This window comes from Salvia hispanica, chromosome 1 (assembly GCF_023119035.1).
Source record: "Salvia hispanica cultivar TCC Black 2014 chromosome 1, UniMelb_Shisp_WGS_1.0, whole genome shotgun sequence".
Lineage (NCBI taxonomy): Eukaryota > Viridiplantae > Streptophyta > Magnoliopsida > Lamiales > Lamiaceae > Salvia > Salvia hispanica.
In genome coordinates this window covers 5,647,098-5,929,824 of record NC_062965.1, presented here as the reverse complement: position 1 = coordinate 5,929,824, position 282,727 = coordinate 5,647,098, and the positions used below count along the sequence as shown (strand labels likewise).

Sequence of the window (282,727 nt, the reverse complement as noted above, 5' to 3'; positions counted from 1 at the left end):
AATATTTCGTGGACGGCGGGAGTAATATTTTTCGAGGTAGCTTGGTTAAAAGAATTGAAGTTCGACAATATTTCGGTTGCTGAACACAAGATTGGAATTATTAAAAGGAAATTGATTTACTATTAAAAATAATTTATGTAAGTACTAGTAATATTCGATTGGATTACAAATAATTTATGTAAGCGTTTCACTGACAATCGCAAGACAATTTAATCCTAAATAAATTTTTATCTGAACCTAAACTCAATTTGAGTCCCCAACTTGCCTAAACACAATTTCAGAATCCGCTCCGCTTGACGCCTTATTCTTCTTCGATTTTCCATTGTAGACGGAGATTGGCTCAATTCAGAGTTGCCGCAACTCTTCACGCTCTATCACGCCCTCCTGTAGTTTTCACGGGAGCATCCAGATGCATTTGTAAGGTAATTGCTCTGGGTTTGCGAAAATTTGATTGCAATAATTCTGATAGGAAAATGCCTATTGCTGGAGATCTTAGGGTTTACGCACTTTTGAGTTCATACTGATTAAATCCTCTAAGTCTTCGCACGACGTCGGATTTTCTCTTCGTTTTGTGTCAGAGCAGTTTCTCTAATTTTCTAATGAAGATTTCCTCTAGTTTCGTCTAACTTATTCTTCTTCTTTTCAATTGACTTACGCTTAACATGAGATAATATGAAATTGCTTCAAGTTTGCTTTTGGCATTCTTTGGTTATTCTTTTATGGAATGCAGAAACGAAACAGGATTTTATCATTTTGTTGTTGAATGTTGGAAAATTTCGGAGAGAATTGAAATTGAATTGATCAAATATTATGTTTTTTTTATTCTGATAAAGATACACTTGTAGAGGTTTATTTTCAGCATTTTGGTTAGACTGTTTAGGGCCATTATTATGTTATTGCTTGTTGGATTTTTTCAGGCAATTGATGTTTACTGACCATTCTGTTCTTTCTGGTTACAATATATTAATCTCTATTATTATCTAGATATTATTTGAGAGATAATTGTAATCAGAGAAGGTTCATGGATTTTCATTTTTATGCGTGGTGTTTTTTAGAGATGATTGTCTTCTTTTAGCGAAGATATGTTGGATTTTAGGCAATATGAATGGACGTTTTGAAGGTTTATCACGTTCTTTGTTGGTGGTGCTGCATTTATTTTCATTTTGAGGATAGTAGAACTTCAATTAGATTGATAATTTTTCCTATTTGATTTTTTGCGTGATGTGTGTTCCGATCTAGTTCAGTTCACGAGTTCACTTATTGGATATACAGTCTATGGTTTGTTTATATTAGTCCTTCAAGTGGTTACTGGTGTAGAGTATGTTTTATCAGTAAGCAGTGGCTTAACAGTTGCTTTGTGTTTGATTTGAGCTACAGAATGTTATCAGTTTTATGCTCTTTTCAAGCTGAGGCCTGAACTTGAAAGTTGAAACACACTAGACATGAGTAATGTGACCCAAGGTTAGTGAGTCTATGCATTAATCTGGTAGCATATAGCTATTTTTGAACTGAAATACAATGATATCTACTTTTAGCTGTAATTTGAAAATAGGTAGCATCGATACGGGGCATAGTGAGTGTAAGAAACGCAAGGCAGTTGACGGGATGGAAGGTGTTCTTGCTTTACTTAGTAAAATGCACGAGGATACAATTGCTACACTACAACATTTGTCTACTCGAATCGGATATGAGGTTGATTTAAGCAAAACGAGAAGGGAGTTGTTCAATCTCTTGGGTAATATACCTGATCTTTCACTCGATGACAAATTTGATGTTTGTGAGACTCTTGGAGAAAAACCAGAGCTCCTTGATCTGTTTATGGGGCTGCCTGATACTGTGAAACCTGCGTATGTTAAGCATGTTCTCAAGGAGAAGCGTCAGAATAAGCAAGCTCTGTAAGCAAGTTTTGATTGCAGCATGCAGGAACACTTTTGGTTATATGTATTTTGTTGGTGGTAGTTTTTTTGTGGTTACCGGAACTATGAGAACTTATGATTTTCTGTAAAGAATTAAGGTTGTGATCTTTATGTTAGTATTTGATTAAAATCTAGATGATTTGATTTATATATTGTTATTCTTGATTGAAAATTGTGGAGGAATAGAATTGAGACTGCATGTGGACTATATTTTTTAGAGTGAATTACATTTTTGGTACCTAAATTTTAGATTTGTATCAAACTTGGTTACTGTGGTACTCAAATTTTAAAAATAATCACTGGACTGAGATTAAATATTGCTAGAGCGATTTTTGCATTTTTTAGACATTTTTTAGTTTAAACTCTCTTCAAGCTCCTAAAGGGTATTCTGGTCTATTTGTGATGTGAGAGAGTACAACTTTAGGGAGGTGATATCACATTCTAAGGTATCCAAATTGGAATTAGCCGAGGAAAAATTCAACTTGCATCAAATATTGCCTAAAGGTTCTAAATGATTGAATGTACAAATTTGCTCTCTACCCATTTGAGGGCGATTTAGTTCGAAAAAATGAGAAAAAGTCAGTAGGACCTTCCGAAAGTGATATATTGAAAATATATTGAAAACCTTTTTTTTATTTTTTCAGGTTTTTTCTATAAATACTACATTTTACACATTTTCACATCACACACATTTTACACCCAAATTTTCACTTTCTATATTTTTATTAAATTATGCATTTTTTTTAGTTATTATAGTCCGATGATTTTTATTCTAATTGAATTAAAATATACAAATAATTGATAAAATAATGTGATTTGTGGTTGTGGCTTGTCCACTATTGGACTGGACAAGTTTTTTGTGGCTATAGACAAGAATTTGTGGCTTGGACTTGGCCAAATTATTGTGGACACTCGTAATTCACTCTATTTTAAATGAGGAAGGAGTTCAAGAAATTAATACTTGCCACAAAATGTCAATTTGTTTCTCACATTACAAATTGACAAAAATACTCTTCTAAGGGCTTGATGGTAGTCTAGACCAAAAAAGTGTCCAAAAGGTGCCATCTAGCGATATGTTAAATCAAAGTCTAAAGACAAATGACAATATGTTTAAAGTGTGAGTACCGCATTTAATACAAATCCAAAGTTTAGGTGCAATAAAATGTTAGTAATTTAACAGTTTTTCACATGTTACTATTAATTTGTTGCAGTACACATACCTCAAATTAAAATTTATAGATCCGCCACGATACAACAACATTAGATGCATATCTATATGTATTTCCCACATCGATGGTTTCTATCATGCTCAATAAGTTCCATAATTGACATCACCTTCGTATTTCATTTCTCGCTGCCTATCTCAAAGATATGGAGAAATGAGTCATAAATATATCAATTTCATGCAAATAAAAAAATCGAATTATATCACCATTTTAAACTAAATAATCCTTATTATTGTTAGCCTTTTTTAGTAGTACTGGTATTAAATTTGGAAGTTTAAAGTTGCGTCGTGAACGTGACTTGGGTAGAGTTGAAAGGTCAGCAATTTATGGATATGATCAAATATTAATACATACAGTTTAGGTGATTACTACATAAATAGATGGTTGGCGATCAAGTTGTATGGTTTGAAAGGAACAGATGTGACCCGTTCTTGATTATTTCCTGCGGAAAGTGCATGGAAACATATATATTGATGTCGAAATGTTGTTTTATTCGTTCGTTTCTTTTGTTTTCAATCTTACATTTTTTGTTAGCGAGTGCACTACTGAAAACAAGCTATTTAATTTGCTTAGTTAGTAGTTATACCTTCGTCTACAAAAAAAATTATAGTAGTGAATGATACGGGTTCAAATACTTACTACAAAATGAGTCAAGTAGAGAGAGATAAGGAAAAAAGGTTATTGAAATATTATTAGCAGAACTAGAAAATGAGCCAAAATATTAGATGCAGAGAATTGCCATAAATAAATAAAGAGTGATTTCGGTAAGCTGCCTAAAATAGAAAAATAAGACTATTTTTTGTTAATAATAATATTATATAAATAAATATTTCTATAATAATATGAATGAATAATCTTTTATTATATGTGCCTGACATAATAGACCTATAAATGTCAACTTGTTTGCAATTACACCTTAACGTGGGGACTTCAACTACTTCTATGAAGCAACCTAATCAATCAATTTCCAACCTTCCCTTTCGCCGGAAGAATATATACTAGTAGTAATATTAATTTATAACTTAATCAAGGTTCATTTCACATAATCACCATTCCCTTTAATTTTATACAACAAAAATACAAATAGTAGTAGTACTACTTTAGAACTTAATCAAGGTTGATTTGGCATAATTAACAACAATGAATTCAATAAAACGCGGATCCTGTATTCATAATATTCCCATGGAATCTTTTTTTTTATCGTAATCACATAATTAATCAAAATAAATCTACATATGATGTTGTGCAATTAAATGACAAGATACTAAGTAACACTCAAACTTGTTAATCAAACCCATTATAAAACCATATATTTCACATTCCATCATCCAAAATTTAATAATACTTGGAATGTCATCATTGACTTGACTTATTCTCCTACAAATAAATACAAGTAGATGAAACTTCCTCCTACCTCTTATAATCATACTTATATATATTGCTATAGTTAACACACTACACATTAATTCCAAATACCTTTAACTAAAACATTCCATCAAAAAAAAAAGTTGTGAAAAATGGCTTTGGTCACAAAAATGAGTGATATTGAGAGAGAAGCAATTAATAAGATAGGGAAGCAGCAGATCAACCATTTCAGCCACCGCCACCCGCTGGAGGCGGCGGAGGTCCACGGCGACGACGACAAACTAGGCGCGTGCGCGGGGTGCGAGCACGACATCGTGGGGCCGGCGTACGTGTGCACGAAGGCGACGTGCAACTTCGTCCTCCACGACCTCTGCTCCGACCTCCCGCGGCGGCACCGCCACCGCTGCCACCCCGGCCACCCGCTCGCCCTCCTCCCCTCGCCGCCGTACAGCGACGGCGAGTTCACGTGCGACGCGTGCGGGGAGTCGGGGCACGGGTTCACGTACCACTGCGCGGCCTGCAAGTTCGACCTCCACGTGGAGTGCGCGGCGCTGCCGGAGGCCGTGAAGCGGAGCGATCATCAGCATGACTTTGTGCTGACGATGTGCGGGGAGAATTTGGACGGCGGGGATTTGGTGTGCTGCGGCTGCGATGATGATCGTGTGGCTAAGGGTGGATGGATGTATTGTTGCTTGGATTGTAAATTAGGTTTGCATTTGGCTTGTGCGGAGACTTGTTAATTACATGCTTAATTATGCTTTAATTAATTGTGGAGACGTGAAAAAGATGTCCCTTTTCTGCAACTATATTGAATGCACTTCAATTCACGAATTTAATGTTGAGAGCTTCTACCTTTTTCTTACTATTTGAAATAAAGTTGTTCTTCTGTGTAAAATTCGCATTTTGACTTGAAACTAGTTCAACCGAACAAGTATGATTAGTTATGACTTTAATTTACAGTAAAATTCCAAATTATTTCAGATCAGTTTAATCTTAGTGACTATGAGATAGTGTATTATGTCTACAATACAACGAATATAAATTAAGATGATAATCAAGAGAGACGATATTCAAGGTGGCTATGCATAAGAACACATGAAGTATTGGGAGTACAAATTTGTTCAATATAGAGGAGTGTTCATCTATCTAGGGAATGATTTATTCTTTCTCGGAATAAATCAATTGCATAATTTCTAGACTTGCCTATCAATCAATTACTAAAACTGTGATCCTCTTCCTTGGATAAATTAGTTCTTTGCTATAGTTTGACATAAATACTAGTAGTACTATAATACTCTCTTAATCCCTTAAAATTTACTATCCACTGATATTATTAAAATTTTAATACCCTCATTATACTATAATGATGTGGATTTTACTATCCACTAATATTATTTAACTATTTTCACAACTCATTATATTATAATAATACAAATTTCATTACCCACTAATATTATTTTAAATATTTTTTCTCTTATTTTATTAAATTCACATTAACTGTAAACTCCTTTATTTTTGGGAGGCGGAGGTATTTTTATGCTTTTACTATAGAAATTTGCACTAAAAAGTAGAGTTTGATGTGCAAAGCTTTTTTTTCTATTCTTTTGTAATACAATAAAATAGAATAGTGTAATTGTCATCATTTTTGCCATACATCCAATTTGTTGCATCCGAGATCTACTTTAGAAGAAGAACTAAATAAATAGTAGTAACATCAATATTCGCAAATGATAATAAAACAAGGAGAATGAGAATATTGCGAACACCTTTTCCACATGCTATACGTATTGATGATATTAAATTATTAATAAAGAATTCAGGGATACATCTAACAAATCTTTTTCTACTAACTACACTAAACTAAATCTTTTTCAACTAACTCCACTAGACTAAAAATAATATAGTTTCGTTGGGTTGCGTACCAATTCTGGAAATATTATATGCTTCTTTTTGCACATGTAGAAATTATTCTTAATTACAAGCTTCATCTCTGGAACTAAGGGCATCTCCAATGCCGGCTAGTCGATTCTCGTCGCTAGCCGGTCGGCTAGCCGAACCATTGGAATAGGCTAGCGGGAAATCGGTCAAATTTTCAGCGTGGGCTAGCCGATTGCGTGTCGCTGGCCGATGCGCTGGCCGCCATTGTGGCGTGCCGATCGGCCAGCGATTGGCCAGCGCTATTTTTTAATTTTTAAAAAATTATATTATGTATTTTTTTAATATTTTTTTTATGAATTTTTTTTTTAATTATGTAATTTTTAAATAGGCACACGGACGACGGGCTAGACCCAATACAAAATTAAGAATTGTCGGCTAGCGGCAAACTATAACAGATTCAAGGCATACTAATATTGTTTAATGTATTTTTTAATAAATTAGTGAGGAGTAGAGTGGGGCGGTGGCCCGTGTGTGGAATATTGACGTCTAATATTACGAATTTTTTTAAACATTTGTTTTCTTTCATGAACTTTGATCTTGACATATAGTTATATCACGAACTTAAATAGTTATTTAATTTTTCCCAGCATCGAAAAAATCCAACTATATTAAAATGAGATGAATAATCATATATGGCTTCTAGTGACTTTGTTATCACGTTATTATAATTTCCAGTAATAACCATATCTTATGTGATGTAATAACAAATGAAGTGTAGCCGGATTTTGTCGCTAGTGGAAAAAATTAAACAATTATTTTAAATACGTAATATTATATGTCAAGTTTAAAATTTGTGGAAAAAACAATTTTTTGGAAAGTTTCGTGATATTGGGCGCCAATATCCCTACTATTAAAGCTGGATTCGAGCTTAATTAATTAGCATGAATTTAAGAGAACTAAATCATTCGAGCTTCGTTATAACTAAATCAAAATCATTAGTTCATACTCTGTCTGTGTTGAAATATAATCAAATGAAAAACATGCAATGAAATGATGATATGATCAAGAAGTGAATAAAACCAGCTGAAAAGGAGCAATAAGACCATAATGTTATTGCCAGAATTCATAATTTTCTAAACAAAAGCAAAAATAGGCGATTTATTTAGATACACATACATAGGCATACATGTAGCCTTGAGTAACAACTTCAAGGCATCAAGAAACGGAGAGTTTGGCAAGCGTTAGCGCTAATACTCTCACACCGTTCGCGATATCCTGTTGCGCTGCGAACTCTTCAGGCTTATGGCTATATCCTGCCAACAAAAACCCAAAAATCAATCAATTTCTCCACATCACTTCTGCAGAAACTATGCGTTTGCTTGCAACTGCGTGCGTGCATGGAAATCGCGTTGTTGCATATGATAGAAACCGTACCTTTATAGCATGGAATGAAGATCATGCCCATTGGAGATATCCTGCCAACATTTACAAACAAGGTTTAAGGCACGTCGTGAGAAAGCATTTTCCAGTTCGATGATGAAGGAAACAAAGTGAACGAAGCATAGAGTTTGGTGCATCCACCTTAAGGGTGATCGCGTGTATGCCAAGAATGATTACCTGGCCATGAACAGGGAATCGTGATAGGCTCTGCTGATCATCTTCTTGTAAGGCATGTTCAGTTCTTGGCAGGCTGATTCTCAGTTGCTTTGGTGATCAGCTCTTCTGAGAGTGCGGGTGGATCTTGGTTGACGATCTTGAATTCTGAGAGCTCGCTTTTGAAATGCTCAGGGCGGACTGATGGATTTTCTCGATCACAAGATTTCTCCTCTGTTCATCTATGTCGCGAGTATCTGCAATGGTCACATTCAACAATTTGGTTGCAATGCAATGAAAGTGGTGACAGATTTGCAATTCGGGCCAAAGGTCATGATTTAGATGGCAAGTTAGCGCAAAATAAACATACCAATCTCCAAATGTGCTTTGCTCGGTATACTGTTTATTGCTCCGGGATGCAGCTCCAGAATACCTGATTTTACATCATTTTTTCAACCACAAAATTTAGTCCAAGCGATCTAAGTCTCAAACATGAAAGGATGGAGGATGTGCTGCTCACCAACGGTCCCAACATTATCGATTGATCCAGATTCTAAAACATGTTTCTCGACAGCAAGAGCTAATTCTGCAGCAGCTAGTCCTGCATCGTTTCTGTTCCAAAATGTTGCATAGACGAATTGGATTATGGTGTTGCAAATTACACAAAACTTCCCACAAGTATAATTGATCGATCTACTCATTTGGACTCTCAGTTTCCAGCTATTTGGTGCTCAAACTTGGAGAAAATAATATACCTCTTTGGCATCAGAACAGCTCCAGCATGCCCTCCATTGCCTTCAGAATCCACTTCGATGCTTGCTGGAGCAGCAATGCCGGTGACAACACCAATTGAGATTGCTGCAGATACGCAAATTAAAGCAAATTTATGGGAAGTTTCCCTAATTTCAATCATAAAGATAATCATTCTCGGATTAACCTTCTTCTTCCAAGATGGGACCTTGCTCAAATAAAAGCAGAATAGCTTCCCTTTTCCAGAAAAACGCTGGAAAGGTCCTCACTGTTCGTGTATCCAGCAAACTTGGCAGCATCAGAGAAGGATATGTTTTGACCGTCGACTGTCCTTTTAAGAAGTTGGGCCAATTTTTTTTTTTTTTTTTTTTTTTTTTTTTTTTTTTTTTTTTTTTTTTTTCAAAACAACCGGGGTATTTCGAACCCCGAGAAAACGCTGGAATGCTTCCGCAGAGGGTCTCCCCAAAGCGGCACACATCCAGAACAGCCTCATCCGATCACGGGGGAGTCCGGGAGAAGAGGAATCACGTTGAGGATTTTCGACCTCAGCCGCCAACTTGCAGGTTGCCGGCACCCAAGGTCATGTCTCAGACCGGGATTGTCGGTGCCGGGCGAGTGGCCCTCGTAGCCATTCCCCCCACTCCTGTGCCTGGAAAAGGTACAGACACACAGAAGGTGTGATCGGTGTCGGAAAACGGCAGTCACCTCAAGGGAAGACCTCAACTGGAGGTACGGACTCAGTCCGCATTCAAGCCGACCGATATTGGTCGGTGCATCACTCCAGTGAGGCCCCCTACCGGGACCATCCTCACGCCCCATCCTGCGGTTGACGCAGCAGACGGAGTGCGATTCTGGCCTCAGCAGAGACCGTTTTTTATTTACTTGTCTAATACTTGATACCTACATAAATGGCCAGCGAAAAAGAGTGAGACAAAGCAACATACCGCACTGAACTGGGAACTGGGAACTGGGAACTTGTGCGTGGTGAGTCAGTATTGCATTGTCACGTGTCTTTTAGAGTATCTCCAGTGCCGGCTAGCCGATCCGCGTCGCTAGCCGAATCATTGGAGCCGGTGACCGGGAAATCGGCCAAATTTTCGGCGTGGGCTAGCCGATTGCGTGTCGCTGGCCGATGCGCTGGCCGCCATTATGGCGTGCCGATCGGCCAGCGCTATTTTTTAATTTTTTAATTTTTTTATTTTTGAAAAATTATATAATGTATTTTTTTATGTTTTTTTTTATGAATTTTTTTTAATTATGTAATTTTTAAATAGGCACACAGCGAGACCCCCGTTCGGCTAGCGGCAAAGTATAATAGATTCAAGGCATACTAATATCTTTTAATGTATTTTTTAATAAATTAGTGAGGAGTAGAGTGGGGCGGTGGCTCGTGTGTGGAAGTCCTGATTTTTTTTTATTTTTAGTAAATGTACTTTTTTTATTTTTTAACAAATTTTTAGTAAATGTACTTTTTTTATTTAAATAAAATTAACAAATTTTTCCCGTATTTTAGTACGACGTGGCAGTGGAGAGTAGAGAGTGAGCTGACCCATGACTGACCTATTTGCATTGGAGATGCTCTAAGAGCATCCGCAATGGTGCTTAGGTCAGCCATAGGCCAGCCCATTCTTCCCCGCCACGTCAGCCAACACTAAAAAAACCACCCGCCACATCGATTTAGGCCACCAAACAATAATAAAAATAATTCAAAATATACTACATTTACTGAATTAAATTACGATTAAAATACGGAATTAAATTTACGACACATATACGGGAAAATTCATTAATTGCATTTAAAAAAGTTACATAGATAAAAAAAAAATTACATGCATAATAAAGAAAAAAAACTATCGCCGTGCAATCCTCCGTGCCCACAACTCTTCAATTATATCCTTTGGAGTTGAATATGAGCATCCACTTGGCGCATGTTGGCAAATTCCGAGTCGGCCTGGCTTCATCGTAGGTACCCCCGCCGTACACTGGGGTGGCCGTTCTGCAGGCTTGGACCGCTCATCGTCACCGACCCAACTAGTCGGGCCAGGACGCCCCGTCTTCGACGATCATGTTGTGCAAGATAATGCAGGCGTACATTATCTGCGGAAATGCATCCGACATCCCACAAACGCTTTTTGGGCCCTTTAATTGCCGCCCATCGAGACCGGAGCACACCAAATGCGCGCTCCACGGCCCTTGCGCGCCGACTGCTGTCCTGCGCAAAGTAGGCCTTCTTTTCATCACTTGTTTGTCGGATCGTCTTCACAAAGACCGGCCACCGAGGATATATCCCATCCGCCAAGAAATAGTAGCCCATCATGTCGGTTGTCGTTGGCCACAAAAGAGACGGCCGACCGACGCCCCTGGCAATTTCTCGTTGAAGAGGGGAGACGCAATCTCAGGACGTTGAGAATCGTTGTTCCAATCCTCTACACTCCAAAAATACGCATGCCGTGATCCATGTACTGGCATCGTGCCTAGCGGCCTCGAGGATTATCGTGGGGTTCTTTGACTTGTAGCTCTGGGCCGTGTAGGCCCCCTCTTCCAGAGTAATCGGAGACAGCTTCTTCCACTCCCAATGCATGCAGTCGATGCCGCTGCTAACATCCCCGGCGAACCCCATGCTTCTCCCGCGTGCATCCAGCATCACCGACACCTTTCCACCTGGAGCAAGCTTCAAGGTACCGGCCACCGAAATGCTAATCACGCCCCCTACAAAAACTCCTTTCGCACATTTCAAAGGCCGACGACTTACCGATGTGGAGGTACTTCATCCGGCTATGCCCGTCCAGCCGCTACTCCGTACGCCTAACCGCCTCGATTGCCGTCGTACACTTTTGGATAAGGGCGTGGACGAGCCTGCTACCGTATCGTGCCTGAAGCGGGGAAACACATATATTGGACGCTCCAATGCTCCTAACGATGCGCATAAACAACTCCTCGCGCATTCCGAAACGCCGCTTTAACATATTGGCCGAAAAACCGGCGGTACTGGCAGGTGGCAGTCCTCGTATAAATCGCTGATGCTAGCACGACGTGATCCTGATCGACCACCGCTTCTGCCATGGACACCTCGTGGAGTGGGCGAGGTATCGCCTCCTCATTGCTCCACCACATAACATACGCATGCAACTGCCCATCCCCATGTTCATGTAGGTCTCCTATAGCACTCGCTCATCCTCCGTTCAGCATCCTCAGGATCCACACCACTACCACTACCACTACCAATCAGCTAGCCGGTCGCTAGCCGACCATTGCGGATGCTCTAATAATATAACAAATACTAACTTTCAGTGCACTCTTGTAATCATTTTAGCCAAAATTCTAAATTACCCGAGTATGAGCAAATAATTAAATAGTTTCAATATAATCATTTAACAGAAATAAAATCAAGCTCAATAATTAAATTTTTAGGTTTTCTCCAATCATAATACGTAAAACATATCACAATAATAATTAGTATATAAAAATTAGTAAAAACTAATACTCCACTATTTTCTAAATAAATATTAAAATAATTACTATACATAAAAAAAAAAAAAAAAAACTTAGCATCTATAAATTATGTGATGCTAATAAAGAAATAATTATGATCTCTCAAATTTTCCAACATGAAATGGGTCTGGAGATTAGTAGCCCAATCATTTTCGATTATATAACCCCACGTCATAGATTCTAATCATTCTATTCTCACATGAAAATGTGAGATGATTATATATTTCATATTCAATTTTAAATTGAACCTGTGTTATTATATTTTATATGGTATCTAATTCAATTTTAATTTAATATTATTAGCTTAATTTCAAATTTAATTGGTTTGAATAATAGTCTTAGAGTTTCTAATTCGGAAATTAGAATTGGGCCTAATCAACCTAGTTGATATTGCAGTTCAACTTTACTCTTTCTTAATATGACAAATTGACCCACAAACTTTAATCGCTTAAATCTTTGGAGACAACGCTCTTTTTAGTCGCCCTTGATAGTTAGGTCTGCTCATTCGGCAGGTTCCGGTTCTAACTGGATCGGTTGACCGGTTAACCAGTTTTACTTTTTCATAAATCTTAGAACTAGAATCGGTATCGGTCGGTTCCAGTTTGAAACCGAACCAATATGTAGAATTTATTTGTAATTTTAAATTTCAATACTAAAAGAAATAATAATCCAACATCTAGAAATATAACAAATACTCTCTCCGTCCCATTAAATATGCAACATTTGCTTTTCGGCACATGATTTTATGTAGTCTTGTTTTGTGAGTTAATGAAGAGAGAGTAAAGTAAGAGAGAAGAAAAAGTAGAGAGAGTATTGTTTTCATTTTTAGAAACGTTTCATTATTAATAGGACAAACCAAAAAGGAAAACGTTTCATTTCTAATGGGATAGAGGCAATAATACCTAAAAATTCAAATATACTAAAAAAAATACAAACCGTTTTTGAGTGAGACCTATTAATAATTAAATAAGAGAATGGTGGATTGGGTGCTATTTTGAGTGAGAAATGAGAGAAAAAGTTTATGAAATTCATAAATAATATAATGAAAAATAAATTTAAGGAATGAGTCATGAATATCAACTTAATTAGTGAAATAGGAACAAATATCCTTTTATGAAAGAGGGGATATTTCAATTATATATAGCCCCATTTTCCTAATTTGCAATTAGGTCAATTTCATATCTAGTACTAATATATAACACTCCCTCCGTTTCTTAAAAATAGAAATTTTAGAAAATAGGAACGATACAAATTTTAATAGTATGAAATTGATAAAGTAAGAAAGAAGAATAGAAAATATTAGTAAGGTAAGATAGAGGAGTGGAATACTTTTAACTTTGAAAGTACATATAGGCAAGTGGTTTGGACTGAGGTGCAATATTATTTGAGTGAAGTGAGGTTTAATATTTAAATAGTTGAAAGAAGATACTAGGAAATGCAACAAGAAGAAGTTTTAATTTGATTTGATACATCAGTGATGGTAAAAAAATAAAAATAATTCGACGATAATTATTTGTTGAATCACTTACTATTATAAATTCAAACTGGAAATAAATAAGTGGCTCGTACTAGCTAGCACGCACACAACAAAAGCCTATTCTTGCACTTTGCAATGAATTGGCTATTGCAATGTTTTAGAAATAATGACAAGCAATTGAACAAATGTATAGGCCCTAGCACTGGCTTGTGTCAATTGCGGTGGCTCGTTTGCTCCAAATTCATCGCTGCATGTATTAACATCGGTTAGAGCTGCTGATCCTTTGATTCGTAGTGAACTGATGCTACCCATATCTTGCTTCGGTATCAACGACTTGCATTCATTCAATGTGTCCACAGCATCACCGAAGACCTCGATGCATGTGTCAATTATTCCTTTGTTGCCAGGATTGGACACCGACTTGGCCACGTCTATCGAGGCTTGTGTGGCCGATACTGCATTTTTATACTATTATTAATATCCATTCCCTATTCAGCAACTGATTCAATTATTTTGAACAATAAATAAATGTGTACTGTTGTAAATTAAGCATTATGTCGAATAGTGCAGAAATAGATATATATTTAATATACCATTAATTAGTTTGAAATTTGCCAATTTATTATGATATGCTTGGAATATTATTTCTACATCTGGAGTTAATGCTGGAGTTACCGTGTCATTATTCTTGTCCAATTTCTTCGATAAAACTTCCATTTCATGTCCCAAAAGAATATACACTTTAAATTCGGCATACATGTTTTAATGTAAAATTAGTAAAGTAAGAGAAATATAGAGAGAAAAAAATAAATAAAATAGTTAGTGGATAATGAGTCACACCTCATTAGAGAAAGAAGAGTTCAAAATTAGAAAATGTATATTCTTGTAGAATGGACTAAAAAGGAAAGAGTGCATGTTCTTGTGTAACGAATGAAATATTAAATTAGAGAAGTACAATAACTATGATTTGGCAAATCACAGTAACTTTTCCCCTATATATATATACCTTCTTTCTTAGTCGCGAAATGACACATCACATGAATTTTAGCATTATCTCTACATAATAATATATGTGCACATAGTTTGTTTAATCGAAATTACATTAATGATTATTCATTTAACTGTGATCGTAATTGCTTGTAATTCTAATACGTACTATATGTCTATATCAATATCATCACTTAAGGAAATATTGTGTTGGTTTTTTTTAATTTTACAGTGATGATGTATAATTAGAATAGACGTCTATCTTAATCTTCCACTGCCTGTATGGTGGTCATAAATTTTAAAACTTTTTATATATATACCTTCAAATAAAAAAACAAGATCCTTGTATATGAGAGCATCCCATCGCGGCATCCGTCCGTCCGTGCCAGCGGCAAGGACGAGCTCATCAGCCGCTATGAGTCGTTCGTCCGAGCTAGCGGAACGGCGCTGCTCTTAGCTAAGAGCACGTCCGTGCCGCTGAGCACCCTTACGTGACGTGTTCTGCTTGGCCAACGGCATAGCCGTTGGCATATTCAATTTTTTTTTTAAAATTAAAAATTAATTTGAAAAAACGTTTTTAAATAATAAAAAAAATATTTTCTCACTTCCCAAAAAATTATATCCGTTTTCTACCCACTTTTATTTTATTTTTCAATTTTTTCCCCCAAAATTCACATTTTCATCTATAAATACCCTCACTTCAACACAAAAGATCACATTCTCATCTATTCTATCATCTACATTCTCTCATCTTTTTTCTCATATTCTCTCATCTAAATTCTCACCACACTACACAATGTCCGGCTCCGGCGATCACCCCTCCGGCAATCGCGGTTGGCCGCTCCCTTTGTGCCTCCTCCACCCCCGAACAACACGTTGTGGGCCCTCTTGGGTCAACTCTATATGAACGATACGTCTAAGATGACTCCAGAGCAACTTGCAACACATGAGCAAATGATTCGGAGTCTCAAGAGAACATTGGGGATAAATGACTAGTCTTCCACGGGGGTATTTTTTAGTCTTTAATTATGTAATTTTTAATTTGTAGGATTTTAATTATGTATTTATTTTGTAGGATTTAATTTATGTATTTTTATTTTTTAGGATTTTAATTATGTAATTTTTATTTTTTTTAATGTATTTTTATAATATAGAAATGTTTTTAGTAATTGAAGTATTTAAATTGAATAATAGAATGGTGAGACTCTTGAGCTTGTCCTTAGCTAAGAGTACGGATGTGAGTATTGTGCTCTTAGCTAAGGACAAAGAGTAAAAGTGGGTTTGGGCCCACCTCCGTACTCTTATTTAAGAGCACGGATGGGGATACTACGAGGTCCAAGACTTGATTTGAGATATAGAATGCAATTCAACTCCATCTATATATAATGCAAATTCAAGATCATATACTGATCCACTATTCCCGCATTACAAACCAAAATAATGCAACTAAGTAAACTATAGTCAACTATAAAGAAATTAAATCCCAATTGCTGATAATAGAGATGTGGACTAATTCAAACTTCTCTCATTGACAAAAGAATCTCATAAGTTGGCAGCTAGTATTCCCATTTCTTTTACTCCAACTTGCTCAACATGTTTGCCAAATCAATTTCATACATATCCCACTCCAATCTCCATTGATCATCAACCCCCATTCCTCCATAGAAGAGAGAAAGAACAGTGATGGAGACAAAGCACTTCAGCCACCAACACCCCCTAGCATTCCACCAAGTCCACCAGGGCTCCCAAACCCACTGCTCCGGCTGCAAATCACCCGCCACCGGCAACGTCTACGCGTGCTGGCAATGCAGCTACTTCCTCCACGAGCACTGCTTCCACGCGGCCCGCTCCCTCCGCCACCCCTCTCACCCCCTCCACCCCCTCTCCCTCGTCCCTCTTCCCACCTATCCATCCGCCTCCTTCATTTGCAATTCTTGCAACCTCCCCGGTGACGGATTCTCCTACTGCTGCACCGCCTGTGATTTCGACATCCACGTCCACTGCGCCCTAAACCCTAACACTAACCCTAACCCTAACCCCAATTCTCACTATCATCACCCCCAAAATCCTTCTACCTATCCTCCTCCCAATCCCATCCAACCTACAACTTATCCTACCATGGCATACCCTCCGCCGCCACAGAACTACGCTCCTCCCACCGCACATCCGCCTCACCCGACCTATAGCACTGTCGTCAACGCCACCACCGCAAATCCTCCACTGACAGGCTATCCACAGCCAAATCCACCGGCACCCGCGGCTGCCAATCCTCCACCTACAGTCTATCCACAGCCAAATCCACCGGCACCCACGGCTGCCAATCCTCCACCTACAGGCTATCCACCGGCACCGGCCGCTGCGGTCAACCCCACGGCCAATCCGGCGAAACCTCCGGCAGCGGCCATGATAAAGCACTTCGGCCATCCGCACGTGCTGAAGCAGATGGAGATCGAGGAGAAGAAGGCGAAGGTGTGCTCGGCCTGCGAGTGCGAGCTGAGCGGCAGCGCGTACTGCTGCACTGAGGCCTACTGCACCTTCAACCTCCACAAGGACTGCTTCGACTCGCCGCGGGAGGTGAGGCACAAGTCCCATCTGGACCATCCGCTAACTCTCCTTTCCGCGCCGCCATACAGCGACGGGTTCACCTGCAACGCGTGCCTCAAGGACGGCAAGGGCTTCGCCTACAACTGCGCGGCCTGCTCGTACGACCTCCACATCGACTGCGTGCGCTGGCCGGACGCCGTGGCGCGGCCTGACCATAAGCATGAGCTCAAGCTCTACTACTCGTCGGCGGCGGGGTCCGGCCAGGAGGCGGCGGCGTTTGAGTGCGACGTGTGCAGGAATCCGGTGCATGAGATGGCGTGGCTGTACTTGTGCCGGGAGTGTGATTTCGGGACGCATCTGGAGTGCGTGGCATCAGGGATCAGCCAGCAGCAGGATGCGGCGAAGACGGAGGATGAATTGCTGAGGGAGATGGAGCTCAGGTTTGCTGTTTTGCAGATTTTGCTGGGAGCCCAATCACAAAGAGGGGCGCCATCAATTAACTAATTTCAATGGACTTGTTTTCTTCGTGTTATCGTCTTGTAATTTGATCATCACAATAACTTTGTATTCATAGCAAAACTATTGTCCAATACTAGGACTAAAATTCAATTGAAATTCGAAGTCTTTTTTAAAATAAATTTGTCTCATTTACCTAATAAAACAAAAACACTACTACTATGCTCACTCCGTCCCTTTGTAGTAGATGGGTTTCTTTTTGGGCACGAGATTTAAGAAAAGTTATTTTAAATGAGTTAAGTAAAAGGAGAAAAACTGTTTTTATGCGTTAAGTAAAAGGAGAATAAAGTGGAAAAGAAAAAGATAGAGAAATGAAGAAAGAGTAAAGTAATTTTTGCCAAAAAAGAAAATGACTCAGCTATAATGTGACAACTCAAAAAGGAATACGACTCAGCTATAAAGGGACGGAGGAGTACAATTTTAGCAATTGAACAATTCCACAAAGCTTTAAAAATCCTTATATTTTCAAATATCATATGTATCATATTCGAATACATATATTAGAATATTTCAATTGCTAAAGTATTTTTCTATCTACTAATATTTCTATCTGAACCCCATATGTTTCGGGACGCATATTGTGGCATCTACCTCTCCCAACATTTCATGCAGTACGTTCACATCGATTTTCTTCTTCACCATTAAAAGTAAAGCAAAATGTGGTTCTTTAATTAATCAGAATTTGATTGATGTACGCACATATCCACTCGACCCCAATTTGATGTACGCACTTATCTACTACTAAAATAAATTATTTTTTCAGAGTATACATGAACATGGCAACTGATCATGGATTTAGAGGCGGAGACCGCTACGTTTATATTTCTCGGGTAAACGCTCACTATTTGCGAACAATTAAGTAATTAATTTAAGGTCAACTATCTCCTCAAAAGTATAAGCAAATTGTTTGACTATAAACCCAGAGTTGTTATGAAAACGACAAGCCAGCAAGGCTGCACGATCTACTTAATTCTACCATTGACTTCTAATATTGTGCTCATTTAATTACAAATATTGAAAACGATGATGTGTTAATTAGTGCATATCATGACTAGTAATTTCTGCATGGTATCCTATTCACCTACTTTGAGGGATTTTTAATCGACATTACATTTTGGGATCAAGTTGCATAATTAAATGCATTTATCAAAGATTGACTTTTCATTTATATAATAAGTCAATGAATTAGAAAAACTCCCATGGTTAAACTTCACCAATCAAATAATTTGCCAACTCACAAAACAAAATTATAATCGCACCACTTGAACATTGGACACTACAAATACTACATGGTAAAGGACTAAAAGCACACAAAAAACAAAATGAAGAAATTCCACGGCCACAAACACGGTCTAAAACTAGCCACCGCCGAGGATTCCGGCGAGAAGACCTGCTCCGTCTGCGAGCAAGACCTCTCGGACGCCACGGCCTTCTCATGCACGAAGCGCGACTGCGACTTCATCCTCCACCAATCGTGCTCCGAACTACCAAAAAAGCTGAAGCACAAGTCCGACCCTAACCACTCCTTCTCCCTCCTCTCCGAGCCTCCGGAGCACAGCCTCTACTACAGCTGCGACGCCTGCGGCGACCTCATCCAAGCCTTCGGCTTCCAGTGCGACGAATGCGACCACAGAATGCACGTGAAATGCGCTCTCCTGCCCGACTCGGTCGAGTGCAAAGCGCACGAGCACGCTCTCAAACTTCACTACACCACCACCAAGGCTAACGTCGACGGCTGCACCTTCTTCTACTGCGACGCGTGCGACGAGGCCGTGACGGAGGGATACTGGACTTACTACTGCAAGGAGTGCGATTTTGTTACCGATTTGGATTGTGCCTTTTCTGCTGAAGCAAAGGAGAAAGAAGAAGAAAAAGAAGAAGAAGACAAAGAGGAAGAGGAATTGCCTATTGAATTGCAGCTAGCGAAGGCGAGAATTGACATGGAGAATCAGAGGGCTAGGCTGGAGTTTCAGATGCAAATGGCGCGGCAGAATGCGCAGTTCATGAACAGCCTCGCCAATTCATGGAGGAGAACCTTCTGATTCATCATGTTCATGGAGTATCTTGTTTGTGTGTTCGGGTTGTTGGTTCAATTTAGTCTTTGAATGTTTGTTTGTTTGTTTGTTTGTTTATATGCATCATTCTACTATGTATTGTATGGTCATCTCTCTATATGGTGATGATTTTCAATGAATGCCACTTTATAATCAATGCAATATAAGGTACTCCCTCAGTCACTTAAATTTTGTCATAGTTTGATCGGTACGAGTTTTAAGAAATGTAATGGAAAGTGGGTTGAAAAAGTTAGTAGGTAGTGGGTCCTACTTTTAATGTGTTAGTTTTATAATAAAATGTGATCGGAAATGAGTTAGTGGAATGTGCGGTTCATTATCAAAAAAGGAAAAAAATTAAATGTGACAAAATTTGTGGGACGAACAGAAATGGAAAAATGTGACAAATTTTTAGGGATGGGAGGAGTATTGGAGAATAGGGATAGAGGAAAATACCCGAAAAATCAAATATCGGATTAAAATCAAACGAAATTTAAAATTTGATTCTATTTAATTTTGGTTTGGTTCAGTTTAGTTTAAAATTTTGGCAATATTCGATTTTTCAGGTTCAGATGTTTAAAAACTGAAAAAACAAAATTTTATTTTTTATATTATATTATGTTATACCTAAAATAAACTCCATTTTTCGAATTTTGGATATATTAGTGCAATTTCAAATTTTCAGGTTTGGATTTGATAGTTTGGATTTCGGTTTCTTCAATTTTGTTTGGATATATTTGTGGAATTTGTAAGGTTTTACGGTTAAGATTGGTTTTTGTAGTTCAGATTTCTGGTGAGTTTGGTTAGGTTTTTCAGTTCCATAGGCAAAAAACCAAATCGATTAGTAGAGAAGCCAAAACACTTGCATGTCTAACCATTTCACCCAAAATAGATTCACCAAAAACTAACATTTGAGTGTTAAGGATGCCAAAACCCTAATCATTGGACTTGGCTATACAAAACAGCAGCCAACAATTACTAGATAGCACAATCTAAACTGCTATATGCACACTAGAGCAAGTGATCCTCTTCCACAGGTTGAAAGAGGCCAACTTCTCTTCTATTTACAGACTTCCATTCCAGACAAACCATGTCCAACTTCCTTTACTCTTTGTTGCTGGAGGAACGATCCTTCTTCGGCCCACCAAGAATACGCGATATCTGCAGACCTCTGCTGAAAGCTTGGTTGAACAGCATCCGAGTTTGGAACTCAGAAACAAAGGGGAACCACGCCAAGAATGCAACCGGAGTGAATAACAGCAACCCAATTACCATTTCATAACCCCGCGCAAGCGTCCGCACTGAACCCCAGATTCCAAGCCTAACCACCAATGGTTTCATAGCTTGTGCAATCTGTTTTGGTTCATTTCAATTCATTCAAAATAAGTCAGAGACTAACAAAATGCATAATGAGTTTTCTTTCCCCATCTCTTGTGAAAAAAGCAGGGATGGTGTGCTTTTTCAAAAAAAAAAAGTTAAATGAACTGATGAATAGAAGAAGGAAACTTTTTCTTACCAGAAGTAAACCCCATCCAGTTGGCATAAATGCAAGGATGCTAACTATAACATCTTGGAAAGTCATGTGAGGAAGAGCGATTAGCGTGATTAGTACAGAAACAAATGAAAGAAAGATGAAGCCCTTAATCATCCGAAACACGAGCTGAAAATCAGCACTGAATCGCCGCCTGCCTAATGAAACAACCTGAGAAAGTTTCATCGAGATTAATAGCGACAATTGTCATGCATACTCTATATTGTTGAAGAGACTACAAAAGATACAGAAATTGTGTTTAAAAGCCAAAAAGAAATAAGTGCACATTAATTTGGGGGACACCCTGAAATGGCAAAGCATGCACTTATTCTTGGTTGTTCTTTTTCATGTAATGAAATCTATGCCCGAAGAAAAATCAGCAAGAACTCAACTAGATTGAATGAAACAAACATCAACACACAACCGAGAAATTTCAAGTTAAAACTACAGAATATACTCTTACCTTTACAATTAGGAGGACTGCAAAAATGACCAACCAGGAAAGACCATATATCTGCACAAAAAGGACAACGTTGACATCGTTACACTAATTACATTTTAAGTAGAAAAACCTGCAATTTACTTTGAGAAACATAGCATACCAGAATGCTATCGTGTCTCTTGGTGAAGCTCAGATGATAAACAAGTGCATACTGATAAATGAAGAAACGTATCGACAGCAATATCTCAAATATTGTACCACGTGTTCCAGAGTGCCAGAGATGCTCTTGCTCTTTCTCCCACCAAGATTCCCAACTCTTTTCAGGAGGCACACCAATACCTCCACGATTATTCATCCATTTAATCCAATCCGCCCAGTCATCGACTATTTTTTGCCATTCAAAGCCAGAAGGATTGAAGAGAAATGGAGCAAAGAGCCATGTGCCCACCAAAATCCATACAGACACAGTAATCAACACGTATGCAACCACACCCCTGTATGCTCGTCCAAATATGTGATAAACAAGCAGTAAAATCATTAGTTCAATTCCCTTGACAAAGTGGCTCCGTGAATACAATCTGTAGTTTTCAGCAAACTTTGCATGGAACACGACAAATCCTCGACCTGTGGCCCTATATCGTGCACCTCCATGAAGCAAAGTCCTACCATAGTAATGAGTCTTTGTTCCTAGAGAAAATGTGAAAAATACAGGAGCAAGTTGCAGTTGCATCAGAATAAAATCAGTCAATGCATGACGGAAACCCTGCTCAAGCCCTATCTCCATCATCATAGGCAAAGCCATTAAGAGCCCAATTTGCACAAAGGACTGTGAAGCAAGAGCAACTTGAAGAGGTTTGTTGTCTCGTATTGCTGGATGGGTACTTAACTCCTGTTCAAGCCCACTTAAAACGAGATAAAGACGCCCGTATAGAAACACATAGACCGTGAGCACCGTCAGCTGCAAAAAAACAAAAAATGGGTCAGAACTTTAGATGCAACAATACAAAGGCTGTATTATTGAAAAAATTGTGTCAGGTGTGAAGAATACCAAAGTGCTAAAATAGAAGCCAACTGTCGTGAAATAGCATGACAGCATGCGAAAGAAGTCGAAGCGATGTCCTAGCCTGTAAATATCACGGCTCACAGTCTGCTCCCCATTTCCACAAGCTATCTTTGCTTCAAAAAGTGAGATTTGATTGAGCCCAACATCTCTTCCTTTACCCACTTGCATGTATTCATGATGAGTAACATTGCCTCCACGAAGTGTGGAATTGAAACCTTCAAGAGTAAAGAGATGTATAAGAATGTTGAAACCAAAATTCTCTAGAACTAAACACAAAGGGCTATTTCAAAAATATGTGCCTGCAAATATATCCTCGCTTAAGTTGATGATCTTAGAAGCTTTGCTGACACCCCCTCTTGTCAGGTGAAACAATCTATCAAATACATCCGGGTGGCCGTAATGGAAACGAACCCTGAAATATCAGATAACGTTATATAAGAAACTGCACAAGCATGCAAGTCTTTAGGATGGTCAGAGAAATGGGAGGACACAGGCTTAGATATGGAAAAGTACTCCCAGTCACAGCTCTGAATTGCTTTTTTTGCCAAATAAAGTACTACTAGTAAGCAACTATTATGTTCGAACAAGGAAAATTTTATATAAGAAAAAACTATTTCAAGAACTTACTTCAGTGGATCGGCCAACAATCGCTGGCCAATAGTCACAAAACTGTTCTCTTGATTTGACATGAACCAGGCAAGTGAAGATACACTACACAAATTGGAAAATGAAGGTCAAGAGCCTGATAAATATCAAATTTGGAATATAAATTAGAATAATGCTCCTTCAAGTCCTCAATGCACCATACCTGCCAGTGAATATGTGTTCTCTAAGTCCAAGAATTGTTGGTTTCCTGACACCATGCGTTTTGAGGAACTCTTGCAATAGGTTTCTCATTTTGAAGGCTTCTTCCATGTAGTTGTCCTGGAAATGAAATGTTTGATCACTGCCATCATGCTAAGATTTTTGAAACTCCATTTTCTCAACTGTTGATTTTACAATACCTGGTTCATGTCAATGGTTTGCAAGCCTTCACCACGGGTGAATATTATAGCATGGTTTTGATTTTCTGGTTTGCCTTCACCCAATATGGCATTTCCAGGAAGTTTTATCCTGTAAATAACCTGGTGAGGAAGCCTCAGTATTTGTCAGTATTATAGCATAGCTATAGTAAAAACGTTGCAATGCGTGTTCAAGGGGAAGCTGGTGGTGACAAATAATGTGACATTGAGGGATTTTGAGTGTTGATGGTGCTATGGAATTAGAAATTCAGTCCAAAAAAGAAGGGCCAACAAACACCGAAAGCTCCAAGCTTTAAACCAAACCAAGGGTAGATACATATGATTCTAGTCAAGCACAAACCAGAGTGAAACAGAGTAGCATTCCATTATTATTATGTTTGTAAGGTTGAAATATAAAGTAGAGCGTGGGGTCATGTGCTAAAAAGGAAAGTTCAGATTATTTGTGGACATGAAAACATAGTAATTGTTGCGTACTATTCATGGACGGAGGAAGTATCACATGCAGGGACTTTTACCTGGTCCAATTTCTGATCTGGCTCCGATGAGTCAACAGACTTTGGCATAGCTTTTACAAGAGATGAATAGTACACTTTCTCAACCTTTTTACCATGCTTATCTCCACCTGTTTCTTCAACCTCGTCGACATAAGCTACCCGTAGTGATGGATACCTGCTCATCACATTATAGAAAAGCTCTTACATATTGAACACATAACCAATTCAACAAGGAAAGAAAATTCATGGATCATACTTTGTCATGAGTTTTAAAATATCAGTTGCACGGCGATCACCAGATCTTTTCTGAGTTCCATACTGTTGGCAGGACACTACGTACGTGAACTTCAAGTCTGCCACAGCTTGGCATTGCGTTAGTAACGAATTTTCATTTTTTACTTGTTCCTCTGAATTCAGTTCGGCAGCCTTGTACCCTTTCATCAAATCTGTAGCAAGTATTAACAGATATAGTTAGTCTCTCTCTCTCAAGTTTAAGGGAACTCTAGAAAATTCATGAGCACCTTCCTCCTTTGCCATATCTAAGAAAGCCTGAAGCTCCAAAGCTTGCCGATAGTACATCATACCCCGGACTATAAGAAGGACAAAATTTCATGAGCATATACATTAAAAAGAGGATAGACCTGAAGGAAGCAACTCAGCCCCTCCCTTATCTCAAAAAAGGAAAGGAATGAAAAAATAGAAGGAACTACCAGTTTTGGTCAATGTTTGGCCTCTATATGATGCCCATAAACGAAGCTCTTCCTCCAGTTCTGGAGTTCCCTTGAGATCGTCTTCATTTTGGCATCCAACTCGTTGCAGAAAGTTTTCCCATTCATCTGCAGAATTTGAATTATAGTATATATTAATACGAGGAATTTCTAAAATTACACCAGAACATATGCATGACACTTTCAAGCATCCAGTGAAAAATGAACAAACCTGGGAAAATCTTTTGAAGATAAAAGAGTATTGACACGCCATCTTCATTTGGTTTTTCCAGCAAATCAACAGAGAAGATAACCTCTTCGTCATAATAAGGAGTTAAGATGCTGCACAATAAAAGGTGAAACACAAAAGCCTTACACATTTGTTAAATATTGAGTAAAAAAGGGAGTGTTCATCAGGAAGCTAAATTTAGAATATATCTGACTAATTTCCATTAGACATCCCTGAGAAATCATATTTACAATAACTGCAGCTTCAAGAATGAGGAGGAAGCTTAGACGTTCTAAGCTTAAAATGTCATGAAATTTACTCAAGTGCCATATCCTTCAAGAGAAGTATCAAAAGTTCAAAACCGAATCTGGAATCTACAGCAATGGATGTTTTCCTCCAGAATGTTGATGTCAGCCATGAGTCAAAAATAGGAAGAGAACAGAAATAACCAATTCTGGGGAACAGATATCATCTAAGGATATGAATCTCTATGGTTGACATATACTGCAAATGATGTCAAATTGCAGGAAGAAGGGATAACCAATTACTTAAGGGGCATAAATTCAGTAAACTTAAAAGTAAAGAATGTGGCTCATATGATAATTTATCGTCAGGAGAGCTTACGAAAAGGAGAGCATGTTCCGGACTTTGGGAGCGAGAGGCATGTCCATAAACAATGAGTTTGAGAAGAATGAAATGCGCCTCCTGGCTTCTATATTAGATGGAACATCCATAGCAGATTCCTTCACTGTGAGCAGGAGATGGAGCCGCCCAATCTGATGCATGAGCAGCTATTTCTGAGTACGTAGTAATAAGGTGATCTAACTGCTATATTTTATCTGTTTATGGACACATTTCATCTTGGTACTATGATCTTTATCTCATGTGCTTAGTAAATTTTAGCAGCAATGCTAAACCAAATATCAATAAGAAAAGTTCCCTTCTGTATACTTACCTTCTCTTTCCATGCCTCTGTTTCTTTTGTTATTGGAAAATTAACACTCCCAAAGTACTGACGTTGTTGATCAAGTGGGGTCATCCCCTGATCCATCCCATAGGAATTACCATGGCTAGAATCTAGCATACTATAAGAGACAAATGATAAGGTGGGAAAATAATCAGGCAAATTTCATCCATTTTTAACAAGTTTTTGTCTGTTAGCAATCATACCTAGGAACAGAATCTTCCATTATGTCTCTTGTTACAACCTCGAGCATATTAAGCAAGACAATAACCAGTTGATCTCTGTCCTCCTTTATATTTTTACTCTGCAGGGTAAGGCAGTTCTTTCTCAGATTCTCAACATCATTTCATTGAAATTGTAGTTTCAATAAATCATACAAACTTTACCAAAATTTGTATCAGCTCCACAAATTGTTTATAGAGGTTCGGAAGTGCACTCATGTTAAGTTCCTTCAAGAGATTACCCTGTTCTATGTGATAATCAACTTTGGTAAATATCTCATCTATAACCCTGAAGACATCAAACAAGGGAAATTATTGGACACTTAATCTTTATAGATAGAACATTTTTAATAGGTTGGATGGTAAAAAGTAAACTTACACTTTCTCATGTTCTCCGAGTACCAACAAGTTGATGATGTTTTTACAAGAAGCATAACATTCACGAATAGCACATCGCATGTATGGGTCGCTGTTCAATCTCTTATTTAGCTCCTTATCTCTCCCGTTGCTATCTTTTGCCATATCAAGAGCTATAGGAAGCTATACAGAAAATAGTGTATAATAACTTCTCTTTGCAATGAAATAATATGGGGTGAAAACCCAAAAGAATAAAGAAAGTGAGTAAAAGCAAAGAGAAAAATGCATTTAAAAGACTGCCAACCATCCAACCTTGCTAGCAAGTAAAAAAGGAGGCCACTGAATAAGGTCCAACTCACGGTCAGCACGATATGGAACGAGTAGTAGATTCATTTCCCTGTCAAGTAAGGAAATTAATTATAATTTATATTCTGAGCTGAGAGATATTTCACGTAAGGGAGTGATCAGTTACTGATTACTTGTTATTTATTAGATCCTCCTCCCTAAAACTTTCAATTATTTTGTTCCACATTTGAGAGAACTTTGCTGCCTCCTTATCCGTATTAGAATGGATCTGCAAAGGCCAGTAAATCCTAGTTGGAACTGTAGATCTCATCATCAAAGAAAAGCACGAAGGAAAGACTACAACTGTAAACCCTATCACAGTTCAAACCTCAGGGAATTTGCGGGAGAATGTGGCCCTTAGTCCCTTTGGCTTTTCATCTTTTTCTACCGGAATCAAGCAAGCATTAAAAGCACCAGGCAGCGACTCAAAGCGAGACCTAAGCATTCCCAATGTTCGAATCTGACAGAGAAGAAAGAGAAAAGAAAGCTAAAATGACATATTTTTTGGAATAACAGCAGCATTACACATAGAGATGGTTATATCTCAAAGAAAGTTCAAAAACTTCACTACATAATTGCATGTAAGGAACATAAGAGAAGCTAGATTAGTATATCGGAAAGTGGCTGAAGAACTCATAACTAACTGGTTGTGTTAGAGATCCTGCCACTCACTAGGACAGCCAAATTCGATAGAAAGAAAATATTTTCTAGGACATGCAACAGCCAAGAAATTTTCAATTTCAGTAGTCAAACCAAAATTTCATTTTTGATATGTACTTCCTACAAATATGGTTTACTGAGTTATTCCAGGATGAGTGTGGGACTGTACAACCAACAACTTTTAAGCGGAGAAAGATACATGTATAATCAGCACACAGTGGTTGATCACTGCAGTTTATGAGACTGATGTGGTTGAATAACTAAAAGCTACAGAACTCAATGATAATGAAGAAAACAAGAAACATAGAACCACAGAAGACGCTAATCTAATGCATGATCATGAAAAAGATAATCTTAGCGCACCTCTCCAAGACGACGAAATGCCCCATATATACCTCCAAATATGGTGGAAAAGATAGCATACCAAATCTGAGTGTCCATAAAGTATACCTGAAATTAATAGTGAGTTAGAGATTGTCGATAAAGGAGCACAGGAACATGCATAAAACAACAATCACAGGGGTGCAGATGGACCTACAATAATAATGGGAGCCCATAGAGCAATCACGACCCCAATGTTCTTTTTTGCTGCAAAACAAGGGAGCTATTAACTTATCTTTGAATTACAGCACATTATTTTCTTTCAGAATTACATATGAAGCCAGTATAGCTACCTTGAGGGAAGAACTCATGCCACTGATATTTGCCTATATGAATCTTCATGATTTCTTTAGTTGGACGTACGAGAGGCTTTATCTGCAAACAAGAAAACAATCAACTTGACAATTTTTGAAACACCAGTTTCACGGTCCAGCGGTCTGCGATTCATCATGATAGGACCCTTCTAGATAATGTAAATCAAGATTTTAATGACAATAAGTATGGACAAAGTTATGTTTGGGTTTAGCACAAGCAAGTATATCATGTTTCGTTTGCTTGACATTTATTTACTAGAGCTTGATACCAAACATAACAGAAAAACACCTCTACGTAAAAGCTAAATGCCAACTTTGCTGCCAAAAGGAGAACCCAGTAGATAGTGTACCTAGGACACAGAAAGTCACAAATATATTAATGAATTATGTTGAAAATTAATTCAGTCTGACAATGGAAGCAACACATACTTGGCCACAGAAAATGTGCTCTCTTGCATGCCCCTTCCAACATAGAGCCGAGGCTACAAAAAATAAAATGAAAACTAAATATATGACATAGATTACACCAATGAACGAAACTTTAATTTAACAGATAGAAACAACAATCCAGTTACAGGATTGTCTTATATCAGAACAAAATTATACCTGTGACCACCACATCATGAGCCTTACAATTCTGTAATCTGATCTTTCAAGATTCCTTCGGATCAAAGGAAATAAAAATAACAAAGCAGAGAGCATATTTGGAGATAAGTAGATAAAAACCGCAATCATGAACAAAGATGGGGAACCCGAACCACCTCCGCCAAACCATCCCTTAATGGTCTGTCCAAATCCAGAAGGATTTTTCCAACTGTATGCATATGTCACAGGTAATACAATCACCCATGCTGCTGCAGAAACAAACTTTAGTACATATCTCAGCTTTACATGCAGTGACATACTCATCCTTGCTTTCCAGCTCATAATGATATCAAGAACCGCTGCATAACAGAATTGCAATCAGTTAAGGTGGCTGTAAGTATCTAGCAGCTGGGAGATCATCACATATAAAACAAGATTGTACAGTATATTCGTCCAATAATGCAATATGTTATCTTAATGACCATAAAAATAATTGATATATTAAGAGCTCTCAGGAGGGGATGTACATAATAGAAAGGAAAATGATCAGATATTCCAAAAAAGTGTGTTGGCTTCTTTCACAATTAACAAAAGTTCAAAGCCAAGAGGGATAATTAGCATCAGAATGTTACCATAGTTTATCTTACCTTGTGCAAGTTTCAGAATTGCTGCTGTGATGAAAATGCTTAATACTTTCTTGAACACATCAGTTTCAAATACAGCACTTATATCACCAGATCCATTCCAGGCAATTATGATCATTGCCTTCAGTTGAAATACATTCAAAGGAAGACCAATGAGATTGCAGGAAGGTAACTATAAAATGGTAGAACGTAAATACACAAGCATTCAAAATTACCTGTAGGCATAAAATAAAGAAGCTCCACATCCTATCGTGACTCCTAAATAAGTGCCAAAACGAACGAATTTCAACAAAGTTGATTTTTCCTATCCATCGATCTGCTTTAACGGATTCTCTATCCTGGGTTTGTTGCAGATTACAATACAAACACACATAAATCATGAAGCGAACTCAAACATACTAAGAATGTTTATGAATATTAGCATGCTGAAACATATCCTGTAGCGAGATCAATAATTAGCACAATTAGATGTATCCTGGTAATTGAGCATGATATTATTAGCATAATTGGATGTATCTTGGTACTTGAACATTAATAAATTTGATTACATCCAACTACGAAGTCCTGAAATAATTTATAGTGGGGGAGGGGTGGATTGAAAAAAATAAAATACTACCAAAATATCTCCAATACTGACCAAAAACATAACATGATATTCAACATCATTTTTATGAGGGAGACTTTAACTATATCATTCTTATTAATTACTCCTTCCATTCCTTGTTAATTGAGTCACTTTTATTCTCTCTCTTATTTTACTTTCTCTCCACTTTAACTAGTTATTATCATTTTTTCAAAACGAGTGCAAAAAAGAAGTGACTCAATTAACAAGGAACAAAGGGAGTAATATGGCTTAATTCTATTGCCAAGGTAGAACATAATGATTATGTGCTGCCATAGAAGATGTAGACTTTGGATTTTGATCCAACACAATTTCTAAATTAAACTTGCAGAGTTTGTAATGTTCATCTCAAGCAAGAGTGAGAACCATATATCAGATGCAAGAAATACATTTCATCTTAAGAGGATACAGGCTTACACAAACATGACATCAACAAAAGACATGTCTCTGTGTGTTATCTACTAATTTATGGAAGTAATTACAGAGCCAACATTTCAACGATGTAGTGTCAAAGGAAACAAAAGATAAATTTGTGATTCAGTACATTATGTAACAAAGAAGTAGTGTCTACCTCGCTTCTGTCTGCATTGATATTTTCTATGGGAAGGCAGAAGAAATCAGCATCAGCACGCATTGGCCAACCTAGTCTGAAACAATTAACTGACCTACAATTCGATAACAAGATAAGTAAATGATGTGAAGCTGCTAAGAAAGTACTCCGTATAAAGTTTCTACCAGAAGTATTCGTTCAAATCATCATAATTTCGCCATTGAGAATGCTTAGATCTTCCTCCTCTAATACGCAAAGCTTCCTAAGAGGATGATTGGATAATTAGATCACCAGTGTCAATTATTGGAGAAAGGACCATCGATAAATCAAGAACATATTCTAGGAGTAGCACCTTGGCAATCACGTTGTAAATGGGAGTTACAACTTTCTTCAGAAAGGCCTCTTCATCACCACCATAGGCAGGTTTAATATGCTCACCCGTCGTTGGACTAACACTTCCAGCAAGTAAGCCATACAGTTCAAATGCCATCTATAGAAAATGTGAGAGCAAATGAAATTACATAGCATTCGGTAAGTAAAGAAAATGTAAACTTGCTGATGGGGGGTAAATTGTAGAAAACACATCCAACTAAACACTTGACATACTAAATAGTGCACATTCCAAAAGATCATCAGTAACATTTTTCATCTCAATCAAGATTCTAGAGCTAAAGCAGCATGTTTATTAAAAAAACAGTTTAGGAACAATATTAGGGACTTCAGCAGGCCATTGAACTCTATCGTGGATATGTATAACAGTTTAACTGTTTTAAACCTCTTTAGAGGGTGGCGCTAACTCAATATTTAATGGCTAGCGATTATATTTTAATAATTGACTCCAGTTTTCAAATCTCACATATTCATTTATTTGTTCAGGAAAATGAAACATGGTTTGATCAACAAGTTTTGGCATCAAATTTTTTGTTAAGGCCTCCCTCGCCCACCCTCCCTTCTGTAGTTACTGGTGGTTTTCAGTACATCTCCTTCCCTCCTCATTTCCTTCCAAGGTTATCCCTAGTTTATAGAAAAGGGACACTGCATCCATCTAATTATTACAAAAGCACCCACACTAGTAAAAAAATAAAAGGGCATAAACATCCTAAAATAGGACCACTAAACATGTCTTTAGGTAAAAATAAGAATCGCATATATACATACATGATGATATATGTAGCATAGACATTCAGGCATGAATCGCAAGTTTGCAGCTTCTCCCCAAATAAGAAGATATAGACCCATATATAGTAACTTCCGTTGCTGAACTTCTTGCTGGATAGTTGGCAACCTATTGGGTGAAAATATTAGAATCAATAAGGGTTATGTAAGAGGAGAGAAATTGAGAAGTGGAGTAATAAACTCAATATCCAAATCCTTCCCTTTGCAAATATGCACGAAGAATAGTGAAGGTGCTGGCCGAAGTAAGTTGACATTCAAAAATCGATAAACTAACTGAAAAACATATACTCACCATAGGCTACTCTTGCGACCGAGATACTTGCACCACTTCCTGTAGTTTTTGAAAAGCTTCCTCATAACTTCTGTAAGTGCCCTATCATCCAACTAAATGGAAACAACATAGAAATATCTCCAGAACATTCAGTACTGCTGCCACATAAAAAGAATGAACAAAATAAGTAGAAAACCAAATACCTTGGGCTGGTGATCAGGTTTGGGTTGCCTGATATGTACATTAGCAAGCAATAGAATCAGATGTTCCCTCTGGTTCGCCACACTATGCTTCTGCACTCAAACAAGTACAGCAACATCTTAAGAAAAGGATGACACATTTTCATGTGACCTGGGAAGTAGATGTCATTTCTATTGGTGCAGGCTTATGTATTAAGGTATATGATCATATTTTACTAACTTGGATTTTGATAATGCAATCATGATGCATTTTTAATTTGCTTGGTATATCTTCATATTGCATTTGATAGTTTATTATATGCATCTACATCAAAAATACAGAAGAGCACACTAGCACCTGAAAACCAAACATAGCCTGAAGCCAATCTAAAATGTCTTCATCAGCTTTTCTGTTGTATCCCTTTGGCCATGGAAGACCTCTTGTATTACGAAGTGCAGTAACAGAAGCTTGAATCTGACAAAAAGAAAGTGTCATAATATTTTGATAAGTGTGCATATTCTAAAGTTACAAATATATATATATAATAAAGATGGGAATATAATTGACCTCTGGGTATCTCATGATTGCTTGATGTGAACTTTCTGGGTCAAGAGGAAGGATATTGTAAGGCACATATATTTGGGTCTTTTCTTTGACCACAGTGTGCTTTTCCAAGATCTGAATAAATATGACCAGATAATCAGATCACAATGAATATTCCTAATCCAATATAACTACAATTGACATACGAATGATACATCTTTAGCATACTGAAACAATGACATAAGAAACAAACCCAAATTTATTTGAACTTACTCGTAGTACTGCTAAAGAGCTACAGAAAAGAGTCAAAATGCATTACCTCATCATCCACTTCTATAGCTTCTGTGAGATTTACTGCCTTCAAGACTTCAAACAGCACCGCAGCTGTTTGGTATGCTTTTGTAAGTCGAGCACTGTATGAAAGATTAAATAGTAAATAAACAGATAGATTTGGATAAGAGAATAAAAATAATGATCGAAGTGTAATCTACCGGTCTGCTTTATCAGCTTTTTGCAAAGCCTCAATATACTTCCTGTAGTAAAGCTGATAAAAATTCTTCATCTCCCGTGCATCACTTCCTTTTCTTGCTGTTAATGTTGTCTCATTTTCCTTCAACAAAATGTATGATATCAGAATTTTATTTGAATGAATTATTCTGCATTGGAGGAATTTTCTTGCAGACATAGTTGGAGTAATCTGAGGAAGTTTCAAGGTATATGGCAATATGTTTATAGAGTTAAATTGTAAATATAACACCACAAGCAATATGATATTTTGTCGCAAATATTAGAGCTCACATGCTTCACCCATATAATATAACACACTTTTCAGTTGATGACTCATAATTTTATGAAACATTCACCGATTTTGTGTACATTTCTAAACTGCAAGCCATAAACTTATATATCAGTGACTATAGATAAATGGTACAAGATCAATATTATTGCTTGATGACTCGTACACAAAAAAACAGGTCCTCATATAACAACCCAGGTAGAAAAATACACATATTACAAAAAACAAGAATTATTAATTGTATAGAAAATCTAATCTGGTAAAAGAAAGAATTCTAAAAAGCGCCCCAAATCATGAAATGAGACCAATAAACACCACGAGGATAAAATTATCGCGGCAAGCACTTAGCAACAAAGTACTAAACTATGTTCCACAAAGTCAAACGACTGGAAAGCATTCATATCCTGAGTTATATATGCCTACCTTTCGTTTTATCGGACTTCTTAAGGAAAAATAGATAACCACTTACTCGTTCAAGGCGTTGAAGAAGAGCAGTTTTGAACTGACGAACTCCACGACCGCTTGATGTTGGATCTAGACGGTGGGCTTTCTCAAACGCGTAGAAACGGCCTGAACCAGGATTGACATAAAAAATCATGAGAATAGAAGAGAGAGAGAGCATTTAAGTTCTGTGCAAAATCATAATGATCTCTTGTGAGAACAGGGAAATCCCATAATGAAGTTTTGCAAACTTAATCTTCTCAGAACATAGTGCAAAACGAAAAGAATGATGCTAAAAATCCCAAATATATTCTAAAACAAAGCAGCATATCCAAACTTCATCAGATGAGTCAATGTAATTTCAGTTATAGCATGCCATGGTAGGGTTGCAACAGAGAACTGAAAAGGAAGGTGGATTCATGAAATCTGGCCTGGTCTTTGTCGCATATTTGGAAAGGGGATGGCATTATAAGTTGCAACAAAACTAAATACACATATGAATGAAGACATAAAGATCATCAAAACTAAACACACATGAATAATATTCTTGTACCTTCACATTTCTAGTGAAGAAGTATACAAAGAACTAGACTGTTCTAGCACCAGAGTTCAGAAAGAATTAAATAAAGTTCTTAGAGAAAACCATTATCAGAAACACACAAGGGTATGGTTTCAAAGCATCACTCTCGGATGGCTCAAGAGCAATAAATGTTAGCAGAAAACCCAAGCAGACACTTTACTGAAAGAGGAAAAAAGCAATAATAACCAAAATTTCTGTCCCAAAAAATTGCAATAAGACTTACACAGGTAAGCAACACGAGGATTGATGGGCTCAACCTCATTGGCAACACGAAGAATTGGCGCAATCTCAACCAGAGATGAGGGCACCACCTCACTGTCCATTGACTCCCCCAGATTACCTGCAGTCTGCGTCCGCAGAATCCGCCTCTGCGGTGGCCCATCATTCCCCCTTCTTTGATAAGCCATTTTACCCTTAAACCTTTACAGCGGACAAGAACTCAGTTCAATGGCCCTGTCCAAAATTATAACGAAATCTGTTAAAGCGAAGGTTTAAGGGAACACCATACTTAATTCAATTTCAGTACTTAAATCCCCGGTCATGAGATAAAATGCTACAAACTCAGAACCCTTCATCTTTAACTAGAGAGATCAATACAAATTATCTGCAGCTTTGCATAATTAAGATGGATCTCAAAGAATCCCCTGTTTGGCTCAACTTGAAACAGAGGATGCATGAAAACAAACAATAGAGAGAGAAAAACCAAAATCATCAAAATTGCTAGAATCGAGAAACTCAATCACTTTCTTGGATATGCCTAAAACCCATGTCACTACTTCTCATCGATATGAAAACAGAAGTCGATTACAAACATCCACACGTTTCTTGCTGCCAAAAGAGGAAAAAAAGGATACTAACTACAAAATCATGCTTCCCCTCTTAGCTTAACAATCGGATCCCATAAATCATTCCGGTCAAGCAATTCTTACTTTAAAGTAAACTCAACCACTTGATCATGCAAAAACAAAAAAAAAATCATCATGCAATTTCAATTCCAATAAAGAAAAAGCAGAAACTTTACTAACCAAGACCATAGTCTTCTGTGATATTCTCCCGAATGAAAACACACATAAATGAAATTAAAAAGGCGAGACACCTAAAATCAAACAGTAGCAAGCCCAGTGTCTCTTCCGGAAAAGTAAAGCCAAGCTGAATTTACCATGAAAACAACAACGAGAGCGTGATTCTTGAAAGCAAGGTGAAGTTTATTGGAAACGAGAATTCTTTTTCTATGGATATCTAGAGAGAGTAAAGGGTCTCTACTGGAGTTTACCTATAAGGCTAGCAAAGATGGCATTTTTATCAAGTTTGTTTTTGTGGTTACGAAATGTAGTGAAGGCACAATTATTGTGTTGTTTGTAGAAGGATAATTAGCAGAGAAATTTGGCAAAAAGCATTAATTTTAAAGTACTAATCATCTTCTTTTAAGAATAATTATACATGTGGAGTATTAATTTTATTGTTATCTTGATAAATAAAGAAAGACTTGATTGATTGTGTAGAAGAGAAAGCATAGAAAATTATAGAACAAAACATTAGTTATAGAGAGAGAAGAATGAGCCACCTCACTGACTTTGAAGAAAGACAGGAACGCGGGTAAACAACAAAGCATAATTTAATATTGTCTGAGACAGGCAGTGAGTATTTGTAAGATTCTTACTTCTTAAATGAAGATGCAGTGATCCAGTATATTGATATTTTTCTGCAAAATTTGTGATGTGTCAATTTGATTTTAATTAAGGTAAATTCGGTTTCATGTAATAAAATAAAAAAATATGGTGTCACGAATTAATTATTTTGTCAACATTAAAATTCCATAGGCTATGGATAAAAAAAAGTTACTGAGAAATAAAACCACATAGTAAGTATTAAACTTTAGTTCATAGTTTTCTAAAACTATTTTATAGCATGTATCGAATTTTAAAGTTTGTACTTAGTACTATTATTTGGTTCAAATCATGCCTTTGTAACAGTAATTTCAGGCTTTGAAAATGGAAGTACATGGCCGAGAATTGACTATTGGTATTAACTACACATGATCGATATGAATCAACATTTAATTGGGCAAGTACTTTCATTTAATATTGGAGAGGGTCACAAGTCAATAAAAAATATTGGTAGGGGCAATTCGTCCTCGAGCAGTAGGGAATATACTAAATTAATTTAACACAGGAAAAAAGACCAACAATCTTGTTGTAGCAGATTGGAATAATCAAAGCATACATAACATGGCCCTTCTAAATCTCATTCTCTCTCTCTCTCTCATGAAATTATCAAAATATATAGTACTAGTACTTTACTACATGTTCCACTCCTCCATTATTAATAATTATGAACGGTATTAATTTTGATGAAATTCTATGAAGTATGAGTATAAAAGAAATAGAGAGAGTAATGCAATTGAAGTATTCTTAGTGGATGTATAAACTTATAAAAAATGGAAGGTGATTTATTTGTATGAACGACGGAGAATAGAAAACAAGATCATTGATTATAGATTCAACAATAGTTTAACATAGTTTTTTGAAATTTTCACATTCATCTCTCATTAACAACAATTAAAGCATCATTATCAATTAGTTAACTATATGATTTTTCAACTAAACTATTCTAAGTATGCAACAGTCTTGCGTAAAATTTTCATTTGTTGAAATCTAAGGCACTAATGCATATTTACAAAAGCTAAACCAGGGAGTAACATTTTTTCACTCTAATAAGTAGGTTGGGGATTTTAATTATTTAAAAGAAACTAAAAGAGGTAATGCGTCTGTGAATCATTTTGAATTTCTTCTGATAATAATTTTAAGAAATGGTTCAGAATTTAATATTTTAATTGCAATAACAGAAAAGTCATAGTATTTGATAATATGCGGGTGTCATAGTATTTGATAATATGCGGGCAGGGGATGTAATCAATTGCTAACTAATTACCAATCCCAAATTGAGACCAATTTTCAAACATTAGATTAGAAGATCCTGTGGTTAATATAATGCCAAGCGTAATATATTTTAAATTTAAATAATTATTAATTAAATTAAAAGGGTATTAATGTCAAATCCTATATGTAGTAATTATAACTAACTATTTTTTCTCTCTTCAAAATCATCTCAAATCTTTAAATTTATGTAACTCTCTCAATTTAAATTATTTTTTCGCAAAAAATATATCAAATTAAAGATAATTTAATAAGGATTCCAACGAGATCTCAATTGCATATGTTCCGACGACGTTCGGATGATGAAATTTGATATTTTTTATTTTAGTTTTCGTAAATGTTGATACCCAGATTTTTATCAACAAATACATCAAAAAATCTCAATAAAACCATATAAAAATCTCAATAAATATGTGTTGATATTTTCTTGTACTAATGTTGATATTCTTATATCATATTGTTGATATTTGTAATACACAATGTTGATATAAAAAAACACCCACGAAAATTATCATATGATAACATAATGACGATATTATCCTTTTGTTGATATTTTGTCTACTATTTATTGAGATTTGTGAGCTTTAATCTCATCCACTCATTTTAAAATCCAAGGTTGGAGATTTAGTCTTGATTTTGGATTAGGGTGCTATAAGCATTAGAATAAGACCCTATGCGGGTAGTATTTATAAATCTGTATCTCTAGAACAAAAGGTGGAGTGTTGATATAAAATATTAAAGATTAAATGCGATAATTTGATACTAATTTACCGTAACAATAGCATTAATCTAAGTGATCTAACGTTGATGAATTTCCCTTAACTTGCTTCCACCCCTTTCATATTTACTGAATTTTAAATAAATATGTCCCAGACAATAAAATTATTACTAATAGGATCAGGTTGATTTTCGTTTTCAATAAAGAGAGTGAGTGGAATACTTTATGCAAATGATTGATTGTGATAAGATGAATAATAGCGTCGAGCAACTTTATTTGCTCCTTGCAAAACAAAGCCGGGCCTTCGTGAAATGTGCACCTTTGCAGATGTAACATTACATAGTTATATGGTAATGTTTGAATATTTTTTATTGGTCAAGAATAAATTGTTTCAAAATTATTCGAGATTGGAATTATATCTGATATTAATATTATTATAGTGGACGATAACACTCATAAGCTAGAATCATACGATTAAGTATTGAGTCTTGTCTACCTAGTCGAACATCATTCAGACTCAATTTCATATAATTCATTAAATTGAACATCATATATAATTGAACCTAAACAGAATAAAGAGTGATATAAATTACTCCACACCACCATAAAAGTAATTTAAGAAGTTTAGTCCAACTGTAATCCAAGTTTAAAATTATTTAAGTAAAACTTGGGTCATCGGTCTTTCCTATAAAGCAATAAAGCAATTATCAAAAGACACTTTTGGATAAAATGAAATACTCTAAATCATGCTATGTTATGTGTATTAGGCTTTGAATAGTGAATTTTCGTTTCTCAATTATCTTTTTGCCTAACTATGTTTATGGTAATGGGATCCGAATCTGTTTAACAGCGGCTTCATCCAATTGCTCCGTATTTAAATTGTCCTCTCAAAGATTAACTTTGTAACTAAGCTAATTAAAAAATCTTAGTACTATAATTTTGCTAATTCATTAACCCCTTAGTTAAGTTTCCATATATTTTCCCAACTAAGTTCCAGATAAAAAGAAAGGGCTGAACTTACGCTAACCGGTTAGGTTGGATCAAATAATTACAACTTGAGTTTTTATAGTCAAATGAAAATATTATTCCAATATTTTAGTTGACCATAGTGTAACCTTAGTCTTTGAATCGTGCAATAGTGAGGTCAGTGCATTAATTAAGAAGTGAACGACAAAGGAAAAGGTGCACCGTCCACGCCTAAGTCTCATCTTTAATTTGGTAGAAGAGGTCCCCACTAATTTTGATAAGTTGTATAGTTACATCAATGTGAATTAATAATATAGTACTTTCTGGACTTTGATGTTGAGACCAAATGTTGTTAACAACTCTTTGCCGTGGCTATTGGCTAACGTGATGATGAAAAATCAGAATTTGATGTCAAGATTTAATACGTGATGAAAGAAAATTAACTCAATTAGGTGAATCAGTGTGATTATGCCTGATAATTGATTGATGGTATATTTACAAAAGACAAATCAAACGACTTTTTTAATTGTATAATAAGGTGATTTGTCAGTAATGACGTTTTTAATTAAATTTTACAGCTAGGCAGATTGTTACCAACCATAAATAGTCAGTGCTTTTGAGTGTGACAAAAGAATGCATCTTTTAATAGCAAATTTTTTAGGACTAGATCTGCCGAATAAATAAATAAAATTGAGAATCATTATTCATTTTCAGTTGTGCATATTCTCTTTCCATTTACAATCTTCACATTCATCGAAAGGAAAATGGAAAGATACTAAAGAAAATGAGCATACACTATTCATTTCCTTATCTGCACTTTGATAATTGTTTATGTAACATGTAGAGAAACTGAGCAGAATTCTAACTGTTGACACTACGAACAACATCCTGCTTTTATCGAACCCGACTTAAAAACAGCAATTGCCCAGCGGATTTATTAGCATTAATGCCAAAAACTCTCCTGCAAATCGAATGCAGACCAACCAGCAGCTAGTTCGACTGTTTAGGGGCGAAACATCTGATACAAATCATGAAGCCCGTGTACTAAATGGTAGACTGTGGCTATGGCAGTAACCTGGAGGGCGATTGGCCCGAGCTTTGCCGAATAATACATGGCTTGGTAGACGCTCTCATTGGCCAAACACATTGGTCCCACTTTCAGAGTAAGGAAAGCATAAGATAAAGGGACAGCGGTTAGGATGACAGCACTTACTCTGTTAGTGATGGAGACTGTAGAGCTCGTCTGAGGCTTATAGATGGGAAGATGGGGGGATAATGGTCGGAAGGTAGGCTTTATAGGTTCATAGACACTGTTGATTTTGGGATTTTTGGAATTGGCATGCCATTTGACTCCTTTCTCAATTGAGCTTTTCAACTCAGTCTTGAGAGCTTCCAATCCTTGTTTCTCATAATCAGACAGAGAACCGAATCCCAAGACTTCCTCAACACCATTCTTCCCTAGTTTCACCTGTGAATGTGAAGACATACACTGCCGTTACACCATCACTCAAATGACATGAATAGAGCTAAAGCATGAAGATATATATTGGATGTCTATCAATAAACATTAAGAATTTATTGCATATGGCTTCTATCAAGTTTATTTCCCTTTTCCTGTTGATCCTAAACTTGACAGCCTACTAATACAATTAAAGCTGTGAAGACAGAGACTACCGTTACACCATCACTCAAATGGCATGAATAGAGAGCTAAAGCATGAAGATATATATATCGGATGTCTATCAAAAAACATTATGAATTTATTGCATATGGCTTCTATCAAGTTTATTTCCCTTTTCTTGTTGATCCTAAAACGACAGCCTACTAATATGATCAAAGCTGCGAAGACAGAGACTACCGTTACACCATCGCTCAAATGACATGAATAGAGAGCTAAAGCATGAAGATATATACTGGATGTCTATCAAAAAACATTATGAATTTATTGCATATGGCTTCTATCAAGTTTATTTCCCATTTCTTGTTGATCCTAAAATGACAGCCTACTAATATGATCAAAGCTGTGATGATGATTCAATCTTATCATCAACAATCATTTACATCTCATGAATTGGATTACAAGCCAACAGTGCACATGCAGTGAGAAGAGTCGAAATCATATTTGTACAAAGTAATGTCACCTTGGAGGCGAAGAAAGGTAGCTCAGTCACAGTGGACTGCACGAATGCACATTCCACAACATTTGGGACCCCATTAAGACCTTTCAAGCAAGCGTCAGCAAATAAGGCCCCTGCATATCTGCATCATTAACACTGTTGTCAGACACTTCATACAATTTCTTACCATCATAAGCAGAGGCGGACCCAGGAATTTTAAACTGGGGGGGGGGTCCAAGTCATATAATACAAGAAAAATGAAAATAAAAAGAAAAAAGTATAAGGAAAATCAAGATTTAAAAAAATACACGTTCAGGAATCGAACCCAAGCCATGAAAAAATCAAATGATTCTATCATTGTATATGATTCCTACATTTTCCAACATAGGCAACCAATCGAACCCTCAAGATTCGTAATGCATATACTTAATCTTGAAATAGTTGGGGTTCCAGTGGCCCCCCATCCATGCATGTACGTCCGCGTCTGATCACAAGGTCGAGTTGCAAATTATAAATCCAAACTAAGAAAGCCCACACAAGGTAAGAATATCTTAGTAATAGCTACTAAAGCAATACTACTGACATCATTCATCACACAGTCATGCAGATATTGGGTTTGAAGAACTTTGCAACAGTCAAACAGCTGATAGTACAAGTAAATTATTCTCAGTCTCTATCACTTACGCCATTGAAAGTGTAGCCGATCCCTTCCCAGCCTTGGCTTCAACAACTTCAGTCCCACCATCTTGTGTTCTCTTAGTAAGAGCAGTAATTTCATCAGCTGACAGATTTGCTGAAGGTGTGGCCTATACAAAAACAGTGAGTTTTAGTAATAAACTACAATTGCAAGAATGAAATGGGAAAATAGAATTTTGAAAGTGCAGTACTTGTGAAAACAAGGGGAGAATAGTAATTCCAGCATGTCCACCAATAACAGGTACGTCGACATCTGCCAATAGGGTGTGTTTTAGACATTGGACAAATATAAATACAGATCAAATTACTAAGAAGAAGCATTTTACAGGACAAGAAATATAATGATACCAGCAACGTTGACATTGGCCTTGCCAGCATAGAATGTTCTGGCTCTAACAACATCAAGAGTTGTTACACCAAAGAGTCTCCTCTCATCATATACTCCCTTGGACTTGAAGACTTCGGCAGCAATTGGTACAGTCGAATTCACGGGGTTGCTGATCATATTGACCAGAGCCTGAAGTTTGAAAAAGAACACATAAGTTATTTTACAATCAAAACCCAATAATAGCATAGGACTCGCAAAACCACAATAACATATTAACAAATGACTATGCAAAGAGAGATAGGACATGTTACATTGGGGCAATATTTGGCAATTGCCTCAGAAAGAGATTTGACAATGCCCGCATTGATCTCGAAGAGGTCATCACGGGTCATGCCAGGCTTTCTCGGTACACCAGCTGGAATGATGACCAAATCTGAACCCTCCAAAGCTGCCCCTAGCTGATCCTCACCCGCATATCCTTTCACCTTTACATATAAAAAGCAATGACAGAAGATATGATCAACAAATCTACTAATGCAGTACAAAAGGAAGAAGAAATGTCAGAAATGAAGAACGCAAGATATCTATAATTCATACTAGTATGTAAGATATCGTCCTCATGATAATTGGAAAATGAACATTAATATATAAAAATTTAACACATAATTTTAAATTTTAATTTCTCCAGATGATATTCGAAAAATCAACTATCTACTTATTAAGGAAAAAATTAAAAGTATATAATCTACAGAAATTCAGTAGCTAGTACAATTGAGATTCAAATTAGCTGCAAATTAACAGACTAAACAACACAGAATCGACTATATATCTAAAATCCCCAAAAGAGAATTGCTTAAAACCTCAACAAATTGAAAACGAACAATTAAACGAAGAGAAATCGAAGGAGCAGAACCTCGGATCTGGTATTGATGTGGCTAACATCAGCGGCTACACCAGGCGTTCCGGCGATATCATAGAGCGAGAGGTGCGAAACCATCGGATTCAGCTTCATTAGAAGAGATAGCGGCTGACCGATCCCGCCGGCGGCGCCCAAAATCGCTACCTTCCGCTGCTGGCCCGGCGGCGAAGCGAAGGCACGGATCGACATGTACGACGCTGCGGCGCTCCTCCGCAGAGCCGATCTCAACAAGGCGGCCGTCATTGTTGATTTTGGAATTGACAGTCGGTTCTGTTATGATAGGGTGTAAATGTTTTGGTAGATATAAAACCTGAGTATATTATAGGTCTCATTCTATTATTTTAATTACTCCACTAATCTAATTTCACTTTTACTGTAAATAAAATAATTTCTTTAAATAATTCATTTAATTCACGATTAAGTCTTTTTAATCCGCATTCTTTCATGTAGAATTAGTAATTACTGGAGGAACGAGTGTTTAGGAAAATGGGATTTCTTTAACAGAGATATGGAGTGAGTCAAGAGTGACAAGACAAAATATCGATCAAAATTTATGTTTCAATAATGACTTTGGCTTTGAGAGAGAGATTATAAAAAAGTACTACAATAAATATAGTATTTGGGTGGTAAGTTTTTCGTGCTAAAAATGAATATTGTGTGACACTATATCCTAATCCTAAACATACCCAATTATAATAAGATAAAATTCTGATTGATAAAATGATAACACAAAGTTCGGATTTTGGAACGTGAAGAATGGATCCATAAAACAGATCCCTTTTGTAAGAACTAAGTGCACAAATTCATTAATTCTGGATTAATCATAAAATGCTTCACTTTTAATTAAAAGAATGAGAATTCGAGTCATAACAGAAAAAAATAGGGAATTATGACTGATCTTCTCTAAAAAAAATTACTAACAATCACACTCCCTCTGTATACAATTAAGTGTCTCAAAATTTCTTTTTCGTTTGTTCTCAGCTAGTGTCTAGTTTACTTTTTATTGCTTTTAGATTTAGTAATAAACCTCACATTGCACTAAGCCACTAACTCATCCCATCCACATTTTATAATAAAATAAATTTATAAAAATATAGCCACACTACACATATTTTTTCTTCAATTTTTCTTTACAATTCTTAAAACATGAATTAAGTCAACTTATGTCACTTAATTGTGGACAGAGAAGTAGTAGATTTTAAGGAAAATCCATTGGTTTCACCGATGATCACAGAGTGGTCTTCTATCTCGAAGCTCAGAGCGGCACTGGAAAGCTGCAGTTGAATTTTCCTCTCCTTCGGATCATGATTAATTGAAAAAAAAAACTTAATATATCTTCTCCGTTCCTTGTTAATTGAAGACTTATTTTTTATACGGAGATTAAGAATAATGTGTTAAACGGAAGATGAACAAAGTAAGAGAGATGAAAGAGATAATAAAGTAAGATAGATGGTTACTTTTTGTAAAAAATAGAAATGACTCAATTATCTTAGAATTTTATAAAATAGAAAAATGACTTAATTATCATGGAACGAATGAAGTAGTTAAATAGCTAAAAATAGCTTTAGTGTATCAAATTTGGTGTTACTTCGAAAGTAACTACTTCAGCTTCGACCACTCAAATTTTTAATATTCCTTTTTATTTTCATCATACGAATGACATCTTCTTCTGGAAATCTTAGTTCTTCTTAGTACGATAGTGGGAAATATCATTGCTATTACTGTATTACTTAAACAAGCATGAAACATATGCTTGCATATTAGCCCATAGGTGATAGGCCAAATTAGATACGTAATTATTGGAACAATTATAGTTATAATTCACTATTTATTCCGGATGCTAGCCAAATCTGAAAATTAGGATAATTATAGTTAAATAAAGTTTTATTATAATTGTTATTGTTATTGCACTAGAAAATGATTTCAGAACTCTATCATTGAGGATTTCTTTACTAGAACTAGTTTTCTGCGTTCATTCGTGCATTAGTGCAGAGTGAACCTTTTCGACATGGTCCATTAACACAGTTCAATTTTTTTTTAAAATTTGTAGTACAAAATATGTTCTATTGAAAAAGATCTTGACAAATGTATATAGTCAAACTGAACCTTTACTCAATAACTTAACAACAAATCCACCACTTGTTTCGTCCATTTTTGGCTATCTCACTTTCCTACAACTACAACTAGAATTCATTCGCATAATATACAAAATTTTAAATATTATAGTAGACTGGTAGTAATAATATTTTGGTAAAAATTACTCTAAAAATGTTTTTTTAATTTATATATAGATTCCAATTATAAACAGCTCCACTTAATTATTTACAATTATGTTTCATCTCTTCTTTGCCACGCACATTGATTATGTATAATTACTACCAAGGGAGTATGTATTTATTTCAAGTTTAATTAGAAATAAGTGTCAAATTACAAATATTGTATTTCGTTTTATTTTTAAATAATAGACACACCAACTGGTCAGTGTATTTGAACTTTGCAATATAACTATATAAATATTTAAAATTAATTCATGAATAGGCCAGATTAATTTTTATGCATGGTGGGTCATGCTCTCTTCCTCTACCATAGAACATATGAAGAGAGTGTTGAACCTTTGGAATCTTTTGAACCTTTTGAACCTTTTCGACTGACCTTCTCCTTTTACACTCAAAGCTTTGCAGAAATAAAATAAATCATCACATTTGAAATTTCCCACACCTTCAAAAAAATAAAAACTCTGACAATGAAATCTTACATTGTTAACAAAGTTGTTATCCTATATCCAATATACAGATAGAGGGTTGAGTTATTAATCAAAGAGGGGAAATCATTACTAATTATCTTTAAAATAAAGGGTCAGTAGCAATACTCCTAATACTATTATGTAATTTTTTAAAATATTAGTATTTTTTTCATAAACTCTAATGTTGGTATATACTCCCTCCATCCCCAAATAATAGTCCTTCTTTTCCATTTTAGCCATTTCCACAGAATTAGTTCACTTTCATTTTTTATAAGTTTTTCTACAAATTCATAATATTATAACAATTCAAAGTTCGTGGAAATATTATGACGCTAGCGCTAATAACCCAAAACAGAAAAACAGCAAAATCACTCTGTAACTCTCAAAAATGAACCTTTTGAAATGAAATAAATCATCCATTTGAAATTTCCCAACCTTCAACAAAACAAAAACTCTGAAAATGAAATGTTACACTGTTGACAAAGTTGTTAATCCTATATCCAATTTATAGATAGTCATAGAGGGTAGAGTTATTTAAGAAATACTAGTAGTAAATATGGAATTATTATTAATTATCTTTCAAATAAAAGGTTATTAGCAATAAGCCTAATATTATGCAATTTTATAAAACATTAATTTTTTTTCATAAACTCTAAAGTTGGTATATACTCCCTCCATCCCCAAATAATAATCTTTCTTTTCCATTTTTATCATTCCTACAAATTGAAACCACTTTAATTTTTTATAAGTGTTTCCTACCAATTCATAATTACATGAAATTAGGGCTAATAAACCTAAAATAGTAAAACAGCAAAATCTCTCTATAACTCTCAAAAATGAACCTTTTGAACCTTTTCTAAAAGACCAGCTATTCTGCATTCTCAATACATCGCCACTTCCTTAAATGTTGAATTCCTTACACATCTTATTTAAAATAAAATAAACAATACTCTTATCATATTGTAAATTTCCAAATCAACAACTTATAAATAGATAGAAACATCAAAATCTAAAACTCAAACACAATAAATATTCTTCCCTTCCTCCGCCCCCCCCTCTCTGTCTCTCTGTCTCTCTCTCTCTCTATAACACACACACAATGCCGCGAAACGCAGGAAACACCGCACCAGCGACGACGTCGTTCCGAATACTCTCCGGCTTCTTCGTCTCCCATCCCGGCCACTTCGCCGCCGCATTTCTCGCCGCACAATGCTACATCTCCGATCACCCCAGCCCGCACTTGAGCGAGCTCACCACCGCCGCGATCCTCATTCTCCAAGCCTTCCTCCAGCTCAAATACCAGTGGATTCACGATCCCAGCCAGTCCCCGTTCTCCACGCATCCAATCGCGATGCGCGTCGCCGTCGCCACCTCCGCCCTGCACTACCTCGCCTGCGCCGCTGCGCTCAGTTTCCCCCCTCTCCGCCGCCTCGCGCACCATCTGATCGTCTCCTCCGGCTACGCGGCGGTCGCATCTCTGTTGTCGGTTTTCCTCCCGGATTCCGCCGCCCTATGCGTCTACGTAGTTTTCGGATTGCTCTCGGCAGCTGAATTGCTGCTTTGGATGCGCCGGAAACTGATCGAGGAGGAGGAGGAGGAGGCAGGGGTTTGGATTCGGAGTTGGCGGATTCGCAGTTTCTTCAACAATTTGTATGGAGATTTTGGGGGTTTAGGGCAGAGGATAAGGAGATTGCCAATTTGAAATTAAGAATTGAACGCAAACGATTTTTGGCATTGGAGACAACTTGCTGCTGTATTCTTATTCTGAATAGAGTATAGACAATAGTGTACGTGCTGTTAGAGCATTCATTATAATTGGCGAGCGACCGGCTAGCCGATACCCGGCGCTAGACGGTTCGCTGGCCGAACCATTGCAACCGGCGAGTGTGGAATCGGCGAGAATTTTGGCGAGCGCAGGCCGATGTTCTTGCCGCCATTGTAGTCTGGCGATCGGCCAGCGCAATTTTTTATTTTTATTTTTTAAATTTTCAAAACACTATATATACGCGATTTTCACGTCATTTTCATTCGCACCACTTGTTTTGACAAGTTTTCTCTCTCTTATTAATTTCTGTACAAGAGCAACAACGCGAAATGAGTGATGCGAGTGGTAGTAGTGGTAGTAGTGATAAGGAGTATGAACGGCAAATGGACAAAGCACTGGAGGCCTATACGGAGGGTGAGATAGACCAGCTGCTACATAGGGCTATGCAGCCGGCGGTACCTCGACCTCCACCCGTTGTCCACCGCCGAGCAGTGATTCCTCGGGATCACGTAGCTGCACATCAACGGTTATATGACGACTACTTCGCTCCGGAGCCGCGGTTTAACGTCAACCTGTTCAGGCGGCGTTTTAGGATGCACATGGAGCTGTTTATGTGTTTAATTCCACATTTTGTGTTTAATTCCGTAAATTTAGTTGTTTTTTAAATAGTGTTGATGATGTGGTTAGCTTATGGCTAGCCTATTGCTTGTCCAGTTGCTTGTCCTGATGATGTGGCAGGAGGAATTTTAGTGCTGGATGATGTGGCAGGAGAAGAAATAGGGTAGTCTATGGCTGACCTATTTACCATTGTGGATGCTCTTACGCTGATATGCAATCTATAAATTTGTGAGACATTTCATTAAAATATTAAAATGATGGGACAAAATCCAATATTTGTTAGCAATTGACACTACAAAATTAAAAATACAACTATCACACATATTGGTGCTCAGGAAACACTAAATTGGTTTGATCATCCATGTTGTCTGCATATCCTCTTGAAAGTTGTAAGACACTACAAAGATTTAGGACAAAAACATGTAAGGTTTGATCAATACTTTCCAAATATGGTACGAGTATTTGACAATTTCTCCACTTGCTATAATTATGTAACAATTATATAAATTGATAGTTGATACACAAAAGAAAACAATCACTCACCACTAAAACTACTTACAACATCTTTGAGGCTAGGGCTGGCAAAACATACCGAAATACCGCACTTACCATACCGAAAAAATACCAAAAATATCGAATTTTCCGTATACCGCACTTTTCGGTACGGTATGATACCTTACCGGTAGATTAAGGTACGGTAAAGGTATGGATTTTGCATATACCGCGGTATACCGCATCATACCGCAATTACGGTATGTACTGCAAAATTACGGTATATACCGTAATTTTGCGGTATATACCGTTAATAAATATATTTTTTTAATATATATATTGTGAATCTAACTGGAATTGAAAACGACTAAAAAAAGAACACAAGAATTTAGGGAAAGAATTTCTTATTCAATTTCTGGAAGAATACAAAACGAGAGAGATGATTTTTGGTGAATGAGTATTCCACAAGCTAAGACTTACTCTATTAATCAGCTAGATACAAATGGACGGTAGTGATTAAAACATCTAACTAATTACCATCCAACGGCTCAGGATAGCCCAAAGCAGTCTTCATATCAAACCCTCTAACTTGCACATCTTGAGCTTGATTTAGCTCAACACAGCTGCTGTAATCAATCATCATAACAGACTCCACCTTGATTGATCAAACCTTACTCCGTCTTCAGCTTACAAACACTCACCAATTTCTTGCACAGCTCAAACTTGTCTTTAAGCAATGGCTTTGTCAGCATATCTGCTGGATTGTCATCTGTGTGCACCTTGAACACTTTCACTTCACCCATTTCTATCCCTTCTCTGATGAAGTGCAAACGAACATCCATATTTTTACTTCGTTCATGGTATACCTTGTGCTTTGCTAAACACAATGCGTTGTTGTTATCACAACCAATTGATATAGCTCCCTGCTCGAAACCAAAGTCAGCAGCTATACCTTTCAACCAATAACTTTCCTTCACTGCTGTAGTTAAAGCCATAAATTCAGCTTCTGTAGTTGATAGTGCAACTACACTTTGGAGACTTGACTTCCAGCTAATAGCTGCTCCAAACATTGTGAAGATGTATCCAGATTGTGATCTTCGATTGTCAATGTTTCCTGCAAAATCAGAATCACAAAAACCAACTATTACATCACCCATGTACTCATCATCACCCCTGAACAATATGCCAAAATCCCCAGCCCCTTTCAAGTATCTCATCAACCATTTGAGTGCACTCCAGTGCTCCCTTCCATGATTAGCCATGAATCTGCTGATCACACTAATTGACTGAGCTACATCTGGCCTTGTTGAGATCATAGCATACATTATGCTCCCAACTATATTCGCATAAGGAATCCTCTGCATTTCGGCAGCTTCAGCCTCTGACTTTGGCCTCTGCTCTATTGACAACTTGAAGTGTTGGGCTAACGGAGTTGCTGTCTCCTTAGCATTCTCCATCTTAAACCTCTTCAAAACTCTAGATACATAGTCATGTTGAGTCAGCCAGATCAGCTTCCTCTGCCTGTCTCTAACAATGATCATTCCTAGAATTCTTTTAGCTGGACCCAAGTCTTTCATATCAAAAGCAGCCTTTAAATCATCTTTAACTGATTGAAGTTCTTTCTTGCAGGCTCCAGCAAGTAACATATCATCTACATACAGTAGAAGATAAGCAACAGGCACCCCATTCTTCCTCTTAATATACACACATTCATCATACAAAGACTTCTCAAAACCACAACTAACCATGTGATTATCAAATTTCTTGTGCCACTGTCTGCTTGCCTGCTTTAATCCATAAATGCCCCTCTTGAGCAAACAAACTTTTCCTTCATTTTCCGGGCTGACAAAACCCTCAGGCTGAGCCATGTAAATTGTTTCCTCCAGCTCACCATGCAAGAAGGCGGTCTTAACATCAAGTTGTTCCATTTCCCAGTCCTTTTTAGCAACAACAACAAGTAATATTCGAATTGAAGTATGTTTCACAACTGGAGAAAATACCTCATTGAAATCCACACCTTGCTCCTGTGTGAAGCCTCTAGCAACTAGTCTAGCCTTGAATCTGATATGATCACCCTCTACTGCTGATTCAATCTTCTTCTTGAAGATCCATTTACAACTCACAATCTTTCTGCCTTCCACCCTTTCAACTAGTATCCAAGTTCCATTCTTAAGAAGAGATTCTATCTCCTCCACCATAGCTAGCATCCACTTATCTGCTTCCTTGGACTGTATTGCTTCTCTGTAGGAAGCTGGTTCACCATACTCCACCTCCTCAGCAACACAGAGAGCATAGAAAAGCATTTCTGAGTCAGAGTATCTTGAGGGTGGCTTCACATTTTTCCTCCTCACCCTATCTCTAGCAAGTTGATAATTTTCTAGACTTTCTGTACTAGCAGCTGGATGACTATAATCAGAATTATTCCCATGATCTTCACTGAATTCTTGATCCTTATTAGGATCTTCAACATCAGGTGGTGCACCCTCAGGCTCCACCTCAAAATCAGTAGTCAATCTTCCTTGATCATCTTTAGTATTTTTCTGCAAAAATGGCATTTCATTCTCCCAAAAACCACATCTCTGCTGATGATGATCTTGACATTCCCAGGCTCTACACACCATAGCCTGTATCCTTTTACTCCAGACTGATAACCGAGCATCACACATCTTTGTGCTCTAGCCTCTAATTTTCCTTGCCTGATGTGAGCAAAGGTTCTACAGCCAAATATCCTTAATCTGGAATAATCTCCAAGTGTTCCATGCCATCTGAAGTCAGGTATATCACCATCTATGCTTGAAGCTGGGCACATATTCAGCAATTTAACAGCTGTGGAAGCAGCTTCAGCCCAAAACTTCCTCTCCATACCAGCTGAGAGTAGCAGACACCTAACCCTTTCAATAATGGTTCTATTTGCCCTCTCTGCCACACCATTTTGTTGTGGATTCATGGGGACAGTTTTGTGCCTCTTAATGCCCTTACTCCTACAATATTCATCAAACTCCCTTGACAGATATTCCAACCCATTATCAGTGCGAAGACACTTCAACACCTTTTCCTTCTCTAGCTCAACCTCAGAACACCAATCTGAAAACTTCTTGAAAGCCTCTGATTTCTCTTTGAGTATATAAATCCACATTTTTCTAGAGTAGTCATCTATAATCGTCATATAGTATCTGCCTCCACCTATGGAGTTTACTTGAGCAGGACCCCAAAGGTCACTATGTGCATAGTCTAGTGGCTGGGTGGATAGATGTTTACCTTTAGGGAAGGACAACTTCTTTGAGATTCCAAGAACACACTCTTCACATTTGAGCTGCTCCTTATTCAATTCTGCCTGCATGATTCCCTTTTTCACAAGCTCTCTGACACTGCCCTCTGCAGGGTGGCCCAATCTCATGTGCCATAACTTCACATCCTCTATCACTGAGTTTGCTTCAGCATCAGGTACTTGCACTTCTGCCAGCAGATAATACAAACTTCCCCTCCTTTCAGCCACCATAACTTCCTTTCCACCCTTACTGACCACCATTCTTCCTTCAGTAGATGAGAATACACAGCCCTTTCTTTCAAGAAGCCCAAGGGAAATCAAGTTCCTCTTAACTTGAGGAATATATCTTACATCACTTAAAATTCTGATGCAGCCATCACTCATTCTCAGCTTCACAGAGCCAATGCCTTTCACATGGCATACTTGATTGTTGCCCAAAATTACTGTCCCAGAACTTTCACTCAGATCTTGAAACCACATCAAGTTAGAGCTCATGTGGAAACTGTAGCCTGAATCCATGATCCAGCTCCCACCAATTCCACTTTCCATCACATTCAGAATCTGATGCTCTTGACTCTCTTCTGGGCAATCTGTGGCGTTCACCATCTTCTCACCAGCCTGTGCCTGTTTTTTTTCCAAGCATAGCAGTCCTTTTTCAAGTGACCGGGCTTCTTGCACCAATGGCAAGAACGAGTCTCTTTTTGATCATGTTGAACACTCTTGGATGTCTCCTGATCTTTCTTGAATGGTTTCTTGAACTTATGTTTCTTCACATTGAGGCTCTTTGCAACAGATGAACTAGCCTCATTTCCCATCCTCCCTTTGTGGATTTCTTTAGCTCGAATTGCTGTCTGAACCTCCACAAAAGTGATGGCCTTGTCTCTCCCATACAAAATCGCATCTCGCAGTTGATCAAAAGATTTAGGAAGAGCATTTAATAACAAAATTGCCTTATCCTCATCTCCTTTAGCCACATCAATATTCTCAAGATCATCTATGGTTTTGCTAAAATCTTCCAGTTGTTCTAACACCCCTTTATTCTCCAAGAACTTATAGGAATACAACCTTCACTTCATATACAACCGATTAGCCAAAGATTTCGTGAGATAAAGATCCTCTAACCTGGCCAAGATTCCTCTAACCTTCACCTCCCGTAGAACTTTATCGGCGAGGCACAATACAATCGTGTTGTGAGCTTTGGCCTCGATCTCGGCTTGCTTCAACACAGCCTTCTCATCGAGAACCCCTTTTTCATTCTGATCTTTCTGTTTCGTTTCCAAAGCCGATGCGAGCCCCTGTTGCGTCAACATCGCTTTCATATTCATTCTCCAGAGTCCGAAATCGTTGTTGCCGGTGAATTTTTCAGCCTCAAGACGCTCTGCCATCTTCAAGAATCGCAATCAAATTCACCTTCAATTCTCAGCTCAAATTTGGGGAAAACTGCGACCGGCGTTCCCACAAACGGCGCCAATTGTGAATCTAACTGGAATTGAAAACGACTAAAAGAAGAACACAAGAATTTAGGGAAAGAATTTCTTATTCAATTTCTGGAAGAATACAAAACGAGAGAGATGATTTTTGGTGAATGAGTATTCCACAAGCTAAGACTTACTCTATTAATCAGCTAGATACAAATGGACGGTAGTGATTAAAACATCTAACTAGTTACCATCCAACGGCTCAGGATAGCCCAAAGCAGTCTCCATATCAAACCCTCTAACTTGCACATCTTGAGCTTGATTTAGCTCAACACAGCTGCTGTAATCAATCATCATAACATATATAATTTATAAAATTATAATATTTATATTTTTAAAACTAAAGAAAGATTAGAGGCATAATTCGTAAAGCAGTAGCAGCCATCATTAATTCATTATTCTGTCCTAATTCTAAATCTCAATTCTTCAATATTTTATATATCAAACAGGTATGATTTGCGGTATACCGCGGTATACCGCAACACGGTACGGCATACCGAAATATCGGTAAGGTAAAGGTTTTCAAATTTTGACATACCGTCGAAAAATTCGGTAAGGTATAGGTATGGCATTTAGTCATACCGCAATTTGCGGTATGGCATTCTCGGTGCGGTATACCGTACCATGCCAACCCTATTTGAGGCTCCGGCTAGTACTTCTAAAAACATTCATGCTAATTCTTCTCACTCCGTGTTTTGTTTCTTATCTCTAACAAGAAACGAAACAACGCAATCACTTTACCAATGAAAGGAACACTGCAGATCAAAAACTTGATAATAGTAATTGCTTATGTAGTAGTACCTGTCTAGAATCTATTTTGGTGGACTCTAACTCATCGTTTATAACTACTTGCTCAGGCTTCATTTCCTCGACTAATCCTATGTTTAAAACCTTACTCAGACCTCGACTAATTCTATGTTTAAAACCTTACTCAAACTAGTGTGATTGTCTCAACATTAATTAGGAGGCTTCTAACTAAGAGCATCTGCTTGCTATCTATCCCCTTTCGTGTCTACCGAAATAAAGAACCTACGACATTGCCGTCTTCACCGGTGTAACTCACAGCACATGCTCGCTACCCCCCTTTGCTACAACATTATTGTTAATTGTTACTCCCTCTGTTCCGCTTAAGATGACATGTGATAAGGCTAATTTCATGCATCGGTTATATGGTGAAAAACGTTACAATTTGCTGGGTCTAACATGTTTTCTAAGCCAGGTGTGTGATAAAATCGCTAGATCGAGGGAATGCTGAAGGGAGCAGTCTAGCGAAAGAATGAAGTGAGCAGAATTCAAAGGAAAAGAAGGCGTGACGGAGGGAGTCAGTAGCTGAGGGCAACAAAGTCTATCTATACCTCGCTGGGCCCCACTCCAATGCCTATAAATAGAAGAACATGCAACACACGGAAAGGACTGACTTTTTTTTCGCTCACTCTTAGCTCATACACACAACACACTTGGGAATGAGAGATCTGGGGTAGTTTGGGTCACGAAGGGTTCATTTCTTCAGAAGTTTCAGTTGCAACACCGTCCGCGTGTGGGCGAAGATACAATCTCTTTAAATTTCAGTTGTTTTTTGCACTTTTGCGGTCGAGCTTCACTTTTGGGAGTCGACTTGGATGTTGATGTTACTTGTTATCCTTTCGCTTCTGTTGGTTTGAGTTTATTTGTGACATTTCAAGTTGATTTACGTAGATCTTGCTGCTGAGAGTTTATTTTAACAAGTTTTATGTCGATCTCTGTTTTATTTTGATGTTGTGGTACTCGATCTGGGAATTTGGTGATAGATCTGTGGATTGTTGATTTATTGGAGGTTGTCGTTAAAATCTGAAGTATTGAAATGTTTCTGTTGGTTGGAGTTTGTGTCGGACGCTTGGATCCGGAGTGGATTTAGCGTCTGAGGTTGGATCCAAAGTGAGAAAGGGGAGTTGTTGAATGGATTTGAGTTTTCCGCTTGTTTCCTGTTTTACTTCGTCTAGCATCTGTAGATCTGTTTAGTTCTTCGTTGTTATGCATCAAATTGGTTTAGATTTAGTTTGCTCTGCTCTGATTTCGTTCATGTTGTTTTTCTTATGAGTTTTTACGCAATTTGGTTGAAGAAGATGATGTCGCGTTAGTTAGTACCGAGTTAGTTATTCTGCCAGCTTTTCGTCCGTACTCTGCTTTCTTTTCAGTCATGGTCCCCACAGTCAGTTTGTTTCCCAGGTCTAGGTAATTAGAGTAGTTTTTCTTTTAGATCTAGTGATTGTGCGGTTAATTTCCTTGCATAGTTTTCTTTGTTGCTTCGCCTAGGTCTAGTTGTTAGCGTAGCCGTTTTAAAATTCCCTATTCAAGCTTATTTTGTTTTCCTCAACCCAAGAAAAATGCGTGGCAGCAGCCAACACTAAAAACAAGCCCAAATCCTTGAACACGATTATTACGCATCCATCTCTGTGGGATCGATCCCTACTTCCCTATACTAGGTTTAGTAAAGTGGTTGAGGGTTTTTGAAAGAGTGCTCTGTGTGTCCGACGACCAGGATTTCCTACGACCAACGAGTTCCTAGACCGCGTGATCTAGTGGATTTGCTGGACCAAGGGAACCTGTTTATTTCCTTCTGTGCGCACCGTGAGAGCAACCATCGTACTTTCAACATGTTTTCCTTTTTAGTTTGTCCCAACTAAGATGACACATTTCCTTTTTTGGTAACTTTCTCTCTTCAATTAATACACTCAACCACTTTTTCCCACTCCTATTAAAATATCCATCTTTCTTCATCTCTCTACTCTAATACTTACATCCACTTTCTTTCTCCAATTAAACACTTTAATCAATAACTCCTAAAGTCCCGTGCCGGCTAAGCAATGTGTCAACTTAGCCGGAACGGAGGGAGTATTATTATCTTTTACTCCAATTTGTTAGAATTTGATTCACTTTTAATTGGTAAGCATCTTATATAAACTCTTATAAACATCACCTTAATATTAGATCGTATATTATGAGAAGATCACTTTTGGATGGAGAAATCTATGGCCTCGTAAGAGGATTAGTTCTTTGTTTTCCTAATGTCATTCAACTTTCCATTGTATGGAGTGTTCACCTAATTCTTTTACTTTGTCCGCCAATACTTGGCATAAGTTGACATGGGACAAGTTTTAAACATCTAAAGAAAAAGTGGAAAAAGTTAGTGAAATGTAAATCCTAATATGAAGTACTACTAGTTTTGAGATAAAATGCGAGTGAGTTGAGTTCGTAGATATAAGGTCAATTACCAAAAGTAGTACTGTAAAGTAACTATGACAAATATTAGCAAATAGAACGAAAAGAAAACTTGTGGCAAGTAATGATGGGCGGAATGAGTATTATTGTTATGGTTTTCTTTTGTGGTATATTCTCTACTGCGTTCTCTGTAGTCATTTTCGAGCAGCCGCTTTGGTGGTTTTCTCTATGTGAAAACCCGCCCCTCTCTGCTCAAAGTCATGACACCCATCTCGCAAGTTGCCCTCCAACGCGTTCCGCCCTCCATCCCTGCCGTCAAATGATGACCATCCACCTGCCGCGGATGCTCTTAGCATTGCTAGATCTGACGTACAATTTGGAATGAAATAGAGCATAGCTCTATAGTTTTCAAATCGGAAATGGAAGAGAGGAAAAGAATAAAAACAAAAATTTACCAAGACTGATAGGAAGAAACCAGTTAACTGCCCCATTCAACATCGGCTGTATATTCGTTAAATAGTAAAAAGATGTTCAAAAAGCATGAATAATTGCCATTATAGTGCATTCAACACTTGGGAATATAAGAGAAAAAAAATGTAATCAAACACGCCATGAGATTCAACTCGATGCCAACCTTCATTTTATCCCCAAAAAATGCTTTTTCTCAAGCAATGATTATTCTAAATATTTATTACCATGCCTTTCTTCTATGTTGAGGACAAATCAAGCTCAAGCAGCTTTCTTACAATGCTTTTCGAGCCATTCCATCGTAACACTCTTTGGCCTCTCCAGCGGCAGTCCAAGAGCTCGGTCCCATATTAGCTGAAGCGACAAGTAAAGGCACAAGGAAAGAGATTTCAGGAAAGAATCAACTATGATTATTAGGAAACTAGAAACAGAGGGGCTAAGCACGGTTGACAACCTGAGCGCAAATGCCAATAGCTCTTGAAACGCCAAAAAGAACAGTGTAGTATCTATAAACGTCAATGAGAAAATTGTCAATAACAGCACAGCCTGCAAATTAGTATTCCCTGGGGAGAATTGAATAATGAAATAAGCAGGTTAAACTAGCACTAGAAAAAATTGAAATGTACCTTGCTTCTGTTAAACCATAATAATTGAGCAATACTCCACTGTGGGCATCTACATTAGGCCATGGGTTCTTCACCTGCAAAAGTCAGATGCCAGAAATAACCTACATCAGGACATAGATATGCAAAAAGACAAAAGAACAACATACATTCGACATAACATACAAGTATACATTTTATTAGAGACAACATCCAGAAAATATTTTAAAATTGCCATATGCAGCTATGTCTTATGCATGAGTCATGACGAATTAAGCCCACTCCCCAACCCCAATATGCGTGTGTGCGTGTAGGGGGAAAAGTGAAAAAGAAAAGTAAGCGTTGTTAGTTTAGACAGTAACAGAGCTCACAGGCAAGAAGCCATAATTCACTCATACCTACTTTCCAACAGTGATAACTTCATTATTTGTTAAATCCTACACAATAAATTTGACATCTAACAATTTTTAAATAAAGAAAAATAAGTTTTAACACCTAAACAGTGAAGAAATCTCATGTAAACTTCTAAGCAGCTTTTACTTGTGAGCCAGAGTCCCATACCTTTCCAAGTTCCAATAGTATTGGGGGCACTACCTCATAAAGATTTGAAACCTGCAGCAGATATATCAGATTACAGTTAATACCAGAGTCTGAATGTTAATCCCATATATCAAGGTTAAAGTGGTTACTAGTTTAAACAGTGGATCCTCTGGCAAGTGCTTGAGAGCAAATTCTCTCTGGCATGTGTATCTTGGATCAGTCTTGCGCAAAACTCCATGTCCAAATCCAGGAACAACCTACAGTATAATACCACGTAAAGAATGAGAAGGTAAACACTGAAGAGGTCAAATCAAGATGGAAATCACAACAAAATAACCACGAGATCGAAAATGATTAAGAGGCTCTTGGATGTTAGAATGTAACGATAAATAACAAGAGCAAGAGGGGTTTTTTAAACTGCAGAGCAGGTGCTCAATTAATGGACAGAAAAAGAAAGAACATAAATTCTATATATTAACTGAAAAAGGCACAAGAGTACTAGAGTAAGGTCACAGCATTTGAACTTAAGCACCCGCAGTGACAACAGCTAGTAATTTGAAGAGTATCAATCTACTGAACATGATACTTATATGTTGGCCATGAAAGATGAAGCAAAATCAACACAAAATGGTTTCTTATAGTCATAGGGGAGGAGACAACAAATTACAATGCTACAGATAGAAACTACCTTGCCGCTGTTCAATGTTTTCCAGACATACTTTTTCAAATCTTCTTTGCTAACATTTTCCCCACATTCTCCTACCACCGATTTAATCCATAGCAAGACTTCCTGCACAAGACCACAAAGTGAAGCAGATAGTAAGGAATATCAAATATGGCTACCTTGGAGATGCTGTTGCTGGTTATTGACCACGGTACGTTTTTGTGTTATGTTATCATTTATAAAATAATTTTCATTTGCAATTAAACCGTGAATGATGATAACATGTGCTCCTCTCTTTTAGAACAAGGAGCAGGCTCTAAGTTGTTCAAGAAAAAGGAAGAACCCAAGAGTGAAAGTAGGGGTAACTAATCAGCTTTGGGGGCGAGACATAGGGTAATATTGTCAGTAAGTCCATAGGTTTAAAGCCAAATAGTTTTATATGAAAAAATCTGTGTCCGTGTAAAGATCAATTCCTTAATAAGCCATGAGTCTAAGTGATCAGAACAAATAGATTATGCATGTTGGCATTGAGACAAGGACATCGAATCCACACAATTTAGCACCTGATTAGCCAAGCCATGAAGTGGACCAGCTAGACCATTTAATGCAGCAGCAAATGAGAGATAAGGATCAGAAAGGGCACTAGCAACCTGTTCAAGTACAATGAGCAGCTATTAGAGCAATATAAGTACACTAATAGAGATTCTACATATGCCATAATGTCAGGAGAGTTAAGTAGTAAAAGCCCAAAAGGTATCTTAGTAGATGTCAATAAGTAGCATTTCTGTCAGCTAAGGCCCTTAGAAATGATACATAAAGCATAATGTCACTTACCAGATGACCAGTATGAGCACTGACATTCCCACCTTCATGGTCACTGCATGAAGTAAATGCAAATTACACAAAAGAACAATTTTTTATTTGATATGCTCATGTTACTTAGTATGTACACTTACACTGATACATTACAATGAGAAAAATAATAATACCTATGGATGGTCACATAAAGCCTCATAAGCTCTTGCATGGCAGGATCATCAAAACCCAGCATATGTGCGAAATTCCCTCCGTAATCTAAAGAGTCGTGCATTGGTATAACTTGCCCATTCTTGTACATCCTTCACCAAACAAATGTTACAAATATACTAAAACATGATATCGTTTTTTACAGAATGAATCATTGTAATAAATTGTTTTACAGAATGCATCACTGATGTAACTAGTTTGGAAGATTAAACGGAAGAACTCTAAGAAATATTCCATCCAACCAACCTGCGGTAGACATATGAAGCTACAATTGGAAGTTGAGCAATCAAACTAAGGGAGTCTTCAAATGTTGGTTCCCAGTACCTGTTGAGGACTAACTGTCAGAACAGGAAATAGTTTGATACTACTAGAAAGTAAAGCCTCCTCATGAACTCACTTAGACTTATGGATCCCTTTCTCATATGCCTTCTGGAATTCACTTTGGACCTTGAGCAAAGAAAACAAAGTGTTTTTCAGTTGGTATCTCCTTGCATAAGAAAACAATGAAAAACATTAATCTATTTCCCTATTTGGTACATTTGGACAAATCATAACAAACTTTACCATACAACTCAAAGCATAATGCACACTAAAAAACTATTGCTGAAGACAATGCATACCCACTAAGGTTAGCATCTGTGCACACAACAGGCATAGAAAAAACATTAGAAATTGTCCGATCACTTTGATTTTACATGTTATATAATTCAAAGCATCTGATGGAGAGACTAAATGCATAAGATTACCTCCCTTATATCCATTTCTACCGAATAATGTAACTACTATTTTTCTGTGTATCTTTCTTTTATTAAAATAAGTTGAAGGTCACCCTTTCAGATTCAAAAGTTTGAAGATAAAAATATTTCAGCTTGAAAAAGCTACTTATGAAAATAGTAGTATCACCAGGCACCAGTTACTAAATTTTTAATACGTATGTACTCCATTTCACAATATAAATATCACAACATCAGGATAAGTTTACATAAAACTTAGAGCATAAAAGTACACGCATTGATTGCATGGGAGATAACTATTAACATGACCAGATTAAAAACTAGGTTTCCTAATTCAATTCGATAAAAAATAGCAATTCATCGTTGCACATTTCCACCTGAAGAGCCATAACACCAGTCGCAAATTGAGTCATTGGATGAGCATCAATAGGTAGGGCATCAATAGTTTTATAAACATGATCTGCAATAAAAAAAGAATGAGTAAAAAAATGAGCTTGTAGACAAAGTTGTAACAAATGATGGTAACTTTCACATTGTATTAGATAACTGTGGTTTCAACTGCAAAAAAATATTATAGGAAAAGTAATTATGTTTATGGAGGGGATGCCATGGATTGGTAGAAAGTAGAAACAATATTTTTCTAAGAATAGCATCGAAAATTGTAGCATCTCCTAATATAAGTTATACACGTGAAAGAAGAAGTTGCAACTTGCAACAATTGGATACAGATGAACAAGTTGCTAACTGGATTGTCATTTGCTATAATAGGGTAACTAGCTAATAAGTTGATAACCAATTTGAGAGTTGGGATGACCTGGGACAGTAGCACGATTTCTTAGTTCCTTAGATAATGAATCGACTTGCTCTTTTGTCGGCACCTAACCCAGGCAGGGAAAGATAAGAGGATTAGATTTTTCAAAATAAATCAAAGCACAAATGAAGTAAATACTTACGAGTGCATATGAAAAGTAAACAAAGGAAAATTTTGATACAAAATATAAATATTAAGGTAAACTTGTTTATACTTGAATACTGGATGCAACTATATTTGATGATGGGAAGAGGTACATGGTGGGGTATAAGAAAAGGTTAGCAACCTACTTTTCCTGTTAAAAGCAGCCAAAGGAGACCTTCAGGTAAAGGTTCTCCTCCAGACTTGGCTGCAGGTAACAAATTCTGACATTCAGGAATAGACAAGCCCCTGAAGCGAATTCCCTAAAACAAGTTAAGTGCACGATAAGTTACATCTCAGTAGCAATTGATTGCATAAAACAGAATTTACAATTTTACAGTCTGCATGCAAGGTTACTGAGGAGTTGCCAGAAAATCAATAGATAAATGGGGTGTACCTCTTCTGGATCAAGTAATGAAGTCTCCCACAGTAGTCCTGTCATTCCTCTCATTCCACCAAGTACCTTTTGACAATGAACAAGCAAATCCAGCATTAATTAAAAAATCGATTTTCTAGAAGCATGAGCCGAATTTAAGGAAAGCCAAAAAACAAGAACGACATGTACCATATCAACAGTAATGTTTCCCAGCTGAACTTTACCATGTTCTGATCTAAGCTTCTTTAGGCGTTCCTGGGACAAAAGTAAAATAAGTGAGTATCCAAAGAATCAATATGGATATGACAGAGATGGGAGAACAAAATCATTTTTGGGTCAACGCTTCCATCAATTTATCTCGAGTAATGAACAAAGTCAGAAAATCCACATATCTTCTCCCCCCCCCCCCCTCTCCTGCTCAGCATGAATAAACCAACAAAACAAAGCATGAATACTACTCCTACTACTAGTTTCAGCCCATATAGCAAAATCAAAATTACCTGTTGTTCTGGAATCAATTCCTTCAGCTGGGAATGTAGGTCCTACAGAAAAGCCAAAGGTACATGACCACATATAAAAATTAGCTTAGGTTTTAGAAGAACGAACAAAGGCAATGCAAACAGAATAAATAAACTTATTACTGTTTACCAAAAAATGCAATGGCCTGTAGATTTATAAAAACCCAACTGTTTTCCCATGCTTGAATATGATTTATTTGTACTTATCCCTATCTGTTATCTAGTTTACATGATCCTCACAATAGGCAAACAAATATTCAAATTAAAAATCTACTGCAATGCATCAAAGCTGTTACTTCTAATCTTCAATCTTCAGATGATGACCACAGTAATGTATCAACATAATATACCAAACCATATCAAATCCAAACACTCATTGATCAAATGAAATCTATTAAATAATAAGAAGCAAAGATGCTTACAACCTCAGAGGATGTCTGGACTTGGAACCAGCGGACAGAATTGAGGAGACCTGGCTGTTGGACCTGGTTGATGCAAACACTTCAAGTTTAAAGAAAATCTAAAGGCACTCACAAACAAGAAAATCAGTCTACAAACATAACCGAACAGGAGATAAATCTTCTAGCACAGAATTCTGGTCATACTGATTTCCCTAACACCTTTATTGCATGTGAACTTACATGAAATCAATTTCAGTGGCGGTTTCTAAATCAATGTAATTAGGTGGGGAGGGGGCAAGCAAACAAATCGAGAACTACTACAATTACTCACAGCGCGCGACCGCAGCTTCGTCAACAGAGAAGCGCCCTTATGAAACACCATTGCTCCGGAATAACCAAATTACTGCAAAAAAACGATTCATTCAAAGCATATCAAGCGAATCAACTAGGATTACTGATAGGAATGTAGCCTAAAATACGAACACACTACATTTCCAGAGATTTTTCAACTTAGTTCAGCAGATCAACCAAACATCAAGAGCGAAAAAAGTAGAGAAAGTGCGTAATTGGCAGAAAAAACAGCGAAATAAATGGAATCAGCTTAGAATATTAACCTTAAGAGAGAGAGAATTTGGGGGCTCAGAGAAAAAGAGTAGATGTTGGCGGAAAAGCTTGCGCTGCGGAGAGATGAATGAATCAACGGCTTGCTGTTGACGACTTTAGAATTTTGAATTTACAATTATAATTAGATTTTAGAATAAATAAATTATCGACGAAATCAATTTTTATACGGATCACGTATTTAAAATAAATCAATTAAACAAAAAATAAATTAAACTTGCTTTTGAATTACAGAATTGAAAAATCGATAATAACGAATAAAATAAAAGAAGCTTAAGATGTGGAAATGAGCACGACTCTGCAGTGAGTAACGACAAACGCAGAAGCAGTTTTGGCTTTTGACTGTGTGCACTAGTCACAGCTCTTCTCGTTCGTGGCAGTTGTTCGATGGATTCGTCGCTCCATACAAAAATCAAACTACCAAATGTAGAATTAGGCATATGCCTGCCGCCGCCTTCATTTCCCCTTCTCGTTTACCTACTTACTGCATCTTTTGCTTCACTCCAGCTTATCTGTTTCCTCTCTAACTGTTAGGTGACCCTACGTTTATATTCGCCAATTTTGGTTTCTGATTCTTACTTTCCCCAATAAGAACGATTGTTCAAGCGTTAATTTTGCTCTCGGCATGCGCTGCTGCATATCCAGGATTGTTAAATGGCATTCCAATTTGAGGAATTTCAGCTCTGTAAGCTCCTTCGGTTTTGTTTGATTAAATCGCCTTTTGTTTCTTCTATTGGAATTTATGTGATTTTTGAGTCCCCTGCTAGATTTGAACTCGGAAAACTGATTTATTTTGGGATTTTGCTTTTTAACTCAATCAAATTGTGTTTTTTTTGTAAAGTTTCCGTTTTTTTGAAATATTGTTTGCCATGACTCAATCGATGCAGGCACTGTTGTATTATTTGCTAATCCTTTTTACTTTATATCGAGCTTGATTTAGCTGTGTGCTACTTTTCCTAGTGAAATTTTGCTTTATCAGCATTGAAGGCTACACTATGAATCAAATCGATGAAAAGAAGTAGTCCATTTGAACTAGCTGATTTTGAATGATAAGGTGTTCACATGTTTTACTGTAGCTCTATCTGATGTCAATTCATCTTTTTGTACATTGTCAAATGCCAATGTATTAAAGCACCAAGATCACCTTAAGCTCGAAGAAGGTGGAATCAAGGATATCATGCTTGTTTTCCACTGAGAGCTTAAAAATGGAGTATATATATAACGAAGAGTTTTAATTGATTTTCTTTTTCCGTTTTTTACTAATGTGCTAATGCTATTAAGTTTACACATCATGGCTGGCTGTTTCCATTGTAGGTTCCTAGTTTACTGCATTTCCAGTAATCAAGTGCTGGACTATTGTTTTCTACTAGTGATCAAATTTCATTTCAGGCGAACAGTACTATCATATCTCACATTCCGCAAAATAGCAGTGATGGACCAACTTCAACAAGACAAATTAATGATGAAACCGTTTCAAAGATGTATGGTACTTCATGTGAAAAGTTTCCAGCAGATGAACCTGTTTCCAACATGCTTGTTGATTCGTTCGGGAGGAAACATACTTATTTGAGAATCTCATTAACAGAACGTTGTAATTTGCGATGCCAGTACTGTATGCCTGCTGAAGGCGCAGAGCTAACTGCCAGCCCTCAACTTCTTTCACAGAATGAGATTGTTCGCCTAGCAAATATATTTGTCAGTTCAGGTGTCAATAAAATTCGTCTGACTGGTGGGGAGCCCACGGTGAGGAAGGACATTGATGACATTTGCCTACAGCTTTCAAACTTGAAAAGGCTCAAAACACTTGCTATGACCACTAACGGAATCACACTAGCGAAGAAACTTCCAAGATTGAAGGAATGTGGTCTTAGTCTGCTGAACATAAGTTTAGACACATTGGTTCCAGCTAAGTTTGAATTTATGACTCGGCGGAAAGGACATGACAGAGTGTTGAACTCCATCGATGCTGCTATAGAGTTGGGATATAGTCCTGTCAAAGTATGTTTTATTGTTATGGCTGTTTAATTTATCATCTATTTGACAGATAAATATGTAATCATGAATTGGAACTCATGACTTTCTTTCCTCTTCCATGTTCTCTTATTTCTTATCTTTTCTCCTTCTGGAAGACGGGGTAGTAAATATATGTTAACGTGCTTTACACCTTTCTGTCAGGTAAACTGTGTTGTAATGCGCGGTTTCAATGATGATGAAATATGTGATTTTGTTGAATTGACGCGTGAAAAGCCAATAAACGTAAGGTTTATTGAGTTCATGCCTTTCGATGGGAATGTCTGGAATTCAAAGAAACTAGTTCCTTACTCTGAGATGATGGATATTTTGGTAAGGTAGAAATCTACACACCTCTATTTATATAGCTTTCAGATTTGTTGTTACATGTATCAGCAGTTACAAATTTCTAATCAGGTCAGGCAAAGAACTCCAGAGAATTCAGGATCACCCCACCGAGACAGCCAAGAATTTCAGGATTGACGGGCATCAGGGTACAGTTTCTTTCATCACATCAATGACTGAGCATTTTTGTGCTGGTTGCAACAGACTGAGACTTTTAGCTGATGGGAACTTTAAAGTTTGCCTCTTTGGTCCGTCAGAGGTAAAACGTTGCCTCGCTCATCATCCATTGACAATCTATTAAATGGCACTAGTAGCTTCATCCTATGCTTATTGCCCACATAAGTGCCTATGATTAAGGGATGGGAATTTCTAGTTCTGTTTTATCTTACTGCAATTGTTAGCGAGTTTTTTGTCACAATGCCAAGCACAGCTATATTATTGTTTCAGGGTTAGTTTTATTTATTGATTGTTTAATATATTCAGTTAACCCACTAGCTCCACTCTTAAATACAGTCGAGTGAGCAGATAGATTTTGTCGATACTCTTAACTCCATGCTTCTCGATATATATTAAAAATAACATTTGTTTCTCATACTCATGAGGTTGTTCCTTTCAGGTTAGCTTGAGGGACCCCATGCGCCATGGTGCTGATGATAGTGAACTTGAGGAGATTATAGGAGCAGCGGTAGCCCTTTTGTCCAATTTCTATCTAGTTTTCACAATTACATCCAATTTTGTGTTACTGTACACTTTTAATCTCACATTTCCAAACATTTATTCCGCGTACCAGATAAAAAGAAAGAAAGCAGCTCATGCTGGGATGTTCAACCTTGCGAAGACTCCAAACAGACCAATGATACATATTGGCGGCTAGAAATCATCATGACATGTGCGTTATTCTGTATGTTACTTGTAAGTGCTCCTTTTCAAGGCCTACTATACTTTCATGTGGATTGGCTGCTTGGTATTTCAATCTATCTACTCATAATGTTTAGTTTCCATAGTTGTAAATTGTGTGGTTTAGGTTTAAACTCGTTGAACATTGCTAAGTATGCATGTAAGACATCGCCACAATGATTCCACAGATCAAAGGAGGAGTTTAAAACTAAATAAATTTTTTTGTCACTGTTTTGGTTCTGTTTGAATTTTATTAAGTTATCAATTTTAATCGAAGGCAAGCTATCGACTGTGCTTCTTTCTCATGAATTTATCTTGAATCAACACTATCTCAATTGCTTGACTCTGTTCTTCTTTTGATTGGCATACATGTGCATTGACACATACATGTGTAATCCTTCTGGAAAATATTCCCTCATGATTTTATGTTTCTTCTATTTCAGCCATCAGTCTAACTTGCTCGCTGGAAACTGCATGGAGAAATTACATCTCCCTCGAAGTTCGACCACACACCGAAGAAAAAGATGCGTATACCGTATACAAGAGATCTCTGTAGAAAGACATGGTCAATTTTGATTTGTACATTATCGTTACTGCAAAAGTTTCTATAAAAATTATTTTCCTATTTTCATGTATTCTGGATAATGTAATTTCCAATTTTCTCTACATTTCTTGTAAGGCCATATGATCTTCTATCAATTTTCTCTGCATTTCATGTTATTCAATCTATACTGTATTAAGTAAATCAGCAAAGCTGAATACATGTATCAAAAGAGGAATGTCCTCTTCAATCAATCAGTTCATTACACCTAATCTACAACACCCTAACTAATAGAAAGAATATCACCACAATGAATAGGCCAAACAGAGGATCAACAGAATCAGTTTCTGCTCAATCCTTATATCTACTATATCATGGAATCCCATTCCCCCAACACCTCCTCACCACGAGTCTTGTGGCGGATATCATCCTCTCGTTGCTCTATCTTTGATTAATCAGCAACTGAGAACAACGAAGATGTCGATCGACAAGTAAACTTCTCAGCGACACCAAACAGCAAAACTAGTTTGCTTCATCTCCTAACCAAGCACAAAAGCCAGATACCAATCTGCAACCAGAAAATCGAAAACAAATCCACTCCCTCCTTCCACCAATTAGCAAAGAGGCATCTCCCCAAATACATTGATCTGAGAAGACCTGAAAGAAAACAGAGTGGGCGATTCATTCATGTCATGAAAGAATCCATCAATATCTTCCAGAAAAGTCGAGAACAGGCTGTGATCCTCCGCATCGCATATCTCTTCTACCTCAACCTTCATTCTCCGAGCCCCTTGTAGCACCGGTGCCTCCTCTCTTTTGATGCAGTGAGGCAGCAACACAGACGATGTGTTGTTTCCCTTCTTATTTCTGCTTTGTTTCCTTTCCACTGGCTTTCCTGTTAGCCTCTGGACAAGCTGCTGGAAATCCTCAGCAGTCGTCGTTATGATCTCTGGTTCGACTATGTGAATTATGCGTATCTTTGGCTTTAGTTTGGAAATCGATCGTGAATAGTCATGGACAGCCGCCAACTTAGGCCGAGCTAAGGCTGCTTCCAATGAGTTAGCCTTCATGTTTTTGTTTTATGGAAGAAGTAGATTATGTTGAAGATTGAGTTCTTGAAAATGTATATAGTATATATAGTTACAACTTACAACACTACAACTAGACTTTGATAAAAGAATTCCAACTTGTGAAAGAAAGAAAGTGTTTGGCCATTGGAAGCATTGATCAGATGGTGTACTTGCTCGTACACATATACAACCAAGAGCCCCCAAAATGCTAGTAGTATTATTTTTTCCCTACTTATTAAGTATATTCCATCAACTTGCATCCCACAAATGGATATTGCTGTCTCACTATGATTATATTAATTGCAATTTTTTCTTAGTCATATTAATTTATTTAGTCAACGTTTGTTAATCACATAAGTTTATCAGCTGTCTTCACATCAACTAGACACGTAATTTTATCATCTTAGGACCACACACGATAGCATAATGAATTTCGATTTTCGAGATATTTACATGTGAGTAGTCCCGCATAAAAAGATGTAATAAAAATTGATCAACTAAAATAACTATTACGAATCTGTTTTGAGATGAAACAACAACAAGGTTTGTATCAAGTATGTCTCAATTAATGAGACCATAGCTCGTATAGTCGGAGAGCTATATTTTGCAGAAATACATGGAGTTGAATTTGGATAGGTTGACTTTGTGGAAAAGATGGTGTCTTTCTTTATGTTTTCACTCAAAGAAAGATAGGTTAGTGTTATATATATATATGCAAGTTGATGGAGAATGTGTGTGATCCAAGTAAGCTTATTCTCTAATTATGCTCAAGTTAATCCTAATCATTGACTTTTTGTTGATTATTAAGGATTAGGAAAAAATAATTAGAAGGTTGTGGCTTTGAGATGATGAGAAGGTCGTAGTTGACACGTTCCTCTGATTCCTCCAATAGGGGAACAAGAATTATTTGGTTGTGTAGGGACATGAGATGGAACATTCACATTTACACACGTATAATTCATATCTTTGAGGGGTGAGGCAAGGCTAGAATTTTGATCTATGCAAAATTCATTCTTAATACAAAAATACAGAATCAAGCATATAGAGGTCATTTGAAGGTCATTATTATCTTATTTTAGATTATTATAGTAAAAATGACATAAATGATTTTAATATGACCTCAAAGCCGGATTTTATAATATGACCATTATTTTATATTGAGATCAATTTTTGTATTATCATTTCCCCTATGTAATAAAATAAATACTATTTGGAGTATTGCTCGTTATAATTAAATATACTCTTAATTATAGGAGAACTTACAAAACTATTCATATCAATTGAAAGTTGCGATTTAGAAATTAACGAAAATATCATGTTGTTCGATTTTTGATGATTAGGTGTCTCGTCGGCAGAATTTTATTCCGCGTGACATATATGACAGTTAGCGTGTTTTAGACTTTCACTACTCCATATTGTATTATTAACTGTCCATGATATTTTGGAATTCGTGATTTATTATAATGAGGTTGAATAAATATAAAATTGAAGTGCAGCATTTAATTTCTTATTAAAAATATGCATATGTATTTTTGGAGTCCAATATTGATTTTAGACAATGAAGTCCTCTAGTTTGTTATCTTCGTATAATTATATCAGAAATCAACAATTAGTGATTGACTATTGGATTTGGATGCAAATGGAACATTAAGATATTGAGAAGTGGCAGTTGCAAATACTATTAGAGGTAATGAAAGGATCATGGCCCCTTAAAAAATGTTAATTTGTGGCCCCTTAAAAAATGTTAATTAGTGATAAAGAAACTTTGATTGTGCACTTCTGTTTTTTTGGCTTTAAAATGAAGACATTGCTGATGCAATGTTGATGACGATTTTGTGCATGTTGAAGTACAACTTAGATTTTAAAACTAGTTGGGAAAGTCAACTTCTGTTATATAATGTGACACTAAATCATAATGTGGTATGATTGTCGTCTGCGAAAAGTTGTAGTACTAATTTTTTTAAAAGGTGGATACTTGAATAATTTCACTACTACTTTAACGAGGGATTATATATACGTGTAGATCTTTTGATTTACTTTTTTATTTATATTAAGACAGATATGATTAACTACAAATTTAATTAGATACTCCCTGTACTACTACTCATTATTTATCAATATTTGCAATTTGATTTAGGGCCCAAGTTAAATTTGGGCGTTAGAGATCTTATTAGGATGATTCACTTACTCCACTTATTATCTTATTTTCCATCATAAACCAAACGAACATTATTGCTACACAAATTAATATGACATGTCTTATCATAAAACAAAAATTATTTCGAAAAAACAACTGATAATATATTTCAAAACATTAAAATAAGTATATAACGATGTCGTTTCATGCTGTAATGTAGTAGAAAAAAATCTGGTTGACAATCCTAGTCGCGTTATTGGCCTTCATGTAATGACATCGGGTTATAAATTTAAAGGATATTGACATCTAATAATTCGTACCATCTATGAATTCATAGAAACCCCAAAATTTAAGCAAATACAAATTGAAGTGTTTGCTTTTTAGTATTTTGAAGACATCACCAGTTTTAAAATTTTGTTTTAACAAATCTATATAACATTAAACAATAAAACTGATAAAGTTAAAATCATATTTTAGGCCTTTTTGACTTATTTCTTAATTTTTAATCCTAGATTTCGAGCATTGTATATGGTTATTAGTAATAAAATTAATTTAATTAATAAATAATCAAAAAAGAATGATTATAGTCAATTAATTTATTTTTCATATATCATGTCTAGTTTTGTTTTAAGATTTTCGCATGAAGATGCAGTGTATATAAAGAAATCGATTTACTTATTAACAATTAGTTAGGTGATTACTATTAATTTACTTTCAGTTGTATTTGTGATACCTCATTTTACTCGTTCCTTGTTCAATTTATGATTGTACTCCATTCGTCCCTCTATAGTAGAGACGCTTCTATAAGGACTAATTGTCTTTAAAGTCATGAATTTTCAACATAGTTTGGTTTTCCCCATGAATTTTATATGTTGCATGAAAAGTCACGAACTTTACCGGATTGTGTAAATTTCTCATCCGACCCGACCCGACAGATTTCCGACACAAATTTATCCTACGTGGCGCGCCAGATGCGTGACTTGACAAATGACAAATTTAGGGTTCAATCGAATTGTGGAATTAATGCTACTTTTATGCTAAATTCGACTTGTGGAATTCGATTTGTATGTTTATGTCGATTTGTATGCTTTCATTTGTGCTACTTGTATGTTTGTGATAAGTCCAGGATTAAAGATTGCAAAGATAGAAGAGAAACAATCAGAGTTAGTGGAGTTTTGCCAAGTCACGCCTCCGGCGCGCCACGTATAATAAGTAATTGTGTCGGAAATCTATCGGGTGGGTCGGATGAGAAATTTACATAATCCGGTAATGTTCATGACTTTTCATGCAACATTTAAAGTTCACCGGAAAAACCAAACTATGTTGAAAGTTAGTTCATGACTTTACAAGCAATTTTTCCTTTAAATAATGATAATTATTTTCCATAATAGTGATTTATCACCAAACGCTTAAACATGATAACTCATAATTATCTTTGGTTACCAATTAAGACAAGTTAACTAGTTGACACCATGATAACTATTGATGGTTGTATCATGTTGGCGAGGCCCGATTCATGCATGTGTTTTATAGCAAAACCACACTGAAAGCAAATTAAAGAACCTTTTTGAGCCAGGTGTGTGTAGATTTCGCCGGAAATCGAAGATCACATCATTCCAGAGGGCGAAAACAAAAGTTGGAGAAAGAGGAGAAAAGAGGCGGCTTTTAAACTGATCAAGTCATTATCCAACCGGAGCCAGCCAGACCTTGCGCTGGAGATAAGACTATGAACTCCACTCTAAGGTGTGCAGGGCAAAAGCGTCATTTTAGGGGGGTGGTACCCTAGGGATCAGAGCCTTACGTCTCTCTATATAAAGGAGCTTTGCACACTAAGAGTAGGGAGTTCCCCCACATTTCATTTCTTGCTTAGTAGTTTAGGGGGGTTTTCTTTAGAGTAGGTAGGATTTCTAGCTCTCTTCCGGAGCTGAAATCAAAGTTCTCTTCAATTCCTCGCTTTTCAATCTTCTGCACACACTTGGTTCCGTTTAGTTAGCTGGTAGTTAGTTGCTTTCCGTTGCTGTTCTCGCACATTTCCAATTTCGGTTTTGTAATTCCACCCTGAGAAGGGGTGATGAGACAATTTACCGCTTTCTTAGTTTAGTTCTGTTTCATTTTCATGTAATCGACACTCCTTCCTGTTCTGTTCTAGTTTAATCTAAGTTTCTGTTTTCGTTTTCTTCGTTCCGTGCTTGTTTTGTGTTTTAGTGTTTAGATCTATGTTTGATTTCTTGTTTTGTGTTGAGTCTTAGCTTAGATTTGCAGTTTTCTGTTTGAGTCTTTGTTTTCCGTTAAGATCTACGTGCTTTCTTTTCGTTTTTGCATGCAATAGCCGTAGTTCTCTTTTTTTACGTTAACGTAGGTTAGATCGTAGAAGTAATTTTAAGTGTGTTTCTGTGTTGTTTCGTCTTCCTCAGCTTTTCAGATCCGTTGTTGCTCTGTTTCTTTACGCTGAGTTGTTGTGGAAGACGATTCTGTTAAAGTTATTTTGCTTTTCGTGCCTTTTTGCAGGGGCCTGACAATCCCGTTATTTTGTTTGTTTTTTTATAGTAATGTTTTCTTAGTTGATCAGTTAGGTAGCTTAGTTGTTCAGTTTAATTAGTTCTTTTCTTTTTCGCATCTGTAGATACTTAACCCACCCCTAAAATAAAGCGTGGCAGCAACCAAGCCCCGAGCCGTATCACACAAACAATTCGATCCTTACTTCCCTATACTAGTTAATAGTATTATTGGGTTAAAGTTTTTGACGTCGTATCCCCTTCAGTCTCTCATTTCTCGAGTCAGTGTCACTCAGCTTGATCAGCCTGAGCTTTTATAAATTAATCACTACACTAATAAAAATTTGATTGTGCATTACACTTCTGTGTTTTTTTAAAAAAAATATCAAAGCATCTGTTTTTAGTATTTGCATTCAGAAGCTAGAGTGGTATTATTAAAAACGTTGTTGATCTTTCGCATTGCCTTATTATAACAGATATTGTAGTTGTTTTGTCTTTTCTCACTACTACTATTTTTATTAAAAGTTGATTATGCTGATAGTACTATTTCAGCACTATATAGTGTCGAGTCAACTCTATTCATGTGATTAACTTATTTGGGATGATTAGTGGAGCATGCGATTAGAATGATAAGCTTATTTTACATCATAAACTAAAATTATTGAACACAAATTAATACTATGAGATGTCTTGTCCGAAACAAGAAATACTAAAAATGAATAACTATTATCAAAGCATTGTGTTGATATTTTCGAAACATTGTATTGACATTTTCACCAAAAACCCTAATTTGGTAGTTTTTTTTATCCTTTTCGATTTAATTAATGAAAACGAAAATTACACGTGGCAAATTGTAGACCACAAGTTTTCTAAAATCCTATGATCACAAATTAGTTGTACTTAGTAATTAATTGATGAGTTAGCAATTGATCACTCCCCTTAAAATATATATATATATATATATATATATATATTATATTTATATATATAGGGTTTTGATCTATGAAAACCAGATTTAAATACAGAAACGCAGAACGCGGTCATACATAGGGCATTTTTAGGTCATAGTTAGTTTATTTTTAGGTCATGCTAACAAAGCATGACCTAAAATGATCTTAACATGACATAAACCAAAATCTTATAATATGACCTAAAACTGCTTAATTATGACCTTCCGTATTTTTGGTTAATTATTGACCATTAGATCATCTAATCCTAGGGCCAAGATTTGGGCTGCATTTTTGAATTTTAAACACATACTTGTTTTGATCATCTCCCTATATATATATATATATATATATGAAGACCAGATTTAAATACAGAAACGCAGAACAAAGTCATACGTAAGACATTTTTAGGTCATAGTTAGTTTATTTTTAGGTCATGCTAACAAAGCATGACCTAAAATGATCTTAACATGACATAAACCCAAATCTTATAATATGACCTAAAACTACTTAATTATGACCTTCCGTTTTTGAGTTAATATATATATATATATATATATATATATATATATATATATAGTTGTGATCAATGTCGAACCAATTTTAAAGACCGAACTAGAGACCAAATCTGAGCCATTAGATCTAGTGTTTTTGATGAGATGTGATGCTGTGTAAATTTTTTCTGCTTCATTACGAGCCTATTTTACTTCATTGTATAGGTATATTACTTCATTCCGTACGTAATACCTTGAAACTACAACATGTTTTTACTTGCTTCCAGTAGGTTTTGAAATGATTCACCATATGCTTCATTCAAATTCATTGACTTGAGTTTTTACTTGATTAACATTTTAAAATGCAATTTATTCAAGTGGGTTTATTACTTCATTCAGAAACATTATTACTTCATTGGATAAGATTTTTACTTCATTCCAATAGGATTTCAAATGCTCTACACATACTTCATTCCAATAATTTATTACATTATTCCATGTGTTTATTAAACCATATCAGCGCCGTGGAGGTGGTGATAGATATTGTAGAGAGAAGAATGGCACGCGACGGTGAAACCGCATTTACGTACTAGAATGAAGTAATAATCCTATTGGAATGAAGTAAAAACCTTCTGGAATGAAGTAATATATTCTGGAATGAAGTTAAATCTTCGTAACATGTTAGTATGACTTATTTACCTTCGGATGAATTAAAATAGACTCGTGATGAAGGCGAAAATAATTTATAAATTTGTGTATCTCATCCATAAAAAATTAGATCTAAAAACCCTAATTTGGTATGGTTCGATGGTTCGGTCTTTAAGAGTGGATTTGTGGATAATGCAACTCTCTCTCTCTCTCTCTATATATATATATATAGGGTTGTGTTAAAATGACAACCCCTCTTAAAATGACAACGTGACAACGCTTATACAACAATATTATAAACGCTACACATTAATATTACAATACACAACAATCTATAGATTGTTGTCTAACGTGTTGGATATTGCTGTTCAAGAAAAATTGCTGTTTAAAAGCCAGCAGATTGTTGCCCGTCTTTTTTTTTGGGGGGTTTGCCACGTGGCAGCTTATTATTCATCCACGTGTACAAATGATTGGCTAGGAATTGTGGTATGATGTTATTTTAAGGGGTGGTGGCACCCTAACATGCCTCTATATATATATATATATAGAGTCCCATTATACACAAATCCACTCTTAAAGACCGAACCACCGAACCCTACCAAAATAGGGCTTTTAGATTTAGTTTTTTATGGATAAGATACAGAAATTTATAAATTATTTCCGCCTTCATCACGAGCCTATTTTAATTCATCGAAGGTAAATAAGTCATACTAACATGTTACGAAGATTTAACTTCGTTCCAGAATATATTACTTCATTCTAGTAGGTTTTTACTTCATTCTAGTAGGTTTTTACTTCATTCCAGTAGGTTTTTACTTCATTCCAGTACGTAAATGTGGTTTCGCCGTCGCGTGCCGTTCTTTCTCTCTACAATATCTATCACCACCGCCATGGCGCTAATATTGGTTTAATAAACACATGGAATAATGTAGTAAATTATTGGAATGAAGTATGTGTAGAAGCATTTGAAGTCCTACTGGAATGAAGTAAAAATCTTATCCAATGAAGTAATAACGTTCCTGAATGAAGTAATAAACTCACTTGAATAAAATGCATTTTTAAATGTCAATCAAGCAAAAACCCACGTCAATGAATTTGAATGAAGCATATGTTGAATCATTTCAAAACCTACTGGAAGCAAGTAAAAACATGTTGTAGTTTCAAGGTATTACGTACAGAATGAAGTAATAAACCTATACAATGAAGTAAAATGGGCTAGTAATGAAGAAGAAAAAAATTTCACAGCAGCACATCTCATCAAAAAAACTAGATCTAATGGCCCAGATTTGGTCTCTAGTTCGGTCTTTAAAATTGGTTCGACATTGATCACAACTCTCTCTCTCTCTCTCTCTATATATATATATATATATATATATATAGGAATGGAGTCCCATTATCCACAAACCCACTCTTAAAGACCGAACCACCGAACCCTACCAAATTAGGGCTTTTAGATCTAGTTTTTTTATGGATGAGATTCACAAATTTATAAACTATTTTCTCCTTCATCACCAGTCTATTTTTATTCATCCGAAGGTAAATAAGTCATACTAACATGTTACGAAGATTTAACTTCGTCCAGAATATATTACTTCATTCTAGTAGGTTTTTACTTCATTCCAGTAGGTTTTTACTTCATTCCAGTACGTAAATATGGTTTCGCCGTCGCGTGCCGTTCTTTCTCTCTACAATATCTATCACCACCGCCATGGCGCTAATATGGTTTAATAAACACATGGAATAATATAATAAATTATTAGAATGAAGTATGTGTAGAAGCATTTGAAGTCCTACTGGAATGAAGTAAAAATCTTATCCAATGAAGTAATAACGTTTCTGAATGAAGTAATAAACTTACTTGAATAAATTGCATATTTAAATGTTAATCAAGCAAAAACCCACGTCAATGAATTTGAATGAAGCATATGTTGAATCATTTCAAAACCTACTGGAAGCAAGTAAAAACATGTTGTAGTTTCAAGGTATTACGTACAGAATGAAGTAATAAACCTATACAATGAAGTAAAATGGGCTAGTAATGAAGCGAGAAAAAAATTTCACAGCAGCACATCTCATCAAAAAAACTAGATCTAATGGCCCAGATTTGGTCTCTAGTTCGGTCTTTAAAATTGGTTCGACATTGATCACAACTCTATAGGGATGTATTCAGATTAATGTGTAAAAAGCTGTTAAAAATTAAAACTAATTCCATCCATAGATTAGTGGTTATCTGATGGTTAATATATGAGCCACTTGGAATTAAATAAATTAATAAAAAAATTAAAAAGAGCAAAAAAGGAAGATTACATATTGGACGTTATTTCCATTTCCTAAATAAACGCCTAGTGTATTAAATTAATCATGGGAAGTTATTTTCATTCCCTAAATAAACACCTATTATATTAAATTAATCAACAACTTCTTAATTCACGGTTCTTATATTTGATATGTTCCTTGACTGTTAAATATTATCTAAAAATGAAATATTTATACTATGTTGCAATTATGTTCCCTGACTAGAATATGAATTCGATTTGTTTTTGATGTTCATTAAATTATTGAGTAATGTACTTATATAACGTTACTAAGTTGGTACTACACCCTAATCCCTCGATTACTAAACCATATTTCCTAATCCCAAATTAGGGTTTAAATAATTTCTTTTGTTCATAGTTATTTAAAAGATTTCTTTTTTTATCCATATAGTAAAAAATATGCATAATTCGAATTGATTTTTCAGAATTGATTTGTGTAATAATTCGAATTTATATGAATGCGGCTAAAATGGAGAAAAAGTAATTGTAGAATACTCCTATAATATAAAATGGATTAAAATAATACCAATAAATGGCAGTATAGAAACCGCGCGTAACAATGGTTTCAATACATCTATCTTCCCTCTCCCAAATCTCTCTCCCAAAACCCTAAATTAAAATCTCAATTCTCTCACACTATGCGCCGACGACCTCCTCCTTCCATCCTCAGCCGAAAGTGGCGGTTCCGGCGGCCTGAGTTACAGTTTGGATTGATGAGTTTTTGGAAAAGCATTTTGAATTGTGGCGCCAAGCTAGCGATTCTTCATCTTCTGACCTTCCAACGGTAATTTGAATTAGAGCATTTTGAATTCCGGCTTCATCTTCTGATTTTCCAACGGTAATTTGAAATAGAAACAGAGCATTTTGAATTGTGGCGCAAAAATTGTACTTTTCATTAATCTTCCAACGGGAAATTGAATTAGAGTTCATATCAAAATTGATAACTTTGAATTAGAGTTCATTTCATCACCTATTTCTCATTCTCATCCAAAATTTGCCCTAATTTCTGCTCAATTCTCTGTTTCTCAATTTTTTGTAATGATGTTGAACTCTTCTTCCAACAATGATGAAGGTGGAGGAGGGATTCCTGCAGGAGGCAGTCCGAGTTCGCGTTCAAGCTCTGCTTCTAGTGCTATATCTTCCAATGAGGGGATTGTCATCAGTTCGTCAACTCTAGTTGCCATTTCTTCAACAATTTTTTCCTTGGTCGGCCCTACCTCCACGCTGAGGTTGGAGAGTCCAGTGTTGCAAATTCTTCATCATCTGAGGCCGTTAGTTTCACCCCAGTGGATGCAGTGGCTGTTGCAGTCGCCCCTTCTTCAACCTCTGAGATTGGGGAGTCTAGTAGTGGAGTGGTACCATCTGACTTGGGAGATGTTTTTGGTAACTCGGTCTTCATTACACCTCCTCTGCATTGGGTAAGTCTTTTTAACATTTTCTCTGTTTTTCATATTGTACTCGTTATTTTATCTTTGCATCTTACTTCTTCTTCTTTGCCAGAACCATTTCTCTAGTCGTGCTAATTCTTCAACTCAGGCCGTGGGTATCACCCCTGTTGGAGCAGGAGGTGCTTATGGAAACTTTTGTGATATTCAGCCTTTGCCTTTGCCGTTGGTATTCATCTACAACATTTTCTTTGTTTTCTCGTTTTCTTTTGTGATATGCATCTTATTGTTTCTTCATGCATGCCAGGACCAACTCTTCCATCAATTTCCTGGTTTGGTCAATTATAGATTTGCGGCTGTGAATAACACCCTGGTGCAGCAGGAGATTCTTTTAGTAACTCGTTTTTCACAATCCAGCCTTGCCAATTGGTATTCCTTTGTGCATTAACTTTTTCTTTCTTTTCATGTTGTACTCATTATTTTATCTTTGCATCTTACTTCTTTTTCTATCCTGCCAGACCCAATTCTGCCAATTTTATCCGGGCATGGTCAATTTTACAATCGATGAATTCCGTGTTAATCCATCTAGATTTACTCTGCTGCAGCATGTTCTTGGGAGTGCTTTTCAATTTAGGTAATGGTTCTTGACTTAATTGATTACAGAATATGTCCTTGTTAAAATTGGTCCTTACTTTTGCTTGGCAGTGTGGATGTCGCTGGACGCCTTGTGGTTCAACGCCTCTTGAATAATGCAGCGTATTTGGAGTTGGCTCTTTTTTTGATGGAGATAGTCCCTCATCTTCTTATTCTTGCTGGCCATCCAAATGGAAATCATGTTTTACAAGCGGTAACATCAGTCTTACAACAATGGTTAAACAACTTGGTCATTTCTTTAATATGTGTTTTAACTTTTTTACTTGGTTTTTGCACTTTTCAGTTCATTTTGGCTTGTAACAGCCCTGCTCTTGTGGATAGTATTACTTTCTTTTTACGACCTTATATTCCATTTTTGAGCTGTCACTACTTTGGTCGTCATGTCATTGAAAAGGTTTGCAGTTTTGGTTTTTTGTGCTTTGATCCGAATTACATTTATTTTACAAGTTGTAATCTATGTTCTTGGTCACCATTGATTTCAGCTTATAGACCATATTTCCCAAGAAATGCTCTGTCTTCTTGTCAATGATCTCTCTGGTTATGTTCTATCACTATCTCTAAGTGAGATTGGTTCAAACGTTATTCAAGCCATGATTAGAAACTGTGATCATCGTCCTTCCTTGGCGATCTTAGTCAGCCAGATCATCCCACATGTACAAATTGTGGCATCTAATCCTTATGGAAACTATGTCCTTCAGGTATGTTGTTATCAGTGCTGTGTATATTTGTATATGTTATTATAAGTGTTTTCTGATTCTGTTTTGGTTATTTAATACAGGATGCTATAAGGCGTGTGAATGATGAAGTTCTTGGAAATTTAATCTCCCGTTTGATGGATCAAGGAACACTTTTGGTATTGTTGTATCCTTACTGATTATTTTTTTTAATGGGTGCTGTTTTGTCTTGCCATTTGTATCAACTGTTTTTATGTTGTTTTAGGTGCTATTGCAAGGAGAGTATGCTCATGTGTATCGTTGCCTGGTAGATTCTTGTGATGTCACCCAATTAAGGGTCATAGTTCAAGAGCTCAGAATGTTTTTAATTGTACATGGTGTGATTCTAAGGCAAAGTGAGTCGGGAGTACTTGTCATTCGTCGTGTACGCTGCCTCATTCGTGTTGGACGTAAGTGTTTGGTATTCTTAACTTTATCTTTCATTGCTTGAAAACGCAGCTTGAGTTCTAAATCTTAAATTTGTTGTATTTTTTGCAGAGGCAAGACTCTTCCATATGTGAAGGAAGGCATAGAAGTATTCCACTAATAGTTTTACTTACACTAGATCTTAATAGTTCCACTTACACTAGATCTTAATATTTTTGTTATGATACCTGTCATACATTTGACAAGAATTATTCAATCATTCATTGAAGATTTATGCTATAGTGTTATCTGTTTTATATAAAGCTTTTGTCCAATTCAGCTAAGGCACTTGTGTGAGATAATCAATTCATGATTACAATTCAGTTTGGCTTTTGACTATGTGCATAGAGCAGTTTGCAATTGAAAAGAATGGTTATTGTTAAAATGAAGCATTACAAATAAATTAACATGAGATTTACTAAAATTTAAATGATTAACTTAATCTTGACAGGTAGGGAGTGAAGTTGAAATTAATGTTCTTTTGAGTGATTGGTGTTGTCCCTTTTTTTGGTGCATTTAGCTATATTGTTTGAGATTTAACCCTAGATTTTTGAACTGACAGATGGTTATGTAATTCATTGCTAAACACTGGTTTATCCACATTCATAATAGCTATGTGTACAATTTTCATTTTGTATCCATTTCTAGTACTTTAAGATTTATTTCATAGTTGAGTAATTGTTAGAATTTACAACAAATTAGCAACATGACAATTAAGCATATTTACATTCAAACAATTTAGTTATTAATTTGCTTATGCATATATAGAATACTAGTTCAAATTATACTGCCAAATTTTAATCTACCATGATTATTTTAATAATCAAAATAACGAATTCCTCCCTCTTGCGTGCATGCTTCGCTGTTCACCTACCATTAAACTAAATTATAGTACTTGCCATTCGCAAAAACTTAGTTAAGGCTTCAAATCATCCTTATTTCAGTTTTCTTTACTTTTTTAGTTCATTTGTATTTCCGATGCTAATTTGTTTAATTAGAAAACAAAGTCAAAAGTGGGTTAAACACCTAAAGGGCAGTTTGAACGTTCCGTATGTTTTAAACATAATTTAACGATTATTTATGTTCTAAGTACACTAATGTAGTTAAATCGTAATGATATGTTCTGTTCAATTTAATGGGACGATATTATGTGTCTTATATAAAAATAATACCATAAGCTAGACTTTTTTATGTGAGGGAATTTAAAACCTTTTGTGGAATTTTTCTTGGGATGCAAACGATTATGTAGTAATAGTAATTAAAAAAGAAAAATTCGTTGACCCTTCACCGAAGAAAAATAAATCAAAACCCATTCATCAAGGTCACTCACTTTTATGTACTAAGTTGCTACTTATTTTATGCAGCTTTGCAATCAAGACACATCCCTCTAAAATAATATTTCAATTATTCTCACGTAAATAAAGTTTTAGTTAATTTTCTTTACCAATATAATAAAGTCTCTTTTGTCGAGCTTGTTCAATTGCTTCAAGATTTCGCCGCCACCCTCCTCGCCAAAGAAAGACAATGATAAACAAATGTCGCATCGTACACCTATTCCCTTGTCTTACTTCCCTATCAACTCTCAACTCTAGCGCTTGTTATAGTATTAGAAGATTTTACGTGCCTCTGAGGGTTAGGCATGGTCTATTCATTAAAGCATGCACACCTGATACATGAAATGCTGACAAACCATATTCTAGTGAGATTCCATACCAAAATCAGTTGGCTATGAGTCAGGATTGCTTAGATTTTTCTCGGGTCAAAACATTGTAATTCAAGCCTGTTTAAATGCCCGTTGATTCAAGTTAATTTGGCTCGAGCTGGAATTTAACTCTCTTTGTAACTTCGACAATCTATAAGATTCGTTAAATTTGTTTACCGTAATATACTTATTAGTGTCTGTTGTGACTGTGGCTATAAGGTTTTTTTTTATGCATATTATGTGCTTATTTTTTAAATATGTTACTTTTAGAGTGGATGTAAGTAATAGATCTATATGATCAATTGCTAATTGATTATAATATGAGTAATTGTATAATGAAAATGATCTAATGTTGTCCAAGAGCCCGGGAAGTAGAATTTTGTAACAATTAAATTGAAACGAATTTATTTTGTATAAATTCATTTATAAAATAATAGCAGAAATCGGTTAGAAACATTAATAAGTAGCTCTTTAAACACTTAAAAAATCAAATAGAAATTAAAGAGCTAAAAATGTGAAGAATATGTGGCGAATTCGGCTTTTTTTTTATCCATTCAACGCATGAAAAGCTTTTTATATGATACTGACACTATAAGTAGAAAATTAGTTTTCTCGGTCCATTTTAGGCCAAAATCTCATTATATTTACATTTTTTTTAGCAAGTCCATCTTTCTTTTATATTTCTTGATCTATGCATGTAAATTCATCTAATTTTGAATAAATATAATTATGTTTATTACAATAATAAGTTATCCGATCAATGAACTTGATAAAATTATAATAACAAAGAGGAACAAAAGGATGGTGTGACACAATAATTCATAGTACAATATTTTAAATATATACCACGGATCAGAAGTGGAAATGATGGAACTGTCATCAAATAAGCAGAATTTCAATACATCCATGTTTTGACGTGATCAATGCTAACATATTAGACTACTTAAGAATTGGAAATAAATTGAACATAAAAAAGTGATTTGCAATCAATTGACCCAAAATATATCAACTGGGCCTGATTAGCTCTAATTATCAGTGTATACGTACTATTTTAAGTATAATGGAAATACCAAAAGTAATCAATCTTGGCCTCAATTTTTATTCATATGCTATAATATATTGATCAGATTTAAAAGCGAATGATGTAGGAGTCAATATATAAACGGAATATGAAGTAAGTCGAATCTAAAATTTAAAAATGAATTTTGAACGAAATTTAAATATTCATTCGATATAAAACTCAAAACCGACTGCGGCTTTTGAAGGCCTTTCGTCGGAATTAATATGAATTATTTTCCACATCAATTCCAATTAATAATCAGAATTTTTATTTGGCTTTAGTTGGACCACATTAATTTTTTTCAATCCCTTGATTAAATTTAAGCCACATTTTCATTCTCCTCATTGGATTTTAACAAGGAATTCCTTTCAGTCAATCAGAATATTTACGACCATGGTCACATTCACATTTCACATATATACACCATCACCACCAAACTCAATAATACTATCTCTGTTCTATTTTGAAAAGTCTCAAGATAAATGAATCATTTCTATTTTTTGCAAATAGTAATACGCTCTCTTATTTTATTCTCTTACTTTATTCACCATCCGCTTATAGCACATTATCTTCATGACGAAAAGAAGTGTCTCTATTTATAAGGAACAGAGGGAGTCTAAGAAAAGTTACTTCTACAAGTCTACAAGAAGTCACGGTGAGCTACTAATATGGAGTAGTATAAAGTTCCCAACCTACAAATCTATTCACAAATCAATATATATTCGTGATACTACTATACTTCACCATTTATAAAATCTACAGATAAAAATGTGGTATTCACATCACTGATGCTATATTGACTCTCTGCAATTCTCAGAAACCTCTTCGAACAAACCAAGAAAATTTGTTTAAAAAATTGCAGTCACATTCCTAATCTGTATAAGAAGCAACATGGAATCATCTAAGTAATGTAACACCATTGCGCTCATCACATGTTGCATTAATTCACTATAAATGTCCAATTTAAAGAGCACCTCTCATTCCACAACCTTCCTAATAGACAAAAGAATTAATAAAAGAAAAACAAAACAAAACAAAAAATTCTAGACTTGTGTATGAAGAATGAGTTTCTTGTCAAGTGTTTTAGGGTGTTTTGTGTGTTCGTCCTCACGCGTCTAACACGACTTCTCAAATCTCCGGCAGTAGTAAGGGCGAGAATGAAAAGAAGACGATCGCATAGCCGCATATCCCAAAAGTCCATATTCATTCTCCATGCACAAAATAATATTTTGGCTAGCTAAAAAATGTTGGTTATATATTATACTTCGAAAATTACGTAATATTAATATACAATTTTCTCACTTCATTTATCATATAAAACAATATTTTCTAAAATTTCTTGCCATTAATTACCCATATATGCCATCTATATATGGGACAAAATGAGTATATAAATACTATTCGAATGGAAATTGCATTTTCCAAATATGAAAATATGAATGCAGTTGAATCTCCAAGTTGAAATGAAAAAATAAATTGAGAGAAAATCGACCAAGGAAGATCAAACACAACAAAAGAAAGAAACTATCCAGAATTACATAAATTAGAGCAATTGATTGTCTCCAATACATGTCATTAATTAAGTCTGATTATAATTTCTAACAACTTAATCATACTTAGATATAGAGAACACCAAACAATGAAGCTTTTAGAGTAAAAGAGAGAAATAATGGTGGAGTTCACCGTCGAAGAATGAGGCGCAAGCTAAGAGGTCCTTTTCATTTAGGAAATGTTAAACATAGATCTTTTTCGATAACTAAAACATCAAATTTACTGATAACTCACGATAGACATAGATGTGAGATTTTAGTATTATATATTAATTAATAGTATATTATTTTCATCATCCAATAATGATCGACGATAAATACAAAACAAGAATCCATGCTATCAATAACAACAAATCTATGTGACCAAATTTTGTACAAGACTAATTTATTTTAAAAAAATAGGTTTATTTATGCATTTAATTAAAATATATGGATGCATATATAGTACATCGAAAGTGCATAATATTGTGGTCATATATTTATAATTTGTGTATAATTTTTTTACTTTTTTGGAATCATAAATGTAATTGGATATGGAATTTAGGCTGGATGACTTTTTCATATTGAAGTTAGAACTAATCAAAATCCAAATCATCAAATCTAATAATGTCAGTCCTACAAAGATCTATATTAAATTATCAAATTATGTTTTATTTTTTCAAATGTAAACATTATACTCTTTCGGGAAAAAAGTTAATATTGTACTTAAATATATTTTGAATGGCCTCACCAAATACTAAAAAAAGTATATAAAAGGACAAAAAGGTCATAAGAAGATAGATTACGGAAAAAATTAATATCCCCTAACGACTAAAACTACTTCTAAGGTGAAAGAAAGCTTCCTTCGTACTCAATGATATCATCAGTCGTAGTCGTGTTCGAGCTCTCATGTATCTTGAAACATCCTATCAATTTTCGAGCACAATAATCATACAAAATTACTTTGCTCGACTGACATCCACTATTATAAGGCATCCCAATAGGACCATAATCATTCCGAATATGCAAATCTCTAAGGACCACACAATTATCATTCCTCCAAATAGAAATATCATTAACCCTTCTAATAGGAATATCATTAACCTTGCTGATAGGAATATCATCATTCCTCCTAATAGGAATATCATCAACCTTCCTGGTAGGAATATCATAATTTCTCCTAATAGGAATATCATTAGCCTTCCTGGTAGGAATATCATCAATCCTCCGAATAGGCGGGGCCACAGACAAAGAAGGTAGTTCCACATTGTTCACATTATTCCAAATAAGTTCACTTCCTTCACAGCTCAACTCATAAATCTTCAACTTACATCTCTCTCTAACAAAGAAAACAAAAGAGCACTCACCCTTTGCAAGAATCGTTGAGTGACCAAGTACACTATCACACGATATTGTAATTGTTCGAAACACTTCATTCTTCATATCAAAGCTTAGTATAATCTCCTTACCACTTGTGTTTAGCCCTTCCCAGTAGGCAAAGGATCCATTCTTGCACACCGACTTTATGGGTTTCTTGATGACCAAATTTGGATCCAGATCCAATTTTCTCCAAGAATTAGTCTTTGCCAAATACAGACTGGCGTGCAAACATCCAGGCTTCAAGGACGACAGCAGCTCTACCACTTTGTAATCTTCGTGGAAACCCAGTCCCACCACTTGGTGAGCAATGTTATTTCTTTGGGAGTAAGTGCAAGAGTAAGGAGAAAGTGGTAAAATCTTGGATTGACCTAAAAAAGGATTGCATATTACAGTGTCAAACGTAGGAGAACTTAGGCAGAATAAACCCTTAACAGCCCCAGATACTACTCTTAGGTCGATACATGAGTCATGCGGAAACTTCAATGACTTCCCGTTGTCTAGGAGATTTAGCGATACTTTCTTCCCAAAAAGACGATATATATAATCATCATGACGTAAAGAAAAGTGTAGATATACCTCCTCATCTTTCTTGTTGTTAAGCCGCAAGGTGTGCTGATATTTAAAGTGTGGAGAATCAATGACGTAATACCAGAATTTGCAGACACGTATGAATCTCAAGAGGGATCGTACAGGAAGATGCAAGAGGATCTCGAACAACACATCGTTGTTCATAATAGCTATGTGGCTGAATACTGTATAATTTTATGAAATTGTTTGAATATTATGCGATGTACACGTTTGGGACTGGTCTATATATAGAGTGCGTATTTCTGCTATTATATTTTTGTTAAAGATTGAGATTTCCTTTTAGAATAGATTTTTATTTCCAAGTCTGGATCTTGTGCACATATACGGTGATTTCATTTCCTTTTAAACTAGATTTGTATTTCCTTTTATAATGCCCACCCGATATTGTTAAATCATGCCTTAAATTTGTTCACAAGCAACCGATGTACGTGGCTGCAAATTAATTACTGCATAATAGTAGTATTATACTCCTACTAATTTAATACTATATTGCAAACGTTGACGATAAACGAGAATACTAGTACTAGAGATTAATATAAAATCTTAAATATAACTAACCAATCAGCAGTTGCGGACGCGCAGGATTAAAGTTTGGCAGGGGTTTACTAAAATTTCTCCATACTCTCCCATAAAAAATAGTCCCTTTTGCTATTTTTGGATATCGACTAGTCCCATTTCTAAAAATGAAACATTTCTTTCTCATATTTTTATCTACTTTTCGCCCTCTCTTACTTTATCTATTTTTTCTCTTTCTCTCTTACTTTATTAATTTATCATTAAACCTCGTGCTGTCTACAAATGAGACTATTTTTTTTGTGCGATCATCTTTATACTTTACTCTCTTCATCTATCTTACTCTTACTTTATTCTCTCTTTTACTTTACTCTATCCACTTTAATATTTAACACATCAAATTTTTAAATCAGGTGTAAAAAACAAACACCCCAACTACCTTGAGATGAATGGAATAAAACTTATAAATATGCATAAATATCTAATATATCAAATTAATCGAGCACAAGTTTAACAAAAAGAATAATAGTACAATTCATGTTCTAGTTGTGTTTATTTTGCTAAAGCAATAAATATCAAATACATAAAAATGCATAATTATATAATTCATTGTAATTTTGTAAACTACTTCCTTCATTTCCTAAAAATAAAAATTCTTTCGATTTTATTTTTTAAATATAGAAACTCTCAATTTAGAAAATGGGCCTACAATCTTGTAATATTAATTCTATTACTTTTTTTTTTCTCTTTTTTTTAACTATACTAATTTTGGTTAAAACTCAGTATTATTTTTAAAAATTTTATTTTTAAAAAATGGAGAGAATGATAAAAGAAAAAGAAAAAATTGACATCATCTCACCAATTACAAGTTGTAATTATCGTTTGAATAAAAATCTTAGTATCAAATTTAGGAAACCATTTAAAAAGTGTTACTATAATATAGTATTTAAAACTTAGTTACACTAATCATAATATTTGGAGAGCTAAATTTTAAATCGTGCCACCGTTTAAGTAGGGAGCAGGTATTTATGTTTTCAACTGTTATTATTATATTCATTTCAGTTTTAAGAGGTTTTATTTATTTCATCTTCTTCCAAATTCTATGCAACGGTCATTGTTCCAAGAAATTAAGCTTTTTCTGTAATTTTATCTTTCAGCCCCTCCTTCTCACTAAATCTCTTTCCCAATTAATCCCAAAGATATCAATTTGGGAAGGACTGAAGATAGTTTTGTAAAATTTTGAAAAATTTTATAGTAGAAATTTATTTTGAAGAAAAAGTTTGGGAAGGGCTTAAGCCCCTCACCTCCTCCACCTATGTCCGCCGCTGCCAATCAGAGATTAATTAATATTGCTCTTCTTTACCAATTATTATTGCTCTTCTCCTAAATAATTAATATTATTTTTACTATTTTAGCATGAAATTGTACCGGCGGAGTTGATCGGCCGAATCGCCTCACTCAAGTAAGTTGAAGAAATCGTTGCACTGTATAAATGAATTATACCGTAGCATAGCTCTTTTTTTTAAAAAAAAAAAATCTCATGGTGTTTGATATGCTGTGTTTATGTATATGATTGGTTCTTAGGCATGGGGGCACGTATAAAGTATTGAAGAATTTGCTCAAGCACAAGCTGGTGCATCATGACTCCTCAAATTAAGTGTTAGTTTACCTTTTTTCTTGCGTTATTTTAGTTTGTCAAAGCTAATTTTTTTGTAATATGTATTTGAATTTTTTAGAAGTCGATATATTTACTTAATTTTATGCTCCTTTGTTAGTGATGTCTTGATGAATATATGTTGATAAGACATTGTTGATGAACGACTTTCTTGCAATCAAGACATTGGTGAACCGTGGAGTTTTTGCTTCTGTTGGTCGACAGATTGGTGTGGGAAAGGAGTCGGGTATATAAGATGGCACAGTTCTTGCTATGAAGTTACACAGGCTTGGTAGGGTTTCTTTTAGAGCAATCAACGCTTGTACTATCTCTTTCTTTCTCTTCTAAATTTATTGGGATAGAAGCTATTAAAATGAAGGTGCTGCTCTTGTGGTCTAGTTAGTAATCTTTCACATCTTTATCGGCAGGCCTTGGAAGAACATGGTTTTCCTGTTCCAAATGCAGTGGATTGCAATCGGCATTGTGTTATCATGTCACTCGTCCAAGGTTACCTGCTGTGTAAGTGTTTATGCTGTGTATGGTCTAGTGTATTCCATATTTTTTGTCTCTTCTCCGGGCCACTACAATGTAATATAGGGATGTGCGGTGACAGCGTTCATGAACTAATACATCTGTGCTAGTTCATTGTAAGGGAAATCATCCATAAGAGAAATTTGATCCTATAAGACTCAAAATGCAATATGTTTATCGCTTACTTTTGAATTACCACAGAGCAAATGAATAAATTGTCATTTCTGTGTTTCTAGTTACAGTTTTATAAGTTTGAGTCAGTACCACCATTTCTGGGTTTAACCCTTGCAAGCAATATTATGCGTGTGGAGATTGTAATTAACTTAAAGTTGCATAGCTCATTCAATATTTTTGTGGCAACCTTGTTTATTGAAGGAGTTGCATGATGATGACTAGGAAAGTAAAGTTAGTTTTGAAAGGATGTGGATGGAAAATGCAATAGTATATGATTGATATTATTGATTCTAATGGTTTGGTTACAGCTTTTTTATGCTAGTTGTAGTCTCTAGAGTCTAGACAGGAGTTTGATGGCATTTCCACAATTAAGAATTTAAAACTTCAATCTAAAACTTGTGAATGAATCAATTTGAATCTTGATATGGGATGGACAATAATTGTATTTGATCATCCCGTTTCATGCCAAATCCTGATACAATCTTTGAAACAATTCTTGGTCTTGTTGTTCGCCTGGCAGAGCACGGGCTCACCCACTTTTCACAATGACAAAAATTTTATCATAAACACTAAATTCCTCTGTTTTTAGGTACTTTGACAGCGATATTGAGTGCATCGAATGTGATGATTCAGATGTAGAATTAGATAGAAGTTGCCGGCCTCAGTTTTCAGACATAAATAAAGTTTCTGGTTGCCTGGACAAGGAACTTGAAGCAAGTGGTTTCACTAGAAAGGATCAAGATGATATGGAGAAGGTACTGCCGTTAGTCTTTCATCTATCAAGTATCTTCAAACAAAATGTACTTCTCCACACGTTTTGGAATTATGATTTGTTGTTTAAGTGTAGCAGTAGTATTTATTTCTGTATTATTTGTATATAAAGAGCTATTCTATGATTCTAATCAAAGGCTCATATTTGAGGCAAAACACTTGCTCTTCTTAATATGCAGAAGCTGCAACCTTCATTCTTTTCCTCTGTCGAATATCTTTAATACTAGCAAAATGCTTTCCACTACAACGATCAATATCTTGATTGATGGTTAGTATGCAGACGATACTGCTCATCGGACAAATGATGCAACCCTAAGTGGTTTTGAGTCCTTGAGCTTGATTAAAGAGGTGTGTAGATTTGACTTATGCATGTTAGCTAAGTTTTTATTGTATGCCTACAGACTACAGATTCGTTAATGTTTCTATTGTTATTGATTATGTTCAGAATTGTGCAATGACCTCATGAATGTAAAAAACTATGGTTGCAGGAAGGAGATAACTTGCACGAAGGTGATTCAGAAGCCAATCAAAACATTTTGCATCAGCATACTTCCAACGCGCCTAGACAAAGTAGCGAAATGGCCCGGTTGAGCACCATGATATATAGTTCAGCGGACGATAATTCTGAAAAAGAAGAGGAGCATGATGATGGCCCAGAACTTGAAAAGCGTCTGACCAAGCAACGACAACGTGCCATCCAGGCTGCTCGTGGGAGGACGAAAGGTATAACCTCTAGAAATAGTTACAAGGACAAAGGTGGGAAGTCCTCTCACAATTCAAAGATCCAAAAACAATTGGCAGCTGGTGAGATTAATGGCTATTGTATCGTACTCGTTGTGAAACGATTCTAAGGCAATGAGCAGCTCAGATTCGAGAAGAGATATAGTATGGTGCATGTATTTCTTAATATTCTAGGGAATAGAACTGAGTGTAAACTAGCATGAATTTTCTCTTTTGTTTAATATTATTAATACTAGTGTTAGCCCACGCGCTACGCGCGATACATAATATTTTTGTTCTATTAATTAGACATTGTGAATAAAGTAAATAAAATAAAAAATAACATCATCATATAAGATTTAAAAATGAAAAAAATATACTTAGTACTCTATAATAAAAATATGTTAAATAATTTTAGATATAAAATTGTATAAATTTAAAAATAAACCAACATGAAAATATTTGTTAATTATGACACTCTACAACAAAGAAAAATATCACCGTTACGACGTACATACTTCAAGACTAAAATACTATCAATATTAAATTGATACTCCATTAAATAAGTATTTAATATACAACTAAAAAGTATTATGAGGACAATGATATAGTCATAAAAAGATAAAATGATGTACAATATAAATAAAAAACATATACATATAAACATTAGAACTATAGTTCTCAAGACATGGAAAAATTATTATTTTTCTCCTTAATCCCCAAATTCATGATTTATGTATATATGCGAAAACAAATGTGATAGTTTATGATCTTCGTATTCTTTGCTTCCTTTCGTTGCTTTAGGTGTTTTCCTTGCACGAAAATTATGGAGTGATTTGTAAAAAAAGAACTATTATAGCCTTGGTCAAAACTCGTCTGTTACATATGTATAGATTCATATAAAAGTTAGATAGACAAAATAACATTGGATTTTCTTATGTGAAAACCTTATTTTACTATCTCTAGAAGGGAGTAAAAGACTTAGCAGCAGCCCTTGCATTCTCCACGTAACTCTCATCATCTCCATCATCTCCAAGGCCCAAAAGTCTAAGCTACAATAGCCATCATGAAAATGAACATTATAGTATGAAGGCATTCTATAGCATGTACATGATAATCAGAAAATACAAAAGCTAATGTAGCAAAACCAATGTTTGGCCTATATCAAACACAAATATCTCCAACCTTTTCTTTTCTCATCATCTATGTTTTCATTACCTCTTCGTTGTCGTCTTCCTTGTCCTCGACAATAATAAACAAATATATTAACATAAAAATAATAAAAAGTTGAATGCATAAACTGATGGAAATAGAAGTAAACTATAGAAAAAAAAAATCTCTAACCACAAAACAGCTGAAAGAGCGAAATGATGGCTGAAAAAAAATTTACTTGGCCAAAACTCGCCTTTTATATATGTATACATAGATTCATAGAAAAGTTAAATGGACAAAATAACATTGGATAACTTTATTTTACTTTCTCCATAAGGGAGTAAAAGAAAACTTAGTAGCAGCCCTCACATTCTCCACGTCACTCCCATTATCTCCACAGCCCAAAAGTCCGAGCTATAATAGTCATCATGAAAATGAACACTATAGCTTGAAGGTATTCTATAGCATTTACATGCTAATAAAAAAAATACAGAAGTTAATGTAGCAAAATCAATGTTTTGGCTAAATCAAACACAAATATCTCAAACCTTTTCTTTTCTCATCATCTCTGTCTTCAACACCTTATTCGTTGTCGTCTTCCTTGTCCTCAACAACAACAACAAATATATTAACATAAAAATAATAAAAAAAATTAAATTTACAAACTGATGGAAATAGAGATCAGTGAATTAAAAAAAAATCTCCAACCACAAAACACTCCGAGAGAGCAAATGATGGCTCAAAATAAACTTTAATAGTAATAGACAAACGGAAAAAACATCATATAGAAACTGATTCATCTTAATATCGCTGGAGAGTAAAGAAAAAAATAGGTAGCAAGTGGGTGGATTATAAGCTATCAAATCTCCTATATTTATAGTCCAAAAAATAGAATTATCGGATAGTCTTTCAAAACCTTTCACTTTCTTCACTAACAATTTAAATTTATAATCGTTATAACTTCCGTAATATTAAAATCCACAAATCGGACAAATAGGTTAATACTTTTAAATTTAAAATTAAACGACAGCCTCATTGTAATTCAAGTAACGCACACTTTGCACAAATTTTGGACATTAACTGCATAATAATTATTGAGCATTCAATTATTTACTGTATTAATTATGTGTATAATATTTTTATAAAATAAAATGAGAGCAATTTCGAGCACCATCTCACAATTTATTTTACATTAACTTTTCAATTACTTGACTGCATTAAAAATTGAAACTTTATTATCAAATGTGGAAGGCGGCGGTTACATAATTTTTCAGCCATATTAGTAACGTTTAGGAATAAATTATCTAATACTCCTACATAACTAATAAATATTTAAAAGTATGCCAAAAACTTATGAATATTAAAACTATGCCTAAAACGCGTCTTTTATATATGTATAGATTGTTAGTTTTAGTGTTTTTCCACTTCAATTCCTTTCACCTGATTAGGTGAACAACAAACAATGAAGCTGAGTAAAATAGAGAAATAATGGTGGAGATCACCGTTGAAGAATGAGGCGCAAGCTAAGGGGTCCTTTTCATTTAGGAAATGTTAAACATAGATCTTTTTCGATAACTGAAACATCAAATTTAATGATTACTCACGATAGACATAGATGTGAGATCTTAGTATTATAGTATCAATATACTAGTATTATTTTCATCATCCAATAACGATCGACGATAAATACAAAACAAGAATCCGTGCTATCAATAATGATTGACATAGATAGAATTTACGCTATATGACTGTTTCATATTGAAGTTAGAACAAATCAAAATCCAAATCATCAAATCTAATAATGTCAGTCCTACAAAGATCTATACTAAATTATCAAATTATGTTTTATTTTTTCAAATGTAAACAGTATACTCTATTGGAAAAAAAGTTAATATTGTTTAAATGATAAAAAATGATTGAGATAAATATATTTTGAATTGCCTCACCAAATACTAAAATAAATTATATAAAAGGACATAAGAATTACGCACAAAATTAATATCCCCTAAAGACTAATACTAATTCTAAGGTGAAAGAAAACTTCCTTCATACTCAATGATATCATCAGTCGTGTTCGAGCTCTCATGCATTTTGAAACGTCCTATCAATTTCCGAGCACGATAATCATACAAAAACACTTCGCTCGATTGACAACCTCTAAGTACCACACTATCATAATTCATCCTAACAGGAAAATGCAAACCTCTAAAGACCACACAGTTATCATTCCTCTTAATAGGAATATCATTAATCCCCAAAATAGGCAGGGCCGTAGACAAAGAACATATTCCCACATTATTCACATTATTCCAAATAAGTCTACTTCCTTCACAGCTCAACTCATAAATTTTCAACTCCCATGTCTCTATAACTAACATAATAAAAGAGCACTCACCCTTTGCAAGAATCATTAAGCGACGACCATGTGTTCTGTCACACGATATTATGATTGTTCGAAACACTTCATTCTTCATATCAAAGAAGAATTCTCTAGTGTTTTCATGTCAAAATATAGGTATTAAATTTGATCGGAAATTAAAAAGAAATACATCACTTGAAATTAAAAGGAAACAACATAATACATTATTCGTTTCAGGCTACTTACATCATAGTATTTCATTTCCAATCATCCTAAAATATTATTTATATCATTTTATTTTGTATTAAAAACTTTTTTCCTTTCATATTATCATTTCTATTATATTCTTATTATATTTACATTTTTGATCTTATAGTCCGGGCTATAGTCTGGGTGCTCGCAATGGCGGACTATAACCTGGACAATAGTCTAGACTATATAATACTACATTACGGGTATTGTCTCATAATAATTTAATTACACTTTTGTTGTAAATGTTAAACATAACATATTATGTAATGCAGTAATAATTTTTATTTTATAACAAATATTATTAGAACAATAAAATTACGAGGGAGACAAATAGAACAACATTCATGGAAAGGCCACAATAACAGACTCCACAGTATCAATACTCTTGACTTTGAATGTGGAGAATCCAGCCTCCTTCAGTAGATACGCCCATTCCCCGTAAGTTCTCTCCTTCCCCTTCCCCTCCTCCGTCACTGCTAACATTACCATATCGAGTGATAATCGAGCACCGGTGAACTCATCGTTGTCGCTGTCTTCGTCAATTATAGCATCGTTGTCGTTGTCGCTGTCTTCGTCAATTATAGATAAAGAGGGCTTCCGCTCCGCAGGGCCTCGGCGCTCAAGCCGGTCGGGCTCCGCGTCGCCGGCGTCGACTGCAACAAGAAGAAATCTCCCAGCTTGTCGCTCGTGAAAAAGCGCGAAAGCGGCGTTTGATCGTAGTAAACCAACGGAGATGACTGGTCTTTCTTGAAGATGCCGTGGAAGATGAGGAAGCGCATGAGGCGGAAGAGCGGTTCCTCGGGGCAGTTGGCGGCGGCGGAGAGCTGAGAGAGCGACATTGGGCCGCCGTGGTTTTCCAAGATGTCGGGAAGCGCTAGCTCCACCGCGCAAACAATGGCACTCGACTTGATGTAGCTGTAGGCAGTGCTCCACGCTTCGGCTCGAGCTCGGACTTCTTCATCTACCACCATTTTCACCTCTCTTTTTTTTTTGTCCAAATTTTGAACCATAAGAGATGGGACAAATTGGGACTAATTTATAGATTGATTGTGTCATATCTTTTGGAAATAAAAAATCTTAAAAAAATGTTTCAAGTATTATGAGTAAAAAATATAGATAGAAACATAATTAAAGTATATCAATACAAAATGGGTCTAACTCATACTAGTATATTAATACACGAGAATTTTTTATAATTAAAATTTAATAAGTTATTATTCCTCTTCTCCATAGAGTATATTATAGTGCGGGTGGGTGTTCCAATTGCCACTATATATCAATTAATGGGCATTAAGGAGGCATGGAATTATTAAAGGGTAGCCCGTTTCAAGTTAGGCTGAATCTAACCTATTAGTATATACGGAGTATTTGAAAATTTTGGCCATGTCGATGTATACTGGATTAGGACTGGGGAAAAATACCGAAAAAATGATATATCGCTCGTATCGTATTGAAAAATATCAAAAAATTATCGATATTTTCGATATATCGTAATTTTCGATACGATACGATATCGTATCGTAAGTTTTCGATACGATAACGATATGAATTTCCTTATATCGCGATATATCGTTTTATATCGAAAATACGATATATATCGAAAATTTTCGATATATATCGATATTTTATTTTCGATATATATCGATATTTAACGATATATCGAATTTCGATACGATATATCGAAATATCGATACGATAACGATATGAAATTTTTTTATATCGAAACTTTCGATACAATAACGATATGAAATTCTTTCATATCTATGTTTTCGATACGATACACAATACAACGTTTTCGATACGATATATCGTATCGACCCACCCCTAACTGGATACCATGCTAATTTTTCGTGATTGTTCCGTCACGAATAAATCAACTAACAGAGTAAGTCGAAAATTATTGACGTGATACACGTATGTCTGAAAACTAACAACGTTCTAGATTAGTGGTGTAAATATACACCTAAATGAATTCGTTGAGTGGTAAAAAATATGTAAATAATAGTATTATGTAAAAATTTGGTTATCGTATTCCAACATCTCAATCTCTCTGCTCAACGATGAAGAAATTGCACAAATAAAATCAATATAATAAAAAATTATTTAAATAAATCAATTAATTTTTAAGAATTAAAGATACAAGTCCTCCCACGTGTCACATAGGTGTGTTTTGCAAGTTCCTCATCCTCCTCGAAACAACTGAAAATAACCGCAATAAGGCTTAGTTAATAGCCAAATAAATATTGTAATTGCAGTTCCATTCAAATGTTATTTGCAGTTAATTTCCAGAACTGTTACTCCAACCCATCAAAAATTTGAGATGATTTTATTAAAAACAGATTTCAAATTTGAGCCAATAAAATAATACTATGGGCCAATAACTAGCACCAGCATTGGCGGACCTATGTGGACAGTTTATGAAGTACAATAGCTAATTATTTTACTCCGTATAATATAGCGTGTATAAGGCATTTTTAAAACAAAATTGATTGTTGATTATAGGAGTTGTGGCTAGACGCATATGTGATCACGTGGAGGGTAACCCATTTAGAATGCTCATAAGCACACATATACTGTGTGCAAAATATTTTTATTGTAGAACTAAGTTTATTGTTAATTAAGCTGTTTCTTTTTGGCACAAGGATTAACAAAGAAAAGAAAAGTTTAATAACTTCCCATTAGAAAGATGACTCACTAACAAGGGACAAATATAATAGTAATGGACTAATAGCATACATGTTTAACTAGATTTTTTCAACTTTCTATTCTTTTTTTTTTTATTTCTTAACACTTGTCCCGTCAAAAAATAATAAATCATGGACATACTATAAAAAACTTATCTTTTAGAGACATAAAAATTGGGACGCGGTTACTAGCATTTGGAAATTCTAAAAATAATCATAAATTAGGAAACAAAAGAAAACGATCCTAAGTTGAAAGCAAATTATCTTAATTTTTTGCTTTTTTAAGACGTTTCTATTGGTATCTTCTAATTTTATTTGGGACACTAACAATAAAGATATTGTATGAAGTATTAACAATAAAGATATTGTATGAAGTATTAGTAGTATAATTAGATACACAAATTAGCAACCTTAATAACACTAAAAAGTGTCTTTTATCAATTTTTTTTAGTGAAACATATATGGATTATATATGTTAGCCATTAATTTATAACTTTGTTTTGAAGTTGGAAATAATTAAATAAATGAGGTTTGATTATTTGCGATACCATATAAAAATTAATTTTATAAACAATGACTTAACTATATTGACATACAATTTTTTAAAGTTTTCAGAATTTTTGCATATTTTATATTTCACCTTTTAGTACATAGTAGTATATAAGTTATTTATTCTCTATGGTCACAGACGTTATTCAATATTCTCCCTATTCAATACTCAGAACATGCAAACCTCTAAGGACCACACAATTATCACTCCTCCTAATAGGAAACCTCAAAATCGCCACCCGTCCACCGCCGCCAGTGCCGCTGCTCCACCGCATTTGCATCACTTCCCCTTCGTCACGGCTCCCATGCGCCTTGCAATAGGCGCCGCGACGGCGTGTCTATTGTGGTCACTCTAAGTAATACGTAGAACCATTGGCAGATCCAACATTGTTTTACCCCCAAACTAAATGTATAATACTATTATTACTTCGACTAACTTATGTTATTGTCCAGCAGCCCAGCAGTAAAACTATGTTGTTTTAACTTAGAGGTCTCAGGTTTGCAACATTCTGACAAATTTTACCCCTTATTCTTTCTCTTTTGTTTTTAAACCCTTTGATTTCTAATCGTTTTACTTCTTTTCCTGACTATTTTGTTTATCTTTTGTTGGACACATTTCATCTTGTGGGCCAAGTCATTTTTTGCTGAATGGTCGTCATTGTTCACCATAGAACCTCTTGATTTGGTAAGACTTTGTCATATTTTATGGTTTTTGATATAGTAGTCACAACTCTATCATTGTGTTGCTCTCATGCATCCTTATTTTTTACTCCATCCGTCCTGTTTAAGATGACACATTTTCCTTTTTAGTTTGTCCCAACTAAGATGACACATTTCATTTTTTGAAAACTTTCTCTCTCCAATTAATACATTTAACCACTTTTTCTCACTCCTGTTAAAATATTCATCTCTCTTTATCTCTCTACTTTAATACTTACACTCACCTTTTCTCTCTCCAATTAAAAACACTTTAACTAATAACTCCTAAACTCCCGTGCCGGCTAAGAAATGTGTCATCTTAGACGGGACGAGGGGAGTAGAATCTTCTCTGCCAATAATATAGGGGTTTGCTAAGTTCCTCAATTGAGGAATTTCATGTAAACTCTTCAAGATTCACCAAACTTGAGCATTTTTTTTTGGGTATGCCTTTGATTAGGTAAAGGTTCATCTTTACCTATCTGTAATTATTGTAATTATATATGTTTCGTAGCGACTATGTATTGTGATAATTTTCCTATCTGTTATTTCTTGAGTTTTTTTTATTGACCTAGTACTTTTGGTTTGCCACATTTCAGTTCATCAGCATCTGTGATTGTCCTGCTCAATTATACAGTTTGGCTAATGTTCGGTCACGTTATATTCATGTCTTGAGCAATAACCAATTTGCATGTCATGTTGTGTTGAAGGTATGCAGTTTTTGTTGTTTGTGCAATCTGTAAAGTGTCTTTAAATTCATAAGCTTTTCATCGTCATTTTTGTTTTCGATACATTGGTGAGGTCATCACTCTATATTTATTTTGTATTCTTGCTCATTAACATCAAATGCTCGGTTTTCAACTTTTGGATAAGGCTTAAAAAAATGTGTTGATCAACACAGTTTGGGGATCATTATGAGGGCGATTGACCTACATGTTCGGCCCTTGGCTTCTCATCCTCTTGGTAACTTCGTTGTTCAGGTATGATGTATGTTTTGTTGAAAATAAGATGTGTATTTTACTCTGATCCTCCTTTGGTGTATTATTAAAGGCTGTCATTCGTCTTGGAGATGATAATGTTCATGGAAGTGTAATTGGGCAATTGATGGATCCTAATACACTCTTGGTATGGATGTGTGATTATTATTATTATTAGTCAGCATAAACTGGTTGGCTGGGTTGTGAAAACTATAAAATATAAGTGATCACCGATGAAGTGACCCGGATTGGCTGGGTTGTGAAAACTATTTTTTTCATACATTTTTTTACATATTTTAAATTTAATATTAGAAATTATAAATAAGGGTAAATTGCCTAAAAAGTCAAAAACTTTGGGGAAGGTTTAGTTTTTCCCACAAACTATAAAAGTTACGCCTAAAGTCACGAACTTTATCAGATCGTGCAAATTTCTCAAATTACCCGACCCAAAGACATATCTCCCTTAAAAACTTATCCCACGTGGCATACCGGAGGTGTGCCTTGGCAAAATTTCTGAACTCAGGTAATATACCCTCTTTTTAGCTGATTTCAAAAGCGCAACCCCAATTCAATCAACGAAAAACTTATTCACAAGAGTGAAATCGTCGACAAACAGTTTAAGGATGAAATCGGCGCTGTGTAAAGAAAATTCATTAAAAAAGCATAAAATGACGTCGTTTTGTGCCCAATCAAAAATTTTGCCAAGTCACGCCTCTGTCATGCCACGTGAGATAAGTTTTTAACGGAAATATGTCGTCAGATCGGGTAGTTTGGGAAATTTGCACGATCAGATAAAGTTTGTGACTTTAGACGCAACTTTTATAGTTTGTGCAGAAAAACCAAATTTTCCCCAAAGTTTGTGACTTTTTAGGCAAATTGCCCTATAGATAAAAAATAGTTACATTTCATGTATTAAATTATTTATAATATTTTATATTTTAACATAAAATCATATTTATTCATTAGATTATTTAAATTTATCTTATTGCAATTATTTTTAAAAAATTCAAATGTAAGTAGAAATTTTTAAAAATAAAAATAATTATAAAATTTAGATATATATAAAATTATGTTGAGACTAAAACTTTCAGTGACATTATGATTGTTATGCACTAGTGCTGACGATTTTTTGCAAGTTGAACTATAAATTATATTTTAAAATTAGTGTGTGGAAGTCAACTTCTGTAATGTGATATGATTGACCACAAATTCAATTGCACGGTTAAAATTGCATGAGCTTTGATTTGTAACTTGAATTATGACCCAAGTTAAATTTGTGCATTAGATTTGATTTGTAACTTGATTTACAAGTCTAGTGGTGCTATTTCTTCATCTAAGGCTGTGCGTACCATCCTTGTTGCAGCAGGAGATGCTTTTGGAAGCTCATTTTACACTATTCAGCCTTTGCCATTGGTATTGATTTATAACATTTTCTTTGTTTTCTTGTTGTACTCATAATTTTAGCATTACATCGTACTTTTTCTTCATGCTTGATCGAACCAATTCTGCCAAGAATATCCAGGTTTGATCAATGATACAATTGAGGAATTTCGTGTAGATCCATCTAGGTTTACTTTGCTAGAGCATGTGCTTGGGAGTGCCTTTATAATGAGGTAAAGCTTCTTGTTTTAATTGTTTACTGAGTCTGGTTAAGTTATAATTGATCGTGTATTTTGGGTGGCAGCGTGGATGTGACTGGAAGCCATATGGTTGAACGCTGTTTGATCAATGCAAGAGACTTTGAGAGGGCACTATTTTTTATGGAAATAATTCATCATGTTCGTTGCCTTGCTGCCCATACATATGAGAATTTTGTATTACAAACGGTATTCCCAATCTTAGTACTATAGTTTACCAATGTGTTATGTCTTTAATATGTTATTGACTATTTAATTTGATTTTTCCACTTTTCAGTTCATCAAGTTTTGTGGTAGCCCTGCTCTTGTCGATAACATTGCTGGGTGTTTATCACATAATATGCATGTCTTTGGACAAGTGATATATATGTAAGTGTATAAATTAATTCTAGATCATTCTATTAGAATATGGATTAAGAATATGGATAAAGTGATATATCATGTTTTATGTAGAATTTTCTATTAATAGAATTTGAATATTGGATGAAACTTTGATTAATTAGGTGATGAACTATGTCTTGTACGTATATATATAGGGAGATGGAAATTTCCGTCAGTTTTCTAGTTAGCCGATCTGTTTTCTAGTAATACCGTGCAAAAGTTGAAGTTCTTGAAAAGATAATTGATTGTATGATGGATCAAGGAACACTATTGGTGTTGCTATAACTGTAATGACTATTTTTTTTTATGAGAACTGTGTTGTCTTTGCTATTTGTATAGTCTGTTTTTTGATTGTTTTAGGAGCTTTTGTGAGGAGAGTTTTCCAGTTTTGCTTGGTGGGTTCTTGTGGTGGCCCCCTGTTACAGAACATAGTTCAAAAACTCATTATGTTTTTAGATGTACATGAAGTGATACTAAGTCAGTGTGTTTGATTTAAATCTTTTGTAGTCTTAACTTTATCTTTCTTTACTTGATTCGGAGCTTGAATTTCTTGTATATTTGCAGAGGCTAGACTCAACATTTGTGAAGGAAGGCACTCATAATTCCACTTAGTTCTTAATATTTTTGTTGTGATACATGTGTCATACATTTGACTAGCATTCTTCAATCATACATTGAATATTGATCCTATAGTGTTATCACTTTTATAAAAAGTTTTGTCCAATACAGTTTTTCTAAAGCACTTAAGGTAGATAATCAAATCATGGTGACAATTTCCAGATGTCTTGTTTGACTTTTGGCTATGTGCACAAAGCAGTTTGCAATAGAAGAGAAGAGTGTGTGGAGCCGTTGTTTGAAGGAAGATTATTGTTATAATGAACTGAAGGCATTAGGAACATTAAAAAAAACTAGCCTGAGATTTATTAAGATTTAAATGAATTACTTAATCTCGACAGAAAGGGAGTTCAATTGAAATTAAATATCTCATCACATTTATTCTTGGTCAAATTCCTTTGACTGCGGACACACAATTCCAACATTCATGAGGCTATATATAACATGCATGTCTTTGGACAAGGTGATATATATGTAACTTTATAAATTAATTCTAGATCATTATACCATGTTTATGTATTAATTTTCTAGTTTAGAATTTTATAGTTAATTCCTTTACTAGTTAAAAGTATATCATGTTTATGTAGAATTTTCTAGTTCATTCCTTCAGGTTTGAGATAGAAATAGCAGTAAAATTTTGTAAAAGTATAACAACAATATAGTTAATTGCATATTGTTTTTTGGCCAGATTGAAAAAGCACATAAATTTTTGGCAAATAAGTTTTTTGTTTTTTTAGCTATTTTCCAAAGACATAAAATATTTAGTAAGTATCTCCATACTTTATTGTCGGTCCTATTATTTTGGCTCCCGCCTCACATAATACACAAGAAAAAATTGAAGGCCCACTCACTACACTATATACTTATTTAAGTTAAAAAGAGAAAACAAACAAATCAAACTTTAATCTTTATAACTAATAACACCAACAATAATATCCAAGCTATTTGAATTAAAAAAAATGTACTACAAAGAAACAATTAACAATATATATGATCCAAACAAAAGTGATGCACATGGATATTATTCGCGTAAACTATTTAACATAATATTTTTTTTTGACGTTGGTTATTGTATTTTTTTTTTCACTTAATCTCAGAAATAAAATCGGTAACAAACGCCATTCATTATTATTTATTAGTGATATTTATTAATTATCTTTGATGTGCAGTAAAACTGGTTAAAAAATTGCACTCGTAATGATGATAATCCAAACTCATATTGTAGTGACAACTGTCACATTAGTGGCATATTTGTAATCACAAATATGTCATGGAATATGAGTTTGGATCTCAAATTTCAAAATTTTGATGAAAGCAAGACAGTCTCAAAGGATACAAATGACAAAACTGTATGGGATCAAAGGAGTCAACCGACTCCACCACTAGCGACCGTAGCGCGGTCGATGACCCATCTTTACATAGCTATGGTTGTTTTACTTTTAATCTGACTTTCTAACATCTAAGTATGTTTTAAATAGGGCATTCCAACTACCAATGAGATTAATACTTCCTCCGTCCGCGAATAAGAGTCCCGTTTCATTTTTAATATAATTGTAATAGGGTCCCACATTCCATTTACATTTCATTTATAACTATAATAAATACAAGTGATGAGGCACACATTCCACTAATTTTTTTTCACCTACTTTTTTTAATATTTCTCAAAATTTGTGCCACCAAAAAATGAGATTTCTAATGACGGACATAAGGAATAAGGAGTATGTAAGAAGCAAAAGGAAACCTTGGGCTTGAACTACAATGATGCTAGTTAAATTAACTATATATATGTTAAGCCTTTATTTAATTTAGGAGTATGTAAGAAGCAAAAGGAAACCTTGGGCTTGAACTACAATGATGCTAGTTAAATTAACTATATATATGTTAAGCCTTTATTTAATTTATTGATATGGAAGCCCAATATTACCCATTTATATTTTAAATAGCCCATTGAAAAGCACGAAGGCAGAGGCCACGATTCTTGCATGTATAATGTGAGTTTTTGTATTGGTTTAGCATGTATGATGTCTGCTGTTCGTCGGTAGATTATGTCTCAATTCATGCTTGGCGGCGAATGGTGACAGTGATCTTAGATAGACCCTTTTACTTAATTTATTGTTACCCCCCCCCCCCAGGTTAGCTTTTTGTTTATCAATTCCTTACAATATTATACTAGGGATGGGTATAATGATGTATCTTACTTAAACTCCCATATTATATACATTACCGTAAATTTGATATGCGAAAAAATCAACCTTTATCTTATCAAAAATTTTCGTATATCGAACTTCGGTATACCTTATTTTCGGTGTGGCAAAAATCAATATCAATACCGTACCGAAGTTTGGTATGCCGTACTTTGACGGTATACTTGACTTTCAACATCAATAAAAATAGATAATTTGAGTTTTATTTATATTTTATAATTTAAATATATATTAAATATATTTTATCCATAATTATATTTATATTTCACAATAGATTTTATAATTTAAAAATATATAAATATATTATATATAATTATATTTATATTTTACGATATATACCTTAATTTACAGTATATACCAAATTTTGGTATTAAGCGGTATACTGAAAATTCAGTATTTTCGATATTTTTTCATTACGATAAGGGGGTATTTCGATATTTTTCCCCAGCCATACGTTATACTACTATTTTTGGTTCATGATTTGATGCATGTTAATTACCAAGTGTTAATTAGTATCAAAATCTCGCACCCGATTAACTTTCAACCTGAGTAGGGTTGTCGAAATTTACCCGGCTGACCCGATTAACATTTATATATACATAGTTACTCCCTTCGTCCCACCCAAGATTGAGATAGCTATGAACGAACTAACGATTCATTATGGATCGTAAGTTGCTATAGTAACGTGATAGAATATGTAATTAAATACATAATATAAAAATATACGTTGAACAAAGTCAATGTGGGACTTTAAATCATAGACGAGAGAGTAATTGTATTGAAGTGGATATACTCCCTCCATCGGCCATTAAATGATCCATTTTCCCTCTTTCGTCCGACCGCCAATATATGTCACATTTTTCCTCTTTCATCCGACCGCCAGTAAATGTCCATTTCACTTTTACTATATTTGGCAAATGGACCTATATTCCACTAACTCATTCTATTCACATTTTATTATAAAACTAATACATAAAAGTAGTCTCATATTCTACTAATTTTTTTCTACTCATTTTACTTTATAAAGTCTAACAATTTCTTAAAACTAGTGCCGGTCAAATATAAGACATTAAATCATAGACGGGGGAGTACTAATTTTTAATTATTAAGACTCAAATATAGACTCAAATTAAGACCATAGGATTTTAGAAATCTTGTGGTCTAAAATTTGCCACGTGTAATTTTCGTTTTTATTAATTAAATAAAAAATAAAAAAACTACTAAATTAGAGTTTTGGATGAAAATGTCAATATAGTGTTTCGAAAATATCAAAACAATGCTCTGAGAATGTTAACACATTGCTTAAATTGACATTCTATATGCATTATATTGACATATTTTATATACTATGTTGACATTTGATGTTGTACGAAAGAATTAAAATTTTTTTATTTTTTTTCAAATTTTGACATCGGAACATATGCAAGTGAAATCTCGTTAGTATCCTTATAAAATTATCTTTAATTTGATATATGTTGTGCGAAAAAATAATTTAAATCGAGAAAGTTATATACGTTTTAAAGTTATGGGATATTTTTCAAGTTAGTTACAACTATTTTTTTTAAATGGACCTTAATACCCTTATTGACATTTTTTGTTGACCGTATTAACATTTCAAAGCTGATGATCTTGACCCTTGATTTAAATATCTAATGATTATTATTTAATTGTAGTTATCAATTAAGTATTGGATTAACAATATAACACTCTCCCATGAAAGATATATTCTTATTCTAGTAAGCATCTACTTGATTTCCTTGATTCCTATCTAGTTTTTATCTTTATTTGAAATTTATTTCGTTTATAATTATATGAAAAAAGTTCAAATTATAAAAGAGAGTGAACAAATTTTATCATGATAATAGTCGAATATCAACAAAATAGTAAAAACAACTAAGTTTTCATCAAAGATCTGCCACACTATTAATAACAACCACCAAGCTAAGTTTCCGTGCATAAGTGCATTATTATACCCCATAATTAACTCAACATGAATAGAAAAGGTAAAGAATCCGAATTAACTTTACTTTTGAATTATAGCAAATTTTCAATTGTATTTTGTCGCAATGATGTAAATTGTTTTTAATTTTTTTTTATAATAAGATACTTACAGAATAATGAAAAACACATAATCTCCCTTTCTCCCAGCAACTCCTTGGCTTATTGTTAGTTTTATAGTACATTTATTGGATGAATTGACTTTTACATATCAAAGACTCCACCTGCACCTCATTGTTTTGTTTGTTAATGTCGTAATCACGCAAATAAATATATCAAGTGGATATTAATTAACATATACAGTGAACAATCCAATAATGTTATAATACTATGCGATTAAAGTTCATGATGGCAACATGAATAGATATAGGCACATCGCTACAAAAAAAAAGCACAAAATTTGTAACACAATTACTGAATGTTAATTTTTTTAAAAAAATATAACCAAAACTGAAGGCACAAAAAAAAAAGCTAATAGGGTCGAGGACACAATTGTCCACTAAACCTTAATCTTTTGTTTCTTGTTTCTGTGTGACATTTTCGTTTGTGCATGTCTCGTAGTTTTGGTTGGAACACCAAGATTGACGACACTTTTTAAAGCGTATTTCGAAACATAAATTAACGTCACTTAATTGATACTTTCAACTGCTTCAAGATCCTGCATGTGTTGATGTTAATTATTCGATATATAAAATAACATTACATTATTAATAACTTGTACCCAAACAATACAATTTATTCACAAACAAATCAAAGAAGAAAAGAATAATTTGGAGCAATCGAGAAAACACAAGGAAATTACTATTGAGTCAACTAAATGAGGGGTTTCTTGGGAGGAGAAGGCTGCTCTCCGCCGGCCGGAATGTCGGCTAGAGCGGCGGCCCAGCGGCGGATGCTTAGGGAGCGGACAGACTTGAAGGAATGGGATCTTGGAGTCTTGGAGAAGACGTTGGATGACTGAGATAGGATGATATAAACTAAGGCTTGCACCACAACGAATAGCCCCACTTTCAACACCATGTTATTTCCTAAATCCATCTCCATCTTCACAATTAGTAGTATGATATTTTTTTTTTGATCAAGGAAAAGCTTGCTAGTCACAGAATTTGAATATTGGATGAAACTTTGATTAATTTGATGGTGATCTATGTCATGTATGTGTACATATATATATAGAGGGAGAAATGGAAATTTCCATCTGTTTTCTAGCCGATCTGTTTGACTTGGTGTGAAGGCTGATATTTCATTTTGGTCAAATATAAATTTAGTTTCTATCATACCTAATACCACTGTAAATTTCGTAACTCATTCCTTTGTTATACTCATGGCACGATGGATAGGTGCGTATATTCTGAATTAATATATATCACAATTTTTTTTAATAATTATTAAGAAAGTTTTGACTTGGTAAAATAATTGTGTTGAGATTTAACTATAGATTTATAAGGATAGTAATAATTACTACCTCTTTCCCTGAAAATTTGATACAGTTTACTACTTTGGTCCGTCCCTGAAAATTTGATACACTTCACTTTTACGATTTTTGGTAGTGGACCTCATATTCCACTAATTCATTCCTACTCACATTTTATTATAAAACTAATACTTTAAAAGTAGGACCCACATCCCACCAACTTTTTCAACTCACTTTCCATTACATTTCTTAAAACCCGTGTCGGGTCAAAGTGTAGCAAATTTTGGGGGACGGAGGTAGTACTTGATTATAGATAATATAGTATTGTATGATTACTAAATATTACTTAAATGTGTAATGTGGATATAATAGCCTTAAAAATATTTGTAAAAAAGAATCTTAATTTTGTAAGTTTGGAACACAAACTTTGGAAGGGTTTTCTTTATAATTTAGACGCAAGAAAGTAGTTCAAAATGGGACGCCAACTGGTTAACAATGCGGACAATTTCACGCCTCAATAATTGGCTATTGCTTTACAGAAACAATATTTTAATTATTTATACATTTTAAAATTATAATAGCCTTAAAAATTATTTATACACCTTTAAATTAATAATAATATAACTCTCCCACAATAATCACACTTGAGGCTGCACAACACAAATTGCTCATTACAAGTAGCAATGCATAAATCGAAACAGGCCTAATTGGGATTCCAATATATAGGCCTCAAAAGAATTGGGCCCGACCCAATTTTCTCTATTAATTAAAATGCCAAATATTAATTATCCATGATTAATTATATAGTACGGTGTTGTTCTATTTCCAAGATAAAATAATACCAAGATACAATCTAGGATTGAGCTGTGAGATTGTTTTAGTCATAGGGGGTTAGCTATGACTAATTATGGGATTAAATCTCATGAACCAAACACACTACTAATTTAATCTCGGATACAATCTTGCAAACCGAAGTTAAACATGAGCGCATCATATAATTATTCGATCCATCAAATTCTAGTAATTACCACTTTTATTAGAAGCTAAACCTCATGCATATATGTTTCATTGCCCACCTACCATAAAACTAAATCACACCAAATCTGCGAAAATCTTCATTCAAATGAACCTTAATTTCAGTTTTCTTCTGTATGTTACACTAGATTACATAATTCATACTACAAGATGAAAACGGTCATAATTTTAATTTTGACAATTATTAGTATTTGTGATGCTAGTTCTTTTGGCATTGAGAAAAGACGAGGATGCAGTTTTACTAATTATCATGAAGTTCATGTTATCAATGATCTCTCTCCAAACAGCGATGCCCCGGACTCTTCTCATCCACTGATGGTGCATTGTGCATCTGCTGACAATGATTTGGGATATCATTTTCTTCCCGCACAACGTGAATTTAATTGGAGTTTCTGCGTTAACATAGTGCAAAGTACTCTATTCTTCTGCGAATTATCGTGGCACTCCATAATTTCAAAATCATTTCATGTGTACGATAGGGATATCGGATTTACATGCGACGTGACTTGTAATTGGATTGCCAAACATGATGGCATCTATTTTTCCGGCAACCGTGATCCTACAATAGGCTTGGCAAAGAGATATTATTGGGATGAAGCCAAATGATCACATCTTATATCACAAATTGATGGAATATACTTCGTCATTCAAATGGAAATTATCCAATGTCAATATGAATATATGACTTCAATATAATTTTCCCGATTTATTGATTGCTTTTAAAATGTCTTACTAGCCGAGTAGTATAAAAAACAAACTCATACATATATCGGAAGTGAACCAATCATTATTTCGAAATATCTAATCATTGTGATACAATTATGTATGTCTATATGTTGGTCAAATGGATATAAGTCCAATTTATATTGCAATTACCAAAAAAAAAAAAAAAAAAACAATGTACAATTTTGGGATGTATAGTACTAATGAAAATATGAAGTATCATTCCAATTTAGGGGTGTTTAATTTGGTGAATTGTAGCTTGGCCAAACATACATTTGTGAGCACCTCGATCCGTTTCATATCCAAGTCAATAATATTTAAAATAAGGAATTCTTTCACTAAAATATAAGCACAGTATATAATTACTCGATCCATCAAATTCGTAGTAACTACCCATTTTAATTAATTAGTAGCTAGCTAATACCCATGCATGCTTCATTGCCCACCTATCACAAAACTAAATTACAACAAAACTTTGGAAAACCATCATTCAAATCAACATTGATTTCCCTTCCTTCCACGTCTTAATCGAGATATATTACACAATGAAAAGGGTCATAATTTTTATTTATATTATCATTATTAGTATTATTGATGCTAGTTCTTTGCCATTGGAAGGACCAACATGTTGGTGGAGTTACGATTATGAAGTCCATATTATCAATGATCTTCCTTCAAGTATCAGTGCCCCAGACTCTTCTATACCATTGCGGTTGCATTGTGCATCCAGAGACGATGATTTGGGGTATCATACTCTTCACACACAGCGTGATTTTCATTGGAGTTTCTGCATGAACATTATGCGAAACACCCGTTTCATATGTGATTTATGGTGGGGCTCTACAATCGCAAAATCATTTGACGCGTTCAATTTGGACATCGGATTAACGTGCAACACAACTTGTAACTGGGTAGCTAAACAGGATGGCATCTATTTTACCGGCAATCGTGATCCTACTGCAGACTTGATAAAGAGATATAATTGGGCTTTTATTGAATGATACATCCTTTACTTTATATCTGACTTTCAAACATTGATTAGAATTAGCATATATAAATTTTAAGAAAGACAAATAAGATTATTAGTTACCAAAATATGATAATAGGGTTTATATCACATATTGTACTTCAACAACAATTCCTTTACGATCAAGGAAACTTGGTAGTGACATAATTTATACTCCATTCATCCCATAAAAATATGCACATTTTATATCAATAGTCCACTAACAAATACTCCAATCAATGACGGATCCAGGAATTGACACTCGTGGGGTCGAATATATGACTACAAAATAATGAAATATAATATTTAATTAATTATTTAATAAAATATATTATAATTTAAATAGTTTATTTTCTATTTAGTACTATATTTATTTTTAAGTTGCATTAAAATATTTATTTAAAATAATCACTTTAATGTTTATTGATAAATTAGAAAAAGCGAATAAAGAAGTATTACGTTAACATGATATTATCACCAATAAAAAATTATTAATATAATTATGTTATGTTAATCAATAAGTATTTTAATTGAATAAGTCTACCCATCACAATTTATGTACAGTAAAGATTCTAGTTTTAATAGTAGGCCCAATTTTAGCCCATTTTATCAACTATAACGCGTCTTCTTCCCCAGTAGATCTGAACCCTGACTCTGCCCTCTCCATTCTCTCAACTATTCTTCCCAAGACATTCTCTATCTTTCCTTTTATTTCCAGCGAAGGATGAAGGATTGTGGTTGAAATCCGTTGTTCGGGGTCAAGGCGGAGCTACGGTGGGTCGAACGTGGAGTTTCGCGGGATCTCGGAACTCCATGAATGGAGTTTCCGGCAGTGCTCGTCGGACGATGGTGGGGTCGGTCGACCCCACTCGATCCCACCTGGGTCCGTCATTGACTCCAATTACTTTTTCTCTCTGTCTCTCTTACTTTGCCAATTGTGTATTAAAACTCGTGTAGACCTAAACGTCCATATTTTATGGGATGAATGGAGTATGTTGGATCATCAAACTTTGATTGTGATGACAAATGAGTGTTCAGTTTGCAAGATTGTATCCCGAGATTAAATATGTAGTGTGTTTGGTTCATGAGATTAAATACCACAACTCAATCATAGATGGATAATCATGGGATAATTAGTCATAGCTAACCTCCTATGACTAAAATAATCTCACAACTCTATCCTAGATTGTATCGTGTACTATTTTATCTAGAAAATCGAACACCACCTTAATGATTTATTTCAATTAATCTCATCCTAATGCTTTTGGTGGGCTACGGCTTCACATCAGAAGATATATGTATGCGTAGATCCGGGAGATGTGCGATGTTACAAGAAAAAAAGAATATGCGGTTTAAGTGTCAGACTTAAATTTAATATTGCTTGGACATGCAACAAATTGACCCAAGATAGCACTAGGCGATTTCCTTCTTCTTCGGGGCGACGTTGGAACCAAACGAAGGAGGCGGCCATGCAAAATTTAAATCCGGGTCTAGAGTAACTAGTCGTCGGGGAGGAGCGATCGCACTCTCCTGCCCCTCCCTGAATCCATCGAATGATAATTTGTCTTGGTCGACCTGCAAATTATGATTCGTTTTTTCCAAATGTATAAACTTATTAAAAAACATCTAAATATTTTAACATTGAACATTGTAAAAATAGAAATAAAGGTAAAATTCACCTCTCTTATATTATGGGACCACAACTTTAACAGCTCAACCTTTAATAAACATAAATGACTAATAATTAGCTAGCAACATAACTACTAGTATAAGAGTATTTAGTTTTAATTAGTAGCTAATTCTCATGCATGTTTCATTGCCCACCTACCATAAAACTAAATTGCACCAAAACTTGGAACACCTTCATTCAAATCAACCTTGATTTCCCTTACTTTCACATTTTAATCGAGATTACATGATTCATACAACAAGATGAAAAGCATCTTAATTTTTATTTATATTATTATCATTATTAGTATTTGTGGTGCTAGTTCTTCGCACGTTGTAGGTCCAACCTGTTGGTGGAGTATAGATTTAGAAGTTCATATTATCAATGATCTTCCTTCAACTATTGGAGCCGAGGACCCTCCTATTCCATTGCGGTTGCACTGTGCATCTGTTGACGATGATTTGGGATATCATACTCTTCCTACACAACGTGATTTTCATTGGAGTTTCTGCGTTAACTTTTTTCTACCCACTAGTTTCTCATGTGATTTATGGTGGGGCTTTAAAATCACAAGATCATTTGAAGCGTTTAATGTAGGAATCAGTTCAACGTGTGATACGACTTGCAACTGGGTAGCCAAACAAGATGGCATCTATTTTACCGGCAATCGCGATCCTACAGCAGGCTTGGTAAAGAGATATAACTGGGTTGAAATGGATTGATAGCGTTTAGAAAATATTGGTTTCCGAGTAACATTGCCCAAACCATTTGGGCTGACAAAACTAAATCTTATTACTCTAAACTTTGCTTTGTTCTCTTTTTTTTTTTTTTATTACTATAAAAACGTTGATCATTATATATATTAAATTTGAATATAATATTTTTAATTTTACATGTCAAGTGGGGTCGGGCGGGATTAACAACCCCGCCACTAGTCCATGTTATAGTCTGGGACTTATCATGGTGGGTGTATGTTACACATCTTAGGAAATGCATTTTCATGATTCGGATAGCTACTAAAAGAAAAAATAATGATCTTCCAATCCAAGCGGATGCAAACGATGCTCATCATTCTTCAACTGGCAAGCTCCACCCACAAGTTTTGTTTTCTAGATCCATCACTCATTATAATAAGAAAAATCTTTAAAAAATAAAAGAAAAAATGAGTTACGAAATCCACACTCGCATAAGATATGATGGCAACTAAAATTCAAATTTTAACAAAATGGAATGTTCAAATTACATGTAGCCTTCAACTAGAAACCCATATATATTCATCAAACAAATCGGCTAGAAACTACAACACAAACCATTGATCGTCATCTCAATAAAAGATTGTCTTGCTAAATGCTAATCATTATTTGCTAACAAAAGCTAGTTTTATCTTCAATGTGTGAGATATAAAATAGATGGTGTATCATTCGAATTCGGACCAATAATATCTCTTTACCAAGCCTTGTGCAGGATCTTGATTGCCGGTAAAATAGAGGCCATCGTGTTTGGCTATCCAGTTACAAGTCGTATTGCACTTTAATCCAATGTCAAAATTAAACGCTACAAATGATTTTGCAATTGTAATGTCCCACCATAACTCACAAATGAAACGAGTCGTTCCCCAAATGTTCATGCAGAAACTCCAATGAAAATCACGTTGTGTGAGAAGATAATGATATCCCAAATCATCGTCGTCAGATGCACAATGCAAATGCAATGGAAGAGAAGAGTTTGGGGCACCGGTGTTTGACGGAAGATCATTGATAATATGAACTTCATAAAAGTTATTAGTAACTGAACAGCTTCGTAACCTTCGTCTTTTCTCCATGCCTAAAAAGCTAGCATGAGAAATACTAAAAATTATACAGATGGAAAATATGACCATTTTCATTGTGTCGTGTGAATTATGTAATCTCGACTAAGTTGTGGAAGGAAGTGAGTTTAAATGAAATTAAGGTTCATTTGAATAAAGGTTTTCCAAATTTTGGTGTAATTTAGTTTTATGGTGGGAGAGCAACGAAGCATGCATGAGATTTATAGGTATATAGTAGTAATTGCTAAACACTAGTATTAATTACATTTATCCATCTTCAAATTATAATAATTTTCTCACAATAATAACTTGAGGCTGAACAAATTTCTCATTAGAAAATGTGTACCATTTCATTTTGTTTCTGTTTCTAGTACTTTAGCTTAATTTCGTGATTGTTAGTTAGGCTTTACTAACAAATTGGCAATATAACTATTAAGAATATTTACTTTCAAATAGCTTAGTTGATTCTATGATTTACTAATTCATAGTTAGAGTATAGTATGGGAAAAAAATTCTAATTATACTGCCATATTAATTAACCATGATTAATTTAATAATTAAAATAACGAATTGTAACCTTCATACATGCATGCTTCGTTGCTCACATACCATAAAACTAAATTACACTTGCAATTCACCAAAAAACTTAGAAAAGCTTCAAATCAGACTTAATTTCAGTTTTCTTGTGCACTCATTCCTTAATTAACTCCACATCTTGGTCGACATTACGTAATTCAAACAAGATGAAAATGATCATCGTTTTTATTTTTATATTTATTTGTATTTCTGATGCTAGTATTTTTGGGTTTAAGAGTAATTGCTTACTTACTGGGTTTTATGAAGTTCATGTTATCAATGATCTTCCTCCAAACAGAGGCATCCCAGACTCTTCTTTTCCATTTCGGCTGCATTGTGCATCGGGTGACGATGTGATAGGAATTAACGTGAGGTTAATTCCTATGGAAGAGAAAATACTGAAGAGAGGAAAACAACGTGACTTTGTAGAGATCTGGAGAGATTGGCGGTTTCTCCAAGAGGGAGAACCGATGGAGAGAACGAGATTAATAATTTAATTCTTCATTCTGCTTGATAATAATAAAAGACTTCATACATATTTATAATATGAGTGGTACAAAAAAGATCTCCTAAACTAGGGAAGTAAATCAAAAGCAAATCAAATCCTAACCACTAGGGAAAGTAAATAAAATCTTATCAACTAAATAATACTAAAACATAAATAAACTAAATAAATATTTGGAGACAATATCAGCTCCCTTCCGGAATAAAATAGAATATCAGGTCCCTATCAACTCTCCCACCGTTGAAAATCACCTTGCCCTCAAGGTGGAAGTCAGAAAAATAATCTTCCATCTCGTTGTCTTTGTTTGGATCTTCGTCTGCAAACAAAATTATATCGTTTAGGACAACAACGAGTGATGGAGAATCCGTCTTTGGACATGAGATCTCTTCCGGGACTTCAGTGACATAACCAATGATGACAACATTGATTTTTGGGTTACGGGATTTTGGAGGAAATTTGGTTTCCACCAAAACCATTGGCACATCCAGCTTTTGAGGCGATTCGTCATCAATTTTTACCATCTCTTCGATGATGGGATCAAACTTGACATTTGTTGTTGGCTCATCATCCTTTTTTGCAACAAGCTTAATGACAGAATCAGATGTGGCCTCCTTTTGAGCCATAGCCTCCTTTTTAGCTAAATATGCCACTCCCTCTATAATTTTGTTGAGAAGTTTATTCGTCTCGGCGAAATAAATGGCATCCTCATCAAAATTATGATAAACAGCATCTAGAAATTCTTGCCATGAGCAATCAGGATTCGAGCGTCGATACTTGTGGAGCCATACGGGTATCAGAAAACAAATGATAGTCAAAATACTCCTGAACATCCAAAATCCATCTCACATGGTTAACACCAGAAAACCGAGGAGGAGAGTCTGGAGGAGAGTTTGACAGCAAGACGGACATGGTGGTAGAAATCAATAGGAGGATGAGAACCTAATGAAAGCACCAATTTGATAGGAATTAACGTGAGGTTAATTCCTATGGAAGAGAAAATACTGAAGAGAGGAAAACAACGTGACTTTGTAGAGATTTGGAGAGATTGGCGGTTTCTCCAAGAGGGAGAACCGATGGAGAGAACGAGATTAATAATTTAATTCTTCATTCTGCTTGATAATAATAAAAGACTTCACACATATTTATAATATGAGTGGTACAAAAAAGATCTCCTAAACTAGGGAAGTAAATCAAAAGCAAATCAAATCCTAACCACTAGGGAAAGTAAATAAAATCTTATCAACTAAATAATACTAAAACATAAATAAACTAAATAAATATATGGAGACAATATCAGCTCCCTTCCGGAATAAAATAGAATATCAGGTCCCTATCACGATGATTTGGGATTCCATACTCTTCCTGCACATCGTGATTTTCAATGGAGTTTTTGTGCTAACATTTGGGGAAGGACTTTATTTTTTTTTGAATTTTGGTGGGATAATATACTTATAAAAACAATTGAAGTGTTTAATTTTGAGATCGGATTAACGTGCAATATGACTTGTAATTGGACAGCCAAACATGTTGGCATCTATTTTACCGGAAATCGCGATCCTACGGCAGGCTTGGTAAAGAGATATAATTGGGATCCAACTGAATGATAATATCTCTTCTACTTAAACTATGTGCTATATGTCCTCACACATTCATCACAACTACCTTCTTAATCATATACTACTACGACTATTATTATTCAAAATTTCAAATAGAAACCTTCCATTTTAATTAGGAAATTCTTCTCCCTCTAATGAAAGGGAGAGTCATTTTCCACTAACACAATTTTTCAGCATTAGTATTAATTTCAGCATCTAATAATGAATTTCCTCCGTTTCATAATAGGAGATCTATTTGGTAATGACACGGGTTTTAAAAAATATATATAAGAAAAATGAGTTGAATAAGTTAGTGGAGTATGAACCTTATTTTTATATATTGATTTTATAATGAATGTCTATTTATGGTTAAAGTGAAATATGACTCTTATTTCAGGGATGGATGGAAATGACAAAGCATGACTTTTACTCAGGAACTTAGGGAGCATGACAAAAAAAAAAAAAACAAGCTATTCGTAGCCCTATTTTGAGATCATTTAGTCGAAGTATAGAATTAGGCTGCATGACTTTTTCATTGAAGTATAGAATTTATCAAAATCCAAATGATCAAAAGTCAAAACTAGTAGGGAAATTGTAACATCCCGAATTTCCGAACCCTAATTTGAGAGCCCTTTTAATTATTAGTAATGACGTGGAGTCGTGAATGTATTTATTGTATGTGATGCTATGGCCGAGTTGAGTCTAGGGTTTGCGTTGAAAGTTTGAAAAGTCAAACTTATTGATTTTATGATGTGACATGTGATTTATTGAATTATGAAATTTATGTGATTAATTAATTTATAAGGTGAATTATTTGTTTAAGGGTGAGTGAGAATATTAGAGGAAATTCCCATAAATACTTGTCACCTAAATTTTTGGTTTTGTGATTTTCGACCCCTAGCCTTTTGGAGGAAGAATTCTATTTTTCCGGATTTAATTTAATTCTTGAGATTTTTATCCAAATTAAATCCAAAACTCAATTATTCCTTATTCTTTTTGGGAGAAAAATCGAGCCCTTTGTTTTTCTAGTGATTTTCAAAAATCACTTGTTATAGGGAGGAAAGAATTATTTTATTAATCCCTTGTTTGATTTCTTTCCATACCTAGAATTTAAATATTCTACCAAATCTTTCCATACCTTAATTTAGTCAACATTCAAAAAATCCATGCCTTATTTAGGCACCAAATCACACGCCTATTTCTAGGCCAATGGGGGAGAATTTTTATTTCATTTTTGCTCCGTGATATTTTATTCTACTCCGTAAAATATACCAAAACGAAACCATGGCTAATTAGAAGGCCTAATTTTCGAAAATTCCATGTTTATGCCTTAGAACTTATTTTTGGTATTTCTTCTTCCCTACTTCACAATATTATTTTATTCATTGTGTAGAATAAAATCTTACCAAATATTCTATTCTATTTACCTAAAGATCTTATTGAGCACTATAAATAAGAGGAACCCCTAACCCTAGCCCCATAATTTTCGCCTCCCTCCCTTCTTCACTCTCTCCAAATTTTTCTTCTTCCATTATCCATTATTTTGTCATCTTTTGAACAAGAATTGAAGTTTGATCCAAGAATCTTGAAGAACCAAGCCTAATACTTAATTTCTACCGTTCATTTTTCTCATAAGATATTTTTATATCCATCTTCTTGTTTCTACTTGATTCCTCTTCTCTCTAACCGATTAATCGGTCTTCTTGAACCCTCATGCTTCTTGGTTGAGTGAAAGGGGGATATAAAGGGATGTGGGAATATGTTTCATGTGTGTGTGTGTGTGTCATGTGTGTGTTGTGTTTGTAGAGTGTGTTTGATGGCTAAATATTATGGTACGATAGACATGATTTTTATTGATTAGTAATGATAAGATAAATCGTTGGGAAGAGGGAAAAACATCGAGACATGCATCAGTAAGAGTAGTGTTGAACCTAATTTGTGATATGTGTGCCTATGTGATTAAAAAAGGTGAAACCTCAGTTGCGAAGCCGGATAGCAAAGGAAAGAACATACTTGAAACCTAAGCAGTCGAGGTGGGCTTTATTCTTAAACTCTTTTACTTCTTGCAAAAATATTTATTGGTGTTATAAGGGTAGTTTAACTGTTATGCCATGCCTATGTTTGTTTTGTTGTGATATTGTGCGCCTGATGCCTAGTTTGTGAGTTCGCTCCATTGGGCTAGGGCTGTGGATATGTTATACGAATTCGGGTCCGAGTACGGGCCGCAAACCCTACCAGCTGTGTACACGAGGGGATCGGGAGCTATCATTGCTAGTCGGCCGGTCTCGTGGGCGAAAAGTGTGGCCACACTTTCGTCGCACTATGGAAAGATTGTGATTTATGAATTGATGAGAAAATGGGGAGTTGTTTGATTGGCCAATCTATCTTAAATATTTTGTGATACTCGTGAAATCCTCTTTAAACTGCTTAAAACTCGAGTTCACTTGGTAAGGGTGGCATAACTTATAAAATGTTTTGGCAACGAGTTCACTGAGTATTTCAAAATACTCAGCCCTGCATGTGTTTTCCTTATGTGCAGGTTGAACGATGACGAGCGGTGGCGGGTGTTGAGCATGATAATTAATTAAGATGGATATTTGAAATATCAAGCGTAGTTGTGTCTTCATACATAGCTATTCTTTCTCTTGGTCGTTTTCCGCTGAGTTTTGATACACTTATGTTTATTTCGAATATGTTGCACTCTCCTTTCGAGTTAGAGGCTTTAGACTATCTTGTGGTTTTTATCTTGGAAAACTATGTCATACTCTTGACATTGTTGAACGTCATTTATTACACCTTCCTTTTCTTATTCGAGTTTCGAGGTTAAGTTATTGCTTTAAACACTCTGATAGTTCTTTCTAATCTTTTGTTCAACACTCTTTAATTGAAACCCTAGCCTTCGTTCATTTCTTTGAGTCCGTTTTGGTAGCAGTCGCCGCATTTATTGTACACTAGGAAAGCGGGCTGTTACAGAAATCCTACAAAGGTCAAAATCCAAACTATTTTATTTTTAAATAAAAAATTATACTTACTGTATAAAATGGCAGTACTATATTATTTAAATGATAAAAATGGTTGAGACAAATATAATTTGAATGGCATCACCAATATAGTTTGGAAAAAATAAATTAATTTATACTCCCTCTTTTTTCATTAATGTTGAGACATTTTTTTATAATAAAATTATTTTTAAAAAAATTATTGTTATAAATAAAAGTGATTATTTTTACAGTAGGCGTGTGCCCCTTCTAAAAATGGCACAACGCTTGCAAATTCGTTAATTGCGTAAAATATATAACATAGTTACCAAATTGTTCATTTAACATCATGTTGTATCAAGGCTAGTCCTCTTCCCTCTGTTGGAATCATAGTCTCTCCACGGTATTTAACAATTTAGAGCACACAATAAGCCAAGCTCTAGTATCATATCAAAGAACTAGTATCAATATCTAAGCACAAAATAACTGGATCACTTTATTAGAAAGAAAAGAATATGCTTAGTGTTCTAATCAGCTTTGAGAAGAAGATGATTACGTACAAAATTAATATCCCCTAAACATAATACTAATTCTATGGTGAAACAAAGCTTCCTTCGTACTCAATGATATTATCAATCGTGTTCGAGCTCTCATGCATCTTGAAACATCCGATCAATTTCCGAGCACGATAATCATACAAAATCACTTTGCCCGACTGACAATCAGTATTATAATTCATCCCAATAGGAATATAATCATTCCGAATACGCAACTCTCTAAGGACCACACAATTATCATTCTTCCTAATAGGAATATCATCAATCCACCAAATAGGAATATCATTAATCCTCCTAATAGGCGGGGCCGCAGAAAAAGAACGCAGTTCCACATTATTCACATTATTCCAAATAAGTTCACTTCCTTCACAGCTCAACTCATAAATCTTCAACTTCCATAACTCTATAATAAACATAACAAGAATCATTGAGTGACCAAGTACACTGTCACACAATATTGTGATTGTTCGAAACACTTCATTCTTTATATCAAAGCTTAGTATAATCTCCTTACCACTTGTGTTTTGCCCTTTCCAGTGTGCAAAGGATCCATTCTTGCAAACCGACTTGATGGGTTCATTGATGACCAAATTTGGATCCAAATCCAATTTTCTCCAAGAATCTGTCATTGCCAAATACAGGTTGGCGTGCAAACATCTAGGCTCCAAGGACGACAGCAGCTGCACCACTTTGTAATCTTCGTGGAAACCCAGTCCCACCACTTGGTGATTAATGTGATGTCTTTGGGAGTAAGTAGGAGAAACAGGTAAAATCTTGAATTGACCTAAAAAGGGATTGCATATTGCAATGTCTAACGAACAAGGAGAACTTAGGCAGACTAGACCCTTAACCGCCTCAGATACTACCCTTAGGTAGATATATGAGTCGTGCGACTTCAATGACTTCCCGTTGTCTAGGAGATTTATCGAAACTTGCTTCTGAAAAAGACTATATTCACGATTTAAAGAAAAGTGTAGATATACCTCCTCATCATTCTTGTTGTTAAGCCGCAAGGTGTGCTGATATTTAAAGTGTGAAGAATCAATGATGTAATACCAGAATTTGCAGACACTTATGAATCTCAAGAGGGATCGTACAGGAAGATGCAAGAGGATCTGGAACAGCATATAGTTGTTCATAGCTATGTGGCTGAATGCTGTATAATTCTATGAATTGTTTGAATATATTATGCGATGTGCACGTTTGGAATTAGTCTATATATAGAGTGCATATTTCTGTTATTATTTTTGTTAAAGATTAAGCGTCCATTTAATTTCCTTTTAGTATAGATTTATATTTCCAAGTCAGAATCCTGTTCATATATACGATGATTTGATTTCCTTTTAGTATATTTATTTATATTTCCTTTTATACTATTTTGATTTCCTTTTAGTAGATTTATTTATATTTCCTTTTATACTAACTCAATTAAACATTGGCCCAATATTTAACACATTTGATGTTTCCATTATTCTGAAAAAAAATATACATTCATAAGTAGAGCTATCGAAGCCCAATTGCAATGTTTTGGGCCAATTGATTCATTAATATTAATCACGTGTAATTATGAATGAGTTAAAATTCTATAATTAATAAATATTTCTACTTTTTGATGTCAGCTCCATCCTTTCGAATTCTGATAGGTGGCATTATTTCCGCTTTTAAAATATTGTTAGACTTACTATTTGTTTAATATATTGAAAAAGGCTCGAGCCGACAAGCAGCAAGCAAAGGTTCAAGACAAGCGGTTAAATGTCAAGCTGCAAAAATCGAAAACAGAAGAGTACAACGACATTTAAGTCAAACACCAACAGACAGGCTAAACTCTAAACACTCAAAGAGCCAAAGAAACATCAACCCCAACAACACAAACTTGGTATCAATCTTCACTCCAGAACCTGAGGTCGTGCACTTGATCGATTGACATCTGTGTTATGGGGGAGGTTAGGACAGTCACCTGTATTCCATAACGTAAGTTGCCAAAATGGTCTTCTCTTTTCGATCTTCTAGTTTGGCTCAAACTTTTGAAAAATCATTTTATTATGTATGTTCCAGATCGACTAAAGATATGATATAAAATATAGAGATCACATGTCTTCTTGTCACCCTTTTGAAGAGAGGTGCCCAACAAAGAGAGGAAACACGCCCCTTAGGAAACCTTTACTATGTTAGACAGGGACGGATGTACATGCATCCTACAGGGGGCAAATGCCCCACCTCAAAAAATTTCACTAGTGCTATTTTGATCATTATTTTTTTAAAAAAATTGAAATACCATTATAAATGCCCCTTCATGGATAAAGTGTGTGCTGCAATAAATAGGCCATATCTATCCCTCGGAGTTCTAGGTGGAGGAGAGTGAGTTCACAACATCATCCAAAACTTGCACCGCGATTCCTTTGCAAGGCCGAGAGGGACGTCACCAAATATCCTATCCCGGAATGCATGTGCAATGCCAGTCACTCATTTGACACAATAAGGACTAACGTCATCTCAACTAATGTCATATGGCGTGATCCTTCAACTTCATGCCCGACAGACAGGACGCCTACGGCTCTTCTGGTGGCGATGCGATCGACCTTGGCCAGACTCTGCTGGCTTGTGATGGTATATTTATAGCTCCACGAGTCTGTCTTGTTTAGTTCAATACATCTTTAGTGAGGAGCGTGTATAGTTATAGGATGCATATATGTACTAATTCTTTTATTTATTCTTTATGTTGTAGTATTAAGCATAAGAAAATTGATCAATACAAAAATTGAGACCAAATCCTGAGATTTGACAACTTTCACAAGTTTCAGGTATATCTAAAAAATGAACACGACTCTAACTCTATCGATTATGTACGGCCAACTTTCAGTCGTTTACCACAAGTTTCAGGTAAACAGCTGAAAGTCATTATTCTTATAATAAAATTATTTTCAAAAAAAAAATTGTTTTATAAATAAAAGTGATTCTTTTCACAGTAGTGTGTGCCCCTTTGAAAAATGGCATAACTGCAGATTTGTTAATTGCATAAAATAAAGTTACCAAATTTTCACATAAACTTGAACTGATATGTGGAAAACTAAATAATCCTGCATTACAAATTAAATTATGAATAACAATAAATTGTTCATTTAACATCATGTAGTATCAAGGCTAGTCCTCTTGCCTCTGTTGTAATCATAGTCTCTCCACAAGATTTAACAATTTAGAGCACACAATAAGCCAAGCTCTACCGATCATATTATCGATTTTCTTCACCATCTCCGACTAATAGTATTAGCTCGGGAAACAAACAATCTTGAATGGAAGGTAGGTTTTACAAAGAGGGATTTATGAAATGCAATTAATCCTTTGGCTGTTAATTACCAAACTAGTGTGATTTACAGAGTATATTAATCACACTTTCAAGAAGCTGAGAGCAGGGAGGGAAGGGAAGGGAAGATTCACAGTTTTCTTTTTGGGGTTATTGAATGGAAGAGACACGGCCGATTTATGGCTAATTTACACTTCACTACACTCGTTACAGGTGACAACATGGCCTCGGCCCTTGACCTCCTAGGGATATACATAACCTGAAAACGTAACCACCAATGAATAAATGTTAGGCAGCCAATCCAGCAAGACAGATATGAAGCTAAAAAAGAAAGCTACTAAATCTCAGTAGCAGAAAGAGTACTTAATTCCTTGATCATTAATCACAATATTCAGTCCTCAAACCAGCAATAGGATAACTAAAAAATTCAATACTAAGCTGTTGAAGGAGCTCAGCATTTGCTTACTCTTCCAAGTAGTAAACCAGAAATAAGTGTTTTTGCATTCATTTCTATTTGGATTCGAGAATGATAAGCCAGGTTAAAATATTTAAGACACGTGGCATGGCCGACTCAAATAGAAAAGTGATATGAAATGCAAGGCCTATCAGATTAGCTTAAGCATAGAACCAAGGCACCACAACTCTAATTCTGCTTTTTATGTAAGTTAGACAACCTGTCCTAAACCACCAAGCCATTACAACAATGGAATTAATAAGAGCTAACAAAATACACCTGATAAATACATTTTTACCATAGAAATAGTACAGAACCTCCAAGGTAGAGTTAATAGAGTACACATTTTATATGGCCAGATAAAGTTTAGCATCACAACTCGCTATTATGGCAAACATGTCATCTTTTTATCCCAAATGACTAACTATCCAAACAGTTTATAATTAACAGCTATAAACAGAATGCAAGACAAGTGGTCAAGGCAGTCAACAAGTTTGCAACAAATTGTGTCCAGCCAACATGTGCAGGAAATAACACAAGCTCATTGAATCAGCAACCCCAATATTCGGCAAATAACTTTCTCTGTGATAGGCATTGTACTGATAATAAACTAAGCAAAACTGTGTCGCGGTGATTGTGTTATCAACCAATCTCTTAGAGAAGTGTGGATCTTTTCAAACAAATAGTTCTCAGCAACCACCCCCATGCCCCAAAAAAATAGTCGTCACATATGAGAAAGGGGGGATATGGGAAATGCATAAATTAGATAAATCTAGATGAAGGGAAAGTATCAGACTTTATAGAACACAAATTCAATCAAGTGAGCCCTAAGCTAAGGAGTTCTTAATGGAGGGAGATTCAGAGAACAAAATTCATAGCGCAAAAGATGGTTGCGGCATGATTCTTTCTCCTTTAAGAAGCATACACCAAGGATGTAAGCTAGAGGCTACCGTTTAAACCATATGGGTAAGTCAAGTTCTAAACCTTCATAAAAATCACACTCCCTCCGTCTCATCCTAAGTGACACATTTTCCTTTTTGAGATGTCCCACCCTAAATGACACATTTCTTAATATAGAAACATCACTCTCTCTACTTTTTCTTCCCTCTTACTTCATTAGCTCCACTTAACTCACAAAACAACACTGCATAAAATCACGTGCCAAAAAGTAAATGCACTACTTAGGGTGGGACGGAGGGACTACTATTTTAGATGCCACCATGCATGCCAACACCCCTCCCCCCCAAACCAAATGACAGAGAACAATTGTAGCAGTAGAGCCAACAAACGGGTGTAAAGGTAAGTGTTGACAGTTCATGCATAAATGTCTGTACTTTACTACTTTTACAAGAAACATCATGATTTTACTAAAAGAGTGTAAGCTTATATACAATCTTAATCAAACTGAGGTTAAAAACCAATTGGAGACAATCACCAAGCACCTACCATAGAGTTCATTTCTGCTGCATTTCCAATATATGATCACCATTCTCTAATCATTAATTGCTCACCTATATTGATCATTTACAATGTTCAAGGAAAAGGGCTTATTTTTGCAAGGTGAAAAGAATATTGAATTACACACTAAGTGCAAGCAATATATACTTCCATCTTTCCATGTACCAAGCTAAATTATTTGTTCAACGTAGCTTTCAGAAAACTAGTTCTTGGCCAACTATGTAACAGCATATCCAATGTCTTGAATGTAGCCTAATCACTTATGAACTATGAAAATTCAAAGAAAAAGTAGCTTTCTAGCAACACACCTTCTGACACCATTAAACTTAGCAAAACCTCGTTCTATGCTTATTCAGTAGCACAAAAACATTTAGGTGAAGCGAATGGAAGTTTATCAAGCACATTGTATATGAAATGAGTACAATTGGAATAAAAGATGACTACTTCAAAAAAAGCCCTCTTTCCTTCGCGTAAACTAAAAAGTGTTGTATTAACTCTGGAATAAGTAAAAATGTGAACTTCAAGAAACAAAAGTTATTCAAAACTAGTATCAATACCAAAGCACAAAGCAACAATTTTTTTTCAAATGGCAACTTAGGTAACCAGCACTCCAAAAGCAAGAACATGAAATAGCATTCCATACAATCAGTACATGCCTACAGCCTCTAGGATCATGCTGCACACTGATGTCAATCTTTGAAAAATGAGTTCTTTGAGCTTTAATATTCAAGAACACTTTTTTTAATGCAATTTATATCATCTAATAGGTCAAGACTAAAACTTTTGCACATATAGATAGCTTCAAGAAAGTAACCAAATTCATCCGATTCAACTCCAAAACAAAAGAAAGAAGTAACCAAATTGTACCTCTAATTTATGGCGTAACAATACAAAATCCAATTAGAACTCCCCACCAAAACCTCAGCTTCGAGCAAAAGCATCAGTATCGTCAGTTCCTCCTCCTCCGCCTCCTCCTCTCTCCTCCGCCTGCCACCTCGGCCAGCTCGACACAGTCTCGACGCTGTTTTCCCTCTCCAAAACTCCATCCCCTCTCTCCACCTCCCCGATCTGCGTCGGAGAAAACAAATTCCCCTCACTCCCACTCCCACCATTACTCTCATCATTATTCCACCGATGCCTCCTCGCTATATGCCTCAGCGTGTCCCTAAACCCGTACAAATCCGCCTCATCATCCACCAATTCCTCAATCCTAACCGATCCCACAAACCCCTCCGCCCCCCGCTCCTCCACTGCGGGCAGCTTGTAGCGGCAAACAGGGCACGAATTGTTGATCTGGAGCCACGGCACGATGCAATCGGGATGGTAATTGTGGTTGCAAGGCATGACCTTGGCGACGGAGTCCACGAGAAAGGGGTCCTTGCAGACGGGGCAGAGCATGGAGGCGTCGGTGACGGTGAATTCCTTGAGGGAATCGATGGAGGATTTGGGGGCGGGGTCGGATCGGGGGTCGGCGGCGGCGGAGGTGAGGTGGTGGATGAGGCGGTGGAGGTAGGGGCTGTTGAGGAGGAAGTTGTCGTCGGGAGGGGGAGGGGGGGCGGCGGAGGAGTCGTCGATGTCCATGTCCATCTGCTCGAGGGAGTCGCGGTGGCAGTGGGGGCAGAGGAGGGCGTTGGGGGTCGGGGAAGGGGGAGGCCGATGCTCATGTCGCAGGAGTGGCACCAGTAGGCGGGGTGGTAGAAGAGGCGGGGGACGACGGTGGAGGGGGAGGCGGACATGATTGCGGTGGTTGGGATAGGGATTGGATTGGATTGGGTGTTGGGAATTTGGTTTGGGGGAAGAGAGGTGAAGTGGGGTTAGGCCTTACGTTTCGTCACGGTCCGTAGGGGAGACGTCGATGTTGACTTTTAACATTTACACTTTATTAATTGTGTAATAATGAACTAATCAATTTATCATTAACTCTGGACTCGTTTAAATATGAGTATGGAGTATATTGAATCAATATAAACTACTCCTGGATTCTATGAAATTGTGCAACTAGTTTGGGACGAATACTTATATAAAATGTAGGTGATACGAGTAATAGAATATAAAAAATACTTATAAGTAAAATAATAAATGAGATAGTATATAATTGTGGACGGATATCAAAATAAAAATGATGATTAGATGTTTGAAACGGAGATATGAAATGATTGAATGAATTAGTTGAAACTTGAAAGAGTGTTTAAGTTACTTTATTATTTTTCAAAATAGTAATCTCCCCTTCGTTCCAAAGTAATAGAATCATTTTATCATTTTGATACGTTCCATAGTAATAGAGACATTTCCATTTTCAGTAAAAGTCAACACATTTTTCCAGATCTACTCTACTCTCTCTTACTTTATTTTTTCTTCATCTCTCTATCTTTTTTATTTTCTAATTTACTATCTCTTTATCTAACTCACCTAATACAATTTTTCTTAATCTCCGTGCCGAAAAAAAACGTCTCTATTACTATAGAACGGAGGGAGTACTCTTCTACTCCCTACGTTCGCCATTATGAGTCTCATTTATGGGCGGCACGGGTTTTAAGAAATATTAAGAAAAGTATGTGGAAAAAAATTAGTGGAATAGGGGTCACACTTGTATATATTAGTTTTAAATGAAATGTGAGTGGAATGAGTAGTGGAAGGTGGGATCCTATTACCATTTATGGTAAAAGTGAACCGGGACTCTTATTCGCGGACGGACTAAAAGGGGAAAACGAGACTCTTATTCGCGGACGGAGGGAGTATTTCATAATAGGAGTTATATTTGGTGTGGACATGAGTTTCAAGAAATATACTACCCCTCCAGTTTTACTATAGTTGAGGTGGAACTTTTGGGCATGGAGTCTAAGAAAGGGATGTTGAGTGTGTTAAATAAATAGATAAAAAAGTAAGAGAGAGGAAAATGTAAAGAGAATAAAGTATAAAGTGAATAAAGTAGAGAGAATAAAGTAAAAAAGAGAAAAGAGTTACTATTCCCTCGTCCCACAAAAGATATCACACTTTCCTTTTTAGTTTGTCCCACAAAAGATGTCACATTTCCCTTTTTGGAAAAAGTTTACTCTCACAAGAATATAAAAATTATATTTTCTCAATCCATTTAACACACAAAACAAAACCTCCTAAAATCTCATGCCGACCCACAAGTGTAACATCTTTTGTGGGACGGAGGGAGTACCATATATGGAAATGACTCAATTCTGAAGAAACTTCCCAAAATGGAAAAATGATTCTACTATAGTGAAACGGAGGGAGTAATAAATTAGAAAAATTAGTGAATATAAAATCTATATTTTTATATTAATTTTATAATAAAATATAAGTAAAGTGAGTTGGTAGAATATGAAATCTACTTATCATTTTTGTTAAAAGTAAAATGTGCCTCTTATTTTGGGAAGAGAGAGTATCGTAACGTATGTCAATTTGAGATATACTACTAAAAAATATACTCTCACTTTAAATAAGCAAAACAAGTGGAGCAGTAATATGAAATATAAGTCGTGGAATATTTTGTAAGTTAATTACAGTTCAACCTCTATTTGTGTGGAGGTCTTTTGTTCTTTTGACTACTCGTTTTCACCAATACACGAGTCAAAATACAAAAAAAGCCAAGAATTTAGTTTGAAGGTCGAATCAATAAAGTGACAACATTGAATTTTGAGGTTCCGTAATTACACTACCAAGTCTAAGATTGTAATTTGGACCAATAAGAAGTTCAAAAGATTAATAAAATTGAATGATAGTCTAGACACCTAAAATCCTCAATTAAGTTTTAATTTGGATGAGATGTATCCTCAATTAAGTTTTAATTTGGATGAGATGTATATCTAAATTACAGCTATTTGTTTGTGTGTTTAACAATGAAGAGTAGACCTATTTATAGGTAAATTTATGCCGCTTTTGTAAACTTTAAGAGAATTTTTCAATTTAAACTCATTTAAGAAGAGTGGTTGAGCCGCAATGGTTAAAGTCATATATATACGACTTATTTTTTTAACTAAAAAAGGAGAGCAAAAACTCCTTAGAATGTATTAAAATGAATCACAAATGAAACGCTTTGTATTATTTATTCAAATCTAAAACTCTTTGTAACAATATGAAACTATAATGTAAGTAACTCATACAACAAAAGGTGCAATTATATATATAAATAAATTAAAAAAGAAAAGAAAAGCATCAAGACGCTTTGGCCGAGTGGTTAAGGCGTGTGCCTGCTAAGTACATGGGGTTTCCCCGCGAGAGTTCGAATCTCTCAGGCGTCGTTTCCTTTTTTCATGTCCTAATCATCAATTTTGAGTCATTCGATTGGATATAGAATAAAGTCTTACACCAATTCATACATTTAGAAATTCAAAAACATTAAAATTCCAAGGAAAACTAACTACCATAAGGTCCATAACCATACAACACAAACACACATTTGCCACAATAACTGAAAAAAAGAAACAAAAACAGAGCAACACAAGTAAAACATGAAAAGATGATGATGAATTCAATTAGGCTTAGCAGTCTTGGAGGCCTCGAGATCGGCGGCCTTCTTGAGGAGATTCCGATCGCCCTCCTCGAGCGCCATCTGAATAGGGTTGGAGCCGAGGCCGTCCGCGATGGCCAGCAGTATGTTCCTGATCTCGTCCCTGAACTCCTTCTGGTCCACCGTCCCGCTGTTGTCGCAGTCGAACCTCGCGAAGATGGAGTCGTACAGCTTCGTCACATCCTCGGGCGACATTGCCACGTCCACGCCGAAGTCCGTGTCCACCAGGCGCGTCGACTCGAACGCGCGCCTCAGCTCCGACCGCGACAGCACGCCGTCCTGGTTCAGGTCCAGCGCCACGAACGCCTCGTCCACGCCCTTCACGAAATGCTCCTCGTCGTTCACGAACGACCTCACCGTCGTCCCGTCGATCATCACCACCCCCATCTCCGATTGCTTTTTGGTTAGTATTTGAGTTTGATGATCTCTGATTAATTTCGTTTCTTTGTAGAGAAGGGGTTGGGTGAAAAGGAGGCCATGTTGAATTTGGACCGTCGGATAGGTGGAGTCCTATTCATAGATTTCGGCCACGTGGCTCACTCGGTAATTCAAATTACTACTACTATTATTATATGGGGGCATCGAATAAATCGTGCTCTAATTAGTGGTATGAGAATATTATTCTATTTTGGGTGCTTTTGTTGGCCGTTCCTTTGTCTATGTGGTAGGATTGTCAAACCCTTACTTAGCTCATGCTTCATTAAATATATCATGTATGTTTTTTTGAAGTAATAGGAGTGGTATATATTTATAATAGCATGTTTGTTCTTTCAAGACATTGAAAAGCTAGATTCTCTACGTGTCAATAATGAGGTGAAAGATTTAATCTAAACCTTTATTTTTTATCCCAGTAAAAGAATAACATATGCACAAAGTAATAATCAAACTGTAGTCCTCCAATTTTGACTATACATGAGTATTATAAGCTTCATGTGAGGACCACCTTTTTCCACTCCAACCACTTTCATTTTTTCATGTCTATTTTTTTGTCTTAAATTTAATTTTTTATACTTCAATTGAATTTTGTCAGATTTTTCCTAAATGAATTTTAGGTAAAAAATATTCTAGTGTAAAGGAATTAAGTTACAAATTAATTTCAACAAAATATACTACTCCTACATTTTAAACTTTACTTAATGTAGTAAAACAAAGCAAGATCATTATTGATTTCATGCAAGATAGAATTCTCAAAATAACTGCCGATGCAACAATTGCCACAACTCATGTTACTTCAATTAATTAACCCCCTATTCTTCCATAATCAGATTTATTCAATTTGAGTCTAACAAGGAAGATCCCCTTACTCTCCCAATTACAACTACCCCTATGAATATGATCCTTCCTTTTCTTCCCTTCAAACTTCTCCGGCCATTCACACAACCCCGGGTTTGCCACGCGTTCGTGTGTCCTCGCCACGTCATCGCAGCCTTCCACGACATCCACATCAGCACCCAAAATCTTAGCCTGCATGGCCGCGAGAACAGCCTTGACCGCCACGTCAGCATCCCTCCTATTCCTCAGCATAATCTCCCCAATCTGAGCTGGCGTGAGGGCCCCACCACCCTCCACGCACCTCTCCACGTCAGCAAACAGCGCGTGCGAGTCAAGCCCCAGGTAGTTCCTCGCCAGCGCCCTCACGGCGTGCATCCCGCACGTGCCGAGGCTCACGTGCACGTCCATGCGCCCGCGCCTAAGCAGCGCCGGATCCACCGCGCCCCGGTGGCTGGTCGTGAACACGATCACCCTCTCCTCCCCGCAGCACGACCACAGCCCGTCCGCGAAGCTCAGCAGCCCCGACAGCGTCACGCGCCGCGCGTGGTCCACATCCTCCTCGCTGCCTCTCTTCGCCGGCGCCGGCCTTCCTCTATCTCCGGTTAGATCTATCGAGCAGTCGATGTCCTCGATCACGATGATCGAACGGTTCGTAGTCTGGAGGAGTAGAGCCCTGAGCTCGGAATTGTCCTTCACTTTGCTCAGCTCCAGATCATACACGTCGTAGCGGAGGAAATTCGCCATGGCGGCGATGAGACTGGATTTCCCGGCGCCGGGAGGTCCGTACAGTAAGTAACCCCGTTTCCATGCACGGCCGATTCTCTTATAAAACTCTCCGCCGTCAGCAAACGCCGTTAAGTCCTCCACCAGCTGCTTCTTCATCTCCGGCTCCAGCGCTAGCGTATCGAACGTGGAGGGGTGGCGGAACGCCACCGACGACCATCCCGAATCGAACGAGCCGCGTGCGCTGTTAGTGAAGAGGCGGCGTTCGACCATCACGCGCTCGAATTCCGCCGCACGCGCCGCCACATGGTCCAGATATGGGGCGATGATCGTGAGCCTGGAGTGCTTGGGGAGCTTGAGCGTGAAGGTGCGCCTTTCCTCGACCGAATCTTCAACGGTGTCCACGTGGTGGGTCCAGGAGAGGCGGTGGCCGCGGAAGGAGTCGACGACGGTGTGGCTGGGGGCGACGGAGTAGGAGATTCGGGTGGAGGATTTGGAGCGGGAGAGGGAGAGGCGGCGGCAGGTGGAGGCCGGGTTGATGGAGTTGAGGTAGAGGGTGGCTTGGCGGTAGAGGTCGTTGACGTCGACGCCGCCGTGGCCGGTGAATTCGGGGATGTCGAAGGAGGAGTGAGGGCTGAGGAGGTCTTGGAGGGAGTCGGAGAGGCAATGTAGCCATGCAAGGAGTTGAGTTGGGAGAATGTTTTGGATCATTGTTAGAAGCCCTAATAGAGACCACATTTGAGATAATATTTCCATGACTATGTTTGTTTCAATTAATGTTGCTACCATGTGTTAAAGATAAATTAAGATCTTGATAGAAGAAGACAAGAAGACATCTATAAGTATAAGCACACACACATATTAATTAGGGTTTTGAAAAGTTGATGCTTTGATGGGTGAGGAAATAAGCTGTAAAGAGGAGTACTATATATATGTATATAAAGCTAAAGATGGATTGATAAGACCAATTTTCTTGCTTTTGCTTTCACTGTTGTTGATTTTTGGAGCATCCCTAATCCCTATATTTATCCATATATTTTCTCTTGTGAATCTATAAATTCATTTGTGTATGTTGTCGACTGCGCATTAGTCAGTATTGAATTAACAAAATAAATCTTTTTGAGTAAGATTTAGGTGTTTGAATTTGGAATGTTGGAACAATATTCTATATAAGAGTATGATATATTGACCTTCTAAGCTAGGATAAATAGAATACTAGTAGAAGTTGTGTGTTTGAGTTGGTCAAGCAGTAGATAGAGTGTATTGTATGAGTTTTGGATTCTAATTCATCGTGGTGCGGCCTTTAAATTTATATTCCCTTCGTCCCATAAAAATAGACCCAAATTCTTTTTTCACATGTCCCATAGAAAAGTCTATATTCATTTATTATCTTTTTATCATTCTCTTTTACTCAATCATTTATGGATCAAACCATTCACTGTACTATTTCAACTACTTTTATCATACTCTTACTTTATCAATTATGTATTAAAATTCGTATCATTTCAAATGACTGAGGAAGTTTTTATTTGCCATTACAAAAAAGGAATACGAATAGATGTTATATTCTTGTAAGTACTATTTACAAATGATCACTAGCATTGCTTTACTTTTATGCCTACCTTTATCTTTAATTTGTTCTTCAAATGTTGAGACTTTTTAAGTATGATTATTCTTTAGTAGTTGGGGTAATTTACTATTGTGACTCATTAGATCAGGTAGAGCAAGGTTTGATTAGGTTTCTGGATTTCTGTATAGATTACGCAGTCCTATTTGTTTAGAGTTGCATAGTGATGCGATGCAAGCTAGAGCTTATTAAAAAGTGACACATACTATTCATCTCCTTTCAAAATATCACTCCATTACTCATAGCTTTTATAAAAGTTATTACTCATATTTTCTTATCCAAATCTATGAGACTCCAATTGCCCTTTCTTTTTTTTAAAAATCACTTTTTATAAGTCCCTTTTATTACACGCCCCTCTTTTTAGGTCGTCAGCATGTTTGGTAAAGCATAATTTATGAGAATCAACAAACAATGACAAAAGGAAAATGCCAAATAAATTGACTTCACATGGAAAGCCCATAATTGATTATATGTAATCCAACTCATTTTATTTTGGTAGCTGCGGCTTTTCAATCCACTCCCTATATATAGTGGTAATAAGATTTTTCTTAATTTGTTTTGAACTGTAGATCTTAATAATTTATTATAATTAAATTAATTTGGGATCGATGCTTTCTTTGTGGTATATGGAGTATTATATGCACGTACACTTTTAAGAACTCTTTGTGGTAGATAATATAAAAGCACACTTTTGTGGTAAAGGAACTAAACAAACAAAGGCCAACCTAAATGAACTTCGTTTTGGGTGTACCAGCAGCCGTTTATTTAGTGATAGAACAAAATTAAAATTATATTTAAATGATATTATAATCAAGTAAGTTCAAAATTATTTAGTTCATCTATATAAATACTAATGGATTAGTTTAAACATTTTTATCAACTTTATCCTCAAAAGTAAACGTTGCTCTGATGATTGCTATATTTATTTTGTAAGTACTACTACCTCCGTCCCCCAAAATTTGCTACACTTTGACCCGACACGAGTTTTAAGAAATGTAATGGAAAGTGAGTTGAAAAAGTTGGTGGGATGTGGGTCCTACTTTTAAAGTATTAGTTTTATAATAAAATGTGAATAGGAATGAGTTAGTGGAATATGAGGTCTACTACCAAAAATGATAAAAGTGAAGTGTATCAAATTTTCAGGGACGGACTGAAATGGTAACATGTATCAAATTTTCAGGGACAGAGGTAGTATATTTTTTTTAATATGTTTTGTCATTTAGTTGATTTGTATAATCATCAAGTTTTGATTCCTAGGGTAGAGATTGGGTTTATGGTGGGTCACAGTTAAATATGCGGCATGTCTCCACTGGGTTGCATAAATTTCAAAATTCAATAATAATGCGATAACGTTGCCAGAATATTAGCTTTTGCCACGATTATAAGTATAACAACTTTTCCATGTAGTTGCATAAGATGTGGATTTGAATATAAATTGCAATATAGTTTCACATAAAAGAAACACATTTTGTGGGGTATAAACTTTTAAATTTGAAAGCACTAACTTTTACATAATCATATAAATCCTAGAATTGTCTAAATATGATCTTTACTGTGCTATAGTCAAATTCTCAGTTTAGTAAAAAAAATTTATTAATAAGTACTCTAGTGTTTTTAATAATTAACATATTTTAAATAGAAAAAAGATAAATTGATAGAGGCTTAACATGTTTACTCTTCTAAGGGTTTATTCGGTTGGCACATAGAAGACAGTTTCTTCTACCTTATTCTATTTCTTACATAATCTTATCTATATTTTAATCATTTATCATCAATTTTTCAAAACAGGTTCGAAAATGAACCGTCTCGCTTACGCTGAGACGGAGGTAGTACTTTTTATTCAAAATGGCTACTACTGGCTATAGTCACTTTTCCCCCCTTCATTTTTCGCCTTCAATTTTGTTATTTTAATTATATTTCAGATTTTGGAGTACTAATTATTACTATCTCCGTCCCCCAAAATTTGTCTCACTTCGATCCGGTACGGATTTTAAAAAATGTAATGGAAAGTGAGTTGAAAACGTTAGTGAATTGTGGGTCCTACTTCTATATATTAGTTTTATAATAAAATGTGAGCAGGAAAGAGTTAGTGGAACATGAGTCCACTATCAAAAATGGTAAAAGTGAAATGAGACAAATTTTGGGGGATAGACGAAAATGAAAAAATGGGACAAATTTTCAGGGACGGAGGTAGTATTCATTATATGTAGTTTGATTTTATTTTAGAATTTGATTGTCAATATATTCCACTATTATGCATTGTTTTGATGATGAATAGTTACAAAAATATAAAATCATTCGTATGCTACTTTGGGTTTGTGTTAAAATGACAACCCCTCTTAAAGTGACACCGTGACACCACTTATACAACAATATTATAAACGCTACACAACAATATTATAAACACTACACAACAATCTATAGATTGTTGTATAGCGTGTTGGATATTGTTGGCCAAGAAAAATTGTTGTATAGTGTACAAAATATTGTTGACCGTCTTTTTCAGATTTTTTTTTTTTGCTACGTGACAACTTATTATTCGTCCACGTGTAAAAATAATTGGCTAGGAATGGTGGTATGATATTATTTTAAGAGGTGATGACACTCTAACACTCCCCTGCTACTTTGACAATCAAATGCTAAAATAAATATGAGTCCTATTTTTATACTATTTCATATTAGTTTTTTAATAAAATATGAATGAGATAAATTAGAGGAGTGTGGGATCCTTTTGCTAAAAATAATAAAAATAGAATGAGATATTTATTAATGAACTAACGAAAATAGCAGATGTGTAACATGTAATCGCGAACGTAACGAGTAACATCAAGGATCCGAATCCAATCTCAGGTTTATATATGCTGAAATCCTGCCTTGAACCGACCTTGCAAAACTGAATTATGATGGTAAGATATAAGCCCAAAGCGATAAATAAGCATTAAAATGTATACTCTTTAACCAATTACGCCCAACATACTAGGTATTACAGGCCTTAATCATTACGTGAAGTTTGGTTTTATTTATGACTTAAACAGCATACTATTATAATTTTATTACGTGAAGTTCTGAATAAGGAGCATCATTCTGATTTGATGATCTCAAGAAAACTTTTCTAAATTTATTACGAATTCTATTTGAAAACTGAAGGACCATTTTGAATATGCTGTTGTGCTTTCATGTAAACCAATGCATTAATTAAGGGTGATGATCTCAGATTTTGCCTTATTGTTGTACCTTTGTTTCTGAGAAGCATGATGAATTAGTTATTCTGTTGGGAAAACAGTTGAGTGCAGAGTCTTCACTACTTGTAGCATATAATAGCTTTTGACTAATGAACATCTAAGATTATAATTTGATCTAATTGGAAGTGTCAATTGTGTAATTTGTGTTGTCTTCTATTCTTCGAATCAGGGGCAGTAGTTATTTGAAGTACTGTGGGTGGGTTGTTAACCACTTTTTGGTTCTGTACTTCTGTTAATTATATAGTCAAATGATCAGATAAATATTGATAAATGTTGCCTTTATTCATGAAAAAAATTTACCCCAGTAAATTATATAGAGATCTTTTACTCCAATCTACTGAACTTTATTTTGCATGCTGACACAGAGAATAAATTTTCCATATATGTTCATTCAAGACCGGGGTTCTTGTTAATATTCAGCAACTACAAGATTAATTTTTTTCTTAAATTCTGATTCTGTTTAACATGAACTTGCCATTTTATTCCAGTTCCTTGATGTACTGCTGTTTTGTTTATCGATATTATGGTCTTGTTCCTATATTCAGTTTCAAAGAAGTAAATTGGATATATAATGTGATACTCTTTAGCATTACTTCGATTTGTATGTTGATCGACTTTATAAGAACGTTGTCGTCTATGTTTTATTAGCCTTTTCAAGTGAATCTAGCTAGTGATGCTTTATTAGGTAGATTGGGGAGCAGCAAGCATGATCCAGGTAGAGCGTATTTTGCTTCGAAGTGCACTGATGGATCCTTTCAATGAGCGGTTTCTTTTCCTTTCAGGCAGGTGAAAGCTAATTTTCGCTGTTATAATAAGTGTTCGGCATACCTCTCTATAACTTCAGCTGCACATATGACTATTTAGTATCAACGCCAAATAGCTTTGTAGACAGGTTATGCCGATGCATATTCCTTGATCTCTCTATTTACCTGTGAAATGATTAATAATTTCAATTGCTGGTTTATCTTTCTTTTTTAAGCTTTTGTATATGTATTTTTATCTTTCCTTGAGCCTTTCCTCCTTGTTTTTTATTTCCAATAAACAATTTGTTGTGGATGCACATTACGTCCGAATTCAGTTAGCTTATGATACCTCCTCCTTAACTATTGTGGTTGCAGTTTTGCTGGAAAGTCGTTACAATCCAAAAATGTATCCAGTGATTTCTGTTGACGACTGGAGGAAGGAGTCTCAGGTGACTTGTGATTTTGATCTTCACAGAGTTGAACTAGTGTGAACGATACATCCTTATAGAAAAAGATGTGAAAATAGAAATCAACATATTTGCTTATATCTATAGCTTGTTATCTGTCTTTTGTTTTTGCAGTGGGTTGTTTTGACCAGAAACCATGCTAAGGTTGTAGTTGAAGACAAAGCTGTATTCTCTATATTTCAGTTACAATTCAAGGTTGGTATTGTCTTTGTTTTGCAACATTGTCTGAATAAGAGGTAAATATTTTTCAGTTCGAAGATTCTCAATGCTTTCTTAAACATGTTGTAACTTCGTATTTGTCTCCATACTCTGGACTTCCTAAAGGGGCGTTAATTCTGAGACATATATTAGATTCCCAATGCATAGGAATGAGCATTTGAAGGATTACTTGATCAAACAAGCTCAACATTGTTCGATACAAGCATCCCCTAACGGAATTAACTGATCAAAGGAGCAAAGATAATTAATCAGAGTTCATAAAGGATCTCATTCACCTTATTTTGATGAATAATTCTTTGGCAAGGATCTCATTCTTCCTACATGTTTCCATTCCCTCAAGCATTAAGGCTTCACTTACCATCCCCGGTCCCTCGAATTAACTTTCATTCAGAAGTTAAAAAATGAAGCCTTGTCTCCAGCCTAACATCTATTTTGAGACTGAGTACAGAAGAGAATGGTGCACTAGCAAGGGGAAACCCTCTCCATGCTTCCTTTTCGCCAGGAAATTCACGCGCCCTGCTGCCTCACGTCTTCTTAATGTGGTGAGTTCATTCTATTCATTATGTTTATATAAGAAAGATAATCATTGATGACATACGTAACAAGGAACCAATAGTTACGATTCTTCTGTAAAACACTTTGTTTGTTGCAGTCTGCCTTCCTGTTTTCCGAAACTTGAACACAGATAGCACACTGAGATTAGCAACTGGAATTCATACATGTGAATAACCTTAGCTAGTGAGTCATCCACACTGATGAAGATCAATGTCGAAAAGAGTTGTATTTCGTGATGTAATTGTTGTAACAAATGTTATTAACGTTGTTTTACCAATATCTTTCAATATTAGGTACTATATTCTTAGTTCTGGTTTGTTAGCATAAGTGGAACCTCAAATATTCAGTAATTCTGCAGCTTTAGCCCGCCTTTAGACCTTCAGTGGTAGCCATCTATATTTTTAGTTCACTATCTTCTTTTTCTTAGCCTGAAAAATTCTTCCACAGTTTTAATTGTTTGGATACTTATGATGTACAAACTTAACAAGTTGCACTAATTCAGAATTGCGCTTTCCAGCCCAAAAACTGTTAACAATTGTGGAGTTTCTTCGGGGTCAACGTCTCACTCAACCCAGATAGGGCTTTAGGCCGTGCTGAGTCACGTTGGCTCCATGTTCTACTTTTTTATGTCATAATGTTGGAAGGAAATCACAAGATATCAGGAGTATAATATGTGATTGATATGGAATTATACTATACCATAGATAGAATGCCAATTAATGTAAATTTAGGTTTACCATAGATAGAGAATGTCTAGCCTATATAAAGATCTGTAATCCTTGTACATTATAATCAGTGAATAGAATGAACATCCTTTACCGATCTTAACATGGCGTCAGAGCAGGAATAATCTTTTTTTTGGCTCAGAAAATTCTCATCACAGCCAATATACCTTTCTCGACTCTGTTCTGCCTTTTTAGTCCACAAACCAGAAAATCAGACCCTACATATCGAAGATGTCAGATACCGAAGATATCAAGAATGAACCAGATCAACCAACAAAGTTGAGGAACAGCAAGAATGTTACCGTGGCATTCAAATTGAATGCCAGAAATTACCCACTTTGGTCAAGACTTATGAAAGTCAAGATTGGTGGCCGGGGGGCTTATTCCTACATCAAAAACGATCCCCCAGAACCGGGGAGCAAAGGATACGACGACTGGGAAGAAGATGACTTGGTGGTATTTTCTTGGATTGTTGATAATATCGAGAATGATATTATTGCCGATTTCGCTCACCACCAAACATCGAAGGCACTTTGGGATAGCCTAGCTGTGACGTTCGATAGCAAGGCAGACAAGTATCTCATCTACGACCTGGAGGAAAAAGTAATCGCAATCAGACAAGGGAATCTCGATTTAGAGACATATTACCGGAGAATCCACGGGCTGTGGATAAATATTGACCGCTGCCAGAAGCAGCCTGTGACGTGCTGCGACAAAGGAGTTTGCCAATACATAGCCCATCTGAATGAGAAACGCCTCTTCAAATTCTTGGCAGGGCTAAACCAAGAATACGATTCGATCCGGCGAGATATTCTGAAGGAGGAGCCATACCCATCAGTAGATGTTGCCTACGGGAGGGTGAAGAAGGAGGCGGCTCGACTTAAAATCATGCCACCGGCGTCCTCTCCACCCACCGTGGAAACCGACGGCGGAAGTGCCGATTCATCACTTGGGGAGATCGATCACGGCCTTGCCGCCCAAAGCAATCGCCAGCCACACCGGAACGGACCATCACCGCGCCCAACCGCCACCAGCCGACCGGGAAACCGCCATGACACATCCAAACTATGGTGTTCCCACTGCGGGAAACAAAAACACACATGGGATACCTGCTTCAAGAGATTGGGGTACCCAGAATGGTGGGAGGAGCGGCAAAAGGCGAGGGCAGCGCAAGGTCAGGCAAAATTCGCCGCTGGAGTGAACAGCGAAGGAGCATTCCGTCAAATTGAAGGCGGAAACCGTGGGGAAACCGCCGGAACTGGGTCAGCGGTACGCCAGGAGGGTCCGTCGGGCGGCGGCAACTTGAAGGGCGCCGGAAATTTGGCCGAGAGAACTCAGGCAGGAGGCGGCGCATCTGTGATAGGAGGTAACGGGTTTGGTATTAAACCAAACCCCCATGATAATTTTGAATTACATATTTTACCCCATAAGTTTAGTTATTTAAAGAATCGACCCCATTCTTTTAGGAAGCGCCCCCCTGATTCTCTGGAAATTAAATTTGACCCCAAATGTTCCCAATCTTCACACACAGACCCCAATATGCCTAACTATGTGTCGAAAAACCCCTTTGCACCACTACAAAATATTTCCGCTGCATTCCATGTTGAAAATATGACTGATATACACTCGAGGGGTTGGATTTTTGACTGTGGGGCAACAGATACCATGACACCGGAGAGGGATGACTTTATTAATCTAAGTGAGGTCACTAAAACGTTTATTAGAACTGCTAGTGGGGATCTAATTAATGTTGTTGGGTCCGGAACAATTGAAATATCCCCTACCCTTCGCCTCACAAATTGCCTATATGTTCATACTTTATCTCAACGACTGATGTCAATTAGCCATGTGACGAAAGAATTAAACTGCACTCTTCTAATGCATTCATCATTTTGTATTCTACAGGATATTCAGACGAGGAGGATACTTGGGCGTGGCACTGAGAAGCAAGGACTCTACTACGTGGACGAGATAGCTCAACATGGCAGTGCAATGCTGGCTCACGGGTCCACGAAATAGGAAACTTGGCTTTGGCACCGAAGACTAGGACACCCCTCCCCTGGTTATTTTAAACTGCTTTATCCGAACCTTTCTATTCCTACTGATTTTTCTTGTGAAACTTGTGTTTTGGCCAAGAGCCACAGACAGTCCTTTAAACCTACAAATACTCGTATGAATTCTATGTTTTCATTAGTACACTCTGATGTGTGGGGTCCTGCTCCGGTTGTGGGAGGAAATTGTTTTCGATATTTTGTGATATTTGTTGATGATTGCACTAGAATGACTTGGGTGTATTTTTTGAAACATAAATCGGAAGTATTTGATAGATTTGTCTCTTTTCTTAAACTTATCCAAACACAATTTCATACCACAATCAAAACCCTTAGGTCAGATAATGGGAGGGAATTTGTTAACTCTACCATGACTCAATTCTGCCAGGAAAAAGGCATAATTCATCAAACTTCTTGTGCCTATACACCTGAACAAAATGGGGTAGCCGAGAGAAAAAACAGAACTATCCTTGAAATGACCCGAGCTCTAATGATTGAATCCAAGGTACCAAAACACTTCTGGCCTGAAGCTATTGCCACATCTATTTACCTCATGAACCGCCTACCCACCAAAATCCTTCACATGAAAACCCCGCTCGATACCTTGTCCAAATTAGCCACAGTCCCTAAACACTCAAACCTCTCACCTAAAGTTTTTGGTTGTACCGTTTATGTTCATATCCCTAAACATGAGAGAACCAAATTGTCACCGTGTGCTACAAAATGTGTATTTGTGGGATACGGGCTGAACCAAAAGGGCTATCGGTGCTTTGATCCCAACTCTAGGAAGATTATTACCACCATGAACTGCAACTTTTTGGAAACCGAATTCTTTTACCACACCCACCTTGGTAGTCAGGGGGAGAGTGATCCAGGTAGTTCCAAGGACTACCTAAGTTGGGTCGTGTCATTGCCAAGCTCCTCAATTGAGGACCAACCCGATCCAGTGGTCACTGCCGCCGAGCATGTCTCGTCGCCAGAGTCATCTCATCCGCCTCCTAGTACCTCTCCTCCGACGATATCCGAGGTAATTCCCGAACTCAGTCAGAATACAAGTTCTGTTTCCACTGACTCTGTTGACGTAGAATTGGTCGAACAAGAAAATACCATTGATGGCGATACAGGGAGATATGCACTTCCCTACCGGAGTACAAGAGGAGTGCCGCCAAAAAGGTACTCTCCTGAAAAGATTGGGAAGAGGAGTCGGTATGGAGTTGCAAATTTTGTGCAAGGAAATTTGACAAAAATGGCACGAGCATTTGAGGCTGCCTTGTATGAAGAAGAGGAGATCCCACAATCAGCTGATGAGGCAATGAAACATAAACAATGGAGGGAAGCCATGTTCACCGAAATGAAGACACTAATGAAGAATAACACTTGGGTGAAAGGCAAGTTGCCTGAAGGAGTGAAGACCGTCGGGTGCAGATGGGTGTTCACAATAAAGAGAAGGCCAGATGGTACTATTGATAGATATAAAGCCCGACTCGTGGCAAAGGGATATACTCAGACATACGGCGTGGATTACTCTGAGACATTCTCCCCGGTGGCCAAAATCAATACTGTGAGAGTACTATTCTCAGTTGCCGCTAATAAGGACTGGCCGCTTCACCAGTTCGACGTGACCAATGCTTTTCTGCATGGAGAGCTTCCAAAACCAGTCTTTATGGAACCTCCGCCTGGATTTGCTAAGGAGTTTCAAGATGGAGAGGTCTGTCAGCTAAAAAAAACACTATATGGATTGAAACAGTCTCTGCGGGCATGGTTTGGGAGATTCACAGAAGTGATGAAGAAATACGAGTACAAACAGAGTAATTCCGGTCATACTCTGTTCCTCAAGAAAAGGAATGGCAAGATCACGTGTCTGATTATATATGTAGATGACATGATCATTACTGGCGATGATGAGGAAGAAATAGTTGAGCTGAGGAAGAACCTATTTAATGAGTTTGAGATGAAAGACTTGGGACTTCTGAAGTACTTCTTAGGAATAGAAGTGCTACGATCAAAGAAGGGAATCTTTATTAGTCAAAGAAAATATATTCTGGATTTATTGGCCGAGGTAGGGATGCTTGATTGCAAACCAATTGATACACCGATGATTCAAAATCATGGATTACAGATGAAGGAAGGAGCTAAGCAGACTGATCGAGGGAGATATCAAAGATTGGTTGGGAAACTAATTTATCTATCCCACACTAGGCCGGATATTGCCTATGCAGTGGGAGTGGTGAGTCAATTTATGCATGCACCGCAAGAAGAGCACTGGGAAGCAGTTCTGAGGATAGTCCGGTACTTGAAAGGGACGGTTGAACATGGGATTCTATTCGAGAAACACGGACACATGGAGATTCATGGATTTACTGATGCTGACTGGGCAGGGAACCCGAATGACCGAAAGTCAACTGCCGGGTACTTTACTTTTGTTGGGGGCAATCTGGTGACATGGAAGAGTAAGAAACAAAAGGTGGTGGCACTATCTAGTGCAGAGGCGGAGTTTAGAGGAATCAAGAGTGGACTGACGGAGATATTGTGGCTAAGGAGGCTTATGACAGAGTTGGACCTTTTCTCTGCACAACCGTGTAGACTTTTTTGCGATAACAAAGCAGCTATCAGTATCTCTGAAAATCCAGTTCAGCACGATCGGACCAAGCATGTGGAAGTTGATAGACACTTCATAAAGCAGAACATTGAAGCAAAGATAGTAGAAATGCCGTATGTCAAATCTGAAGATCAGCTAGCCGATATTTTGACAAAGGCTGTGAACTCAAAGTCGTTTCGAGACGTATTGTGCAAGTTGAGTATCGGGAACCCCGTTACTTAACTTGAGGGGGAGTGTTGGAAGGAAATCACAAGATATCAGGAGTATAATATGTGATTGATATGGAATTATACTATACCATAGATAGAATGCCAATTAATGTAAATTTAGGTTTACCATAGATAGAGAATGTCTAGCCTATATAAAGATCTGTAATCCTTGTACATTATAATCAGTGAATAGAATGAACATCCTTTACCGATCTTAACACATAAAATAAAGAAAAGTGATCAACCAAGATGAATCTTTCTCTCTCGAAAATTCTGGTGAAATCAGTGCTCTTATTTAAGAGCATGGAGGTGGACCCGGACTCACTTTTACTCCTTGTCCCTAGCTAAGAGCACAACACCCACATCTGTGCTCTTAGCTAAGGACAAGCTCAAGGGTCTCATCGTTTTATTATTCAATTTAAAAACTTCAATTATTAAAAACATTTCTATATTATAAAAATACATTAAAAAATAAAAATTACATAATTAAAATCCTAAAAAATAAAAATACATAGTTAAAATCCTAAAAAATAAAAAAAATACATAATTAAAATCCTACTAATTAAAAATTACATAATGAAAGACTAAAAAATACCCTCGTGGAAAACTAGTCCTCTATCCCCAATGTTCTCTTGAGACCCCGTTTCATTCCCGCATGTGTTGCAAGTTGGTCGAGAGTCATGTTAGTCGTATCGGTCGTATTGAGTTGACCCAAGAGGGCCTACAACGAGTTGTTCGGGGTTACTCTTTCGGCGGGAACTGCTCGGGCCAGCGTCGGGGCTATCCAAGTTAGTTCCGGCAAGCTGGGTAGCCACATCATCGGAGGCGCCGTCGGATAGGGCCACCGACCTCGACCGTTTGCTAGAGGAGCTGGAGGAGGATGCTATTACGCCGCCCCTATACTTCGGATGTTGGTGCCTCTCCTGCCAACAACTGAGGTACTTGAACGGTTTCAACTCCATGCGTTGGTAGGTCGCCAAGGAGGCACTGATGATGTCGAGCTCGCTCGTGCCGCTCCCCGCCGACCACTCTTCCTAGAGGTAATACCCCTGGAACTTATCGATTGCGTCGTTGCATCTGAAGATGCAATTGCGCACCATACTATCATTGCGATAGATGGTTCCCACCGGCCGGGTTTCATTGTAAAGACGAGTGATGCGCTACCAATACGTTTCCCCGGTTTGGTTCGTGTCAACTTCCGGATCTTCGGAGACTGCCAAGTTGGCTTTGAACATCGCCATCATCTCACCGGGAGTGTACGGGGTGCGGGTGCCACGAGTAGGAGGAGTAGGAGTAGAATAGAAGTAGGAGTAGGAGTAGAGCTGCTGCTCCCTCCCGATCCGGGTTTGGGTGCCCACCCGAACCCGGAGGCATTTTGGTCGTCCACCGGGTAAGGGCGGTAGCCACCCGGAACTTGCGAACCTTGGGTTTGAGGAGGGGCCGAAAATTGCATTTCCGGACTAGGGAATGAGTCGGAGTCGAACTAATCGTGGTTCCAACTGTGATTGCCGGAGCCGGACATTGTGTCTAGTGTGGTGGGAATTTAGATGAGAGAATATGAGAAAAAAGATGAGAGAATGTAGATGATAGAATAGATGAGAATGTGATTTTTTTGTGTTGAAGTAGGGGTATTTATAGATGAAAATGTGAATTTTGGGAAAAAATATTGAAGAATAAATTAAAAGTGGGTAGAAAACGGATATAATTTTTTGGGAAGTGGGAAAGTAATTTTTTTTATTTAATAACATTTTTTAAAAATTAATTTCGAATTTTAAAAAAAAAATTGAATATGCCAACGGCTAAGCCGTTGGCCAATCATACAGCGCCACGTAAGGGTGCTCAGCGGCACGGACGTGCTCTTAGCTAAAAGCAGCGTCGTGCCGCTGGCACGGACGGACGGCTTGCAGCGACGGACGAGCTCGTCCTCACCGCTGGCACGGACGGATGGACGACGATTTTGCAACCGCTGCAGATGCTCTAATGCTCGTGAAGAATATTTTTGTGAAACGATTAAATGCAATTACACATACTATTTTGCCATATAATCTTCATGTAAACAATCATGTTGAGAAGGGAGTTAATTTATTAATTTAAACATGCGCATTAACTCAAACTAGTGTTAACCTACGCGCGACTTAGAATAATTTCATACTATCATTTTCATATCATTTTCATATTATGAATAAATAGAACAAGTGACAATATTGTTACATAATACTAAAAAACTTATAGAGTATATACCAAGAGTATATAAATCTAATAAGATATTTTATATACAAATAAAATATTAGGGATCGTAAAAAGATAAAATGACTAACTACAAAACAAATAAAATTTTCAAATCTTAACTGAATCCACGAATTGAGTTTTATAATGTGTAATCAAACTTAAAAAAATATAATTTTGTTTGAAAATTCAAAACAGAATACTAATTTAATTCCATAACTATATGGATAGATGCATAATTACTGGCATAGATTGTAACTAATTTAGATCAATAATACACGTAAAATGTAATTTAAAATATAAAGTAATATGACAAATAAATACTCCCTCCGTCCCGCTTTAGCAGTCCCATTGACTTTTTTGTCATCTTTTTGTAAAAATGATAAAAAATAGTTAAATGGGAGAAATGGTAAATTAAGAGGGAGAATAATATAGAGAAGAGTCTTATCTACATTATTGTCTCTCTTATTTTACCATTTCTCCACTTTAACTATTTTTTTATCATTTTTACAAAAAGAGGACAGAAAAGTCAATGGGACTGCTAAAGCGGGATGGAGGGAGTATAATACTACTAAACAATTATACTCCATATAGAAAATATCCCTATCGTTTTCAATATTAGTACGATTTTATATACAAATTTTTCATTTCCTAAATTCATTAGTTGTTTTAAAATTATCTTACCTAAATTAAATCCTTAAATTATGATACTCAATTAAAAACATTATGAAGCCTGCAGGCAGCAGCCCTCCCTCTTCCCTTTCTTTTTCGTTCCTTTCCCTCTTTCCTCTTGCCTTCTTTTTCAGTTTTCTTGCCTTTCTCTTTCCTCTTTCTCTTTCAAAATAAAACAAAATATTGACATTTCAAATACAATTTCCAAAAAAAAAAATGAGTTCTTACACAGTGTAACCCCAAATATGGTGTTTAGTTGTTCAAAAACCCATCGTCCTCCGCTGGCGTTTTTCATTGTTGAACTTTGAGTAAAATTCTTTTTTTGCGAATGAGTAATTAGGCAGAATGAAAGAAAATCTCTATAATTTTAATTAGGGGTGGGTAGGTACTGTATACCTTACCGAAACCATCATACCGTATACATACCGTAAATACGGTATGCGAAAAAGTCATACCTTTATCTTACCAAAGATTTCGGTATACCGAACTTCAGTATACCTTATTTTCGGTATGACGAATTTCCATACCGATACCGTACCTCATTTTCGGTATATCGTACCGAAGTTCGGTATACCTTACTTTTGCGGTATACCCGACTTTCAACATCAATTAAAATAGAAAATTAGAGTTTTTAGAATATTATTTATATTTTATAATTTTAAAAATAAATTAAATATAATTTATTCATAATTATATTTATATTTCACAATAGATCTTATAATTTAAAAATATATAAAATATATTTTATATATAATTGTGTTTGTATTTTTACGGTATATACCTTAGTTTACGGTATATACCTTAATTTACGGTATATACCGAATTTCGGTATGCAGCGGTATACCGCAGTATTTGAAAATTCATACCGTTGCCTTACCGGAATCTTTCGGTAAGGTATCATACCGTACCGAAAGTCACGGTATACCGAAAATTCGATATTTTCGGTACTTTTTCGGTACGATAAGACCGGTATTTCGGTATTTTTCCCCAGCCCTAATTTTAATTAGCATTTGTTGTCGAATAAAGAGAAAATTAAAGTAATGTGCTAATTAGGATTGACTGTAGAGCCAAAACCGTTTAATCTCTTCAATAGTTAATTCTTTTTTTATTTTATTATAATATTTATAAATGCTTTTTTTATTTTATTTTTCTAAAATTTTCCTTTTATATAGATAGATAGATAGGTTTGTAATCGATTGCTAACTAATTACCAATCCCAAATTGAGACCAATTTTCAATCATTAGATTAGAAGATCTTGTGGTTAATATGATGCCAAGTTTAATATATTTTAAATTTAAATAATTATTAATTAAATTAAAAGGGTATTAATGTCAAATCCTATATGTAGTAATTATAACTAACTACTTTCTCTCTCCTCAAAATCATCTCAAATCTTTAAATTTACGTAACTCTCTCGATTTAAATTATTTTTCCGCAAAAAATATATCAAATTAAAGATAATTTAATAAGGATTCCAACGAGATCTCAATTGCATATGTTCCGACGATGTTCGGGTGATGAAATTTGATAAATTATATTTCAATTTTCGTACATGTTGATAAGCAGCTATTTTCAATGCAACAAAAAATCTCAATATATTGTAGGCAAAATCTCAATATTATGCATGTCCAATCTCAATAAAAATGTGTTGATATTCCAATGTCATATTGTTGATATTTGTAATACACAATGTTGATATAAAAAAACACTCACGAAAATTATCATATGATAACATAATGACGATATTACCCTTTTGTTGATATTTTGTCTACAATTTATTGAGATTTTGTGAGCTTTAATCTCATCCACTTATTTTAAAATCCAAAGGTGAAGATTTAGTCTTGATTTTGGATTAGGGTGCTAAAAGCATTAGAATAGGACCCTAGATAAATATATTATAATATATTAATGGGATGCATGAAAATCCAGATATTCTCATGATACTAAATTCCCTTCATATTCACAGTCACAGGGAATAATAATTGTAATTAAACTGCAAGAATAGTGATCCAAAATTTATTCATAATTGGCAGTTACAAAATGCACATATTTCTTGCATAACTGCATGAATTTATATCAAAATTTATTCATGATTGATGGTTACACCAAAATTTATATATAATAAAATTCACAACAAAATTTATAAATATTTAAAGAGAAGGCTAAAACACGCCTACATATAAAGAGAGAGAGATTATGTACTAGCCTTCACCAAATTAATGAATGATATAAGAGCATGACACATCTAGATTAGAAGAGAGATTTGCCCGAGCTCGTATAAGTTCGATCCTAGCTATTGCGACATGTAATTTTCCAATACTCTTCTCGATTACTCAACAATTACAGTACATTAAATGAATGGAAACTTATCACAAGATGCACGTCTCTAATCTCCGATTTAAATGAATGGGTATGAACGTATCACAGGATGCATTTAAGATAACTTTACTCTATATATAAAGTAAATGAATTATATATATGGCTATTTATCTTTAAAATCATGAATTTTGATATGGTAACTTTGAAAATGGTCTTATAATTTATTTATTTATTTTGAAATGTGCAATTTTCCCAACCTGATCCAAATAGATTTTTTCGGCAGATTTTGATCCTACGTAGCTAACCGTGAAATATATTTCAATTAGTTTGAATTATACATAAAACGGCGTCATTTCGATGTCCTAATTCTTGATTTCGGTTTTTGAAGAATGACTTGCAAATCTATCGGGTTTGAAGAATATTAAATATATACTACGTATATAGTTCGTCAAATTTTATGCTCAACTCGACTAAGGAATATAGATTTAAGACCGCGCCACAGTGGGCTCAAACCCAAAACCTTTAGCCTTATGCATTACCACTCCACCTTATAGCCAATTCACAAACTAGTAATTAAATTTTTTAGAAATTAAGAAATAGTTGTGCATAACATAAATTTTGTTTTGTTTTGTTTGTTACGCTAACGACAATTCCAACCGACAACAACGGCAATGATTTTTGATTAAGGGTGTCCACAATGGTGGCCCTCTTGGGCATGCCTAAGCCACCATTTCTTGGGCATGCCCAACAAACTCGGCCCTGCTCATGAAAACTTGGCCACCACAATGGTGGCCCTCCGGGCGACCAATTAAAATTATTTTCTTATATTCTTTGATATATTTTAATTTAGCTAAAATAAAAATTATTTGCATATAATAATTAAAATACATAGAAATAATTAAAATAAACAAAATTCTAACAAAATTTTCGCTATATTATTATATAAGGGAAAATTATACAACGAAAATTTTTGATACAACGCGAACAACAAAGAGAACCCCTATCAGCCCCCTCCTCTACGGTTCCAGACCTCTTCAACCAAATCAGCCTGCAGTGTTGAATGTGATATCTCACTCCGCATATTGGTGAAGCGCTGAATCAAGTATTCATTACTGCGTGGTACACCCATCTGCAGAGGAGGGGTTGCAATACCATGACTTGTGCTAGCACCATCTTCCGGTGCCCAACGCTCTGCAGTAACGCCTTCATCCTCTATTATCATATTGTGCAATATGATACACGCAGTCATGATGTCTGCGACATCATTTTCGTGCCATTGTCGAACCGGACACCGTAAAATGGCCCATCGCGATTGGAGGACTCCAAAAGCCCGCTCCACATCCTTCCTAGCACCCTCTTGTTTTTTTGCAAAATAGGTCTGCTTCGGCCCAACTGGTTGTCGGATCGTCTTGACAAACACGGGCCAGCGAGGGTATATTCCATCGGCCAAATAGTATGCCCTGTTGTACTGCGTGCCATTGGCCACGAAGCTGATTTGCGGACCCTCACCCCGGGACTCATCATTGAAGAGATGCGATGATTGTAGAACGTTGATGACGTTGTTCGACCCAGCGACACCAAAATACGCATGCCAGATTCGCAAGCGGTAGTCAGCAACGGCTTCAAGGATCATCGTGGGATGTTGCCCTTTGAAACCAGAAGTGAACTGCCCCTTCCAAGCCACCGGGCAGTTCCTCCACTCCCGGTGCATGCAATCGATGCTGCCCATCATGCCCGGAAAATGATGCACAGTCCGTGCATATTTATCAGTCTCTGGCATTCCTCGGCCGTTGGTTTCCGTAGGTACTCCCCTTTGAAGAGTTCTTTGATACCCTTGCAAAACTGTCTCAGCGTCTTAAGGGCAGTCGTTTCGCCCATCTGTAGATATTCGTCGAACATGTCAGCAAGCCCGGCATAGGCAAGCTGCCTAATTGCGGCCGTGCACTTCTGATATGTCGACAATCCGGGTCGACCGGTGGCATCACTACGCAAGGTGAAGCACCTGTATCGCTGAGACAAACAATCCGCAATGTGGATGAAGAGTCGTTGCGACATTCTGAATCGCCGATGAAAAATCTCCGGCGTATAACGGGGGTTATCGCCGAAGTAGTCTTCCATCAACCGTTGGTTGGCTCCGACATGGTCACGGTTGATATACCGGCGACGGTATCTCGGCCGAGGGATGGCCGCCGCCACCGCCAAAGCCGCCTCCTCCTCGTCGGCTTCAGCTTGCACCGCTGCAACGAGTTCTTCGAACTCCTCATCGACCAAGCGCTGAAAATTTTCATCGTCGGAATCCATGTTTTGAAACTAAATTGAAATCAAGTGGAAAGAGTAGAGTTTGGTTTAGGGTAAAAAAATGGAGGAGGAAGGATGAATATATAAAAAATTTTGAAAATAAAATAAAATAAATTAAATCGGTGGCCAGGGCCGCGGCTCTCGGCCCTTGCAGTGGCGGGCCGAGCCGCGTGCCCCAAGAGCCTCGGCCTGGCTGAGAGCTCGGCTCTCCCTCGTCCACCACCCATGGCAGCGTCCTCCTCTCGGCTCAGTAGTGGGGGGCCGCGGGCTGCCCAAGCCCGGGCCAAGGGCCGCGGCCCTCCCATTGTGGACACTCTAACAACCGTTTAACGATATTGGGCCACGTATTTGTATTTATTTCTCCTGCTATTTTGTGGAATCAAACGTCAACAGTACACTAAACTTTACTTACTAGAAGAAACGAAGATTAGTTATCTAATTAATGCGTGTGGATATAAGTCCTTATTCATTTATTCAGTCGTCTCTCTACTTTTATTTTCTTTCTTTAATATACAATATATTACCTTTTCTTACGGATTCCTTTTTCCCGGTGATAATGAAAGCTAATAGATGCTAATGCTATGATCGATATGATATTAATTACACTCATGCATGAGAGAGCAAAATCCCTCCGTCTCAAAATATTAGACCCCTTTCTTTTGGACATAGGAATTTAGGAGATAATTATTTAATGGTGTAAGTGGAGTTGATAGTAGAGTAAATTTTTACCATAAATAGAAATGGTTCAAGTGTATTAGGACACTCCAAAGTGGAATAAGGGTCTAATATCTTGGGACGGAGGGTGTATTATCTAAATCATGTATTTATTGGATTAATAATGCTCTAGTGTATGTTCTCGTGGTGATATATATTGTTACATTCTTATATTTCGCATTCATTATGAGAGTAGTTGATACGGGATTTATAAATTATATGTGCTTTCTGGTCTCCTAATATGCTAGTTTTGGGGACGGTTCTCGTATTTGTTCTATATATGTATACGCACATGAATGTCTTACTTTTGATAGACTCTGATGTAGCTTCTTGCGAGATAGGACCACCAATCTTGCCATACTAATGCAAAAAAGATTAAAATTTGTGTTGTAATTGCAAACTATGCAAACCCAAATTGTCAGTATTTTTATAGCTTTTCTTTTTCTTTTTGAACTAGGATGATTTTACATTTATCCTTATAACGACTCCAATTTTTGACACATTTCTCCAACTACTAAGGTAATTTCATTATCTAACACTTTTATAGTTTACTCTTGATTCTTTATATTATTACACTGTAAAAGTTTTCAATTAAATTCAAATTACTAGTATTATACTACCACCTATTATTATACTACAATATCCATTTACCCAAATTTCCTGTTGACTTAACAAAATCTTTACACCTCATTCTTAAGCGCGCCCAGCTACTAATTATTGATCTAACCGAATCTAAAATTCAAGGAAAGTAATTAAGAAATAATCTGAAACACGTGGCCAGCAGCCCACTAGCACAAGTGTAATGTAGTAACCCAGAAAAATGGCCAGTTGAGAGATCAACGGTGGATATTAAATACCAGCGGCGGCAGTTATAGTTAGTTAATCCTATGTTTGAATTTTGTCCAACATAAACACAGTACTTGTCTCCTAAGCACTCATCATCGCCGATTTCTCGACGTCCACGTGGCAGCAAGTCTCCGCCGTGGTCGGCGGTTTTGGTGGGCCCCTTCGGTGGAGCCCCCCCCCCCCCTCCCTCCATAAAATAATACTGAAAAGTCTGAAATTAAAATAGGTTTTTCTTTTCCCCTTTTAATTGTGTACTTTAGATTAGAGTATTATTTATTTGAATTTGACGACAGAAAGTGTTTACAATAATTTTAAAACGGACATTTGATTAACACAGTAAATGCGATAATATTTTGCTGGTTATTATACGATTTTATAGGCAATTAAAGTATGTATTTTTTGTCCTTTGATAGACTCCTGCAAAAGTCTGGTCGTCGTCTTCATTGTCCCCTTCCTACCCACCTTCTCACTATTGGATTAAGTTTATTACTAACCATCCAATCCAACTCTACCATTCATTTTTTTTTCACATCATCAATATTCATTCAGTCCATTCACACTTCTATTTTTATAATTTATCAATAACCACCCAACCACCATTATATATTTATTTTTATATTATTTATTAATAATATTATTATTACATGAAACATTTATTATTGTACAATAAAAATTTATAAAAAATAGTAAATGACAAACTAAAAATTATAAAAATAAACATATAAAAAACATAAATTACAATAATTGAAATACGAAATTGAAAATACATAAATTTTGGAAAGATTAAAATTTGGAAAATCGGATAATATATTATTCTCATCATTCTCCATAGTTAGCAACAAAGAAAACTATTAAAAAAAATATGAAATTGTATCAAACAAGAAGGATTATAGGAGAAAAAAAAGATGAGATATTTTTGTATGGCAAAAATGAAATGACTCAAGTAACGTGGGACATGGGGAGTATTAAAGAGAGAGAGAATATTTAAGAAAAATTCATTAAGCACGTAAGCAGTCGCTCATTTTACGCCCAAATAGTGTCCTAGTTGAACATGCCTCCATTTATTACTACTAATAAAATTAGTAGCCCAATAGTATATTTATTTATGAAGTCCATTTACATCTTCAATTGAAACTAATTTATAAGCGCTGTTTTCACTTTATCTTCTTTCCCAAATAAAATTTTACTAAGTAATATAAAATTTTTAAAAGATAGAAATAATACTAGTGAGATATGGAAAATGGAGTGGACCAATTTTATTTACTCATATATGAGCTGGAAGATAAAATGTCATTAACGCGTGAAATTTGTAATATTTGTTATTGTAGAGAAAATTCCAAATGTGTTAAGCCAATCATATTTGACGACGGTAACCAATAGTTGTTGTTGCGCATTTATGGCAGAAATTATAAACAATTGTTGATGGACACATATACTCCAGGGATGAGATCCTCTACGGTGCTAAGCACCGTGCTGTGCACCTTTCTCTCTCACAAAATGAAATTAAATAATTAAATATAAAAATGAATTTTTTATTCAATTGGGAGGGGGAGGGGTGCACAGCACGGTGCTGTGCACTGTAGAGGATCTCAGCCCTATACTCCACGACTTCTATAAATTGATTGGTGACTAATACAAGTAGTTCAAAGAGTTTCAAAGCATACAAGAGAGAGTTTTGGTAAGGGCATTTTAAGAGATGGAAAAGTGAAGATTTTTCATCTCTTAAAATTATAGTAGCTCACTCCTTGTGTTTTCCAAGTTATGAAATTCTAAATTTGTGTTTTTCCTCGGAGAATTTTTTGTTAGCTTTCTTTATATACACATAGTGTAAGATTTTCAAGAATTTGGTCTTGTGATTTTTTTGGGTAAAAATTCATGTCTCACAATTTTATACTACTTCATTTTCTTAGCTTGGTCTTATTTTAAATCTACAAAAAATAGTTACAATGTTTTTCCATTTTTGTGGATTCACGTATTAATGATGTTTTTTGGAACATGAATCCAGAAATGGAAGAACTAGGCGAAATTACAAAGGCCCATTACCGAGCAGGATCTCAACGGGTCAAAGACTTAGCATATGATTTCTTCAAATCGATGGACACAGATGGAGACGACCAAGTCGATAGGTCCGAGTTCCTAGCCTTCATGAGGCAACAAGGCTGCTATCCCTACATGCAAAACCCTTCTTTCTTCAATAAGCTCGACGTAGACGGCAGCGGCACCCTTGAGTTCTTCGAGGTCATGACGCTGTACTACATCATGAAGAGCGGCCGCCCCTTCTGCGACATGTGCGGCCAATTCATCACCGGAATATTCTTCTCTTGCGTCCAGTGCTTTAAGAATCCCCAAACCTCGTACAATCTATGTCTTGATTGCTACAGCGGGGAGAAGAAATGCAATCATACTCACAACGGCCGGTCTCAGTTCTTGGACAATTTTGTGTTTTTGCAAGCTATGAGAGATCCGAAGCTTGCTCATGCGTTGGAAGTTAATTTTAATGAGGTAATGCGTTATATTTCTAGTAACATATATATTGACATTTTTTTCATCATTTTAGCCTTTTCCACTCAAATATTGGATAATTGGTACCTAATGTTTCAAAACAAATTTATATATTTTGCAAATTTTTACAATCGGTAATTAAATCTATTGTTTGTGGCTGCAGGTGGGGAATAGGCCGACAAATGCCATAGTTCCATTACAACATGATAGCACTGTGCATATTCAAAATGCAAATAATGTTCCAGGGCCATCAAACTCAAAGTGGGTAAGTATGCAAAATTTTTGTTTATTTGAACAAGAAATTATAGATATGGAAAATTAGTTTTATGAAAATGATATTATTGTACATCAATGAAACTCCAATTGATTAACACATAGCTCTTTCTTGATGCATCTCAGAGCAAAGTTAAGCTTGCATTTGATGCATTTGAAGCATCAATCAACGTTGGGATCCTTTCCAACGCCCTCGGCCTCTGCACTATTATGTAACAATATGAGAGAGCCAAACAAAGTCATAAAGAAAAAGGGCGAAAAAAGTGTATTTCCTTTGTACGCACAGTCTATGAATGTTGATTGGAGTACTTCTTTTCTTATTCATGTAATATGCATCCCTTATTTTTGGGTGTATGTCTAAGTGTGAAAGACGTCATTTTAAATCCAAAATATGCAGTACTATTTTCTTGTATGACATTTTACAGCCAGATAATTTTGCTTGGACTCTTATTATATTCTATATATTTATAATAAATTTGCAAATAGGGACGTTTAGTCAGCTCAGGACTTGTGGGTTGACTCAATATATAGTTGGCCAAATTTACAGTATATATATATAGCTGGAAATTTCTAACCCGAGAAAAGATGGGGCGACAATTTCCTTATACTAATGGTATTGTAAGCAGTCTAAGAATATTGATTGGAATTACTGCATCGATCTCTTATTTTTGAGTGTGTCTAGTGTGAAAGACTCATTTGAAATCCAAAATATGTAGTGCTATTTTCTTGTAGAGTATGACATTAATTTTACAGCCGGATAATTTTGCTTGGTTATATTCTATATATTTAGGATAAATTTGCAAATATGGACGTGAGTTGACTCAATATATAGTTGGCCAAATTTATAAGTATTAATAGCTGGAAATTTCTAACCCGATTTTCTACAATTTTCTAGTCTAAAATGGTTGCTTTTGATGGCTACTTATTTTTTGGCACCATATATCGTGTAAGCGGACTTTTCAGCGATGGGGAGAATTTATAGTATATGTCTAGGGAAACTTGAGAATCTCAGTAGAATAAGCCTCACAATAGTCGTTCTGTGACAAGTCTTAATTTTTTTTTTCTTAGGAAAATGTTCGTAGTTATATATCATAAGATATGTCAGTTAAAAATTTAGGCATATGTATGATCAAAAGTCTTCTAAAGATGTATAACGTTAGATTAATCATGGTAAAAGTGTCAATGAAATCTTTTTTTGGAATAGTGTACCAGGACAATAAAGATATATTCGACTTTTTACAAGTGTATCTTGTAAAGTAAAATTGTTGATTTTCGTAGACTAAGTGTGAATACACAGTTTTGTTATCAACCCCAATTTGGATTGCACCGTGTGAACTTATGTATTGATACGTATTTGTGTGAACCCTTAATGTTGAGAAAGTTTTTCTTTACAATGTGACGTCTTAAGAGATCCTTTCTTCCAACCAAAATGTAAATGTAAAGTAACTCATATATGGAAGAATTGTAACATCCCTAATCCAAATAATGTATTACTTGATACATTAGTATATTTTATTATTTATTTTTTATATAAATTAGTGGTTATTATGTGTGTTAATAAAATTATCACGTTATCAATTATATATATAAGTTAAACATCATGTTAGCTCATTAAATTAGCTTAGACGTGATATAGTATATATGTACACGCAGAGTGAAATAATTAAACTAATTATATATATGTATTCATAAAAATGGTATAGGAGTATGTAAAAAGTTTACAAGAATGCATGAGGAAGGTATATATGTGTAACGTGTTTGTGCATGGAATATGCCTTAATGCATAGTGATTAATAGTTTAATAATATAAATAGGTTGCGACATATGTGGCTACTCATATTTTACACCGACTCTTTTGAATATACATATATATATGTCATAGAGCTGTCAAGTAGTTAGAGTTGGTTATTTTTCTGTTATGCACTTGGTAGTTTAGATTAGAGGTTTTATATTCTGCTCTTGTCGTATCTACACCAAACATCCTAATTGTATACTCCCTCCGTATGTCATTAGGAGTCTCATTCATGGACGGCACGAGTTTTAAGAAATGTTAAGAAAAGTGGGTGGAAAAAAGTTAGTGGAATAAGGGTCTCACTTATATATATTAGTTTAAATGAAATGTGAGTGGAATGAGTTAGTGGAAGGTGGGACCCTATTACCATTTATGGAAAAAGTGAACCGGGACTCTTATTCGCGGACGGACTAAAATGGAAAAACGGGACTTCTATTCACGGACGGAGGGAGTTTAAGGTACTCGTGCTTGTATTGAGAAACATTCAATCAATAATACAAAATCAAGTTTCTCTACAATTTTTACTCTTCTACTTCCTTCGGCATAATCAGCTGATCAAGATGATTATGAACATGCACAGGCTTGATCACCCCTTCAACCAACTTCTCTCGAATGTGCTTGGTGCGCTCATGGAACACCGAATTAGAACTAATGTAGACCGCCGTCTGATTATCACTGCTTCACATGAATTCCAAAATCTTTAAGTAAAGCCACAATCCAAACAACTTCTAGCAATCTCAATACCCAAGAAATATTTAGGAGCACCAAGATCTTTATACTTGAAGTGAGCATTTATAAACTCTTTAAAACTGCTGATCTGAGCAGCATTGCTACTAGCAACCAGAATGTGCATGTCTTTGAAAGTTTCATAATCGAACTACTTGTGTAGATATAATATAGTTTATCATATTGAAAATGTGCATGTCTATAAAAATCAATTAGAATTCTGTAATCTGTAATTCACAACTGTAAATTTTTTTGCAAAGATAAATCTGGAACTGATAAATATCAAAGCAAAGAATATCCCAATATTTATTATTTGATTTTGAATGGATTTTAGATATTTGTTGGTATACTTCTAACAATCTTTTGTTCTACAAGTAAATAAAAGAGAAGACTACATCACAAAGGGAATCATGAAGATTAAAATGACATTACAGAGCAAATGTAGATTCTAAGGTATATTTAAACTTTTTCCTGATTGATGATTTGAGGTTTCATAAGCAACTCAATTTCTTTATTTGATTAATTTCAACAATAATGTCAGCAAAACATCATAAAAACACCAGAAAACAGAAAACAGTACCTAAAATAGGAATTGAAAAGAACAAAAACTTAGGAAAATGAGAAAAAAATTGTGTATGCGGTTGTAAAATTAGGAGCAAAATGCACTATTGCTAAGTAGCTTATTTCTTTTTGTATCAATATTGATCTTGTTGATTATTGTTCTTCTTTCTTTAGATAGTGATGGATTAAAAGAAAACTTGGTTAGATTAGGTATTAATTATATAATGTTTCAGATTTAAAAAATCTTAGTCAACCTAAAATGTTTAATTATAACAAATAAGTTAAAAAATATACTACTATAATGTTTCAGTTTTAAGATAACTACAAAGATAATATTAAGAGCCAATTAGATTTTTACTCACAAAAGAGATGAGTAGAATCCAAAAACACCTGAATAACTATAGAGATGATATTAAGATAACTCTATTATCATCAATTATATTCTTCTTTAATAACTACATTAGAATGCAGTACACTTATAGTCACAAACAATAATTTTTTTTACCAAAATATAACTTCTATACATCAAACACAGAGTTAATTGTGTAGTACCTCATTATCTTCTTCTTCTTCTTCTTCTTCTTCTTCTTCTTCTTCTTCTTCTTCTTCTTCTTCTTCTTCTTCTTCTTCTTCTTCTTCTTCTTCTTCTTCTTTCTTCTCTCTTCTCCTACTTTTTGCTGCGCCACTGTAGCGGCGTGCATTGCTGTGATCGTTAGAATTAGAAGCAACCTTCCATATTTCAATTGCACCTTCTCTTATTTCCAGTGGTTTAAACAAATATAAGAAACAACGCATAAAAAATGGATTTAAGATAAGTATCATTGACATGAGATCTGATACAAAACAATACAGTAACTCAAAAAATAATGAATAGTGGTAAAGTGGAAAGTTATAACTAAAAAGGGAACAATAGATTTAACAAAATGTAATACATTAACTTAATGCTGAGCCTGAAAAACAAACACAAAGGAAAAAGCTCATCCTAGCAGCATGACTTTCCAAAAGGATGGCAAACAGCACCAACAAATAATCAGGTTAAATTTGAGAAATTCACATCATGACATCTCTTAGCTAAGCATCCTGACAACAACTCATCCTCAACCTCCTTAGTTAAAGAAGAAGAAATAGGAGTAGCAAAAATGGGCTCTTCTTCAATCTAACAAAATAAAGAAATAACAAAAATTTAGAAGAAACTTAAATAAATAAATTAAAAATAAGAATGCCTCTGGGAAAAAACAGAGGCATGGTTAACTTCTTTCGAGGAGATGAACTGCAAGTATAAAATTTCAAAGTTAAAACAAAAAGAACTAATGAAAGGTTGCAGGTTTGACAGGAAAGAAGATGCAAGGAAGCAGATTAAAGAAAGAGAACGAAGAAACAATTCATCAGAACCAACAATTTCAGAAGCAAAAATAGAGGAGGTAAAAACAAAAAATATTTAGTTGTTAATATCAGTTGATGAGTATGTTTCATACAGTGATCCTTGAAAATAACATGTATTGCAGCATAATAAACATACATGCAGCAGATATAGATGAGCAAAGAAGTAACACAAGGATGCTCCATATAAAATCAAGGTAAAAAAACGAAGCAAAACTAACTTTCTTGCAATAGATAATTCTGGAAAAAACAGAATAAAAAACTAATCCAATACAACTAATCAAATGTTTCTGATTTGAGATAACAAAGGAGCACACATGCAACAAAGAAGATTCATCAAAGAGGAATGTATTCAAGAAATTTGAGAGAGAAGAAACGATAAGGTAAAAACTGAATACAGAATTATATCAGTTGCTGAATGTTAGGGAGATTTTGAATATTGAACAAAAACGGATAATCTGAAAGTCGTGATAAATCACTTTCAGATCAAATCAATTTCGGTGGTTCTACCAAAATATTTGATCGGATAAAATTCAAAGAAATCAGAGCTTCTGTATGTTGATGTTCGAGAAGTATATAGAACCAAAAGAATCGATCAGATTAAGAAGAAGATGAACCAGTGCATCTGTTGGGGGAAAATCGAAAATAACTAATTTTCAAAAGGTTTCCGAAATTACAAATTAGTCCTTTGACTTTCAGATGAATTTCTTACACAGCAACTTCGTTGGAAATAAAAAATTTCTTACACAACTCGACCCCAGCCAGGGGCTGCCACCCCTTGGACCCCGCTACCCGGGGGCGCTGTCCCCCGTCCATCATAATGAATTCAAATAAGCGTGCACTCTGCACTTCCATACTTATATGATGTATCATTATGATAATACTGATAATTCAAGTTAACCCAATTACACTAAAATATCCAACACTGAATTCAGTTGAGAGTGAGGAAGATGCACATATTGGTATTTATAGGTATAAAACCGTAGGCTAATGGGGGAGGGACTGCTCTTTGAGATTAATGTGCATGTTCCCAAAAATATATGTTTACAATCAAACAAACTAAAAGAAGAGCAGTGGATGAATTTCAAGAATTCACGATTTGCCATTTGTTGGTAGAACCGACCCTCCCAAAAGGCCGAAACTTAACGTAGATATTAAGATAAGCCCAATACGATATAAACAAGCATTAAATGTGTACAGTATCAAACATTTAGCAAATTAGGCCCAGTATACTAGATATGACATGCCTTAATTATTTCGTGCATGTTGGCAATTGAAACTTAACATATAGCATATGACTGTCCCATATCAGTGTCAAGAGAAAACTGAAACTAATATATAAGTCTCATGGGCCTTTCTCCTATCACCAATTGGTTTTAGGATGGAACCCATAGATTTCTATCAGTGCATACTAGTAACAGTTTAACTAGCGTGACAAGTTTGGTTTTATTTATGACATTAACCGCATATTGTAAATTTAAATCCTAAAACTTACTTACAATTCGTTTACAGCTCAGAATAACGAGCATCATTCTGGTTTGATCATCTCCCATGCATGTGCACGATGAGCTCGCGAAGGCGGCGACAATGGAGAAGGGGAAGGTGGTGTTGTAACTTGTAACTAAGCCTTTTGGCAGTTGAAATTAAATGTGGTTAATGAACAACTCAACTCGTGGTCCATTTAAAGTTGTCAATGACTCAATATCTTTAACCTTCTGAAAATATAGTACAGTCGTTTATAAGCCGAAAGTTGTTTAATGTCTATCCCTTTTTAACCAATAATATGTAATAACAATTTATTGCTGCCATACTTGAAACTTTATTAATCTGTCCATAATTTCTGATTATCGTAAAGAGTTACAGATTTTGGTGAACGTTCACCAGACTCATCATAACAACATACTAAAATTCCTAAACTGACAAAGGCCTCTTAAATTTCCAAACATTTAAGAATAAACTAAAGTTCTAATTGTGAATAAAATATCTTAGTTAATTCATTTGCATTGATAAATTCTAATTGAATTTGATTCGGGACTGAATAAGTTTTTGTCTTGTATTTATACTCTAAATAGATTTGTTTATTGGGTAACATAGTACTGGCTGAAAGAATACTCTCTCCTTTATCCCTTAAAAATACTCCCTCCGTCCCCCATTAGAAGTCACACTTTGACCGGGTACGGATTTTAAGAAATGTAAAAAAAGAATTGGTTGAAAAAGTTAGTGGAATGTGTGACTCATTTTATATTGATTTTATAATAAAATGTGAATGAATTGAGTTAGTGGAATGTAGGACCTGCTTACTGTTTATGGTAAAATTGAAGTGTGACTCTTAATTGGGGACGGATTAAAATGGAAAAATGTGACTCTTAATCGAGGACGGAGGGAGTAGAATTTTTTTTCTTTTTTTCGACCGTTTTCAAAAATAAAAATTTTCAATATAAGGAAATTTCTTTCTCGATCTCTAATGAGATAGGGGCATATGGCCCATTTTCTGTAATACATTTTCTTTTTACCATCTCTTTTATTTTACCAATTTTACATTAAATCACATGTTGTATTAAAAAATTTTATTTTTAAGAGACGAATGAAGTATTATTTATATTATTTTATATAATACTATATATTTAGTAAAATGACGGCCGGCGTTGTGATACGACACTTACGATCCTATGTGAGCACCATAAGTTGATTGATGCTCCGATTCAAAAATTGGATGTTTGTGTTATATTTTTTGCACTAGAAAATTGCATTGTCATTGTAAATTATTAGTATCTTCTAATTGCTTCGATATTTACAACGAGAGAAGCATCAACATTTACCTCTATTATTAAAAAATCATTCATATATTAACCTAAAATATTCTTGAACAAATTAAACAACATTGATAGTTGGTAGAAACTAGAGACAAGTGAAACTATAGTAAAGTAAGGTTGATAGTTAACGAATTAGACAAAAGTTGTAAGATTAAAGGAATGGAAACTTTGATTATAATAGTACATGACCATTAACTCTAATTTTCTCATTAATTAATACTAATTAAAACGCAACTATACATACAACACACACACACAAAGAAAACAAAAATCACCACATCACACAAGAGAGAGACTAGTATATATCAAAGTAACTTGATAGTTACTGAATTAGTTGAAACCATAAGAACAAACTAAAAGGTAGAATTAATAACATAGATTATAATAGTACACCATTAACTCTAACCCTCTGATTAATAATTAAAAAGTTAACTACACACCAAAAAAGAGAGTAGAAAACAAAAAAAGTAGCCCAAAACAAGAAGAAAACTCGAAGAAGATGTACAATATACACATCAAAACATGAGGATTAAACTATTTAATTTGTTTAATCAAGTATCCTTAAACGACGTCGCCTGATCAACTAAGCAGCGGGAACCAGCGCTCGCGAAAATCGGACTGGTAGGAGATCATGAAGAAGAGGAGGACGAGCAGGAGGCCGACGCCCCAGGGCGTGCCGCCGGCGCGGTGGAAGGAGTCCTGCTCCGGCAGCGGGAGGAAGAAGAAGGAGGCGTCGAAGGCGGAGAGCAAATGCACGGCGAGGAGGAGGAGCAGCGGCGAGAGCATGAGGAGGAGCTTGATCTGATCGAAGAGGCCCTCGAAGATGGACTCGTAGTTGATGTACCAGGTGATTCCGAGGAAGGTGAAGAGGATGATGAGGAAGCAGCAGAGGTGGACCGGCGGAGGGGAGTGGCTGTAGCCGTTTGACATCACTGGAATTAGTGTTTTTAATTTTTAAGACTGTTTTATGTGGTTGAGATTTTGGTCGCTTTTATAGAGAGAGAGGAGGGGTGGGATGGGGTGGGGGGGGGTTAAGGTTTTGTTAATTACTCTGCGTCAGGACCACACGCTTTTTTAATTTTGTAAATAATCTCTTTCTAAGTGAAATTAGTTAGTTATATGGAATGGGATTTATTAGTGGTATTAGAATTGACAAGGAAATATCAAGTTAAATATATGGAGCTATTGGATGCGTCATAAATTATAATTATATAAAATATGAGCAAATAAAGTTAGTAGAATGGATTCCACCATGGAGGTAGGTAGCTACATACATGAAAAATGACTATTTTGGTTGATTGGTTAAAATGGCAAAAAGTAACCACTTTTTTTGTTGCGAATGAAAGAAGTATTAGTAGTATACTAGTTCATAGATACATTTGATGCATTTGCATAGTTACATTTCAATTATAATTAATAAATCCTAATTAAATGTAATAAAATTTAATGAGGAATTGTCAATTTTAGAATAGATAAACAATAATACATCTGATGTCAATAGGTCTGCGTCTTTCATTCCTAGCCACTATATATGTATCATAATTAATAATTTAATATTGTGAAGTACTGAAGTCTATGCATTGAAAGTCAAATCTTAATATTTTCGAACCAAGAAGGGGGGAAATTATTACCAGTTACGACCACGTAGACTTCCTAAAGTCTACTCCATTTAATTATTCTACGCAAATAATGAATATTTAAAAAAAAAAATCAAGCTCATATTCTCCTATATGTCCAAAATAAAAGATACAGTTATATTATTCACATATCACCAGTGCTTATCATTATTCATTCATACTTTTATTTGATGTGTATAAAAGATCATATTGTTATGTGATGGAGTGACAGTATTAGTTTGGATGAGGGAGAAATTAACATATTTTTATACTCGTATTTAGTTTGTTTAAGATAATTAATTGATTTTATTTTTCTTGTGAAATAACGTTATTTTCTCCTTATTTTGCAGTCGTGTGAAGGGCGAAGATCAAAATTTCCAAATCCGAAATAATCAAGAAATTTTGAAATGTGAAGCCCCTAAAAAATAGTTAGGGGTGAGTCTAGGGATCATGTATGTATGTGTGACCGCCCCTATATGTAGAGATTTATTTCAACCACATATTTTCAAAATTTTCAATACATATTTTTCATTTGCGTATCGATTCATTTCTCAACTAATTAATTATTGAAAAATTTATAAGGAAAAGGAAAATTACCACTTTTTAGAAAATTCACCATTTATATATTCTTTGCAATTGCACCGAGATTATAGCTCTACCAATCGGCATATTAGTAATGTTCATATGTCCTCTGTTTTTATGGAAAAGAAACTTTTCCTTTAAAATACAACTAAAAAAAGGGACATCGAAAGTCGGGGTGCATGTGGCTTAAGCACTGTTGGTACGTATAAATAAATAATTAATTAAATGAATTTTCTTCCACACGAAGAATTGGGGTTAGTCCTTTTTGCTTTGGATGCATTATAATTTAATGGATTCTCTTTCCTTTGATGGATAAATTAGACTTAGTCCTATGAATAAAGTATGGAAAATACGTAATGGGCGGTGAAAATGTATGTGCTTTATATTTATATATTGGGCCAATCACTGCCCTCTATCTTACACGTGTCACCGACCAAGACCAGATCTCGTTATCCCTGCCACACTTTTCCTTACATGGAACTTATATTTCATAATCCAATTTTTAGCTAAAAACAGACCTACACAGTGTCTTTCCATCACATTTTGCTTTTTATGATTCGTCTAATCACACTACATGTATTTTTATGAATATAAAATAAAGTAGAGGAAGCTATGGCCGCATTCTTATACTTATAAAATTTGATACATGCTTATAAGTAAAATGGTTAGATTAATTTTATATCCAACTTATGTATAGAATGCATGATATATAGTGTTACACAAGGGTTGAATATTTTCTCATCACTTAAAACTTATTTTGATGTAATATTATAATGATACTTATCTTACTTCATTTAAACTTACTCTGATGTCATACTTTCCCCCTTTGTTCAATTTTAGAAATTGGAATTCTGCTGGAGTCTTGTAAGTCTTGTCGTCGTATGTTTCTAATTGTTTATTCCTTTAGTTCCATGTTAAATGTTTTATATTTTCATGTTGGGATATTTATCATTATACTATATTTTAATAACATTTTCACTAATTTTGATAAATGTATTTCGCGTTTCACTAACTTATCATTTCAATCACACGATTTTATAAAAGTATAACTAACATTTTCACTAGATTTTTACATTTTTTTTTTACATTTCTTAAAATCGAGAAACACATGCAGAATAAAAGTTGGACATTTATTAATAACAGAGAGAGAGAGTATTATGTTTAAGTTGGGTTGACATGACCCGTATTATATAGTACTCTCTCCGTTCCACAATAATAGAGGCGTTTCATTTTGAGCTTTCATTTTAAAAAAATGATAATAAATAATTAAAGTGGAGAGATAGTAAAGTAAGAGAGAGAACAATGTAGTGAAGAGTCTTATCTACAATATTCTTTCTCTTATTTTATTCTTTCTCCACTTTAACTATTTATTATTATTTTTTCAAAATGAGTGCTCAAAATGAAACGCTCCTATTACTGTGGACCGGAGGGAGTACTAATTTAGTATGGGTTAGTTAGTTGTAGTGAAGTTGAGCTTATCCAAACAAGGTAGATTAATTAAAACCTCACCTAGCTAGATGACTACGGGCCCTGCAGTTGATTTGCTTCTAACGTTCGTTTCCAACAAATACAGTGAAGAATACGTACCAAAAGTCAAAATATGGTTGAAAATGAAAAGTTATAAATATGAGATACATACTTTATTAATTTAATTAAATGAACGTTGAAAGTAGGTAAAAGAAATTGGCATGCTGACTGTTAAGGAAATACAGTAATTTCAAAATTTCCATTTTTCCCACTATCATATGTTGATGATTGATACAAATATCATTAGTACTTCCTCCGTCTCACTTAGGAGTTCCGGTTGAATTCGGCACGAGTATTAAGAAATGTAAAGAAAAGTTGGTGAAAAAAAATAGTGGAATGTGAGTTATAATATTTTATATTAGTTTTATAATAAAATGTAAGTGGAAAAAGGTTAGTGAAATGTGAGGCTTGATACCATTTATAGAATATTCCAACCGTAACTCTTAAAATGAGACACCTAAAAATGGTAAATCGGGACTTCTAAAGTGGGACGGAGGGAGTACTATGTTAGGTAATAGAAAGATAAAATCAAAGAGATTATATAAATTTTAGGAGAGATCGGATGATTATTGAAAGGACTATTCTTTGATTGTGATATAGATTAAAGTACCAATCAAACAATTAAATATAAAAATAAAAATATAAGAAATTGGTTGGGGGCCCAGCCCACGCCAGCCTCCAACTCCACCACCTGTCACAGACTCACATAGACAAATAATGTGTAGACAATAGTATATTTTTCTTTTGATAGGGAGTGTAGCTTAATCACGATTCATGAAAAGAGGAGAATATTCTGGATTAAAATAGAGTAGTATGCTTTATCATAGTAACAATTAATTAGTGTGAGTTCTTGACACCTAGCTCGATATTCCATCAGATAATAACTCTTCACTATTTATAGTCAAAGCCCATGACTACAAAATCAGATTTTTTTTCAGTCACTTGTTCTTTCTAGTTTCAGCTATTTACATATGTAAGATTATGCAGAAATCTAGTATATATAATTATTAATTTCATGTATTGTTAATAGGCGATGACTAGATGGAATGTGGCCCGCAAATTTTCTAGTGAAAACTAGCACTACTACTATACAAATACAATCTTACTTGCCCCACTTTCTTTTGTTTGTTATGTTTGTATCATAATATGTTTGGATTTAAATCTCAACCAATAATTCTTGATTAAATCATGAAACATGCGTTGATTTCTGGCCAATTTTTACAATGTATGAAACTTGAATTAAATATAAAAAAATTTCATTTTTGCATATTTGTCCATGGTGAAATTTTCATGCGCTTATAGGTGACTGATTAATGACAAAGAGATGTACTAGTACTAAATTGGCATTTCGATGAATGAAACTAGAAAAAAATGAAAAAGGAGCCTTGTGGATTAAGGCAAATGGTCCACGACTCCACGAGACTAAGAATTGTGAATGGTAAGTCTATTTGGATCCACATCACCTCGAGTCGGCATTTGTTTGATGTACTAAAGTTTAACTGTTCATATTTGGTGGTATCTTTGGCATAACACCTGATGCAATTTTTCCATAATTGTTAATTAGAATGTTTGAGATAGAATACAAATTATGTATATACAATTACTATAAAAGGATAATTGTTGGGGAGACCATGTTAACGATTAACAATTTATAATATAGATTAAGATTCATATTCAGACACGATTGAACAAAAAATGAATAAAATCACATTGGATAAGAATTTGAGCCTAATGTTTATCTGTCTTATATCTACAAGCCTGCTGTGAAAGAACATTAAAAATGTGTTGATAGCTGTATTGCAGTTTCAGCTTTTTGCTAATTCATCAAATGGTCTACATCACAACCTTCATCATCGACTCCTTTCACTGGTACAACTTTTTTCACCTTTTTTTTGGCTGCACTTCATCATCTAAAACCTCAATCGTTTTTGTTGTGATTCCTCTCTTTTTTCGGCATCTTCTCCACTTCAACATGAGGCCTTTCTCAATCTTCCAATAGCCACGGTAAGTCACATTGGCACTATCTAAATTTCTTCTACTCTAACTCTTTCCGGTGTTCATTGTATTCCATCAATTTGTTTTAATCTGATATCTGTCAGTGCTCTTACTTGCTCTTTGACTTGAATCAAAGAGAAATTTCCAACGCCATTAGCTCCCACGAAGCCCTGAACTTCCCCAGGTCGGGTACCGTGACCATGTTAGAAAGCAACAGAAATAAGCAAGTTGCCTCTGAAACTTCGCCTGAATGAACAAACCTATGCAATATAACAGAGTTTGGGCCGGCAGGGCCATAACGATGGGTTGTACCCTTCTTGGAGGCGATACTCGTCCGTTCCTCATCCGACATCTCTCTCGCTCTATTCAACTGGTTTGGTTTCTAACTGAGATTATAACTTGAAACCACAATCAACAAGACTGTAATCCTATTTCAATTCATCTCTCATCATGCATTCATATTTATTTGAATTTCTTTTGTTAATATCATTAATATAAATATATTATCAACAAAACTCAAATATTATGAATAGAGTTAGATTTCATATCAAAATTAAGAAATCTAATTCTGACGATGAGTCCAAGTCATTGTAACCTGTTGACTAGTTGTGAGCCTTGTGGTATAATCATTACAGGGCAGCGAGAGAAATGAGTTATGAATAGAAATAATTAGAAGTAATAAAAACAAGATATACACCCGCTAAGTGGTGTCGTTGTAGAAAGAGCTCACAATATATATTTACATATTTATTAGGTAAAAAATTAATTTTAATTCTGAGATTGCAAAGATCATGGTTTTATGATCTTAAAAGTACAAATATATGATCATAAATTGGAAATAATTATAGCAGTACAATATAATATATACCTATAAAAATAGTTGATTTTCACGCATTCCTTCTTACAATTTCTCCATATCTTAACTTCTTACGAAAATGTTTTGGACATACGAACAACGGGTGCGATTCAAGGTTAGCAGCCAGCCACTTCAGCCAACTAAGTTCCCTCATCTCGGCATCAAAATCAACATTTTCTTCCACACCCAAGAGTCCAACTATGGTATAAATTCAAATTCTAGATCCAATTCGAAACCCGCCCTATGCCCTCTTCCCTTCCTTTCCTTGGACAGTTCCACCACGGCAACCACCCACGTCATTGCCCGAGGTCGCTTGTCCTACGATGACGTACAAGAGGCGGTCGGAAAACTCATCCGCAATCATCTCCGGGGCGACAAGCGCAGCCAAGCCGCATTCCCCAACAGTATGGGAGGGGACGAGTTCGTGTGCACGCCTGTGATCAAGCTCCTATGGGATCAGGTTCTCAAAGCTACTGGAATTTCAAATGAAGAGGAGCTCAACAGAATGGTCAGTATCAAGCATTTCGAATTAACTGTTAATTTGAATATACGGATCGGATACTATTATACGTATATATTTGGCAAGGGCCGCATGGCCATGGCTACCTCGGGGTTCCGGATGATGAAGTTTTGTGGTGATGTGGCGGCAACAGAGACGTCTTACCCTTGTGCCATCTGCTCAAAGGAGATCGTTGGGGCAATGGCATTTCGTTTGCCGTGTACTCATTTGTTTCATGCCGAATGCATAGTGAAACGGCTGAGGAAGAGTCACCGTTGTCCTACTTGCTACTACGAGATGCCAACCAAAAAATGACTATTTTTAGTGATGTTTTATTTCAGCAGTGGTGAAGCCATCAATATATTGATTAAGTATATACTTCATCTATTCCATAGCAGTGGAGTCATTTTGTCATTTTGGTACGTTCTATAGTAGTGGAATTATTTCCCTTTTTAGTAAAAGTCAACATGTTTTTTCTCACTTAATTTATTCTCTCTACTTTTTTCTCTTTCTAACTGTATTATCTTTTTATTTAATACATTATACATCTTTTTCTTAAACTCTGTACCGAAAAGAATTGCATCCACTACTATGGAACGGAAGCAGTACTATATATGCAAACAACAATTTATAAGTCATATAGGCGTAGTTGGTTTGAGATGACATCTCGTGAACCAGACGGAACACGTTTGACTCCCCGTGGCGACATATTTCTCTACTCTCTATTTATGGTACACAATTTTTTCTGTTTTGTTTTTCAATTCTATACTTTTCTATTTGTTCTCTTTTACACCATTCCCAACTTGATTTTAAATCTTTGTCACTAGATAATTGAAAATTGTTTTCATCTATATTATACTGATGCACTTTTTATTAGCACTAAAAATACCTGCAAGTTTACAGGGTAGATCCAGTATAGCTAAAGGTCAGTACTGGGATATCGAACACAAGGAATAAGATTGCAACTGACTATCATATACTAAGCGTCATATACTATCTAGAGACACGAAGTATTTTTTGTTTTGGTTTTATAAACTAGACATAAATAAATAAACAAGTATAAAACAAAATAATACAAAACATGCTAAATGAATGTAGAGTTTTAGGAACCAACTACTTGTTAGAGTTTGCCGGCCCCTTCACTACTACGACCTTGTGATGATTAATCTCACATAACATTTACCTTTATGTATCTCTAGGATTATTAGAAAAGTCACGATTCTCAGATAAGCCTTCTTTCGAGTGCACCTATCCAGTAGATTAGACTCTAACTATCAAAGTCTCCTTCCAATAGATTAGATTCTTACTCCTTAAGTTCCTAAGACTCAAGCCCCTCACAAAGGGTCACCACTCTCGAGTGCAGATAAAACCTATGTGTTGTACTCATTCTTTTTACCACGTTGAACTAGCTATCTCTCGATTAATCTAGCTAAACGGACAAAAGAACAATAAAAGCACAAGAACAAGCAAAACAATCACAAGAGCTAGGAAAAAGTTCAATTCAATAAATCAAAACAGGTTCATAATAGTCATCATCAAAAAAACTACAAATGATGTTTAACTACTCATAGACAAGTAGTAAAAATAATAAAAGTACGAGACATGAAAGAAATTGATAAAACACAAGGTTGAATCTTCAATCTTCAGTCTTCTCTTGTCTAGATCTGTAGAGCTCCGCTCCAATGGAAAATGGATGAATTATTTGTGGAAGATGGAATGACAGAATGTGTAGAGGGAGAGAAGGATTGGAGATTCAGATATGGAGAATGATGAATTAGGTTAAGAGGTTTTTATAGGTGGGAAAAATGTTTATTTTTGATAATTTTCATGCTCTACAATAAATGGGAGAGATTTGGGCAACAATTTATTTTCTTCCCTGAATTTCCGTCAGTTTTGACTGCATTTCGCAATGTTCGTAGAATAGTCGTAATTTCTCCACAGAATTCCGATTGAGACGTGCAAGATATCCACGTGAAGCTCTTTCGAATTTGAAGAGAATGGTATGCATTAATCACTTATTGGACTTCAACATTGCCGGGAAACTCGACTTGAACTGAGGCTGTTGCACCTTGGCCCTTTTTGCACCTTTACGTCTTTTTCTATCGTTTATCAACAAACACGTCAAAACCAAATGTATAACATATGTAATCTAATAACATAATTTGCATGCTTGACATTTAAAAAGAGTCAAATATAGTCCTAAAAAACTACTTACATTAAAATTGAAAATATTATATATTGGAATAATTATATTGAACCTTCTGATGTCACCGGCATCGAATGAACCTTACGGCCCCTATGGTAAAAATCTTGGCTTTGCCATTGTATTTCGGTAAATGAGTTTGTAAGTTTAATGTTTTGTTTGAAGATTTGAGATTTATGTTCGTTTATTTTAAGTTTATCCTCTAATTTGTTCAATCAAAAGTTGATGAATTGAAGAGGGCGATAGATACCTGCATTCCTTCCTTAAAACTATTGTTCCATTAGTATTTGTTTATGATCGTCACTGCCTTGATGTAACTGTTAATGTTGGTCATCTAGTTTTGGGCATCAAACAACAAATTGGGCCAAAAGAGAATAAATCGCATACTGCTGGGCTAATGAAAGAGTTCACACTTCGTATAAACATAAATCCTTAAATATATAAAATCGAATCCAAAGGCCCCAACTTAGTGAATTACTACAAATTACAATACACCTTTAATATGTCTTATGTACATTTAGTCTATATAAATTCCTCATAATTAATCAGCAACCCAATCTGCACCAGGTGATAAGCGTAAAAAATGACTATTTATTGTGGATGCATGAGAGAGTATTGTATTTTTGTAAATTATGGTATTGGTCCCTTAAATTAAATGGCATTCTGTATCATGTGTATGTTCAATAAAGGGGAGTATTTCTATGTTTGGATATTAAAAAAACTCACACGGCTGGTATGAAATCGGCTTTATGCATCATTTCCTCCCTAGTCAAAATATAATCAAATATGGCATTAGACTGCTTTAATAACTATTGATCGATATTTTCCAATTTCAATTTTGGTAGAAAGTCGGAAATCATCTCATTTTACTTATCATCGTCGAATTTATTAATCAGGCTATAATTCAACCTTTTGTGAAAGTTGAGACCATAGGCTAAAAAATGCTGCTATATCCTACTCAAGTTATTTACTTATTCTTTGTTGTCAAGTTGTAAATTGTAACCATACTAGGGAGATCGAAGATTTTCTTCGTAACACCTATCCATCCCTAGCAAACGAGGGACCTTGTGAAAAAACACTAATAATTGTACCAATTTCTTTTGTAAAACTAAAATGGAAACGATCTAATGACAAAAGAATAATATGACAATTCCTTTGACTTAGTTTTTAAGTAAATTAATTTCAATAACGCAAGCAAAATACGTCTTCTGTCCCATAATAGGAGTCAAATTTGGTGTTGGCACGAGTTTAATAAATGTAGAATAGTGAGTTGGAAAAGTTTGTGAGATATAAGTTCCACTTTTTTATATTGATTTTATAATAAAATGTGAGTGAAGTAAGTTAGTGGAATATAAGTCATACTTACCATTTATGTTAAAAGTGAAATAGGGTCTTATCATAGAACGGATCAAAATGACAAAATATGACTTTTATTGTGGGATGGAGGAAGTATAATTTTTATCATCAATTACACATTTATACTAGCGAAAATAGTGGCCGTAAGACATGGACCGCTTTGGCGACTGCCTCATCGGTCACTCATTGAACTAAGAAATGTTAAATAAAGGGTGTGAGCATGCAATTGCAAGCACACATAGTGGCTAGCAGTTATAATTCATTATGTAACGAATCATGACATAATAAATTCTTTCAACTTAGTTGAAATCTATGTGAGACTAGTCTCGCCTCGGTCATAGACCTGACCTCTCATGGACTATCAGCTTATATGATTCCTCGTGGATTCGACTCTTCGTGGGCCACATAGCCCATATGAGTGACACAAGACACACCATTAATGGTTATAATCATATAACCATTACTCTCACAAATATAGTGAACTTCACCTAATGTGATTTAATTCAAAATATACTCTTTACGCTTTAGTCGTCCGATTGACGGCCGAATATAAAATGTCACAATTGAGATACAATAAAATATGGTGAACAAAAAAAATTATTTTAAGAATTATTTTAAAAAAATACGGATCAAGACATTTAAGTTTATACCAATTCTATTATATCTTTTATCAATAATTTCTCCTAAATATCTTTCTTTTCTAGCGGTCTATACTATTTTGTGTTTCCTTTCATTTATCAGAATAATTTACACATAATCACTTATGTAGTGTTTACATTTTCTCATTACCTTTCATATCTTAATTATATCTCCTATATATAGTCATATATGTTCGACGTTAAAGTACCACTTAATTAGCTCTTATAACATGCAGTGACATCAAACGTTATTAAACAACACCACAAAATATCCGAGAATATAAATCATATGTTCTTGCATCAATACGAACCATACCTTTTTAGTAACAAGTACTAATCATACCATTTAGTATCGGAGGCCACATCAGTATGTTTGGCGTCTAATCTTGGGTATAACGTTCTACCAAATAGAAGCTCGAAGAGCAAATCGTATTAGACGCACACTATATCATCCATATATCCACGTTCTTACAATAACTCGTTCAATTATGTACTTTATATATATTCAAGGATCTTTTTCAATAATATCTTTTATATTATCTTCATAGGTATTTTATCTACAAGTATACCACTTAAAGGAATATTTATACCAATCAATTTATAAACGATTTACTTGGCATTATACACTTGTTCCAACTTTGAATATTTTTTGTTATTACCGCTCTACAATCTTCCTTGCGTTTCATTGTCTAAAACTTTTTATGGATAAATATATTAAAATTGTATAATCCGACATTCTCATATTTTCTAGAAATTACTATTATTCATGTGTTAGTATTCATAGAGAGAATTGGATTAATATTACTAAATATATTTGGAGAATTTCCGAATAATTAACATCGTGCTTTATTCATATTATGGAGTATTTCCATTTAAAATTATACTACTACTGTTTTCAAAACAAAGCTCTTAGTATAATATATAATCTCCCTTCATTTTCACCATTTGCCAAAAAATTGGCCCAAGCTCTAATTAACACCAACTGATTCCATTTTTATGCCTACTTCATACCACACTGAACATATATTCACTATTCTTAAACTTAGATGATCACTTCTCTATAGAACATGACCAAATTTGGTATTTTCCATCCGTTTCCAATTCATATTAATTGATCAAGATAAATTCCCATAAAATCATCTTATGTACTGTACTATCTTTCTTCTTCTTATGTAGTAGTAGCTAGTAGGTAGTATTTTATAGTAGTTTTAAGCTCTTCCTATGCATTTAATGCATCTTAATTATTTCTAAAACAAATGTAAGATATTAATACTTTTGTATTTCTCATCCAATTCATGTTCACACGTGCAAACACATGCCTTTATATATAACACTTCAGAACTACCAACACCCTACCATTTCAGCTTCCGACACACATCAATTAAACCCCAAACCATCCCCAGCCTCACTATCACCATGGATGCGGTAGACCCTAGCGTCACTCCCCCAACCGATTCAGTCAGCCCCAGCCTTCCTTCCCCAACCATGGATGCTATCGACCCTAGCCTCACTCCCCCAACCATGGACGCAGTTAACACCAACCTCACTCCTCCAACCAAAGAAGGAGTAATTTCAAGAAACTGGTATGAGGAGGAAGAGGAAGAGGAAGAGGAGGAAGAGGAAGAGGATGAAGAGGAAGATGATGAAGATTATGAAGAGGAAGATGATGAAGAGGATGAAGAGGAAGATGATGAAGAGGAAGAGGGAGAGGGAAGAGGAAGAAGGAGAAGAATAAGAAGGTACAGGTATCCCATGGAGAGGCTTATAGCCATGCTTGAGGGTAGGCTATGAGTGCTCCCCATGTCTGAAATTTGTTGCCTCATTTCATTACAGGCACTTAGGTAAATAATCCGTTACTTTATTATTGATTAATAGTCTGATATGATTTTGTGTTTATACATTTACATATGATAGATTGATAAAATATAGGATGATTCAAATTTAAATTGTTGAACAATGAGACATGTGTCAACTTTGGAATTATTGGTGGTGTCGTTTGATTAAACAATGAGACAAGATCGCATGTGTAAAACCTTGCTTGTTCTGTTTATTTTTGCGACCATTGATGAATAAGTTAATTACTACTACTATTCTTGTTTCATCTCTATGATCTGCATAAGAAAGAAACCGCACAACGTTGCATTGATCAGTTTTAGGGATGCAATAGACGTTTTGGGGCTTGATGATTGCCTGAGAATAATTGCATCACAAAGCTAAGAGATAAGAAAGATTAGTATACTAGAGAGAATTAAAGATATGGAAAATAACAATTGTTGGCAAAAAATAAAGAGTAGGACTGATGGATTAAGTTGCAGGTTAATAAGCTATTATTGCACTTGCATTTATTAGTATCACATGCATCTTTGTTACTTAGGGCAAAAAACTTGCATCATCATTATTATGTCGGTAAAAGAATATGAAAACTTAATAGTACCTGTACTATATAAGATAAGCTAAGGATTACAGTGGCAGGTCCATTTTTGATTTCATGTTATGGTAAGAAAACTCCCTATTACCTTTAAGGCAAATAATTTCCCCTCAACATCTATATGTCAATAGATGAAGATTAGATATTTAATGTTTGAGATAAGGCTACGAGATTTATTAGAAAATGTCCTTAATAAAATATAGTGTATGAAAATAATAAAATGAAATAAATGGGCTAAGTGATTTATGGCAAGTGAAAAAGAAAATAAGTAGTACCAAATAGGCGAAAATATAATCGAATTCCACAGACATTAGTCGCATGCTGAAACGGTGAAAACAACCTAGTAGAAAACTTTTAGTTTAGTTAAACATAACTACATTATAAGTATTTCTAAATACAATCCAAAGTGCCCAGCTTAATTAGTGAATTGCAATACACCTTGAATTTGTCATTTTTCTACATTTAGGCTATAAAAAATCCTCACAATTAATCAGCGCCATTTACTTGTACCTGCAATTAATTGTTTGTTTGTATTGGTTTACTGTGCACTTTTATAATTATATATATTTTTTATACTGTATTTATCTTAATTAGTATTGTCCAAAAAAAAAGTTAAATTGTTTGATAATCTTAATTATCAACACATCTTATATTGATATACAGTTTTTAATAACACGTCGTCTATGCATCATATATACATGTGGATTTACGGGTTTATTCATTATTGAACTTAACTTTGTTCTAAAATAAGTACCAAACTATATAGTATGTACTTTTATGGGTTTTAATCCAACTTTCATAATTATTTTATATAAAATGACAATACTAATGCCAACTAAAATTTATTGTTTTGAGTTAACTATCAATAAATTAGTTATGGGTCAAATGGCAATTCAAATACCATATCATTATCATTATAGTACATGGATACATTCAACTTAAGTGGATTGTGGCGGAGTTGGTGCTCGGTTTCCCAATCCGCTAACGGCAGAGAATAGGGTATTCCCTATTTTGTGTGCTCTTTCCATTTTGCACAATTCAAATATTCTTTTATTAACTACCCCTCACTTTTCACATACTTTGCCAACAAAAAATCATCTCATTTACATATTCATAATTATATTTTCGTTTTTTTTTAAATTTTGATTATTTTGTATCTCTATAGACTATAGCGATGTATTATCTCGCACTCACCCAAATTTTACAATGTTTTCGTTTAAATAAATGCCTAATTAATGAATGAAAATAAGAAGAAACAAAATGAAAAGAGAGAGTGATATTAGCTCTTCACATTTTTAAGGTCAAACAAAATAAAAAAAAAAATAGCAATAAAAGTAGGTAGAATTATAAGGTCATAAAGTTTCAATATTTTCCTTAATTGGATGCATAAGTAAATTCCTTTATAAAAGAAAATATTAAGAAAAAAGGGAAAAGTGAGAACGATATTAGCTCTAAAAAAATTTAAGTCAAACAAAATAAAAAAATAGCAATAAAGGTAGCTACAATAAAAGAAAATAAGAAAAAGAGAGAATATTAGTTCTTAAAGAATTAATAAAAACAAAAGATATGTAGCGTATGAAAGTAAAACATGAAAAAAATGGGCAACGGCCCAAGAGATTTAAGGTAGAAGAAATCAATAAACACAAGATACACTTAAGTGTTAAGTGTAGTATATTGAGTAAGAAATTGTGTTAATAGCTTTTTATATTATGTTTCCTTTATTTTCTTTCTCTTTTCATCTTTTTATTACTTTATTTGTATGCACTTAACAGTAACACTATTATTTGTGAAATCCAACTACGTGATTCCTAGCTTTACAATCAAATTGATCATGCCATATAGTATATATATCGAAAGAGTTCATTCTTAGTTTCTCATGCATTCCTTCTTACAATTTCTTCATATCTCAACTCGTTACCAAAATGTTTTGGACATACGAACAGCGGGTGCGATTCAGGGTTAGCAGCCAGCCACTTCAGCCGATTGATTTCCCACATCTGAGCATAAAAATCAACGTTGTATTCCACAACCAAGAGTTCAACTATGCTATAAACACAGATTCCAGACCCTCCGAAACCTTCCTACGCCCTCTTCCCTTACTTTCCTCGGACAGTACCACCACCGTAGCCGCTCACGTCATCTCCCGAGGACACTTGTCCTACGCTGACGTACAAGAAGAAGTCGGAAAACTCATCCGCAATCATCTCCGGGGCGACAAGCGCAGCCAGGCCGCATTCCCCAACGGTATGGGAGGGGACGAGTTCGTGTGCACGCCCGTGATCAAGCTCCTATGGGATCAGGTCCTCAAAGCTACTGGAATTTCAAGTGAAGGCGTGGTCAACAGAACGGTTAGTATCAAGAATTTCGAATTAACTGTTGATTTGAACATACGGATAGGATACTTTTATACGTATGTGTTTGGCTACCTCCGGTTTCCGGAGGATGAAGCTCTGCGGTGACGTGGCGGCAACAGAGGCGGCTTATCCTTGCACCATCTGCTCAGAGGAGATGACTGGAACCATGGCGTTTCGGATGCCGTGTGCTCATCTGTTTCACGCGGAATGCATGGTGAAATGGCTGTGGATGCGTCACACTTGCCCTATTTGCCGCTACGAGATGCCTACCGGAAATCCATACTAGTAACTTTTTAGTAATGTTATATTTATGTTTTGTTGGATGATTTCATATTTATGTTTGATTACTACTTCACATATTAATCCCTTAATTTGTTCACTCAAAAGTTGATGGGTTGAAGTGAGTGAGTGATAGATACCTCAACTAGCATTCCGTACTTCAACTTTTAATTTGTTCCTTAATTTAGTTTTTGTTTGTGTTGGTGATCAAGTTTTCTTATAAATTATTTGGGCATTAAATAAAATTATTAAATTATTAATACTGATCACGACACTATGTATCTAGTTTAACCATTTGCTGCTTTGAAAATTGATTGTTCTTTTGTCTGATTCGTTGGCAAAATTAATGAATCGTGCTAATGATACTAATTTTATCTTGAAAAGGATGGACTTTTATGAATTACATTCCATTAACATGCAATGATTTTAATTGGGTATACTTTATTATTTACAGTGTTGCGTGTATAGAATGATCTCCAGACTTTGTATGTGTTGTACTATTAATGTTCAAAAGTAAACGGTTCATGTTCTTGTTGGATGCTCAAAATAACAAAAAGTGATCTCATTTTTAGGGATATTTATGATATTGATGAGAAATTGGCGACCATATTTTCGTTATGCTCATTAAATCAAAAGTATAGTAATATTTGCGAGTTGATTTCTTGTCTGATTTTGCTAACGATTTAATACTTATATGCCGTCTGAAATCTGAGATTACCGAATTGCGTTGCTTTACCTATTAAATCATCATCCTTTTTAACTGAAGTGACACACAATTTCACTTAAACAAATCTCAATATGAAAATCATGCTTCATTAAATCCACCACGAATTAGTATTTTTTTAGTAATTCAATTACTCAAGATAGGGGCTGGAACGTTGCTAGGCCACCAAATTGGGAGGTGCACGTAGAGGTTGTGTCGCCTTATCCATTGACGGGATCCAAGGACATCTCTTGCCAAATGTCGGCGGCGAATACAGATGACACATATGTTTTCCGCATAGAGTCTATGTCATCTTTAAAGAGGGGCAAGGTCAAGAAGCTGGGATGGGCTGAAGCGGTACAGCCCAGATGAAGGTTTTCATTTGGATGTGTTGGGAACGTATTTTCGAGAAGTACAACCCCATCGTGATTGCGATATGCTACACAAACATTGGTGTGAGTTCAATTAAAAAGACGTGACACAGTATGGCGACATCTTTGCCAACGCTCAGAAGACATGGCCTAGTGGCCACAATATTGCCGACATTGTCACTAAAGCGAAGGACCTCTTCTATCAAGAAGAGAAGAAGATTTTCAAGTTAGATGCCATCTGGAACCTCCTAAATTCTCGGTTTTAGGTAGTGATACTCCTCCATTACAAATACATATGCTCATTTTGCAATTTAGTTTGACTCTATGTGGCCTTTTTTTTAAAATTTTATTTATTTATATAAAAATCAAGTACTACAACCTATAAATTTATCTTATTTTTTAATTAAATACAAAACTTATATAAGTATAAATTAATTTAGACAAAATGGAAAAAAATGGAAATAAATTTACCTTTTTTATATGTAAATAGTCCAGACTCCATACTTCCATGATACATGTACCTCCACCATATCCCACACCACCCTATCACCAATTTATGATTTTAAAAAATGTAAACATTTTTAGTCCTGAATATTTCATTAATAGCCAAGGACGGACGCACCATTAGCCAAGTCATCGCTCTAGTGGAAACTTGGACGGTGTCAAAACCCTCTCACCATGGCCGCCCTCCTCCGACTCAGTGTCCCGGAATAGAAAGTTGAATCTTCACGGACACGGCCCAGAAAATTGAAAAAGAAAATGAGCTAAGTGGGCCTTAAATTAATTGAATTTGGGCCATTTCTGTTTTGATTGTTGTAGAAATAAAAGAAATCCTATCTCAGTGGCGGATCAGGAGGAGGGGGCGCCCCCTCCCCGGCGATCCGCTACCATGTATCTTTTTTTAGTGTCTCCCCTCCAATAACTTCCGACGTCTCCCCTTCGGCCCATCTATTAGCTTCAGATAAATTTTATTTCGCCCCTTCCATTTTATCGTATGTCATTCAAAAAGTTATATAGTTGAACAAGTATATTGCGTGTATGAAAAGTGAAAATCCTTTTTGTTAGGTCTAAGTACTAGTTGGATTCACTATTTACCAGGATCTCTTTGTTCTTCTACAAGAGGGCTAAGCCAAACCCTCACCCACGCGGCTTATTTTGCAAGTAATTGAAAACAAGATCGAACCCTTCGATTACAATCAAAAACCCTAACTATTACAAAGCAACAAGCAATTCTCGAGTCACTTGTCTCCGAATTAACTTGGAAACCCTAGACCTGCACACTAAGTAATAGGAGTTAGTAAAACACTACAGATCCTTTCGGATCTAAGAAAGAGAAATACAAGAGTGAATTAACAAGCTATTGGCTCAGACACCGCCGATAGCACCGAGCTTTTCAACCAGAACCAAGATCCAAGGAGAGCACACAAAATCGGACACCAAGACTCAGTCACATAGCCAATCTAGCCACGCCGCCTCCTCTAACACCGGACCTACCACTGATTCACCGTTGAAACTTAGGTTTCACTCGTTCTACTCGCCAAACTCTACTTTCACCGTCACCACCAATGGAAACCAAAGCGGTTACCAACAACCGAAGCCGTCACTGATCAACACTCGCCAAGACCGAGGGTTTGATCGGAAGAAGCCATCGGAGAATCGCCGGAGAACAGAAGAAAAGAGAGAGAGAAGATCGAAGACAATCGCCGTCGAGAGAGAGAGAGAGTGAGAGTATTCAGTGTGTCAAACAAACCGTCTCACAACACACATAACCAAAGAAACCCCAGATCCAACGGCCAGCAATAATGATCCGGGTGAGCTGCGTCGTGGCTAGATCTAGGCCGTCGATTAAAGGTCTCGGTCAAACCAGGCCTTAAGTGTTGGGCCAACAATTAATTCCAATTGGGCTCAAACAATAACCAGGCCCAATCAGAATAAATGTCCAATAATCTTCACACTTTTCACTAATTTTGCTCTATCTTTTTTTTTACCACAGGTACCGAATCCGCATTTGGCGGAATCAGACTAATCTTGCTCGATCGGGGTTTGAACTCGTGACCTCAAGGTCACCACAACTCTGTGCTCCCAATTGCGCTACGACCTGCTGGTTTTGTTCTTTTCTTTCTATTCACTTATTTTTCTTTCCTTCGACAACTGTTGGGAGGACATGAGGATGGTTAAAGAAAAATATCTTCTTCCCATATGATTTTTTTTAAAAATCAAGAATGCAATATCAATTACTCCCTTTGTATTCATTACCACTTTTGTCATTTTTGTCCGTCCCTCATTAGTTGTCCGCTTTCACTTTTTTACCATAAATGGTAAGTAAGTCTCACATTCACTAATTCATTTTACCCACATTTTATGATAAAACGAATATACAAAAGTGAGACCATATTCTACTAACTTTTTCAATTCACCTTCATTTACATTTTTTAAAATGTGTGCCGAAACCAAAGTGGACAATTACTAGGGGTGGAGGAAGTATTCAATTCCAAAGGTGTATGAAAGCGTCTCAAGTTCTAAGTTAGGTTAAGAAAATTTCCAACGCCATTAGCTCCCACGAAGCCCTGAACTTGCCCAGGTCTTGATACAGGTAATATGTGACAATGATGAAAGCAACAGAAACAAGCAAGTTGCCTACGAAACTTCGTCTAGTGATCACAAACCTATGCAATATAACAGAGTTTGGGCCGGCAAGGCCATAACGATGGATTGTACTCTTCTTTTAGGCAATACGCGTCCGTTCCTCATCCGACATCTCTCTCGCTCTATTCAACTGTTTTTTTTTTTGTAACTGAGATTAGAACGTGAAACCACAATCAACAAAACTATAATCCTAATTCAATTCATATCTTATCATGCATTCATATTTATTTGAATTTCTTTTGTCTTATCATTAATATAAATGTATTATCAACGAAATCTAATTCTGACGATGGGTCCAGGTCACGTTACATGTTGACTAGTTGTGAGCCCTGTGGTATCATTAGAGGGTTGCGAGAGAAATGAATTATGAAATAGAAATAATTAGAAGTAATAGAAACACGATATACATCCGATAAGTAGTGTCATTGTAGAAAGAGCTCACAATATATTTACATATTTATTAAGCAAAAAATTATTTTTAATTCTGAGATTGCAAAGATCGTGTATTTATGATCTTAAATTGCAAATAAATATGAGTTTTGAAATTAAATTTACTAAGATATATATATATATATAAATACTTTAATTAAACATAAATATTGTACAATAGGGTCATATTCTAATGCTTATAGCACCCTAATCCAAAACCAAATCTCCACCCTTAGATTTTAAAATGAGTGGATGAGATTAAATTACGAATCTCAATAAATAGTAGACAAAATATCAACAAAAGGGTAATATCGTCATTATGTTATCATTTGATAATTTTCAAGTGAATTTTTTTATATCAACATAGTGTAGTACAAATATCAACAATATGACATAAGAATATCAACATTAGTACAAGAAAATATCAACACATATTTATTGAGATTTTTACATGGTTTTATTGAGATTTTTTGATGTATTTGTTGATAAAAATCTGGTTATCAACATTTACGAAAACTAAAATAAAAAATATCAAATTTCATCATTCGAACGTCGTCGGAACATATGCAATTGAGATCTCGTTGGAATCCTTATAAAATTATCTTTAATTTGATATATTTTTTGCAAAAAAATAATTTAAATCGAGAGAGTTACGTAAATTTAAAGTTTTAAGATGATTTTAATGAGAGAGAATTGACATTAATACCCTCTAATTTTATTTATTAATTTTCTTAATTAAAAATATAATTCATGTGGCATTATTTCAACCACTAGATCTTCTAATCTAATGGCTAAAATTTAGTCTTAGTTTGGGATTGCTAATTAGTTAGCAATTGATCACTCCCCTTTGTACGATATAATATATACATACAAAAATAGTTGATTTCCCGGCATTCCTTCTCAGCATTGCTTTTGAGCATACCTTCTTACCATAATGTTTTGGTCATACGAACAACGACTGAGATTCAAGGTTAGCAGCCAACCACTTCGGCCAACTAAGTTCCCTCATCTCGATATCAAAATCAACATTTTCTTCCACACCCAAGAGTCCAACTATGGTATAAAAGCAAATTCTAGATCCAATTCCGAACCCGCCCTATGTCCTCTTCCCTTTCCTTCCTTGGACAATTCCACCACGGCAACCGCCCATGTCATTGCCCGAGGTCGCTTGTCCTACGATGACATACAAGAGGCGGTCGGAAAACTCATCCGCAATTATCTCCGGGTCGACAAGCACAGCTAGACCCCATTCCCCAACAATATGGGAGGGGACGAGTTCGTGTGCACACCCGTGATCAAGCTTGTATGGGAAAAGGTTCTAAGAGCTACTGGAATTTCAAATGAAGAGGTGCTCAACAAAATCAAGCATTTCGAATTAAATGTCGATTTGAACATACGGATCGGACACTATTATGTGTATATCTTTGGCAAGGGCCGCATGGCCATAGCTGCCTCGGGGTTTCGGATGATGAAGTTTAATAGTGATGTGGCGGCAACAGAGACGTCTTATCCTTGCGCCATCTGCTCAGAGGAGATCATTGGAACCATGGCGTTTCAGATGCCATGTACTCATTTGTTTCATGTCGAATACATCGTGAAACGGCTGAGGAAGAGTCATTGTTGTCCTACTTGCTACTACGAGATGCCAACCAAAAAATGATTATTTGAAGTTTTATTTCAGCCGTGACGAAGCCACGTTGGGGCCGGGGTACCCATCAATTTATTGATTTAAGTATATACTACCTCCGTCCCCCAAATTTTGACACAGTTTACTATTTTGGTCCGTTCCTGAAAATTTGACACAGTTCACTTTTTGACTATATTTATTTGGTAGTGGACCCCATATTCCACTAATTTATTCATACTCACATTTTATTATAAAACTAATACTTTAAAAGTAGGACTCACATCCCACCAACTTTTTTAATTCACTTTCCATTACATTTCTTAAAACCCGTGTCGGATCAAAGTGCGTCAAAATTTGGGGGACGGAGGTAGTATTACATATGCAAACAACAATTTATAGTATGTCGTATATGTGGCGCAGTTGGTTTGGGATGGCATCTCGTGAACCGGCTGAGACCCATCTTCATTTGTTCTGAGTAACATTTATGTTGGTTATCAAGTTTTGGGCATCAAACAAAAATATGCACAACACTTATAAACTAAAATACTACTACTAGTACTATACTTAGTTACTTACTATTTTGTGGTTATAAAAGTTGGGCCATAAGAGAATTAAACCGCAGACTGCTGGGCTAGTGAAAGAGTAATATAAATCCTTAAATACAAAATCGAATCAAAATGCCCCAACTTAGTGACTTACTAAAAATTACAATACACCTTTAATCTGTCTGCAATTCAATCTGCACCAACCAGTTGATTAGCATAAAAAATGACCATTTATTGTGGATGAGTATTGAATGAGAAATGATTCGATGAATACTATTTTAATTATACGTATATGGTGAGAAAGAAATTTTTAAAAGATGAAAAATGAGACTATTATTCGAAGGTTTAAAAGCATGACGACTCATCGATACGAAAACAATTATCATCTAACGTCTCGTATTTATAATTTTTTCCACCTACTTGATCAAGTTTTGATTCTTTAACTATGCCTAAAAGAAAAATGATGAATAATTAAGAAAGAAAAAGAAAGAGGATTAGTTTAAAAAGCTCATTTAAATCTCAAAAAAAAAGAGAAAGAAATGAAAAACGAGAAAAATAAATAGAGAGCAGGATATGAAAAAGAAAAGGGTAGAGTCATCTAAATTTTGGCTAACTGCATTCATCCATTCACTCGGCTCTCTTTTATCACCGTCGCCGTTATTGCCTCTCCGGCACGACGTCGCTGTCCTCCTTTGTCCCATGTGACCTATCTCCATCTTCCTTCTCTTGTAATGTCCTTGGAAGTGGGATTTAAAGCTTAAAGTTCAACACCTCTAATCCCAAAGCTTGTGAAATTAAGGTAACAGCTGATTCCAACTCACTTATTTTATCCTCTATGCTTGAATTTCAGAATTAAAATGGATGACTCCCGACTCTTGTGAAAGAATGAATATGATTCGGGTACTTGCCTTGGTGGGTTTGTGCTAATTGTTTGGTTTGGGATTTAATTTAATTTAGTCTCTAACCTATAAATTGTAGATGAATTGAAAATAAAAGAGGAACTTTGGAGAAGAATCATGATTTGTTTTGCTGTTGAGTATGAATTGTTTGAGGGAATTACTCAATAAATATGAAGTCACTTGTACTTTGTATTGTGTTCTTGCCCTACTGTACTGGTTAGTTTCGGCCACACCAAAGTGTTGGAAATCATATTATAAAATTTTCTTTCGATATTATCATGTCTTAGGAAGGCCCCTCAAAAAAATTCAACTCATTTCATCAACGTTTGCTATTTTAAAAAATTCCTGCAAAACGTTTGCTAGGATCTGTCACAACCTGGCAAGCTGTAATAAAATGTTCCTAAATCCCTAATCCCTTGGAGTTTTTTGGGATTACCTTTTTCCAAATTAAACTAGACATCAAGAGGTTTCTTGTGGTATAGGGCTCCACTCCTACGTTACTCCGAGCAAAAGCAGTTTATTATTTAAAGATATTGTAATGCAGTGAATGTTAAAAGCTCCAAAAGTTGAAAGAATTAATGAAGGCATGTTAGCCAAGTAAGAGTTAATTTGGAGAAAATTTTCTACTGTGTAGTTGTAATTGTTAAATTGTTTTGAAAAAATTAATGAAGGTATGTTAGCCAAGCAAAAGGTTTAATTGTTTTGAAAATCTTGTTAGAATGTATGAATACTCTACTAGGCTTATGAAGTTCACACCCTTCAAGATTTGTTTTTGCAGATTGAATTGTATACTTATCTGGTCATAGGTGCAGCTGTTGAAGGATCAAGTCACTAGTATTCTAAGTAATTTTTTTAACGGTTAGTCAGTGGCATGTCAAGACTTTTATCAAGGGACTGCTCGATTACTTTCAAAATATTGTCTTTGTTTTACGTTGGTGGATTTGAATAAAAATTAGATCACATCTTTTAAATGAGAAAATGTTTTGAAGTGACATCACTTGTTTGATTATTTCTTTAATTGAATAAGGGGTGTTACAGTTATGATGATTTTTAGTTAATTAATTCAATTAAGAAAAATAGAAATTTCAAAATAAAAATAAAAATGTGTTTATTTGTTTTTTAAAATAATTTTGACTATCACTTAATTCGTAACATGAGAGAATGAGTCGATACAGATATAATTAAGTTGATAGAGATGTATAATGACATAGCATTAATCAAACTATATTTGATTTTAAAATGAAAATTTGGCTAGAGTTGTGAAAAAATTGCTAGTTTTGGACAAGAATTTAAAAAAAACAATACTTCGCCACGGCGACTGCCACCATTCCCAAATTTCTGTTTAATTGACTGTTGTCTGTTGATTATCTCATTATCCATTTTCAGATTTGATTATTTTTTGTTTCGATTTTTTACATAGAATATTTCCATTTAATTTTGGTGTTCATGGGTTTTTATCTTGCTCTCCCAGGTCCTAAACCCTGAATCCTTAAGTTTCAAGAAGGAAAATTACTAAGGTGAAAAGAAACTAGAATGGCAGTTATGCTGTCAACCATTTCTCTATCTTCAAGCACCGTCAACCTATCCTTGAAGAACAGTATTGGAAGAAAACCTTCGTCAAAATATCATCTTTTTACCGGTAAATTTTTCTATGCTTCTTCTTCCATTTCGCTTTTTCAGAATATATGGGCAAAACACGGTAGTCTTAGTCCCTTCTTTACAGGATTGGATATAGGAAGGAAGAAAGAAAAGCATTACAAGAAGGATTTGTGTTTGGTTAGGTGTAGTGGAGCAACTGGTCAGAAACTTGAGAAAAGATATGCGAGTAATTCCAGAAAAGGCGATAAAGGTGTGATTTTGAGCGAAGGGAGAGATGATGATCAGAATTATGGGCCTATATGTCCTGGTTGTGGAGTGTTTATGCAAGATAGAGACCCAAACTTCCCAGGATATTTTCAGGAAAGAGAGAAGAAAGTGAAAAGATCGATTGAAACAATAGAGGATTTATTGGATGAGAATTTTGATGAGTTTGAAGATGATGAGGACTTTAGTGAATTGGAGGAGTTAGATAGTGATGATGACGATGATGACATTAAGGCGAAACTGGAGGAGCTTGAAAAGGATGGGAGTGACTGGGATTCGGATGATTGGGAATCGGAGTTGGAAGATGAGGAGGATGAGTACGCGAAAGAGTTAGATGGATTCGCTCCAGCTGGTGTTGGATATGGCAACACCACGGAGGAGACACTAGAGAAGAGGAAAAGGAAAAAGGTGTCCAAGGCAGAGAAGAAGAGAATCTCCAGGGAGGCTGAACGAGAGATAGTGGAGGTGACAGTTTGTGCGAGGTGCCATTCGCTTAGGAATTATGGGTGTGTTAAGAATCAGGTGGCTGAGAATTTGATACCTGATTTTGATTTTGATCGGTTGATAAGCACGAGATTGATGAAGCCCACGGGGAATGCGGATGCCACTGTGGTGGTTATGGTGGTTGACTGTGTTGATTTTGAGGGGTCGTTCCCTAAACGTGCAGCCAAGTCCTTGTTCAAAGCGCTGGCAGAGGGTCAAGATGGCAAGAATAGTAAAAAGTTGCCAAAGCTTGTTTTGGTAGCTACAAAGGTCGATCTTCTTCCTTCCCAGATTTCACCTGCAAGGTTGGATAGATGGGTCCGGCACCGTGCCAAGGCAAACGGTGCACCTAAGCTTACTGGGGTCTACATGGTTAGTTCTAGGAAAGATTTGGGTGTGAGGAACTTGCTTGCTTTCATCAAGAATTTGGCTGGGCCTAGAGGGAATGTATGGGTTATTGGATCTCAGAATGCTGGGAAGTCAACATTGATCAATGCATTTTCCAAGAAAGAAGGTGTGAAGGTTGCAAAGCTGACAGAAGCTCCAATTCCTGGAACAACACTTGGGATACTGAGGATTGGAGGGATTCTGCCTGCTAAGGCAAAGATGTACGACACTCCGGGGCTTTTGCACCCGTATTTAATGTCTATGAGATTGAACAGGGATGAGCAAAAAATGGCCGAGATACGGAAAGAGCTTCAGCCCAGAACTTTTAGAATAAAGGCAAGTTATTCAATACCTAGACTTTTGGTAATACCCTTAGCAACTATAGATGACTATTGACTGCTCTAACATAGATATAAGAATATTAACTGTCTAATGAGTAATGAGGAAGAAGCTTCTTTAGTGTTACTAGCTGATTTTTCACTTTGAGCAAGGTGAGAAGTAGAAGGGTCATCTCTTAGATGAGATAGTGTAAGCTGGGAAATGCCATAATCCATATATTTTTATCCCTGGAAGGCTGAAATTGAGAGTCTTGGAGGGGTCGAGGCAGTATGAACAGAGAACTAAGTTGGATAAGTGTATGATTATGTCACCAAAGAAACTCAGTTTATGTTTTCCCTTAAACAAGTAAACAACTTAACTTCAAGTAGAAGAAACTGTATACTTTCCTTCAACCCATGTTGGTCCCCTTCTAAGTGTGTTACTTTTTGTGCCACATCTTGTAATGAACAATATTGCTGTTTATGTTGAAAGTGCTAGTCTATGAGGTGGCAAGAATATATGTGCCAAAAACCCAATTACTGTACCAATGCATCATGTAATAAGCTGAAAATATTATATAGTTGTCCATTTGTCTATCTGATAATCTATCTTTTGTCGTGACCTCCCGTTTCTTTATTCTGTTTCTTTCTACTTGACATGATTAGTGTTTCAATTGCACTCCTTATATGATCTCTCTCTCTTATCTCTTTTGATAGCACCTTTTAGTTGTCATAGCATTGTGATCGAGGTCTAGTTATAGAGGACGTTCCTGTTCTGTTCTGTTCCCTCTGTTCCTTTAGTTGTTAATTAATTTCTGTTTGTTTATTGTGTCTAAGGATTCTAGTTAGTAGTTTGTTAGAGATAGGGAATATATTTGAAAAAGTCAAGATAGAGTTTTATTTATATTATGAGTCTATCTGTAGAGTCTTATAACTAAGGCTTTGTTTCCTACTTGTGAATTGTCAATTGTCCAGAAAAATACTTTCTAGTTCAGCGATTCCTGTAGCCCTCTTCGGAGGTGTTTAGCCCTTTTTGGAGGTGGCTTTTTCAGAGGAGATTTATCTTTTGTAATTTATTTTCAAAAGTCCAGTTCCAGTCCAACTAGTGGTGGTTTTTCTCTGTTCCTTCTTCTTTTTCCAGTGTTTTTGTCTTGGTTTCCAGCAACCAGCCGCCTTAACTAACACATTGTTGATCATATGCTATATCAAGCTTAGCTTAATGATTATTTTAACCACATGCAGGCTGGTCAAACTATACATGTTGGTGGCTTAGTCAGACTTGATCTTGACCAGGCTTCTGTACAAACTATCTACGTAACAATCTGGGCATCAAATAGTGTGTCTCTTCACCTGGGAAAGACAGAAAATGCTGATGAGACAAAGAACAAGCATGCTGGAATTAGATTGCAGGTGAGAGCCCGGGTTAGTTAAATGGAATAACTTAAGCATGTTGGTTTTTAGTTTTACCTCAATTACTTTTTGAACTAATAAGTGGTTCTTATTAAGTATACATTACTTGCATTCGATATATCAATGACCCTCTGAGTTTAAAATCTTCTCGAATGGTTCCACTTATTTCACAACTTCATTAATTATTAGTTGGAGTATAATTTTACATGAGAAAGTCTCTTCTAATTGGAACTAGTCTTTTAGTCATTTATACTGGCCAGTTTGCTCCCGTAAATATTTCATTAGATGTTATCTTCTCACTTTTAGCCCCCTTTGCCTTGTTTCAAATTTTGCTCATTTAGTTTTATTTTAGTTTATCCTTTCTTTTTCACACTGTATTAGCCCTATTTTATGATTTGCAGAGCAACCATATATACTCATGTGGTTACAGTTTTGATATAAAGAACACATTATGACAATTTTTTTGGTTTCATACGTATTTCAGCCGCCTATTGGGGAAGACAGGGTCCCTGAATTGGGTGAATGGGTGAAAAGAGATATTAAAGCATCTGGAACAAGCTGGGACGTGAACAGTGTCGATGTTGCAGTGGCTGGATTGGGTTGGTTCTCGATAGGCTTGAAAGGTGAAGCACAGTTAAGCCTGTGGACGTATGACGGCATCCAAATCACTCTGCGGGAGCCTCTGGTGCTTGATCGGGCATCATCTCTTGAGCGGCCTGGCTTTTGGCTGCCAAAGGCTATATCTGAGGCCATCGGGAAGCAGAATAAACTCGAAGCTAAATCTAAGAGAGAGGATGGAGATGAAAGTGCAGATTTGCTTTCTGAATTACCTATTTGAGAAGAAACATAACAATTTTGGAACAGGTGCAGAACTTGTGGTACAACCACATGAAACCTAGAATATGAAGTAGTATTATAGTTGATGTATTCTCTGCAGCGGATGCTTGTTCTGGCAAGTTTTTCTCCGAGTGTTCACCTTAATATTTAAGCCATGTGTGCGTTGGGAATTTTGGTGCTGTCTATCGAGCTAATGAACACCCGATGGTGCTTCGGTGTTAGCCAAAGAAGGGTCTTGTCAGGGACCTGAAGTAGGGTTCGGTCTATTCTTTTTCTGTATCCTAGTTCTTGAATCTTGATCTTGTATTATACTACCTCGATTTCTTTTTGTATTGATAAATGAATAGAAATTTAAAGGTGTCACAGTGGACCTAGGACCTTTGGGATTAGACATTAAGCACACCACCACTGTGCCAACACGCAAAATATTTATACAAAAAGTTTGGATACTGGATTCTTTTATCTAACTTTGAGCTTATGCATGGCATGTGATTGATTAAAATTAGCAAGTAATCAGTGTTCAGACTGCATATCTTGTTGCTTCTTCCTTCAATTGAGGTTGATTATACCCAACAGAATATTATCTGGCTATAATATGCCTGAGGCATATTCATAATTTGAAATTGCATGATTATCTGGCTATACTCAATGTGTGTATTTTAATTGCATGATTTAAGAAGTAGTGACAGTAGTGACAGTAGGAGTCAATATTATTGTAGGCACGAGTTTTAAGAAATGTAAGGAATAGTGGGTTGAAAAAGTTAGTGGAATATGAGATCCACTTTTTTATATTGGTTTCATAATAAAATATGAGTGAAGTGAGTTAGTGGAATGTGAGCTTCATTTCATTTATGGTAAAAATCAAGTCTGATATTGAGGGTAAGACCAAAATAGTAAAGTGTTATTCTTATTGTGCAATGAAGGGAGTAATATATAGTAGTGATAAATATATATAATTAGACTTTTTTAGGTATTTTATATTTAAATCAGGTTAATAATTATTGATTATTTTGAAACGAATTAATATGTCATAGTTGCATAATTTAGGAAAAGATTAACCTTTCCAAGTCAGATATTTAGACAGTTGGCCATATCGTAAGAGAATATTTCAAATTAAATAAAACATGAATGTATATTATGTATAAATATTTCATATCACCTTACTGTTTTGTCTTTAAAGTTTACAAAACCAACGTATTACGATTCTGAAGTTAATTTGTGATCTCTTGAAACTGGAATAGTGGAAGTGTTAAAAATGAGATATATTTCTCAAGACTGGAAGCTTAATTATATTGAATGAGTATGAAAATCAGGATATTAATTAATTTGTTTACATTATTAGACTTCTATTACCGCTGCAAATAGAAGCATATGAAAATTCTACAATAAATAGTTCAATTCCCACTGATTTTACTATTTTTTAGGGTAAAAGTTTATATTACAATGATGTATTTAAAAAATTATAATAGTAGTATCAATTTGCATAAATATAGTTCGATACAATATAAATATACAAACAAATATATTTACTATTATAATTTATGTTATAGTAGATTTTGAAACACCCCATTTGAAGACACGTTAATTAAATTGAAGATTTGATCGATTATATTTTAAGAAGAGCCTCTATGAATTCAGAGAAAGTGAAAATGGAAAATATTATTCCGGGATAAGGATTGTCATTTATTTGTTCCTTTTTTCCTATGCAGATTCCATAAATAAATACTACTACTAAATAACTTACTATAATAAAGTAATTTCCAATCCATATTGATTATTCTGGTTATTAAGTAGTACTATTAGGAATTTAGTAAAGTAATACTATGAAAAAGAGACTTGGAAATATTCTGTATTTCATTCACCAATCAATATACATCCACAGTAGCTATATATAGCAATGATGAGAAGGATCTAGAAATATGAACAAACTCTTAATCATTAAATAAATGACAAAACCAAACAAACAAAGAGAGAAAGAGCATGATTCTTGAGATATAATATAATCAGTTAGCATTTTCCTTGTATTTTTCCACACTAACATTAAGTGACCATACTGTAGAGTTGAAATGGGAATCTAAATCATCACAGTGACAGAGGTATGAAATCAAACTCTTCTAAGATATTGAATTTTTCTGCAGCATTCAGTTTTACTATGAATCTATGATGCATGGGTGGCTGAAGAAGCTTTTGATTTATCAAATGGCTGTAACTTGCAGGAACTCACCACATCTTGCCTTGTAAAACAGCATGACTGGGGCCTTTACTGATGATGATTCGTGCACCAAGCCCGTTGGGAGATGCGCTGTCCTCTACTACGGTGTGGGACACATGCTGAATGATATAACATCTGCTTGTTGGTTTACATATCTCTTAGTGTTCATGACCGACATCGGCCTATCCCCAAGGTTTGGACTTTGCTTCTCACTCCCTATGCTTCTCTTTTGTAGTTGTTGTTTTGGTGGTTTCTCATGTTTGAGATGTATGCATTGGCCTTCTCTTCATAGTGATGCTGCCATTGTCATGCTCTCCGGTCAAATTGCTGATGGCTTCATGACTGTATTTTCGGGTGAACTGGTACGTGTATAAACTATTTTATAACTTCATTTATGTCTGCATAAACTTACAAAATTATCAGATTTCTGCTCTGAAGTGCTAGAGTATGTAAAGGTGATAATCTCGGGTTTCTTTTTCTCTTAGATCGACAGGTACGGGAGCTTCAAGCTATGGCATGCTGCGGGATCTCTTTTGGTTGCAGCTTCATTTTCTTCCGTCTTTGGTGGCTGCATGCCTTGCAAAATCATAGGGTCGTATTCATCGAGTGCACAAACCATCAGTTATAGCGTCTTCGCTGCAATTTTCAATATTGGCTGGGCTGCTACTCAAATTTCACACATGTAATCCAAGTCTTTTATCGTATTCTTAATAATGTCTTCTTCACGTTCAAGTTTCACGCCTGTAACCAAGCCTGCTCTTGTTGAAGGTCAATGGTGAACTGCATCACCCTGAATTCAACAAGCCGAGTAGTTATGACCAGTTGTCGTAATGCCTTCACAATGGTTACAAGTTCTACTATGCTTTCATCCATTATATTAGTATAATTTCACATGTTCATCTTCTCTGATTTCCTGAACTTCGTTTTTGCTTTAGGTTGCGAACCTTAGTCTTTATGCTGTTGCTTTTGTCGTATTCAAGTTCAATACTAGGCGTTCGATTATTGAAGTTGAATATCAGGTATGTAAAATTCCAGTACATTTTCTAGGTACTTTTATCCGTCTGCTTTTTCATTTCGTTTTATCATTTCAGTACCGCTGGATAGCTTATTCATCAATCTTCATTGGTTGCTGTTTTGTCGCTATATTTTATCTCGGAACTGCAGAGCCAAGGTTAGTAACATATGTTGAAATTCAGGTTTATCAGCTGAAATTAGTACCTCAAGTTTAGACATGTTAAGTTTGGATTCCATTTGTGCAGATTAAAAAGAGGAGCTGGTGAAAAAGGTTATGCCAGAATTTCTTGGACATACTGGTTTCGTAAGTTGTTATACCACCAAGTAGCACTAGTATACGTGCTAACTAGACTTGTCACAAATGTATCACAGGTTAGCATATACTAGAGTGACTGGGTTAAAAATTTGCCTACATCCTTATTTATCAGTTTATTTTCGTGGTGAAACAGGCATTTCTTGCTTTTTATGTTGTCAATGAGCTGAATATGGACCAATCTTCCAAAGCTGTGGTACAATATTCAAGTGATTTCTAGTATATAAAAAAAATATATTTGATGTCTTGTAATATGTCCAAAATTTGTGTGGCTAGGTGCCCGCGGTCATCTTTGTATGCAGCTTTGTCACATCAATCATCCTACAGGTTCGATTGAAACCAAATTACCTCTGAATTTCTTACTCATTCGATCAACTTAACATCTTTCCACTAACGCTCGTTGTTTACATAGGAGATGGCGTGGAGTAGTCATAGGTTGAAGGTTGCCTATTCCGCTGGGGGCCTTCTGTGGATGATTTCTGGTGTTTTCATCCTCTTTTTGCCGAGCAGCATGAAAGATTTCATGTACCTTATATCAGTAGTGATTGGAGTGGCAAATGCCTTGATGTTGGTACGCAGCATGTGATTGTATTTGTGTTTTTTTTATGAGATTGTCCGTCACATTTCTTGACAATGGGCTTAATTCGTTGAATGACCAGGTGTCCGGGATGAGCATGCAGAGCTTCCTAGTCGGTGGAGATCTCAACGGATGTGCCTTTGTGTACGGATCATTGAGCTTTTTGGACAAAATAATATGTGGAATAGCATTAACCGTTCTTGAGTCATATCAAAGTAAGCCTCTACAAACTAGTTTGTAATGGCTGATTGTTTCCATATGTTTGGTTGCTTAGATTCACTTATTGTGCAGGCTCAACTCCGGACGAAGTGCATAAAGACAATCCCATATTCGCGCTGTCTGCCACCAGATACGGGCTCGGGCTTGTTCCAGCCGTCTCTGCACTGGCTGGTATACTAGTGACACTTAGCATGGATCTTCCCGAAACGACCATATCACCTCTACTTGCTCCTCTGTTGGAATAGCTCAAAGATGATTATATATTCTTCAAGTCATATAACTGAACTAATAGCTTTTTGACTCAAATTTGATCACTGAACAACTGATGCTTGTGCTTAAGGCATATCATGGTTCACAGTCTTGGCAGTCAGGATCATTGGTTAATTTCGTGCCGCCAGTTCTTGATTTGATAGCGACTCGTTTCACTACATGTGTCGTTTAATGTTAACGGACATGCTTATTGCTACTGGTTTGTGTTTGCACAGCCAATGTTATTTTTTGTGGTTTGCTTCTGTCTTGTTGAATTTCAAAGGAAATACTAATTGTTACTATATGTTAGATTAGTGTTGTTTTTTATGTGTAGCAGATGCCTAGCTAGGGACAACCTCAAGATTTTAGTGCCTGATTTAGGGCATTTGTGATCAGAAATGGACAGGGTTATCTTGAACCACATTTTTTCTGAAATATCTATGTCCTTTTTGAGGGGACTATATTTCTTGTTTTCATCTCTCCACAATTGCATGATACAATGAAATGTCTCATAAAGAAAGTTGGTAACTTGGGTGCTCAATGTCTAAATCAACTGCTACTAGTCATAACAAATGGCTCATTATAATTTAGAAAGAATAATTAATCTATTAAAAATTTAAAATTCAATAGTGTAGACAAATGGTACTCCGTATATTTTTATTTTAAGAGTTTGGAGGTCAATTGTCCCAATGTTTTCACTTGCTTTTTTATTGTAAAATTGCTGATGTTCAATTTTTATGTTCTATTTATTTGAGCGGTATCTATATCCTACATCAAATTGACTATTAAAGAGTTAGAAAAAAATATACAGTAGTATGTCACTAGTTTGAATATTTCGCCTTTGCTTAAAACTTTTCATTATAATGGCTGAAAGATTTTAGACGTATGAGTAAAATATTTTATGTAAAAAATCTAATCATGACTAATTCAATTATTTAGACTTTATTTTAAATTAATCTGATTTATGGATTTATATAAATTAATACTTGTACATTTATTTTGTTCAAGCTATCATTTTGATGCATGCAAAGGAAGGAAAGATGATCGATGACACAGAGTAGCAACTGGTCGACGTTTTCTAAAGTTGAGGGCCTAGTTAGTTCAATTGTTTGACATTCATGAACTGGATGAATTAGATGAATAACCTCTTGCATCTCCTTTAATAGCAAATGTAATCATCATGATCCACATTCAAGAAATGAAATCATAAGACTCCATCTGTCCAGAAGCATTTTCTTTTCGGCAAATTTTTTTATATAATGTTGTTTTGTGTGTTAAGTGGAGAGACAACAAAGTAAAAGAAAGAATAAAGTAGAGATTATGTTGTTTTCATTTTAAGTGGAACACGTTTCACATTTAGTGGGACGGAGGATTGGAGTAGTATTAGTATTAATATTATTCATTCTTCGTTAAACACACTTTACATCCCCCAATCCACTCCCTCAAACACATTAGTCCCAAGTTCTTTTTGGTTGTTATCGACGGTCTTCTCCGATCAAAAATAATCATGGACTATCTGGCAACTTTGTTTTAGTATCAAGGTGGCCTTCCGGCACCCCAAAATCACTACGATTCACAACCTTTATGAACTTTTTGGCAAATCTCTACATATCATCATAGATGAACTAGCGTTGACTATGAACAGCTCGTACAACATTCGCGCACAATCTATGATGGACTTGAAGGAAGAAATGACAATCTCGGAGCAACAACACTACAAATTGTGAAAAAAGTAAGGGAAAATCTTGCATTGACAGAGAAAAGATGAACGGGTTGCCATGCCCACTCACTTTTCACTACCAATAAGAGCATCTACATTCATGCTCTTGCCAAATAGTATGGATGTGGGCTCGAACCTATTGAAGAAAACAAGCTCTAAGTGGAAGTTCTTCTCTTGTTTTTGGTATCGGCCATAGAAGAGGGAAGAGTAGTGTATAAGAGATAGATTGTAGGAAATTGTGTGTTGTATATTCTTCGGTTCTTACTACTCTTTATATAGAGTTTTACATATGTGTATATGGTATGATTTCCTAGAATTAATTTACAATCAATTGCTCAATCAATTTATACTGATTTAATTCTATTTCCTTCCTTGGATGATTCTGATCTTTACTCCTTTGTTAACACTCCCCCTCAAGTTGAGTGGTGGGATCTCCGAAGCTCAACTTGCACAGAACGCTGGAGAAGCTCTTCGAATTGACCACTTTGGTGAGGATGTCCGCCAACTGATCTTCAGATCGTACAAAGGGTAGTTCCACAGCTCCGCTCTCAATATTTTCCTTGATGAAGTGCCTATCAACTTCCACATGTTTGGTTCTGTCGTGTTGTACTGGGTTCTCAGATATACTAATTGCAGCCTTGTTATCATAAAACAACTGACTTTTTCCTTGTGGCAATCCAATCTCCTTCATCAATCTTCTTAGCCATAAAATTTCCATCAATCCACTCTTGATACCTCTGAACTCTGCTTCGGCACTAGATAGTGCAACTACTTTCTGTTTTTTACTCCTCCAAGTAACTAGATTACCTTCAACAAAGGTGAAGTAACCCCCTGTTGATTTCCGATCAATTGGATTGTTTGCCCAGTCTGCATCTGTGTATCCATAGATCCCTCGATGCTTATTTCTTTTGAACAATACTCCATGTCCAACTGTTCCTTTTAGATATCTCACGATTCTTAGCGCAGCTTCATAGTGATCCTTCTGTGGTTGGTGCATGAACTGGCTCACAATGCCTACTGCATAAGCAATATCAGGTCTGGTGTGAGACAGATATATGAGTTTTCCTACCAAGCGCTGATATTTGCTCTGACTTACTGGTTCTGCTCCTTCCACGATCTGCAGTCCGTGGTTCACTAGAATTGGTGTGTCGACTGTTTGCAGTCTAGTAACCCCGTCTCAGCAAGAATATCCAGTATGTACTTCTTCTGCCTTAGAAAAATACCTCCTTCCGACCTTAATACTTCTATCCCCAAGAAATACTTAAGGTTTCCCAAGTTCTTCATCTCGAATTCTTGTGATAGGCCCTCCTTGAGCCTTTCAATTTCTTCAGTATCATCACCAGTAATGATCATATCATCTACATAGATGATCAGACAGGTTATTCGACCATCTCTTTTCTTTAAAAACAAGGTATGATCTGAGTTGCTCTGTTTGAATCCGTACTTTGTCATAGCCTCAGTAAACCTCCCAAACCAAACTCTAGGTGACTGCTTGAGTCCATACAGGGTCTTTCGTAGTCGGCATCCTTCTCCTTTACTGTAACCATCGGAAAAACCGGGGGGAGCCTCCATGTATACCTCTCTTTTCAATTCTCCGTGCAGGAATGCATTCGTAACATCAAACTGATGTAAGGGCCAGTCTCTGTTCGCAGCTACTGAAAGTAGAACTCGGATAGTATTCATTTTCGCCACTGGGGAGAATGTCTCGTCATAGTCTATTCCGTAGGTCTGTGTATATCCCTTTGCAACTAATCGTGCTTTATATCTTTCAATAGAGCCACCAGGTCGACGTTTAATTGTAAATACCCACTTGCATCCGACTGCCTTCTTTCCATCAGGTATCATGCACTTTTCCAAGGTGCCATTTCTTTCCAGTGCTCCCATCTCTTTCTGCATTGCTTCTCTCCAATGCTTGTGCCTCCAGGCCTCCTCCACAGTACACGGGATTTCTTCTTCTTCATACAGCGCTGCCTCAAACGCATGAGCCATTTCTGAGAGGTGATTCTTGGCCAGAAAGGCTTTTGAGTATTTTGCCTTTGTGTGAATGTCAGGACTGTATCTTTTCGGTGGAACTCCCCTGTTTAATCTTGAGGGTAATTTGTACCCCCCAACTCCTTCACTAATCTGCTCCTCGAGCAAATCACAAATCTCAGGTTCATCTGGACTCTCTTCCCCTGAGTCTATACCTGTCTCTTGATTCCCTTCAGTAACATTGTTAGTACAATTAAGAGAGCTTCTTTCAGGTGTAGTAGAGTCTACAGAAGGACTTACAGTGGATATCAGTGAGGGAGTATTCTGGACAGTGGCATTGGGCGTTGGGGCCTGTATATGTGAGATTTGCTCGGCAGTTTTGTCATCCTCCTCTGCTTCCTCTGCCAGGTTTGCTGGTGCATGATAAACTGGAATTGGTGGACAGCTTAGTGGGTCGACCTTACTACCACTCTCCCCTTGACCACTAAGATGGCTAAAGTAGTAGTCTGTTTCGAGGAAATCGCAGTTCATTGTGGTGAACAGACGATTAGATTAAGGATCAAAACATCTATATCCTTTTTGGTTTACTCCATATCCCACAAAGACACATTTGACTGCACATGGAGATAATTTGGTTCTTTCGTGTTTTGGAATGTGGACAAAAACTGAACAGCCAAACACCCGAGGTCGAAGGGTTAAAGGTAATGGGATTTGCGCTAGTGTCGAGAGGATCTCTAGCGGGGTTTTCAAGTTTAGTGAGCTCGAAGGTAGTCTGTTTGATAGGTAGACTGAGGAGGCCACTGCTTTAGGCCAAAATTTTCTTGGGGTGTTGGATTCGATAAGCATAGCACGAGCCATTTCTAAAAGGGTTCTGTTTTTCCTCTCTGACACTTCGTTTTGTTCTGGGGTATATGGGCAGGTAGTTTGGTGTACAAGGCCTTTATCGTGACAGAACTGTTTCATATCACAGTTCACCAATTCTCCTCCATTATCTGATCGAAGAGTTTTTATTAGGGGTGGGTCGATATGATATATCGTATCGAAAATGTTGTATCGTGTTTCGTATCAAAAATATCGATATGAAAGAATTTCATATCGTTATCGTATCGAAAGTTTTGATATAAGAACTTTCGATATGGATAATATCAATATCGTTATCGTATCGATATTTCGATATATCAATGAGTGAAATGCTGGAAGGGTTCACTTTTTTGTTTCATAAAGTATACCCACGTCATACGAGTACAATCATCCACAAAAAGAAGAAAATATTTAAAACCTTGCCCCCCTAAAACCGGTGAAGGACCCCAAACATCAGAATGGACAAGAGAAAACAAATAATCAACTCTGGTATTATTTGATTTGTAGGTTTGTCTGTGGCTTTTGGCCAAAATACAGGTTTCACAATACAAATCCTTACTGAATTTAGGATAAAGCAATTTTAAATAACCCGACGAAGGATGTCCTAGACGGCGGTGCCACAACCAAGCCTCCCTGTCAGCCGTCCCGTGAGCCATCATAGCATTTCCGTGTTGCTCTATCTCATCCACATAATACATCCCATTCCGCTCAGTGCCACGTCCAATAATTTTCCCTGTCCTGATATCCTGCAAAAGGCAGAAATTGGGTTGCATTAGGAGAGTGCAATTCAACTCTTTAGTCACATGACTAATCGATAGCAATTTATGTGACATAGAGGGGACATATAAGCAATTAGACAATGTCAAACTGGGTGAGATTTTAACAGTTCCCGCTCCCTCTACTATCGTCAACTCTCCGTTTGCATTTTGAATGTGACTTTTTGGTGCCCTGTGCATACTAGATATATCAGATTTATCAAAAGTTATAGTATCTGTAGCTCCACAATCAAAAATCCATTTGTGATTCTTGGCATCAGAGGATATGGGCAAAGCATATGATTCGGGCAAATTATCGGACAAATTTTCGAGTGGCTGAAATTTATTCTGGCAAAGTAATGGGGCAGATTTGGGATTTTTAAAAACGAGAGGCTGAGTTTCGAATTTTATGGATCTTTGGGGTTGATTCATGGGATATTTAATAGGTTGGGGTGCATTTCCTAATTTTTCAAAAAAGGTAGGGCTTGAGGGTAAACCCCCAAACCCTAACTTACCCCCATCCGCCTCCACTCCATTTCCGCCATTTGCGAAGGAAACTGTACCAAGGGTTATCTCCTCCGGCCCTTGCTGGCTGCCGCCTCGGATTGTTGTGGCCTCGGTGTTGCTCCCGGCGGTGGCAGCCGGCTCTCCCCCTCTGTTCGCGATGACAGCTACTCCTCTTCCCCCTCGAAACGACGCTTGATTCTGTTTAGATTTGCAACCCTCCCACCATTCCGGGTAACCATGGAGTTCGAAACATGTTTCCCGAGTATGCTTTTTCTTTCCACAGTGATTACATGTGAGCTTCAATTTCTCCTCCTCCGTTTTCTTGCTCCAGTTACCGCCAGTATTTCCGCCGCTTCGTTGAAGGGGATTTCGGTGAGCGGCTTGATTCGGCCATGGCTGCCTTGTAATGAGTCCAGCCGCGACTCCATGTGTAGCCCCGGTATCCCTTGATTTCAGAACGCTCGCTTTGGTGTCCTCCCTCCGAAGGATTCCGTATGCTACTTCTACGGATGGTAGTGGATCCAATCTAAGTATTTCTTTCTTGATCCCTTCGTACTTGTCGTTTAGGACTACGAGCAGTTGGTATAGTCTCTGTTCTTCTTTCTCGGCATTATGGATTTCAATACCCTCTGGGAGTTTCATCCGATTGGGTTGTTTCTGGTCGATGGAGACCCATAGATCATTGAGGATTGTTTGGTGATTTGAACAGGGTCTGCCGGATTTTGGCCTTTTGGTTTGAGATTGGTCCGAGACAGTGATGAGACTTCTTTGAGTCTCACCCCTGCTCTGATACCATCTTGATTTTGGTATTGGCCATAGAAGAGGGAAGAGTAGTGTATAAGAGATAGATTGTAGGAAATTGTGTGTTGTATATTCATCGGTTCTTACTATTCTTTATGTAGAGTTTTACATATGTGTATATGGTATGATTTCCTAGAATCAATTTACAATCAATTGCTCAATCAATTTATACTGATTTAATTCTATTTCCTTCCTTGATGATTCTGATCTTTATTCATTTGTTAACAGAAGATAACAAGAATGCTTTGCCATTGCATCTTCAAATGGAAAATGTGTTGTGCCAATCCATTTTGTGTCCTACTTAATTACGAACTGTTGATATTATATGAGACTTGATCAATATCAAGATCACGTGTCTACATCGACAAGCAAGTGTTTGTGTGTTGTATTTTTCGGAAAAATTGTAAAAATAAATATTAAATGTTTCACCAGTCAATACACCTAAAGCTTAAAGTAGAGATTAATACATCTGTGGTACCCATACATTCAAATTAAATGATGTAAGCGCCACATAACAGCTTTGGTTTTTAGATAGCCACATAATAACGTTATCGATAAATCTTTTGTTGCATCAACACAAATGCAAATAAATACTCCTATAGTAATATAATAATATAATATCAGTGCAGAAAGACCAAGAAAAAAAAAAAGGAATGAGCTATGCTATGAGCAATTGAAGATGACCCCAGTGGTTAATATTTTGAAATTTAATAAGTTCATAAAATGTTACTTATATAAATTAGAATGGGAAATTTCTTTTTGAGAGAAAATAGAAGATGCTTGAAATTAAAGTTTATATACTAAAAACAACTACTCCCTCTGTTTCTTCATAGTTGAGTCATTTTTCCATTTCGGGAAGTTTCTTCATAGTTGAGTCATTTCCATATATGGTAACTTTTTTCTCTTTCTTACTTTACTCTCTCTTACTTTATTCTCTCTACTTTATTCACTTTATACTTTATTCTTTCTACCTTTTCTATCCCTCTTACTTTTTTTATCTATTTATTTAACACACCCAACATTCATTTCTAAAACTTCGTGCCGAAAAGTTCCGCCTCAACTATAAAGAAACGGAGAGAGTAATTATTACAGAAAAACAATTAATTATTACAGTAAAAAATTTGCTTACAGTAAACGAACTTATTTATGGAGAAATTATAAATTATTAAACCTTATGTTTAGAAACTTTTTTAAATATTTATTTTACTATATTTTTTTAGAACTTAGAACCTGATGAAATAGGGGTAATTACACCTTATATACAAAATGTTTCGTCATTGTTTCAATTGAGTACAAAATGTTTTAAGGTAACAAATATCATACAAAAAGTTTAATTAGTGTTTCAAATTAGTACATTCCGTCTAAAAATCACTAACATCATTACTTTTTCTTATTTTTCATCCTTTTCGACTCTAAAATTAACTACAAATATTAGCTGAAAGTTAAATGTGAATTCATTGCTTGATAAAATGCCCATATGGCAATACATAAGATATTATTTAGAGAAATAATATTATGTTTTTTAGGCATAATTTTGGAAAAAAATAAGAAAAAATAATAGTGTTAGTGATTTTAGATGGAATGTACTAATTCGTAACACTAATTAAACTTTTTGTATAATATTTGTTAATTTAAAACATTTTGTACTCAATTGAAACATTGGTGAAACATTTTGCATGTAAATTGTAATTACCCCGATGAAATGAATTCGAAGTATGAGAAATGATTAAACAGTAAAAAGAAATCAAAATTCAAAACGATTAGATCGACCATTTCTTTAAGTTCAATCTTCTCTTCCTCGATTTCTCCCTCTTCGCGAGTTCTCGTTTCCCTCTCCTACTCTTTCTCTCTCTAGATTCACTGAATCCTGTATATCTTTATCCCAACACTTTCTCACTTCCCCAAATTTGCCCTAGTGGTGAACTCATATCCTCCCGAGGCGCCAATTTTCGGTGGTGGGGAGGCGGCGGCGATTGAATTACAGTGGATCTGAAACTAGAAGGAGGAAGGAGCAAGATGAGCGCGGATCTGGTGGCGGAGAACACACATGGGAATCTGGACGAGCAGATTGCTCAGCTCAACCAGTGCAAGCCTTTATCAGAGCCAGATGTAATTTCTTCGTTTATTTGTTAATTTTCAAGGCTTTTGTTGATTTTCTGTTTGGATTCTCGTAAGTTTGAATTTTACGGATCTGGTCAATTTGTACCGATTGGTGAATTTGACAAGTTTAGAGGTATATGCGGATGCTTAATTCGTTATATTGCTCAAAGTAGATAACTTTATCGTAGGGCTTATTGGATATTAATGGAATTTATTGGAAATGACTGCTGAAAGCGTATCATGAACTCGCTGTCTTGTCCACGGACTTATCAGAAATGAGGGAGAGATAGTAGACTTTTTACTGTAACTAATGGAGAGCTGATTGAGATTTTGATCCTTCTTTTAAGTGAGAAATGGGGACTCGGTAGATTATTCTTAGTTGATAAGAGAGTTCGAATTCATGATCCTTATGGTCATTCCTTTGAGTGGTCAACCTTAGTAGCGCAGATTGATTAAGAATTTGTGGCATGGTTGTCTATATTTTCTGATGGATTGACCCTATTGTATGATCTCTCCTTTCAAGTGTGTTGCATTTTCGGTTTTATTTGTGTAATCTTTTTCAGTTAATCATCATGGAGATGAAAATTAGTATTGTAGTTTGAGTGTTGGTTATATGCTGAGTGTAGGTTCGGACCTTATGCGAGAAGGCCAAGGAGATACTAATGGAGGAGAGTAATGTTCAGGTATAATTTTTTTTTCTCTAGTTTTTTTAACATGCATCTTTCTGTTTAATTTTTACTAGCATTTTTAAATATACTATGAGTTCATCTATGACTATCTAAGCTGTTTTACTTTTGCAAAAGCGGTTTCTTTTTTTTTTCTCACTACATTCCTACATTTTATATATCACTGTAAGTTGGAGTTTTAGTAATACTTGATCTCTGCCCTTCACTGAGGTGGCTCAATGTCCTTTTTTTTCTGGGTAATTTGAGGATATATATGAAAACTGTATAATATGAAATGCTATCTTGCTTTCTTTGTTGCTGCAGCCAGTGAGAAGCCCTGTGACAATTTGTGGTGATATTCATGGTCAATTTCATGATCTTGCTGAACTATTCCGCATCGGAGGGAAGGTATTGCTTTGTGCATTATAGTTTGCTATCTTTTATTTTTTACTTTCAGTTAAAAGTGTATGCTAATGCTTGAGTAGTTTCTCATATTATTTCATCTTTCATTTGGACAGTGTCCAGACACAAACTATCTCTTCATGGGAGATTATGTTGATCGGGGGTATTATTCAGTGGAGACTGTCACTGTAAGAACAAGTCCAGTTACTGCTATTTTTGAATTATCTATATATATTACTTCTGTATTGATGGGGAACGATGTTGATAACTTTATTTGGGCATTAATAAGTGAAAATTTTAACTCTAAGAACAATCCTAATGACGCTGGTTTTAGAATCATCCCTATAGCATCTTTAAATTTTAGGAGATAGTTGGTAGGTGTTGAATAGTTTTCTTAGAGATTTGCATCTTCTACTTCTACTTGTATTCTACACTCATCTTCCCCTTTCTATTTGCTGTCCTTTCCTCCAGTGCCACCCTGAATATTCTTGTGCTGTGCACCTTCAAATGCTTTATAAAAACATCTTTATAGAGATGCTCTTATTTTACAGCTATTGGTGGCTTTAAAAGTGCGCTATCCTCAACGTATCACTATTCTGAGAGGAAACCATGAAAGTAGACAGGTACTGATTATTTTTTGTTTATTATTATTCCTCTTTATATATTTAAAGTGCTTGGAACCTGTTTTTAATTTTACAAATTTATTGAGTTTGTTCGAAATTGACATATCAACCTCATTAAGCGAGAAAATACGTGTTTCAATAGCTTCCTTGTGCATTTTATTCTATTAACATTATATTATCTTCTGATTGTATGTGCAGCTGATTTTGAATGGTTAATATGAGTTTTGTTTGTGCTGCAGCTAACTTTTAACAGTTAATACCAGATTCTTTTTTGTGGTAAAGCGTCATTGCAACTGAGATAATGACATTAGAAGATGTTTTGCGTGGCATTGGACTACTAACATTTGTTAAAACCAAATTTGGATCTAGTCTTAAAGTTTGAGATTGCTGACAGCCTGACCTCTCTGTTGGGGAGCTAATGCTATAGATCCAGGTTTCGTTGTTTCCTGAGTTTTGTCCAATCATCCTTTTTCTTTTAGTTAGCTGTTTGTATCAGGACTACTTTATTTGTCCCAGGATATGTGTTCATCTAACTGGCTCTTTATATTATTCATACCTTTCTGTATGTTCTTCGCCGTCCAAGGAACTTTAATTATTTATTTTAATATTCATTAGAACTATTGTTGTTTTAGTTACTTGCCCTTTTTTAATGTAATAGTTCAGTCCTTAAACTAAAATCCATATACTATTGCCTGACTACTTTTTTTTCTCATCCTTGCAGATTACTCAAGTATATGGTTTTTATGATGAATGTTTGCGCAAGTGAGTTTTTTTACCCTTTTTCATACGTTCTACGATTGTTTACATATGTTGAAATCTTAAGCTTGAATAGTCTGGCAAAGTATGCTTGCCTAGTGTCATTGTTAAGGGAATCTTTCCTTACCAAAGATTATGATATGATCTCGTCATAGATTTATTTGGTGTGATTTATAGTTGGTTTCCTGTTTCCATGATATGTTACTTGGGAGATTCTTGTCTATCATCAATTCATCATATCTGTCTAAATAATACTTCCTATCATCCTATGTCCCATTTCAAATTTTCAATAGGCCACCTTACCTTATCTGGACGCCCCATTCAATAGGTCACTACCTAAATTGGAAATTCAAAACATAACAAACACCACATGCCATTGTGGCCCCACTTGTTTTTTTGTCTATCTTCTCCTAATTTATTACTGTAGTTCTCTCTTTCATACTTTTTGGACCAATATATCTTCAACAAAAGTTACATTCTCTCTCCTATTTAATTATAAACTACTACTTGTTTCTTAATATCCATTACCGGGTCTCAAGGACAATTTTAATGAGATGGAGGGAGTATTGCATCTGAGAAAAGAAGGCTTAGAGCAAGTAAATTCTTAGTAGTTTCTGAAATATGTTGGCCTGGTAGATACGTTAGTGGCTCCAGTTTTCTATAACTTATATCTGTCATGTATTACCACAGTGATGTATATGAGTATCTGTAACGTCACAAGGATGCTTTACAACCTCTTTAATTGAGTTGCCTAATATGCACAAGTATTTCCATCCTTCATAAATACTAATGCCTTGAAAATCTCTCTTTTGTTATAGGTATGGAAATGCTAATGTTTGGAAGATATTCACCGACCTGTTTGATTATTTTCCCCTGACTGCATTGGTTCGTACTTCGTAGAACCCTCTCATCCTCAATAATATTATTTCAAAGTTTTTCACTGCCATGTTTGATATCAGGAGTGTTTCAACAGTGATTGCAAGATTGCTTTTGTTATTAACCCCGCCAAACCTGTTTTTTAAGGACTGAAGGATTTCAATCATTGTTTATATGCACCCAGATTGTTGTTATTGTGCTTGCAATTGAATCGAATCTGATAGTCATCTTTGTGTAGGTTGAATCTGAAATATTTTGTCTGCATGGTGGATTGTCCCCGTCTATTGAGACCCTTGACAACATAAGAAACTTCGACCGTGTTCAAGAAGTTCCACATGAAGGTCCGATGTGTGATCTTTTGTGGTCTGATCCTGATGATCGTTGTGGTTGGGGTATATCTCCTCGTGGTGCTGGATACACGTTTGGGCAGGTATTTGTCCGCCTGATGAAGTTTCTGGTTTTCATTCTTCCTTGAAGACCTTGACTTAACTTACTAATTCCTCCTTCAATTATGCCTACTTATTCGTCAGGACATATCAGAGCAATTCAACCACAGCAACAACCTAAAGTTAATTGCTAGAGCTCATCAACTGGTTATGGAAGGATATAACTGGGCTCATGTAAATATTTGACCTTTTTCTTTCTGTCCTGCCATGAATTGGAATGGATTTTCATCCTTGACTTTGATTTGTCCACAGGAGCAAAAGGTTGTCACTATATTTAGTGCACCAAACTATTGTTATCGTTGTGGTAATATGGCATCCATTTTGGAAGTTGATGATTGCAGGGAGCATACATTTATCCAGGTTTTGCCTCTATTCTCATGCAGTATGATAATTTTCTGCAAAAAACAATTATAGGTCTCCAGATTGGTGCATGTAGGCTGTAGCAGTTGATTGATGATGTTCATTGTGACTTTATCTATGTAGTTTGAGCCAGCTCCAAGGAGAGGAGAACCTGATGTAACTCGGAGGACACCCGACTATTTCTTGTAGCTCTGATACTTGTGAACTCTTTCGTCTATATGATGTGTCAGTTTGGGGTGTGCTTGCATGATCGTTGCCTGAGATTTGAGGTTCAAGTCATTCAGCCTATTTGAAGGTGGTGCAAGATGAAGATGCATGCAAGATGAGAGGCTCCGAGTGTTGAAAAGTTATATTCTAACCTATCTTAGGGTCTAGAGACTGGGAACTTGGAATATAGGGGATGATTATGTGTATTATGTTCTATAAATTTTTGATGTGTTAATTATCTTTTCCTATTTATCCTTTTGAGTCACTGCCATTTGGAGGACAGGTGTGTTTGTGGAACTAATGCACAATTTCTGTCAATTTAATCCTTTTCATTTTGTTGGTTAAAAATCTTCAAGCTTATTCAAATCTTCATATAGACCTTTTTTTGTCTCAAATCTTAGTATCTGTTTGAATCTATGAACTTCTTGGAATTTATATGCAGGATTTCTAAGCCTAGTGAGTTGTTTGCATTGCTTTGTTTTTTAGTACTCTCTTCATTCCTTGTTAAGTGATTCTGTAGTTCACTGTTTTTTATTTTTCATTTTCTTGAATGAATCGACAATTACTAATTTTGCACTGTCAGTTATCAGTATTCCTTCATCGTATTCACTAAGTGATGGATAATGTCTCTCTTTCTCTGTCTGTCTCATACACATACACACAAGTAAGATGATTCACATAATATAGTGTTGAATACTTCTAAATTTATCGAAATGCAAATCTTTAGACTAGGAGCATTGGATCGCTTTACATTTCTCTCTGCCTATGAAATTTGCCTTTAGTTAGTGGAGCACTGTGTAGAGTAAGCACTATGAATGAGTCACAAAATGGCCAAAAAATGAGTCCCCGCTTCCTTTTGATGGTTTATCAGCAGCACCACATTTCGAAATAGCTTTCATCCCCTTGCAAGACTTCATATGCGCATGCATCTTCTCCGGCTTGAACACCTTCCCGCATTGCCTGCAACACAAACGAACACATTGTTACATTCGGGTGCCTCCCCTGATAAAAGACTCAAGAAAACAGCATCTACTCACGAGCAATTCGGCCCGCTCATTGGCTTATAAGCAGTAGCACAAGCTGCTTTCTGCTCTGCTGATTTACTACTATAGCTCCACTTCAAATCCTCAATCCCATCAACACTCCTTCTGTCATAATTCAAGATCATCACACACCAATCATTCATCATTTTTCCATAGAGCAAGTTAACAACATTATTATAATTTATAAATAGCAAGAAATACCTTCTACTAAAGTCTCTCTGAGTCCAATTAAAATTCCCAAACACCCTCTGAGAGCCTCCGAAGCCGCTATCCCTTCTGCACAACGCGTCTGAACGAACATTCTCCACCTCACTCGAACACGTGCTCAGGAAAGGCTTGTTCTGCTTCTTCACTGGTAAGACCGCGGAATCCTTCGTCCCTACATCCCCACAAGTGATCAGGCTCTTGAGCAAATTTGATTTGCTGCTCTTGCTCTTCGTGCACTGAGGCTCCGATGATGCCACGTTCTTGCATGACTCGACAGCCACAGCCCCGGCCTCCGCCTCAGGAGCAGTGGATGCAACACTCTTTTCATCAACCACGATATTCTTGCTCCTCTTCTTGCTCCTCCTCATCAAAAGTGTCGAGTAAAAAGGCGCAAGGCGGCTTACCTTTTCTTTCACCGTCGGCTTTTCTTGTGTAACCGTGTCTGAACTTTTCTCCATCTCAGCTTTTCCTGAGTCATCTGTGAATGTGGATGTCTCCGAGCCAAAAGAAGGCGACTCCTCTTCGATTTCAGACGGCGGTTTCGTTGAGACATCAACCAAGGCATCTGTTGGTTGTGTCTGATTTTCTACTTTGCATAAGGCCTTATTATCCTCATGCTCTAAAGATAACTCATCTTTTCTATTGCTATCACACTTCTCCTCTGTGTATGGATACTCTGCATCATCATCCCACAACAAAAGATTCAATTTTGAGAAACACAAACAAATCCAATTCCATTAACTATAAACCAAATAAATCAATCATAATAACAACCTTTAACATTGATGGATGAAATCTCAGATCCTTTTAGTACATACTCATTGTCTGAAATGGGAGTAATGAGATCATCATCTAGCAAATCCTGCCACACATATCCTGTCTTATATCTCCTGCACAATAAAATCAATCAAAATCTCACCAAAAAAAAACATAAAATCTCCAAATTTCCTACTTTCATAAAAAAGCAAACCTCTTGTATGACCATGAAAACGACTCCGGTATCTCCTTCCCACGCAGCTCCGCCAGCCATCTCTTCACATCTGCATCTCACAATGTCATATACATATATATACACACTAACACATGGTTTTGTGAGTTCAAAATTAACAGACTGACAAACAAACCTCGCAATCGAACGCCATTTCTAGAGAGGTGATGGACTCGAATGAGATGAGGGTGTTCGATACGACCCTTTCGACTCAGAAAATAGACGATATGAAGCCTCCTCACTTCAGTGCCACCTTGCTGTTGTATCTCCATTAATCCTTCTCTCAAAAGCTCTGCCAACAAAAACAACAAAACTGTCTCCTTTTTAGGCTTCTGAATAAACTATACACTCTCTTACTATTACACTTTTTTGGGAAATGGAACAAAAACAAGAAAGAATTCTAATGCTCAGGAAAACATAAACATAAACAAAATAAAATAAACACAAGAGTCAGATTAAAATAATCAGTAAAAAACATGCATGCATCAATTATTGCAGGCCTACAACGACATACATAACATACTCTTATTTTATAATGCAAAAAAATAGAAATTCTTGCTAGAATCAAAACGATCATGGGATAAAGAGATCATTACAATATAATTGTGATCTCTTGCTTCACTTTCTGCAAGGAAAAACACAGACAGTGAGGGAGATTAGATTGGTTTGGTGGATTATGGTTTTGTTATATACTAATATGGGGCTTGGAATAGATCTATAACTATAAGAATCTATAAATTTGGTGAACTTGGTCTACTCATCTCATTTCGGAGTGTATTGTTATTTATATTCGGCAGCTTTTTGACCAACTTTTTTTTAATTATAAAGTCACCTTGATATTAATATATGCATGCATTATTTATGTTTAATGACTTTCCTAGTATCTAATCGTAGGGTATATTATTAAGATGGAAATAGATCTGGGGTTCTTTTTTATTTAAATTGCGTCTTACTATAGAAAATTGCATTTATTTTTTACAATATGATTTAGTTTGAGAAGATCTGCGTCATCATTAAGTAATTAATGACAATTCGGAGGTACATTGCATTATACATATTGTAAATTGCATAAAGCCGTGGAAATTATACTATTAATGGGTGAATATTTAAAAATTGTAGTGCATGGCAATATGGATATTTTTTTTAGTGATTTTTGTGTATTTAGTGATTGGAATATGGTGATTAATTTCCTAAATATGTACGTATAATAGTCAATGGTGCCGAACTGCAGTAGAGTCGACTGTTAAGCGACCGTCTCTAATATCATAATCATCACATATATTAACTGTCATCTGCAAAGTCAAAATTGGATATCACATTGAATTATAATAATGATAAAAATAGTCACAATTATAATATGTAAAAAAATTAAATTCAACGCACAAATACACGAATGCACGGACAGGAATATATGTCCATTCATGTAATTGTTCAAAAGAAATTATTAAATAATTAAGGTGAAATATTTATAATTGGTGTAATTTTTTATACATTGACAATAAGAGAACAAAGGAACTACACAATTTTTATATACAACTCAAGTAATCTCCTTCCCCTTATATAAATAACAAGAGACACGTACGATGACGCACATCTACAAGACTATATAGTTAGATATAAGTAGGTAACTTGAAAAATCAGTCTGAAGTGGATGTTTTCATAAAAATGTGAAATTTTCAACTTATATGAAAATTAAAAAATAAATTGATTTGCAAATATTGGAGTGAGCGAGATGGGTTTTGCATGGAATTATGATTTATTGGCAATTGGTTAACCTTAATCATAAATTTTTGTTTCTTGTAAAGTTAGTGTTAGTCATTCATTTTCAAACAGTTATTACAATTGATATGATTGTGACGGGGCATCAAATTCAGCCAAGAAAAAAAGATGAACCAACTTTAAATTATGAAATTCTTTGTTAGATTGAATAGCTGCTTAGGATGACGAGAGTTTAGAATCATCAGTGTTTGGTTTGGTATATTTTAGTAATTACAAAGTTAAATAAATTCATATTTAACTATTCCATCAAAATTTATAACATAAAATATTAACATTAATTTTGGTTATTTAACTAATTTATCATATTACTCAAAACAAATATACATGAATAAATGCATATTCACACCTTCGTAACATAGAATGTTGGGATAGAGGAAAAATTCTTCTTTTCGAGGATACTCCCAAAAACATAGCCAATGGAGACTGGTGCGTCCTATAGCTCAGAAGATTAGGGCACATAGTTACAACCACGGTGTCGGGTTCAAAGGCCTCCTCGCGACTACCGGTAAAAAGGAAAGTATCTTCCCCTCTCACGCTAGGAAAATAATGATCGGGATAGCATAATTAAATCTTTGGAATTTGGGTGTTAGTCTTTCAAATAGTACTTTATCATGAATAATGGAATCAATACATATATTATGCTTCTGATTTATCAACGTGTGATTTTGGTTTGCACACCGTAACTCTTTTATTAGTAGTAACAAATTTCATCATCGTTAATACTTAATAGTGTAGCTGGTAACCAAAAACTTAAAAAAATAACTAGATAAATAAGAGAAAGTATGTTTTTACGCACTATAACTAATTTATTAGTAGAGTAACAAATTTCATCCTCGTGAATGATAATTGATATGGCGTGTTATAAAAAAAACTTGAAAAATAACTACTCCCTCAACAAACAATAGATCACTTTGTGTATGACACGGGTTTTAATGTAGAATTGGTAAAATAAGAGAGAAGGGAAAAAAGTACTCCCTCCGTCTCCGATTAAGAATCACACTTTGACCGGGCACGAATTTTAAGGAAGTGTTTGAATGTGTAAAATAAATGGAGTTAGGTAGTGGAATGTGGGACCTCTTTGACTTTTTGTGTGTAACAAATATAGTAAGTAGGAAGTGTGACTTTTAATTGGAAACGGACCGAAATGGAAAAATGTGACTCTTAATCGGGGACGGGGGGAGTAAGAGAGAAGGGGAAAAAGTAAGTGAGAAATAGTATTAATGGAATGATTTGTAGGGTTATAATTTGTTGAAAATTTACCATAAATAACTGTGATCTTTTTTTTTTTGACGGCCAAAAATAGAAATTGTGATCTATTGTTAGTGGACGGAGGGAGTATATAAATAAGTAAAGGTATTTTTTCTTTTTTTTTACGCACTATAACTAATTTATTAGTAGTAATAAATTTCATCCTCGTTAATAATATGGCGTGTAACCAAAAACTTGAAAAATAACTAGATATTGGGGGGGAAAAAAAGAAGCCATTGGAGTATAAGCCCCGTTCAGTTAGCCCAATTAGATTGGGCCAAGTGAATAACTGTAGCGTTGGCCAAATATCACCCATGGGCAGTGACCACGAAGGCTCCGCACGCGTCTCAGCCGAGGATCACCGGCCCATGGGCTTTGCTTGTTTCCAAGCCCGCATCTCTGCGGCAGGTGGCCCGGGGACTTTCCTGGGTTCGGCCCGTTTACACGGCCCACAACACTTTCACTTAATCCAATGGCAAGTTGTCTACTTATTACTGCATCTATCATATAAAGACATCATAATACAGCTCTTTTTCCGATGTGGGACAAATTTTCACTATTTTTCTTTTCTCAATTCTTCTTTTGTAGTTTTTAAGTAATAATCAAAAACCTAAATAAATCTTCATGCTGAACATAGAATTTATGTATTGCTGGTGTTGGGAAAAAACATTTGTTAACTCAATCATGACAATTTGGACGTATTCCATCTATCAATTTGAACCTTTTATTCTATTAAAAGTGAGATTTTCTTCTTTTTTTTCATTTATACTTCAATTCATGAAATATGAGTTCATTCCATTATCAATTTATCATCACACAAGTTTAGGACTGATTCACATATATTGGCAGAGTTAAAAGTTTATTCAAACTGTAACATGTAACTTCAATATAAGAGTCATTACTTAGGAATTACTAACATCTACTATAGTCTACAGACCAGTGGATTAGTTGGGGGGGGGGGGGTTTAAGACTTATTTTATTTTTTGTTTTCCACTAACTTTTTCTAATCAAATTTTTAATAAATATACCAAAACTAACTTTTATGATGGCTAAAGTCAAGTTTGCAACCAAGTCACTGTCTCATGGACATGGTCTCATGGACATAAACATAATCTCAACTCAAATGGGGAACACTATTTTGGAGGTCTACATAATATTCATTCCTGACTAAAATTGATTTAAAATAAATCAGATCCTAAGGTTCAATTTATACTTGGAGATGAAATAAAGTATAAAAAATAGTACTCCACTTTGACAACAAAATCAGAGTTTGCATATTTCCACTAAAACAAATTGCAAATTAATTTTATCAAATTTTCTAGTCTCGTGTTTGGTCGCTTTCTAAAGGAACTTATCAATAATGTGTTTTCGTTCAAAATTCCATTATGAAATTGTATTTGGCTGTAAATTTGTCAAATTGGTTTGCACGTTACCTTTAAAATCTACTTATAAATCACTAAGCTATTAAGTTGTTACAATTATACAAATTTTAGTAATAACATAGCTTAAATAAACTTAGTTATGTGATGCTATCGAACGTCTCCAAAACAACTGCCTATTGCAGACCGTTAAATGACGTCATATTATGCTAAACTAATTAACTTTATACCTACTTATTTTTATATCAACTTTCGGCTAACAATTTTTAGGACACTAGTGTGGCCTTAAACTAAGCTTTAAAATTTAGTTTATTAATTATTTAGTGCATAACCTTAATATGAATTTATAAGTAAAGCTTAAAAAATAACTAACTAAATAGAAACCATTTTTAATATTGTGATTTTATCTAGGGATGGGGAAAAATACCAAAATACCGGCCTTATCGTACCGAAAAAAATACCGAAAATACCGAATTTTCGGTATACCGTGACTTTCGGTACGGTATGATACCTTACTGAAAGATTCCGGTAAGGTAACGGTATGAGTTTTCAAATACCGCGATATACCGCTGCATACCAAAATTTGGTATATACCACAAAAATATAAACACAATTATATATAAAATCTATTGTGAAATATTAATATAATTATGAATAAATTATATTTAATTTATTTTTAAAATTAAAGTCAGTTATACCGCAAAAGTAAGGTATACCGAACTTCGATACGGTATACCGAAAATGAGGTTCAGTATTGGTATGAATATTCGTCATACCGAAAATAAGGATATGATGATATCGGTAAGGTATACCGTACCTACCCACCCCTAATTTGAGCCATTGGAATGTAAGCCCCGTTCAGTTAGCCCAATTAGATTGGGCCAAGTGAATAACTGTGTAATTGGCCAAATTTTCACCCATGGCAGCAGCCGCGTCTCAGCCCAAGGACCGCCGCCAATGAGATTTACTTGTTTCCAAGCCCGTAATCTCTACGGATTGTGGCCCGGGGACTTTCCTGGATTCAGCCCATTTAATAATGGGCCTCAATCCTCTCACTCCATCCAATGGCATTGGCATGATAACTATGACACGGAGCTTGTAGCTTAATAACCTCGATAACCATTACTCTTTTTTCGATGTGGTACAAACTTATTGTTATTTTGCTTTTCTCACTTCTTCGTTTACCGTTTCAAGGATTGACGCTTGTAAATTCGTAATAGTAAATATACATGATAAAAGTTATACCAACAAACTCCATATTGCCGTCGTTTCAGGAAAAATCAGCACTAATTAGATAGTGGTGGGTGGGAAAAACATTTTGTCAACTCAATCATGACAATTTGGAGGTTTCCTAGGTACACCTTTCACTTTAAAATTTTATTTTATTAAAGTGAGATTTTCTTTTTTCATTTATATAGTTGGGAAAGATTCCTTTAAATTATAGTGAACCTTAATTGTACATAGTGGAGTATTGCTTATCGTTAAGTTCATGAGGATAAGTACATTCTCTGATCATAATTCATCATCACATTAGTTACTTTACGTGAGAGTTCATTGCAATTGTAATTGTGTAAAAATGTGAGGTTTTTTTTAATTATTTTGTAGTAGTTCACAAAATCCAAACATTCCTTCTCATTATTCAAACTTATTTAGCCAAATATGACTAAACCTTAAGACTTTACAAATCATGTCATGACTCCCACAACACTTTATTAAGGGTATATTATAATGGATGCCTTAAAAGTTCATACGTATTTCAAACCGTTCCCAAAAAGAAAGTAGTTAGGATGATCCATTCCATCAAATTAGATAAACTGTCTCCACCTTACTTCAGACAAATCATGTGATCTCACTTTTCATTTATGCATTTCTCAAAAATTAAAATACTACTAAAACACCTGCAGATTTTTAATAGAAAAACTCTACACTCACATGCATCTTCTTTGAATGCAACTCAAAAAAAACACAAGAAGCAAACATAAATTAAAATTTACTACAAGTAACTAATACTATTCAATTGAGAAACTAACTTCTCTCATCACCAAGCCAACTATCCTTCCCCTTAGGCCCAGTAGGCCCTTCCTCCCCCAACACCTCATTAGGCAAACTCCTCACAGCCTTATCAAACGCACTCTTGAGCTTCCCCGGCAACACCTTCTCCACCTTCCTCACTTCATCATCAAAGCTATAGCTTATCTTCGGGCCCCACTCCCTCCTATACTCCACCCACCCCGGCTCGCCGTCGCTTATAACCTCATACCTCACCCCACAATCCATGAACATCTTCCCCTTCCCACTATCATTCCTTATCCCAACGCTCCCGTTCCCCGACAGCACCAGCCCGGCCTTGTGGTAGGCCGCGTGCCCGTGCAAAGACGCGTACGCCACCGGCCTATTCCCGTCCGCGAACTCCAACCCCGAGGCATCCACCCACTCCCCCTTGCTATGCTGTGCAAAATACATCCTTTTCAGCTCCCCATCCATGTTGCTGATCCTTAAAGTCACATGCTCCCAATCACCAACGTGCTCGCCGATTTTGCCTAGGCCAATGTTCAAGAACTCCACTTTAGCCTTTGCTGCGCCGTTGAAAGGGTAGAAGATCCAGAAGACGAGGTCGGTGAACGTGCCACCAAACATCGGCTTCACATGAATGTAGGCATTTGCAGTTGATAAATCACCCTTTTTGACTCTCTCCCTCGCTGCATTGTCGGCCGGGAGATCGATCCAGTACAATCCATCATTGCCTCCTCCTTGGGGAAGATTCGAGCCCGCTGCATCGATGGGAACGGGCTTCGACTCCTCCCCTTTCGTGTACAGAAGCGCGCCGTTTTGGAAGAACCATGTGACCGAGGAAGGGAGGTATTGCTCATCAGGATGGAAATATATGCGTGGGGAATATGTCTCAATCAGAGCCTTGATCTGATCAGAATCAGGCATTGCTGTGACCTTAATCTCATCAGAATCATCTTCCTTTTTAACATTGGCAGCAGCTGCAGCATTCTTCAAGCAGACTACACCAAAATCAGATCCATTTTTCAGAGCTAAAAATGTGTTGGTTGGAACCCCCAAACCCTCACGGCCCCTGTTTTTAGGCCTTGACGTGTAGACACTGAACCCACTCGAGTTCCCCCAAATCCAATCCTCGCGCTCGACGCTATCCGTGAGATCCGCGCGGACGCAGCGGATCTTGTCGAGCGCGGGCTTGGCGGGGGAGCTCGTGACGACGCTCCCGACGGCCCTGTACCCGTCGGGAGGAGTCGGGAGCCAAATGTAGGCAGCCCCGTCTTGGTTTATCTTCAAACCCTCACTGCTCCAAACAAGCGTGTAATCAGTCGGCGGCTTCAACACTGCGGCGGAGGTGGCGGCGGCGACGAGAACAGAGGCGGAGAGGGGCTTGTTGTTGGGCTGGCTGTAGCTGCCGAGCATGAAGAAGCCATCGGGGATTGCATTGGGCTCGAAGAAGGCGGCCCCGAGGTTGTCCGGGCCGCCTTCTTTTGCGGCCCAGATTTTGGCGAAGGTGGAGACTTCGCGAATCTGCAAGCCTCCGAGGTCGATGGTTCCGGTTGCGAAGCCTTCACCTGAGCCAAAACAGAGGAGGAAACAGAGTAAAATGTGTTGAATCATGGTGATTGTTGATCACACACAATTTAACACCGAAAATAATGAAAACCTGCAGGCCACGACGGCAATGCAGATGGGAGCACGAATGGTGTTTCGATTGGAAGAGGCTTCTTCTTTTTTTTCTTGAAAATGCCACTGATCTTGCTACACATATATAATGTTCCACTTCCCATGATTTTGTTCTAAACTGTAAAAAAAATATATAATTAATTTTTTTTTAAAAAAGAAATAAATGTGTGGAGAAAATGGGATAATGTTGAAGGACCACGGACGAGACAAATTGGACATCATGAAATGGAATATATGCAAACAAAGAGGTACAAAAACCAAGTGCCAAGCAAGATTACTTTTGGGGTTTGGTTGGATTTCGTGCAAGATTTAACTCTTTGTATAGGCATTGTTTTGAACGTAACTATTGACATGTGATTTTGATTAAATTGTGGAGAATCGCATCAGAAATGGTATATTTGTTGTACTCGTTCAATTAATGATTAATTCATGATTATCATAGCGTTTTGGGAACTAATTTATTAGTATGCTTTAATAGAGAACATTGTTTAATACGGCGAAGGTTGTTAAATAGGTACAGATTTCTGGGGTGGTTGGTCAGTCAGGAAGAAACATTATTTTGTGATTAATTTTAATTACTGGGTGAGCATATTAGGTAAAAATCAATGACACATTATGGAATTATTGCATAAATATAGTCGTGTATATGCCATGCCTCCACACTATGCATTATGCAACTATGAAAGTCCACTCATTCAAGTTGGTATATATAGATAATTAATTCAAACATATTCTATGGGTTCATACTTCAATAGAATTCTGACTTTTTATGTCACAGACTGCAGTTCTGCACTGTGTCGTGTGTGCACGAACGATTTTCGATACGCGGTGAACTTATGAAATTAAATAGCATAACTAACAGACAATGATATATACACATAGAGACAAGTAGTCACACTAGTCCACAACCCTCCTAAATGATTAGCCAATTACTAATCTATTGTCATAATAATTCACTAACACTATTTGCACCACATTTTCTGCTACTCTCTCTTATTTTATCAATTACGTATTAAAATTTATATCATTTAAAACTGTCTATTTTTTATGGACGAAGGCAGTATAAGATTTCATATGATTGTTTCTCACGAAAATATTAGTGATCGTGTGACTACTAATATTTTCCTAACATTAGTGATGGCCGAGTCGCTGTCGCGAGTTGGACAATCATGATGATTATGAATATATATGTTAATATTTTGATAAGGGTGTTTATTTTATTGCAATTACATATAATGATATGATAATGATTAACACAGTTCCTTATCTAAATGATAAGTTTTTAATGCAGGTCTAAAATCACTAATAATGGTGCCCATTTGAATTTCGATTTTATTAAACGATATATATCATCATACCATATACGCATAATTGATGTGCACTCATTAAATTTTGGAGTTACCGCAGTTTGTCCGTTACAACTTACTTCAAGTAATGAATCGTGTTCGCTTTATTTTCACTTTTCCTTTGTCAGTTGATTCAAGTCTTCCATTCTTTTCCTTGCTTGCTTTTTTGAAAAATGACAATAGAAAAAATCTCCAAGTCAAGTTATTAGTGTTATTTTAGTTCAAAAGGTTGAGGTCTAACAACCCTCCAACTATTTAAGCTTAATTTACCAAGAACTTATGCAAAATTTTCAAAGCTCACTGTTTACGTAAGCGCAATCAATTGATCTTTAGGTAGAATAAATGAAAATTACATTACTTTAGCTTTTAGCTTTCTTAGATAATTCAATAAGGCTGAACCGAACTTTCAAATCTACTGATTTCACAAAATCAATGAAAATCAATGTTTTCAATTAAAATCGCCGATTTATATAAGAAAACTACCAATTTTATGACGAATAGATGCATCATGCATGTAGACAATAGCCGAATATACCCCTACATAGACCTAGCTTTGTAACCCTAGGAATCGGCGATTAGTCATTGATTTTCAATTTTATTTTCTACGAACTTAAATCAGACCACTTGCCCCACAAAGCATATTTCGGATAGGCCCATGTTTACAATTTTGATTCCAGAATCGAAACCTTCGACCATTTTCTGGACCGAATCGGCGATGGTAGTTAAACTCAGTAACTCTATCAATATCTCTGAACGGCAATAGATCTGTCGTAAAACAATCTTAATTTTTATGATAAACTAGTATCTCACCCGTGCTATGCACGGAACATTGAACTATTTTAAAAATATAATATTGTGGGTAAAATTTATGTAACATAGATAATATTCATAATTATTTACAAAAGCTTATGCATAAGTTGTTGGTTAAATTTGTTGGATCTGTAATAAATTAATTGTGAACAAACGTTGATAACATGGGGAAAAAGTCATATATAGTTCAACAGTAAAACAAATTTGTTAAATATAAATATATTACTATAGAGTAAATTACAAAACAATAATTCATACGTTTTGAAAAACTTATTTGTAAACAACATTTATAGTAGAACACACAGTACTATTAAGTTCATCATCCCAAACTAAAGTCTTCAATCCTCACGACTTGTAACTCTAGACACAGCAACATACAATTGGTTGTGGCTGAAGACACGTTTTTTTAAAAAATAACCCCACATGCGCAAAAGATTGGCCTTGGCTCTTGTTAATTGTCATAGCATATGACACCGACAAAGGAAATTGTCGACGTTGAAATTTGAATGGCAACCTAGTAAGAAGGCGTTACTGACATCCGAGGAATCAACACTTTATTACCTTGGTTATCAGCACTCAAGACTTTGGCTTCTAAAACATGATCACCTAGACGTGTAATGATCAATCGTGTTCCATTACACAGTCCATTAGCAGAATCTATGTTTCTTAACAACATAACAGGAGTACCAACCTTCAACAACAACTCATGATTTGGTGTACCATAGCACTTAAGATTATTCAAAAATTCTACTGAATGTATCTCCGCAAAACCATTAGAGGTTTGATCAGACTTAGATATGCTATCTGAGCTCAAATAAACACGACCATCCGATTGATCCAAAGAAATCATATATTGATTAACCAAGTCAACCACATCCAACGTTGGAGCAAGTATAGCTCGATCATGCAAATGGCAGCTTAAATATTTGTTGTCCATATATGAAGGATAAATAGATTTAACAATGTTTTGTAGAGGATCACCACTCTCGGCCAATACAATATCAGTAGGAAGATCAATATTGACTTCACCATCATTAGGACCCCCAATAACCCCATCTCCAATTGACGCCACCCACTCAGAAAAATCCTTCAATTTCGACGCTTCCTCACCAGATTTAATTCTAAGAAGTCTCATATTGTTAGTCAACCTCAAAAATTTGCAACTACTCCATAGATACGATGAGTTAATAGTAGCATTCACAATATCTTGTCGACTACCATTAGGCACAACCGGTAAAATCTGTCTGGAATCACCCCCCAAAACAACCGTTTTCCCACCAAATGGCATCTCCATGCTCAACTCATTGCATACTGTCATAAGGTCACGCAAACTCCGATCAACAGCTTTCAAACAATGTTTATGAACCATAGGAGCTTTGTCTCATATAATAAGTTTCGCTCTCACAATCATCTCAGCTAATGCACTACCTTGTTTTATATTGCATACTAGTAATCTGATATACTCCTATTATTTTGTTTTGAAAATTCACATCTCTACATTTTTCTATTATTGAAATATTCAACTTTTTGGTTATCAGATCTTTCAACTTCTAAGTTCAGACCTGAAGCTGCCAATTAGACTTGTTCAAGGGCATGAGTTGTGGTTTTAACAATTTGGAAAGAGTTTGTGGTTTGGGATTGGGAGATATGGTCTCAATTTCAAGAGGATCTACACCAATAATGGGATTTTGGAAACTCGGTTTCATTTTGAATGTCTCGAAAATACTCTAACATTTTCTTTTTTCCGGATACTAATTACTTGATCGGTAGTTTTAAGTTAAATGGAGGTAATTCCACGGGGCTAGATGGAAGATATGGACTTGGCACAGATGGAGGTTTTTGTGCAGGCCATGAATTTGGATAATTCATCTAATAACATTGCTGAATTGATGAATTTTGCTGCACAATCTCGATGGTGTGACAACTCTGGTAATTTAGTTGACCAGATTTATCCCCATTCCGTCTTGTCCCCAGCTATGTCACCTTTTAATGGGTTGAACTTCAGTCCACATGATCCAGGAAATCCCCTAGTGAATGGGATATCATGGGAAGTTTATCCTATTGTAGAGATCCATTAGGCTTTCCTCCTGGTGAAAACCAATTGCCTCTTCGTACAGATTCTACTGATCACAATGCTAGTTTGATCAAAACTCGGTGCCATCAATATATAGTGGGTGACCTGGGGAATACCGTCATCCCAAGGTCTCCTATGCTACTACCACTGGCCGAGAGAATGCTCAAAGCAAGGGGACTTTAGCCCAAATTTGGGTCCCAGTTAAGAGTGGGAGCAAGCACATCTTAAGCACGCGGTGAACAACCTTATTTGTCAGACCATCAACTTTCTGGATACCGTGAAGTGTCTGAGTTATTCACCTTTTCAATAGAGCCAAAATTAGGTTCTTTTCTGGGGCTTCCCGGTCGTGTTTTTACGTCAAGGACTCCAGAGTGGACTTCAAATGTGATGTACTACAATAAGACCGAGTACATGAGGATGAAACATGCATCTGATCATGAGATTCGAGGGTCTATTGCCTTACCTATTTTTGAGGATGATTCACTTGGAAGGTCGTGTTGTGCTGTGTTAGAGTTGGTTACCAAGAAAGAAAAGTATAGTTTTGATTTGGAAATGAAAACTATTTGCCAAGCATTAGAGGTCAGTTTCTCTCACTCTCCATATATGATAATATTCACTATATGATAACATATCATAGGATAAAGTTTTAATGGATTGATGTGTAATATTATGATTTATTATGAAAACATAACTACACAAGTAAGATTCTTGGTCCTTATTTAGTTATATGATTTTTTTTTCTTTTTATTATAAGAAGTTGTACAATATTTGTTATATATGTTGGGGCCTTAAAATTCATTTGGTTATAACAAAAGATGCAAGTGATAATCTAGTCAAACTTCTTTTATAATTCCTCTTTATTGATTTTACATAATTTGAGATATATGTGGTTCTAATAAATTGTGATTACATGTTAATGCTTGCGTCCAACCTTTTACAGGTTGTGGATCTAAGGACCAAGGTGCCTCCTAAGATTTGTCCTCAGGTTTGCCTCCAACCTTTGTTTTGGTTACTCATACATTCTTTTAGAAGCATGGTGGATTAAGTTACGTAACAAAATATTTATTCCAGACTCTCTCCAGGGACCAAAGGGCCATTTCAGCTGAGATAAAAGATGTTTTACGTGTTATTTGTCAAACGCATCAGCTTCCTCTTGCACTAACATGGATCCCATGTAGTTACATGGAAGAGACTAATGATGAAACTATGAGGATGTCTTCTAGGAGATATAGTGCAGGTCTTAATGAGAAATATGTTCTCTGCGTTGAGGATAATGCTTGTTACATAAATGACAAAGATATGGAAAGTTTTGTACATGCATGTGCTTAACATTATCTTGAGAAAGGACAAGGTATTGTTGGAAAATCACTTCAATCAAATATGCCCTTCTTTTATCCAGATGTGAAGGAATACCATGTTAACGATTATCTACTTGTTCACCATGCTCGTAAATTTGGCCTAAATGCTGCCATAGCCATCAGTAGGCCAGTCAAATCGGGTACCCGCGGATACCCGATCCGAAAATTTCGGGTACCCGATCCCGAATTTCCCAAAATATAGTATCTGATACCCGATTCGAATTTTATTTCGGGTACCCAATTACCCGACTCGGATATCCAGTCCCGAATGATCGGGTATCCAGTCCCGATTTCAATTTCAATTTTGACTTTTTTCAAAAAAAAAATATTAACTTCAAACTTTTAGAAATATAAACATGTAGTCCTAATTTAATACACTTGAAATAGTATTTAAGAAAAAATAACTATAACCATATCAAGATTCCTACACTATATTTAATCACTTATCATCATCTTCCACCTTATCTAATTTTCTCGTTTCAATAGACCTCAATTCTGGCTTGCATTCACATAATAAAATATTTTCATTATTTGCTCACATGTCAAAACATTAATAATATAAAAACCCTAAGTTTCTATCAAACTAAATGATCCAGATGCACACAAAGAATGAAAGAACCAAGACATGGGATGACTTTTGCAAATCGTTGGCTATCTAAATTAGGATAATTTTCAAGAGGGTCAGACCAATGACGGACCCAGGTGGGGTCGAGTGGGGTCGACCGACCCCACCGGAGTCCGTCGAGAGGTGCCGGAATTTTCATTTCATGGACCTCCGACCCCACGCAGCCCTGCCTTGACCCTGTGAGGTAGATCCCCACCAGGGCACTTGATTGTCCATTTCCGGAAAATAAAAGGAGACTGAGGAGAATCAGTCGGAAGAAAAGAAGAGAGAGACGGAAAGGGGGAGGTAGAGAGCCGCAGACAGTTTTGACGAAGAAGACAACGTTTCAACTCTTTTGTTTTTTAACGTAATGGGCTAAATTTGTGGCCTAGTTTTAACTCCGTGGGCTTATTTAATGAAATAGGCTAGGTTAGTTACTACTACTGTTATTAAAACTATAAATGATAATTATGTTTATAATTTCTATTTTCAAGGATAATTCCATTCTAATTTATTGATTTTAAAATTTATTGATAACTCGTCACATAATTATTTTATAAATATATTTAAATACAGATTTTTAAAAATAAATATTTAAGTCAAAAGATAAAAGTAAATGTATTTAACTTGTGCAACCTCTATTCGGCATTAGGAGTCCATTTTGACATTTTTCTAACTGGTTATAAGAGTTTTATTTTACTTTTACTATAAATAGATATAAATTTTGTATTCTATTAATTTATTTTATTATAAAAGTAATATACTTCATAAAAGTGTGATTTAGTATTTTGAAATTTGGACTAAGTTGGAGATTTGGGCTTCCGTAAATAAGTTTTTTAGTTTTTAAAATATTTTATAAGTATTCCGTCCGACCCCACGGACTTTGTATCCTGCGTCCATCATTGGGTCAGACCATCATAATTCAATGAGTCATAAGTTCAATAAGACAATAGCCATCACAATTCATAAGATCTGACAATAACCTCCATCTACAATAACCATCAAAGATTCAAAATTGATAATATCAAAAGTCCAAAAAAAAAATCCATCAATCTCCATCTAATCATCTTTATTGTGGCAAAGTGGACCATCATCTCGAACTCCAACGGTGGCTAATACTACATGGATAAACAATAAAAGAAGTTCAAATAAGTATAAATGTATAATATATAAAAAATTAAAATTTAATGAATATAACTTACCACTTTGATACTCTTCAAGTCCAATGTTGCCTAAATCTTCAAACATGTCTTCATTATATTTCTTTTCCAAGTCAATACTCTTCAACCAATCTGAAGCACAAACTAAAACCTCAACCATACAATGAGCTAATGAGCTTCTATATGGAGTGAGAATACGACCTCCCAAGCTAAATGCACATTCAGATGCAACACTAGAAATAGGAATAGCCAAAATATCCCTTGTCATCTCACTTAGAACGGGGTAACGTGAATTCTCCGACCACCACTTCAAGATATCAAAGTGGTCCACGCCATCGTTCTCCTCGATGTGAGTGTTTTCAGTAAGATAAACAGGAAGCTCATTAAACTTGTTGGTCTGCCGCTTCCCTCTTAAGACCACGAGACTACACGTTCCTCGGAAAACAGATCGCCCTTGATTTTCAGCCTCATCGCGACCATCTCTTTGCCGTTGAGACGGTTTTCGAGCCTCTCTCTGTGCCACATAATAGTCAAACATCTCATTCAATGAGTATGTAACATCTCTGACCATGATTTCCCCTCGTGTATCTCCATAAATTGACTTGAAGCATGTCTCTACGTGACTCATTTTTTTTGTCTCGGATCAAGCACGGCAGCAATGTATAAAATCCTGTTCATCCTTGGATTTAATTCCATATCCTCCGCCCAATATTTTCCAATCTTTGCCCTATTATTTTTAAAAAAATGAAATTGAATAATTGTATTTAATAAGATGTAATGTATTACTCCCTCCGTCCCAAGGAAGATGACCCATTTCTTGGGCGGCACGGGATTTTATGCAACTTTATTTTGCGTGTTAAATGGAGAGAGTAAAGTAAGAGAGAGGGGATAAAGTAGAGATAAAAGGGTTTCCATTTTAAGTAATAGGTCATCTTGGTTGGGACAAACCAAAAAGAAAAGTGGGTCATCTTTAATGGGACGGAGGGAGTACTAACCTGTGGTCAATGAAAAAAATTAAGTATTTATCTCATCTTCATGGCCATCAATTTTATGTCATGATCTTCACTAATCTCCAATGTTGAAATGAGATAAAAAATATCAGACATTTCAGCAAAAAAAATGTGTGAAGTTGGATATTTGGTGCCAGACATGAGGACAGTCAACTCGTAGAACTTCCGTAAGTATTCAATCATCTTCTTCACACAGATCCAGTCATGTTTTTCAAGCAATCCAATGAATTCATCATTGTGCTTCTTTTGACTCAAATCTTTTCTATAAGATGGATACATCTGACTATAGAGCTGAAATGTCTCTTCATAAGGTATGGCAGACTGAAGCATCAAATAAGTAGAGTTCCAGCGAGTGGGGACATCTAAGCATAATGCCTTCTTCGAATCAATCATGTCCGCAAGAATATTCACCACCTTAGCACATTGTGAACTTCTTTGTGATGAAGTTGTGATCCACTTGACGGCCTCCCTAACTCGGCGTATTGACGTGTCAATTTCTTCCAAACCAAATTGAACAACTATGTTAAGAATGTGACCCGCACAACGCATGTGAAAGTACTTATCATCCAAAACATTGGTATTAAACTTGTTCAAGTAAGACTTGACATCTTCAATAGCTCCATCATTTAGAATTGCATTGTCCATAGTGCAACACAAGAGAGATGTCAATCCCCACTCCTTCAACGTTGTGATTATAGATTCACCAATGTCTGCCCCCTTATGACTTTCAATCAAGGCAAAACTGATTATCCTCTTATGCAATCTCCACTCCTTGTCAATAAAGTGTGCAGTAACACAAATGTAATTTGAGTTATTCCCACCCGTCCAACAGTCACTGGTGATAGAAACTCTGCCCATGCCCTCTCTCTTGAAATATCTAGCCAAACCTTGTTTGCGCTCAAGGAACAACTTCACACAATCGGTTCTTATTGTTTGTCTTGAAGGAAGTTGAAGTTGTGGACAATTAGTTTGACAGAATCTTCTAAAACCCACGTACTCCACCATCCTGAATGGTTGCTCATCGAGGATGATCATCTCGCAAAGTGAAAGTCTACCCTCCTTTTGGTCAAACTTCCAACTAGTCAAAGATGAATTGCCACCATTTGCATCTTCGACATAGTTCAACATAGTTTGTCCTTTATTGTTGTCGTCCTCTTGTGCCTTCTTCTTCAAACAAGCAATGGTATGGTTTTTTAAACCATTAGTTCCACACCAGCGCGGGTCAGCTGCAATTAGAACGTCACATCTTTTGCACTTTCCTTTCACCACTTTAATAGGAGGATTGCCTGCCATAACCTTCACTCTATCATAATCCTTCCAAAGAAGGGATCTTGGCTCCTTCTTTATCTCAATTTTTTTCTTCTTTTTGCGTGATTGATCAACACCGGCATCTACATTGTTCTCTTCCATTTCCATATCCTTTAATATGGACACATCTTCTAAATCTTGGTCATTTAGAATCATGTTGATATTGCTATCTTGTTGTGTGTCCATAGGCTTAGATATGATAGGTGCGCTTCCACTTGGTCTTTTAGACATCCTACAATTATAGAATAGTATGGAAAAGTTATACTCGTATTTAAATACACATAATAAAACGACACTAAACATAAAATGTACATCTTCCAATAATGTCTCTAACTCTCCATGTATAATTATATATATTGTTGCCAAGTCACAATCATTAATATGCTAAGTATTTACATTAAAAGTAATAGGCAATGATATGACACAATAACATTAACAATAAGAATTACTATTTCAGAAGCTTGAATGACTTTGAATTTTTAAGCAACTGTTTTTAGTTAACAATTAATGTACATATTCAGAGTATAGAGTTCCTAATATGCAACAACTATTTACTATTTAAATTAAGATGCAAGTTATGTAATCTAATTTTCGTGATCGTATGCCGAATACCTTGACTCAATATAATATATTATTGATTACTAGACAATAATCCAAGCCATTAACATAATCTAACTCATTAACATAACAAAATAAAGTTTTACCTTCACTGATGGACGAGCTACGGAGGTAGAAGGTGGCGGCGGTGGATGGCAGTGGCTGGGCAGTATGGCCTGCAGCGCAGGCAAGAGAGCAGGAGAAGGGAGAGATGTTGCAGCCGGCGCTGGGGGAGGAGGAGGCGGCGGCGGCGGCGACGGAGGGAGAGCAGGAGAGGAAAAGGAGGCGTGTATGTGCAGTAACTCAGACTCAGTAATAGTCATTAATCCTAATATTTAATTATATAAGTATATGATTAGTTATATGAACAGTCGGCTAATATCTAATATTTAATTATTTAAAATATGATTAGTAATATGAACAGTCGGCTCATATTTAAAAATAAAAAAAATACATTATATATTAAAATCGGATAATTCGGGTATACCCGATCGGGTATCGGATTATCCGCTATCCGAAAAATCCAAATTCTCAATACCCGATCCCGATCCGAAACTCGATTTTTCGGATTTTGGGTATCCAGTTACTCGATTTTTTGGGTTTGGATATTGGGTATCCAATACCCGGTATCTATTTTGACAGGCCTAGCCATCAGAATAAGATCTATGTATAATGGTAACAACGACTATATACTTGAGATCTTTCTTCCCATCAATATGAAAACAAGTGTAGAGCATCAACTCTTGGCATTTGAACATTTAGATGCTACTATTATACTATCAACATGATTAATTAACGGTGTGATAATTAACATGTGATAATTAAATAAATTTAATACCATATTCATGGATTATTTATAGGAAAATAAAATAAATTAGTTAAATTCTATCTCTACAATGATGGAATTCAAATTTGTTCCACTTGCATTAATCGTATGAGTACTTTTATTTGAAATATATTATAATAATTAATTAAATTTAACACCATGGTCATGGATTAATTATAGGGAAACAAAATAAATTAGTTAAATTCTATCCCTATAATTATAGAATTCAAATTTGTGTTAAATTTTAAATTCACAAACAAAATACCATGTGGTTAATTTTATTCGGAATAGATTATAATAATTAATTAAATTTAACACCATGGTCATAGATTAATTATAGAGAAATAAAATTAATTAGTTAAATTCCATCCCTATAATTATGGATTTCAAATTTGTGTTAAATTTTAAATTGATAAACAAAATACATGTGGTTACTGTCTTCATTAGAATTCTGAATCGTGAGTTTTTTTTTTCCTGTGAAAATTGTGATTTACTGATTCGTTTCACTTGATTTTATTTATTTTATGTGATCGATTGTTCGTGTTTTCTGAATTTTTGTTGTGTTGACGATTGGTTCACGTGTTTTCTTTCATTACTTGTTGAAGCTGAATGCTGGTGATCGTTCTCTGTGAATAGGTTTTGGAGATTTCGCTTAATTGCAATTTTTGCTTTCTTGGACCGAAGGTCGTGATGTGCAATGAAATTGTTAACATTTTAAACTGAATATGGTGGTGAACATGATCTGAAGTAACAATTCGTGGTTCCCTTTCTTGGCGTTGCTGTTGTGGACAATGTTGGCCTTCTTGTTGGCCTCAGCATTGAGCATCTTTTAAACTGAATATGAAGGTGAAGTTTTGGTTCTTGTTTTTTAAGGAATCGAGATTCAGCTTGGGGTTTTGCCCTTTCTTCGTGGGGTCTTCTTTGATGGAGAGGGATGTGCATTGAAATTGTTAAAATTTTAAAATGAGTATAGTGGTGAATATGATCTGAAATCCACTTGATCGTATAGCATAGTGTAATACAGTAATAACCCTTTAAAAATGATTACAATTAAATTATAAATGATTTACCTAAATACCCTCAAAATTCCACTTATTTCTCAAAATATCCTCAAAACTCCCCAATTATATATTGTATAGACACTATTTAAATCCATAAATGGATCTGATTTTATGTGATGGCCCATATCTCGGATTGCTAAATTTACTTGCATACCAAATGTCTTTTTTTTGGGCCTATATTTCGACTTAATGGGTCGAGTTCTTATTTCTGAACAATTTTACGCAAATTAGTTTTATATTATCCTATGTCCCGTAACAATAGATTTATATTTCAAATAATCAAATATATTTAATTTATAGTTTTTTTGTTGGCTCTACCTTTAGACCGATTTATATAAAATGCAAAAATGGATCTTAAAAAGATGGATAATATTGCGAGCGACACAAAGCTCCAAGCTCAAAATAACTTGTACTACCATTTTATTCAAAGTTACAAATTCTCAATTCGGCACCAGCACCGCACCTCCTCTTATCAAAGTTTGAAATTTCTCGGACCAAAAGTCACGGGTTCGAGTCCACTGTGACGCGACTGTTAAAAAATATGTTCATTTGCCAATCAAAAAGAAAAAAAAAGTTGAAATTTTGTCACTGTGTCACATTTGCAAGTTTTTGAAAAATGAATTCTGGCAATTTGCCAGATTTGCAACTTTTTTTAAAGTGAAGGTTCGTTATAACTATTTTCAACGTCGGTTCGCATTTGCGACTCAACTCAGACGAGAGATCTCGTCAAGTAATTAAGCATGAGATAATTTTGACATTTAGCTATACCTTACTTGATTAATTTAAAAGAGTCAGAATTTAAAAACTGTTAAGTAGTTATTATTAAGAAATTCTAATACTCCTACTACATTTCTCTACAATAAAATTAGACTACGCTTCTCAGATTAACAATGAGAACAAATTACGGAAAAAAGAAATAGAAATGGCTTGATAATGATTCCTTTATTGTCACGTCTCACGGAAAAAAAATGTCTCGGATCACTATCCAAATGAAGCAGGGCTAATAGTTTATATTATTATAATCTCATCTAATTTACTTTAATTAGTAAATTTATTTCACCCTATAAAGAGCCGATACAAGGAATTAAAATATACAATGAAGCCATTTTTTGAGTAATACAATTGTCAACATCTCACTGAAATAATCTTGATTTAATTTTTAAGTTACCTCTGAGTCTATATATGACTTAGGATGATACATTTGTTAGTTATTACTATAATATAGTATCATATTTGACGGCTAAAACTTCGAAGACTACTATGCCTGCAGTGCCGGCCATATTAAATTATAACGGAAAAGTTAGTTTTTAGTTTACTATATACTCTATTAATAACGCTGATTTGTCCGTAACTGACATGCTTAAAGTTAAACTAATGACTATGCATGAGCTTACTTTTGAAAATAAATAAATAAAAAATGATTATGACCTTAGTATCAAGGTTCAAAGGCTCTAATGTATGATAATGAATGCAGTTAAAAATTTTAATGCTGAAATTCTGTAGACAATCCCAAAGCTCCAAATCACAAGCGGACAAAGTAATAGTACAGCATGATATTTTTTTCTTTCCACTTAGTTAATATTAATATTTTACTACTCATGTGAAGAAATGTAGTATGGGTTGAATTAATGATATATGATTAATGTCCGATGTTAAGGTCTTAACTTCGAGTTTACCGTTATACAACCTAAATTTATTATTATACATTTAGTAACATACACTCAGAGTCGCCATTCTTCTCAATAAAAACAACAATTGTTAGAGTCCAAATAATAGAACTCACCCTAAAATAACTAAAAATAACTATAAAGATAGAAATTTCATTTAGTCTATAAACTTTATACAATAATACAACCAAATGCTTTATATAGTAAAATTATGCTGTTACATATCATTCGACATTCGAGCTAGATTTACCTCTTCAACTGTGAAAAAAAAAAAGAGAATTACCTATCAAGTATTTTGCATATTTAACTATGATTTTAGTTTCTATATAGGAGTATTATAATTTTACACTTGATCTTTTGAAAAATAATATTCTCTCCATCCTTAGATAGTTAGCCATATTATTATTCGGACCGGCTAAAAGTGGTTGGTATGGGTTGTTTTATTTTTTTGGCAAAAACTTTATCCTATCGAGTATTTTACTTTTTCTTTCTCTCTCATATTTTATTATTTTTCCACTTTAATCTTTAAACATCAATTTTAATCTTATGTCCAAAAAACGTCTCAACTAACTTGGAGTAATTGATAGTTATGTGACTATGTCAAAAATTGACATTAGTTATACGTACAATCTAGCTTGTGACTCTTTAATGTTACTATCTCATAATTTCATTGAGTTATCAAATTATTGGTGTAGTTATAAAAAGCCGAAATTCAATTGCAACTTGGTATGATCTAGTTGGGAGAATGGGGATGGGGATTGAACATATACTACTAGTATAAGTGTATAACTCATAAAAATAAAGAATACCCTTTGAACTACACAATTCATGATTGACTAGTATTTAAAATCGACCTCTCAGCCAAGTAAATACAAATGGACATAAAACTCTTCAATTTCATTTAATTATAATCCACATGACTCTACAACAACGATTAAATAAACACAAACACTACATATAAGTAGCCCCATTACATGGTCCAAATCATTCTCAAAAATATCATAGCACAATTCAATTTTACTAACATCCAAATATGGATCACATCACTTACCCCTCATTTTCTCACCACTTATCCCTGATTCTCATCTCCACAATATTGATTCCCATTCCACAAATCTCAGCCGTCGATTTCCCAATCAACGTGTGGCCCAAGCCCACCACCTTCCTGTGGCCCCGCCCACAGGCAATCGCGCTCTCCCCCAACTTCACCATCTCCGCCCCGCCCCACCCCCACCTCACCCCCGCCGTCCGCCGCTACCTCAGCCTGATCCTCACCGAGCACCACCGCCCCCTCGTAACCCCGAATCTCAACCTGACATCGTCTCCTCCGCTCGCCGCGCTCACGATAACGATCTCCGATGCCTCCGCCCCGCTCGCGCACGGCGTCAACGAATCCTACTCCCTCACCATCCCCGACGACGGCAGCGCGGCGGCGCTGGCGGCGGCGACCGCGTGGGGCGCGATGCGGGGGCTGGAGACGCTGTCGCAGCTGGTGTACGGTAGTCCGTCGCTGAGGGTGGGGTGCGGGTTGTACATTTCGGACGTACCACTGTTTATGCACAGGGGGATCATGCTCGACACCGCGCGGAACTACTACGGAGTGGAGGATCTGCTGCGGCTGATTGCGGCGATGAGCATGAACAAATTGAACGTTTTCCATTGGCATGTTACCGACTCGCACTCGTTCCCGCTGGTGCTGCCGTCGGAGCCGGAGATGGCGGAGAAAGGAGCGTACGGCGAGGGTATGGTGTACACGGTGGATGATGTGAAAAGAGTGGTGGAGTTCGGGCTGGAGCGCGGCGTTAGAGTTGTGCCGGAAATCGATATGCCTGGTTAGTTTATCGATTTTGTATTAAAACTCGTCTCATTTACTTTAGATTTTTGTAAAATAGTCTTGCTTTTCCATTTTGCGTAGTTAACCAAAATTAGAAGTGCGTTTTATTTATAGTATTAAAACTCGTGTCGTTCACAGCTTAGTTGTTTAGTCTTTTTTTAGTACTTTATCCTGTCCACCAAAATTAATCTCTATTCGTGCGTTGGTTTTGTTGCAGCGCACACGGGATCATGGGCCAAAGCCTACCCGGAAATCATCACATGCGCCGATGTATTCTGGTGGCCTGCAGGAGCCAGCTGGGACGACAGGTACGCAGCCGAGCCAGGAACCGGCCAACTCAACCCATTGCACCTGAAGACCTACCAAGTGGTACAAAACGTAGTCCACGACGTCGCCTCCATGTTTCCGGACCAATTCTTCCATGCCGGGGCCGATGAGGTCACTCCAAACTGTTGGAAACTCGACCCTTCCATTCAGTCATACCTCTCCAAAAACGGAACGCTCAGCCAGATCCTCTCTACCTTCATCAACTCAACCCTGCCTTACATCCTCTCTCTAAACCGCACCGTGGTTTATTGGGAGGATGTGTTGCTTGACGCCACGGTCAGCGTAGACCCCTCGTTGCTTCCAACGCAGCACGTGATTCTTCAGACGTGGAACAATGGACCAGATAACACCAAGAGGATTGTCTCCGCCGGCTACCGTGCCATCGTCTCGTCCTCGGATTTCTACTACTTGGACTGCGGCCATGGCGACTTTGTCGGAAACAACAGCGAGTATGATCAGCCGCCTAGTTTCAACCAGACGGATGGCGGGTCGTGGTGTGGCCCGTTCAAGTCGTGGCAGCTCATTTACAACTACGATATAACGTATGGACTGAGCCCCGCAGAGGCGGAGCTGGTTATAGGCGGGGAGGTGGCGCTGTGGTCGGAGCAGGCGGATCCTACCGTCATGGATCAGAGGATCTGGCCTAGAGCTTCGGCCGTGGCAGAGACGCTGTGGTCGGGGAACCGGGACAGTTCCGGGAAGAAGAGGTCTGCGGAGGCCGTGGACCGCCTTAACGAGTGGCGGTATAGGATGGTCACAAGGGGGATTAATGCCGAGCCTATTCAGCCACTCTGGTGTATCAAGAATCCGGGCATGTGTAACACCGTGCAGTAGTGGGGGAGTGACGATTTCATGACTGTGAAAGATTGTGGTTTTAAAACCTACTAGTTTATCCTAAATTATTTGTGTATTTTTGGGTGAGATGTTGAGAATGAACTCTGAAGTTAGTTGGTGTATTCATTATTTTAATGAAGAAAGTTGCATAAAATTCTCTAAATTCAAAATAAAATAGATAAGATGCATGTTTCCTTCAATTAAGAAACTTACATCACCACTCCCTATCTTAATTGACATAGGTACATCAATGAATAATAATTGACATGCAGATAAATGTTTGAACTACAAACAACTTCCCCCAAAATAAACTTATTTTCTATTTTGGGGAATACAATCCTAAAATAAAGGTTTTGCAAGAAGGAAAACCAATTCAATATATATGTATTTTTCTCTTCATATTCACTGGCAGTTGGAGTTCCTACCAGGTCCCCCAAAGTAGAAGTACTCACCCCATTCACCACTCCTGCCAAGCTGAATATCGTAGCAGCTCGACTGCTCCGTGAAAGTTCCAATGTCTTTAGGAGCCCTCAAGTTGTTCGACTCGTCTACAACCTGAATATTTCTCACATAACTCGACTTACCAAATCCCTCATCGGGGAAATGGCCACTGCCCATCTGTGTGGTCGTGTGTTGCCCGTCTGACTCTGAGTTCACCACCTCGCCTCCCCATTCGACCATAGAAGCACTGTCTGATAAGTACGAAAACAGAAACGCTGGCCAGTATCCCAGCACGTAGTCGTTCCCAAATTGCATCCACCAGTTCCCTTCCTTCGGGTCCTAAAAGGAATTACAACGAACGTAAATCAACAACATAAACAGATAATTTGTCTTTTACCCCTTATTCTATAGCAAGAAAGAATTTACAGCATGACTTTCCACAGGTCTAAACAAATAAAAAATGACAAATGAGTAGAAAGCTGTCTACACTCAAATATATGCTCAAAAAGTGTGTGCCATCCTGAACATGATGAAATATATGTTAGAGAACAGAACAGAGAAAAGCATGTAATAATGTCAGAGATTCCAAGTAGTATAATATATCCAAGATCTGAATGAAACTTGTCTATCTGTTGCATAATATATTATCCACTAACTGCCATCGGAGTAGCATTATCTTTCTATTGTTAATCATAGAGTTGGAAGCAGGGCCCATTTTTTATACCTTCCAAACAAGTATGCTGATATCATATTGGGAACCCCGGTAGCTCGAGAGGGGATAGATGCTGGCCCCCATCGCTATTTGATTGTTGATTTGAATAAAACCCGAACACAGCAAGTTGTAGCACCCCGTGGCTTGATAAGCATCACTCTACAATTTGACATTTCAACAATATTCAAGAATCAAGATAAGGGTAAACTAATGTAACTAACTTCATTAGAATTTAGATGGCTTACAGTCCAGTAGGTGAAGAGTCTTGTGTTGTTATCTCCATATAAATCTGGACTAACCTAATAAAAAATTCCACCCAAATCATCACAATTAGTCGAAAAGATCATTTGTATAGTCATAAGCTGAATGAATGTAGACAAGATTCACCTGCCAGCCAGCCTCAATGCTGTTGAGATCTGAGGCAAAAGAGCCTCCCAGAAGCCAAAGCTGTGACAAGCTGAATTCATTTGATTGTTGAATTTTAGGATCCCACACATTTATGGTAGCCTTTGCTCCATAGTATTGATCTCCTTCAACATATGCTATGGCATGCTAAAGAGCTCCAAACATTACAACATTCAAAACAATCAACAAAAAAATTTAAAAATCTTGAAACAGTGAGCACAAAGTAAAGCAGTCATAAAAAGACTCCCCTTTTATTCCAAAGTCCCACCTTTTCAAGAACCCAATTTGAAAATTTGAAAAGGTAGATGAAATTCCTTTTACCTGATGCCCATTTTGGTTAATAAGATCAGGCTGAGGCTTGGCATAAGTTGGTGGTGTAGGAATGGTTTTGTGCTTCTTCTTCCCAAATGATTGGATTGAGCTTGCTCTCAACAAATCCTCTTCTCTTGTTCTCCTCACCGGAATCGTGCCATGTGCACACCTCCCACTCTTGTGCCACAGCTGAGCTATCCCACTTTCTCCCTTCCCCACTTTCTTGCCGTCTCTGTACAGCCCTTCCGGGTGATAACTAGGCATCATCTGCCACAATTCAACCACTCCCACCATAAAACACAACATTCAAGATTTAGAGAAAAGAGAAACAAATTGAAGAAGAATACCTGAATTGTGTGATTCTTGAAATGGGGATGATCGAAAGCTGGTTGGTGAGATATAGGGATGCAGTCTATGATATCACCATCTGGGCTCTACTTAAAAAAGAAGGGCATTTTCCTGTCAGCTTTTTCACACACACACACACAAAACACACAAGAGACATGCAAGAATACCTTGATGGACTTGACAGGAGGCTTGTTCAGGCGGCTGAGGTGGCGCTTAACCTCGAGATTCCGGCGGCGCGCGGCGGAGCCCAGGCCCGGCGCGGCCAGCATGAAGAGAAGCCAGAAAACCAATTTGACCTTCATGTCCATTGGGGAAAGCTTGTCAAGATCGAAACTTTTTCAAGAATTGAGGTTTAAAAAGGCAGTGATCATTCACGGTGTGCTTCAATTATCTCTCTTTTTGAAATAATTGAAGGCTGGAGGGGTTGAGAAGTTTTTTGCTTTTTATCCTGTGGAACCCCTTTTGGTGCTTATCATGGCGTAGTAAGTGGTTAATACTCGTTCTGGATTGAAAAATGAATTGATAAATGAAAATGGAAATTTGGGAAAAATCCAATATTGGGTTGCCGCCGTCTACCGACGCTATTGCTGGAGCTGTTTAGCTCGTGAGAGGGGTAAAATGGGAAATTGGGGCAGTAGCTACGGAAAGAGAGGAGCTGTTAAATTTAATTTTATTTCCTCACAGTTTCTAAATCATTTGTCGTTTCAGATCTCTCGTTTGTGATTTTGAGAGATAGAATTAAATTCATTATTTTAAATTCAAGCAGGGGGAATTGATGGCCATCTTAATCGAGGGCCATCTTTTGATTTTCAATTACTCCCTCGTTCCCACTTTAGAAATCCCGATTTATCATTTTTTAGTGTCCCATTTTAGGAATCTCGATTGAAATATTCCATAAATTATATTAGACCTTATTTTTTATTAAACTTTTTCCACTCATATTTTATTATAAAACTAATATAAAATGTGTGACTCATATTCCACTATATTTTTTTCACCAACTACTGAAACTCTTAAAGTGGGACGAATAGAGTATTATTTGACTATTTTTAATTAAAACTATGATTGAAGGATGCTTTAGCCTAATTGACTAGGGTGCCTATTTCAACTTTTATCATAATACCACTAGTCATTGGAAGACTTATAGAGCTCCATGTGATTCGCAGAAGTGTACTAGTGCATTATGCCATTTTAAGTAATTAGTATGTACTTATTTCTTTATTGATTTTAGACAGATTTTATTTTTTTTATCAAGATATCACATGTGATTTCTCATTTCTGCACTCACAATACACACTATCTAATATAGTATCCATTCTCCAATTAAGCTAAACTATATATTCTGCTTGATATAGTACTTTATTAAAGCTTATGTCATTACTTAGTGTTTGCTGTTTCATGAGACGTATAAAGGAGACTCATGCTAGAATTTAGAGTATTTGTTTCTCTATATGTATATTCAACATACAAATGAGCAAACACAAAAAAAAGACCTAATTACCACTTAAATTATAAAATCCCTAAACTAAGCAAAGTAACCGTAACAAACAACCACACCCGCAGCCTAAACAAATAACAAGAGACCAACACACAAAAAATTATAGGCAAAATAAGGGTACATGAAACAAGAAAAAAGGAACTTAAGAAGAACCTTATTAGCATCCAACTGCATATCAAAACCCACCACATAAACCTCAAGCGGATGCAGACCCCGACGCTTCAAGCAACTAAAAAGAAGACGGTCTTTTCATACTATCTTTCATCACGAGCATCTCATTCCTTTTATTTTCAAAGTCTCACTAACATCTGATGTTGTTCAAGTTATTTGTCATCTAGAAAACTACAAATCATGGGCATCAATCTTGCGTCACAAGAGTCTCCTCTTTTCGAATGCCTAAACAAGTACTACATGTAAAATTTAGAATAATTATAAAATTATATTGATCTCTTTATTATTACTTCATATTATTTTAAAAGTGTGTGTTATTACATTTATTGATCAATTCTACGTAAAGTATTCATATACACTTTAATTTTAAGTAGTTCTTCAATCATATACTATAACAATAAATTTTGATATACAATTAATTTATTTATTGCGTGTATTACATATTTACTGTGTAAATGCAATACTTTTATGATCTTTAATGGTCAAAATCGCGATATTTAAATTGACTAACTAAATTCTCCATATAATTCAAGTTGATATTAGACATTTGATGAAAGTAAATGTGGAGTATTGAAAAGTTAAATGTACGTATTAATAAAATAAACATGAAAATAGTTATATAATGTAGTAAATTTAAAGATCTCGGATAGGTGTTAGGAACTCGGAATTTACACAATCGAATTTTCAAGTACCATTTCTTGAGCTCAAAGGCAACACCATCTTTACAAAGAAAACTACATTTGTATTGAGACACACATAATATTGCTAATTTTCAACGATAATAAAATTATTAATCGTAGATCAATCAATTCAACTTTTAAATTTTAAAGCAACTAATAAAAGTGGATATAATTGTGAATTTTCCCTTCAGTTATGGAAAGGTGCAGGCATTTTAAAAAGTTGACATTAGATAGTCAATATCTTACTTATCATAGGACCATGCTGTCTGAAATCATCACTTTTGATTTCCATCTAATTTTACCTAGCAAAAATTATAAAGATCAAATAATTTGTCACCTTTTATACTCTATCATAATTCATAACTACCTAATATACTATATCAAATTTCAACGCACAAAATGACCTCCTTGATGTTTTCTTTTACCCACTCGGTTGAATCATTATTACAAATAATTACCAAAGTGATAAAAAAAATATCATGATGAATGATCAGATTACATGTTTGAAAACTTCAATGCAATTTTTGGATGTGAAAGTTCAATTTAATATTTCTACATATAATGGTGAATTAATTATACTAGTGTGACATATTTGAATCCTTGATCTGGATTGGTGTAGAATCAAATTTACAAAATATAGGTATTATTTGTGGATTGCACCAATTAAAAGAGAAGAACGTGGGAAGATAATGACTATAGTCCCACAATGTGTTTGTAGTATTAGATATTGGAAGACAACCAAAATTAATGTTGTTGGGTCGTGTAAGAAATTGACAAAAATAAGTTGTGTGGAGGTGCTTACTTGAACCAGCATAAATCCATAATGATTTTATCCATAAATTATATATTTTTATAATTAAGTGGAACTATTATTTCTGAATATTATAAAGTTCACATGATTTATATGGGTCGGTTATTTTATTTTATCCCCACTCTTCAATAGTAGTAGCTCACTAGGCTCGTGCAAAACTACTCATACGTGTGACCACTTACGCTCTATTTTTAATCTTTTATCAAGTTTAATTTTTTTTCAAATTTCACTATGATCATAAGAGCAATATGCACGTGTAGATTTCATAAGTAATATAAATTGGAATGTAACTGTGATGATTATTCAAACTCAAACCTTATTTTATTTTAATGATATTTTATTTGTACTATCGCATTTACTCCATTATAAATTTTCTCGTTTTAAGAAAAAGAAAGGAATCTTTTCTTGAGAGAGAGCGAGAGAGATCTTTTATCGATAGAGATGGAGAGAGATTTTTCTTTATTTTTGTTTTGAGGGAAAACGTATAGATGTATGTTTTCCCAAAGGAAAACATATTTTCATTTTTTTACATCCTATAATTGGTAGGAAAACATATTTTCATTTTTTTAACATCCTAAAACCAATTATAGTTTCTTGTTTCTGTTAAAGGTATATTTTTTTCTTAATTCTTGCATATTATTTTAATGAACAAGGAGTAGGTTTTAACCGCAAGACTGTAATTATGATATCTTCATGTTTTAAGGTTAATTTAAATTTCAGTGTTCCACCTTATTGAGTTTTTAGACTTGTTTTCCCAGTTTTTACAGAGCTTTTATTTTTACAAAGATTGAAGAATTGAGTGTTTACTGTGCATTCACGAGTTTATTTATTTTTTATTCTTCCTTTTAATCATGACTTATTTAATTCTGAAATGTTGAATTCAATCACGAGTAGCTATTTTTTTAAGGTTTGAATGTTTGGTTTGATTCATGTGAATTTATTTGTTGTATGTCAATTTATGATTCTTGATGCTTTTATTGTCATATTTAGGTAGTTGACCACTATTAGTGCTTGTGAAACTGTCAAAACATTCTCACACTATTTAGATTGCGATTTCTATTAGCAATAAGCTGTAAACCATGACAAAATATTTGAATTCAATTCAATTCGTAGTCGATTTTTGGAGTACAAATTTAAATTGTTTGGTTATGCGGCACTACACATATAAATCTATTTTAGGAAGAAATAATTTAATTAATACAAAAAAAAAGGATTCGAGATACGCTTTTATAATGTTAAATGTTGATTGCATAATGATGTGGGCGATTTGTCATAATTAAATTCTTCTTTTTTTGTATCGTAAAGTTATTTAATCAATGGTTCTTCCACTTATGTGAAAAGTATGGGGCATTAATATTGCAAATCACGGGCCTTGTTAATAATTTGATTGATGATTGTGATAAAAAAAAATTGATTGATGATGATATATCAATCTTTATCAAAACAATGTACTCCTATAGCTCCATTCAATTTGCTAAAACAAAGAATTTGTGTCGTTAAAATGACAATTTTCAAACTTTGATCCTATAGCTCCATTCAATAGCACATTTGTACTCAAATTTTCCTTGAATACAACGAAGATTAAGTTCAAGTGTATTCATTTATTTATTTGTAATTTTTCTTTCTTTTTATTTTTTATTTTATTATTATACTTTTCTATCCTATGTCTTCTGTGACTGTCGTTCTTTCTTATTGAGTCTTGCTCCATGTTTCTTGTAAGTGACTTCAGAAGAATAGATAGAAGAAGAAATTAAATGTGCATAACCAATTTGATAGTAATTTCCAATTAGTCACTTTCGATTTGGTAAATAATTGTTAATATACGACACACGTTGAGTCCTTTTCAACTAAAAATATTCTCCCGTATCATATATAGTATATGCATTATATGAAGAATACATTTATGAGCATTTGTCAATTTCTTTATTTATATTATGAATTTTCAACTTATTTTATATCCATATTAGATACCTACCATCGAGGTTTTTAAAAATTTAAACAAAAGCTCTAAAAGCATCCACGACGATACACATTCTTGTCCTTGCCTAAGGGCATGCTGTGTTGCTGAGCGTCGAGCCTCCGAAAAGTGCCACATTGCAGCTTTATGCCCTTTTCTTTTAATTTTTTATTGAATTAATACACACAAGGTCGTTGTAGAGTGAAAAACATGTTCTTTCTTTCTTGCTACCTTAGTTTGAAACCCATGGTCTCAATTTAATATACAATGGTACGGAAATGGAAAATGTAAGAGCTTATTTTGAATGTTAAGTCATAAAAGAAAAAAGTGAGTAAATTTGTTGCTCGTAAATAACCGTCCATCTTATTGTGAAAATATTTTCATTTTACCATAAATGAACGTCTACAGTCAAAAGTCATATTTCACTTTTCAAGTTTTGGTAAACTGAGTCTCGCATTCCACAAAACTAGTACTTCATTGTTACATTCAAGTGAAATTCAAATTTTACTTACTTTCCTTACCAATTTTCATTTATGTTTCTTAAAATTTATGTTCGTGTTAAACCAAGACTTTTTATTGTGTCCGAAGGGAGAAGAAAGATAAGAGGATACTGGAGGCCGTAAATGCATCTATACAAAAAAATTAGATGCATTGTTAATAATAGTGTACAAAATGATGTTTGCAATTGGAAAAAATATAAAGGGAGTAGATTGATAGATGGGCTGTCAGGTTTGTGTGTTATGGAGAAGACAAAATATCTTAAGATTTATAAAGCCCAATTTGATAAAAGATGCTGAAATATATGGGCCCATCATTTAAATTCACTAGGCCCATATGTCCCAGCTGTACCTCAAAATAATAATATTGTGTACCATAAATATTTAATTGATTAGTCTTATTTATAAAGGATTGGGCCATGAATCTGATGTACGGTTTTGAAACCAGTTTGCACTGTCTATTAAAATTATAGTAATACTATTAATCTCGTATTTTATTGTGATACCGATATCGATTACTACATTAAAATTTAGAAAAATATAGTATTGCATTCACTTATCTAAGACCTATAAATTTCACTTACATGTACTTTAATAACAACTTTCTTTCTTCACAACGTAATAGCAGTATGTCAATTTTCAATATATTCAACTTCGATTCAGTTTATCCCTTTTTTTTATCATGAAGAACCCATTTTTCTCCCTTATATTTACACGTATCTAGATAAATGTGGATATAATATGAATCATCCCAAGATATTGAATTGCAAGTAAATGGCTCAAAAAAGTATGCGGCACCACTTATTCATTCAATGTCCCTCGCAATTAATTGAATATTGGACCTACAAGAACTCTTCATCAATAAAATGATTATTTTTTCTTGTAAAATATAGGAACAAGATTTCGTCTTAGCTATGATATTAATTGAATACCAAATATGAGGGTCCCACTCCCAGTTCTTGTTCTCATTTTGCAAGTTGTAAATCTACGAGATTTTCTTATTCTTCTTAATTATACTACATTTATAACTCCAAAATTTATTATGCCAAATAGAGTCAAAAGACACCTATAGCAAATCTTTGTGTACCATAAATAAATGCGTAATACTGAATAAAATACATTATACACTATGTATTTCATGTAAAATTGACATTGTAAGGATATCCGCAATGGGGCGGACGATGCATCCTTCGTCGCATCGTTCGCGCTCGATACATCGTCCGCGGACGATGCGCGGAGGATACCCATCGTCCGTCACTGTGGACGACGCGGACGATGGGCGCGCGTTTGGTTTTTTTTTTTGGAATTTTTTCAAAAAAAAATTCTTATTTAAACACTACTATTCTCTACCATTTCACACACTCCAATTTCACATCTCTTCAGTTTCTCTTCAATTATTCTCTCTCATCGTCTCAAAAATGAATCCTGACGAACTACGATTTGAGTACATCGGATGGCTGCAGACGGGCCTTGACTCGAGCCTTGTTCGATGCCGTTAATGAAGCCAAGGCGGAATGCTCGGCACAAATGCAGCGGGAGCAGAGCGGCGACGGCGGAGGCGCGGGTCCCTCGCCGATCTGACGTCGGACATATGTCCCCCGCAAGCATGACGTAGCGCACGAACGTATGTTCGCATATTATTTTGCCGAGAATCCAAGGTGGGGCCCGAATGTTTTTCACCGATGTTTTAGAATGAGCCGAGATCTTTTTCTCCGCATTGTGCACACGTTGGAGGGACGTGATGAGTACTTCCGGTATCGGGAAGACGGCATCGGCAGACCCGGACTTACTCCGTTGCAGAAGTGCACGGTTGCGATCCGTCAGTTGGCCTACGGCACAATAGCGGATATGTTCGACGAGTACCTCCACGTCGGGGAGACAACTGGCCGCGAATGTCTTAAGACTTTTTGTAAGTTAGTTGTGGAGGCTTTTGGCGACACATATTTGCGACGCCCGACTGCTGATGATTGCCAGAGCCTGATGCGGATGCACGAGACGGTGCACGGCTTCCCTGGGATGCTAGGGAGCATCGACTGTATGCACTGGCAGTGGAAGAACTGCCGATGGTCTGGAGAGGCCAATTTACTAGCGGCTACAAGGGCAGCGACCCGACGATGATCCTAGATGCCGTCGCTGACCACCGTCTCTGGATCTGGCATGCCTACTTTGGTGTAGCCGGGTCGAACAAGGCCAATTATAAATGGATCCTAGAAATTGTAATTTTTTTATTTCGTATTGTAATATTTGAATTTTAATGAAATGAAGTTAGTTTTTCAAATTTTGAAGTATTTAAATATTCAAATAAAAGATAAAATACTTAAGGCGTCGCTTAGGGGGTTATAGTCCGTCCCACTGCAGGTGGAATAGAAGAAGGATAAAATGCTGACGTGACAGTGCATAAGGCCTTGCTTAGGATCTCCCATTGTGGATGCCATAAGTGAACCAAGATACTTGTACCTAAAAAAAAGTTACTTGTACATAAAATAGTCATGATTTATTACACCATAAAAATGACATTGTAAATAAAATTATACTACTCCTTTAGATCTTTATTGATAACAAGTTTTTCTCATATTTTTCTTTTTTTTCCTCAATCTTTTTTAGTGAAGCCCATTAGTTGAACAAATCAAATTTAATACTACTACGAATTTCTAAGAAGATAATGACTTTTTGAAAACATTAAATTATATCGTGAAAAAAGTACATCTAACTCGATGATAAATGAATCAAACTTCAGTTTAGTACGAATTTGACTCTCTTGCAGCCTTGTATAAAACCAAATGAGGGGCTGGAGACGATACTTGAACAATGAAGAAGGTCCTACCAAAAGTAGCTTTCATTTCCATGTGAATGGCCAACCCACAAGAATCAATTATCAATATTTCAATAGTAAAGCCTAAATACTCCACCGACCCTAAATAAAAAGGAAATGAAATTCAATTGTCAATGACATCACAAAATTGATTTACAAAAATGTGTATCATTAAAGATTTAAAATGGTAGGTTGGTGGATTTAGTCAGAGAATTTTGGGACAGAGAGGGCCCACCGCCCACCGCCCGAAATAGCTTTCCAGGTGTTCCACTCTCACATCATAAACAATGGCTTCTTCATTCCTCATTTCTTGAAGTTCTATGTAGACTATGTTTGATCAAATCTTTACAACTAGGTTTCTAATTAAAAAATCAACTAACTTTACAACGAGAATCCCCATGTGATGCCTAATTGCCTATAGATTCTCCATTTCTTTTAATCACCATATGGTGGCTTCAATGAGTTAGCAACTTATCAAACATTATGAGATTTGGGCATTAAGTTTGAAATTGGAGATAACAGGCTCTTTGTATGTTGCAATAGATGATCTTATTTGAGGTGCATGTATTGATCCAATGATATGAATATAAGGGGTTGTTTGATAATTGATAGTATAGTTTAGCCATGAATAGCCCTTGTTTCTGGTTGAATGCGTGTGTTTGCTACAATAATCTTACTCGACCAGTGGTGTGACCGGTCCAACTAGTTGAATTAGCTTCGCTAGTTTGCTTAACGGTTCAAATTTTAAAACATTGATCAAGACTATTCGGGTGAGCTTGTAATGTTGTACATATAGTATTAGAAAATAGTGCAAAGAAGATTGCAAATTGGCTGATTATGTACTGAATATCATAGGAAAACAACATAAATGAAAATAAATGCTTACTTATTTATCAAAATTCAACTGCGGAATATAATAATGAAATTTTTTATACTTAGACTACTAAGTACGCATGCCAAGATCGTAAACTAAATCAAAAGACAAACAAGTAAACCCCAAATAATTAAAATAACAAATAAACTAACAAATAAAGACTCTTACATTGGAATATATAAAAAATGACAAATAACATAACCTTTGCTATTTTCAAGGGAAGTTTCATTACTTTAATGCATGACGATCTAAAAATCTTAAGGTGGATGTTATTAATTCCGAACATGAATGTTCAATACTATCAATCACTTTGATAAACATCTATTTTGATGGGCCTAAATCGATAAAACTCCTTTCTAGAGGGGCATGAATGTCACTATTGATGATATTTTCCAAGTAATTAATCTCCTACCTTGTTAAAAAGCCATTGATTAAAGAGAAAGCTAAGGGGCCAAGCCAACCATTTAAAAGAAAAAGCAATACCAAAAAATTGAAAGTTTAGTAGCAACTAGTAACATCATAATTAGCAAGAATGTGACATTTTATTTTACTACATTGCAAGGCTATAGCCACAGGTCCACTCATCACCATGCTGCAATCATATCATTCATGCTGCTGCAACTCTGGTTGGATCTCATTGGCCGGTTTGAACAACAGAATTCACGCGCGTTTCACAGGATCAGTACATCTTTTGGGGTGCCATGTCAGCATCCGACGTGGACCAAGAAAATCGGAGTTGACAGAATGTCACTGCATTTTGCCTTTTGCTTTTGTGTTTGCGTTTTTCACCACCTTCCTTCATTACCCTACTTTTCCAGTCGGCATTCCTTTTCATTTCCACATTCCTTCAAATACTCTCTCTCTCTGTAGCTGAAACTTATTCATTGTGTTCAATGCTCAGATAGTCTAATGGTAAGCTGATTTGCCGTGATTTTGAATTGATTTCTGCAGTTTTGTGATTAGCAAGCTAATCAACTCATTTGATGATTCAGGGAACTCCAGTAAACATAATTGTTGGATCGCATGTTTGGGCTGAAGATCCTGAAGCTGCCTGGATCGATGGGCAAGTGTTGGAGATTAAAGGATCGGATGCAACCATACTTACCACAAACGGCAACACTGTGAGTCAATCAATTTTCAATTTCAAGCACCAACACATTTCTACCTGCAAACTGTATCATATTCAATCCAGTTGTTAGTAATAGCAGGATTATTTACAGTTTTGCAACCATGCAAATTCAGCACATGTATCTTAATCAATGGAGTCATGAAATTAAGAATAGTATTGATGGAGCCAAATTCCATGGTTTTATGTTTTTGAATGAAAATAGAGCATATAAACAAGCAGCCATCACCTTGAAGAAATGCTGTTTAGTAGTTTGAAGTTTAGAAGGTGTAGGAATATTTCCTGTATAAATATTTGAAAGAATGAATTCATGATTTCAGATAGTTGCAGCTATTTCAAGCATATATCCAAAGGATACTGAAGCGCCCCCTTCCGGGGTTGATGATATGACCAAGTTAGCGTACCTCCACGAGCCAGGGGTGTTACACAATCTCGCCTGTCGCTTTTCTCTCAATGAGATATATGTAACTTCTGTCCACCCAATTTGATTTACAACTATTAGCAGAACGCTGAAGAAAACAGAGAAGACTGATAACAATCTTGGAAATGGTGCAGACTTACACGGGGAACATTTTGATAGCAGTGAATCCTTTCCGGAGGTTGCCACATCTGTACGATATCCACATGATGCAGCAGTACAAAGGAGCTGCTTTCGGAGAGCTGAGTCCGCATCTCTTTGCCGTTGCAGATACCTGCTACAGGTCGATAATCAATGAACATGGAAGCCAGTCTATCTTGGTGAGTGGAGAGAGTGGAGCTGGAAAGACGGAAACAACGAAAATGCTAATGAGATATCTAGCATTCATGGGAGGGAGGTCTGGCACAGAAGGAAGAACAGTAGAGCAACAGGTTTTGGAGGTGAGAAGAGATGTCTCCACCCTTCATTCGTAGCCTCGCTAGCGCTTAGCATTCGAAGATTCACAGATATTTACCTTTCTAAATTTTTATATTTTCAGTCAAATCCAGTTTTGGAAGCATTTGGCAATGCAAAAACTGTTAAAAATAACAATTCCAGGTAAATGGATGCACAAAATGTTTCAAGTTCAATTTCAAGTTGTTAAGTATAGGCTTGGAAGACTTTCACTTGACTGACTGGTGGCACCAGTCGTTTTGGAAAATTTGTCGAAATCCAATTCGATAAGCAGGGGAAGATCTCAGGGGCTGCAGTTCGGACTTATCTCCTAGAAAGATCGCGTGTTTGCCAAGTCTCTGATCCGGAGAGGAACTACCATTGCTTTTACATGCTTTGTGCAGCGCCTCCAGAGGTGATGTGGATTTCATGAATCGAATTTGTATGAGTATGACCACCGTGCCTAGACTGCTAAACCTACTATTTAACTGCAGGAAGTGAAGAGGTACAAGCTTGGACATCCAAGATCATTTCACTATTTGAATCAAAGTAATTGTTATGAGGTGGCGAATGTAGATGATGCCAGAGAATACCTGGAAACCAGAAATGCCATGGACATTGTTGGAATCAGCCAGGATGAGCAGGTACATCCCTTGACTGGGAAAAAGCAGTATTGAGTATCAGATTTTGCAGCCTCAATTCACATTCATAATCGACACTCTTATTTCTTCCTGTCATTGAGTAGGAAGCTATATTCCGTGTAGTGGCTGCTATACTCCATTTGGGGAATATAGAGTTTCTCAAGGGGAGTGAAGTAGATTCATCTAAGCTAAAAAATGATAAGTCGCGCTATCACCTTCAGACAGCGGCTGAGCTACTACAGTAAGAGATCTCTTCAGTTTTCGCACTTGATACAACATTTGAGCTTTATGATGTTCTTGAATGTTCCTTGAAATGGCATCATACAGGTGCAGTGAGAAGGCACTTGAGGACTCTCTTTGCAAGCGTGTCATTGTTACCCCCGATGGGAGCATCACAAAACCACTCGATCCTGCTGCAGCTGTCACAAGCAGGGATGCTTTTGCAAAGACAGTATATTCCAGATTATTTGATTGGTGAGTGAGTTCCTCAAGTCATCCTCTTGAAATGTTAAGCAGAGAGTTTCTTCTTGCTTTTTTAAGAATTATAGTATTTGAACAAAGAATATACTAAACAATAGAGTCACATTTAAGAGTTACTTGAATTAGAAGATGAAGTGATGTATTTTATATAGTTTATATCACTTCAAGCTTTTGTAGCAATGGAATAGTATGGTTTATTTGATATTACCCCAAAGTCCATAAGGTAAAAATCTGATTTAATTTTAAGAAATAAAGACTATCTATGATGTAGTTATTGTGAATAATAGAAACTACTACTATTATGACAGGATCGTGGACAAGATAAACAATTCGATTGGTCAAGATCCGAATGCTAAAAGCATAATTGGAGTCCTAGATATTTATGGGTTCGAGAGCTTCAAGATCAACAGGTATTTACTTCCATTCTGTCTGAGCATAACAGAGGTATCTGTACCTGAAGACTAACTTGTCTGCACCCTGCATATTGAAGTTTTGAGCAGTTGTGTATCAACCTAACGAACGAGAAGTTGCAACAGCACTTCAATCAGGTATAATATGGTTCGCTTAATATCTTCACCCTGCACCGTGTATACATATCTTATGATCCCATGGACCTATGCTGATTCATTAGACAAACATATATTGCAGCATGTTTTCAAGATGGAACAAGAGGAGTATACAAAGGAGGAAATTGACTGGAGCTATGTTGAGTTCGTAGACAATCAAGACGTTTTAGATCTTATCGAAAAGGTTTGTGTGTGCATGTGTGTCTCTGTGACGATGCATGCTAATCTAATTAAATTCATAATGTTAACAACAGTTTTTGGATATTTATTTACCTGCAGAAACCAGGAGGAATAATTGCTCTTCTTGATGAAGCCTGGTAAGCTGCTCTAGCCACTGCCATCTACTGATCATCAAAGAATAAAATAAATGAAACATCTCTTGCTTTGAAACAAAAGAAGAATGAAAAGGAAGATATAACAGAATTTCCCAATCTTGCAGCATGTTTCCAAAGTCAACTCATGAAACTTTCGCGCAGAAGATGTACCAGACTTATAAAGCTCACAAACGGTTCAGCAAGCCGAAACTTGCTAGAACCGACTTCACCATAAATCACTATGCTGGTGATGTATGTAAGAAAAAGGACACAGACATTTATAAGGTCTGGTGAATATAGAATTTCTTAATGTTCTCTTCTGTAATAACAGGTAACCTATCAAGCAGATCAATTTCTCGACAAAAATAAGGATTATGTTATTGCAGAACATCAAGCTCTTTTGAATGATTCCACCTGCTCATTTGTTGCAAATCTTTTCCCTTCATTGCCTGAAGAAACATCAAAGCAATCCAAGTTTTCCTCCATCGGCGCCCGCTTCAAAGTAGGTGAAAATCAGTAAACTGTACAGAAATTCATCATCAGTCAAACACTCATATTTTACCTTGAAAAATTTACAGCAACAATTACAATCATTAATGGAAACCCTGAGCACAACAGAGCCACATTACATCAGATGTGTGAAGCCAAATACAGTTCTGAAACCTGGGATATTTGAGAACTTCAATGTCTTGAACCAGTTGAGATGTGGAGTAAGTCACTTACTCATTCATGGTACATGTTTTAAATTTCTGAGACTCGTTAAACATATGTGACACTCTGGCAGGGTGTACTAGAGGCCATAAGAATAAGCTGTGCAGGGTATCCAACAAAAAGAACATTTGATGAGTTTATAGACCGGTTTGGAATGCTAGCTCCGGATATTGTGGATGGGTGAGTAACCAATCTTATCAATCACAAAAATGAGATCCAAGGATAATATTATGTTGATATCTGCATCGCAGGTCAGATGAGAAATTAGGATGTGTTGCAATATGTGACAGAATGGGCTTAAAAGGCTATCAGGTAAGAAATCTTACTAGTAATTTAAATCTAATTCTAAGATAAATATTTAGCATTATTTGCATTTCTTGCACCTCAGATTGGGAAAAGCAAGGTGTTTCTCAGAGCGGGGCAGATGGCTGAATTAGATGCTAGAAGAGCAGAAGTTGTGGCTCATGCTGTCAGGCGCATTCAAAGGCAAATCCGAACTCACCTTACAAGGAAAGAGTTTATAATTCTACGAAAGGCGTCCATAAATATCCAGAAACTTTGGAGAGGTATTAGAAATGTCATAAGCTTTCTCTGACTATAAATGATTTTCATAACAATACCTTTCTTTTATGCTTTGCACAGCACGGATCGCATGTAAGCTTTATGAACACATGAGGAGAGAAGCTGCTTCAATCCGAATACAGAAACATGCACGTACTCGTGCAGCAAGAAATTCATACATCAAATTGCAGGAGGCAGCGTTAGTAATTCAAACTGGCTTACGAGCAATGGCAGCACGGAATGAGTTCAGACGCAGAAGACGAAACAAAGGAGCAACAATCATTCAGGTAATACCATTTGAAAGTAAGGCAGATTGGAGACTAATGATATCGGTCTGTATTTCTCGATTGGAATAAAAATTGATTAAACTCACCGCCTTTGTGCTTCTACAATACATAGCCAGCAATCTAGATGAAAAATTTATCTGTCTTTTTCCAGACACAATGGAGAAGTTTCTATGCCCTTTCTGCCTATAAACGTCTCAAGAAAGCCAACCTTTCACTTCAATGCCTATGGCGAGCTAGAATAGCTAGAAAAGAGCTTCGGAAGTTAAGAATGGTTAGTATTACTGCTACAGTCTTACTGCTAATAATTGCATATGTCATAGGCTAATGTAGACCTAAAACAGGAAGCAAGAGACACAGGAGCCCTCAAGGAAGCAAAGGACAAGCTGGAAAAGCGTGTTGACGAGCTAACATGGAGATTAGACATTGAAAAACACCTACGGGTAAGCTACAAATTCACTCTGTCAATCTTAATATTAGCTTGTGATGATATGCATCCTTCAATTATACATCATAATAAAATTAATCATGTTGCAGATGGATATTGAAGAATCTAAGGGCCAGGAAATAGCAAAACTGCAGAATGTTTTACAGGATATGCAAACGCAGCTTCAGGAAGCTCAAGCTGCAATTATTCATGAAAGAGAAGCTGCCAAGATAGCAATTGAACAAGCCCCGCCAGTCATCAAAGAGGTACCGGTTGTTGACAACACGAAGGTGGAGCAATTGACAAATAAAAACCACGAACTCGAGGTATCGTCAAGCAACTATATTATACTACAAAGATAGCATTTTTATCTGGAGACTAGAATAGTCACAATAATGCATGAAGACTTCATTTAGCAAAAAAGTGCTGCAAGGATAAATGCACAAAAACTCTACCATGCACTATTCCAGAACATCGCCCGAGGCAAATTCCGGAAAAAATTATTGCCAACGTAGAAACTAGCAAACCTCATATGTTTAGGTGGGAAGCTGACCTAATTCCGACTGCATATTTGCAGGAAGAGATCACTGAATTGAAGAAGAAGGTAGAGGAGTTTGAGCAAGCTTATTCAAAGGTGGAACTAGAAAGCAATGCCAGATTTAAAGAAGCAGAAGAGGCACAAATGAAAGCTGCACAACTGCAAGAGAGCATCGAAAGGTATTTGGTAGTATTACTACTAAAACATGTAGCCATATCGGAATTGTTGACTCTGTTATAACTATACCTGTTTTATATCTCAACAGATTAGAATCGAACCTATCTAATCTCGAGTCTGAGAATCAGGTGCTACGTCAGCAGGCTCTGGTTTTATCAGCTCAGGAGGGCTTGACTGAGGAAATGGAACTGTAAGAATATAAAAAAGAGACTCTGAACTAACCTTAAAACTTGACACCTTTTTCCCACAGAAATTCAATATGCAAATTTCAGTCAATACCTAATAGATAGTTGATGATAAAACACACTTGAAGCACTTAGTGTAGCTGGCCACATAGACGGTATTTATTGTTAGAAATACTGCAGAAATCTAAAATTGTTTTATATCAGACTGAGGGAGAAGATTAAAGATTTGGAGTCGGAGAACATGTTGCTTCACAGTCAAAAAGTTGTTGTGCAACAAATACAAAGTTCTGATGTTGTGCAACAAATACAGAGTTCTGATGTTGTGCCACAAATACAGAATTCTGATGTTGTGCAACAAATACAGAGTACTGATGATGATCAAGTTATCTCAACAGTAAAGGTACAGTAGTAGGTTTGTACTAATTACAGAGTTTGCAATTTTACTGAAGTGTGGCCGCTTTAAAACTCAGAATTTGGACAATGGATACGAGGACCATAATGGCCTGGACACTGTGGAACATCAACCAGCAACAAAAGTAGACCAGCAGATCAATGAAGTGATTAAGGTTACATTCAACAAGTACATATAAAAATAAGTTTTCTGTTAACGGTGTTAGTAAGCAAGTACATATTCTTGTGTAGGATTCTGAGGTTATTCCCCCTCCTCTCTCTAAACAGAGATCCTTGACGGATAGACAGCAGGTAGTAAAACCACCACTCGCTAATATCAACGAAGAAATATGTTTCTATGAATAATGGGAATTTGCATGTTATTTATCAGGAAAATCATGACGCACTGATCAAATGTCTTCTAGAAGACAGCCGCTTTGATAAGAATAGGCCAGTTGCTGCCTGCATCGTCTACAGAACACTCATACAGTGGAGATCCTTCGAAGCAGATAAAACTAATATATTTGATAGGATTATTCATGCAATCCAATCATCAATTGAGGTAACCGAACAAGAGCATAAATGTTCAACATATAATTACCAACGATTATTACAAGCAGTTTTATCTGCAGAACCAGGACAGCACAAAGAATCTGGCTTATTGGCTGTCAACAACTTCAACTCTTTTGTTTCTTCTGCAAAGAACGATCAAGGCAAGCAACTCATCAGCAGCAGCTTCGAGAAGAAACAGAAGTTCACCCATCTCGTTTTTTGGTAGAATGGCACAGGTAAGCATTGATGCAAATGAGTCATCTGCATAAAATGTCAGTGTGCAGCTATTACATGTTGTAGTGTTCCATTGTCAGGGGCGGTCATCTTCTATGATCATGGGACTATCTAGTGGCTACAGCGGAATGGAGGGCAACCCCATCACCAAATCAAGGATTGAAGCAAAATACCCGGCTTTGCTGTTTAAGCAACATCTCACAGCATGTGTCGAGAAAATATATGGGATGATTCGCGATGGCTTAAAGAAAGAGATCAGTCCATTTCTTAATTTATGTATACAAGTAAGTACTTGTCAATTGCAAAAGATTATTAACAAATGCTTTTTATGAATCTCAAAATTTATGGTATAAACAGGCACCAAGAGTTGCGAGGATCAGACCGGTAAAAGGGTCCTCTAAAACCATCCATTCACATAATATGAAACAACAGAGCTCTAGCCTACACTGGCAAACCATCGTCCATTGCTTCGATCATACCATGAAAATACTGTCTGAAAATTATGTAAGTAGAAACATCTTAATCCTCAAATGATTTTGTAAAACATGTTAATGATGACAAGACAATCTTTGTTAGGTTGCACCAACCATCACAAGGAAGATTTTCAGCCAAGTATTCTCATTCATAAATGTTCAACTTTTCAATAGGTGAGAAATCATTACTACTTCCAAATTTGCACCCCAGCAACAATGTTAATGTCCTAATAGGCTAATACTGCTTAATATTGTCAGCTTACTGCTACGCCGTGAATGCTGTTCATTTAGCAACGGTGAATATGTTAAGGCAGGTTTACAAGAACTGGAGAACTGGTGTGTGAAAGCAACACCTGAGGTAAATGCTTACTCGCATAAAAACTTATTAATGATTCAGGAAAGGTCAATTTTTCTTACGTATCTTACATCTTTATGCAGTATGCTGGATCCTCGTGGGACGAACTACAACACATAAGACAAGCTATAGCTTTTCTGGTATAGCAAAACCAGTTCATCTTGCATTATATTTTAAAGAATCACCACTGATCATGTGATAAATCTCTTAACCATTCACAGGTCCTGCACCAGAAAACTCACAAGTCCTTGGATGAGATCACGAGTGAACTCTGCCCGGTAAACTTGACCTTATATAGCACTCCTGTTTCCTCACTCGAAACCGTGAACACACCTTAGTCATAACATCAATCTACTCTCCATTGGTCTGATCAGGTATTGAGTATTGCACAAATATATAGAATCGGAACCATGTTTTGGGATGATAAATATGGAACCCAAGGATTATCTACCGAGGTAATGGCTCTTCATATATGCCTTATTTATGTCTATTGCATCATAGTTTGGCTTTATTCAAAGCTTGCAATTATTTGAATTTAGGTGATTGCAAAGATGAAAGCTCTGACAGTAGAAGATTCAATTAGCTCACCAAACAATACATTCTTGCTGGATGTAGATTCAAGGTATTCAAAATTTAAAGCATAAAACTCAAGAAACAGCAGGCACTAACGCGAATTTATTCGAATTGCAGCATACCTTTCTCCATTGATGAGATATCACAGTCGTTCCAGGATATCAATGTATCAGATGTGAATCCGCCGCCTCTTCTTCGTCAAAGATCAGACTTCCATTTTCTGTTGCAGATAGCAGAATCATAATTCTGCACAATCGCCAATTTTGATTTGATTCAGCATATAGATATGATGAATACACATTGTTTTTTCCCCTTTTGAGTGGTGAGGGAGTGAGTGTGAGTGTGAGCGTTCAAAATGTAAATCCCCTTCTTTTCATTCTACCATTAATTTCTCTGTTTTGATTCACAACATTTATCCAATTACTATTATTTGTGTAAACATTAGCCCATGAAATCCTCTAAATCAACCAATGGAACAACGCAGCCATTATCATTTGTTGCATGCCAATTACAGCATCGTGCATAACATAATAACACTGAACCAACTAATGTAGTAGCACACATTATTTTGTACGAGTGTTCATGCAAAAAAAAATGATATTGCATATTAAATTGTTCGATAGCTATGTTATGTTTCAACTAGCAACAATAGACAATTATCATAGTTTCAACAAGTTAACATATTTTGTGTTTGGTAGCTAAAGATAATTGTTAGTTAAAAAAAATATGTTGCACAATTAATATGAGCGACTAAATCACACGTAGACTAGCTTCCTTAATTTTAGAATTTTACAAACAGAACACAATTCTCTTTCGTCTATCTCCATGTCAGCAATATTATTTATTTTCTTTTATAGCTTTCCTTTATGAATTTGTGCCTTCTCATTCTTTATCTTTCTACCGGAAAATACAAACTTTTGCATCAGCATATGAATACTACTCCTTAACTTTCTTCTTCACCTAAACTAAACTATTTCATGGTTAGTTTCTGATCAAATAAAATAGCATCGTTTTTTATTACTGTATAGTATTAATGGTCTTAAAAAATTCTCTAGTATTGATGATCTTGAAAAATAGTGCTACTTTTTAAATTTTTTAATAGCTTAATCCTTTAGCTCTGGTTTGTGATTTGATAAATACAATTATATAAAAATGTGTTTAATGAGATATAATGTCTCCATGTAAAACTAGTTCCCCAATTACTTTAAACTACTAGTATTGCAGAAGTTTTGAAAGAAAAATAATAAGGACTCAAATTTTGAATGAAGTAGGCTTTGAAAGGATGAAATTAGTTAGATACCATAAAGTACTACGAAAAAATAAGATGTATTCTTATAAAATCCGTTTCAATACAATCAAATCATCAAAAAGGTTAAAATATTGTCTAGCAACACTAAGCAAACAGAATAGAAAAAATCACTAGCTATGAACATCAATCTTTTTCATTTGCATATCCATTGATATTGATGTTGTGACGGTCATCTGCAACTGATCTGAAATATAAAAATGAGAGTAAAAAGAGTAAATTAAATTTATTGGTTATTAAAACAACTAAACAATGTAAATAATGGAAGTCATCAAATTCACTTATATCTATTCAATAGAGTTGCTAATATAGAAAATTATGAAACCTAAATCTTAAAACGGCTAGTACCCCTGATCTCCCCACTTCATCTTTGGCAATTAGGCTTGAAAAATTAACAGTCAACTAATTTTTCCTATCTTTTGCAATTTTAGGCGATTCTTCCATCATCTTTCTTCATGCTTTTATGCAATTTCTAACCAGACATAAAACAATCTAATAACTTTATGCAATTTCTAACCAGACATAAAACAATCTAATAACCTTGTATTGTGTTAGAATTCATGAATAAAATATGTTTTAAAATTCCCAAAAATTAGCAATAATAGTGGACAAGCACTAGGATATCCCAACAAACAAATTCACAAATACGGAATTAAAATTTCGACACGAATACGGGAAAAATGCAACCATTTTACATGCAAAATGTCAAAAGGGTTCCACTTTTCACCATCTCACTTCATTTATTACACACTCAAACAATTTCTTAAAACTCGTGCCCTAACTATTAAACTGAGACGGTAGGAGTAATTGATAGTTCGTTCATTGGGTTCATTTGAATATAGTGGTTTCAGTGGAATCACGTTCATATATTAGCGGTTACCAAATAATGAGATTATCAGCGGTTACTTTACGTTTATAATTTTACACCTGATGTTTGTAAACTTTCAAATTTATACCCAAATTCACGAATATCAAAGAAGTCAAAAACTCGTATTTTATATATGTATAGATTAGTTAAAAAAATAAGTTTAATCTAAATTATAGCTTTTAATATAAAATGGCATTTTTGTAATATCCTCAAAAAATTTCTTTGTATAGATTGATGGTTGTATTTTATTCGTCTCATATCTACTGTCAAGGAGTAGTATAATATGATAAATAATATGTCTAAAGCCATATATAGAGTAAAAAATGATCATTGAATTCAACTCATAACTTCTAAGTTATTTATAGACTCAAAAGTAACTCATGCTAGAATATTTTAACTAATTGTCTTATACTTAGTTCTAGGTTTTTTTTATTATTATTAAAACTAGTTTTACCATCCGTGCTATGCACCGGCCATAAAATTTTCAGAGAATTCTAAGAAAATGAACAAAAAAATAGATGATAAAAATTATAATTATGCTTGTTGACAAAGAATAAATGTCTAATAATAAAAACATTGCAAAAATCAAAGGCAAACGAATCAGAGTATATAACCAGATGAAAATGGTAGGAAGAAAGAAAACAAATAAAAGGTAAGAAAATTAATTACATTACAAATAGTCTTATAAATCTTTTCGGATGATATTTTCAACACTATTAATACAATCCTGGATGTGCAGGAAATATTACAAAACAGTTTACATGATGTCTAGAATTAAAGATATAAGTTGTAAACTAACAGAGAAAAAGAAAAATGTATTAATAAACTTATGACTATGAATGTTACATATATTCGATGTACATATAATAATAAATTGTTATTTCAAAGAATACTATACAAATAAATAAAAAAAATTAATATATATTTCAAGTACACTACATGAACTAAAGAGGACTAAACCTTAATCAAAGTAGTTTCGGAAAGATGGAACAAATCTTGTTTCTAATGCTTGCACTGGCATAAACGACACAGACAATCTGAAAAAATAAAATGTTGACAATCTGAAAAGGTAAAAAACTGAATATAGTTTATTCAATGTGGAGCCAAAATATCTTTAAACTCCGACTATGCGATTTGGATTAAAATCTATTTGGTGTGATAAAGTTTAACAATTATATTTATGATTCAATACATGAAAAAAAAAATGGGTGAAATATTACCAATCATTTATATTTTAAATATAATTTTTTTTAAGTTATAATAATTTCAACTATCAATTATTAAGCATAGTAAATTACTGTCTAACTAAAAAGAGCATTATAAAAGCATTAACAATATTGATAATAATCAAACCAAGAAGTGATAAGAAAATACCCCATCTTCATTGTCAATAGATGAAGTCCGTTCATAAAAAAAACAAATAACTATAGATTAGTTAAAAAAATAAGTTTAATTTAAATTATAGTTTTTAATATAAAATGGCATTTTTGTAATTATCCTCAAAATTTTTTTTATAAATTGATGGTTGTATTTTATTGGTCTGATATCAAGGAGTAGTATATTATGATACTAAATAATGTCTAGCCATTTATAGAGAGAAAAATGATCATTGAATTCTACTCATAAACTTCTAAGTTATTTATAAACTCAAAAGTAACTCGTGCTAGAATATTTTAACTAATTGTTCTATACTAGTTCTAGGTTCTTTTTTTTTATTATTAAAATAGTAGTGCAAGGTGCCAAGTTGATTAATTCTTGGTTACTCTAAAATTCTTCAAATTATTTTTCCCTTATTCTTGATTGATCTAGAGTTTTTAAGCAAAGTCAATAGTGATCTACTTAATTTATATATTTCATTTTGACAATTATGTATTTATTTTATTGGGCCTATAAATAAAGTGGTTGGGTTAAACTGAGATGCTCTGATACTATTTTGTCACGACCGCAATTTTGTTAAAGATAGCGAAACTGAGAAACCGTGATTAGAGGTGGGGAACAAGAGGAGGAGAATAGAAAGGAGATAATAATGATAGAATATTCACTCAGAAATAAACGGAAACAACTTCAAATTTAATTACTAGAATTTGAATGAGAATCTTACTTCTGAAAATTAAAACCCCGGGCTTGCTTTTATATATCTAGACCTGACCCAGCCTAAAATCACAAGCGAAGTCTGTCAGTGTACATAAATTTTCACAATTTTAGAAAAAAATTCACGCATTTTTTAATTTTAAGTACTTCTATTAGACTTTATAAATAAAAAATAGTTATATTTATTGGATTAAATTATTTATAAGATTTATGCTTTCATTTAGAATTCATGTTATCATGTACATGTATTGGATGATTTTGAAAGTACATGAATTATTTAATTGAATTTTAATTAATATTTTCAACATTTTTGACAGTAATACTCATATAAAGTGTCAACACATAATATATATAATGTCAATTATATGCATGTTCAATATCAATCAAATTTAATTGACATATTCAAGTGATGAGTTGACATGTTTACTATACCCATTGACCTCATGAAATCACGAAAACTAAAAGACCCTTTTTGAATTAATTAATACAAAATGAATTTTCATGTGTCACCACTAGATATCACTAGATTTATTAAATCTAATGATTAAAATTTGATTGTAGTTAACAATAGATAATATCCTTATACTATATATTAACACTTGATTAAAAATTTTAAAAATAAAATTAAACAAGTTTACAATAAAAATAAGAGCGAATTACAAATATGGTCCATGAACTATAAGTTTATCTTGCCAATAGCCCTTGGACTTTAAAAATATCTCCAGTAATCTCTGAACTAAGAGCTTATTTTAAAATCGGTCATTTTGCACTGTTTTCTCCCGAAAATGCCCTTTTGGGCTGTTGGACAATTTTGTCTTTTCTAATTTTTAACTTTTTCAATTTGATATTATTTCAATGATGTACTGATATTATTTCAAAATTATCTTTTTCTTCCCTTTACCATCTTCATTTTGATTCATTTGCCTTCGTTCTCTTATATTGACTATTGAGTCATTTTCCTATATAACACTCCCTCCGTCCCAGATAATTCGGGTCATTTTGACTGTGCACGGGTTTTAAGAATTGTAATGAAAAGTGAGTTGAAAAAGTTAGTGGAACGTGGATCCTACCTTTATATATTAGTTTTATAATAAAATATGAGTAGAAATGAGTTAGTGGAATATGAGGTCTACTACAAAAAATTGTAAAAGTGAAATGTGACAAATTATGTGGGACGGACCGAAATGGAAAACTGGGATGAATTACTGGGACGGAGGGAGTAGTATTAATTTTTTTCTCTTTTTTACTGTAGTCTCTCTACTTTGTTCTCTTTCTTGCTTTTTTATCTTTTTGTTTAACATATTAAATACTATCACTTTCTTAAACTCCGTATCGAAATTTTTTGACACAATTACGAGCGAACCGAGAGAGTATCACATTCAATTTTATAAAATTATATTTAAATTTAATTTTTTAAATATGAATAAATTATTTTTAATTATTTGTACCGTGGATGTTCTTACAGTGTAATACACCCTGACCTGCAATTCCGATTTGTTAAAATCCTCTCCGCCGCTTAAACCCTTACTCGATCCGCCACCATATATGGCTATTTGAAATCAATTAGCAAAAGAATTCCCCTTCTCGACCAACATTTCCAGCTTAGCCCCAAAAATGTCGTTCCACTCCGTCGTCATACAGAAGCTCCTCAACGCCAACGCCCACATCGGCCGCCGCGTCACCTCCAACCACTTCAAAATCTTCTCCGAGGGCACCCGCAACGGCGTCAGCATCGTCGACTCCGACAAGACCCTAATCTGCCTCCGCAACGCCTGCGATTTCATCGGCCACCTCTCTCGCAACAATGCGCGCCTCCTCTTCGTCAACACCAATTCCCTCTTCGACGAGATCATCGCGCAGATGACCAAGACAATTGGAATCAAGCACGACACCACCTGGCGCCTCGGAGGCTTTTTGACCAACAATTCCAGCCCTAGGCGGTTCCGAGGCCGGAATAAGAAATTCAACATCTGCGCGCCGGAGGCGCCCGATTGTATCGTGATTTTCGACACCGAGAGTAAGAGCTCGGTCATCAAGGAGGCGAACCGGCTGCAGATTCCGGTGGTCGGATTGGTCGATTCGAGCATGCCTTGGGAGACGTATAGCAAGATAACGTACCCTGTGCCTGCTAATGATTCGGTGGAGTTTGTGTATATGTTCTGTAATTTGATCACGAAGACAATTTTGAAAGAGCGGAAGGAGGCAATGGCTGAGAGGGGTGAGGAGGCTGTAATTGGGTACGGCAACTTTGCTTCATTACTGCTTGTTTTAGCTTCTAAGTTTCATGATGCCATTTCCAAAGTTTTGTTTTTGGATTCACAATTTGTTATTTTCTCTGCTATTAGTCTCTCAGAAGTGTATTTTGATAATATCTGGGAATTTATTGATGTTTACCTCTCTTCTTTTGAATGTATGGCTTTGATATACTGCAGTGGGCCTCAATGATCTCTTGACACTTTTATGGAGAGTCTGTACTAGGTTAATTCATGTGATTATTGAAAAGATTACTTGAATTTGGTAAACAATGATTATTGTTTTTCACTGCTGATTTGTGTTATGATTTTCGTTTTTCCCTAAAAGAACCAGCTCAAAGTGATCCCTTTTGATTTAGACATAGTAATTTAGTTCCATTTATTTTTGGTTAAACTTAATACTTATATACTAATTTGGTAATGTTAAATATGTTTCTGCCAGCGGAGATGATGACCTGACTAATCAATCAACAGACAAGTTTGTGCTTCCTTATGAAGAACTATCTGCAATTCCTGAAGGTAAATATAACTTCTGATCATCCCCCCCCCCCCCCTCCTCCTTGTACCATTGCACCAAAACATATATTTCTCCGTAAGTTATGTCACATTTAGGATTGTAGGGGCTGAGCTTTGTTCACTTTTATCTTATCAAAAGTCAAAATATCAAGGCCATCTCATAGGCTATAAGTGCTACTAGAATAATCTGATAGTTAGTGTGTTTTGTGAAGTGTTGATAAAATTCAAAAGAAATGCTTCTATGAATTGTTGTACTCCCACTGTCCCACTATAGCTGAGGCATTTCTTTTGGATACGAGATTTAAGCTAATAGTGTTTAGGGAGTCAAATGGTGAGAGAATAAAGTAGGATTGAGAAGAGAGAATAAAGTAGGAGACAAAATTAAGTAGGAGGGATTAAATGTGTTGCTTTTTGCGTTTTGCCCCAAAAAGAAATGAGTCAACTATAGTGGGACAACCAACAGAGGAAAATGACACAACTAAAATGTGACAGAGGGAGTATTAAGAATTGATTGGGACAGTTCTTAGCATCATCTATTCCTTTTTGGTTTTTACTAGCACAGGGAAATCTAATTTTGTACAGTGTTTTTTACCATTCAAGTTCAATAATAATTAATCTTTTGTGCCTTCAAATTTATCTGAACTCTATGTGGAGCATCATTGATTGACCTTTTCAAGCTTGATGCGATGAGCAGTTATCTCAATAATTAGCAGTAATTCAATTGCCTGTTTTTTTTGTTCCCTAGTTATTTGGTCTGTTTTACAGATAATTCTTGTTATATGGTTTTAATGGCATAATGCTTTCAACTTCAACAGATGTCTCAGTGACTAAGGCGCTATTGGACAAACTTGTCATAGTGAGGTTCAATGGCGATCTAGGGACCACAATAGGATTTTCTGGCCCCAAGTGAGTCCCACTCTAACATTGGAAAATATTACTCCATAACTAGTATTCTTCAATTTAGATAATTGAAAGTTCACTCTCTGAATCTGTGGAAGCTGTGGCTTTTCCTGTATGAATTAAAAGCACAGTAATGAGCTGGAAGATAAGGTGGTAACGTCATGAATTTTATTAGTGAATTTAATATGCTTCCTCATTGGTGAGTTTTTCATCAAAAAGATATCCTCTATAATTGATAACTTTGTTAGTAAATGCTTTTCAGACAATTTTTCACTTTGTTCAGCATCACTTGTATTCAAATAAAGATAAAATGATATATTGTTTTTTTGACGTTCAACTTTCTGAATGAAATTATGATTTGTTAAAAGTTTAGTACTTCATCAGAAAGTGGTATCTGAACTTGGACAGTGGATTCTAGCGGCTGAAGCATGGAAAATCAATTCCATTCATTTATATATGTAGAAAAAGTTTGAAAGGAAAATAATATTTAAATATTGTTTTGAGAGTTCACACCACTGTTCATGAGCTATGTTCTAAATTGTTGAGGCAGCGGTGTCAGACCATTTGATAAGTACTAGAAGTTGATAGTTATGATATCCCAAAGAAAATTACAACGTAATATAGTTCCAAATGATACCGTTCTCCAGTTCATTTAAAGCATAAAATCCAGTGAAGTAATTTTTTCTGAAGTCTGTAACTTGTCTTAACCCATCCTGTTTCAGTAAGATGAATGATGAATTAATAGATATTCTCCCTCCATCCCTTATAAGTGTTCCTATAACTTTTCAGCATATGCTTTAATAAATGTGGAACACTTGTAATGGATGGAGGATATAACATAACATTTGGACGTGAAGTTTTGTTGTTTCTTTGATTTATGTCCAACTGTGAGAGTGTGGTTTTTGTTTGTATGATTGATCAAGTCTAGTGGGAATTTAATTATATTTTACCTAAAGACTCAAATGACACTTCTTCCAGATCTCTATGCTAGTTTTACATCAATTTTTGTTGATGCAGGTCTACTATGGAAATTGTTGATGGTTTGACTTGCCTTGATTTGACAATCAATCAGATTGAGGTAATTTTCCTGTCAGTTCCTTGTTTCTCTTTTTGAAGCTTATGGCGGCTCCACGCAGGAGCTGCAGTTGTTTGATTTTGGTTATCTGATACTATCTGTAGGCTCTAAACGCAAAATATGGAACCAATATTCCACTATATGTGGTGAATACAGTTGATGCACATAGGAAAGTATTAGAGGTAACTTCTTCTATATATTCTGATATTCATCTGGAGCTGAACTGTGGTGGGAACTGATGTTGGTGTTTTAACTGATGGCAGTTCCTGAAAAAGCACCCAAATAAGAATATCCATTCTATAGAAGAGGTTTGACATTTTGATCCTTTTGTTGTTTATGCCTTATTGGCTTATTCATTTAGTCGGAAAACTTTATCCAATTTAGTTTTTGATATATGTATGTTTTACAGAGCATCACTGACCTACAAGAGGCAAGCAAGTTTGCTCGCTCAGCTAAAGGCCAAGATAGCAAGGATGAAATGTATGTTTCAGTTCTTCTCTCCCCTTGGGGATAGGGAAACTTTTGAAGATTGTCAATTTCTGATTATTGTTGTGTGTTAGACTGTCAGTGCGTTTTTCCCACCTTGTGGATCAGATATGATGATTTGTATGATAGGGAGAAATAATATGCATCCATATTCATTCAATATGTGGTTGTTTTTCCATAACTAAACGAAAATCTTGGATCCTTGATCGATATCAACATTATGTGTAAAAACTAATAACTCGGGATGTGAATATTAGGCGGACTGTGGGTTTGTTCAGTTCTTACTCTTCAGTTATTAAGTAGTCTAGCATATGGGGGACTTTCAGCACCTCATAGTCTTGGTTAGAAGGGATGTTCACATTTTAAAAGTTATATAAGGGAAGATCGTTTGGTGTTTGAAATTTTTTCCCCATATAGCTTTTCAAGGTTACAATTTCATTTTTCTTCTGGATCAAATGGCAGCTTACGTTTGTACCCTCCTTTCTCGTCTTCTTCTTTTCTTAACATTAACCTTATTATTTTTCAACTATGAAGTGTAAAGAATCTGTCATGGTCATGGATTCTTCATACCTCAACGAATATCTTTCTAGTTTTTCCATCAGGAATACCAATTTAAGGCTAGTCCATTCTTGCACAGCATGTATTAGCTTTCTTTATGCTAAATATGGTGTCTTGCGTATGACATTTAATGTACATATCACATATGAAGTTTGCTTTTCTTTTTACATGTGAAGGAATTCATTCAATATTGCTCAGGCCATCCTCCCGTTGGTAAATAGTGGAAGATTGGATATACTATCATCACAGGTTTGTTTTCACCCCTTTCTGGATGTCTTGCAAGCAGAAAATATTCTCTTATTTTAATACAGGCTCTGATGACATTGATTTTGCGAACAGGGTAAAGAGTATATACTGCTGTTGGGCTCAGATAATCTTGGTTGTGTTATTGACCCCAGTATCCTTTTGTTATGGATCACAATAAATGTCACTCTGAAATTTGATGATCTCATCAATTTTTCTCAACATCTGAATCTAAGGACTCCATCATATTCTAATAATATAGGAATTTATTACAATTGAGCTCCTTAATGCATGTTTGCAGAAATCTTGAATTATCTTGGTCAGAATGATATTGAGCTTTGCCTAGAGGTATTCTCGACAGCTCACATAAGTTGCTGCCAAACTTTGGTTGGTAACTGTTTCTAATATTGGTGCAGGTGACCCCTAAATCATCCTCTGTAAGGAAAGAGACCCAACATTCACACGATGAAGCCAAAACTCCGGTTGGTTTTCTTTTGCGTTTATTATGCATTTCGGAAGTCCACATTAATACTCTAGTCCTAGTATTTGGTATGACAATACTATAGTAGGAACTAGGTTACTGGTGTGTCGTTGGTTCTGCTCATAATTTGATAGTTGTATTTTTATGTTTTTTCTTGTGGGCATCTTGAAGATTCTGACGCCAAAGAAGGATTGGAGATTTACTGATACAATGTAAGTTATTGCTCTTGAAAACTTGTTTATTCCATCTTCATAAATAAAGAAGCTATATCTGTTATCCACATTATTTCCAAATTTTTAGGTGGATGAGCATTCAATCTATGGAAAAACTTGTGGATAAAGATTGTCTAACCATTTCCAAGGTACCAAATGTTTGATTTTAAATGTGCCATCAGGATCACAGATGGACCCCATTCATACCCTTTGGTGGATTAAGCATTTTCTATGGCTGTACTTCTCAAGCAGTTTTGTTCTATAGAAAAGGCTGATTTCATGTTTTATAAGTTTTGATCGAAAGTTCCTTCTTTATCCTACAGATTTTCGATCAGCATTCTGCAATAAGTGTTCCCAATGTAAGATATCTTCCAGTTGAAGCAACATCAGACCTATTTTTGCTACAGGTTAATAATACGTCCGACCAAACAATCATTTGGAGTTTGATAGTTCTGATGTTATATGTATTCATAACTAATTGTTGCCATGCAGTCGGATCTGTATACCTTTATTGAGGACAAGCTGACTCGAAATACAACCCGAGAAAATCCCACGGACCCATCCATCCAATTGGGACCAGTATTCAGAAATGTAATTCTTTTCTGACTGGAGCTTTTGTGAAATGCTTTCTATTAACTCGAAGTTGGATTTACTTCATTCTTTCTTCTCTCTTAGATCAAAAATTTCAAAGAGCGGTTCAAGTCTATTCCTAGTATTGTAGGACTTGACAGCTTGAAGGTGACCGGTGATGTTTGGTTTGGAACTGGCATAACTCTCAAGGTAACACGGATTCTACTTGACCAGATTTATAATGGGACCTTTTCAAACAGACCTTTTTTAAGCTCTTTTTTTATCCAGTCATGTTGGTTACTGGTTCTTACTATTTTCCCATGCCATTCCTGTGTTCGTTAGGGGGAAGTCAATATCTATGCTGGACCCGGTGTGAGGATAGTTATCCCTGACGGCGCTGTTCTGGAAAATAAGGTAAGAGATGTGAATTTCAGCTCGTTCACTCACCATTATGCTTGTGATGACTTTATTGATTGACTGCGATTCCTCCATAACAGACTATAACTAGCCAAGAAGAGATTGGAAAAGTATCATCATAAGTTGATCGACAAGAAAATCGAGATTGTTTTTGCTGGAGGTACACCGAGTTTCACCAGACTTGGGAACATACATTTTACTCTTACACAGTTATCCCTGTTAGCAGGGGAATGGAAACTAGCTCCAATAATTAGAGTTGATTCACTCTTCCAGCCACCCAAAAACAATTCTTAGATAACATATTGCATATTCTCTGATTTGTCTTTTGAATTACAAATTAAGGATGTGATTTATTTCAACTTTTTTTATTTTTATTTTTATTTTTATTTTTATTTTTTTGATGTAGTTTGGTTTAGTCTCCCATGAATGGGTCTTTTATAGTACTATGTTCTTCCAATGGAGTACAAAGCAAAGTGGGTTTTTTGTTCTGTTTTTATATGTGCCTAAACGGCTAAACCAATGGAATGGAACGTTTAAACAAGAAATGGGCGTGGTGGTAATCGTTGTGTTTCATCAAAACTTACAACGATTTTTTATAAAATCTTCGAGATTAGGAATTCTAAATTGACATTTCTTCACAAAACTATCTAATTTATTAATGTAGGAGTATTATATAAATCATCACAAACAGTCAATTCATATCTGTAAGAAAATACGTAATGTTTAGGTAAAGTTTTTGTTGATTAATTAGCTTATTAGTCATATGGATTTCTATGACCATGTATGAAACATAAGAAAATGCATATAGCGATCTGAATTCAAAAAATTTTAACTAAAAACATACTAATATGATGCATAAACATGCTACTACCTCTGTCTACCAAAATTTGTCCCACTTTGATCCGGCACGGATTTTAAGAAATGTAATGAAAAATGAGTTGAAAAAGTTAGTGGATGGTGGATCCTACTTTTATATATTAGTATTAGTTTTATAATAAAATGTGAGTATGCATGAGTTAGTGGAATATGGGGTCCACTGCCAAAAATGATAAAAGTGAAATGAGACAAATTTTAGGAGATAGGACGAAAATAGAGAAATGGGACAAATTTTGATGGACGGAGGCAGTATAATTCATAGCAATCGATCAATGTCAAATTGTCCCAAATTAAATTGATTGGAGATTGCTTTTGTCATCGTCAAAGGCCCATTCTATCAAAGGGTAAATAATTGGGCTTTTAATATTCACAAGGCCCAGTCTATAAAAGGGTAAAAAATTATGCAGAGATGTTTGCAGTAGCTCTCTTAACTGAGGGAGTGGATAAGGAAACCAATCTAAATTTCTCTGCATCAACAATGTCAATCTCTTCTCTCTCCGCAACCATCCCCACCACCTCCAAGCGCTTCTCCTCCTCCGCCTCCTCCTCCTCCCCCTCCTCCTCCTTCCTCCTCCGCCTCCCCTTGAAGCGCTTCTCCTCCCTCTCTCTCAATGCCTCCCCCTCCAAACCCCCCACCATCTCCGCCTCAATGGAGGCCGGAATCGGCCTCATGGCCACCAAATTAGGCATGATGTCCTACTTCGACACCACCGGCCAAGTCATCCCCGTCACCATCGTCGGCTTCCGCGAGGGCAACATTGTCACTCAGGTCAAGACCAAGGCCACCGACGGCTACGACGCCGTCCAAGTCGGTTACCGCAGGATTCGCGACCGGAAACTCACTAAACCGGAGCTCGGCCACTTGGAGAAGTCCGGAATCATTCCGCTCCGCCACTTGCAGGAGTTCCGGCTGCAGTCCGTCGAAGGCTTCGAGCCTAATCAGCGCCTGGCGTTGGAGGAGCTTTTTAAGGAAGGCGATTTAGTCGACGTTTCCGGAACCACCATTGGAAAGGGGTTCCAAGGTACAATTTCGCGGTTTTCATAATCATACTGCCAATTGCTTCTTTTTTTGCTATCTAGGTTAGAAATCGGATGGCAAAATGTCAAATTACTAAAATAATTTGAGAATCGAAGACGAAACTGTAATTATTTTAGTGTAGACACATAAAATTGAGCAAGGATGAAGCTGTGATTATTTTAGCTGTAATTCCAGAAAAATTACTCACCATAATTTGAATATATTCGACGAGATTGAGCGTAGATACATAAATAAAAAGGATGTTGTTGGTTGAGAATATAAAACTATCTGTTTTTGGAGATGTGTTGGTGAATTGATATTTGAGTATGCTAATATTAACTATTATTAGGTGGAATCAAGAGACACAATTTCAAGAGAGGGCTTATGACTCACGGGTCCAAGAGCCATAGGCAACTCGGCTCCATTGGTGCCGGAACTACTCCAGGACGTGTCTACCCGGGCAAGAAAATGCCCGGGAGAATGGGAGGCACCAAGACGAAGATCAGAAAGCTCAAGGTTATCAAGATTGACAACGAACTCAATGTCGTGATGATCAAAGGTGCCGTTCCTGGTAAACCAGGCAACCTGCTCCGCATCACACCGGCCAAAATCGTGGGAAAGAATATCCCCCAAAAGTAGCCTCACTCTGTAATCTATGATGTTCAGTAAGTAGCTTTTGAAATTCTTGTTTGAATTGAGCCTAGTTTGTCATTGCCGTTTGAAAACATTTTTGAGGCTACAGGAATGGAAATTTTCTGCAATATATGTTTAAGTGATTACAGTAATAATGCTACTTGAATTGCTGCTTCAAAATGAATTAGTTCTACACAAATAACCAGTAATGTAGGAAGTGTAGGTAGATCATGCCTTTGGCCTAATATGATGTAGCACAGGAGCTAACTAGTTAGTACCAGAGAAGTCTGGCTCAGGTGGTTTGGCCAATTTGATCTTCCCAGCACCTGATTTGCCACGAATTCTGCTGACTCCACGCATAGCGTTGCTAGCGAATCTCGAGGCAAACAAGGTTGTCTTAAACCTGGAAGAACTACCTGTATCCGACCTCGACGAGGTGCTTGGACCGATCAGTCGAGCTTGCACATCATCTTCATAGTAATCATCTTCGCTGCTGTAATCCGATCCACTGTCGTCACACTCACTCTGGTTAAGCTCAGCAACCTTTCTTCTTGAATGCCGACGCCATGCTGCTTGAATGAAAGTGGCTGCCCAAGTCCTCCACTGCTGTGAGTAGTATCGGAACGTCTGCTGCACCTGTCGGCTATGGAGGCGCCTAAACTGACTGGTGATGAACTTCAGTTCGTCTGCTGTAAGAGCGAAAGCCTCCACCTCTGTCAAAGCTTTGACAGTACGCGTGGATGGAGGGAAGTTGGAAGCAGCCTTTGGATCCAGAGCCCATGTGAGGAGCTCCTCTCCACAGAAATCGCCTTCTCTCAGGGTGCCTCGATTGAAGAAACCGGATCTCCCACCATCTGTTGTCACACTGTCCAAGCGGCCGCGGATGATGAAGAGCATTTCATCCACCGGGTCTCCTTCACGAAGCACGAATGTGTTGTCTGTGTATAAACTGGGTTTAAGCCTCTCACAAATGGCATCGAGCAATCGATCATCCATGTTTGCAAAGAGAGGGACCTGAACATTTATCGTATGAAATGAAATTGAATGGGAAGCTTTGCTAGCTCAGTCGTCCAAGTAGAGTATACTTACTCGTCTAACTAAATTGAGACAGAGGTGCCTTTTGATGTCTCTTCTAAGGTCTTTTGGTAAGTTTTGGACCAAGCTCTCCTCATCGACTCCTCTCGTTTCCATCCATTTGTATTGATCATAGCGTCGCACTCTTTCCCTTAGCTCTGTTGGTAGCACTCTGTGATGCATCCATTGTTCCGAGTCGTGTTTTTTGACCCTCATCTCTTCCAGCCGAACCGTGAGAGATTGAAGATATGTCTGCGAGCAAAAACAAGGACCCATCAATCAACCATTCAGCCATGAAATTTGATAAATTTAGACCAACATTAAGCATCAGGAAATATGATGAACAGCCATACAGGCAGACATCTTGTGGTATCAGCCTTGATTAGCAATGTCAAATTTGTGACAAAAACTTGAATTTTACATTTTACCTGATATCTAATTGACAGATATTTGGCAATATATATGCTGTTTATAAACTAACTCGAGTTCATCCAAAGAAAAGTTTGTATGAAATATGAAGCCTGTATATATACCTGCATATTACCAATGAGTAGAGCAAATAGGAGGAGGCCTAAAATGGCTACTGCTATAGAAAACAGAACTTCTCCCGGATACGTGCTGGTTACAAGCCCCTGACCGAGTGTGCTGAGGAGAAATTCAAATAATATTAGCCACCAAATGCTAGCCATCTCAACTTGAATAGCCTCAATATCATTGTCTAAGGCATCATGTAGGTTTGCCATCTATTATGAGGACTAAAGTAGGGAGTCGTCTCGATCAATTTATCAGAGATTGAGCACGAAGGTAAAACTCATAAAGGAAGTGAGATATATATTGAACTGGACTGAACCTCTAATTGGTACCACTGAAAAAAGTAACTCGACTATCCAAAGCTCACCATTTCTTTCCAACTTATTTCAAATACCAGCAGATTAAAGATTGCTATATAAATCGAAGCAGATGCGTGACATTAAGAAGTGCATTTCCAGTCACGAGATAGAAATAAACACGATCCATGAAAAAGAAGTATCATTATCATTAGCTTAGGCTGCCTCCTTTATCTATTAGATTTTCACAGGCTATTACTAGAATATTACTAGATTTTATGGGAACTGCAGAAACAAACATAGCTCTGTCTAGACAGCTATAGAATTTTGGAATGAATGGATGAAAATTTTATTCTCCTTCATGGATGATTGGTTTGACTGGTATATCATCAAAAGCATAGTAGGAAATGTATTAAGATAGATACCTCAAATTCTGCAGGCCCCACCATAAACAATAGAAGTATTTTGAGACAAATTTTTCAGAATCAAGAACTCCAGATGACAAAGCTTGGGCATATATCCCATACTTGAACGGGGATTTTTCCTGATCGGTTATCTCGCATATTGGTGTAATAAACGCCGAGCTGATGTTTTTCCATGCTTCAAGGTTTGTGACCTCATGGGCACAATATAGATTTTTTGTATCGCAATTATCATAACGGTTCTGATAGCATGCTCGGTACCAGCATGTATCTCTGCGTTCTATGGCAAATAGATACCATAAGGCCCCAACAATCTGTTGCATCATACACAGTGATAAAGTTAGTCTCTTGATGTATAAAGTTTCGTAGTTATTTTGTTAGTACTGCTCATCAGAAGGACTAATGGAAATGGAATCCTAGATATAAGCAATCAAGACATTTAGAAATTTGAAGAGCAACAGTTTTCTTACATGACTAGCAAGCATGAACCATAACAAGTAATAAGCTGCACCAGCCCATGCTGTCTCCGCAAACACACCCTGACTCTTCTTCAACTCTGAACTAAGAGGAATAAACCGCACAAACCTTGGAATGTATTGGACACAAACAATTATCACCAGAGCCTTTTTTGTACTCAATACATCGTAATCTTCTGCCCCACGCAGAAATCTCCACACCACAACCTGTTGAAGCATAATTTCAAATATACTAAACATATATTTTGTATATTATCTAGCTTTCTGGAGTAAATAGGTAGCACCAGATGTCTAAATCAAACAAGTAGAACATCACATGGTATCAAAAGCATTGCTATGTAACCCTCTATGGAGAACTCATGATTGACTGAGTAAATGTTTTATGCATTTAAGGATTATGCAATAATTATACAATAAGCTCCTTTATGTGGTCAGCACATACCTGTGGTAGAGGTAGCACGGAGAAGAGATCCACAAAGAAATAACGATGTATATACCGACTTGCTATTTCTTTGGGATCAATCACAAGTTCACCTCGTCCAAAAACCCGAGATGAAGGCGCAATATAAGCTGTGCGGAACTGGAGAAGAATGCGTGCAAAGTAAAAGACATCAATTACAGTCCTCAGAGTCGTAGTCGTGTATGCCAAACTGTTGTGTATATGCAAGCACATTTTTTCAGGCTGGAAAACTGGAAGATACAAAAACAAAGGATCCACTGATACTGCAAGAATGCATGAGATAACTAAAAGCTTATTCCACAACAGAAGACTCTTGTCTTGAGGGTCAAATATCCTTCTTTCAGAAACTTTGAGATCCTCTGGAAATACTGCTCGTGTGACTCCGGATTTCAGTGACCGGCCAAATGTAAGAAGCCCTTCGGATCCCTTTTGAACCATTTTAAACGACTTTGATGCATTTGTAGTCGGAGGTCCTTGAGAACCCTCTAAGCTAAACCCGCATCTATTCCTTTGAGCCATATCTGATCTAAAAGAACTGGAGCCTTCCAACCTATGTCGATGACCATGGCAAAACACAAAACAAATTGTCATTTTCCCTACACGTACCAAGTGATATTATTCATAAAAACAAAATATGTATTGCCCTTTCATAGCCTATGAACACTAAGAATCCGAATAATCGAGAGTCTAGCTAACTAATCGAAAAAGTCACAAGTTTTTAAGGCTTCCAAAAAAAAGGAAAACATCAACCATAATCATAAATATACCATTTTCGAACCTATAGAATGAAGTAACCGAAAACAAATCTTCACAAAAGTGTAGAGCAAATGATGGATACCTTACGAATTTCTCCTTTTGTCCACCAATATATTGTGTCTTATAATTGGAGTCGAACATTGTAGAAAACCAAATACATAGCAAGTTGTGGCGAGCTTTTCAACAAAAAAGAAACAAGAACCCCTTAAACTTGCGCACGGAATCATGAATTATCGTCTGCAGATATCCCCGCGATGCCAATGTTTGTTCAGACGGCTTAGCCTGAGAAACACACACACTCACATGCACTTTTCATAAGGGAAATATAAATAATTACAGGGATAAAAAACAGAGCACAAAGCGAAACAAGGCAAAATTTGTTATTTCTGCAGAATTTGATCACGGAATTTCTCATACCTGGAAAGGAAATGTATCAACGGCAACTCCACAGCCACCAACTAATATGTCTACGCGATCCCGAAGAAAAGAAAAGTAAAATGTCAAAAAAAATCCTAGTTTCTGATGAAGAATTATGCCGAAATGAAATGGAAGAAAGGAAGATTGATTGGATCGTCAAATTATTTTCTTATCCAGCGGGAAAAAACTGTTTGCGTGAGATTTATTATCAGAGTAATTAGATTAACAAATGAGAGAAGTTTTCGGTGCCTAAATTCAAAAAATAAAAATAGGTCTGTAACATCTTCTCACTCCGTTGGGCAACAGCGTGAGAGAGTGATTTTCGCGCCAAGTCAAGGGAATCAAACGTACTCTCTCCATACGATGAAATCAAAATATCAAATCCATACACCATACATCTAATATACATATATAAAAAACGAATTTTGGACCATTTTTTAAAATATTTATAAATTATGAGCTTCAATTTGAATATTTTTAAAAGTGCATAATCAATGTATCATTATACTAAGCTTTTCATAATATGAAACAAAATTAATATTTGTTGTTACCATGTTAATTTTTATTAATATTTATATCTATTTATTGCCTAATTCATTATTGTTTTTATTAGAACATCAACGGTACTGCCGTACACCAAAACTAATCATGTTAGACCATCTCCAACCATACATAAAAAATGAGTTTTAGTGTAGAAATCTTCTCTAACCATACATCAAACTCAAACTCATTTTTTGTGTTTTTTGTGAAACAACACCATATTTGGTTTGGTGTTACTCCAAAAGTTTTGTGAGATAAAATCCCGAAAATGGTATAAATCTTAAATTTGGTGTAAATGGTTAAAGTAAATTGTTTTTTTTTATATATACTTAAAAATTGGTTTGAGTTTAGTGTAAATGACTGGAGATGGTCTAGATTTTTGAAGATGCAACCGAAATTAATCTTTTGTTATTTTATTAGAACATCAAACTACATCATCATCATCACCACAAGACGTGTGTTACAGGGAGACTCCAAACCGCACACGCCGCAACCCACTTCCCCAACACGATTCCATGACTATTTTGATGATTAATTCCTTAGTACTCCTACTATTTGTTTTGTTGCTTTAATTAATTCTTAGCACATGCTATAATAATAAAGAAAATATTTTTTTCTGCACAATATTTTGTTGAATATCCACATCACCATTCACCCCAATTCAAACATATTATTATCTTATTAATAGATTTGTTTAAGAGGTCTTAGATACAGAAGAAACTAAAATATATCTCCACAACTAATCCTAAAATTATCTACATATATTTCAAAGCCACAGGTTGGGTTTTTTAGTGGACACTTTCTAAACCGTGATAAATAAAAATCAAGCCCACTAATCTGACCTTTTTATACCTACTTTTAAACACGGCCCAACGAATTCAATATAAAAAATATGAGAAGTGTATATAGTAGATAGAATAAGTTTTCCTCTTAACCAAATATTTTTCTAATGAGAATTATAATACATTTAAGACATAATAAATAAATAAAATACATACATATTTACACAAAATATATTTTCATGATTCAAAATATATTAATTAATTATGTTCTAAATTTAGTGTAAAACAACGAAAGCTACTACTACTACTACTATCTACAAGATCAAAATATATATTAATAAGAATAATAATTTATTGTAAAATAATGAAAGCCACTATTCGCAAGGAGTGAGTGGATGAGATTGTATGTTTTTCTTTTAAAATATTGCAAAATTAGTTTTTCCAAAATAATTATTGTAGGCAAAGCCGGGTCAATGTTTTCCACATAAAATATAAATTCTTTCATTATCTTGACTTCTTAATCATGTAGGCAAAGGTAATCACCAATGCAAAAGTGATTAGAAGTAGAATTCTCTAGTATTAGAGATGACTTGCATTTCTTAGACCTGACTTAAATTAGAAATGAGTCACTCACTCTTTAAAAAGCTTTATAATAGAAAGGGTTATTCATATTTCATATTTTTACAGAGGAGCTAGGATCATCACCAAATCAATATGGGACATGATTTAAAAGTTTTAACAACTTACATCACGCATGCCATAAGTTCGCAAATTACAACTTTATATGAAATAAAAATTGGAGTTGGCAAAACAATGGTTGCAGAAACAGCAGTAAAGAAACTATATGATGCAGCAAAAAGGGGAGATTTATCAACTTTCCAAACACTTGTACAACAAGATCCATTTCTTGTCGATCAAATTTCATTTTCACGGTCAAGAAATGTTCTACATATAGCAACAATCCATGGACAAGTGGGAATAGTGGAAGAGTTATTGAGGCTTAATTACTCGGATCTAGCTCGAGACATCGACTCCAAAAAATCGGCACCCCTTCACATTGCAGCTGCACAAGGGCACGTTGAGATTGCCCGAAAATTGTCGATTGTAGCCCCTGAGATTTGCTGGTGGGTCGATGATCAAGGCATGAACCCGGTTCACATTGCTGCCATGAGAGGGCACGTCGAGATCTTGGAGGTTCTGCTTCAGCACGACTTGTCTCCTGCAACGGAGAGACTGCATCGCGGGCAGACTGTGTTGCACTTGTGCGTGAAACATCGTCAGCTTGAGACGTTGCGGTTTTTGGGAGAGAAAATGGGCGATCTAGTGCGTGCCAAGGATGATGATGGGGAGACACTTTTGCATATGGCTGTTAGGTGCAACCGAGTTGAGGTATAAGATGCTTTCTCTATGGTTGTCCATTAAACTTATACTATGGTTTCAATCTAGGTCGATTATTCATTTTTTTACTTAGATTTACTATTGGCTAATTAAAATTTTAGTCCATATTCAATGAGGTTCCATCCTAAAATAATTGAAAAGTAGAGTAATTTAAGTTCTCACTTTGTAACGACGTGAAATAATATTTTATCTGTGTGTTTAATTTGTGAATAGTTGAAGCATCATAAGCTTGATTGGTTGGACTTGGGACCATCTTAGTTCCTATAAAATCTAGAAAACTTCAGAAAAATTGACCAAAATGGCCTCTAAATAAATGCAGCTAATTTGACTTAATTGTTGACCGGGTTGTACCAAATTAAAGCAAGAGTATAAAATTTGAATTCATTTTTATGTATGTGTCATATTAAATTCATTTTAGCATAAATATCATCCTATTAAATTTAAAATGTCTTATTTACTGATTTTACTCCACTATTATGCAAATTTAAAAGAAAATTATTTAGAGTGTCATTAGAGATGATCTAATTTCCACCATCCAAAATGTACATTTTGCACGATTACATCTTTCTAATCCTTGAATTATTATATCGAAATCTCAGATGGTAAGATATTTGCTGGAAAAAAATAAAATACAAAAGCTAACAGAAAATTCCATGGGCAAAACGCCGCTGGATATCTTGAAAGAGAGCTCCCAACACACCGCTGCCTATTCCGAAATCGAAGAACTCTTACTACGTTGCTCAGACAAGCCATTACTCAACGCCTTCCGCGGGATAACCGGCATGACCATGGTGGTGGTGGTCCTGATAGCCGGGATGGCGTTCCAGGCAGCCGTCAGCCCCCCGGGCGGCGTGTGGCAGGACGACACGTCATCGCACAGAGCCGGCAAGGCAGTGATGGCATCCGCTCATCCCGGGCTATACAGACACTTCGCCCGCGCCAACACCACCGCCTTCGCCTCGGCCCTCGTCGTGCTCCTGCTCGTCATCATACGAGTGCCGATCAAGTCGTGCGTCCTGATGACGGTGGTCTGCTACGCGACGGTGGTGTCGATGGCGGCTATTGGGGTGAGTTACGGAGCTTCGCTGAGCATGGTCGATCCTGCTGAGACACAGACGGTTGGGAAGATTGTTGCTGTGGTGGTGTCTGTGTATGTCGGCGTCCATGTCTTCATAACCGTCTGCGTTTACGTGCCGGAGATGTACGTTACGTGGAAGAGAGTGAAACGGCAGAATGGAGATCTTCCGGTTGCGCATCGAATGCGACGCTGTTGTTATCAGTTTATGAGAAATTTCGAAAGGATGCCGATTAATTGAATGAATGAGGCACTCTTGTTAGGATCGTCGACTGCAATATTAGTTTGATATTGTCCGCATTGGGTCAAGTGACCTCAAACTAATTGGGGTTGGACATGAATTATATACACCTTCCAACTTAAAATGATAAACATATTCGAATGTGAAAAAATGATGTGTGAAGAGGCATCTCATGCGTCGTCTATTAAAAAATTTAAAAAAAATACAAAAAATATAAAGGCATGAGGTGTCGATGCCCATAATGCATGAGTGTCATGTGTTTCATTAACATACGATTCAGGAGTCTCATGCGTCGCTCACAAAAACTGGAAACTTAAAAAAAAAAGCAATACACTTATGGAAGTTAATTACACCCTAAAACAAAAAAATAAATAAAAGAAAAACCCCAAAAATTGCGCAACAAAAACTTGATTTAATCAGGAGTGGTTTATTAGGCTGCAGATAGATGAAGAAAAGAGCTGCCTTGGGCCTTCTCAAAAGTGGACCTCGGTTTAAACGTATTATGAGGTAAATAGATTTTATTTTCCTCTCTATTCTCGTCTTATAAATAAAGAAGTTGGAATATGAAATGGCATAAGATATCTTACTCAGATTCTTTCCAATAAAAAAGCTTAGTTAATATTCAATGTAATAGAATTAAAAAAAACTTGTACTCAGATCAAGCTTGATTACTTGAATAAAATTTATCCCGTTAATTTTCGATACAATAGAATAAAAATTTGTTTGCTCAAGAGTTTCTTTTTATTTCTATTT

General features: G+C 35.7%; 38 protein-coding genes, 1 long non-coding RNA gene, 1 other non-coding gene and 1 pseudogene across 51 annotated transcripts; 21 read left to right on the top strand and 20 right to left on the bottom strand.

Moving 5' to 3' along the window:
* The first annotated feature begins 218 nt into the window (after window positions 1–218).
* Window positions 219–2,050, top strand: LOC125214833. The gene is made up of 3 exons (XM_048116007.1): window positions 219–422; window positions 1,378–1,461; window positions 1,553–2,050. Exons 2-3 carry the CDS (start codon window positions 1,443–1,445, stop codon window positions 1,897–1,899), a joined length of 366 nt encoding a protein of 121 aa, XP_047971964.1. The 5' UTR covers window positions 219–422; window positions 1,378–1,442; the 3' UTR covers window positions 1,900–2,050.
* A 2,549-nt stretch (window positions 2,051–4,599) lies between these two features.
* LOC125201748 lies at window positions 4,600–5,343 on the top strand. The gene has a single exon (XM_048099987.1). The coding sequence runs from the start codon at window positions 4,660–4,662 to the stop codon at window positions 5,245–5,247; it is 588 nt and encodes a 195-aa protein (XP_047955944.1). The 5' UTR covers window positions 4,600–4,659; the 3' UTR covers window positions 5,248–5,343.
* Window positions 5,344–7,475: 2,132 nt separating this feature from the next.
* Window positions 7,476–11,842, bottom strand: LOC125185806 (annotated as a pseudogene).
* A 4,433-nt stretch (window positions 11,843–16,275) lies between these two features.
* On the top strand, window positions 16,276–17,885 carry LOC125219545. The gene has a single exon (XM_048121558.1). It carries the CDS (start codon window positions 16,368–16,370, stop codon window positions 17,730–17,732), a length of 1,365 nt encoding a protein of 454 aa, XP_047977515.1. The 5' UTR covers window positions 16,276–16,367; the 3' UTR covers window positions 17,733–17,885.
* A 1,157-nt stretch (window positions 17,886–19,042) lies between these two features.
* On the top strand, window positions 19,043–19,987 carry LOC125202282. The gene has a single exon (XM_048100657.1). The coding sequence runs from the start codon at window positions 19,067–19,069 to the stop codon at window positions 19,784–19,786; it is 720 nt and encodes a 239-aa protein (XP_047956614.1). The 5' UTR covers window positions 19,043–19,066; the 3' UTR covers window positions 19,787–19,987.
* A 649-nt stretch (window positions 19,988–20,636) lies between these two features.
* Window positions 20,637–36,296, bottom strand: LOC125201347 (callose synthase 2-like). 2 transcript variants are annotated; one of them, XM_048099421.1, is made up of 43 exons: window positions 35,939–36,296; window positions 35,137–35,366; window positions 34,362–34,462; window positions 33,588–33,706; window positions 33,416–33,509; window positions 33,121–33,231; window positions 32,911–33,027; window positions 32,577–32,666; window positions 32,395–32,486; window positions 32,085–32,211; window positions 31,279–31,416; window positions 31,112–31,188; window positions 30,948–31,041; window positions 29,970–30,092; window positions 29,758–29,875; window positions 29,132–29,469; window positions 28,955–29,007; window positions 28,815–28,875; window positions 28,505–28,586; window positions 28,369–28,418; window positions 28,194–28,280; window positions 27,499–27,630; window positions 27,305–27,399; window positions 27,138–27,222; window positions 26,848–27,008; window positions 26,634–26,757; window positions 26,454–26,551; window positions 26,239–26,368; window positions 25,908–26,059; window positions 25,287–25,396; window positions 25,058–25,183; window positions 24,869–24,937; window positions 24,604–24,793; window positions 24,369–24,522; window positions 23,836–23,955; window positions 23,640–23,755; window positions 23,459–23,542; window positions 23,131–23,243; window positions 22,817–23,046; window positions 21,929–22,726; window positions 21,790–21,840; window positions 21,312–21,497; window positions 20,637–21,148 (listed from the first exon to the last, which is right to left on the bottom strand). In XM_048099421.1, exons 2-43 carry the CDS (start codon window positions 35,318–35,320, stop codon window positions 20,900–20,902), a joined length of 5,829 nt encoding a protein of 1,942 aa, XP_047955378.1. In that variant the 5' UTR covers window positions 35,321–35,366; window positions 35,939–36,296; the 3' UTR covers window positions 20,637–20,899. The 2 variants fall into 2 exon arrangements, with proteins under 2 accessions (XP_047955378.1, XP_047955377.1); XM_048099420.1 differs by having other exon boundaries at window positions 36,073–36,296.
* A 4,013-nt stretch (window positions 36,297–40,309) lies between these two features.
* Window positions 40,310–43,886, bottom strand: LOC125200973 (malate dehydrogenase 1, mitochondrial-like). The gene is made up of 7 exons (XM_048098826.1): window positions 43,588–43,886; window positions 42,986–43,159; window positions 42,695–42,863; window positions 42,538–42,599; window positions 42,335–42,456; window positions 41,675–41,792; window positions 40,310–41,001 (listed from the first exon to the last, which is right to left on the bottom strand). Exons 1-7 carry the CDS (start codon window positions 43,834–43,836, stop codon window positions 40,537–40,539), a joined length of 1,359 nt encoding a protein of 452 aa, XP_047954783.1. The 5' UTR covers window positions 43,837–43,886; the 3' UTR covers window positions 40,310–40,536.
* A 13,735-nt stretch (window positions 43,887–57,621) lies between these two features.
* LOC125201655 (citrate synthase, mitochondrial-like) lies at window positions 57,622–64,184 on the bottom strand. Of its 3 annotated transcripts, none has more exons than XM_048099857.1 (20): window positions 64,051–64,184; window positions 63,768–63,839; window positions 63,458–63,520; window positions 63,018–63,059; window positions 62,707–62,772; window positions 62,539–62,604; window positions 62,291–62,404; window positions 62,004–62,067; window positions 61,567–61,649; window positions 60,853–60,902; window positions 60,702–60,779; window positions 60,419–60,547; window positions 60,264–60,306; window positions 59,993–60,079; window positions 59,454–59,555; window positions 58,915–59,022; window positions 58,787–58,837; window positions 58,250–58,323; window positions 58,078–58,129; window positions 57,622–57,977 (listed from the first exon to the last, which is right to left on the bottom strand). In XM_048099857.1, exons 2-20 carry the CDS (start codon window positions 63,816–63,818, stop codon window positions 57,885–57,887), a joined length of 1,416 nt encoding a protein of 471 aa, XP_047955814.1. In that variant the 5' UTR covers window positions 63,819–63,839; window positions 64,051–64,184; the 3' UTR covers window positions 57,622–57,884. The 3 variants fall into 3 exon arrangements, with proteins under 3 accessions (XP_047955814.1, XP_047955816.1, XP_047955815.1); XM_048099859.1 differs by having other exon boundaries at window positions 63,461–63,520; XM_048099858.1 differs by lacking the exon at window positions 64,051–64,184 and adding an exon at window positions 63,927–63,941.
* A 184-nt stretch (window positions 64,185–64,368) lies between these two features.
* Window positions 64,369–68,008, top strand: LOC125201392 (GTP 3',8-cyclase, mitochondrial-like). Of its 2 annotated transcripts, none has more exons than XM_048099477.1 (7): window positions 64,369–64,742; window positions 65,447–66,055; window positions 66,233–66,405; window positions 66,485–66,671; window positions 67,029–67,097; window positions 67,203–67,301; window positions 67,753–68,008. In XM_048099477.1, exons 1-6 carry the CDS (start codon window positions 64,683–64,685, stop codon window positions 67,284–67,286), a joined length of 1,182 nt encoding a protein of 393 aa, XP_047955434.1. In that variant the 5' UTR covers window positions 64,369–64,682; the 3' UTR covers window positions 67,287–67,301; window positions 67,753–68,008. The 2 variants fall into 2 exon arrangements, with proteins under 2 accessions (XP_047955434.1, XP_047955433.1); XM_048099476.1 differs by having other exon boundaries at window positions 64,371–64,742; window positions 67,203–67,324.
* A 456-nt stretch (window positions 68,009–68,464) lies between these two features.
* On the bottom strand, window positions 68,465–68,920 carry LOC125185775 (VQ motif-containing protein 25-like). The gene has a single exon (XM_048082284.1). It carries the CDS (start codon window positions 68,918–68,920, stop codon window positions 68,465–68,467), a length of 456 nt encoding a protein of 151 aa, XP_047938241.1.
* A 9,620-nt stretch (window positions 68,921–78,540) lies between these two features.
* Window positions 78,541–81,376, top strand: LOC125202487 (pumilio homolog 2-like). Of its 2 annotated transcripts, none has more exons than XM_048100885.1 (11): window positions 78,541–78,740; window positions 79,029–79,374; window positions 79,457–79,570; window positions 79,649–79,770; window positions 79,947–79,975; window positions 80,047–80,188; window positions 80,279–80,389; window positions 80,478–80,693; window positions 80,774–80,848; window positions 80,935–81,118; window positions 81,207–81,376. In XM_048100885.1, exons 6-11 carry the CDS (start codon window positions 80,123–80,125, stop codon window positions 81,227–81,229), a joined length of 675 nt encoding a protein of 224 aa, XP_047956842.1. In that variant the 5' UTR covers window positions 78,541–78,740; window positions 79,029–79,374; window positions 79,457–79,570; window positions 79,649–79,770; window positions 79,947–79,975; window positions 80,047–80,122; the 3' UTR covers window positions 81,230–81,376. The 2 variants fall into 2 exon arrangements, with proteins under 2 accessions (XP_047956842.1, XP_047956841.1); XM_048100884.1 differs by having other exon boundaries at window positions 79,860–79,975.
* Window positions 81,377–86,268: 4,892 nt separating this feature from the next.
* On the bottom strand, window positions 86,269–87,537 carry LOC125185759 (putative F-box/kelch-repeat protein At1g13200). The gene has a single exon (XM_048082282.1). The coding sequence runs from the start codon at window positions 87,535–87,537 to the stop codon at window positions 86,269–86,271; it is 1,269 nt and encodes a 422-aa protein (XP_047938239.1).
* Window positions 87,538–89,307: 1,770 nt separating this feature from the next.
* On the top strand, window positions 89,308–92,044 carry LOC125212799. Its single transcript, XM_048113095.1, has 6 exons — window positions 89,308–89,368; window positions 89,491–89,565; window positions 89,786–89,852; window positions 89,989–90,079; window positions 90,855–91,020; window positions 91,525–92,044. The coding sequence occupies exons 3-6, from the start codon at window positions 89,834–89,836 to the stop codon at window positions 91,885–91,887; spliced, it is 639 nt and encodes a 212-aa protein (XP_047969052.1). The 5' UTR covers window positions 89,308–89,368; window positions 89,491–89,565; window positions 89,786–89,833; the 3' UTR covers window positions 91,888–92,044.
* A 4,053-nt stretch (window positions 92,045–96,097) lies between these two features.
* LOC125185743 (8-hydroxyquercetin 8-O-methyltransferase-like) lies at window positions 96,098–96,490 on the bottom strand. Its single transcript, XM_048082281.1, has one exon. It carries the CDS (start codon window positions 96,488–96,490, stop codon window positions 96,098–96,100), a length of 393 nt encoding a protein of 130 aa, XP_047938238.1.
* An 11,437-nt stretch (window positions 96,491–107,927) lies between these two features.
* LOC125202699 lies at window positions 107,928–108,417 on the bottom strand. Its single transcript, XM_048101145.1, has one exon. The coding sequence runs from the start codon at window positions 108,302–108,304 to the stop codon at window positions 108,074–108,076; it is 231 nt and encodes a 76-aa protein (XP_047957102.1). The 5' UTR covers window positions 108,305–108,417; the 3' UTR covers window positions 107,928–108,073.
* Window positions 108,418–121,160: 12,743 nt separating this feature from the next.
* Window positions 121,161–122,264, bottom strand: LOC125185727 (F-box protein At3g49510-like). Its single transcript, XM_048082280.1, has 3 exons — window positions 122,109–122,264; window positions 121,640–122,063; window positions 121,161–121,528 (listed from the first exon to the last, which is right to left on the bottom strand). Exons 1-3 carry the CDS (start codon window positions 122,262–122,264, stop codon window positions 121,161–121,163), a joined length of 948 nt encoding a protein of 315 aa, XP_047938237.1.
* A 1,921-nt stretch (window positions 122,265–124,185) lies between these two features.
* On the bottom strand, window positions 124,186–128,177 carry LOC125202226 (E3 ubiquitin-protein ligase RZF1-like). Its single transcript, XM_048100588.1, has 2 exons — window positions 127,206–128,177; window positions 124,186–124,685 (listed from the first exon to the last, which is right to left on the bottom strand). The coding sequence occupies exon 1, from the start codon at window positions 127,923–127,925 to the stop codon at window positions 127,260–127,262; it is 666 nt and encodes a 221-aa protein (XP_047956545.1). The 5' UTR covers window positions 127,926–128,177; the 3' UTR covers window positions 124,186–124,685; window positions 127,206–127,259.
* A 2,332-nt stretch (window positions 128,178–130,509) lies between these two features.
* Window positions 130,510–130,591, top strand: TRNAS-GCU. The gene has a single exon. It is a non-coding gene; the product is annotated as a tRNA-Ser (tRNA).
* Window positions 130,592–130,609: 18 nt separating this feature from the next.
* Window positions 130,610–131,345, bottom strand: LOC125219480. The gene has a single exon (XM_048121464.1). The coding sequence runs from the start codon at window positions 131,245–131,247 to the stop codon at window positions 130,822–130,824; it is 426 nt and encodes a 141-aa protein (XP_047977421.1). The 5' UTR covers window positions 131,248–131,345; the 3' UTR covers window positions 130,610–130,821.
* A 609-nt stretch (window positions 131,346–131,954) lies between these two features.
* Window positions 131,955–133,741, bottom strand: LOC125217774 (AAA-ATPase At4g25835-like). The gene has a single exon (XM_048119312.1). The coding sequence runs from the start codon at window positions 133,642–133,644 to the stop codon at window positions 132,100–132,102; it is 1,545 nt and encodes a 514-aa protein (XP_047975269.1). The 5' UTR covers window positions 133,645–133,741; the 3' UTR covers window positions 131,955–132,099.
* Window positions 133,742–151,513: 17,772 nt separating this feature from the next.
* Window positions 151,514–152,239, bottom strand: LOC125185697. Its single transcript, XM_048082279.1, has one exon. It carries the CDS (start codon window positions 152,237–152,239, stop codon window positions 151,514–151,516), a length of 726 nt encoding a protein of 241 aa, XP_047938236.1.
* On the bottom strand, window positions 152,239–152,811 carry LOC125185687. The gene has a single exon (XM_048082270.1). The coding sequence runs from the start codon at window positions 152,809–152,811 to the stop codon at window positions 152,239–152,241; it is 573 nt and encodes a 190-aa protein (XP_047938227.1).
* Window positions 152,812–155,923: 3,112 nt separating this feature from the next.
* On the top strand, window positions 155,924–157,555 carry LOC125203335. Of its 2 annotated transcripts, none has more exons than XM_048101763.1 (4): window positions 155,924–156,046; window positions 156,374–156,870; window positions 157,034–157,135; window positions 157,270–157,555. In XM_048101763.1, exons 2-4 carry the CDS (start codon window positions 156,376–156,378, stop codon window positions 157,357–157,359), a joined length of 687 nt encoding a protein of 228 aa, XP_047957720.1. In that variant the 5' UTR covers window positions 155,924–156,046; window positions 156,374–156,375; the 3' UTR covers window positions 157,360–157,555. The 2 variants fall into 2 exon arrangements, with proteins under 2 accessions (XP_047957720.1, XP_047957650.1); XM_048101693.1 differs by lacking the exon at window positions 155,924–156,046 and adding an exon at window positions 156,053–156,233.
* Window positions 157,556–164,760: 7,205 nt separating this feature from the next.
* Window positions 164,761–165,388, bottom strand: LOC125218356. Its single transcript, XM_048120013.1, has one exon. The coding sequence runs from the start codon at window positions 165,343–165,345 to the stop codon at window positions 164,995–164,997; it is 351 nt and encodes a 116-aa protein (XP_047975970.1). The 5' UTR covers window positions 165,346–165,388; the 3' UTR covers window positions 164,761–164,994.
* A 4,435-nt stretch (window positions 165,389–169,823) lies between these two features.
* Window positions 169,824–171,937, top strand: LOC125219694. Of its 2 annotated transcripts, none has more exons than XM_048121740.1 (3): window positions 169,824–170,144; window positions 170,272–170,508; window positions 171,107–171,937. In XM_048121740.1, exons 2-3 carry the CDS (start codon window positions 170,386–170,388, stop codon window positions 171,803–171,805), a joined length of 822 nt encoding a protein of 273 aa, XP_047977697.1. In that variant the 5' UTR covers window positions 169,824–170,144; window positions 170,272–170,385; the 3' UTR covers window positions 171,806–171,937. The 2 variants fall into 2 exon arrangements, with proteins under 2 accessions (XP_047977697.1, XP_047977704.1); XM_048121747.1 differs by having other exon boundaries at window positions 170,240–170,508.
* Window positions 171,938–180,037: 8,100 nt separating this feature from the next.
* On the top strand, window positions 180,038–180,755 carry LOC125185678 (E3 ubiquitin-protein ligase BIG BROTHER-like). Its single transcript, XM_048082259.1, has 2 exons — window positions 180,038–180,463; window positions 180,513–180,755. Exons 1-2 carry the CDS (start codon window positions 180,038–180,040, stop codon window positions 180,753–180,755), a joined length of 669 nt encoding a protein of 222 aa, XP_047938216.1.
* A 6,901-nt stretch (window positions 180,756–187,656) lies between these two features.
* LOC125201038 (GTP-binding protein BRASSINAZOLE INSENSITIVE PALE GREEN 2, chloroplastic) lies at window positions 187,657–193,628 on the top strand. 3 transcript variants are annotated; one of them, XM_048098913.1, is made up of 6 exons: window positions 187,657–187,868; window positions 188,747–188,826; window positions 189,440–189,607; window positions 189,692–191,037; window positions 192,261–192,428; window positions 192,913–193,628. In XM_048098913.1, the coding sequence occupies exons 3-6, from the start codon at window positions 189,502–189,504 to the stop codon at window positions 193,264–193,266; spliced, it is 1,974 nt and encodes a 657-aa protein (XP_047954870.1). In that variant the 5' UTR covers window positions 187,657–187,868; window positions 188,747–188,826; window positions 189,440–189,501; the 3' UTR covers window positions 193,267–193,628. The 3 variants fall into 3 exon arrangements, with proteins under 3 accessions (XP_047954870.1, XP_047954872.1, XP_047954871.1); XM_048098915.1 differs by having other exon boundaries at window positions 188,733–188,826; XM_048098914.1 differs by lacking the exon at window positions 188,747–188,826 and having other exon boundaries at window positions 187,658–187,868.
* A 1,676-nt stretch (window positions 193,629–195,304) lies between these two features.
* LOC125207906 (major facilitator superfamily domain-containing protein 12-like) lies at window positions 195,305–198,011 on the top strand. Its single transcript, XM_048107452.1, has 13 exons — window positions 195,305–195,361; window positions 195,482–195,670; window positions 195,770–195,839; window positions 195,963–196,159; window positions 196,246–196,321; window positions 196,413–196,496; window positions 196,569–196,648; window positions 196,737–196,863; window positions 196,941–197,000; window positions 197,081–197,131; window positions 197,217–197,375; window positions 197,464–197,596; window positions 197,673–198,011. Exons 2-13 carry the CDS (start codon window positions 195,513–195,515, stop codon window positions 197,843–197,845), a joined length of 1,368 nt encoding a protein of 455 aa, XP_047963409.1. The 5' UTR covers window positions 195,305–195,361; window positions 195,482–195,512; the 3' UTR covers window positions 197,846–198,011.
* Window positions 198,012–203,696: 5,685 nt separating this feature from the next.
* On the top strand, window positions 203,697–204,629 carry LOC125186958. The gene is made up of 2 exons (XR_007170546.1): window positions 203,697–203,894; window positions 203,995–204,629. It is a non-coding gene; the product is annotated as an uncharacterized LOC125186958 (long non-coding RNA).
* Window positions 204,630–206,256: 1,627 nt separating this feature from the next.
* Window positions 206,257–211,151, top strand: LOC125223784 (serine/threonine-protein phosphatase PP2A-2 catalytic subunit-like). Its single transcript, XM_048127082.1, has 11 exons — window positions 206,257–206,573; window positions 207,191–207,247; window positions 207,554–207,637; window positions 207,748–207,819; window positions 208,183–208,254; window positions 208,976–209,016; window positions 209,829–209,895; window positions 210,125–210,316; window positions 210,417–210,506; window positions 210,585–210,692; window positions 210,816–211,151. Exons 1-11 carry the CDS (start codon window positions 206,481–206,483, stop codon window positions 210,879–210,881), a joined length of 942 nt encoding a protein of 313 aa, XP_047983039.1. The 5' UTR covers window positions 206,257–206,480; the 3' UTR covers window positions 210,882–211,151.
* Window positions 211,152–211,603: 452 nt separating this feature from the next.
* Window positions 211,604–213,782, bottom strand: LOC125202759 (protein SOSEKI 1). Its single transcript, XM_048101208.1, has 7 exons — window positions 213,734–213,782; window positions 213,274–213,450; window positions 213,120–213,189; window positions 212,924–213,039; window positions 212,144–212,825; window positions 211,937–212,047; window positions 211,604–211,859 (listed from the first exon to the last, which is right to left on the bottom strand). The coding sequence occupies exons 2-7, from the start codon at window positions 213,407–213,409 to the stop codon at window positions 211,709–211,711; spliced, it is 1,266 nt and encodes a 421-aa protein (XP_047957165.1). The 5' UTR covers window positions 213,410–213,450; window positions 213,734–213,782; the 3' UTR covers window positions 211,604–211,708.
* Window positions 213,783–219,372: 5,590 nt separating this feature from the next.
* On the bottom strand, window positions 219,373–221,383 carry LOC125206164. The gene is made up of 2 exons (XM_048105455.1): window positions 221,214–221,383; window positions 219,373–221,121 (listed from the first exon to the last, which is right to left on the bottom strand). The coding sequence occupies exons 1-2, from the start codon at window positions 221,335–221,337 to the stop codon at window positions 219,569–219,571; spliced, it is 1,677 nt and encodes a 558-aa protein (XP_047961412.1). The 5' UTR covers window positions 221,338–221,383; the 3' UTR covers window positions 219,373–219,568.
* A 2,520-nt stretch (window positions 221,384–223,903) lies between these two features.
* Window positions 223,904–224,758, bottom strand: LOC125185665. Its single transcript, XM_048082236.1, has one exon. The coding sequence runs from the start codon at window positions 224,756–224,758 to the stop codon at window positions 223,904–223,906; it is 855 nt and encodes a 284-aa protein (XP_047938193.1).
* A 1,486-nt stretch (window positions 224,759–226,244) lies between these two features.
* On the top strand, window positions 226,245–226,938 carry LOC125202807 (protein NLP9-like). The gene is made up of 2 exons (XM_048101278.1): window positions 226,245–226,448; window positions 226,535–226,938. Exons 1-2 carry the CDS (start codon window positions 226,374–226,376, stop codon window positions 226,790–226,792), a joined length of 333 nt encoding a protein of 110 aa, XP_047957235.1. The 5' UTR covers window positions 226,245–226,373; the 3' UTR covers window positions 226,793–226,938.
* A 9,012-nt stretch (window positions 226,939–235,950) lies between these two features.
* Window positions 235,951–238,171, top strand: LOC125207914 (beta-hexosaminidase 2). The gene is made up of 2 exons (XM_048107431.1): window positions 235,951–236,886; window positions 237,106–238,171. The coding sequence occupies exons 1-2, from the start codon at window positions 236,088–236,090 to the stop codon at window positions 238,047–238,049; spliced, it is 1,743 nt and encodes a 580-aa protein (XP_047963388.1). The 5' UTR covers window positions 235,951–236,087; the 3' UTR covers window positions 238,050–238,171.
* Window positions 238,172–238,203: 32 nt separating this feature from the next.
* On the bottom strand, window positions 238,204–240,777 carry LOC125207920. The gene is made up of 7 exons (XM_048107444.1): window positions 240,435–240,777; window positions 240,267–240,353; window positions 239,929–240,186; window positions 239,590–239,754; window positions 239,448–239,501; window positions 239,215–239,361; window positions 238,204–238,829 (listed from the first exon to the last, which is right to left on the bottom strand). The coding sequence occupies exons 1-7, from the start codon at window positions 240,573–240,575 to the stop codon at window positions 238,452–238,454; spliced, it is 1,230 nt and encodes a 409-aa protein (XP_047963401.1). The 5' UTR covers window positions 240,576–240,777; the 3' UTR covers window positions 238,204–238,451.
* A 9,571-nt stretch (window positions 240,778–250,348) lies between these two features.
* On the top strand, window positions 250,349–259,443 carry LOC125200763 (myosin-12). The gene is made up of 39 exons (XM_048098523.1): window positions 250,349–250,479; window positions 250,560–250,688; window positions 251,014–251,157; window positions 251,249–251,551; window positions 251,650–251,708; window positions 251,799–251,958; window positions 252,038–252,187; window positions 252,289–252,425; window positions 252,512–252,658; window positions 252,973–253,074; window positions 253,155–253,212; window positions 253,313–253,414; window positions 253,510–253,547; window positions 253,670–253,796; window positions 253,876–254,046; window positions 254,123–254,254; window positions 254,329–254,435; window positions 254,507–254,567; window positions 254,644–254,821; window positions 254,898–255,103; window positions 255,255–255,374; window positions 255,445–255,543; window positions 255,638–255,853; window positions 256,105–256,244; window positions 256,331–256,432; window positions 256,632–256,827; window positions 256,898–256,993; window positions 257,070–257,129; window positions 257,209–257,379; window positions 257,450–257,605; window positions 257,684–257,887; window positions 257,961–258,107; window positions 258,180–258,250; window positions 258,335–258,434; window positions 258,515–258,571; window positions 258,653–258,709; window positions 258,806–258,886; window positions 258,971–259,053; window positions 259,122–259,443. The coding sequence occupies exons 1-39, from the start codon at window positions 250,477–250,479 to the stop codon at window positions 259,246–259,248; spliced, it is 4,797 nt and encodes a 1,598-aa protein (XP_047954480.1). The 5' UTR covers window positions 250,349–250,476; the 3' UTR covers window positions 259,249–259,443.
* Window positions 259,444–264,744: 5,301 nt separating this feature from the next.
* Window positions 264,745–271,338, top strand: LOC125201565 (UTP--glucose-1-phosphate uridylyltransferase-like). Of its 3 annotated transcripts, XM_048099732.1 has the most exons (18): window positions 264,753–265,506; window positions 265,964–266,040; window positions 266,853–266,943; window positions 267,955–268,015; window positions 268,117–268,194; window positions 268,276–268,320; window positions 268,422–268,492; window positions 269,233–269,305; window positions 269,396–269,453; window positions 269,601–269,647; window positions 269,716–269,781; window positions 269,952–269,992; window positions 270,081–270,141; window positions 270,316–270,399; window positions 270,485–270,583; window positions 270,668–270,772; window positions 270,905–270,976; window positions 271,060–271,338. In XM_048099732.1, the coding sequence occupies exons 1-18, from the start codon at window positions 264,884–264,886 to the stop codon at window positions 271,099–271,101; spliced, it is 1,794 nt and encodes a 597-aa protein (XP_047955689.1). In that variant the 5' UTR covers window positions 264,753–264,883; the 3' UTR covers window positions 271,102–271,338. The 3 variants fall into 3 exon arrangements, 2 of the variants coding, with proteins under 2 accessions (XP_047955690.1, XP_047955689.1); XR_007172936.1 differs by lacking the exon at window positions 270,485–270,583 and having other exon boundaries at window positions 264,747–265,506; window positions 270,706–270,772; XM_048099733.1 differs by lacking the exons at window positions 270,316–270,399; window positions 270,485–270,583; window positions 270,668–270,772; window positions 270,905–270,976; window positions 271,060–271,338 and having other exon boundaries at window positions 264,745–265,506; window positions 269,941–269,992.
* Window positions 271,339–272,277: 939 nt separating this feature from the next.
* Window positions 272,278–273,636, top strand: LOC125200724 (50S ribosomal protein L3, chloroplastic). Its single transcript, XM_048098466.1, has 2 exons — window positions 272,278–272,877; window positions 273,223–273,636. Exons 1-2 carry the CDS (start codon window positions 272,334–272,336, stop codon window positions 273,510–273,512), a joined length of 834 nt encoding a protein of 277 aa, XP_047954423.1. The 5' UTR covers window positions 272,278–272,333; the 3' UTR covers window positions 273,513–273,636.
* Window positions 273,637–273,649: 13 nt separating this feature from the next.
* On the bottom strand, window positions 273,650–278,068 carry LOC125200722 (putative cyclic nucleotide-gated ion channel 8). The gene is made up of 8 exons (XM_048098464.1): window positions 277,939–278,068; window positions 277,604–277,803; window positions 276,748–277,315; window positions 276,300–276,512; window positions 275,833–276,143; window positions 275,114–275,225; window positions 274,596–274,832; window positions 273,650–274,520 (listed from the first exon to the last, which is right to left on the bottom strand). Exons 2-8 carry the CDS (start codon window positions 277,660–277,662, stop codon window positions 273,774–273,776), a joined length of 2,247 nt encoding a protein of 748 aa, XP_047954421.1. The 5' UTR covers window positions 277,663–277,803; window positions 277,939–278,068; the 3' UTR covers window positions 273,650–273,773.
* A 1,981-nt stretch (window positions 278,069–280,049) lies between these two features.
* On the top strand, window positions 280,050–282,000 carry LOC125200723 (ankyrin repeat-containing protein At2g01680-like). Its single transcript, XM_048098465.1, has 2 exons — window positions 280,050–280,649; window positions 281,258–282,000. The coding sequence occupies exons 1-2, from the start codon at window positions 280,074–280,076 to the stop codon at window positions 281,972–281,974; spliced, it is 1,293 nt and encodes a 430-aa protein (XP_047954422.1). The 5' UTR covers window positions 280,050–280,073; the 3' UTR covers window positions 281,975–282,000.
* Window positions 282,001–282,727: the final 727 nt, after the last annotated feature.

What these genes read in the sequence shown, in the direction of transcription:
- LOC125201565 (XM_048099732.1), top strand. Translation starts at nt 264,884, where the DNA reads ATGTCGTTCCACTCCGTCGTCATACAGAAGCTCCTCAACGCCAACGCC. An exon ending in TGACAATCAATCAGATTGAG is followed by an intron (nt 268,016 to 268,116) that starts GTAATTTTCCTG and finishes TACTATCTGTAG; the next exon opens with GCTCTAAACGCAAAATATGG. An exon ending in GCGCTGTTCTGGAAAATAAG is followed by an intron (nt 270,977 to 271,059) that starts GTAAGAGATGTG and finishes CCTCCATAACAG; the next exon opens with ACTATAACTAGCCAAGAAGA.
- LOC125202282 (XM_048100657.1), top strand. Translation starts at nt 19,067, where the DNA reads ATGAAGAAATTCCACGGCCACAAACACGGTCTAAAACTAGCCACCGCC.
- LOC125219694 (XM_048121740.1), top strand. Translation starts at nt 170,386, where the DNA reads ATGAACAAACCTATGCAATATAACAGAGTTTGGGCCGGCAGGGCCATA. An exon ending in TCTCTCGCTCTATTCAACTG is followed by an intron (nt 170,509 to 171,106) that starts GTTTGGTTTCTA and finishes GTGCGATTCAAG; the next exon opens with GTTAGCAGCCAGCCACTTCA.
- LOC125217774 (XM_048119312.1), bottom strand. Translation starts at nt 133,644, where the DNA reads ATGGTAGCAACATTAATTGAAACAAACATAGTCATGGAAATATTATCT.
- LOC125206164 (XM_048105455.1), bottom strand. Translation starts at nt 221,337, where the DNA reads ATGGGAAGTGGAACATTATATATGTGTAGCAAGATCAGTGGCATTTTC. An exon ending in ATTGCCGTCGTGGCCTGCAG is followed by an intron (nt 221,122 to 221,213) that starts GTTTTCATTATT and finishes GTTTTGGCTCAG; the next exon opens with GTGAAGGCTTCGCAACCGGA.
- LOC125202226 (XM_048100588.1), bottom strand. Translation starts at nt 127,925, where the DNA reads ATGGACATGGACATCGACGACTCCTCCGCCGCCCCCCCTCCCCCTCCC.
- LOC125185665 (XM_048082236.1), bottom strand. Translation starts at nt 224,758, where the DNA reads ATGGTTCATAAACATTGTTTGAAAGCTGTTGATCGGAGTTTGCGTGAC.
- LOC125207906 (XM_048107452.1), top strand. Translation starts at nt 195,513, where the DNA reads ATGACTGGGGCCTTTACTGATGATGATTCGTGCACCAAGCCCGTTGGG. An exon ending in TTGTCACAAATGTATCACAG is followed by an intron (nt 196,864 to 196,940) that starts GTTAGCATATAC and finishes GTGGTGAAACAG; the next exon opens with GCATTTCTTGCTTTTTATGT. An exon ending in CGTTCTTGAGTCATATCAAA is followed by an intron (nt 197,597 to 197,672) that starts GTAAGCCTCTAC and finishes CTTATTGTGCAG; the next exon opens with GCTCAACTCCGGACGAAGTG.
- LOC125219545 (XM_048121558.1), top strand. Translation starts at nt 16,368, where the DNA reads ATGGAGACAAAGCACTTCAGCCACCAACACCCCCTAGCATTCCACCAA.
- LOC125201748 (XM_048099987.1), top strand. Translation starts at nt 4,660, where the DNA reads ATGGCTTTGGTCACAAAAATGAGTGATATTGAGAGAGAAGCAATTAAT.
- LOC125212799 (XM_048113095.1), top strand. An exon ending in CGTCCAAGGTTACCTGCTGT is followed by an intron (nt 90,080 to 90,854) that starts GTAAGTGTTTAT and finishes CTCTGTTTTTAG; the next exon opens with GTACTTTGACAGCGATATTG. An exon ending in ATCAAGATGATATGGAGAAG is followed by an intron (nt 91,021 to 91,524) that starts GTACTGCCGTTA and finishes CTATGGTTGCAG; the next exon opens with GAAGGAGATAACTTGCACGA.
- LOC125202759 (XM_048101208.1), bottom strand. Translation starts at nt 213,409, where the DNA reads ATGGAGATACAACAGCAAGGTGGCACTGAAGTGAGGAGGCTTCATATC. An exon ending in TTCATCCATCAATGTTAAAG is followed by an intron (nt 212,826 to 212,923) that starts GTTGTTATTATG and finishes ATGATGATGCAG; the next exon opens with AGTATCCATACACAGAGGAG. An exon ending in ATGAGCGGGCCGAATTGCTC is followed by an intron (nt 211,860 to 211,936) that starts GTGAGTAGATGC and finishes TTTGTGTTGCAG; the next exon opens with GCAATGCGGGAAGGTGTTCA.
- LOC125185759 (XM_048082282.1), bottom strand. Translation starts at nt 87,537, where the DNA reads ATGAACAACGATGTGTTGTTCGAGATCCTCTTGCATCTTCCTGTACGA.
- LOC125201347 (XM_048099421.1), bottom strand. Translation starts at nt 35,320, where the DNA reads ATGGCTTATCAAAGAAGGGGGAATGATGGGCCACCGCAGAGGCGGATT. An exon ending in TCAATGCAGACAGAAGCGAG is followed by an intron (nt 30,093 to 30,947) that starts GTAGACACTACT and finishes CAACAAACCCAG; the next exon opens with GATAGAGAATCCGTTAAAGC. An exon ending in GCATGAGTTCTTCCCTCAAG is followed by an intron (nt 28,419 to 28,504) that starts GTAGCTATACTG and finishes CTTGTTTTGCAG; the next exon opens with CAAAAAAGAACATTGGGGTC.
- LOC125202807 (XM_048101278.1), top strand. Translation starts at nt 226,374, where the DNA reads ATGTTAATGCTTGCGTCCAACCTTTTACAGGTTGTGGATCTAAGGACC. An exon ending in CTCCTAAGATTTGTCCTCAG is followed by an intron (nt 226,449 to 226,534) that starts GTTTGCCTCCAA and finishes TATTTATTCCAG; the next exon opens with ACTCTCTCCAGGGACCAAAG.
- LOC125185743 (XM_048082281.1), bottom strand. Translation starts at nt 96,490, where the DNA reads ATGGTGGTAGATGAAGAAGTCCGAGCTCGAGCCGAAGCGTGGAGCACT.
- LOC125185775 (XM_048082284.1), bottom strand. Translation starts at nt 68,920, where the DNA reads ATGAAGGCTAACTCATTGGAAGCAGCCTTAGCTCGGCCTAAGTTGGCG.
- LOC125202699 (XM_048101145.1), bottom strand. Translation starts at nt 108,304, where the DNA reads ATGGAGATGGATTTAGGAAATAACATGGTGTTGAAAGTGGGGCTATTC.
- LOC125203335 (XM_048101763.1), top strand. Translation starts at nt 156,376, where the DNA reads ATGGAAGAACTAGGCGAAATTACAAAGGCCCATTACCGAGCAGGATCT. An exon ending in TGGAAGTTAATTTTAATGAG is followed by an intron (nt 156,871 to 157,033) that starts GTAATGCGTTAT and finishes TTGTGGCTGCAG; the next exon opens with GTGGGGAATAGGCCGACAAA. An exon ending in GGCCATCAAACTCAAAGTGG is followed by an intron (nt 157,136 to 157,269) that starts GTAAGTATGCAA and finishes GATGCATCTCAG; the next exon opens with AGCAAAGTTAAGCTTGCATT.
- LOC125200973 (XM_048098826.1), bottom strand. Translation starts at nt 43,836, where the DNA reads ATGACGGCCGCCTTGTTGAGATCGGCTCTGCGGAGGAGCGCCGCAGCG. An exon ending in TTGCCAAATATTGCCCCAAT is followed by an intron (nt 42,864 to 42,985) that starts GTAACATGTCCT and finishes TTCAAACTTCAG; the next exon opens with GCTCTGGTCAATATGATCAG. An exon ending in GGCCAATGTCAACGTTGCTG is followed by an intron (nt 42,600 to 42,694) that starts GTATCATTATAT and finishes CCCTATTGGCAG; the next exon opens with ATGTCGACGTACCTGTTATT.
- LOC125201038 (XM_048098913.1), top strand. Translation starts at nt 189,502, where the DNA reads ATGGCAGTTATGCTGTCAACCATTTCTCTATCTTCAAGCACCGTCAAC. An exon ending in CCAGAACTTTTAGAATAAAG is followed by an intron (nt 191,038 to 192,260) that starts GCAAGTTATTCA and finishes AACCACATGCAG; the next exon opens with GCTGGTCAAACTATACATGT. An exon ending in ATGCTGGAATTAGATTGCAG is followed by an intron (nt 192,429 to 192,912) that starts GTGAGAGCCCGG and finishes TACGTATTTCAG; the next exon opens with CCGCCTATTGGGGAAGACAG.
- LOC125207914 (XM_048107431.1), top strand. Translation starts at nt 236,088, where the DNA reads ATGGATCACATCACTTACCCCTCATTTTCTCACCACTTATCCCTGATT. An exon ending in GCCGGAAATCGATATGCCTG is followed by an intron (nt 236,887 to 237,105) that starts GTTAGTTTATCG and finishes GTTTTGTTGCAG; the next exon opens with CGCACACGGGATCATGGGCC.
- LOC125223784 (XM_048127082.1), top strand. Translation starts at nt 206,481, where the DNA reads ATGAGCGCGGATCTGGTGGCGGAGAACACACATGGGAATCTGGACGAG. An exon ending in AGCCTTTATCAGAGCCAGAT is followed by an intron (nt 206,574 to 207,190) that starts GTAATTTCTTCG and finishes TGCTGAGTGTAG; the next exon opens with GTTCGGACCTTATGCGAGAA. An exon ending in GGGAGCATACATTTATCCAG is followed by an intron (nt 210,693 to 210,815) that starts GTTTTGCCTCTA and finishes TTATCTATGTAG; the next exon opens with TTTGAGCCAGCTCCAAGGAG.
- LOC125200763 (XM_048098523.1), top strand. An exon ending in GAGAGCTTCAAGATCAACAG is followed by an intron (nt 253,075 to 253,154) that starts GTATTTACTTCC and finishes TGCATATTGAAG; the next exon opens with TTTTGAGCAGTTGTGTATCA. An exon ending in AAGTTATCTCAACAGTAAAG is followed by an intron (nt 256,828 to 256,897) that starts GTACAGTAGTAG and finishes TTTAAAACTCAG; the next exon opens with AATTTGGACAATGGATACGA.
- LOC125201392 (XM_048099477.1), top strand. Translation starts at nt 64,683, where the DNA reads ATGCGCTGCTGCATATCCAGGATTGTTAAATGGCATTCCAATTTGAGG. An exon ending in GCCTCTTTGGTCCGTCAGAG is followed by an intron (nt 66,672 to 67,028) that starts GTAAAACGTTGC and finishes TGTTCCTTTCAG; the next exon opens with GTTAGCTTGAGGGACCCCAT. An exon ending in AGGAGATTATAGGAGCAGCG is followed by an intron (nt 67,098 to 67,202) that starts GTAGCCCTTTTG and finishes TCCGCGTACCAG; the next exon opens with ATAAAAAGAAAGAAAGCAGC.
- LOC125219480 (XM_048121464.1), bottom strand. Translation starts at nt 131,247, where the DNA reads ATGGGGGTGGTGATGATCGACGGGACGACGGTGAGGTCGTTCGTGAAC.
- LOC125202487 (XM_048100884.1), top strand. Translation starts at nt 79,887, where the DNA reads ATGGTCAATTTTACAATCGATGAATTCCGTGTTAATCCATCTAGATTT. An exon ending in GTCGTCATGTCATTGAAAAG is followed by an intron (nt 80,390 to 80,477) that starts GTTTGCAGTTTT and finishes CATTGATTTCAG; the next exon opens with CTTATAGACCATATTTCCCA. An exon ending in CTGCCTCATTCGTGTTGGAC is followed by an intron (nt 81,119 to 81,206) that starts GTAAGTGTTTGG and finishes TATTTTTTGCAG; the next exon opens with AGGCAAGACTCTTCCATATG.
- LOC125185687 (XM_048082270.1), bottom strand. Translation starts at nt 152,811, where the DNA reads ATGGATTCCGACGATGAAAATTTTCAGCGCTTGGTCGATGAGGAGTTC.
- LOC125218356 (XM_048120013.1), bottom strand. Translation starts at nt 165,345, where the DNA reads ATGTCAAACGGCTACAGCCACTCCCCTCCGCCGGTCCACCTCTGCTGC.
- LOC125200722 (XM_048098464.1), bottom strand. Translation starts at nt 277,662, where the DNA reads ATGTTCGACTCCAATTATAAGACACAATATATTGGTGGACAAAAGGAG. An exon ending in GGTTCATGCTTGCTAGTCAT is followed by an intron (nt 276,144 to 276,299) that starts GTAAGAAAACTG and finishes ATGATGCAACAG; the next exon opens with ATTGTTGGGGCCTTATGGTA. An exon ending in TGGGGCCTGCAGAATTTGAG is followed by an intron (nt 275,226 to 275,832) that starts GTATCTATCTTA and finishes ATTTCTCCTCAG; the next exon opens with CACACTCGGTCAGGGGCTTG.
- LOC125200723 (XM_048098465.1), top strand. Translation starts at nt 280,074, where the DNA reads ATGGTTGCAGAAACAGCAGTAAAGAAACTATATGATGCAGCAAAAAGG. An exon ending in TTAGGTGCAACCGAGTTGAG is followed by an intron (nt 280,650 to 281,257) that starts GTATAAGATGCT and finishes TCGAAATCTCAG; the next exon opens with ATGGTAAGATATTTGCTGGA.
- LOC125201655 (XM_048099857.1), bottom strand. Translation starts at nt 63,818, where the DNA reads ATGGTGTTTCATAAGGGCGCTTCTCTGTTGACGAAGCTGCGGTCGCGC. An exon ending in GAAACATTACTGTTGATATG is followed by an intron (nt 62,605 to 62,706) that starts GTACATGTCGTT and finishes CATTGTCAAAAG; the next exon opens with GTACTTGGTGGAATGAGAGG. An exon ending in GCTTCATATGTCTACCGCAG is followed by an intron (nt 60,548 to 60,701) that starts GTTGGTTGGATG and finishes TGTTTGGTGAAG; the next exon opens with GATGTACAAGAATGGGCAAG.
- LOC125207920 (XM_048107444.1), bottom strand. Translation starts at nt 240,575, where the DNA reads ATGGACATGAAGGTCAAATTGGTTTTCTGGCTTCTCTTCATGCTGGCC. An exon ending in CTCCTGTCAAGTCCATCAAG is followed by an intron (nt 240,354 to 240,434) that starts GTATTCTTGCAT and finishes TTTTTTAAGTAG; the next exon opens with AGCCCAGATGGTGATATCAT. An exon ending in TTAACCAAAATGGGCATCAG is followed by an intron (nt 239,755 to 239,928) that starts GTAAAAGGAATT and finishes GGAGCTCTTTAG; the next exon opens with CATGCCATAGCATATGTTGA.
- LOC125185697 (XM_048082279.1), bottom strand. Translation starts at nt 152,239, where the DNA reads ATGGGCAGCATCGATTGCATGCACCGGGAGTGGAGGAACTGCCCGGTG.
- LOC125185727 (XM_048082280.1), bottom strand. Translation starts at nt 122,264, where the DNA reads ATGAACAACTATATGCTGTTCCAGATCCTCTTGCATCTTCCTGTACGA. An exon ending in ACAACAAGAATGATGAGGAG is followed by an intron (nt 122,064 to 122,108) that starts GTATATCTACAC and finishes AGTCTTTTTCAG; the next exon opens with AAGCAAGTTTCGATAAATCT. An exon ending in GAAAGGGCAAAACACAAGTG is followed by an intron (nt 121,529 to 121,639) that starts GTAAGGAGATTA and finishes TGTTTATTATAG; the next exon opens with AGTTATGGAAGTTGAAGATT.
- LOC125185678 (XM_048082259.1), top strand. Translation starts at nt 180,038, where the DNA reads ATGTTTTGGACATACGAACAGCGGGTGCGATTCAGGGTTAGCAGCCAG. An exon ending in AAGGCGTGGTCAACAGAACG is followed by an intron (nt 180,464 to 180,512) that starts GTTAGTATCAAG and finishes ACATACGGATAG; the next exon opens with GATACTTTTATACGTATGTG.
- LOC125200724 (XM_048098466.1), top strand. Translation starts at nt 272,334, where the DNA reads ATGTCAATCTCTTCTCTCTCCGCAACCATCCCCACCACCTCCAAGCGC. An exon ending in CATTGGAAAGGGGTTCCAAG is followed by an intron (nt 272,878 to 273,222) that starts GTACAATTTCGC and finishes AACTATTATTAG; the next exon opens with GTGGAATCAAGAGACACAAT.